The 288,358-nt window shown below is 40.9% G+C and overlaps 3 protein-coding genes and 1 long non-coding RNA gene across 4 annotated transcripts; 1 reads left to right on the top strand and 3 right to left on the bottom strand.

The window, feature by feature from the left end:
- Positions 1-56,033: 56,033 nt before the first annotated feature.
- LOC137503016 (uncharacterized) lies at positions 56,034-185,669 on the bottom strand. The gene is made up of 3 exons (XR_011018989.1): positions 185,480-185,669; positions 166,623-166,767; positions 56,034-56,503 (listed from the first exon to the last, which is right to left on the bottom strand). It is a non-coding gene; the product is annotated as an uncharacterized lncRNA (long non-coding RNA).
- LOC136885659 (GATA-binding factor A-like) lies at positions 109,059-144,533 on the top strand. The gene is made up of 5 exons (XM_067158353.2): positions 109,059-109,248; positions 115,316-115,531; positions 119,873-120,045; positions 136,862-137,087; positions 144,187-144,533. The coding sequence occupies exons 1-5, from the start codon at positions 109,059-109,061 to the stop codon at positions 144,531-144,533; spliced, it is 1,152 nt and encodes a 383-aa protein (XP_067014454.2).
- A 6,570-nt stretch (positions 185,670-192,239) lies between the features above and the next one.
- Positions 192,240-220,066, bottom strand: LOC136885265 (uncharacterized). Its single transcript, XM_067157751.2, has 2 exons — positions 219,968-220,066; positions 192,240-193,955 (listed from the first exon to the last, which is right to left on the bottom strand). The coding sequence occupies exon 2, from the start codon at positions 193,942-193,944 to the stop codon at positions 193,018-193,020; it is 927 nt and encodes a 308-aa protein (XP_067013852.2). The 5' UTR covers positions 193,945-193,955; positions 219,968-220,066; the 3' UTR covers positions 192,240-193,017.
- Positions 220,067-264,579: 44,513 nt separating this feature from the next.
- On the bottom strand, positions 264,580-279,706 carry LOC136885433 (uncharacterized). Its single transcript, XM_067157982.2, has 4 exons — positions 278,947-279,706; positions 272,754-274,028; positions 270,426-270,703; positions 264,580-265,402 (listed from the first exon to the last, which is right to left on the bottom strand). The coding sequence occupies exons 1-4, from the start codon at positions 279,421-279,423 to the stop codon at positions 264,733-264,735; spliced, it is 2,700 nt and encodes an 899-aa protein (XP_067014083.2). The 5' UTR covers positions 279,424-279,706; the 3' UTR covers positions 264,580-264,732.
- Positions 279,707-288,358: the final 8,652 nt, after the last annotated feature.

Raw genomic sequence — 288,358 nt, 5'->3', positions numbered from 1 at the left:
TAACTTAAACAAAGATCGTCTCTCGCAAACTAATACAGGAATGCGAGTTTCTGGATAAATGTCTTCAAATTTCCCTATGGGAAAATTAAATAATCATAAATATGGTTTATACTCGTACGTCTCTCAGTCATGGCCATCCATGAACGGTTGGTAATTTCAGATGACCGCCACCAATAAGATACGCATCAAGTCGGCCGTGATAAGATATTAGCTTTGTTCGTGCAGCAAATCTGAGATAGTTTCGGATTTGTACAAGAGCGCATGCGCGGATTAGGAGTAGCTGGAAACGGTTTCCGATTACTTTCCTGCGCGAACGGTCATATTGCCGTCAGATGTCAGCACCATTCCCAATTAATTTCTACTGGATTTGATTGATTGATTGATTGATTGATTCATAATGTTCTACTGAACGTAGACTAATATTTTATCGTAAATATATCACTCATTTCGGCGTTTCCTTAATCCATGCTGTAGTCGTCTTCTTTCTCCAGAAATAATCCAATGTCTATTATAATTGTATTTATTTAATGTATTAATTTATTTATTTACATCGATACTACGAACTGTGGACTACCTTACACCTTTATGTTTACATTGTTACCAAAGGCGTTTCCAACCTCACGCTCCTTCTCAGTCGTACTCGTGAGTGTGAAAATGGGAGTGTTGGCGGCAGTAACTGCAGACAGGATAACAGGGCCTGTAATTTTTGAAACCACAATCACTGGGCAGAGACATAGGAATGATATTGTCGTGCCTTTTTTTTAACAATTGCCGGACAATGAATGCCAGTCTGGATATTTCCAGCAAGGCTCAGCAACCGCGCATACGGCACGCGGGTCATTAAGTTCAATTGAGGAAATGTTTGGCAACAGGGTAATCAGTAAACCACTGTGGCCCGCAAGATCCCCAGATCTTACGGTTTGCGAAAATTATTTATGTGGTAAATTAAAAAAAAAAAAGTTTTATGCAACAAACCTTCACACTTTAGATGAACTCAAACACAATATCATGATAGAAATCGAGGCTATCTCGGTAAATGCACTGAAATTAAATGGCGTATGGCTTTTAGTGCCGGGAGTGTCCGAGGACAAGGTCGGCTCGCCAGGTGCAGGTCTTTTGATTTGACGCACGTAGGCGACCTTTGCGTTGTGATGAGGATGAAATGATGATGGAGGCGACACATACACCCAGCCCCTGTGCCAGCGAAATTAACCAATTCTGGTTAAAATTTCCGATCCTGCCGGGAATCGAACCCGGGACCCCTGTGACCAAAGGCCAGCACGCTAACCATTTAGCCATGGAGCCGAACGGTAGATGCACTTACGCGTACGAATGAAAATTTCCTCAGATGAAGCCAGAAATGTGTAGATGCAGGTGGAGGACATGTTCAACATCATCTGTGATAAGGCGAGAAATTATTTTACTTTGATTATGCGTTATTATGCGTGCTTGTTATTTACATGCCACTCACACGGTCGCTCTCCCGGCCCCAAGCTCAGCGAGTTGCCATGTGCTCGTCTGACGTTCAGCTCGCCCGCGCCTCTGTGGAGTAGTGGTTAGTGTGATTAGCTGCCACCCCCGGAGGCCCGGGTTCGATTCCCGGCTCTGCCACGAAATTTGAAAAGTTGTACGAGGGCTGGAACGGGGTCCACTCAGCCTCGGGAGGTCAACTGAGTAGAGGAAGTAGTTTTCCGTGGTTTCCCACTTCTCCTCCACCGGGATGGTACCTAACTTAAGGCCACGGCCGCTTCCTTCCCTCTTCCTTGTCTATCCCCTCCAATCTTCTCATCCCCCCGCAGCATAGCAGGTGAGGCCGCCTGGGCGAGGTACTGGTCAGTCTGAAGCTCCAGGACACTGCCCTTGAGGCGGTAGAGGTGGGATCCCTCGCTGAGTCCGAGGGAAAAACCGACCCTGGAGGGTAAGCAGATAAGGAAGAAGACCCTGTATTTATAGATAGATATGGACGCACCAACACATTGTTGGCAAATACGTACTTCAAATCAAAAGCAAAACAATGAGCTACCTAAAATCTTCATTCTAAAGTTCTAAACTTCAACATTTTGAGGGGCGGGGTATTAATCCCCCCAATCCCCCCATCTATGTACGCCCCTGCTCAGGATATCTTAATCATAAGTTAGAAGTGACAGACATGAAAGTAGTGAGAATGATCACTGTTACAAAAAAAGGTGGGAACAATGGCAGGGGAGTACTCGGAATGAGGAGATAAAGGATAAGTTAGAACTTAACTCGATGGACGAAGCTGTAAGCATAAACTGGACGAGGAATGGAGGATGTAGGTTACCTAGAAAATTTATGGAGTCGGCCGTAGAGGATAAGAGAAGACGACAATGAAGTTAAAGATAAGAGCTAGTCACATATAGAGGATTGCGGAGGCTTGCAGACTGAGCGCTGAACGGCTATGACTGCCCCAAGCAGTAGCTGTGGTGAGGCCCCTGGGGTGAGCTAATAGCTGTATCTGTACCGCTCCACCCAGACTTGTAGCGCGGCGACATCAAGAAGAGGCTGTGGTCTGTTCAGTGTCCGCAAGACTGTGGGAACCGCCTGGCTCACAGGGATGAAACTGCCACGCCGTGCCGCCAACACAGGCTGGCTAAATGTTAAAAAAAAAGAAAAGCCATCTCAAAACAGACACTCGCGTACATGTTCTGTAACATGGGTTTCTTCAAGGGGCTGTGAAATTTCTAACTGCCTTCTTTATAGCACTTTATGGAGTTTATTCCGCTTACGGAATGCTGAATTAGTTTATCTTCCTGTTTTCTTCTTGTACAATCGTATCATATCGATGGTCTAGAACAGGGGTGTCCAATTAGTAAGGGATCGAGGGCCACATTGGAAGCTTAAGGCATCATCGCGGACCACACTTTAATAATAGGCTAATTTTCCTAAAAGTCCATAAATAGAACAGAGGTACCAGTGTGAAATAATATGCATAGTTCAATCGAAATGAAGGTTTAACAATTTTAGTTGCTTAAAACGCCATTGTACAATTGCATAAAAGAGTAAAATTAAAAATAAACACTATTATACCCAGGACAATTGAATTTGGAACAATGTCAGTTCATTTGAATTAATATTTGACAAATTCATTCATTCATATCCTAAAGGCAAGGCCTTGTCGCTGCAACCACATTTGTCACTCCTCTGCTGAGCGTTTCAGATCAACATATTTTTTTTCGAATTCAGCCTGTCCATCACGGAATCGAGATACTTCTTCCTCGGCCTTCCTCTTCCTTCTTACCCAGAACTTTTCCTTCCAGCAGAGTCGTGAGGAATGTGTTATGTCGAAATGTGTGGCCAAGGAATTTGGTTTTCCTCTTTTCTACAGTATCGATCAATTCCCTTGTTTCGTCTATTCCATTATGGATCCTATTGTTTGACTTTTTCTCTGTCCAACTTATTTTCAGCATCCTCCTCCATATCCACATTGCTATTGCTTCCAGGCGTTTTATATATTTTGCTAAGACCCAATCATACAACAAAACACTCCACGCAAACATTTTTTGGCAAATTCTTTCCTAATTTTAATGTTAATGTTCCTGCTTGTCAGAAGATGTTTTTTGTTACTGATGGCTTGCTTAGCTAGAGCAATCCTCCTCCTGATTTCTGTGGTGCACCTGTTGTCCTGAGTGATACTGCTTCCCAGGTAGGAAAATTGATGTTAACTGTTGTAAATTTTCATTACCTATCTTAATGTTTCTTCTTCTTCTATCGATTTTGGCCAGCTGTGGACCACGTAAATAACTCCTCATGATTTAAACTTTCTTTGGCGCCAGTACTCCTTCATCCTCCTGCTTGCTGCTTCTTTTCTTTCAGCCGTCCATTGTTGTTTCTTCTTGGTCGCTGTTTCTGGCTCTAGGAAACCCTTAAATGTGTGTAACTTGTTTCTGAAGGTGGTTCTATTGTGGATGTCTTGATGTTTGATGTTCATTTCTTGCAAATCCTTCTTCGTGTTAACAAACCATTTTTCATAAGAGCTGCCTTTCCTATTGGGCTTATTGAAGTGGTTAAAGATTTTCTTGGCAAGTCTGTTATCAGGCATTCTTGAAATATGTCCAAAAAATTTAACTCTTCGCTTTCGAATGACATCTGAAATCCTACTGCATGTTTTATATATTTCTTTGTTACTGCGCAATCGATATGTGTCCGTACATTTCTTTGGACCGAGGATTTTTAATGTTTATTGGTATCTCCTCAGCTGATTTCTTGACAACTAATACTTTAGTTTTCGAGGTGTTCAGATTCAATTCTGATTCTTGTAGTGTTGATAACAACATGGCAAGAAGGAAAAAATAACGAAAGACAAAAAATAGTTACCACCACCATACATGGATCTGTTCACATCCTGAAATCTCACCTGTTCGCACCTGCATAATTTAAAAAAATCCGTATCACCGCTATATTTCTATATGATAAAACATTCTCTATCCTGATATGCTTTACTTTGTCCATTGTGGCAAACCGTTGATTCGTTCAATAAATAAATATAATATAGGCAAAACAAACAGGGCTATTCAGTGGGAGTAGTAAGAAGGGAACAATGATATACTGTTTTAACAGCCTAAAATCCCAGCAATGTACTTCTCTGAAAATTTCTTCAAGTGTGCAGCCCTGTGTACCAGCCAGTTCTACCAATGAGAGAAGAACGAAGAAGTGAAATCGCTTCTTACACCAATGGTAATTTAAGTATTTCTTGGTATTCATTGCATGCTACGTTGCATTAAATGTCCACGTTGGGGTTGGAATGAAGTTGAAGAGTTGGCATGTGTGAGGGCACATTTTCCGCCGAAGTTTGCATTTTATCTTTTAAAATCATTAATAATATATTAATAACATATTATATATATATATATTGAATACCAAAGCAACAACTGATACACTGCAAAAGGTTGACAGAAGGATACTCAGAACAATCATTAATAAAAAACATCAGGTGGATGGACAATGGAGATTATTGCCTAATGCAGTGGTTTATAGGGAAAGTGAATCTGTAATAGATACGATGAGAAAAAGAAGAATTGCCTTTTTCTGTCATCTTTCTAGATTAAATGATAATAGGATAATAAAACAACTATTTAATTACTTTTGGAAAAGTAAAATAAAAAATAATTGGTTTAAAGAAGTTCAGAATGATTTAGAAGAGCTGAATATTACAATGAAGCAAAATGAAAATAGAGAAGAAAAAAGGATTCTCAAGAACAAACAAATAAGATTGTCATTAACAACTGTACAACACAAACAATATGTCATATCTGATGAAGAAAGGACAGCCAGGTCAGCCAGAATGAAGAGGTTTTGGGAAAGGAAGAAGATGATGCAAGCTAAATCTTCAGTTAATTCTTTGCTAACGTAAATGTATTTGGGTTTGATTTAAGTGCTCCAATGTGGGCGTAAACTATGTAAATAAATAAATAAATAAATAAATATTCAGGCCAAGTGAATCTTTAAAAACAGGAAATAATATTGAAGAATGAATTAGTTCTGACTTGGGTTTATAAAGGGTACAAAAATTAACGAGCTATGAAATAGTTTTTGTAAATTTTCTTCACAAAATATGGCTTTGCGGGCCACTATATGGAAACCCCTGGTCTAGAACCACATTGTTCTAAGTACATTTTTATTACGAAACTGAGCGAATGTTCCATACCCTGAGCTATGCTGTGAATGACAGAGAGGGAGGAGATCCATTTAAAACACCCGATATCAACATAATTTCTATTGCCTTATTTTTTGTTTTGATTGGAAAGCGTCAAGCATAACATAAACATTATACTGTAGAACATAAATACGAAGAACTTGGTCATAGTGCGGTTCAAGAGGTCGATTCAATGCATGCACTTATAGAACTACAAATTAGAAATATGGAACTCCATTGACTGTGTTTAGGGTTATTCTGAATAGATCAAATAAGAAATTGGAAGTTAGCTAAATTGTGCCAAAAGATGCTTTTGATTTTGATTTTAAATCAAATCTAAACAAAGTGTCATACTGAAAATTAAAGCATGTATATGTCTGTGTCTGTTAGGTCATCAGCCCAGAGGCTGGTTGGATCCTCAAATAGCACCACCCAAGGCTATGCAGTTATAGGGAAACCGCAAAAACCAATGGCAGAGCCCAAATGAGGCGTACTAGGTAAGATGAGGAGTGAGGTAGTTTGCCATTGCTTTCCTCACTGGACGAGAAGGTGCTACTGCAGCACGACTGACCCTACGAGCAACACCTTTCATAACATTCAGACACTGTTCGAGCTCCAAATGTCATTATTCAGCAGCACTCATACCCCCAGCAGCTTCCATATTGTCGCAACCATGGATGAGACTGGGACTTCGGTGGAAGCTACACTTTGCTCTGGCCTGTGCCAAGAGACGGATACAAAAATACGGAATCCATCAAGAAATGACAACAGGCGGAGTATATCTATAATAACATATCTATATATTTTAAAAAATTATGAAAACTAAAGTCAGTCAGTCCGGCCATTCAATCCCGTCGATTTCCTTCATTTCTTAAACTAAAAGGTATTCATGCAAAGATTTGTCATCAGGTACCATAAATCACTTAACTTCCGCCTTCCTCAAATTATTTGATTTTTCAATTTTTTTGTCTCTTTGAAGCAATCGTATCTTTGGTTCTAATTGAGATACGCAGTTCGTTTTGGCCTAAGAACACTCAGTGGATCAACCTCTTTCATTTCAGCTCTTAGCTATTCAAATTGGTTGATTTTGAGGAAAGTTATGAGTGCACATTTAATTTGACGTCTCATTTCTTCAACATTTTTTCTCATTGAGGCAATCATACCTTTCGTTCTAATTGAGGTACGCAGTTCGTTTTGGTCTAAAAAAACTCAGTGGATCAATCACTTTCTTTTGAGGTAATAACTACTTAAATTGGTAGATTCTGAGAAAAGTTATGAGTACATTTGTCTCCATGACGAAGATATTTGAAGGACTTTTTAACAGTTCGGCGCGTAGTGTTGTTCCAAGAAACGTTTAATTCAATTTCTTTGTGGTATGTATTTTCAAGTGTTTTGTTGACATAATATTACATTCTATTACCACAGCGGATCATGTGCTTTATTTCATTAACTCGAAACTTTGCAAATACATCCGTGAGGATAGTAACGAACAACACCATACTTTGTACATTGCGGGCGGAGCCAGCGGGAAACTGCTAGTACAATATGAAAAAGGCGGCACTGTTCAGTGAAATACAAGGGCTCATTTTCTGATAGTAATTTGTTAACATATTAATGCACACTAAGACGAGGTCTAATTTGTACTGTACGTTTACTACAAACAGAAGAAGTAATTGGCAGTGCGGGTCATAAAATCGATGCAATAAAGATAAAGGACATTAAGTCACTTTACAAGTATTTCTCATTAGAAGACAAAGAGGTATGGAATCAGGCGCGCAATTATTGCAGGCGGCCATGATTAACATGAACACAGGCACGTGAAATTAGGAACAACTATTAATGCAGACATTCCTAAATACACTGGAACGTCGATATCTCGAATCACGTCGGGAGCTAAATTTTATTTCCAGTTATCGAAATGAAACGGCGTATGGCTTTTAGTGGCGGGAGTGTCGGAGGACATGATTTGACACCCGTAGGCGGCCTGCGCGTCGTGATGAGGATAAAATGATGATGAGAACGATACATGCAACCAGCCCCCGTACCAGCGAAATTAACCAATAATGGTTAAAATTCCCGACCCTGCCGGGAATCGAAGCCGGGACCCCCGTGGCCAAAGGCCAGCACGCTAACCATTTAGCCATGGAGCCGGACTCCAGTTATCGAAATTTCGAGATATAGACAATGCCGTTTCTGAGCATGTTTAGCACATAATTGAATCATATGTATCTACGGGTCCGCCTCTGTGGTGTAGTGGTTAGCATAATTAGCTGCCACCCCCGGAGGTTCGGGTTCGATTCCCGGCTCTGCCACGAAATTTGAAAAGTGGTACGAGGGCTGGAACGGGGTCCACTCAGCCTCGGGAGGTCAACTGAGTAGAGGTGGGTTCGATTCCCACCTCAGCCATCCTCGAAGTGGTTTTCCGTGGTTTCCCACTTCACTTCCAGGCGAATGCCGGGATGGTACCTAACTTAAGGCCACGGCCGCTTCCTTCCCTCTTCCTTGTCTATCCCTTCCAATCTTCCCATCCCCCTACAAGGCCCCTGTTCACCATAGCAGGTGAGGCCGCCTGGGCGAGGTATTGGTCATACTCCCCAGTTGTATCCCCCGACCAAGAGTCTGAAGCTCCAGGACACTGCCCTTGAGGCGGTAGAGGTGGAATCCCTCGCTGAGTCCGAGGGAAAAGCCGAACCTGGAGGGTAAACACATGATGATGATGTATCCACGGGCTATTACTGAATACATTATTTTTAACAGTACAGTATTTAAAAATATACAAAGAAACTCGTATTTTACGGCATAATTTTAATTATAACCCTTATTATAGTAACTCATTACAAGACAGGATACATCAGTGAAACAAGAAACACACCTCGGTTAACACCTTTGGAAAAAATCCGTTAGTATCTTCTGTTTGTTTCTGTTATTCGTACCTCCCTTCACGTTGAAACTTCTCGTCAATACCAAGCAGCCGAGATTCGTAAATGGAGTTTGTCATCCGCGACTTCGGGGGTTGCTTTCGTACGTGACCGGTAATTAATGAACATCCTAGAAACAGCGAGGCTTCGCCGATTTTCCTATCATTAGAAGTTTTAGTTTTTCGATTCCCGTCACATTAGCTCCCAGCATAGCTGTAAACCTTTCTTTACTTGTTAACTCTTCCTCACAAACTACAAATTTCGTACTGCACAGTTAATGTTGCACAAACTTCGAATTACAGAGTATTTTTTGCTTCAAGGGAGGATATGCTTGCTTCGAGAAATTCACGTTAACTGAATACACGTGAAGAATATGACAAACGGCCGGAAAATTTAATTTACTTCGAGATACTGAAAATTCGAGTGATGGAGGTTCGACTGTAATAATAATACTCACAAACACACAGAACAATAGGAGAGCTTGTTTCTCAAATATATTTTTGAACGAGTATTATGTACGGAGTTTTCAATAACATTCACAAGTGAACAGAAACATGGAACTTTTCATAAATAAATATGTTGATATATGTTGAAGCAATGTTTTATGTACGAAGCCATAAAAAATAATTACAAGTTAAAAAAATTAGAACTTGCTTAATATACACATTTTCTTAATAAATGTCATGTTACTGTATATTATGCTCTACCACCAGATGTGCGCCCGAAATGTAGTTCTCTGAAGGAATGCCCGCTTTCTAAATCTCATTTCTTGATATAAAACCATCTACCACCTTCTCTAGATGTAACGCCTTAGCAGCCTCCGAAGACTACCAGACTCCACGTTTTATAACATCTAGGAGGAGAATTTGGAGGGGGGGGGGTAAAATGACACTCCGACCCCCGCAGCCCCCCTCCCCCCAAGTCGGCGCCACCCTGCGGAACTGCTCCCTGAAGTGAAACTTGCATCAGTGATGTCAGAATCTGAGAATAATACAGAATTACAATTGTTTGTTAAAATGACTATAACTAATATGAATGTTCTATGTCGTTCTTCTCTGAAATAAATCCATTTCTGTAAGCCATCTCGTTCTATGTCCACCACCCTATGGCCTATTAATTTCCAATGTTTGGAAATATTTGTTCACTAATATATCTTATAATTATGTAGGAACCTCATGAAGTCACAAGGTCATAAAAAATAAATTTATATATTACTAAAAACAACTTTGTCTAATCCATAGGGCTATTCTTGTTCTCTCCGGAATTTCCTGCCGGTGAATCATCAGGCATTGATAGGTCTCTAAGTTTCGCCAACTTTGAGTAATCATAAAATCAAATCATTAAATTATCACTGCAATAATTGCAGGCGAAGGCTTACCCTAACCCGCAATACATTCTGTACGCTACTCAGCAGGTTGCTAAGCGACTTGCACTTTCATTAATATTCTGATTTATATGTGATTTTCATCCTTTGTAATGTGATTATACGCAGCCATGTTTGATTACTGCCTGTCAAGCCAGAGAGTATTCATTTCCTCTCATCATCTGCTAGGCTTTCCCAGCTTCTAAATATACTCAATAGATGGCAGAACGTTCTTAATAACTTAAATGCTGGTAATAGAAAACCTCGACGTACGCACAGACGAGAAGGTATCAAGTCGACTGGCCATTAATAAAGCGCAGGGACAAACGTTTGAAAAAGTAAGTGTCTAATTATCTGAACCACTATTCAGTCACGGCCAATTAGCCTATATGTTGCACAATCTCGGGCAAGATCGTTTGAAAGATGTTGAGGTCTAGATACGCCCGAATGGAGTGAATGCTGTATGAAAAGAACTATTATAAACTACAACACCGGTATTGAATGTTCATAAAACTACTGAAAAGGTCAGGGAAAACAGTATGACTAGGACAGGCATATCAAGGCGAGTTGTATGTATGTTGAGAATTCAGCCCGAAGGCTGGTTTGAATCTCTACAGCTCCACCGACAGCTGTCATAGATAGCCTAGGTGTCACTGCAGAGACAAGGGAAATGAGGAGTGAGGTGGTTTCCCGTTGCTTTCCTCATCGAGCCAGAAGTTGCTATTACATATCAGTCTGTCAAGCCCACTGAAGTGCTTGCAACAACCGACCCTATGAGCGATATTTTCACACCATTCATAACAGAGACTGGCTGCATAAGGAACGGCATTACTAGCATCACTCATACCTCAGTCACTTTCATATCGTAAAAGCCAACTGACCGTTTACGTAGCGTATTCAATTTTGAGAGTCCTAAGCGTACGTTTTCCTCTGACAGGCTTCACATTTTCTTTCGCTGTATGACCTACTTAAAAGATAGCGTGACAGTAGAATAGAACACGCCGATCTCCTAGCTCCAGTTCGACTGAAACTGGGGAAAATTATTACAATCCATTTGTTTGATACATGTATTACATTATCTTTGTTACAACTATTTATATATTACTACACTAAATATGATATTTAAACCTACTTGTAATTATATCCTCCTTTCTTTCTGTCATCGATGCAATACAATGTTACATATTCTCGGACAAACATGTATCTTGCGTATGTTGGGTATTCAGCCCGAAGACTGGTTGAATCCTCGGTTCACCATTAGCTGTCATAGATGGCCTAGGTGTCACTGAAGAGGCGTACTAGGGAAATGAGGAGTGAGGTAGTTTCCCGTTGCTTTCCTCGCATGTATCTTACCCTTCATTATTTTCGTTAGTGCTCGATTTATTAGGCACATTTGGTGCTTTTTAAAGATACAAACAAATTTACCGGGCGAGCTGGCCGCGTAGTTAAGGGCGCGCAGCTGTGAGCTTGCATCCGGGAGATAGTGGGTCCCAGCCCCATTGTCGACAGCCCTAAAGATGGTTTTCCGTGGTTTCTCATTTTCACAGAAGGAAAATGCACATCAGGAAAACCCTTAATTAAGGCCGCGGCCGCTTCCTTTCCACACCTAGTCCTTTCCTATCCCACTGTCGCCAAAAGACCTATCTGTGTCGGTGCGACGTAAAACAAATTGTAAAAAAAAAAAAAATACAAACAAATTTTGCTGTTTTGGTGTAATCTATTATTTGTTTAATAATTTAACAACTGTGTGGAACTATTTCCCTTTTTATAATTTTGTCCTCTATTCACTACCTAGATATTTTAATCTGATTGCATCCGTCTTCCTACACTCTCTCAATAGATGCGCCTCTCCCATTATTTCTCCACAAAATAAACAACCGTTTTTGTTATGTTTCTCTCTTTGACCCTTATTCTTATATAAATCCATTAGACACAGTATCATAGATCTTACTTCTCTGTTTGGAAGCCTTTCTTTCTTTATTGTAATTTTTGAATAATCTCACAGAATTTCGATAATGTTCTTTTAGTCTTACAATCCCCCATTACCATCTGCTTCTCAATATCTTTCACTCTAATCGTTATTTCCTTACAATTTTTCTTACCTTTGTTCTGAATCTCTTTACCCCAGTATTCTCCCATTCCTATTCTGTCAAGCATCCTTTTAACTTTCATTAGCCAGTAATCATCATTTATATGTTTCATCTGATGTTGGTATGCTAAATTCAATATTTCCCTCCCGTCTCCTCTCCTCTTCTTCTTTTTTTTTTTTTTTTTTTTTTGCTAGGGGCTTTACGTCGCACCGACACAGATAGGTCTTATGGCGACGATGGGATAGGGAAGGCCTAGGAGTTGGAAGGAAGCGGCCGTGGCCTTAATTAAGGTACAGCCCCAGCATTTGCCTGGTGTGAAAATGGGAAACCACGGAAAACCATTTTCAGGGCTGCCGATAGTGGGATTCGAACCTACTATCTCCCGGATGCAAGCTCACAGCCGCGCGCCTCTACACGCACGGCCAACTCGCCCGGTCTCCTCTTCTTAATCTCGGCCAGTATTGTATTCCCTTTCTATCCGCTTGTATACTTACATCTTTACATAATGTTCTAACTCCGGATAGTGGGATAGTAAGTTGCCTGTGTGTTAACCAGAGGTACCCGCTACAAGTTTGACAAATTAGAGGTCCATCAGTCACGCGAAATAACACAGACAGGCAAGCATACAAACTTTGAGATTTATTATTGTTGCAAAGTTTTCTTAAATAACCTATGCTACCCGGAATGTTTTTATATTTCAAATGGTGAAACAAATTTCAAAATCGCCTTGGTATTTTCTGAGATTACCCGTTACATACAAACAAACTCATAGTCTCTCTGTATATATTAGTATAGATAAATATATATAAGGACAACACTGGAGCTCAGAAACTTGCCAGAAATCATGTTTCCACTCTCGGACCAAGCACAGTGATGTGCAGCGTCATCTTTTACGAATGGTTCTTTCATCTGGGGACATTCGTCTCGAATACTTGTCATCTGTGCAGACGTATTAACCAAGAGGCTACCGAATGGGAATGTTTAGAATGTCTGGGTGTCAGAAGATTGAAGTGTTAAAGCTGGTTCAAGCCTTCAAGAAAGGGGTGTTGAGACACAACCTGTTGGACAGGTGCGCTGCTTCGGAAAGTAATTAAATGTGTGGTGATGAAATACATCGAAAAAGATAGACGCGTGGGAATAGTGTGTCGCGGACACAGGGGCGCCGGGTTTTGAAAATTAGTCGGGGTGCTCTAACTCACAGTAAAAGAGTGAGGGAAGGCCCTGGGTAATGTCGAAATTTAATCCTCGTGAAAATAAATACTACTTGTTGGAAAGCGTTAACTATTGCTCCATTAGGAGTTTTTTCAATAATAATGAGTGAGTACAAACAAAAGTCCATATAGATCCACATAAAAGGTGAAGGTACGTTTTAATGGAAGCTAAAGAAATACAAATTGTCTCTAAAATATTAAGGAGACCATACATAATAGTCTAGTTTTATCTTAGAATGATACCAAAATTTGTTTTAAAAAAGTAAGCTCCCTCAAATTTGGCGCTTATTGTTGGTATGGTATAAAAATAAAAGAGACATTGAAAATCTTAATCCTTAACCGAAGAAAATTAAAATCTTTGCTGAATTTGTAATTCCCACTCATAACGAAAGTGTTCCTACGAACAGTCGATCGTTTGATGAAAATGTTCGCCGTAGTTGTGAGAATCAATTTATTTTTTGTTTCTTGATCACGGCTATGCATGAATGCGTTGTCGTTCAATTTTCCTTGCGTCATGGCACTGCGCAGGTAAGTTTTAAATCTTCTCAGGGCGGAAAAGAACGTCTTGATATACATACAAAAAACCGGGTATAGTTAAAGCGATCTTTAGCAACTTAACTTCTTCTGGAATCAAATAACCTTGATGAAGTTTTGGATGAATAAGGTCTAATTAATAAAGTTAAATATCTATACATATAATTTGTGATTGAGAATAAGGTAAACAAACATTTCTTGGCGGCTCCTCAGAGTTCGTCATTGGTAATGCACGGGACAGAAATACCTTCGTATTGTTAGGGTTATTTATTTTTCGTATGACTTTTAGTGCCGGCAGTGTCCGAAGACATGTTCGGCTGGCCTGGTTCAGGTCTTACTATTTGAGTCCCATAGGCGACCTGCACCTCTGGATGTGGTACTATGATGATGATGATGATAAGGTAGGGAGACGGTGAAACCCGGTGCCGGCACATAGGCTACTCCTGTCGAATAGCACCAAGGGGTCTGCTGAAAGCTTTACGTCCCCATCCGACGGATGAATCACCATCAACAGCTTCATATGTCCTCACTCCGTATGAGCACTACGGAGAGGTTGGATTTTTAATCCAGATTTTGGCACAAATCTAGTAATTAGAAACGGCATACCACAACCACCTCTCCTACCCTGCCGGCCAACATTATGATGGTAAATGTTATCGACCAACGGGACTCGAACCGGCTAACCACAATGTCAGACCATATAGACTTCAACGCCTTAACGATCATGGCCACCAGGCGAGCTATTGCTAGAGTTACGAACTACGACAAAAAAAAAAATCCCCCTTTTTCCTCTCTCGTTCTTTCTTTTTCTTCTGTTATGACATTTAAAAAAACCTTGCTTATGTTTGCATGACGTATTTACCCACCCCCAGAGTAAGATGTATTTAAGGTTCACTTCCCCTTACAGTGTAGCACAGGAAAATGGACACAACGAAAATGTTCTGACGGACTGCATATCAATATTTGGCTGGGAGGCGTGACCAGTCTTTAAGGGAAATAATAAATAGGAAGAACATTGTTACACACGCGGTTTCGGCACCGCGGGAACGATATATATAAATTCTTGTTAAGAATTCAAGTCAATACGAAACCGAAAATGAAATTTATCACATGTCTGATTTTTATGTTTATTTCATCTCGGAATAACAGTGGAACTTCGATATCTCGAATCGCCTCGGGAGCTAAATTTTATTTCGAGTTATCGAAACTTCGAGATAAAGAGAATACCTTTCTTGAGCCTGTATAGCAGATGATGGAAGGCACCAGACCAAAAGGCAGAACAACAAGTAGATGGGTAGACCAAGCAAGGAAGATCACCGGTCTACCTCTTCACAATATCTTAAGAAGAGCTGAAGACCGCTCAGGATGGAAAAATCTCGTTAAGGATGCAGTTAGTAATGAAGTGAAGAAATGAGGTCACGACGCTCAGCAATGAGTAAGTCGATTTGATGTACGTGCTTATACTGAATGCATTATTTTTAACAGTATTTAAAAATATACAAACAAATTCTATTTTATAGCATCACTTTAATTATAACCCTTATTATAGTAACCTTTTTAGAAGACAGGATACAGTACATACAGTAGCGAAACAAGAAACATGCCTCCGCTAACACTTTTTGAAAAAAATCCGTTAGTCTCTTCTGTTTGTTACTGTTAACCTTTCCTCCCTTCACGTTGAAACTTCTCGTCAGTACCACGCAGCCGAGACTCGTAAATGGAGTTTGTCATCCGCGACTTGGGGGGTTGCCTTCGTACGTGACTGGTAATTAATTCACACCCGAGAAACAGCGAGGCTTCGCCAATTTTCCGATCATTAGAAGTTTAATTTTTTCGCTTCCCGTCATATTAGCTCCCAGCATCACTGTAAACCTTTGTTTACTTGTTAAACAGTTCCTCACAAACCACAAATTGCCCAGTTAATGTTGTAAAATAAATAATAATAATAATAATAATAATAATAATAATAATAATAATAATAATAATAATAATAATAATAATAATAATCGTATGGCCTCAGCTACCGTGTGCAGACATTTCAAGTTGACGCCATCTGGCTGTCTGCTCGTCAATTTCGACGTTCCGTTTTACTCTAGGCCCCCACTAGATGGCAGACCGAGTAAACCGAAACTCTCTTGGGCGTCTATGGCTGAGATTTAATGAATTTTGTCGGGTAAACACCAAATGTGTCACCAGAGATCTTTTACATGCCGACATCGTACGACATGGAGTGTCGAATGGACTTTTTTCCGCCCTTCAAAAATCCGACCACCTCTGCCGGGTTTGAATCCGCTATCTTGGGATCCGGAGGCCGACACTCTACCGCTGATCCACAGAGGCAGCTAATGTTGAACAAAACTCGAGTTACGGAGTATTTTTTTGCTTCAAGGGAGGAAATACTTGCTTCGAGAAATAGAAATTCGTGTAAGCAAATATCGAGTAATAGAGAAATAAATACACGCGAAGAATAGGACAAACGGTAACTTAAATTTCTTCGAGATACTGAAGTCCGCCTCTGTGGTGTAGTGGTTAGCGTGATTAGCTGCCACCCCCGGAGGCCCGGGTTCGATTCCCGGCTCTGCCACGAAATTTGAAAAGTGGTATGAGGGCTGGAACGGGGTCCACTCAGCCTCGGGAGGTCAACTGAGTAGAGGTGGGTTCGATTGCCACCTCAGCCATCCTGGAAGTGGTTTTCCGTGGTTTCCCACTTCTCCTCCAGGCGAATGCCGGGATGGTACCTAACATAAGGCCACGGCCGTTTCCTTCCCTCTTCCTTGCCTATCCCTTCCAATCTTCCCATCCCTCCACAAGGCCCCTGTTCAGCATAGCAGGTGAGGCCGCCTGGGCGAGGTACTAGTCATTCTCCCCAGTTGTATCCCCGACCAAGAGTCTGAAGCTCCAGGACACTGCCCTTGAGGCGGTAGAGGTGGGATCCCTCGCTGTGTCCGAAGGAAAAGCCGACCCTGGAGGGTAAACAGATGATGATGATGATGATGAGATACTGAAAACTCGAGTAAACTGCTATATTAATATTATAATGTTTAAAGTTAAATAAGTGAATCTCCACGGGCCACCAATGATTCTCCAGCGATGAGAACTTTGCCAATCAAGGTTGGCAAGTTGTCCACGAAGGAGGCATGGAGGGGAAGAGAGTAGACCAGGAGTGTGGGCCGTGGAACAATTTAAGGTAACCCGACAGCATGGACTTTCTATCACAGATAACGCAGGCTATTACAAGTTCCTTCGTTGCGATCGGAACAAATCACACCCGTACCAGTATATATTCGGTGTGTAGTGTCTGGTCTGCTTGTCCTTCGCGCTTTACGTTGGAGGTGTATTTAATTGCCACAACAACACGCAGTTTAAACATTGCAAATTATTTAGGCCTACACCAACTCTTAATGGCACATTTATCTTGAGTAATACTACTACTACTACTAATAATAATAATGTTCAAATCCCGGTCTCTCCATGTGAGATTTGTGCTGGACAAAGCGGAAGCAGGACAGGTTTTTCTCCGGGTACTCCGGTTTTCCCTGCCACACTTCATTCCATCAACACTCTCCATTATCATTACATTTCATATGTAAGTCATTAATCATTGCCCCAGAGGAGTGCGACAGGCTTCGGCAGCCGGCAAAATTCCTATCCTCGCCGCTAGATGGGGCTTCATTCATTCCATTCCACACCCATTCAAATGACTGAAAAGAGGCTATAGAATTTCAATAATAATAATAATAATAATAGTAATAATAATAATAATCTTTATTTCTTTATCCGTTCACCCTCCAGGGTTGGTTTTCCCTCGGACTTGGCCTCTACCGCCTCAAGGTCAGTGTCCTGGAGCGTGAGACTTTGGGTGGGGGATACAACTGGGGGGAGGACCTCTATCTCTCCCAGGCGGCCTCACTTGCTACGCTGAATAGAGGTCTTGTGGGGGATGGGAAGATAGACAAGGAAGAAGGAAGGAAGAGGCAGTGACCTTTGCGTGGAGAAGTGGGAAACCACGGAAAACCACTTCGAGGATAGCTGAGGAGGGAATCTGACCTCCCGAGGCTAAATGGGCCCGTTCCAGTCCTCGTACCAATTCTCACATTTCGTGGCAGAGCCTGGAATCGAACCCGGGTCGCCGGGGGGGGGGGTAGATAACCACTACACCACAGAGGCGTAGGACCTATATAATAATAATAATCATAAAAAAAGGTAAGAATATTTCGATTAATGCAATATTAAATAATTACCAGACAGTGATGCGTCCTGAAGCCTTACAGGCAGCAGAAACTCTTAACCTAGTAAGAACAGGAGTACTTAAGAGATTAGAAATGGCGGAACGCAAGATTCTCTGGCAGATATTGGGACCGCGAAGAACAGAGGAAACTAGCGAACCAAGATCATACGGACATCGTACGGAAAAAAGGGAGTGTGTTCTTCGGACATATCCTGAGAATGGACATGGGGTGGTTGACACTGTAAATAATATAGTTTCTTGTGAACAAGAGAACCAAAGTATGCTGGGTCCAAGAGGTGCAAAGGGATCGCGAAGAAATGGGAATACTGGAGGAACCAGAGATATACAACAGAGCGATTTTTAAATAAAAAATTCAGGCTTGCACAGGTTTTCAGGACAGAACTAGGTCCGGCACAAAATCATCTTGAACAGAAGAGCGAAGAGCATTGCAAAGTATGAGAATGAAAGAATATTGGACAAGGAGAAAGACAAGAAGAAACGAAGCTGATACGAATTTACGTGGTCCTGCATGGCAAAAACAGAAAGAAGAAGATGAAAATATACTTAATGTTTTCCCTTTAACATTATATTCACCCCTGCCTTGTTTCCAGCCTCTCTTTATATATCTAATACGTCCAACAAAAACATGTCTTTCCGTCCACCAAAATGGCGTCGTTCTTTCATCCTAATGACGTACACTGGTTGCCTGGTTACGGAGTCGTTTTCTTGTCGATACTAAATTGCTTACGCTAATTCCGGATAGACCCCAACCCCAAAACATACCCATGTTAATAATTGAATATGGATCAAGAGGATGACTATAGATCTCTTCAGTCTAACAGACATGTTGTTTAGTATCGCAGGCTATGTAAGAGACTTTTGAAATTCTATGGACATAGCTACAGAATGGTCAACATCAGACTAACATAGGATGATTTAATACAAATAACTCACAGCGTTCCAAAATAAACTGGCTAGAATGAACAAAGGAAGACCTGCAAGAAATGACCACAACAGAAGAATGATATTAGGAGACGAATAAGTTTGAGTGGTGTTCTTTTTTTTTTTTTTGCTAGTTGCTTTACGTCGCACCGACACAGATAGGTCTTATGGCGACGATGGGACAGGGAAGGGCTAAGAGTGGGAAGGAAGCGGCCGTGGCCTTAATTAAGGTACAGCCCCAGCATTTGCCTGGTGTGAAAATGGGAAACCACGGAAAACCATTTTCAGGGCTGCCGACAGTGGAGTTCGAACCTACTATCTCCCGAATACTAGATACTGGCCGCACTTAAGCGACTGCAGCTATCGAGCTCGGTGAGTGGTGTTTTTAAAAGTAGGAAATATCACAATATGAAAAATGCAACAAAAACTTTTCAGTCTGTCAATCACACTGCAATTTCAATATAAATTATAACACTATAAGCATACCCGTAAAAATACACACTATTATGCAAGGAATGACATGTTTCGTTTTACAAGAACATCCTCAGTCCTGAAATAGTGTTTGGTGACAACGGACTTAGCATCGGCAGTCGAGATAAGTACAGAAGTTTTTCTTGTAAATTTATTTTTGTCAATACTGGTTCATATTATCACTAAACTCTCTATCATTGACAAGTTTACGCAGCGCAAACAATACTGTACATAAACACGCATGTTTTAAGTGATTTGATAGAATCTGAGGATGTTCTTGTAGAACGAAACATGTCATTCTTTGTATAATAGTGTGTATTTTTACAGGTTTCTTTATAGTGTTATAATTTATGTAATTTCAGTGTGTTTGACAGACTCAAAAGTTTTTGTTACATTTAACCAAGTCACCACTGAAAAGTATGGCTTTATTCCTAACAAATCACAATATGAAAGCAAAGTTGGAATTCAAGAGGGCAAACTGGGGCAAATATTCGTTTATAGTAAGAGGAGTTATGGATTGGAATAATTTACCAGGGGAGATGTTCAATAAATTTCAATAAATTTCTAAATTATTTGCAATTATTTAAGAAAAGACAAGGTAAACAACAGATTGGGAATCTGCCACCTGGGCAGACTGAACAAGCTAACAGTTATACACTTTTTATGACATCATTATTATACCCGTTATGTAATGTAGTATTTTGGGCATATTTCATCCAACAGCAGCTTGTCTTCTTAACTAAGGCATCCCTGAAATTAGGATCATCTTTAGTTATGTTTCGTGCTCATTAATGTACAAAATCATTAGAAGTTGTTATTGTTCTTTTTCTTCTCGTACATATCCTCATTGGATGTCGGCTGTCATCAGAGCGATATGGTTCTTGTTCTCAGCAACTTGGAAAATACTGGGGGTAGTGAGCCCATACCATCCTCGTAGATTCCGTAGCTGAGATGTTCTCCTTCTTCCCCTACATCTCCTTCCTTCAATGTTACCTTGTAAGATAAGCTGAAGGAGTCTATATTTATCATTTCGAATGATGCCTCCGTAGCGTAACGGTTAGTGTTATTAGCTGCCGTCCTCGGGGGCCTGGGTTCGATTCCCGGTACTGCCAGAAATAAAAAAAACTGGCAGAAGGGCTGGTATGTGGTTGAAATGGTACATGCAGCTCACCTGAAAAGAGCTGCAACACCTCGGGATGAGGACACGAGTTTACTTATTTCGAATGATATGGCCAACGTACTAAAGTTTCTCCTTGTTGACGTTGTGCTCTTTGTTCTGGCAGGCGTCGGTAGCACCACATTTCAAAAGATCGAAGTTTATGCTGGGATAAGTACCTCAGACGGTTGAGGCGCTGGCTTTCTGACCCCAACTTCACAGGTTCGATCCTGGCTCAGTCAGGTGGTATTTAAAGGTGCTCAAATACGTCAGCCTCGTGTCCGTAGATTTACTAGCACGTAAAAGAACTCCTACGGGGAAAAAAGTTCCTGCACCTCGGCGTCTCCGAAAATCGAAAGAGTAGTTAGTCGAACGTAAAGCCAGTAACATTATTAAGATCGACTTTTTTTTTTTTTTGTGGTGTTCTCTGTTAGGTAGACCTCGTTATACGCGATAGTTACGTTCCGCGGAATTGCCGTGCATACCGAATTCGCGTAAATCGAGTCATTTCATGTGTAAAATATAGGGTTAGGTTTCCGTTTACTCACATATTAAGTTTAAAATAACACAGATTCTTGGTATTTTTACTAAAAAATTACCATTATCATGTTTATAATATGCATTTTAATGCAAACTTCAACAATTAAAACTGTAACACTGAAACACACCATAATAAACTTAACTCTGCATACAAGCTCTTGGCTTTAGCTTTAGCATCTTCAGAGAGGGGCATGTGTTGTTGATTGTGATGTTCAAACCAATACATTGTTTCCATCGCTTCCGAGCGAGATTTGGTCACTCCATTCACACTTAAATTAGTAGAAGATTGAGCACTTTTTCGAATTGATTCCGCATTGCCCCGAATAGTTCTCACAGTGGATTTACAAAGTCCCAAAGCACGCTGAATTTCAACAATACACTCACCTTTCTCACAGCGATCGCAAACTTCTAATTTTGTTTCTAACGAATATGACTTTGGTGCACGCTTCTTTCCTTCGAGAGGCACGATTTCTTGCCGTTCACCCGGCGTTTTAAATACGAAACCTTTGGAGCGCAATTTCACAGCTCTACTGTCAGGAACTGACGATTCACGTCTCGACAAACACGACAGAAGATGCGCGTCGAGATTCGCTTGCCCTGTTTAACCTTGGCGTGGGACTTAGTGTTACGCATGTATGTAACCGCCTTAAGGCATTACAGCTTCCAAGTCCTCTTAACAGATGGCAGCACTAGACTTAAAACCAAAATCGCGTAAATGCGAAATCGCGGATAACGAATCCGCGTATAACGGAGTTTATCTGTACTTAACACCAAAGTAAACAGAGACGGAGTTGTTAATAACATAAATTACATGCATATAATAAAATTTAATATTACTATATTAAAAGCACAATTTTGTAAATCACCACAAACAGTTATGCTCGAGATATATAATTATCCATCCGCGTCGCAAGGTGACCAGCCAGATAAGTTGGTTGGAAATATACGACAATAATAACTAATGAAGATGTTTCCAGGCGATATCAAGAGACAAGAAGATTTTTAAAAGAATTTAGAAAGCAGAAGAGCCCGTCTTAATGGACATGTAATATACTTCACCATAATGACTAATCAAGACCCGTTATCTATGCGCAGGATAACAGGCGACCTTAAACTCCTATTCAGGGAGTCGGAAACGATGTGAACCGGTTAGGGGGTTGGTCATACTGCTAAATGTTTGAAAAAAAAAACAGAATGTCTTGGAGCGTTGTCACTTTATCAGCTGCTGAAATTAGCCAATCAGATCACTTCGCGGGCGAATTCAAATGGATTTTGCGAGTGAATCAGTTATGAATCCTGGTGTGGCTATAAGCGAAACATTAAACTGGCCGCTCCATGTGATCAATGTGTGTGTGCAAACATATATATCACACCCTGCATCACCTGAAGCGGTTTAAAATAGATTTCCTTGGTCCCAAGAAATAAAGCTCATTCAGTGACTTTTGTTTCCAATTCTCGAATACTGCGATGCAGTTTTTATTGGTATTAGTAATGAGCAAGCAACGAGACTGCAACCTGCCCAAAACGTATCTATCAGGTATGTATTCGACATACGTCCATGTGCTCATCTTGGTTACGACTGAATGTCAGAGGTAGACCCCATGCGACTACTTTGGTGTATCAAGTGCTTTTTTAAAACACCCCTCCTTATATGTCCACCAGATTTCGCTACCTTAGTTCACTACACCTCTTCAATACCCGGTCAGGCTGTACGCTAGAAATTCCTGTACATCGAACCGCACGATCACCACCACGAAGAGGTGGAATGAACTCCCCAGTGACATCATGGAAGCTAAATGGAAGACGAAGCTTAAAATCCTCTGCCAGAGTCATCTTATAAGCACTTCCAGTCTTTCTTGAGTGTGAATGGGATGCATGAGTAAGAATGATTATGGCTGTTTATAGTAACGAGTTGCAGAATGCAGTTATAGTTTATACTTTAGGTTGTAAAGATTTAATACGTTTACGTTATATCATTTCAGTTTTTTATACTGTTAGTATTACATATATTAAAATGTAAATTGGTGAAATTCTTAAATTCTAGAATTGTAAAATTGCAGTCCGCCTCTGTGGTGTAGTGGTTAGTGTGATTTGCTGCCACCCCCGGAGGTCCGAGTTCGATTCCTGGCTCTGCCATGAAATTTAAAAAGTGGTACGAGGGCTGGAATGGGGTCCACTCAGCCTCGGGAGGTCAACTGAGTAGGGGTGGGTTCGATTCCCATCTTAGCCATCCTGGAAGTGGTTTTCCGTGGTTTTCCACTTCTCCTCCAGGAAAATGCCAGGATGGTACCTAACTTAAGGCCACAGCTGCTTCCTTCCCTCTTCCTTGTCTATCCCTTCCAACCTTCCCATTCCCCGGTAAGGCCCCAGTTCAGCATAGCAGGTGACGCCGCCTGGGCCAGGTACTGGTCATCCTCCCCAGTTGTATCCCCGACCCAGAGTCTGAAGCTCCAGGACATTGCCCTTGAGGCGGTAGAGGTGGGATCCCTCGCTGAGTCCGAGGGAAAAGCCAACCCTGGAGGGTAAACAGATTGAGAAAGAAAGAAAGAAAGAAAGAAAGAAAGAAAGTAAAATTGCAAATTAGGTACTCATTTATATACACGAAGTGGTTAAGTGTAAGAAAGGGCCAGGAGCCCTAACGTCGGCACAATAAAGTCACTTTAATAATAATAATAATAATAATAATAATAATATCTAAGTTCTTCTTTCTTCATTTTACTTTCAATAATTGCATTTCCTCGTTATTCTTATTTGCCACTATTTTTATTGTTAACTGTTGTTTCCCCACATTTATCATGTTAGTTTTTATTTTATTTCCCCCTAGTTTTGTTACTGGTTGACATTTTTTCCTCGTTTCTCTTTCATTTATATTTCCTAAGTTTGCATTGTGCTACTCCATTGTAAATATCTATTTCGCTCCGGAACTGTGTAATCAGGCATCTCGCTATTTTGGTTTCCCAAATAAATAAATAAGCATTCGTACATCAAATATAATTTTCCCATAAGAAATAATCAAAAGGCAATGGTTCGTTCCACAACACAAAAATATGTTTTGATATGAAATGATTCACGCAAGAAACAACTTTGCTACATATTCTATAAACACGTAGCTGTTGCCTTGATACTCTCATGATTCGTTTTTGCTGCATCAAGACCCTGCCTCCGGGACTATCGTGCACAGACTAAGTGCTGAACCATACTCAGTACACTGAGGATGGACTTCAGAAGAGCCCTGTAACTGGTGCTGTTTTCGTCGACCTGACTGCTGCTTACGATACGGTCAACCGCAGACTTCTCATACACAAGCTGTTTGAAATGACAGAAGACTTCAAACTTACAAGATCATTCGACACTTGTTACTGAACAGTAGTTTCAAAGTGACACTTCAAGATTTAAAAAAAAAAACCGTCGCTGGCGGAACCAGAAAAATGGTCTCTCACAGGGTAGTGTCCTTCTCTTCAATATTTACACTAATGATCAACTTATTTGACTGAATACCAGGCATTTCCTATTTGCTGACGATCTTGGCATTGAAACTTAGTCCAGATAATTTTGGGAAATAGAATTCAGGCTGCAGAACTGCCTCAATGGACAACTACCTTAAGCCGAATCCTAGGAAAACTTGGATTTAACTCTTCCGTCTACGTAATCGTGCAGCTAATCAGAAATTTAACATCAGTTGGGAAGGAAGCCAGGGCTCTTCCGCCTGAGCTAATCAGTCCGACAAGAAGAAGAAGAAGAAGAAGAAGAAGAAGAATACAATATAATAACCGTAAAATAAAATAAGTAAATCGCTTTTCTTTCATTTCATTTATTGACCTAACAACGCAATTTTGTCACTTAATGCAGTTGTATGTATGTATGTTTAGTCCTCAGCCCGAAGGCTGGTTGGATCCTCAACAGCTCCGCCGTCAGCTGTCATAGATGGCCTGGGCATCACTGAAGAGGCGTACTAGGGAAATGAGGAGTGAGGTAGTTTCCCGTTGCTTTCCTCACCGAGCCAGAAGTTGCTATTACATATCAGTCTGCCAAGCCCACTGAAATGCATGCACCAACCGACCCTATGAGCAATATTTTCACACCATTCATAGCAGGGACTGGCTGCAGAAGGAATGGCATTACTAGCATCGCTCATACCTCAGTCACTTTCATTTTGTCAAAGCCAAGGATAAAGCTGAGACAGATCAATGAAAGTAACAAAATTGCTCTAGCCCATACCAGAAGACATAGTGCACTGTAAACACTACATCTTGCCAGCAAAGGCAGTTAATGCAGTTAACACAGCCTATTTGAAAATACAATTGCACTAAACTGATAAACCTGTTTTTCACTTCATGGGATGTCAGACTGCGTCGAGCGACGCTGTCACGAAAATCTAGCAGTACACCCCCCTCCCTATCCCACCAGTATTTTAGTTGTATAACATTGGCCCTTGTTCATTGTTAACAGTAATTTCCTTAGACTGTATCACCTCCTTTTATATGCTATAAGAGGAGGTCCCAACTTCTTCACTTTAAAAGGCATAACACGAATAATGTATTTCTATGTAAATCAATGTTGACTGAGGTAGTAGCTGTCCCCAAGCGGATCGGTACTGCCTGCGGTTCAGATGTTATCGCACCGAGTCGCGTGACCAGAGCCTTCTGCAGCGGGCGGTCAAGTCCACCGTAGCGTACGAGATATAAGGGGGCCGTGAAGTCCGTACACGGCCGCATTAGGAAAGAAGAAAAACATACTAGTACACATCTTTACCGCTAGAAGTGTCCGATGATATATTCCGTGACAATAAGGAAGTACAGTAATATGTTTGTTCCGGCTCTTACAGGGCACGCACAATGTTGATTACGGATTACAGGCCACACAGGAATACAGCACAATGAATAAGCCGGTCTTTTTACACGACTAAGTATAACGAACGCTTCACAGATTTTCTTCGTACCATCGAACAGGATACTTACGATCGATGGTCAATGGAAAGGACCACAAAGAACGACACTACGCCACTCTGCAACCTACAGTACCCAAGAAACCCTGGTTCACTAATATCAAAGATTTCTAAGACGTTGGCAATGTATCCATCATCTACGTTGGTAAATAATTCCAATCCCTAATTCCTCCTTTTATACATGAATATTCGCAGGGGCGGTGCGTCATTAAAACTAAAGGGGCTTAACCCCACCATATTTTCGGACATAAAGAGTATATAAATGTTATATTATTTATATTTTAGATCATTAATTTAAAGAGACAAAATTAATGTCTGAGTATCACCATTCTGAAGTAATTAATTATATGAGAAAATGAAACTATGATTGTATTACGTGTTTTCTACATTTATCCTGACACTGGTGCTAATTCGCTCTCAAGTCCTCGTAGTGAGTATTGGTAACTGATTTGAAGGTCAGTGAACCTCTGAGGGAGTGAAAGTATCAATGCATTTTAAAATATCAAGCTGAGGCTGGCTTTGACATGCCCGCAATAAAAAAGAACAATACAAACGCACATGTGGTGGCGGGTGTTATGGCGATATTATTGCAAACTCTCCTATAATCTTCTAACCTCATGTAACCTGTTCTGGTGATCATTCACAGAGTGAAGCTTCCGACAAGTTTGGAATTTTAGTTTACAGTTCGCTTTTAGCAGTTGCGGAGTGGAGAGCATAAATTCTGGATAGTTTTTGTTCAACAGTGATTAGTATGTTTGTAGCGTTTAAAATAGTGAATAGTTTGCTCGCAGAAGAATCAATGAGCGCAGTTCCTTTATAAATGAGGTAGCCCCTCACCTTTAAAATATTTTATTATTAGCTTGCCTAACTGTAGTGATACTGCCAATAAAAATGTAATGAAAATCCACAGCCTGTTATGACAAAGTTTAATATGGGTGTATATACAAGACCAGAAGAAACAAAAACTGCATTAATAATAATAATAATAATAATAATAATAATAATAATAATAATAATAATAATAATAATAATAATTCTTTTCCTGCCGCTTTTCCCACACCTGTGGGGTCGCGGGTGCGAACTGCGTCGCACATGTGGATTTGGCCCTGTTTTACGGCTGGATGCCCTTCCTGGCGCCAACCCTCTATGGAGGGATGTAAGCACTATTGCGTGTTTCTGTGGTGGTTGGTAGTGTAGTATGTTGTCTGTATATGATGAGGAGAGTGTTGGGACGGACATATACACCCAGTCCCCGAGCCAGAAGAATTAATCAGAAGCGATTAAAATCCCCGACCCGGCCGGGAATCGAACCCGGGACCCTCGGAACCGAAGGCCAGTACGCTGACCATTCAGCCAGCGAGTCGGACAATAATAATAATAATAATAATAATAATAATAATAATAATACCCACATTAGCCCCACCTGCTATTTGAGCCACGAGCCGTTACTGAATATTTGCCCCACTCTGTTCTCTTGAATTCCAACTTTATGTTCATATTGCGATCTTTCCTACTTTTAAAGACACCACTCAAACTTATTCGTCTACTAATGTCATTCCATGCCATCTCTCCACTGACAGCTCGGAACATACCACTTAGCCGAGCAGCTTGTCTCCTTACTCCCAAGTCTTCCCTGCCCAAACTTTGCAACATTTTCGTAACACTACTCTCTTGTCGGAAATCACTCAGAACAAATTGTGCTGCTTTCCTTAGGTTTTTTTTCTGTTCCGTGATGAGGATCCCATACACTGGAACAATACTCTTATTGGAGTCTTACCAGTGGCTGTCCAGCTCCATGGCTAAACAGCGTGCTGGCCTATGGTCACAGGGGTCCTGGGTTCGATTCCCGGTAGGGTTGGGGAATTTAACCATCACTGGTTAATTTCGCTGGCACGGGGACTGGGTGTATATGTCGTCATCATCATTTCATCCTCATCACGACGCGCAGGTCGCCTACGGGAGTCAAATCAAAAGACCTTCACCTGGCGAGCCGAACTTGTCCTCGGACACTCCCGGCACAAAATGCCATACGCCATTTCATTTATATATATATTTTACCAGAGACTTATATGCCCTCTGCTTTACATCCTTACCACAACTCTAAATGCCCTTATGAGCATGTGCAGAGATCTGCACCCTTTATCTGAAACTTCGTTGATGTGATTACGACAATGTTCCCTATACTAAGCCTATATCCTAGGTACTTGGAATGATTCTCGGGAGGATTTTCACCCCATCAACACAGTAATTAAAACTGAGAGGACATTTCCTCCTGGTGAAAGTTAGACTCTGAAGTTAAAGTCTAATTGTTAATCCTATCACACACAACAAGGGAGATATAAACATGATTTAGAACAGAATAAAATTCCTGTTGAAGTATGCATCTTCTTCGTAATTCTAATGGACTGTCAGAAAATCGATGTTGTTTACCATGTTAAAGTAGCATTTCGAGGAGGGCGCTTGCAGGTCGAGCTTGGTACAGTTGGTTGGTTGTTTGTAAGTCCAACGATCGATGTACAGTATTTTCTCAGCCTGTAAGAAGAATTTTTAGGAGAAATAGAATGTGAACCCCAGGGACCTTTAAAAGAGAAAACACTTTCTAATCTGTACGAGTTCTGGAAAAAGTAGTGTTTCCTGGCTACGATATTGGAGGCGCTAATTGATATACACTATAGTTCGAGGGAGGAGATGACATTTTTTGGACATGTTGTTTAACTTGTTATTGGACTGTTGTTCACTACTGCTACAATCTAATTAACTCTGATTTAGAAGCAGGTTGAGCCGCGGGAACCTCTTCTTCCTTCTCACCTCTCCTATTTTGTTAATTAGTGGTTACTGTTCCTCGCTTTACTCTTCCATTTCTTCGTGTCAATTGCATTCTCTACGTGCAGTCCCTTCTCCCTCGTGTTCTCTGCCACACGGTCCTTCCATTTCTTCGTCGGCCTACCCCTGTGGGTGGGGGCGGTAGTGCAATAATACCTGCGGTATCCCCTGCCTGTCGTAAGAGACGACCTTTTTTCCTTTTTTACAATCTGCTTTACCTAGCACCGACGATAGGACAGGAAAGGGCTAGGAGTGGGAAGCAATCGGCCTTAATTAAGATCTGGTGTGGAAATGGGACACCACGGAAAACCATCTTCAGGGCTGCCGATAGTGGGGTTCGACCCACTATCTCCCGAATACTGGATACTGGCCGCACTTAAGCGACTTAAGCTATCGAGTTCGGTAAAAGGCGACTAAAAGGGGCCCCAGGGACTCTTAACTTGGGAGCGTGAGTTAACGTCCACATAGCCCTTAGCTGAGTCCTGACATTGCTTCCACTTACTTGTGCCAGGTTCCTCACTTTAATCTATCCTATTTTACCTCCCTTGGTCAACTCTTGTTCTTTTCCAACCCCGACGGTATTAGAGCTTATAGTAGGGAGTCTTTCATTTGCACGCCCCGTGCAACGGATCCCTTCCATTTTTTCTTTCTGATTAGTGTTATATAGAGGATGGTTGCCAAGTTGAACTTCTTCTTAAAACAATAATCACCACCACCACATTTTCTCCGGCCTCCCAGTTGCTCGTCTACTAGCTGCTTATAGGTACACTATTCCTCTCGTCTCATAATGTGTCTAAACAACAATAGCAGGCTTTTACCTTGTATCTTCCTTTATCTCTTCTATCATCTCATTCCGTACCGTATCTATGCGTGTCTTTCCCCATCATCCACCTCAACATCCTCATTTCCATCGCATTTAGCTTTTGCTCGCAGACCATGTTTCACTACCGCCTCATAACAGATTTGAATACCATCATTCTTCGTCTTATACCATATCCTCATTGGATATTGGCTGTATCAGGGCGACCTGGTTCTTCTTCTCAGCAACTAGCAAAAAATGTGGGGGTACTGAGCTCATACCATTCTCGTACATTCCGTAGCCAAGATATTCTCCTTCTTCCCCTACTTCTCCTTGCTTCAATTTCACCTTGTAAGATAATCTGAAGGAGTCTATATTGATTTTTGTTCAGGTGTTGTAGTACTTCTGTCAACCCATGATATTCTGAGCAGTCGTTGGTAACACCACATCTCAAAGGTTCGAAGTACCGGGCGAGTTGGCCGTGCGGTTAGGAGCGCGCAGCTGTGAGCTTGCATCCGGGAGATAGTGGGTTCGAATCCCACTGTCGGCAGTCCTGAAGATGGATTTCCGTGTTTTCCCATTTTCACACCAGGCTGTACCTTAATTAAAGCCACAGCCGCTTCCTTCCCATTCCTAGGCCTTTCCTATCCCATTGTCGCCATAAGACCTATCTTAATCGATGCGATATAATGCAAAATAGCAAAAGGTTCGAAGTTTTCTTGATGGTGTTCTCTGTTAGGGTCCAAGTCTCAACACCATAAATTAAGACAAGGAGACTGACAATTAATAATAATAACAACGACATGCAGGGGTACATAAATTACGGAAATTGATTGCATTAGGCTAACGGTAAAGTTGCAAAAGTACTTGGAATGCGAAAGGTTTTTAAGGAGTGGAAGTAATACCTTCCAAATGAAGTTGGACTAAGAATAACAAAATAAATAAATCCTACTCCATGGCTGAATGGTCAGCGTTGAGGCCTTTCGTTCAGAGGGCCCCGGGTTCGTTTCTCGGCCCAGTCGGGGATTGTAATCGCGTGCGATTAATTCTTCTGGCTCGGGGACGGTTGTTTGCGTTTGTCCCAACACTTCTATTGAGACAACACACCACACTACCAACCACCAAAGAAACATACAGTAGCAATTACATCCCTCCACATAGGTTGGCGTCAGGAAGGGCATCCGGCTGTAAAACAGGACCAAATTTACACGTGCGACATCGCAACCGCAACACTACAGTGTGGGAAATAAGGTAGAATAATAATAATAATAATAATAATAATAATAATAATAATAATAATAATAATAATAATAATAATAATAATAAATGTGCACTTATATATGGCCTGCCAAAAACGCCTCTTGTTGGATTTTTCTAGCTTTGAGCATCATTACGAGTGTTGTATGCTGCCTGCTAGGAGTGCGTTGGCTCCACACGAGTCACTACCAGTCCGGACTGGTCCTGTGTGCCAGGCGACATTCCTCCCACACATCAACTTCATTTAGAAGGTATTGCTTCCTCTCCTTAAAAACCTTTCGCATTCCAAGTACTTTTGCAACTTTACCGTTAGCCTAATGCAATCACTTTCCGTAATTTACTACAGAAAACAATCATGACACATTCAACTTATATTACGGGTCAAATTTTAAAAAATACGATTGACCTGCGTCGAAGGTACGCGCATTACACTAAGTCTTTCTGACAGGAGTGAAGTAAATCGAATTAGATATAACAATAGAAATAAAAAGTTAAAAGGATATTTGTAAATTTCTCCGCTACAGGGAAAAACATAGAATCATGTTTTTGGACTGGGAAGAGGAGAGACCGAGTACAGATTATTCGGTTGTTCTCCTCGTTTTAGCCTCTAACGACATGCAGGGGTACATAAAAACTTCATCCAAAGGGGAGAAAAAGAGTTCCACTAAATCGAAAGAAATATGTAGCATCAAAATCTACGTCCAACAATATGGCAGCTGATCTGGCACAAAACATTCTCATTTCATGTCACAAGATCTACGTCCAACAATACGGCAGTTGATCCATTACACAGCATTCTCATGTCATGTCACAAGATCTACGTCCAACAATACGGCAGCAGATCCGGCACACAACATTCTCATTTCATGTCACAAGATCTACGTCCAACAATACGGCAGTTGATCCATTACACAGCATTCTCATGTCATGTCACAAGATCTACGTCCAACAATACGGCAGCAGATCCGGCACACAACATTCTCATTTCATGTCACAAGATCTACGTCCAACAATACGGCAGTTGATCCATTACACAGCATTCTCATTTCATGTCACAAGATCTACGTCCAACAATACGGCAGTTGATCCATTACACAGCATTCTCATGTCATGTCACAAGATCTACGTCCAACAATACGGCAGTTGATCCATTACACAGCATTCTCATGTCATGTCACAAGATCTACGTCCAACAATACGGCAGCAGATCCGGCACACAATATTCTCATTTCATGTCACAAGATCTACGTCCAACAATACGGCAGCAGATCCGGCACACAATATTCTCATTTCATGTCACAAGATCTACGTCCAACAATACGGCAGCAGATCCGGCACACAATATTCTCATTTCATGTCACAAGATCTACGTCCAACAATACGGCAGTTGATCCATTACACAGCATTCTCATGTCATGCACAAGATCTACGTCCAACAATACGGCAGCAGATCCGGCACACAATATTCTCATTTCATGTCACAAGATCTACGTCCAACAATACGGCAGCAGATCCGGCACACAATATTCTCATTTCATGTCACAAGATCTACGTCCAACAATACGGCAGCAGATCCGGCACACAATATTCTCATTTCATGTCACAAGATCTACGTCCAACAATACGGCAGCAGATCCGGCACACAATATTCTCATTTCATGTCACAAGATCTACGTCCAACAATACGGCAGCAGATCCGGCACACAATATTCTCATTTCATGTCACAAGATCTACGTCCAACAATACGGCAGTTGATCCATTACACAGCATTCTCATGTCATGCACAAGATCTACGTCCAACAATACGGCAGTTGATCCAGCACACAACATTTCCATGTCATGTCACAAGATCAACGTCCAACAATATGGCAGTTGGTCCAGCACACAACATTTTCATGTCATGTCACAAGATCTACGTCCAACAATACGGCAGTTGATCCATTACACAGCATTCTCATGTCATGCACAAGATCTACGTCCAACAATACGGCAGTTGATCCAGTACACATTTTCATGTCATGTCACAAGATCTACGTCCAACAATATCGCAGCTGATCCAGCACACAACATTCTCATGTCACGTCACAAGATCTACGTCCAACAATATGGCAGCTCACCAAGCACACAACATTTCCATGTCATGTCACAAGATCTACGTCCAACAATACGGCAGTTGATCCATCACACAGCATTCTCATGTCATGTCACAAGATCTACGTCCAACAATACGGCAGCTGATCCACCACACAACATTGTCCAACAATACGGCAGCTCACCCAGCACACAACATTTCCATGTCATGTCACAAGATCTACGTCCAACTATATGGCAGCTAGTCCAGTACACAATATTTCCATGTCATGTCACAAGATCTACGTCCAACAAAATGGCAGCTCACCCAACACACAACATTTCCATGTCATGTCACAAGATCTACGTTCAACAATATGGCAGCTGATCCAGCACACAACATTTCCATGTCATGTCACAAGGTCTACGTCCAACAATCACGGCAGCTGATCCAGCACACAACATTCTCATGTCATGTCACAAGATACGTCCAACAATATTGCAGTTCACCCAGCACACAACATTCTCATGTCATGTCACAAGATACGTCCAACAATACGGCAGCTGATCCGGTACACAACATTCCCATTTCATGTCACAAGATCTACGTCCAACAATACGGCAGCTGATCCAGCACACAACATTCCCATGTCATGTCACAAGATCTACGTCCAACAATATGGCAGCTGATCCAGCACACAAAATTCCCATGGAAAATCACAAGATCTATGTCCAACAATATGGCACCAGATCCAGCACACAACATTCCCATGCTATGACACAAGATTTACGTCCAACAAAACGGTCGCTGTTATAGCATTAAATTTTGTGGCCATAAATATTGACAAAATACATATTACGAGAAACCAACGAGCTAGAAAGAGGACTATAGAGTGGCTATTGGACCGCCATATTTGAATCTACTTGAAAGGCACGTCCGCCATATTGTAAGCGATCAAATCGAGTGGGCGTGTGTTGAAGCAAGTACAGAAGCTGCGGGAATAAATACAGTTTCACAGTTTTCTTTATTAGAGAAGCAGTCAAAGATGCATAATGCCTGTTTAAAAGGACATTAAAAATGCAAGGTACAGACTACATACTTACATATTGATTTTTTTTTGCTATTGGCCTTACGTCGCATCGGCACAGATAAGTCTTATGGCGACGATGGGACAAGAAAGGGCTAGGAATGGGAAGGAATCGGCCGTGGCCTTAATTAAAGTACAGCCCCAGCATTTGCCTGGTGTGAAAAGAGGAAACCACAGAAAACCATCTTCAGGGCTGCCGACAGTAGGGTTCGAACCCACTATCTCCCGAATACTGGATACTGGCAGCACTTAAGCGACTGCAGCTATCGAGCTCGGTCTTACATATTGTATAAAGAAAGAAAATTAGTGCATTTACAGTACGGTGGCCCTAATAACAATATATATCACAACAGTACATTGCCATTTAACAAATTTAGACCTACATGCAGGGAATGAAAATATAGAACAAAAAACCTTGAACAAAGTAATAGAACAACATCGAGAAATAATTCATATAACTTTAATGAAAATGAAAACCTACAACCTGTTTTCCAGTCATTGACCGGGTCAGGGTTGTAATGAATGAAGCAGATATAGGCTATTAGTACGATGGGGTCGCCACTCCCAAAGTGATTTATTAATGACTGATGGATGCTATGAAATGAGAATGGAGAGTGTTGCTGGAATGAAAGATGACAGGGAAAACCGGAGTACCCGGAGAAAAATCTGTCCCGCCTCCGCTTTGTCCAGCACAAATCTCACATGGTGTGACCAGGATTTGAACCACGGTATCCGGCGGTGAGAGACCGACGCGCTGACTGCTGAGCCACGGAGGCTCCGATAACATTAATAATAATAATAATAATAATAATAATAATAATAATAATAATAATAATAATAATAATAATAATAAATCCTGGTATTTTGCCAGTTACCTGGATTTGGCATTTGTATGGATTTAGCCTAATTCTACGACCGGATGCCCTTCCTGACGACGACGCCAACAGGTGGGGTGATGTATTTATTATTACGTGTTTCTGTGGTGGTTTGTAGTATGTTCTGTTGTGTGTAGATGACGAAGATTATCCAGTCCCCGATCCAGAGGAATTAACTGTCAACTACCCGGTAAAAATCCTCAACTCGGTCGAATCCGGGGCCCCCTGAACCAAAGTCCAGCACGCTGATCACTCAGCCAAGGAGCCGGACACAAGGCAACTTGGCAGGTTCGATCCTAGCTCAATACGATGGTATCTGAAGGTGCTCAAATCCCTCAGCCTCGTGTCAGTTGATTTATTGGCACGCAAAAGAAATCCTGCGGGACTACATTCAGGCACCTCGGCTTATCCGAAAAAATAGTTAGTAGGACATAAAACTAATAATAATTTACGAAAAATAAGTATTTGTTCACATTATTTTTTTTCAAAATGCTGGGGAAATGTGCACTGTAGGATACAATGTAATAATAAATAGTGTTATTGGTTTTTCATCCTACCAAGTACTTAGTACGGTTTTCGGAGAAGCTGAAGTGGCGGACATATGTCCCGCCGGAGTTCCCTTACGTGCCAGTAAATCTACTGATAGAAGGGTGACGTATCTGAGCACCTTCAAATACCAAATATGCCAAATTAAGCTCAGAAATCCAGCGCTCTACCGTCTGAGCCACTCAGCCAGGCAGGATACAGTTTATCGTGTCTGGCTGTCTGGTCAGTTCCTACAAGAAAATAAAAGTAGGCCTACCCTACACGAGCTGGATTATGCTACATAGGCAACGTAATTCTGCTAATCGCCCATAACTGTGTACTTTAGTAAGAAAATCTTATTTGAAATATGATTATATTCTTCGTGTTTTTTCTACAATTTGTGCATTTGCTTGCTACACACGTAGAGAGCATAATTTATTCGATCTAATCTATTAAAAGTAACGCATCTTAAGCGGAAGAACGGCGCTTAAACTATGGAGTCGCTATTTCGCCTTGGCACCACCCAGAGCGCTGTAGCAGCCATGTTAGCCACTCTATAGTCCTCTTTCTAGCTCGTTGCGAGAAACATTCTGCTGCTTTCGGTGACGTTACCGCGTGTAAGGGGCTTTGCTGTGACCTAGGAGAAACGCCAGTCAAAGACAGTGGAAACTCGTATCTACTGTATTTAGAAGGCAGTGTACTGGCAGGTGGTAATAACATGAGGAAAAAACTTAGTATAGCAAGTACGTGCTTTGGTTTAAAGATGAGAATGTTAAGAACCTATTATTTCGTAAAGTAAATGGAAAATTATCTCAGTCACAAACAAAGAAAAAATATTTGATATATATGTAATGTTGAAAATTCCAAACAGCAATATTTAGTCCCACTACTTAATATCTCTATAGTACTTAAAAAACATAAAATGACGCATATGTTTTTCCTTCCAAACTTTGCTACCATTCTAGTCCGATGCGAAACAAAAATAAATACTTTTCCCTATGCGAAATCGAATGATCATAAATATGTCTCCCGGTGTGGCCATCCATTTATACCTTACATCACAGCCTGAACCGTTGCTAGGTAACATTGTCTGCCCATCCATCCATACCTTACATCACAGCCTGCACGGTTACTAGGTAACATTGTCTGGCCATCCATCCATACTTTAAATCACAGCCTGCACGGTTGCTAGGTAACATTGTCTGGCCATCCATCCATACTTTAAATCACAGCCTGCACGGTTGCTATGGTTACAATTTCTTCCCACCTATTGTCGTGTTACGTTGAACAAATTTTCGGATGCCCCCCAGTCATAAGGCTTAGGCCTACTTCTGAAAAAAGATATCATTGATTTCCGTAAGAATGACGCGTTTTGTGAAGTAATTGTAATTTTACTGATTACTAGTAAAATATTTCTCAACTAACTGTAATTCAGCCTAATTACATCACTGATGGCCTGCTATATTATATCACTGCCCTCACATAGCAACTAAATTACGAAGATAGTGATTAATTCCTGTTCATCCCTGAAGATTGTTTTCCCGCAGTTTCCTCATTTTCATACCAGGCAAATGATGGGGCTGTATCTATTAAGGCCACGGTCGCTACCTTCCCAATCCAAGCTCTCTTCCATCCCTCTGTCATAACTCAAACCCCGCATGCATCTGGACAACACATACAAATAAATGATCATTACTCCAGGTCTGCTCACGCAACATTAGTACAATGGGTCACCACTTGCATCGCCAATATCTTCGCGCGGTACACAAGACTACCAACCTGTCTACTTAGGAACTACTAAGGCGACGTGCAATGGCGTTTTTTTTCTTAACGACCTCTCGAAGGGAGTGTGTTGTAATGACAGGCTACCAATGACCTAGTACTACCTGGACCTACTAAAAGATACTTTATCTTGCCGTGCGATAGCAGCGCATTCTATGTGGGCTAGTGGTGAAAATATGAACTACATTTTTTCTACGTAGTGGGATATATAACGGCGTGTGCCCTCCATAAAGGCCTGGTGTAGGTCTTTCAAGTTGACGCCATATAGGAGGGGGCCCTACCTACCATGAATTTCAATGATGAAAACGCCAATACCTCTCTTTCGCCTACGCGGGTTGGTAACGCTATGTATTTCTGATCGTTCATGAAAATGACGTCATATCCGATTATATTTTTGCCAATACCAATGTTAATAGCTAGCTCAGCAATGGAGAATAGCGTCTGCTACTCTTCATTAGGTTGTACAAGTAAATGTACTTGTAGGTGTGGGTTGATGGGTCCCTGGACATGGCATTTCTTTTCTAAAAGGAATTCCACGTAACTTTTGCATCTTTTCTACTTCCTCATCTCCTTATAAATCTAGCTTGTGTGAACAGGTCTGGAATTTTACCAAGTAGTAATTAAATATTATTTATATGATGAACTGATTAGCAGATGGATTGTTTTGATTCCCTAATAGGGGTGGCTGTCAGTTGGGTTATCAGTATCACTCATCGGCCACTTGTAAATAGAATTGTACTGAATTGATTATCATTTCACCTGAAGTCGAACTCACGCTGCGCGAGGTTGTCACGAAAAGCCAGCTGGGCAGTTCCTCAAAACCCGCATTTCTTCTCTTTAGAATCGATCCTGTTTTGTTACGGCGCATAAATACGGATTAACCAAGGCCAGAATATATTTTTCCCAAGGGGTGGGGGGCGGTGTAAGTCCTACTCTGTCCTGACTTCTTTATTAATGAAGCACTCGATATGGGCAAATTAATTCATTTATTTTCTCCCTTTCGACAAAAAGTCTACACGAAAAGAAAATCAAGGTACACGGTTAAAAAGAGAGAAAAAAGAGGAGTTGTGAGTGGCAAGATGGGACCAGTTCCTACTCCCAGATGAAGAGGCCGATACCAGCGCCAGCACGGCGCAGCAGAACACCGAAAGCCTTTCTGGGGCTGGCGCACAGAAAAAAGGAACAAGACGTGCAGAGAGCGAGAGTGAGGTAGGCAGTGAACCTAGATATCGCAACATTATCATGAAGCGGAAGCTATTTCTTTGCTATTACATCACAAGAAGGCTGCGTGCAGGCCCAGTTTCACAGGCCAATTGATAAGCAAATCTTACAGGAGTTGGTTCGAGTTTAGTTTAGATATTCGTCAAATTTCAGACTTTGCATTTTATGGTCGTTCGGGCTCTTGATTTACTTTACTACAGCCTTCGACGTTTCTTGTATCGTTCCATTAGGCGAGCCGCAGACTAGAGCGATACGATATTTGAACGATAAGATGAAGGGCGTGCGATATCTACCTTAAGCAGGGACAGAACTTTAGCGCCTTCAGGGCCTCCAACGCAGAGGGCTCCTCTCTTTAAGGGACCCTGCAGTCTCCTCTCTAATAATAATAATAATAATAATAATAATAATAATAATAATAATAATAATAGTGGAGAAAATAACTGATGTGATGCGAAAAAGGAGGATTACTTTTTATGGACACATGGCCCGAATGAATTCAACACGGTTAACCAACCGCATTTTCACTTTCCTCCAAGAGAAAAAGGCAAAGGGGGCATGGCTCAGTGAGGTACAGAAAGATCTGCAGGAGATTGGGATCTCATTTGAAGATATCCAGGAGCGTGTCCCACTTAAGAAAAAACTCCAAGAACATCAGAGTTTTCTACCAAAGCCGAAGATGAAAACTGGAAAGGCATGGACGGAAGAACGAAAGGAGCAACACCGTATACGAATGAAGGACTGGACCAACATTAAAGCTCAAGGAAAACAGTTGAAATGACGTGGTCCTTAGTTGGCCGAAACGAAACAATAATAATAATAATAATAATAATAATAATAATAATAATAATAATAATAATGTATGTTGTATATTGGATATTCGGGCTGAAGGCTGGTTTGATCCTCTACAGCTCCGCCAACGGCTGTCATAGATAGTCTAAGTGTCATTGAAGAGGCATACTAGGAAAATGAGGAGTGAGGTAGTGACCGTTGCTTTCCTCGCCGGACCAGAAGTTGCTATTACATTTCAGTTTTCCAAGCCCACTGAAATGCATGCACCAACTGACCGTATGAGCAACGTTTTCACACCACTCATAACAGGGACTGGCTGCACAAGGAATGGCATTACTAGCATCACACATACCTCAGTCACTTTCACATTGTCAAAGCCAAGGATGAGACTGAGGCAGGCCGACGAAAGTAACAAATTTATTCTAGCCCACACCAGGAAGACACAGTGCACTGTAAACACTACATCTCGCCACCAAAGGCATATAATATTAATAATAATGTACGATTCATTGGCTGAATAGTCAGCATTGAGGCCTTCGGTTCAGAGTGTCCGGGGTTCGATTTCCGGTCGGACCAGGGATTTTAATAGCGTCTGATTAATTCTTCTGGCCCGGGGACTGGGTGTTTGTCCCAGTGCTTTACTCGTCGTATTCGGACAACGGCAGACTACACTATCAACCACCACAGAAACACGCAATAGTGATTAAACCCCTCCAATTAGGGTTGGCGTCAGGAAGGGCGTACGGCCGTAGAACAGGGTCAAATACCCGCGACCCTAAAGATGTGGAAAAAAGCGGATGATAATAATAATAATAATAATAATAATAATAATAATAATAATAATAATAATAATAATAATAATGGAAATTTCTTATGAAAAGAAAAAAAAGGCCTACGTGGAAGGGACTAGATCAGGTTTCAACAGTCAACCGTTAATCACCAAGCTAACAAAGAGTATGAAAAACTACTCGGAAGAGATACAATAAAAGAATTATATCAAAGGCAAAATTACGACATTATCACACAGTAGTTAAAACAGAAGCACTTTATGCATCTGAAACTATTATAAATGGTGGCCAATCTCTAATAAAGATGGTCGACAGATAAGAAAGGAAAGTCCTCAGAAAAATCTTAGGGCCAAAATGCGAAAATGGAATTTGGATGAAAAAGAAATCACATGAAATCTATCAAGTTACAGAAAAAATCGCAGATTCAATCAGAAAACGACGATTACAATTTATGATCACTTATATAGAATGGATAATAACAGCTTCACAAAGAAAATCAAACTTAGCCTTATCAATCAGTGTTCTCCCTGGAACCTTTAAAATGGGCGGACCGCCCTGCTAGCATAACCTAGATATGTGCTGGTTCCATAATATTAATATAGTCTATATATTTGAGTCGTTGCGTGTTTGAAATTAAAATTAAAAACACTGTAAAACTGTTTATTTAAATGACAAATCTTCACTATTGTCAAAATAATTGCATCAATTACTTCGGAGTTTAAATGTTTAGCTTGACCACACATTGTCGGGCGCGAGCGGTGCCTGGATTGGCGTGGAATCGCATGACATCAGAAACACGTATGGTAAGCCCCCGTGCTACGTGATTATGAACAACCTGTAGAACACTAGAAGTTCAAAATACTCTGTTATGTCTTGTTTGTGATAACACTAAAATAGTTCAGTTTTGCAGTTAATGTATACCTGTCCGATATTATTAATGCCAAATGCCCTGCGGGGAATAAAGCGAAATTTTATCATATCCCGTTTTTCACGCCCTAATACTATCTTGAATTATTTCTTCATTTAGGCCTTCACTGATCAAATTCAGAATCTTAAATGACAAACACAAATGTTCTGTTAAGCCCACGCGATGGACTGAACAACGTAACAAGCAACACAGCGAGAGGATGAAGAGATATTGGGAAGAATAGAAAAACAAACAAAAAAGTGCTAATAAGTTCAAACGCACTCCTTAGTTGGACACAACGAATCAATAGTAATTCTTCTTCTTGTTTCGCTTCGGCCAACTAAGGACCGCGTCATTTCAACTGTTTCCTTTGAGCTTTAATGTTGGTCGTTCGTAGACGGTGTTGCTTCTTTCGCTCTTTCGTCCATGCCTTTCCAGTTTTCAGCCTCGGATTTGGTTGGAAACTCTGATGTTCTTGGATTTTTTTCTTACATGGGTCACGCACGCTCCTCGATATCTTCAAATGAGATCCCGATAATACTACTACTAATAATAATAATAATTTGTTTGTTTGTTTGTTTGATAATTTGCACGTTGAGGAATTACTATGTGGTTGCATCTAGCAGCAGCTATTACAACTGTGCTGAGTGTAAAAAATGCTGGCCCTTGCGTCGAGAGTTCGGTATCGGCTACAGGGTACAGTTCCGTAGTTACTGAAAAATAAAACCAATTTTGAGTAGCCTACGAACATCGAAGTGGTTCATGGTTGAGTTCAGCAGCTTAGCCATAAAATTATGGAGGTAGTCAAATAAAATCTATTAAACATTACTTTTAATTATCTTACAGCTTATATAATATGTTTATATAATTCGACAATATATTCTTTCTTTCTTTCTTTCTTTCTTTCTTTCTTTCTTTCTTTCTTTCTTTCTTTCTTTCCTAATCTGTTTACCCTCCAGCGTTGGCTTTTCCCTCGGATCCCACCTCTACCGACTCAAGGGCAGTGTCCTGGAGCGTGAGACTTTGAGTCGGTGGGATAAAACTCGGGAGGAAGACGAGAACCTCGCCCAGCCGCCCTCACCTGCTATGGTGAACAGGAGCCTTGATGGGGATGGGAAGATTGGAAAGGATGGACAAGGAAGAGGGAAGGAAGCGGTCGTGGCGTTAAGTTAGGTACCATCCCAGCATTTGCCTGGAGGAGAAGTCGGAAACTACAGACAACAACTTCGAGGATGGCTGAGGTAGGAATCGAAATCCCTCTACTCAGTTGACTTCCCGAGGTTGAGTGGACCCCGTTCCAGCGCTAGTACCACTTTTCAAATATCGTGGTAGAGTCGGGAATCGAATGGTGGCACCCAATCACGCTAATCACGCTAACTACGACATCACAGAGACGGACATAATTTGACATTATATAGCATAATATAATGTTACTGCCCACCCAGAAGATAAGCACTGTATTTCTACTATCATTCGTAACGAGTTCAAATGAAGCTGTTTTGGCCTACTTGTTTTTTTGTGTTTTTTTGTGTGTGTGTGTTTTTGTCGAGGAAGAAGGAAGAGAAGGCGGTACCGGGTCCAACCTTACAATTTCCATAATATGCAGCTCACAGTTCTGCAGTGGTTTCAAAAGAGCTCGTCATGGACCATAGATGGGAAATAAGAGAGCCGCGCTCCTTGAGCTAATGCCATGAGCGCTGTAAGAGCCGAGAGTAGCTCACATCTAATACATTGTGCTGCAAAGACTACACGGGGTGAAGCCCAACTCCACAGACAAACTTTCGGAGCTTGCTGAGGGATACCTTGTGAGTACATTGGTATAAGGTACCCGTGGTCTCCGGTCACTCGTTACAGAGTAATCCAAAGCCTGTAATATGCAGTAACCAAAACGTGCAACACGAAAACACAGAGTAATCCAAAGCCTGTAATACGCAGTAACCTAAACGTGCAACACGAAAACACAGAGTAATCCAAAGCCTGTAATACGCAGTAACCAAAACGTGCAACACGAAAACACAGAGTAATCCAAAGCCTGTAATACGCAGTAACCTAAACGTGCAACACGAAAACACAGAGTAATCCAAAGCCTGTAATACGCAATAACTAAAACGTATAACACGAAACACAGAGTAATCCAAAGCCTGTAATACGCAGTAACCAAAACGTGCAACACGAAAACACAGAGTAATCCAAAGCCTGTAATACGCAGTAACCTAAACGTGCAACACGAAAACACAGAGTAATCCAAAGCCTGTAATACGCAGTAACCAAAACGTGCAACACGAAAACACAGAGTAATCCAAAGCCTGTAATACGCAGTAACCAAAACGTATAACACGAAACACAGAGTAATCCAAAGCCTGTAATACGCAGTAACCAAAACGTGCAACACGAAAACACAGAGTAATCCAAAGCCTGTAATACGCAGTAACCAAAACGTACAACAAAAAACACAGAGTAATGCAAAGCCTGTAATACGCAGTAACTAAAACGTGCAACACGAAAACACAGAGTAATGTAAAGCCTGTAATACGCAGTAACCAAAACGTATAACACGAAAACACAGAGTAATGTAAAGCCTGTAATACGCAGTAACTAAAACGTGCAACACGAAAACACAGAGTAATCCAAAGCCTGTAATATGCAGTAAGAAAAACGTATAACACGAAAACACAGAGTAATCCAAAGCCTGTAATATGCAGTAACCAAAACGTGCAACACGAAAACACAGAGTAATGTAAAGCCTGTAATACGCAGTAACCAAAACGTATAACACGAAACACAGAGTAATGTAAAGCCTGTAATACGCAGTAACCAAAACGTATAACACGAAAACACAGAGTAATCCAAAGCCTGTAATATGCAGTAACTAAAACGTGCAACACGAAAAGACAGAGTAATCCAAAGCCTGTAATATGCAGTAACCAAAACGTATAACACGAAAACACAGAGTGATCCAAAGCCTGTAATACGCAGTAACCAAAACGTATAACACGAAAACACAGAGTAATCCAAAGCCTGTAATATGCAGTAACCAAAACGTATAACACGAAAACACAGAGTAATCCAAAGCCTGTAATATGCAGTAACCAAAACGTGCAACACGAAAACACAGAGTAATCCAAAGCCTGTAATATGCAGTAACCAAAACGTATAACACGAAACACAGAGTAATGTAAAGCCTGTAATATGCAGTAACTAAAACGTGCAACACGAAAAGACAGAGTAATGTAAAGCCTGTAATACGTAGTAACTAAAACGTGCAACACGAAAACACAGAGTGATCCAAAGCCTGTAATACGCAGTAACCAAAACGTATAACACGAAACACAGAGTAATCCAAAGCCTGTAATACGCAGTAACTAAAACGTGCAACACGAAAACACAGAGTAATCCAAAGCCTGTAATACGCAATAACTAAAACGTATAACACGAAACACAGAGTAATGTAAAGCCTGTAATATGCAGTAACTAAAACGTATAACACGAAACACAGAGTAATGTAAAGCCTGTAATATGCAGTAACTAAAACGTATAACACGAAACACAGAGTAATGTAAAGCCTGTAATACGCAGTAACTAAAACGTGCAACACGAAAACACAGAGTAATCCAAAGCCTGTAATATACAGTAACCAAAACGTATAACACGAAACACAGAGTAATCCAAAGCCTGTAATACGCAGTAACTAAAACGTGCAACACGAAAACACAGAGTAATCCAAAGCCTGTAATACGCAATAACTAAAACGTATAACACGAAACACAGAGTAATGTAAAGCCTGTAATATGCAGTAACTAAAACGTATAACACGAAACACAGAGTAATGTAAAGCCTGTAATATGCAGTAACTAAAACGTATAACACGAAACACAGAGTAATGTAAAGCCTGTAATATGCAGTAACTAAAACGTATAACACGAAACACAGAGTAATGTAAAGCCTGTAATACGCAGTAACTAAAACGTGCAACAGGAAAACACAGAGTAATCCAAAGCCTGTAATACGCAATAACTAAAACGTGTAACACGAAACACAGAGTAATGTAAAGCCTGTAATATGCAGTAACCAAAACGTGCAACACGAAAACACAGAGTAATCCAAAGCCTGTAATATGCAGTAACCAAAACGTATAACACGAAACACAGAGTAATCCAAAGCCTGTAATATGCAGTAACCAAAACGTGCAACACGAAAACACAGAGTAATCCAAAGCCTGTAATACGCAGTAACCAAAACGTATAACACGAAACACAGAGTAATGTAAAGCCTGTAATATGCAGTAACCAAAACGTGCAACACGAAAACACAGAGTAATCCAGAGCCTGTAATACGCAATAACTAAAACGTATAACACGAAACACAGAGTAATCCAAAGCCTGTAATATGCAGTAACCAAAACGTGCAACACGAAAACACAGAGTAATCCAAAGCCTGTAATACGCAATAACTAAAACGTATAACACGAAACACAAGAGTAATGCAAAGCCTGTAATATGCAATAACAAAACGAACATGTTTTGCTAGTGGCTTTACGTCGCACTGACACAGATAGGTCTTATGGTAACGATGGGATTGGAAACGCCTAGGAGCTGGAAGGAAGAGGCCGTGGCCTTAATTAAGGTACAGTCCCAGCATTTGCCTGTTGTGAAAATGGGAAACCACGGAAACCATCTTAAGGGCTGCCGACAGTGTTATTTGAAACTGTAAGCGCTGTAAACCTCTGTTCCTTGTGCTTGTTTATTAGAAATATATCTTCACCAGTCCTCCTGAAATCCTGTATCTCCTCTCAGGGTCTGGAAGCTGAATTACTGTATTCATGTATTTTCATATATTTCCTTTCTCAGTGCATTTAATTCTGTTACATTTATTTTCATGTGGAACTTGGATACTGATGTGATAAGCCCACCTGATGGCCATGATGTTTAAGGCCTTGAAGTCTAAACGATCTGACAGAAGTGGTTAGCCGGTTCGAGTCTTGTTGGTGGAAGGAGTTCTCACCATCTGAATGTTGGCCGGCAGGGTAGGGGAGGTGGTGGTATGCAATTTTTAATCACTAGATTGCGTGCCAAAAGCCTGGATTAAATTCCAAACCTCTCCGCAGTGCTCATGTGAAGTGAGGGCATATGACGCTGTGGATGGTGATTCGTCCGTCGGATGGGGACGTTAAGCGTTGAGCAGACCCTTTCGTGCTATTCGACAGAAGTAGGCGATGTGCGGACATCGTGTTTCACCCTCTCGCTTCCTACTATCATATAGCGCGTCATTCATTTCATCTCATTAACTCCTCTGAAGAGGTTGAAGGAGGAGGAAGGGCATCGGTCGTACGGGACAAGGGTTTGACAAACAAACAAACAAACAAACAAACAAACAAACAAACAAACAAACCTGGACACTGGTGTGCTACCCATTATCTTGGGTTTGTTATTTGCCATAAAATCAGTTTTGTGTTAATGTGTCAATCACAGTCAAGTTTCTCTGTGGTATGAGGTTCTGGTTGAGGTTATGCTCTCATTAGCATCGTATGCCATGCGAACGAGGGGTATCAGATCATTATTTACAACACAGTACTTGAAAATAAAAATATATGCCTTATAATGTGAATGGAAGTAGGAACTGCACTATAATCTGCATAGTGGTGAGAGGGGTGGGGGTGGGGGAGCTGTGGTGAGCGTAACCAGATGTGCGTCACTACGCCGGAAGTTACTTTTCTGCGCTATCTGTTAGTGATAATAGCAAATACAGTACAGACAATACGCGACACTGAGCGAGATATCGAGGGACAGCTATTGGAGCTCTCTCTAGCGAGTAGACCTGAAAACTGCTGATTCTGTCATAAGAGCACGTGTATTTTTGTGTGAAGTTCTTGGTGTTATTTATGCGTTTTCAGTGAGTTGACATAATTAAATAGTAGCGTGTGTCATTCCTTGATATCTCCTCTCAACATGAGGGGAAAGGTATGTGCTGTGTTTGGCTGCAGTAACTATGAAGTAGAGAAGAATGCGCGCTTGTTCTTCAGGTTCCCTCATACATTACATTACATTATCATTATAGACTGTTATGCCTTTCAGCGTTCAGTCTGCAAGCCTCTGAGAATTTACTAAACGTCGCCACAATCCTCGATTTGCAACTAGTGTTGTGGCCTCATTTAGTTCTATACCTCTTCTCTTTAAATCGTGATAAGAAAATGTAAGTAATATTGTGTTTGCATATATATTCTCCCAGTGACAGAGATCTTTATAGTACTTCATAACCTTCTGACCTGCTCGATCCATATTTTAACTGGCTTAAAAATTATACGCATATTTTATTGTATAGTGCAGCAGTTAACCTTCAATACCGATGTGTTGTTGTAGGTGTGATCTGTGGGTTTTGAAACGTCACAGATGTGATTTGGATAAGGTGTACAAGAAAGAAGGGACGTTACGATTATATAAGAATTATAAGATCTGTTCAGATCATTTCCAGGCCAGCGACTTTAAAAATCCTCGACTATACAGCCAAGGGTATGTTACATTTTTACTCTAATTGTACGTAAATATTCCTCAAAGCATCACTATCGACAACATTTTCATACTTTTCTTTCTTTTATCCCTCTTCTCGGATTAAAGCCGGGATTTTATAGATTTTCTTTCTGTTAGTAGGCTTCATGTTAAGAGGAAAATTGTCCAGCTATTAAATGTTAATTCATTGCATCATAGTGTAAGGAATGTGCCGATATTTTTATTGACAAGTGTCTTGATGTGATGATACAATGTTAAATAAGAAAAAAAAGACAAATCCAATCGTAAGAGTTCAGGCAGGAATGCTAAAGCTAAAAAAGTAATGCATAAATGAAAGATCAAGCCATTTCACAGTAGTCCATTTCACATCGTGTTTATATGTCTAATTTCAGTCTTTGAATAATAACCTTTTAAACAATTCTTCATTCATTTATCCAGAATTGCTTTAGCAACTAGGGAGTTAATATCTCAATAATACTTTCTTTCTAGACGTAATTTATTTATCCATTTCCGTATATACATTTCCTTTGAGATTTGAATTTAGCGCGATTTTTCAGGTCAAGTCACTAGGAGCGCCACCGTCGAATTGTCTCCCATTTTAGCTAGGCTAAATCCGTAAGTGTCGGGTATTGTCTCTACTGTATTTGATAATAGTAAGGCATTGCATTCAATGCGAATTGTTGCGCTGTCTCTAATTGCGGACTAGAACTACAAGTGCCATCTGGCTTGGCACCGAAATTTATTATCGAGTTTGTCTCTCTATATCCTCTTTGCTCTGCTCCATTACCTGCCTGAGCTGCTCACTGAGCCGAATTGTGCGGGCCGACTTGATGCGTCGCTCTAACTAGCTCCTTGCCGGCCGTGGCAATCGGGTTCACGCACTGTAATCGGAGTAGTCACACAGCCCGACACGTGGCGCTGGCGGCCTATTTATTTGCAGTAGAAATGCATACGTACTTCTTTATGGGAAAGATATTGACTTTGATTGCCGATTTGTCGTAATTTAGAGTTATGGAGAATGTTACATAGGTTAATACTGTTAAAATGATTAATCCTAAAGGTTACTTCCGTTGATATTTGCAAAATAATGTCGTGAAATGAAACTGCGGAGAGATGAAGTAGTCCAACTTACGTTCCTTAACTCTGAAGAATAGTAGCAATCGCTTTTATTATCATGGCATTTAGATACATAGCAGAACTCACCACAATACTTTTGTCTTCTGATGTTAATCTTGAGATTAAGAGTCATTGTTCAATTAGAGTTTTAAAATCCTTGAAGTGCTTCTCTCAGGAAGGGGGCTGGACAAAACATAAAAGTCTTACATTTTCTATATTCGTTGTATGAATAACATAAATATTTTGATTCAAACATATTTAAATTTTAGTTTCAACATATATAGTTTCAGATTACATTTCATTCATACCTTGCACTAGAACTTTAAATACCGGGCGAATTGCCGGTGCGGTTAGGGGCGCGCAGCTGTGAGCTTGCATCCGGGAGATAGTGGGTTCCAACCCCACTGTCGGCAGCCGTGGTTTCCCATTTTCACATTAGGTTGTACCTCAATTAAGGCTATGGCCGATTCCTTCCCACTCATAGCCATTTCCTATCTCACCGTCGCCATAGAACAAGAAGAATTTTAAGTAAAATTCCAGTTAGAGAAAAGTATTTTGAGTAAATACATTGTAAACTGTTCATTGCTCAGGTAACAACACTTCATACGTTGGAGTTACCGTCATAGCAGTAGTGATTGTTACTTGTCAGAGTTTAAATGTTAAAGTTCAGATTATCTCGGATAAAAGTGTGTTCTATTGCTGTCATATGGCGAATACGACTCCGCCTAAAGGATTATTCATTGAAAGAAAATTTACGGGTAAAAGATATCCGATTAGCGTGACTAGCTGCCACCCCCGGAGGCCCGGGTTCGATTCCTAGACCTGCCACGAAATTTCAAAAGCGGTATGAGGGCTGGAACGAGGTCCACTCAGCCTTGGGAGGTCAGCTGAGTAGAGGGAGGATCGATTCCCACCTCAGCCATCCTCAAAGTGGTTTCCCATAGTTTCCCACTTCTCCAGGCAAATGCGGGGATCGTACCTAACTTAAGGCCATAGCCGCTTCCTTCCCTCTTCCCTGTTTATCCCTTCCAACCTTCACATCCCCAACACAAGGCCCCTGATCAGCATAGCAGTTGCGGCCGCCTGGGCGAGGTACTGGTCATCCTTCCCAGTTGTATCCCCGACCCGAAGTCTCACGTTCCAGGACACTACCCTCGATGTGGTAGAGATGTGATCCCTCGCTGAGTCCGAAGGAAAAACCAACCCTGGAGGGGTAAACAGATTAAGAAAGAAGAAAGAAAGAAGGAAGATAAATACCTGAAATAGAAACGAAAAACTAAGATGAAAGTTCTAACTGCTTTGAGCCACTCCGTAGTTTTGTCCTGGTCTACAGAGAATTCGTGAAATGATAGTGTCCCTTTGTTCTCTTTTTTCCTGTTCGAAATACAAAAAGGCACACAGCAATACATATTCGAATATTCTCAAACACAGTTAAAGAAAAGCTAATCACTACACCATTAAAAGAAACGAATTAGCGCATAATTTAAAATTCTTGTTTAGGACGAAGTTACAGTGAGAAATCACTTTATGCCACTCATTACATTTGTTCTTGTCTACAGAAAATTTATCCTTGAAGTGCAAAAAGGAGCACAATAATGTCACAAATTTGTGAACACAATTTAAAAATTATAATCACCACACTACACAATAAAAAATAAACTCACTAACGCATAACTATCAGCTCTCAATATCAAGCCAACAAGCACCTCATTGGGAACACATTGCCAATAATTATGACAGCAAAACTATATAAATAAAACTGGAAATGCTGCAATTTGCGTTATACAGCTTCCTGTCAGTGAGTAGGAGGCCAGCGCTCCAGCGGCATTGCGGGGAAACTTTCCAATTAGAGCTTAAGCTGGGCTACACAAGCGATTGTCATGGCCGGTATAAGGAGCGCAGCGAGGGATCCAGTGGGTCGTGGGCATCTGGCTTGGAATCGAAATTTATTACTGAGTTTTATCTCTATCTCTGTACATCCTCTTTGCTCTGGTCCTTTACCTGCCTACGGATATGAGCTACGAATTTTAGGTAAATGAAATATTTAAAAAATATGAGAATATATTATTTAGTTATTCGTAAAAATTACAATTCGTTTCTTTTCTTTTCTTAATCATCGTTATCCGGTCAATTAGATTAGCAGTTTGCCTTTTTCTACCACTACGAGCGCTAATGTGAGTCAATGTGTGTACATTTCCAAAAAATCAAAAATCGCCTGAGGGTACTGAACCAAGGAACATATTACAGGAAGAACTGGCTGCGATTTGAATAAAAAAGATAACTAGTAAAGAAACAAGCGATTTTTGGCTGGGAGTCATTTTCGAAATTAGTTGTTTTTTAGTTTGATAGAGCTATTCAAGACTCATAATTTGAAACCTACCCGGTCACTTAAGCCCTTCAACCTTGAGCACAGTTGAGGAAATTGCTTAATTTTACGTCTTTCGTAGAATCGTGACTCCTACTTCGTCTGCTAAGAAATATTTTCAACATTGTCCGGCTCCATGGGTAAATGGTTAGCGCGCTGGCCTTTGGTCACAAGGGTCCCGGGTTCAATAGTCGGGAATTTTAACCACAATTGGTTAATTCCGCTGGCACGGGGGCTGGATGTGTGTGTCGTCTTCATCATAATTTCATCCTCATTACGACGCGCAGCTCGCCTACGGGAGTCAAATCGAAAGACCTGCACCTGGCAAGCCGAACTTGTCCTTGGACACTCCCGGCACTAAAAGCTATACACCATTTCACTTTTTTTTTCAACGTTAAAAAATCATGTGTGTTATTAGGTTTACAGAAATTCTTAACTTCTTATTAAAAACATATTTCATATGAAAAGTTTTATCAACACATGCCTGCATCACGGCGTTCCACTTCAACGGAATTCCGTAATCTCGGAAGCGTTGAAAGAGTGTGCTCAAAATATCTCCATGAGATGAGCTCGTAGAACGACAGCAATTCTTCTTCTTCTTATTCTTCTTCTTCTTCTTCTTCTTCTTCTTCTTCTTCTGACAATTACCATATCTTCATAGTTACTGTTATTAAAATTAAGTAACAGAGGAGTAGACCGAGCTCGATAGCTGCAGTCGCTTAAGTGTGGCCAGTATCCAGTATTCGGGAGATTGTGGGTTCGAGCCCCACTGTCGGCAGCCCTGAAGATGGTTTCCCATTTTTACACCAGGCAAATGCCGGGGCTGTACCTTAATTAAGGCCACGGCCGCTTCCTTCCACTTCCTAGGCCTTTCCTATCCCACCGTCGCCATAAGACGTATCTATGTCGGTGCGACGTAAAGCAAATAGCAAAACACAGAGGAGTAGTACTCGCCCGCGGTTTTAGAAATATATTTCGCACAGAGTTGTAACATGGTTACGAAAACTTTCCTCCACTGTTATTGGCTTTACGTCCCACAAACTACTTTTTCTGGTTTTCGGAGACGCCGAGGGGCGGGAATTTAGTCCCGTAGGCGTTCTTTTACGTGCTAGTACATCTACCGACATGGGGCTGACGTATTTGAGAACCTTCAAATACCACCGGACTGAGCCAGGATCGAACCTGCCAAGTTGGGGTCAGAAGGCCAGCGCCTTAACCGTCTGAACCATTCAGTCCAGCAAAAAGTTTCTCAATATGAGAAATGTTTGGTTTGTTTGTCCAACCCTTGTCCAACCCTTGTCCCGTTTCCCTACGGGGTCGGGTATGAGGTGAGATGAATTTGTCGTGGCGGTTTTTTATGACCGGATGCCCTTCCTGACGTCAACCTCATCAGAGGAGTTAATGGGAGATGAAATGAATGACGTGATATATGATAGTAGGGAGAGGGTGAAACCCGGTGCCGGCACATAGCCTACTCCTGTCGAATAGCACCAAGGGGTCTGCTCAAGGCTTAACGTCCCCATCCGACGGACGAATCACCATCAACAGCGTCATATGCCCTCACTCCATATGAGCACTGCGGAGAGGTTTGGAATTTAATCCAGGCTTTTGGCACGCAATCTAGTGATTAGAAATTGTATACCACCACCTCCCCTACCCTGCCGGCCAACATTCTGATGGTGAAAATTTTTTCGACCAACGGGACTCGAACCGGCTAACCTCGGTGTTAGAACGTTTTAGACTTCAGCGCCTTAACGATCATGGCCACCAGGCGGGCTATTATGAGAAATGTTTGGTATTTAACATTAAATTGTAAATAAGATTACGGTTATCTAGATTATTATTATTATCTATTATATTAAAAGAGTTTGCTAAGAACAGCTTTGGCAAATCCATCCATCCGTTCTACTAGACCGATATGCTTCATTTTTGTTTTATTATCTCCGGAATTAGCGGCCGGTGAATCATAAGACATATTTCTGAAGTTCAGCCAACTTTGAGTAATCATAAAATCAAATCATTAAATGATTACTCCAATAATTGCAGGCGAAGGCTTACCCTAACCCGCAATGCATTTTGTACTTAGCAGGTTGCTAAGCGACTAACACTCTCATTAATATTCTGATTCTAAGTAATGTCATTGCATGCAACCATGTTTGATTACTACCTGTCAAGCCACAGAATATACACTTCCTCTGATCACTGAAGAATACTGTTCAATGCTGGATACTCTTTGAACCTCTAACCTTCTCCAGCTTCCAAATATATTCACCAGATGGCGGAGCGTTCCTAATAACTTACATGCTGGTAACGAGAAAAAAGTCTACGTACAAACAGACGCCATCATGACATACGCCTTAGACATTATCTGGAAACAGCTGTCGAAGGATAACCTAGCTGCATTAGAAAGAGTGAAGTCCATGCATCTTACAAACGTTATCTGTCTGGCAAAAAACGCTCCTTCGAGACTAACCTATGAGCTCACTAGACAACCGTTCTATGTATAAGAACTGCGATTAAAAATACCACTGCCTTCTACGACACAATACCAAGTTTTACATCAAGAACTGCAGTATAAAACAGCGAATATATGGATAGATTTTTACCAAACAGACGGTATGAAGACGTCTGAATGGATGTATTCTGACTACGAACTGAGGCATACGATAACACGCTTCTAATTAAATGTTCATAAAACCATTGAAAGGGACAGACAAAACAATATGACTATGACAGGCAGATCAAGACGAGGTATCTGACATATTTATAATGAATACTGCGGAGTAGCACGGCTCCTCCAGTTATTATTATTGTATTTAGAAAGCAAACTCTCCATTTGTTTTATTGCTCTATGGTCTGACACCGTACTTAGCCGGTTCGAGTCCCTTCCATCGAAAAATACTGTCACCACCAGAATGATGGCCGGCAGAGTAGGGGAGGAGGTGGTATACAATTCCTAATCACTAGATTGCGTTTCAAACGCCAGGATTCACTTCCAAACCTATCCGCAGTGCTCACATGGCGCTGTTTATGGTGATTCGTCTTTCTATTGGGGACAATAAGCTTTGAGCAGACCCCTTGATGCTGTTCGACATGAGTAAGGCTCCGGGTTTCACCCTCTCTCCCTTGCCGTCACGAAGGGCAGCCGATCGTAGAAGCTCGTTACGAAGATCCATCTCACTTAATGCCCGATCCCGTAGAGCAACGATACAAGGGTTGGCCACACATATTATTTAAATACATTTCTTTACAACTTGCTTTACGTTGCACCGACACAGATAGGTCTTATGACGAGGAAAAACCATCTTCAGGACTGCCGACAGTGGGGTTCGAACCCACTATCTCCCAAATGCAAGGTCACAGCTGCAAGACCAACTTGCTCCGTCATATATAGTATAGCTATTAGATGTTTTATGTTACTAATGTATTCATTGATTAAGTGTAAGGCAGTCTTCACGTGTTCCTAACTTTGCCAGTTAAAATAAATCACAAATCTGTATCTAACAACAATCTTGCTGTAACTTTTAATACGGCATTTCCACAAAAAGGATGTTTTATCTACACATTTAATGAAATCACTCACATTTCTGTATCTTCTTTCAAGTTTTTATCGTAGGACACCGAACCAGAATAATCGCATGAATCTAATAATACCCATATCTCATAACAAATGTCGCAGTCACTTGAATGTGCAGCTACTGCAGACAAACAATGCTTTACATGCACTCCATGAGATTTTTATGTTATAAGATTCTAGCGAAGTACTCGTTCTTCGTAAGAATTTATGAGCAAGGATTATAGTGGTTAATGCTGAACATTAACCAGCAGAAAACTAAATATATAGCTGCTGGGAAAGTATGTAAGGATGCCTTACTTTACGGCTGAATTTTGAATAGAATATAATGACATCACAATACAGCACTTTATATATCACTACATTTCATATTTAAACTACTAACAATTATATTCATTATTCTAGGACATGCAGACCTCTTATCCATCTTATCCTTCATTATTCTAATTTGTAGTTGTTTTGATTTTTTAAATTTCCTTTCTCCACGAAGGCCAAGCACATAAAACGACTGTTTGTTAGACGCCGGGCATAAAAGTGAACGTGCGCATGCTCGAACCAGCTACAGTTATGAAAATTGCATGGCTTAGCTTAGCGTAGCAGTCTGTGTGTGTCATTCCATGTAACTTCACTGGAGCGATTTTTTTATTACGTAGCATAGCGTGGTTTGGCTTAGCTTTCTGTGTGTTGTGGCCTTTAGCGTTGGTTTGATACACATGGCGGAAGATTGTTGAAGGGGCCAAGGTTTACGATGCATTGTAGAGCCATAGAAGAAGACGAAGGAGCAGAAGAAGAACGTTAACGACACAAAATGAAATGTGAATTGTACATTAACTAAATATGAATCAAGTAGCGGCGATTGGGAATTAAAAGTACGGGGGAAAAATACACAGTCAACAAACAGTACCCGGGTTTGTCGGATATAGCGGAGGGACCGGGGGGGGGGGGTACATAAATCAAAACTGAAAAAGAAAAGCTAAGAATGTTCAGTTGTTTGGTGCTCTCTGAGCGAATTTCGACGGAGAGGTGAAGGTCGACGGTTTACCAATTTAAGTGCAGTAATAATAGTCTTTTGAGATTATGACTCATCGATATACAATAAAACTTTCACCAAAGGAACAATATTACACATGTATTACAATTAAAAGGAAGTACGGAGTGATTAAACAATTAAAATAATTTAGTATTTGACTACACACTAAGAAACTAACAGACACTAAAGAGACTGCCAGACTGACGAATTTACGCGGCAAGCGGGTGAATCATACCTCAGTGTCCATGTCCTTGGCCAAAAATAAAATATACCCCTGTTACCCTTCTTGACAGCAAACGCAAAGTCTCCACTACTTGCTGTGGCGCTAATAATATCGGTTAGCCGGGACGACCGGTATTTTCTGCGTATTTCCATTAATAATTAAGGAATTTAAAGAAAAGACTTAGCTCATAAGACAACAGGGCTTGTACAAATTGCTTTTTTTCAACGATTCCTTTAATTTCTGGTTTCAGCATGCTAAAATGGAATAAACATTGAATATATTCTCCAGAAAGTTGGGGAAAGAGGCGAGGGCCCACTCGCCCCCTCCCCACTTAAATAAACGAACAACTTCACACGAATTATGACGAATGTTGCCGAACATAGCTCTACTTGGTCCTTGTTCATTAGAGAAGGCGAGCACAGTCAGAAACACTCAATTTTCTTGAAAACCCTTAGAGTTACGAAAAAATGCATATAATTTAGTTTCAAGGCCATCTGTACTTCATTTTCAGATAGAGCCAACCATTTACCCGTTGTTTTAGTTAATGTAGGAAAACATGGCCAAATTTGTGACATACCCTGTAATTCCCCCACTAATTCGAAACGATGAAACGGTGAAATATATCAAAATGAAGAGTATCCCTTGTGTGACTCGGGATTTAAAGCTGTGTTCTTACCCAATTTCAACTGAATCAGTCCAGGAGTTTTCGAGCCTACCTGAAACAAACAAACAAACAGACATCATTTCCTTTGTATTAATAGTGTTACCGTGTTTTAGTGGACCAGAGACGTGCGGGTGTGAATGGATGGACAGAGAAAACAAAGCATATATTAAAGCACCATACTGGACCTTTCTAATAGATAGTTCATAAATTTGTTTTCCTTGCGCAAATACCAAGAAGCAAGGACTTTTCCAGCACCAGACAGAATGACATAAAATGTTGACAAAATTAGGAAAATCACAAAACATTTCTAGTGTTCAATTACAAATTTTAATAAAAGCCTTCAAAAGGACCTTTGTCGGGACCCATTCAACCACGCTCTGCTACCACTTGTTACCGCGTTTTATTGGACCAGAGAGGCGTAAGATGGTGCTGCTGTGAATGGATGGACAGAGAAAAGATCAAAGCAAACATTAAAGCACTAAATTTTGAAATCTTATTTCTTTCCTTTTTTTCTGAGTTTAAAATTTTATAGATCATCTGAATATGCATAACAATAATATTAAGATGACTTCGTCAGCTCCCACAATACCAATGACTTAAAGTCGAAAAATCAGGTACAATAGAGAAGATTATCGATACAATAGTTTACAAGAAATGAGCATTGTAGCTCTAAAGAGCGTATTTGTTCCACTCACTGACATCCTAGGAGACTGAGCTCCAACATTTTACGAAAGTCCGGCCTCTCAGAGGCACACACTACTTGCCAAATTTACACTAGATAATTTTCAAAAACATTTCCGCTCGAGAGTCTCTTACCCATTCGTCTATAAATAACGAATATTTAAACCGAGGCGATGAGTGCTCATTCTAAATGGCCTAAATGTACAAAAAAAAGTTTAAGCCGACGGCCATGAAGAAAAAGCTAGGAGGTGAAAATCTAGGACTCATTTTGAAAAACACTTAAAATCCTAATTGGGATTATGACACGAAGTTGCAGACGCTAAGCCTATACTACAGAGGGGTGACTAGTGTGAAGAATTTAGAGGTTTAGAAGATCTTAGTCATCCCCATACCAAGTTGAATGGGAATTAACAGTGGGTGAACAATCTTTATTCCTTAAATTACATACTTCCCAGCACGGATTTGATCAAAGTCCTCAGACTTGCCGAAAATTTACATTAAAACAGAGACGTTACAATTTTACATTAATAAAAGAAATTTGAAACCTTCCCCTCAAGTTATCTGCCTGGAGTTAACACGTATTAAGAGATGTCTGCCATTACCTTGAGTTGTTGGGCCTTCCGACGACGACAAGGCTTCCCCTGCCTCCTAAATACGCCGTACGCACACACATTAGACCGTAGCGATGTATATGACAATACGGCCCTAAATAGCCCAGCTTTTATAGTATCTTAGAGGGGAAAGTTCCAGAACTCTCTTGAGCTAGGCAGAATGCCTGTACAGAACCCCAGTTTTAATTGGCTAGTGAAAAATACACAAAATTCCTGATTCGTTAATAAGGAAGCCGTACAAGTGCTGATAACCTTAGCACTTAAAAACAATCTACAAATATTTCAGGTTTACAAGCAATGAAAACTGAAAATTCCCTTAAAAATTAATTGTCCGTAATCCCGCCAAAGGGGGCGCCAGGCCGATAGTAGAGACATCTAAAGGTTAAAGGTCTAAGTATCTGGTGATACATAGTTTAGGATTCGCAACACAGATGGCCTTCTAGAAGGCGCGTAGTTCAACGGGTCGGAGAAGGCGTACCCCCTGTTCAAATACTATAGATGTATCACATGTTGTATCTATGTTACCACCATAAGAAACATATCGCTGTGGTGTCCGGTCCGCCTTAGTGGATCCTTCGGTAAAAATCCGCGTATCTCAAAAAGGGTCTACACCAGACTTCCCTCAATAATTTCAAAATTATAAAAGCACTCACAAATAACCGTAAACGTTTCCAGAGAAAAGAAGAAGGAAATGAATGTTTGAAGAACCCCATAAACCTCAGACGAGGGTACAGTGAAACCTATTTACAACGGAACCTATACATAGCGGAAACCTGGTGTTAACGGAAATACACTGACCGACAGAGCAAATGCAACACCAAGGAGGAGTGGTTCGAAAGGGATGAAAGTTGGGGAAAAAACAGAGGCGGCACGGAAGAATAATTGATGTTTATTTCAAACCGATATGCAGGTTACACAATGCGCACGGCATCGACTCAGTAGGATGTAGGACCACCGCGAGCGGCGATGCACGCAGAAACACATCGAGGTACAGAGTCAATAAGAGTGCGGATGGTGTCCTGAGGGATGGTTCTCCATTCTCTGTCAACCATTTGCCACAGTTGGTCGTCCGTACGAGGCTGGGGCAGAGTTTGCAAACGGCGTCCAATGAGATCCCACACGTGTTCGATTGGTGAGAGATCCGGAGAGTACGCTGGCCACGGAAGCATCTGTACACCTCGTAGAGCCTGTTAGGAGATGCGAGCAGTGTGTGGGCGGGCATTATCCTGCTGAAACAGAGCATTGGGCAGCCCCTGAAGGTACGGGAGTGCCACGGGCCGCAGCACATGCTGCACGTAGCGGTGGGCATTTAACGTGCCTTGAATACGCACTAGAGATGACGTGGAATCATACGCAATAGCGCCCCAAACCATGATGCCGCGTTGTCTAGCGGTAGGGCGCTCCACAGTTACTGCCGGACTTGACCTTTCTCCACGCCGACGCCACACTCGTCTACGGTGACTATCACTGACAGAACAGAAGCGTGACTCATCGGAGAACACGACGTTCCGCCATTCCCTCAGCCAAGTCGCTCTAGCCCGGCACCATGCCAGGCGTGCACGTCTATGCTGTGGAGTCAATGGTAGTCTTCTAAGCGGACGCCGGGAGTGCAGGCCTCCTTCAACCAATCGACGGGAAATTGTTCTGGTCGATATTGGAACAGCCAGGGTGTCTTGCACATGCTGAAGAATGGCGGTTGACGTGGCGTGCGGGGCTGCCACCGCTTGGCGGCGGATGCGCCGATCCTCGCGTGCTGACGTCACTCGGGCTGCGCCTGGACCCTTCGCACGTGCCACATGTCCCTGCGCCAACCATCTTCGCCACAGGCACTGCACCGTGGACACATCCCTATGGGTATCGGCTGCGATTTGAGGAAGCGACCAACCTGCCCTTCTCAGCCCGATCACCATACCCCTCGTAAAGTCGTCTGTCTGCTGGAAAAGCCTCCGTTGACGGCGGCCTGGTATTCTTAGCTATACACGTGTCCAGTGGCACACGACAACACGTTCTACAATGACTGTCGGCTGAGAAATCACGGTACGAAGTGGGCCATTCGCCAACGCCGTGTCCCATTTATCGTTCGCTACGTGCGCAGCACAGCGGCGCATTTCACATCATGAGCATACCTCAGTGACGTCAGTCTACCCTGCAATTGGCATAAAGTTCTGACCACTCCTTCTTGGTGTTGCATTTGCTCTGTCAGTCAGTGTATTTCATGACCCCATGAGATAAACACTGAAATATAGACAAAAGAACCTCTATTTAGCGGAACTTGCGCAACACGGAAACGAAAACAGTTTCTCAGTACACGGCGAAAAAATACACAACTTTATAGGCCTTTGTATAATTTTTCATTCATGAACAGAGCTGAATTGTTTACAAGTTTTGAATTTATAATAAGTTAATGTTATTGGTTATACCTCACACTAACTGAGTACTTTTGGAGTTTTCGGAGACGCCGCAATCTTCTCCCGTAAGAGTTTTGTTTTTTTACGTGCCAGTAAATCTACCGACACGAGGCTGACGTACTTGAGCGCCTTCAAATACCACCGGAATGAGCCAGGATCGAACCTGCAAATTTGAAGACAGAAGGGCAGTGCTTTACCGTCTGAGACACTCAACCACATTATTTTTTAAAAAATTCTTTGGATCTCTATGGAAATAAACAATGTTGACAATTTTACAAGTTATGACCAAAACTCAATACTGTTGTGATAGTACATATATCACACCTTCGCACTGTACGTACAAGTGAGAGATATTATTGTCAGTATTCGATTTATTATTATTCCATTTGTATACTTACTTTTAATATTATAAGCTGGGAGGTCTCCATATGTGGTATGAGTAATTTGTTTTGTACGACGGTTGGGAAAATCATTGCTATCATAACTCAGGAAATTCGTATGACTCATGTGGGCATCCCAGTCTGATGAGATGGACTTGTTGATGTAGTCGGAAACCCCCCAGAGTTTGTTGATCTTGTGATTGCTTTGTGACTCTGGAAGAGATTCAGGGCGTGGTTTTGACATGAGGATGTATTCATGATTGGTTGGTCAGGATCAATCTCGACGTATCTTTTTGAGAGGAAGGGGGAAGTGGAGCTCTATATACGCACGTGATCAAACGGCGGGAAGGACACACACTGTACGGGAAGGAAGTAGTGCTGACACACACGATGCGGGAGTGAAACTGGATATACGGTACTGGAGTGACACTGCTGCAATATACTGGACTGGACTTCAAACAATCATGGAACATGGCTGACCTACAAACCGTGGATTGCTTAGGCACTGGGTAGAGTATCACTTTGTGGCGGCCTGGTATTATATGTTGGTGAAAGCTATCTCAGACTTTCCATAATTTATGTTCAGGAACGACAAGTGTGTGTTGCTCAAATGTATATATCTTTAAAAGAAGTGTTAGCGTCAGTAAACACAGTATTACGATGTACAGTATCTGTGTGACATAATAAGTGCCGATTATGAGAATCGGCAAGTCGTGTTGATACAGAGACAGTGAAGGGTGCCTATCTATATATATGTACATTTTTCAACGGACTAACTGCAAATGGTGAATTAGTTCTCGCTTTCGTTTTACTGCTGTTTTCATTGTCGTTGTAAATACGGAGTCTTCCAGTAATATGTTGTGTGTGTATTATATGTATATTTTGGTGTGTTGATGAGGTGTTCATGCACGGATGTTATTGAGAATATAGTTAGATATTTTAGAATCAGTGGGGTTATTGATGAAGCTGGGTGCAGTTCCTACCTATTTAGTCGTTTTCAGATGGTTATGTAAGGCCTGAAGCAGATGTACCAGTACGCAGCATTATGTACACGCCCGGGGAGATAAAGAATGATCATGCTCTACCTAAATTCGAGGGATCCATTCTGGTGTATTCTGGCGCCCATACTACGGACATTTCGAATTTAATTTATTTCAAGTCTTTTATTAAATTTCTGAGTAATTTTATTTATGATCATTTATTAATATTAACAGGAAAGTCACAGTGTATATTAAAAAAACTGTAATTGTTGCGAGAAATGTAACTTCCTTGAGAATATGAAAAGGAGTTAAAAGAAAATGTATCGTAGTGTCTCTCTTGTGTAACGATTAATAAAATAGACGATGTTACAGCATTCAGTAGCCTTTTCTTTATCGTAAGAGGTGCACGATGCAGTAAAATGACTAGAAAACACCTCAGACTACCGTGCAGAACCCTAGGAGACAATACGTGGGGACAATGATATCACGTTTGTATGTTCTGAACGGAAACCTGTGCACAACGGAAAAAATATATATAGTACCATGAGATTCCGTTGTCTACAACTTTCACTGTATTATATATAACACAAGAGTTTTGTCTGTACAATGCTCAGAATTAAAAAAATAATGGTATTTGTGTATCGTTCGTGTCCAGTGAAATACAATTTTTTAATTTTCCGTCATCGCTGTATGTATGTATGTATGTACGCGCATCACAAGAAAATGGCTGAAGAGAATTTGATGAAAATCGGTAATGTAAAGTCGGTGAAGGAGCACTGCAATCTAGGGTATAAATAATTCTATTCACGCTGAACGAAATGGTAGTTTAGGGGAAGGTCTAAAATTTCATTCTCAAATGAAATTAAATTTTCAATGTTAGTGGACCTATCGATAAATACCACACAACTAAAGTTATATAGAATTAAATTTCCGATGATAACAATAATGGCGGTGGCCTCCGAACAGGCCTGGTAGAGGCCTCTTGATCTGACGACCGTAGGCAACCTGCGCGTCGTGCTGAGGATGAAATGATGATGATGAAGACGGCACATACACCCAGTCCCCATGCCAGGGGATTTAACCAATTTATTATGGTTAAAATTCCCGACCCTATGGGCCAAAGGCCAGTACGCTAACCATTTAGCCATAGAGCCGGACAACAATAGCATTACGTTGTCCACTGTTGTGATGAGATATGTCTCTTCTGCTGCCAGTCATCTCCCATAGATGGGATTGCCACTGCGTCCCGAGTAAAACAGCCTGCCTGAATATTGGCGGAAAGTAGTCAATCATGCGTACTACAACTAGATGGTACATATTTCAACTTTCAGGCTGGAATTTGTTAAACATTTGGCGAGATAACACGATCGACGACATACCATTTTCTCGAGAAGTGCGAATGACTAATGCTAGTAGGTGTAGAAAGCATTCCATTTTAAAAAAGAAGGAAGTTACTGTACTACCAACATGTGCTGCGCGGTTCAATTATCAGCTCCTCGGTAAACAGACTGTCGGTGTTTTGCGAACTGGGAGCTGTTTGAGGTGAATAATGTATCTGTCTCAACCTGCATAATTACTTTCAATTAACTTCTCGTTCATTTTACTAACGAAACCTGTTCCCATCCGCTCCAGATTTAAGTCAATGCAAACCAGGTTATTATTGAGTTTTATATAATATTCACACAGTCATTACGTAAACACAAGTCCTCAAAATTATTTTCTACGATTGCTCACTTCTGAGGCCCCGTTTCTTCAACGTGAGCTAAACCTCAATCCTGTGCTTCACAGTTTCAACATTGAGTTTGACTGTTTATTCTGTTTCATTAAGGAGGGTTAGTTTTTACTCTAGGTTTAAAGTCGGGATTAAGTTAACCCCTCGTCGGGCTGAGTGGCTCAGACGGTTGAAGCGCTGGCCTTCTGACCCCAACTTGGCAGGTTTGACCCTGGCTCGGTCCGGTGGTACTTGAAGGTGCTCAAATACGTCACTCGGTAGATTTACTGTCACGTAACAGAACTCCTGAGAGACTAAATTACAGCACCTCGGCATCTCCGAAGACTGAAAAAGAAGTTAGTGGGACGTAAAGTCAATAACATGATGATTATTATTATTATTATTATTATTATTATTATTATTATTATTATTATTATTAAGTTAACCCCTCCTTTCACCTGGGTTCATCTATTAACTCGAGGCTTCTTCTTCTTCCGCCACTTTCCTCACACCTGTGGTGTCGCGGGTGCGAACTGTCCCCCCCCACACACACACGCACACGCACACACACACACACACACACACGTGTACGTATATTTGACCCTGTTTTACGGCCCGATGCCCTTCTTGACGCCAACCCTATGTGGAGGGATGTTATTACGTGTTTCTGTCGTGGCTAGTTGTGTGGTAAGTTGTCTGAATATGAAGAGTTAAGTGGTGGGACAAACACAGATACTTAGTCCCCGAGCCAGAAGAAATAATCTCCGACCCGGCTGGGAATCGAACAGGGGACCCTCTGAACCGAAGGCCTCAACGCTGACCATTTAGCCAAGGAGTCAAATAAGGCTAAAATCAAAATAGCCGCTCTAAAGCATGTGTTGGACCAACACCAACCACAATACTCAGAGCACAGTAGTGACAAAACATAGATTCGGTACCAAGGAGTAATCTAATAACGGTCGTGATCCTTTAGTACGAAAATGTTTTCGAAATCTTAATATTTGATACCTAAAGGAGCAATGGTAATTTTACATGCTCTTTATCTAGAAGACTAAGATGCATAGAGCGGATTTTAAAAACATTACCTTAAACATCAAGTTACCAACCTCCAACAAACTTCACTTTATTTAGATCATGAAAACAGACTAAAGAGCAAAAACAGACACAAAAACAAACAAACAAACAAACAAACAAACAAACAAACAAACAAACAAACAAAGTCAGTTAACACTGTGACAGCATGCCCAACCCATCATGTATCCTTCACCAAAATATTGAAGTTGACCAAAACTAGCTCTGCACACACTCAACAAACAACTTTAAAGGAAGCGTTGTCTCCAGAAAATAAAAGTTAGTTAGTGAAACAAAATAATTAATTTGTCGGTGAACTGACGTGTGGTTCATAGAGCAACATGAAGAGACTAGAAGAAGATCGTCAGATAGGGCTACAGAGACAAGGCAGTGCCTTTAGTAGATGATGATGGTGATGTTGATACAAAAGATAACCTCACGAGCAATTCCACTTCTCGGTTTGCTGTATAGATTATCTGACATCACCCTTACGTACCTCGCACTCTACCGATTATTGAATTCACGTCTCCCATTTCGTCTAACTCTTCGCCCACTAACCTCAATCACACTGACCGCGTGCAGTAATTCATCTGTGTCATTGTTAGAGCCAGAGAATCTGAACAGCAATCAGATACTGGATAAGTTAAACTTTTGCCCATATCTACTCGCAGAAAAGAGAGTCCTATATAAAGCTGTTAACGGTTTATTTCTTTCTCCTGAACCTGCATCCTTCTTTTCCCTACATGTCCCAACTCGCAAAACCAGGATAGATTCATCCACCCCTTGATACTCCGCATTCCCGCCTCTCTCTTGTTAAAAGAACTTTCAAATGAACAAACACCACACTTACACACATCACTTTAAATATTAACGTTACTTTCAAAGGCTTAAGCAAAAGATTATTTCCAAGAAGTTCCCCAAAGTAAAGACTCTGTCACTCTGGTCAATATTACTCTCTTCATAAGATGACTTACCAGAGCTTCAAATTTACTCCATCTGTCACACTTCAGGTCATCATGTCTTTCACATTTTAAGTGTCGTTTCTTGATACGTAGTCGGGGATGAGGACAGATGAGATGAAATTATATGGTATGTTTTACGGCAGGATGCCCTTCCCAAAGGTAACATCATAGTATTCCAGCTATCGCCTCAGTATGTAGGGAAAGAGAGAGTTTTCGAGCAGTACACATCGTGGAAGGAGAGAGTTTTGAAAAATTACGCAGAGAAAGACCAAGTTTAGCTATGAAATACCTACCGTAACAGATTTGTTAGAAGCGTTTGTTGAGGGAATCAAACCGCCATTACTTCTTGTTTTAAAGTGGAAGGAAGCAGTTTTGGAAGTGGTGTCTTCATGTATCGCTGTTAGACATCTGCCGGTGTAATAGTAAAAAAATATAATACTAATACTAATGTTATTTATACAGAAAGAAAAAGAAATATAAGTGAAAAGTGAACTTTCAAGGGTTGAGGAAAATCCAAGTACATGGCAGGAACACCTTGGAACTCCAACTCGGAAACAAATATCACAGACTATACAGAGTCAGGACAGAAAAATAGTAGCACAAGTAGCAGATTGTTGTGATTAAGAAAAAGAAAATAAGCAATTGGGTGAGTCGATTGAACGAGATGCCGCATATACGAGAAAATCTGTTTCCGCGATTAAGAGGATTAAAGCATTTTCTTGCATCTGACTGGCGAAACTCCGGGCACCCCTGGCAAAAATAGATAGGGCAGTCTAAATGACTGATATTATTATACCATAACAAAGGAAAAGTCACAACGAGGCATGACACAGAGTACGCGAAACGTTTAGTGGTACTTCGGCTCCCTAGTGCTGAATCGGTAGATTCGTATTGGCAACCTTTGACACACAAACTATGAATCGCCGTGAGACATCTGGCGTACACTTTACGTACTAGTACTCTTATTGTTTACACAGCAAAGCCAAACTATAGAATTCATGCTAGGAAGAAGATTCGCATCGAGAAATGTTATACTGTATAATGTTCTATAATGTGTGTGACATAGTTATTGGCTTAAGATAATAAAGGCTTAGAAAATTAATATCGATCGATCATACTATCGATTCAACTCAGATTTCATTTCCATTCAGCTGGCGGTATTACCGGAACCGGGGTAGCTCCCTTCTTACTCCTCAACCCCGTAAAACCAAGTATCACTAAAAGTTTCGCAGACTATACTTACATAAAAATGCACGGTGTATCGTAAGTAATAGCGCGAAATGAAACAGCTGTAAGTACAAGATACTAGAAGCAAAAACGTTTAAAACTTTACGGGAGAAACGTTGGCTGGAAAATAAGAAATCTAAAATAATAGCCTCTCAAGAAGAAGGCAGCTTGTAGACGGCTGAAGGAGAAAATCACAGCGACGAGGAATATAACCAACATCATGCAATAAAACGTCCTAGGTGGATAAAAAGAACGCGCTACATTCTTGGAGACTACAATGGCACTTATTTTGAAACACATTTTTAGGTTACCTAAAGTTTGGACACTGTCAGTGTTATACATGATCGAATATAACTTGGAATTCCCAACACATAGGTAGGCCTAAGCTTATATCTTGTATGGTTCACGACTGGATAACTTTTTAATGAATAACTACGGATTTTTTTTTTGTAGTGAAATGTGTGGCTATAATTCGTTTTCTGATGTTAATGCTTTCTGCCACAAAATTTAATAACAATTGCTTCTCTTGAAACGTCGTATCAGGCTTCTTCCTTCGTTTCTGGTCAATAGTGGACATAATTTATCATAAATTACCTGCAAACACCGAACCTAATTAAAAACTTGTTTTTTATCTACCAGGGCGGCAGCGCGAAGTCATTTGTTTTCCCTCGATCAATCAATCAATCAATCAATCAATCAATCAATCATGCTGATCTGCATTTAGGGTTGTGCCCAGGCCGCCTTTTCTTAAATGATTTCAAAGAAATTGGAAATTTAATGCACATATCCCTTGGTAAGTTATTCCAATCCCTGACTCCCCTTCCTATAAACGAATATTTGCCCCAATTTGTTGGATGGAGTAATTGTCCCAAAATATGACAAGTGCAAATATTTAGGTGTGAGATTTGAAAGTAATTTTTACTGGAAGGGTCATGTTGATGACATTGTTGGGAAAGCATATAGATCATTACATGTCATAATGAGGCTATTTAAAGGATGCAACAAAGAAATAAAAGAGAAATGTTACTTAAGTATGGTTCGTCCATTATTGAAATATGCAAAGAGTGTTTGGGATCCTCACCAGGAATATCTAATAAAAGAAAGAGATGGTGTGCAGAGGAAAGCAGCAAGATTTGTAACAGGAGATTTCAGGAGAAAAAGTAGTGTATCAGAAATGTTAGAGAAACTTGGGTGGGAAACTTTAAGTACGAGAAGGGAGAAAACTAGACTTATAGGATTATATAGAGCCTATACAGGAGAGTAAGCATGGGGGGAAATTCATGAGAGGCTTCAGTTGGAAAATAATTACATCGGCAGGACTGACCACAAGTATAAAATAAGGGATTTTAGCAGAAGCGATTGGGGTAAATTTTCATTCATTGGGAAGGGTGTGAAGGAGTGGAACATTTTACCAGGGGTACTGTTTGATCCTTTTCCAAAATCTGTACAGATATTCAAGAAGACAATAAACAGCAACAGAGAAAAGAAATGTTAGAGGGCATTTGACCTGTGCAGGTTATTGTAAATAAAGAATTTTTGTGAATAAATTAATTCCATCCCCTGCTCTATGGAGATTGGACTGGCAACCCTAATTGCAAATTTCTAGAGCCGATTTCCTCGACCTCTCACAGAACTGATCTGAAATGGCGCTGTCGTCCAGGCGGCCATGTTGTGCTGAAGGATGAACGATAAGCATTGTTTTAAGGCACGGATGTTACACATTTTATGGTCCAGAAGACTGCGTGTGTGAGTGTGGGTAAAACGTTTCTTTTTACGATCGAAATTAATCTGGGTGGAAAGAAATGAAATGGCGATTCCACAGCTTGAAATGTGTGTCGTCGTAAAGTTGTCCAATTAAATCTACGAAGCGATGTGCTCGAGAACGAAGCTAGACACTGCATCCGCTATGAATGAAAAGATTTATGCTACACGAATAATTGACACTTACAGGGACTTTTAACGAAATAGTGTTATATTTATCTTCATCTTCAATGTTGTTATTATTATTCATCCCTCCATATAGGATTGGTATCCGATGAAGCATCCTGCCATTAAACTCGGCTGACTCCGTACAAAAATTTTATTCCGGGCAATTGGGAAAATAGGGACTACGATAAGTTTCATTATGCATTTTCGTTTGATCGACTAGGTTTCGTTGTGTCGACCACGCCGTCCACACCACTTTGCATCAGTTATACAGTACATTTCTCACACGATGCTTGTTCTGTTTGTGCGCGTCTTCTCATAGGCCCATTTCTTCCAGATTTTTGACGTTATTTTGGTTTTGCGTCAAAATTCTTAAAACTGCGTTTTGTCCATTGAGAGTGGTCGATTCGTCGAAGGCGGCCGTAGAAGCGAGTCATGCTTTTGCGCACTGTGGCCGTGATCTTCTCTATCTTAGAGTAGATTTCTTCTCTGGTTTTTGTTTACAAATATCTTTACGTCAACTCAACACAGATACGACTTACGACGACGATGGGAGAGGAAAGGGCTAGGAGTCGGAAGGAAGCGGCCGTAACTTTAATTAAGGTACAGCCCCAGCATTTGACTGGTGTGAAAATGGAAAACCACGGATAACCATATTCAGGGCTGTCAACAGTGGGGTTCGAACCCTATCTTTCCCGAATGCAACCTCAAAGTCACGCGGCCCTAACCGCACGACCAAGTCGTTAGGTGGATTTTCTTATCTAGAGAATCTTTCTCTCTGTTTGCTCTAACATTTCTGGGAGAGAATAAGGCATTCTGACGCAAAGAGAGATATCGGCTTAACGGCAGCACTGTAATGATGAATTTTGGTTCTTTTTCCGGTTCATTTTGGCCTACTGGGGACCACGGGGCTCTTCTTAACTCTTAGCTAGGGTCTTCTGCTTTTTCTTGGCCCAGTACACTTTCATTTTCTGCCTGTGTGCCTGCTTCCTTCCATGCGTTCACTTACGTCTGGTTATTTTTATTTATTTATTCGTGTCAGTAGCACAATATAGATTACAGATGTATGTTACAAAATTAAATAAGATACATGAAATTACAATATTTACGTAAAATTATAGGCTACAGTTATTTACAAAATATCGGCCCAGAATGTGGCCACGTTAACAGCGCTGACACTCGCCTGTGCGACATAGAGTTCTGTCCATTTAACAGGGCATAGAGGACAATTAATGCCGGTCGCGTGGTGTAGGGGTAACGTGCCTGCCTCTTACCCGGTGGCCCCGGGTTCGATTCCCGGCCAGGTCAGGGATTTTTATCTCAATCTGAAGGCTGGTTCGAGGTCCACGAAGCCTACGTGACTACAGTTGAAGAGATGGCGGCCCCGGTTTAGAAAGCCGAGAATAACGGACGAGAGGATCCGTCATGCTGAGCACACGACACCTCGTAATCTGCAGGCCTTGGGGCTGAGCAGCGGTCGCTTGGTAGGGGCTGTTGCGCCATGGAGTTTGGTTTTAGAGGACAATTAGTAAGGTGCCTTGTCGTTTGTACCATGCCCCATTTCTTCACATTGTCCTTTGATCTTCCAACGCCTGATCTTAGTCTGTTCAGTGCCTTCCATGTAGTCCAGGTTTCTTCATGACCAGGGGGAAGCTTCTCCTCCAATTTTAAGCGTTCTGGATGAAAAGTGCTGGAGTTCAGTCAAGTTGGTGGTAGTTTGTGTCCATGTAGGGGGTGGGCTGAGCTGGTTAAAAAGCCCTTAACCTCTCCACATTTGCAGCTACTTCGCGTCTGATCTTAGGAGGGGCTATTCCTGCAAGGGAGTACAGTTTGTCTGTTGGTGTAATATGCCTGCGTGTTTCATTCAGGGCGACATCGACCTTTTTGGCATGTGTATAGCCTATTTATACCAAACGGGACCAGCCTACTCTCCTGTTGAGGCTGTTGTCCTTACCGTATGAGGATGGGCGCCTGTCACTGTACGGAGCAGGGAGTTCCGAGAGGACAACTTACGTCTGGTGGTCCCTGTACTCTTTTTGCTTGTGAGGGACAGCGGAAAGACTCCCTGAGGAATGGCCTGTCGGTACTGAGATCGGTTCTCTGTCGTCTCTAATGGGATCTTAGTTCCTCTACGTCTGATTTTACTGAGGTGATCCACTTGGTCTTGGAAGCCTTTCCTCTACTTGTCACTATGGGGGTTCTGTTGGTGAATTTTTGTATTTATAGAAGAGCACATTTTGTTGCATATTATGTCATGGATGGTTTGGAAAAATACCTCCATTTTTTATTTGCTCTGGCCGCTAAAGCCTCGAGATGTAGTCCGTTTGATTGGATTCACTCACCAAAGTGTTTAAACTTATCCTCACAGTTTCTTGTTCCATAATATTTGGTGTTTAGTTGGGTCGTGTTTTCTTTGAGATGTTAGACATTACTTCCGCCTTTTTCAAATGATATCCGCTACTTCTTTTTTGCTAGTGGCTTTACGTCGCTCTGACACAGATAGGTCTTATTGCGACGATAGCATAGGAAAGGCCTAGGAGTTGGAAGGAAGCGGCCGTGGCCTTAATTAAAGTACAGCCCCATCATTTGCCTGGTGTGAAAATGGGAAAACATGGATAACCAACTTCAGGGCTGCCGACAGTGGAATTCGAACCCACTATCTCCCGGATGCAAGCTCACAGCCGCGCGCCGCTAACCGCACAACCAACTCGCCCGGTCTGTTACGTATTATTATTATTATTACTATTATTATTCGTAGTGGTAGTAGTAGTCAGTCAGTTTAACACTGACTGTATAACAATACAAACAATAACATTTAACAGACGAGGGACTTAATATTAACAAAGCTGTGGACGTCCACTCAGTCCAAGATGTTGAAATATGACTGTCTCAGGTCAGGGCTACGGGGCAGCTGATGACCACACAGGGGAGCAGAAATCAATGGCAGGAAGAACGTAAGTACAGTAATTCACAGTAAATCTGAACTAAAGTCCAAGAAACCTCATGGCACGGGATTTAACTTGGTCTATATGAGAGGAGTTGTCTTTTTTAATTTTTTTTTTACAATTGGCTTTACGTCGCACCGAATCAGATAGGTCTTTTGGCGATGATGGGGCAGGAAAGGGAAAGGAGTGGGAAGGAAACGGTCATGGTCTTAATTAAGGTACAGCATTTGCCTGGTGTGAAAATGGGAAACCACGGAAAAAACATCTTCAGGTCTGCCGACAGTGGGGTTCGAACCCACCATCTCCCAGATGCAAGCTTACAGGAGTGCGACCCTAACCGCACAGCCAACTAGCCGGGTAGGAGAAATTTAGTTTGCTATCATGAATTATTACTAATAATGTTATTTGTTTTACGTCCCACTAACTACTCTTTTACGGTTTTCGGAGACGCCGAGGTGCCGGAATTTAGTCCCGCAGGAGTTCTTTTACGTGCCAGTAAATCTACCGACACGAGGCTGACGTATTTGAGCACCTTCAAATACCACCTGACTGAGCCAGGATCGAACCTGCCAAGTTGGGGTCAGAAGGCCAGCGCCTTAACCGTCTGAGCCACTCAGCCCGGCTGAATTATTACTAAACAGGGCTGTATACGCGGGTACACGTCGTATGCCCTCTGGTTAACTCCACTCATTCGAGTATACCTTCTGCTTTCGTTTCTCTCCTTTCTAATTTCGCCTTTCTGTCGATGAGTTTTAACTCTCCAGTTACGCTCGTAACCGCGGCCACCGAAGGTTCTGCTTGATGAACATCACTGCATGGTATAAATCTCATTCCGTATTGACGGCTATCACTTTACAAATGGAAAAGTCTTCGTGTTATCCTCCTTTTCAATACAAAAGTGTCCACCTGTGTTAGATGGCACAATGTCTATGCATGTTTCGGTTTACCTAAAAGCCATCTTCAGTAGAAAGCTTAAAATGTTAAATAAAACACTGAGAAAACTGCGTGGAATTAAAAGAACAATGATCAAGATTAACACATTAAAACATGTGTTGATGTTGAGGTGAAAAGCCCTCTGGTTAAAGTAGAAACTTTTCTAGTCCTTTTTTAAAATGGAAAAATCTGTCTTCCAATGTGCCGATATTCCGTTAATGGAGCCGGTGGATTCAGACATTGTCCCTTCTAACACAGGTGACTTGTGAGATGTGGCTATGAAGTTGTTTACCTCTATTATTATTATTATTATTATTATTATTATTATTATTATTATTATTATTATTATTATTATTATCATTTCCGTAGTTATGTACGGACTTTATTTGTTATAAATCGTGGTCGTATTATTGGTGTCTTGTGTAACAAATGTTGTGAGGTTATGTTACGACACGTCTGCTGTATGTTCATTAATAAGAGTTTATGTAATGTAAGAACATATAATTAATAGTATTTATTTATTTATTTATTTATTTATTTATTTATTTATTTATTTATTTATTTATTTATTTATTTATTTATTTATTTATTTATTTATTTATTTATTTATTCATTCACGAAGCACAAGAGACAGCTACACTGAGGAAATTTCACTTGCACTGTCAACAGACTATTTAACAAACGTAAACTTTCATAATAAAATATAACAAACATAACAAAATATAACAAGATCAGGTACACAGCCTACTAATAACAACTGTCCAAATCGAAAAGGTGGTGGTGGTGGTGATTATTGTTTTAAGAGGAAGTACAACTGGGCAACCATCCTCTATATAACACTAATCAGAGAGAAAAAATGGAAGGGGTCCGACACTTCGAAAAATGAAGATATCGGCCAAAGAAAGACAAGGGCCACGAAGGGCGTGAAAATGAAAGACTCCCTAGCCCTCGCAAACCTAATAGCGTCGGGGTCGGAAAAAACAAGAGTTGACCAAGGGAGGTCGGATAGGATAGATGAAAGTGAGGAGCCTGGCACAAGTAAGTGGAAGCAATGCCAGGACTCAGCTGAGGACCCCGTGGTCGCCAACCCACGCTCCAAAGTTCAGAGCTCCTGAGGCCCCTATTAGTTGCCTCTTACGACAGGCAGGGGATACCGTGGGTGTTATTCTACCGCCCCCACCCACAGGGGGACCAAATCGAAAACCATGAGAATGTCCATGTTCATAGCCAAGTCGTCGTGGGTCAAGGTGGCGGTTAAGAGACTATTTACACACCTCTCGAATACACTTTTATTTGATTTGTCACTAGATTTGTATAGAAAATCCCATTCATTTTAAATAGGTTATTGGAGACTCCAGAAATTACGAGAAAACATGTTGTGCTATACTTTTCTAGAAGCCTGGATGGGCAATGTATATAAAGAGGCAGTGTTGGGATTTGGAGTTGAGTTGTTAGCGAGAGTTGCTAGTGGAAGTCGTTAGTCAAGTATTGAACTGATGTTGTGATTTTGTTGTGTTGATAATCGGTTGACATGCTAATGTAGCAGTCAAAGGTTTGTCAAGATGACGATTCATTAATATTATGAAGTTACACTTCACAGCTCGAGAACAGTTGGAGCGACAGATCAACACGTGCTAAGCGCGGACCTGAACTGCGAAGTGCGGGCATTCACGTGCTGTCGCTGCGCTGTGTAACGGGAACTCATGAGTCAAGGGGTGGCAGATAGGCTGGGCGCACCTGCCGGCCAACCGATGAGAGAAACTCACTGTACTAAAGCAATAGGTATATGCAACAGAAGAGATAAACGAGGATTGAATTATAACTCAATTACAACTTACAGCTGAGCTGTGTCTCTCAAAATTCTGAAAAATTTGTTGACATAAATATGTCTTACGGCTGGCGTCATTCGAAAATTTGTGTAAAGTGGCGCAGCAAAATGTGCGACGGAAGTGTAACCATAGAAACCGTGCAGGCAATGATGTAAGGTATTATTACCTAGCAACCGTACAGGCTCTTACGGCTGGCGATCATCTGAAATTAGCAGTCGTTGATAGATGACCATGACCAGGAGACATATTTATGATCATTTGATTTTCGCAAAGGGGAAAGTGGTTTCTTTTTGCCTTTCTATGGTCTAGAAAATATGTGTTAGCAAGACTTGACATTTGATGCTATAACAACGTTCCCTTTAATGTTTTCGAATTCAATATTAAGCAATACCTGAACGCAATAGAAGAGATAAACGAGGATTGAATTATAACTCAATTATAACTCAAACTCTCAACTCTCCTTTTGATAGAAATATGGCTTATGGATGGGGATCATCCGAAAATTTGTGTAACATGATGGGCCAGAATGTATCACAGAAGTGTAACCATAGCAACCGTGCAGCCTATGTGTTATGGCTGGTTGCCATCTGAAAATAGCAGCCGTTGATAGATGGCCATGACCGGGAGACGTATTCGTGATCACTTGCTTTTCGCAAAGGGAAAACTGTTCTTTTATTTATCCCTGACACTGCACCTGGGGACGAGGTCACCCTTGTGCAGACACTCACAGAAAGAGTTACGAAGAAATGGAGTTATCATGAGAGGCCGGCATGGAATCAACCTACATAGTGTTGAGAATGTCGGTTCTTGATGACCAGGGCTGACAGACGTTAGCTGTCTGTGTCCCGTGTTGTCGCCGGCTGGTCTCACAGGTACGTGCCCGCTGAAGAACAAGAGAAACCTTCTAATTGTGAACCACAAGATAAGTCCATCTCCTCCGGCTAGCCCTGGCTAATGGACTACACCGGTCTGGCGCCTACTCTTAACCCTTGGCAGGGAAGAAACCACGAATGGAAATATACTAAATCTAGAATGTAGGTAAGGTACCTTCTGATTTAACCTATATATACGCAAGGGAACAGGAGGTCATAAGGTGACTCCGGGTTCTTGGTTATTAGCCCGTTCTACCGTTATGTAGCAAGAGTAACATATATTTTAGGGGTTCTGATGAACCGTACCCCTAAAGTTTATGCAAGACTCATAACTAGGGCTTGGAAGTTGAGGAAAAATATTTTTTTCCTCGAGTGCCAATGTTCAATGATGATGTTTGTTGTCTAAAAGGGCCTAACAGCTAAGTCATCGGTCCTGTTCACACTGGGTCATCGTAGACCATAAAATGGTGGGTTTTATTTTGCCTATTTTGCCTTTTTAGGCGTTTTTGGCTTATTGGTCCTTTTATAGCTCATTCGAATCATCATTATTTCATCCATCACCTCTTAAACATCTATTCTCCAGTAAATACATGAACCATATCCGAAAAAAAAGAGGAAATGACTGAGACTAGTGCTTTAAAAACCAGGGCTAGCCTATCAAATTAATTATGTGCATGATAAGTGAAAGATTGATGGAGAAAAATTTTTATGCGAGAGTTTTTTGAAGAGGAAGATGTGGCTTTGTTGAAGTATGGACCCTTATCATCCGTTGGTGTACAGAGAAATTTCCCGGTGTTTTGCAACGTGCTGTGTGAAAACCGAGGATCCTTTACACCTAAGATTCTGAAGATGACCATTGTGATATACTGCAAAGCTAAATTATGTAATGTTTCCGAATTCCAATTTCTGTAATCCTAGTGTGATTAAGCCAAATATGATTCCAGTTATACTAATTTCTTTCTCCAGGATGTCCATTGCGTGTTCGCTGAATTCATTCTGGTGGAAAAAATATTTCATTTTAAATTCTGCCTTGAAGAAGAAAACGATATAAAGAAGATATATGAGAGAGGACAAGGAAAAATACTTTGATCATAATGAGAAATTATGAGATAGGTTATTAAAAGCAAACAAAGGTATTCATGTTAACAATCGAATTGCAGAGAGACTAATTGATGGGTAGGATGAGTTCTTGGTTCAAGGTAATCTCACGGGTTAGACAAGGTCAAATCTTTCACCTCTGATGTTTATAGTTTAAATTATATGAATTATTTACTGAAAGATATATGCAGATATCGAAGAATCCAGTAGGGCAGAAATGCATTCAGGCGTCTGGCGTGTGCCGACGTCTTAGTCTTAAAGGCAGAATGTGTTGAAAGTCTGCGATGTAATATGATAGCTTGTGCCATTTTAACATTCAGAAATAGTTTTCTCTAGCATAGGAGCTAAAACGTCTTAAAATAAGATTCATTTTACGAGTTCCAAACTCAGTATCAAAATTTCTTGAGTGGCAAAACATATTTGTGCATCATCTGAATATACAGTATATATATGTTGGCTACAGTTGCTGAAATGATAAAAAATGTCATCGGTATATAGAATAAACGTAACAGGTCCCAGTACGTATCCCTGTGGGACACCTGCTTATTTTGTCTTCCAGTCCTTAGCAATACCATTTAAATGAATATGTTGTCGTCGATTGTTGATGTATGAAGCAAAGCGATACAGCAAGTATGATATGACAATTAGAATTTACAATAAGTAACGTCAATACGGAAGAAACACAAGAGGTATGGAATCTCATGATAGGAATACATAACTGGAGCAGGTGGATAATTTCAATTATTCACTGTGTGTACTCTCACAGGATAAAAGTGAAAGTGAAATGAGGTCTAGTGAAGCTAATGGAGTTAGCTCGCAGTTGCGATCAGCAGATGTATGTAAGAAAGAAGCCAGGACTCGAACGAAACTAAGTTCACATTTGTCAGTTTTCACATCAACTTTGCCGTACGGGAGTGAAAGCTGGATGGACTTAGGCTGTGAAGTCGAGTGAGCTTCCAGAATGTGGTGTGAAGTATTGGTGGATGGCAATGATTGAGAGACGTATTACCGACGATGAGCGTTAGAGTACAGATGGTCTATGTGAGCTTACAAGCTGTGATGCGAAGTATGTGATGGATGACCATGACTGAGAGACAAACAGAAGGCTCTTTGTTAAATAGGCCTCATCTCATCACGCCTTAGATAAAAGATTATTCCATTTGTGGTAGTTGCATGAACCTTGAGTCAGTTTTCCTCTTTCGACGCACTGAATCCCACACTTGTCGACTCCAAATTCCATACAGTTGTCTCCCGAAAACGATTCAAAATGCAAATAATATAATCGATATAAATTTGAGTTTCATTTATCGAAAGACATACCTATGATCACTTGATTTTCGCACAAGAAAATTAGACACTTTTTTGTTTGTTTGTTATAACAACTTCACCCTTACTTCAGTGGACAGAACAAGTCCATTACAAGTTTTAGCGTAACACCCAACTAAATAATAAGAATGGGTGAATAACTAAAGTTAAAGTTAATTCGGTAATAGAGCGTTCTTTGTATTTGCCGTTGCCGTGGGCCTCATGACGGATCCCTCCATTAAGGAACCTCTAGATATTTCATCACACTAGAGCCCGAACGAGCTGAGAGCACGTGAAGGGAAAGGGCACGCGACATTCCTGGAACAGGGAGCACTGAAAGTCCCGTCTCTACTAGTACCATAACGAGAGCAAGTTATCAGTCCAAATCAGTGTTGCCAACACTGTAAGAGTGAAAACCGCTAATTGACTGTGCAAATTCCGCTAGCAGTCCTCTACATTCTTCATCTTTTAATTTAACAATAAATAAAATGTCCAATTATGCATATTTGTTCCCCGAGTCGGAACGAAGCTTAATAGGGCATGGAAACTGGGAATTGTTGCAATAGCACAATTTAGTTAAAATAGAGATATAGATAATCTAGTGCTTAACTGCTTACCGCCTACTGTCAAGCCATACCCTCTTAAACAACGCAATTTAAATACGGTACTACAGTCACCAGGAATTAGAATACTGTTATTCCGTAACATGTCCGCGGATTTTAAAAACCCCAACATCGGTTGATTCGTCAGTGGTCACGCTGTAAGGGCTGTCACTTACATATTTTTTCAAATAATTTATGAAATGAGGGCCAAGTGTGTTTTAATTATTGCAGTATACTTCGTTCTATATCTGGCAACAACCGAGTCTGTAAATATCGTCTTGCAAACTTGGGCAAGGTGATTAGTGGTTAATAAAGTACAATGTTCCGGAATAAATACACTTGATGTTTAAACACGCGCACACCGTAAGTACAATACGTCATTAAGGCAAAGGGAATATAAATTGGTAAAGTAAATCGTTCAAACATTAAAAGAACACAGAATACAAGCTCAACACATTGATGGAAGTCACTAAAATATTAAATACTTTAAAACATTCCCCCTGTGGTATTGCAGTAGAATGACTCAGTTCCACACAGACACCAGTGATGAACTGAACAAATTCACACACTCACAAAGGAAAACAGATCTCGTTCAGTAAAAAAAAACAGTACTTCCCGATTACATGAAGGTTATTTACAAGCTCGACTCGACGGAATTGAGAGGGAACTTTAGTGGTACTTTCACCGGGGACTAGGTACATTCTAATTTTTCCCACTAATTTGATTCAGTAATATTTATGCCATAAATGTGTGGCATTATGTTCACGTTTTACAAAGCCACTAGAAAATCCTCTGACACATCAAAATTCCGCCAAAAATTTCGCAAGCCGCTAAATGCATTCTTTCACTGCTAGAAGGATTTAGAATCCGCCAGATTTGGCAGGAAATCCGCTAAGTTGGCAAAACTGGTCTATATAGCGAGGGTGATCTTGGGAACCACTTATTTGATTTCATGAATTCTTTCACCATTCTTATTATTATTATTATTATTATTATTATTATTATTCTTGTGTCATATCCGGTCTCCCAGACATTGGCGATCAACCTGGAGAAAGCACCCCTTTCTTTAGCTAACTTGAAGGCTTGTTCGTTGTTGTTGATGCAAGTCCAGTCCTTGATGTTTTGGTGGTCTACCAGCTCCTCGCTTGTAATATGAGGTGTAGAAGCCCGTACTTTCTACCTCGTTGAACGTGGGTCCTGGCTTTGATGATGTTTACCAACACGCACTCAGATTTAGTTCTCTTCAACACTTCATTATTGGATGTGACATCTGTCCAGGCTATTCTGAGCATTTTTCTATACAACGACATTTCAAAGGTCTCTAATCTCTTCATGGAGGAAGCTTTGACAGTCGAGGTCTCTACTCCATAAACCAGTGTTGAACAGATGTAATATTTCAACAGCTTTTGCCTTCACCAGTAGGAGACTTTTATAATAATACTAGTCGGAAAAATTGTGCGACTGGGTCAAGCTGCCTCAATGATTAATTACAGACGATAGTGAAGCTATAACAGAGCGGAAATCTACTATACTTATTTTACATGACTTCCAGCGAAATTACAAAGATTAAATTTGAGGACTTTGCGTCATATCTCACCAATCGACGACAACGTATTATTTTAAACAGTATGGCCATGGAATAAAATACAAAATAAACAAGTGTCCCACAGGGATACGTGCTAGCACCCATTCTGTTTACTCTATACACCAGTGCATATCTTCTGTAGCTACTATATATGCAAGTGATCTACAAATCGATTGCCTCTCTAAAACTGTTGATATTGAGTTTAGACTTTTAAGCCGTATTATAGCTCCTATCGTACCGAGAACTGTTTGTTAATCTTAAAAGGACACAAGCTATTAATATAGGGCAACAAAAACAACTAAATGCCTTAAATAAGAGGTCCTTGCCTTCACTTTTGGTTTGTTGTCTGGCTATACCATTTCAGATGTCAGAAAAAACTCATGAGTTCATCATAAAAAGACATATTAGATTGGAGTGAGACATAACAAGCATCTGTACGAAAATTTTCTCGTGATTTCTCCCTCTCATAACTCGACAATCACGTCTTCCATCCAGCATGAAAAATAAACTTAACCAGACCATTACATTTCTCATGCTTAATTACTGTGATGTTGCAGTGGTTGATGGCACCATGAAACAACCACTGAAACTACAGACGGCAGAGAACTCGTGGATTGGTTTTATAAAGTCGAACCTCGATAAGTGGGAGTGCAAGGGGCGGGATTATTTTTCTCACTTAGGCCTATCCAGCTTTTATTTTGTATGTCAGACTACTATTTCTTTTGTAGAGGTTAAAGAATATGTTTTACTGCATATCTATAGTACATCAGTACAGTCAGTGTAAAAATCAATATAAAGATAGCATAAAATAACAAAAGAATCAATTACTGATCCCCAGTTTCGTGGCAAACTCAACAGCTTTGGCTGTCAACAATGATCGATCTGTGGAAACATCCTTGTCCAAAGTCCGCTTCACCCGTTGAACGAAGAACTTTTTAACAGCCGGAGTTTCAGAACCAATGTTTCGTTTTGACTTTCCATGTCCTTCAGAAGAGTGAGAGTTCACCTTTTCCTTGTCTTCAACAATTCTGTAAAACGTTTACCCCGGCACACCGACCTACTCCAACATTTCCGCACGCGTTTTACCTCTTTCATAATCACTAATGAGTCTGTGCTTTTGGCAACACGATCTACTAACACAACTATATAAGGTTGCAATAACGCTAACAGCCACTGTTCCATGATGGAACAGGGTAACATAAATTGTAGGGGTTCTGATAGCCCATACTCCTATTGTTTATGCAAATCTCATAACGTAGCTGTTAAACAGACTAGTGTGCTTGTTATTCGCTTCAGTAACTTTGCATTACGACCAATTACTGCCTAAAAATGCTGGCTCTAGTAATAATAAACAACCCTTGATCCTTAAATATCGAGATTTATTAAATATCACATAGGCTTCACTTATGATGCAATAGGAGGGGCCCAGGGCGCCAAGCAGGGCGCCCAAAGTTTCTTGAGTTCACCAACCTGCGTACTGTTACGTCTTGTTTAGGTAAACGCGCGTTCAGCGAGCCTCGCTAAAGAAGTTAGGGGAGCACATTCCGATGGGTGTCTTAATGAGAAAAGTGTCAAGCAGGCCAGTTACTCACAGGGGGTTGAGTGAGGACATAATTTGAGCCAACACGTGCGCCCCGACAGTTCTGACTAATGAAGCTTAGCCTAACGAGGCGGGGGTGGTAAGTGGCAACACAGCTGTATGCTGGCATCCTGCCCAGTTGAAGGGAGCATTCTCGGGTGATAAAAACAACAACAACAACACAATAATAATAATAATAATAATAATAATAATAATAATAATAATAATAATAATAATAATAATAATAATAATAATAATAATAATAACAATAACAGTAATTGTTACGGGGATACCCGTGGAGCAGAAAGAGGTTAAAGAAGGTGCCGGGGTGAATGGGTCTAACTACAATGTCAAGAATAGAATTTAAAACTTAAACTGAAGGTTATATTTTCAGAACTTAAAACTTAATTTTTTTTTTCATAACTATATTACAGGTACAAGTAGCAATCATTAAACAAGATTGGGAAAAGGTCCAAGATTCAAAATCTTAACACTTTGGGCTTTAAACTCCTAGTTTAACAATTTTACAAAAGGAAGAGGTATGATTTAATGAGGGGCAGAAATCCCCTAATTCAAGAGCACTTGCTCCCAAAATACAATATCTAGCCTTCCAGAGGCACTCGTTACAATCACAGAATTTGAAAAAGAGCTAACAGGCTCTCAGTTTCTTACTGCCTACTCAAGGCAACATTACATCACTTTCTGGTCTCTCAAGCCACCGTTTACAAAATTGAACTTACTCTTACAGGGGTATTAAATACCCAACCTACTGGGCCTTCGTGGAATAAGAATAACAGGTTAAATTAGTGGCCCGAACACAAAAATGAATGGAGGCGTCTACTTGCACTCCTAGATATGAACTAAAAAAAAAGAAGGGGGCTCTAGGCCGATGAAACAGGGGCTATTGCCAAACTACTGAGGTGACTCATATAGAAATTATATTACCACATTACAGAATGAAAAACAGTTATAAAAACGTAGTCACCTCAAACCAAGATGAAGGGGAGCTCGAGAGGGTACATCACTCTCTATCCCCGATTTACAGTTAAAGATTTATGAAGTTTTTACATTAGCCGGCAGAAAGTTACATTTTTAGAAAGGTAGGTTACATAGTTAACGATTCGGACCTTTCCCTCGGGTTAAACTGCGGAGTTAGCAAGAAAAAAAGATGTTATGTGACCAGTACCTTGTAGATGTATTGCTGACCGATGAAAGAGGCCGCCCGCCTCCTGCTTTGACACACACACTCAGAAGATGATCAATTGGCCAAGAAACGTGAAAATCCGCAGTTTATAAACCTCAAGGAAGGTTCGAGACCACTCAAGATTAAACTAGCCACACCCTCTCAAGTTTATTGGTTAATTTCAAAGTTACACTCAGAATTGAAGAAGAAACCCGTGATAAGTGGAAAATTAATTACAGAAATTAGGGATTGGCTAGATTCAAAACTGGCGGAAATAAAAAGGAAATATTGCTAACCCAAAAATAAATGAACATCATTCAGTTACAACAACCTATAAATACAAAACTTATTTAGATTATAACTTCTTACACTTTGCACCAGGGTGCGTGATCATAGTTTATTGTAGTGTCATCTATGGGAGAATGTCCAAACTTCTTGATGAATGGCAAACAAAATAAGTAGAAATTCACTCAGGTTTAGGAACTGCACAATAACAAAATTACTCAATATTTTAGCGGTGACCTCTTCTGATTAAAGGTGTAGTTTTCCGTTTCCCTGTTTTACCAATAGAGTTCATTTAGGCGCTAGTTTTGAATGCGCGGCGTTGAGGTGTACCTCCCGGTACAATAATAATAATAATAATAATAATAATAATAATAATAATAATAATAATCTTTCTTTCCTTCTTTCTTTCTTTCTTTCTTTCTTTCTTTCTTTCTTTCTTAATCTGTTTACCCTCCAATGTTGGTTTTTCCCTCGGACTCAGCGAGGTATCCCACCCTTACCACTTTTGGGTCGAGGTGATGAAACTAGGGACGAGGACCAGTACTTCACCCAGGCGACCTCACCTATTATGCTGAACAGGGGCCTTGTGGGGAAGGGGCGGCTGAGATTGGAAGGGATAGACAAGGAAGAGGGAAGGAAGCGGCCGTGGCCTTAAAGTTAGTTACCATCCCTGCATTTTCCTGGAGAAGAAGTGGGAAATCATGGAAAACTACTTCGAGGATGGTTGAGGTGGGAATCGAACCCCCCTCTATTCAGTCGACTTTCCGAGGCTGAGCGGACCCCGTTCCAGCCCTCGCACCACTTATCAAATTTCGTGGCAGAGCCGGGAATCGAACCCGGGCCTCCGGCTGTGCCTGCTGTGAATAACAAGGATGATTCAGAAAGGGGAGGTCATGTTCAGAGCAAATTTTGACTCTAAAAACAATACAGCATATATTCGAAACAAATCTAATAAACATTATGTCATCACATATGTCGATTTCAAAAAAGCTTATTATAGTATAGATCGCGCCTCACTACTTTTATTGTTTTAACAGAAATTGGACTTGACCAAAATACAAAAAATATTATAAAGGATACACTGACTGAAACGACGCATTGTCGTGTAACAAAATCACTTTGTCATGTCTTCTGGCCCATTCTGCCATGTGTAGGTAACTGCGTGTTATTGTGGTGGAGGATAGTGTTATGTGTGAGTAGCAGGGATGTTGGGGACAGCACAAACACCCAGCCCCCGGGCCAATGGAATTATCCAATGAAGGTTAAAATCCCCGACCCAGCCGGGAATTGAACCCGGGACACTCTGAACCGAAGGCCACTACCCTCACCATTCAGCCAACGAAACGGACGTCTTTCGATCAATGCGTGTTTTAAATTAATAATTTGTTGGCGACAGCGTTGTGCATTAACGGTTTCGCCGGGCTTCAAGAGTTCATCGCTCTGGTCCCACCAGACACAAAGCATCACGTTTAAATTGTCGATACCAATAATATAATTTCACGAAACCCAACGCTTGTTTCCAGTTCTCCGTCCCACCATATCTCACATGTTCTAATCGACGGAGCGTGTTTCCACCAGCAAACGATGACTTTCCACAGCCTTTTCCATTTTGATTAAATAAGAAACGCAATGCGTGCAGCAAATGTTTTTTTTTTCAGGCACAAACGTCGACATGAGTGAACGATACATCACAGACGCTAGAGTTTGGCGGACTCAGTTTGTGTGTGTTGGTAGGTTAATGTCAGACGAATAAACTGGCGTATACGTGTCAAATGCATAAGCTGCGTACTGTTCGCTGGCGCCATCTCTTAGTGAAACCGGAAAAGACTTTTCTCCGTTATATCTCTGTTCAATATATTTCGTTCTTTTTTTAAATATGAAATTTGAAGACCAGTTTTTATGGCTATGTCATGCAGAGTTTCCATAATTATATATGCTTGTAATTTGTTTTCTGAAATTACTGCTATATTATTCCTATTATATGATGTAAAGTATTACATTTCTTTTTAAATAATTTTTTAAGCAGGAAGCCATACGTTTCAGTGTCAACTCAGTCATACGGGTAAAAAAAAATAGCCCATACTATTAAACAAAGAATGACAGGTTTTGTATCAAATCACTCTCAATCATGCGCAGATATGGACAACTTGTCATTGATTGTGAATTGGTGATGTTATCAACATGTGAGAACAAATCACACTCGTCGACAAAAATGAACCTTTTCTCTTTCACAAGAATAAAAATAAGAGATTCTTTCTTTTTTAGAATTGGCTTTACGTCGCACCGACACAGATCGGTCTTATGGCGACGATGGGATAGGAAATGCCTAGGAGTGGGAAGGAAGCTGCCGTGGCCTTAATTAAGGTACATCCCCTGCATTTGCCTGGTGGGAAAATGGGAAACCACGGAAAACCATCTTCAGAGCTGCCGACAGTGGGGGTCGAACCCACTATCTCCCTGATGCAAGCTCACAGCTCCGCGCCCCTAACCGCATAGCCAACTCGCCCGGTGTAAGAGATTCTATAAACATTTTTCATGCTGAATTCAAATATCATTTCAGTTTTTACCCATCGGGCAGGAGTTTTGTGTCAAATTCATTTGGATTTTTTTATAATTTTTACAGGGAACTCTTCATTGTGTAAAACTGGCCTCATTGCAGATGGCAAATTCGGATTTGTGACTGCATATTTTGATTTAAATGTGATTCCTTTAATATTTGTTAAACAAAAATAACAATCACTTCGAGGATCCTTCGGTTCCCTGTAAATCATGGGAACTGCAAATGCAATACCTTGTGTACTATTTTTTCCACACAGTCAACAGTCTAACACACGAAACACAGCATATATTTGGGGCCCAGCTCTTATCAAAATCACCCACTTGACAGTCAAAGTAAAGTTCATAACACTCTTTCACAAGTCGCGTGAAATGTCGCCTCTGAGACTCACCACAAATATAGCAGGAAATATCTGCATGATTTACACACAACGTACACAATACAGTGTAAACAGAAAGGAAGGAAATACAGTATTTCGCTACTGATATTCGTGCTAACACGCTCACAGTCTACACAAAACTGACACATCACAATGCCAGATTAACAGGTCTGCGCATGTCTGTGCGTGTCTAAACAGGAATGAACCTGGCGTGTCTTATCTTTTGATGCTTCAGCATGATATTACATAGCCTATAATTTCCTTAAATGCAGCTTGAATGAAATCGATACATATGAGATTAGGGTTTTGTGACAGGTAAAAGAAAATACTAAAAGAAAATTTTAAAATGTTGCTATCATAAAAAGACTGTGCCTGATGGAAAATTTCTGATTACATATCTGAATTCAGTATGAGAAAAGGCACTAGAGTTTTGTGAAGAAAACCTTGTCGACCAGTGTTATCTATGTAGTGGTCCTCTACGGCCACAATCATTGACAAGTTTACGGAACGTAAACAAATTTGTCCATTATATGCGCATCTTTAAAAGTGATTTCATAGAATCTAATAGTGTTCTTTCAAGATACAGTATAATGGGTAACCAAGGGAAGGATGATAGGACAACCCGATGTCTGAACAACAATAAAGATGTTCCTGGCCTGGTTTTCGCAGACGACATCCTTCTTCTGTCTCTGACATCAGTCGGTATGTAAAGCAGTCTCAATAAAACTATTGCAGAATATGGAATTTAAAATTTAATACTGAGAAAACAAAATTCATGGAAGGTGTAGAACTAGATGTTGTCAATAAAATAGAATACTTGGGAATTACGACATCGAATGGGATGTGGAACGAGCAAATAATAAGTGCTAACACGAAAGGGTTGGCCGCTTTATCAAGCTCAAGGTGTTTAGAGAGGAAGAATGCTGATGCTGAATACAAGAAACATAAATTTGTTAAATTCGCTCGTGACGTCAAAATATGGGGTATTAAAGTAGAGGAGAGAAAAGAACTAGATGCCTGTAAAATAATGTGTCTTCCAGAACGTACAGCCAATACCGGTGTTATAAGGCAGCGAGGATATCAGATATACCTAGGAATGTAATAAAATGCTGGTTAAGATCAAGAATGGGAGATGGGAGAGAGATACTGAATTTAGCGCACGAACACCAGATGAAAAACTTAAATTATGATTACTACCTAAAGAAAGTGAAAAATATGCTCGGCGGAATAGGAATGCGAGAATACTGGGATAAAGAGATTCAAAACAAAGATAAGAAATTCGGCAAAAAAGTAACGATTACAGTGAAACATATTGAGAAGCGGATGATAATGGCGGAGTGTAAGACTAAAAGAACACTATCGGTATTATGTGAAATTATTTTCAAAATGCCAATAAAGATATAAAGGCTTCCAAACAGTTAATTAAGGTACAGCCCAAGCATTTGCCTGGTGTGAAAACGGGAAACCATTTTCAGGGCTGCCGACAGTGGGGTTAGAACCCAGTATCTCCCGGATGCATGCTCACAGCTGCGCGCGCTAACTGCACGGCCAACTCACCCGGCTTTAAGTGCCGCGAGTGTACGAGGACAAGTTCGGCGCGCAAGGTGCAGGTCTTTTAATTTGACGCCCGTAGGCGACCTGTGATGAGGATGAACTTATGATGAAGACGACACATACACCGAGCCCTTATCTCAGCGGAATTAACCAATGATTGTTCAAAATTACCGACCCTGCCGGCAATCGAACCCGCGACCCCTGTGACGAAAGGCCAACACGCTAACTATTTAGCCATGGAGCATGTGCCCGCGTTTATTAATTCAACCGATAGATGTTTCTAAACTATTTATTTAAAAGCAAATTAAAACATTATATTTATTAACTCGCATCGTTTTGACGTAAATTGCATGAAATACATTATTTTATTTTTATTATATTGTTACTTTCAATGCTTAAGATACCGGGTTGATGGATGGTACACATAATATTAAAACCATGTAAAAGACCGCGTTATATAATACAAAATATATTGTTTCCTTATAGAGCTTCGGAATAAACTATATTAATGTCCTTCCATTTGGAGGTAAGATGTATACTGTGTTGTGTTTGCCTTTCGAACTCTTGAACAATCCACGCACAGTTGACAATTGCGAAAGCACCGTTTTCGAAGATGAAGTCCTACAATTTTAAGCGATTGTCCTATCTCAAAATTTCAGATCTCTGTGTGTCGTAGATTTGACTGGGCTTCGCACACATACACACAGACACTTCTGGGTATTACGGGCTGGTGGCTCCACGTGTCGCGGACCGAAAATGGCTTCCTACTCAATGGACTTACAGTCCGAGGAATACTACTTCGCCCGCGGCATGCTCAGTCACGATGGTGGCTTCAGTAATATTCGTCATCAGTTAAAGAGCCGTGTTCATTGCAGAGGGAAGGATTCACATTCCTGAGAAGGATAATGGGTGCCACAATCGTTCACCCCAAGGTGTTCGAGGGTACTCCAGGTGACTCCAAATTGTTCAAAATGTGTCTCGTGTAGTTGACAGCCTCATCTGTATGACATGTCGTGTCGATAGAGTTTTCAATTTATAGAAAACCGGATAATTCTTGTCTTGACTGATATATGTATTATTCCTTGTTTATTGCTATCGTCTATCTTGTGTCCTATATGTTTCCTCTAAGTGTAAAGGTGTCCAACCCCTGTCCCCTTTCTCTACGGGTTTGGTTATGAAGTGAGATGAACCTTCGTAGCGAGTTTCTACGACCGGATGACTTTAATGACGTCAACTTAATCAGATGAGTTAATGAGATGAAATGAATGGAATGAAGAGGATGAAACCCGGTGCCGGCACATAGCCCACTCCTATCGAATAGCTCAAGACTTAACGTCCCCTTCCGACGGACGAATTACCATCAACAGCGCCATATGCCCTCACACCATATAAGACCAAAAACGGCTTCCTACGCCCTGGACGTAAAATGGCTCCTTAAATTGTGTTCTCTACCTATCTTATGTACGCTGCCTAGCAACAGTGACTCTATGGATTTAATCTTGGTGACAGAACGTTGGATTCTCATATCCTAATACACGTTTTCCGATGGTTTTTCGTTCATAACTCACAAACGAAAGCGAAAATGAAAATTCCTGCTTCGAGGTGCATTCGGACTCCCTTCCATCTACCTATGTTCAAAATTTCAGACCTCTGCGTGCTGTAGATTTTGCTGGGCATCGCGGACAGACAGACACCAAAAACGCCTTCCTACGCCCTGGACGTAAAATGGCTTCTTGAATTGTGTTCTCTACCTATCTTATGTACGTTGCCTAGCGACAGTGACTCTATGCATTTAATCTTGGTGACAGCACGTTGGATTGTCATATCGCAATACACGTTTTCCGATGGTTTTTCGTTTATAACTCACCAACGAAAGCGAAAATGAAAATTACGGCTTCGAGGTGCATTCGGACCCCCTTCCATCTACCTATGTTCAAAATTTCAGATCTCTGTGTGCTGTAGATTTTGCTGGGTATCCCACGCACACGCACACGCACACACACACAGTACACAGACAGACAAACACTTCCTTTTATTATTATAGATAGAGGTCAGAGGGAGAGAAACATAAAATTACATACAATTCTTTACCTATTAAATAAACAGTTGATTTCACCGGGAAGATTAGCATTTTTTCTATTGAAAAAAATATTTGGCAGAATGAAATTAAAATATAATCATAAACCTTAAAAGAGAACACCACCTTTAAGATGTGGTGCTACCGACGACAGCTCAGAATATCATGGGTTGACAGAAGTACTCCAACGCCTGAACAAGGAGCTAGAGGTGATGCACATCAGAAAGAAGAATCTGAAGTACTTTAGCCACATCATTCGAAATGAAAAATATAGACGCATTCAACTTATCTTACAAGGTAACATTGAAGGAAGGAGAAGTAAGGGAAGAAGGAGAATGTCTTGGCTTGAGAAGAATTAGGGTAAGATACATGTTTGTCCTAGAATATGTACGAGGGTGAATCAAAAAGTAAGTTACATTTCCAAATTATTGCCATTTTTGAAACCACCTACACATAGGCAACACGGCTACGACAACATACAGTGTAAGTTCACTTTTGCACATAGATCCTTTTTCAGCTCACCGAATACAGTCATGATAATAGCATGGCGCTAAGTCTGGACTGTATGGAGGATGTTGCTGTACCTCCCACTTGAATCGCTGCAGCAGTTCGCACGTTTGGCGGGCCCTGCGAGGTGTTCCGTTATCGTCCAACAAAATGACACCGGATCTCGGCAGACGAAGATTCCGAAACGATGAGGAGGTAAAAGCAGCTGTCTCCAGGTGGTTACATAGCGCTGGAGGTGATTTCTACGCATCCGCAATCGAAAAGTTGGTTGACCGCTCCGAGAAATGCTTGTAGTCTCTTGGGGACTATGTGGAAAAGTGAACTTACACTGAAGAAAATGGAAATTGCAACACCCAGAAGGAGTGGTGCTACATTGCTGCAATTGAACATGCAGGACGAGTGTTCAGTTGTGATTCGATTATTACACTTTCAGGTCCCTCTGACCGCAAGTTTGGACAACAATCAATACAGGATGTGCCCACCACGAGCTGCAATACATTGATGCATTCGTCGAGGCATGGAGTCAATAAGGCCCTGGATCGCTTCCTGAGGAATAGTGGCCCATGCTTGCTGCACTGCATGAGTCAGTTGTTCCAGAGTTCTGGGTGGCTGAGGACGGTTGGCCAGTTGTCGACCCATCATGTCCCACACATGCTCAAACTTGGACCATAAAAGCTAAAGACAGGAACCGAATCAACGCCTTTGAAATGTGGTGTTGGAAAAGGATGTTGCGAATACCGTGGACAGCCAGGCGAACGAATGATTCTGTCATCCGGGAAATTGGAATACAAGAAAGTTTATGCCAAGTCGTGTACCAGAGAATCCTGCAATTCTTTGGTCACATGAGAAGAGAGGATGACACAAGGACACGAGGACGAGTCGCAAAAAGATGGGTTGATCAAGTAAGAGAGATCATGGACTTACCATGGAGAGTTACTGTCCGGAAAACGCAAGTACGTACAGAATTGTACCAGCTTGTAAAAGAAAGAACAAAGTCCTTGGGTCACGATACTCAGTCATGAGTGGAACGACTGGAGAGAGAGAATCTGAGGAATGAATATAAATTAATATTGTAGTATTAGTATTCTACAATCGCATTAGTTGAGATAACACATACTTGAACTAACAGCAGTCAGTCAGTTGGTACTATCTTACTGGTGATTCCTTCCAGAGGCTTTGGAATTACCTCAAGTATAATATTTAGTGCAGTAATAGTCAAATAATTGCAAGAAGGTTAATTTAATACATGTATCGAATAAATTAATTGCAACAAATTAAGGCTCTCTCCCCAGTTCGAGGAACTAGAGGAGTATTATGTTCTATTCTTCTTTAATAGTGTTTTTCTACATCTGTGTTACATGTGTTATAATTATAGTGTTCGACAGACTGAAAATCTGTAGTTACATTACCTTTTAAAATAAGTTATTAAAAGACTTCAATCGTTTGAGAATTACATCAAATATTTCTTATCACGAAGATAGTGTCAAGTATAATGAAGCTTTCAACCTTACTAGAATTCCATGTTTACTTAAACATTTGATATGGACAGAAGGTTAAATAATAACTACACCTTCCTGGCCTGTGAATACTTTAAAGGTAATGGAACCTATCTACCGTTCTTTCTTTTGAAGTTAAACGTAATGTAATGAGAGAAACATGAATATTTTCGTTATCTAAATTTGCAGTTGATTTCTCTTCAAAAGGGAAGACACGTTGAAACATGCATTACTCTGTCTTTATCTCCGATGTCACCAGGTGTGCGGTCAATAATTATAGCAAACTGCATGAATCTCTGCTATGTGTAACTTACTCCTGATATGTCGTTCGCACTCGATCAATATACAAAACCTACAGCGGAATAAAATAATTCTTGCTTGTACAGTTCAAGGTTTTTTTTTTTTTTTTTTTTTTTTTTTTTTACAGTTGCTTTACATCGCAACGACACACATAGGTCTTATGGCGACGATGGGACAGGAAAGGGCTAGGAATGGCAAGGAAGTAGCCGTGGCCTTAATTAAGATACAGCCCCAGCATTTGCCTGGTGTGAAAATGGGAAACCACGGAAAACCATCTTCAGTGCTGCCGACAGTTGAAGTTCTTGCCTCATTCTTTGTCGTCACCTGCAGGCGGCATTGACGGGTTAGCATTCTATAATAGCGCATCAGTTGAGACAGCACATACACACAGCAATCAGTAGGCCAGTTAGTGCCATCTTACTGTTGATTGCTTTTAGAGGATTTGGAATGCTTGGTTTATACATACAAACGTTATTTATTGGTGAAGCGATAGATTTGTAATGATTAACGGAGGTTCCCGCAAGGGATTATTAATGGACCTTTATTTTTCCTATTATATGATGTATATAAATTATATGAGTTAAGAACTAAAATCACATATAAGGATGTTTTCGGATGATGTTATAATTCAGCCATTCCCAAAACCGTGGGGGGTCTGCGACGATAATCCAAGGAGTCCGCAATAATAGTGTAAGTTGTAAGAACTTAATGGCTGAAATTTTCAGCTTCTTCAATTTTGCAGATACCAGCATGAAATGTTGTGAGCAGATTCATGAGATAAATATTACCTATTATATCAAGTTTCAAATCACTGGGATGATTCAATCTTCTTCGCCCCGAGATAAATATTACCTATTATATCAAGTTTCAAATCACTGGGTTGATTCAATCTTCTTCAATTATATTTTTTAATATTTAGTTATGAGTAGGGCCCGGATCCAAAGAAAAGCAGTTCGATTTGTTCTGGGTGATTTCCGACAAAAGAGTAGCGTTATAGAAATGTTGCAAAGTTTGGGTTGGGAAGAATTGAGAGAAAGAAGACGAGCTGCTCGACTAAGTGGTATGTTCCGAGCTGTCAGCGGAGAGATGGCGTGGAATGACATTAGTAGACGAATAAGTTTGAGTGGCGTTTATAAAAGTAGGAAAGATCACAATATGAAGATAAAGTTGGAATTCAAGAGGACAAACTGGGGCAAATATTCATTTATGGGAAGGGGAGTTAGGGATTGGAATAACTTACCAAGGGAGACGTTCAATAAATTTCGAATTTCTTTGAAATCATTTAGGAAAAGGCTAGGAAAGCAACAGATAGGAAATCTGCCACCTGGGCGACTGCCCTAAATGCAGATCAGTATTGATTGATTGATTCATGACATGTCATATTTTTTCTTCATATTCTTTCCATGGAAAATAGAACTTAAGCATGACTTTATCTACGATGACTAAAATTATGCAGTTTTCACGGGTAATATAAAGTCAGTCCGCCTCTGTGGTGTAGTGGTTAGCGTGATTAGCTGCCACCCCCGAAGGTCCGGGTTCGATTCCCGGCTCTGCCACGAAATTTGAAAAGTGGTATGAGGGCTGGAACGGGGTCCACTCAGCCTCGGGAGGTCAACTGAGTAGAGGTGGGTTCGGTTCCCACCTCAGCCATCCTGGAAGTGGTTTTCCGTGGTTTCCCACTTCTCCTCCAGGCGAATGCCGGGATGGTACCTAACCTAAGGCCACGGCCGCTTCCTTCCCTCTTCCTTGCCTATCCCTTCCAATCTTCCCATCCCTCCCAAAGGCCCCTGCTCAGCATAGCAGGTGAGGCCGTCTGGGCGAGGTACTGGTCATTCTCCACAGTTGTATCCCCGACCAAGAGTCTGAAGCTCCAGGACACTGCCCTTGAGGCGGTAGAGGTGGGATCCCTCGCTGTGTCCGAGGGAAAAGCCGACCCTGGAGGGTAACAGATGATGATGATGAATATGAAGTCATATTCTGGCTTTCTTAACGTTTTTGTGACTTTCCGGTAATTTTTCTTATTGCGGTCGTATTTCACCGTGAATTTCCGTATTTTTGTCATGTTTTTCATCTTTTCTTATTCCATTTTCGCATACGTGCTTGCAGTCGTCTCAAGGACGGATTTTTCTCATCTCCTAATTATTGTCTGTATTTCTTAGAAATATATATGTGTGTAAACTGTATAGACAGAGAAAGATGAGTAGAAATCAACAGATAGTTGAGCCTCGGTTGAGCTCTAATGATTTGACCTAGTATTTCAAGTATGCCCTATAACATCCTGCAATGCTGTGCGGTCTTTTCCCCGTTACAAGGCAATGTTGCGTGAAAATAGATTAACTTTCCTATTTGACAACTTTAAAATGTGTGTAATTTGTTATTGTAATCCTTTCTGATCGCCCACCATTTGTTTCATTCTGTGCAGAGTCGAGAGTTTCTTCCGGACTGAGTAGTTAAATAAATACAAAATACCGTATAAAATTAATATTATTACTTATTTATTATTATTATTGAATATGCTAGATTTTTAAAAATATGTTTTCAATATAATGTTAATTTAAACAGCGGCAAGATTTTGAAGATTTCGAAAAATTTTACCAAAAAAGTTTGAAGTCATATTTATTGTTATATTTTAATACTTTCTATGTCATAAATGCTTACATATTTCTGACATTTTTATGTCATAAACATCCGGGCCCTACTTATGAGTTATTGAAAAATGTTCCCAGAGACACAATTTTGGCTTCTATGACTTCAAAATTTCATATTGGTGCTTACACATATATAAACACAACTTACTTAAAAAATTGTTTCTCCTCAAGTATATATAAGCTTAGAATTTTTTGAATTTTGGCTTGCTAATTTCTATACGAAAATAATATACTCTCGTAATCAAGAGCATGAAACGTTGCTTCCAACTAACAAGTAAAATTCTATTACCACAACTCCAGAAAGTTTCATATCAATCAGACAAGAACTGCAGCACATGGAGCTTTTCGCATCAAGCAAAGCAGTGAAAAAAAATGAAAGGTGAGAAAAAGGCATCTGAAGTTTTTAATGCACCCCGTCGTTTTTTTAAGATTACGAGGTAAACAGTGGAACACCGTAAAGCACTGACACCATACCAATGTCATTTGCCAAACCCTGAAGCGAAATTCAAACGGAAACAGCAAAATACAGCCAAAATGTGCAATAAAGGCCCATAAGTCTGAGGTGGACGTGGCAGAAACACCCACACGGTAGCCCATTAAAATTGGTGTAACTTGAAATATTCTGCCATTTTCTGATAATTGGTGTAATTTTTTAACAATTATTCCGAAAATCGACATTTTTTATAAGGAAATCATGAAATTTCGATCATCGGTCCCCTTAAAGAGCGAGATTTTATTGTACACACACAATTCATAGACCATTATACAAAATTTAGTTAACTCTGTTTTCACTGTTGCATAACTTACATGCAGTCACGGTCGACTGGATCCCTCGCTGCGCTAGCTAGCGACAGCGACGCATCAAGTGGGCCCTATTTGTAATTCTTAACTTGGCCGATTGAGGGTACAAGCTAACAGCGGAGAAAAAAAAAGAGGAAATACTATAAGGCAGTGTAAGTGATGTGATTGTAAGACACTTGGAATTGCTATTATCGACACTCAGAACATATTTTCCAGAAAATCTCGTAGATCAGAAATCTATTCTTTGAAACAGAACATGAACTGTCCTCCAATGAGGAATATCAACTAGTCGAAGTATCTTGACAGAGAGGAAGTGAAAAATAAATATGATATGGGTGGAGATTCAGATGGAATGGGGTGTTTAGCTCCAGGAAGATGTTTCACAACTCCACGTCTCTGATCGACATTTGGGTCAGTGACATCCTCTATACCCTTCAATTTCTAGAAAGGAAATACTGCGAGGTAGTAAACATACCTGTGTGAGTGTACCTTTTTTGCCCTGACATAAATGAAAACGAGGTGCAGAAATAGAGCTAATGTAGAGGGTGATCTTCAGTTCGAGTGACTACGCTTGGTCTTTGGAAAATAGCACCATCCGTCCCATTGATCCAACAATCGTAACGAGTGAATTTTTTCAAGTATGTTTCCAGAATCCAGACTGTTGTAATTATTATTATAATTATTGAATATGCAGTACAGCATAGAGCCCTATTTCACAATAGTACATTGGGGCTATAGTTTATAATCTTAAAATATTTCAAAACGAAAGATTAAGAGTTCAGTTTGTTAAAGATGTGCAGAATGAATGTTAAGAATTGTTTATAAAAACAAGGCTTCTTAAACATATCACGCAATGGTTTAGAAAATACAGGGTCACAACTGTTCAGGTGGTACTCAAGTATAAGTATTATCATTCCACACATGGGGCAGGAGAAAAGTAGATGATCCACTTTCCGAGGAGAACCACAAAAGCATAAATATCCATCTGTAATTTTTCTTTTAAATCGCTCAAGATATGATTTAAACCGTCCATGTCCCGATAGAAATAGCGTTAGGACAATGTTAGGCAGTAATACTTTACTCTGAAGTAGATCTTTAACTTCGGAGAAGAATAGTTCTCATGTAACAGATCCTTTCAAGCTAGAAGTCCAGCTACTGTATAATATATTTCTTGATTTGTCGCTTAATATAGCAACTGGAGGTTCATCATATGTAATTCGGATGTTCGATGTGGCGGCTAATTTTGATCAAGTATCTGTTCTTTCATTTGCATCAAATCCTGTATGACTACGAATACAAGACATACAGATGTGAGGACACTCTTGAGCTTCTGTTCTTGTACTAGCGGCTATCGGATTCATATTGTGTACTTGTTCTAATTATTAGCCAACTGCCAGATTGTTTTATAATTTCTGTGCGCGCCTAAAGTATCTATGTAAATGAAGTTAAATTAAACTTTCAAAGAAAGTAGGGCCTAAATATTAATCCTAAATTATACGACTAAAGTCAAACATGATATCGTAATGGAATTATGTTTTTGTTTGTTTACTGAATGTGTGACTAGGAGACCTTGGACACACATGCAGTATGCTCAGGGGGCCTCAAAGACAAAAAGTTTGGGAAATCCTGTTATAATGTATAGAGTAGTAGAATTAAGAAGACCTCAACAATGTTATGACATGGACAGCGGAAAATGGTATGATTATAAACGGGATGAAAGGTCAGGTTGTATGTTTCACCAACAGTAAAAGTCCTGTCAGTTTTTTTAATTACTGTGTTGCTGGAGTGCAAATTGCTTACGGGGATCACTGTGAGTACCTATAACGAGTGAGTATAACGAAAAACGTTCATTGGGGTAATCATATTAACAAGGTTGTAAATAATGGTTACAGATCTCCTCATATGTTTTTTCTTCTTCTTTCGGTAAATCTGTCCTTAGACAGGTGTCAAGTGGATGTCCTCCATTTCTCTCTGTCCAGAGCATCTTCCTTAATTTGCTTGTAACTTCTTCCTCTCTTCAGCATTCCGAACTTACTTTTTCCTTCAACTTTTCCCTCCATGATTCTCTGCCGTAGACAATTTCTACGTAACATGCGATCAATCCAAGATGTTTTCCTGTTCTGTATCATCATCATGAAGTTCCTCTACAAACCTGATCAGCACCTCCTCATTTCTCAATCTATCGGTCCATTTCACTTTCTCCATAACCACATTTCAAAACTGTCTAAATATTTTTGTTCTTTCTGTCTACATTTCAGAATCACACTCCACACAAATCATTTGGAAAACCTCTTCCTAAGTTTGATTGGTAAGCTTCTAGCTATAAATGCTTACAATATAGTGATTATTTTAATCCACCTATTCAATACAAATTGGTTATGTGTTGCTAGTTCATAATACTACAACACGAATTTACAGGGACATGTTTCGCTTTATTTACAAGCATCTTCAGCCTACATAATTGTCTCAAGGTTAAGACCTGTCATATTTGGATTATTTTTACAAATTTTTTTGCTTGAGTATAAATTCATGTTTAGTAATAATATGTAAAAAACATAGGAATTATGTACACATTAAAAGTATGGCAATATGAATTATAATGTTGAATTGAAGTAACCCTTAATTCTAAAATACATTGACGTGCAAAACATAGCGACTACAATTTAAATGTTTTTTGGTTAAAATTGTTTTCACAATGCTGTGGTTGATTGAATTAACTGTAATATGGCTTTAAATTTGAGTCATAAATATAAACTGAAGGTTAAAATATAGGAGCCATTTTTTCTAAAATCCATTGATTTCTGGAACATAGTAACGTTTCAAGGCAAATTAGCACAAAAGGTTTACAAAAATGCAGATATATATTCGCAAAGAAAAAAAAGCTTCAGTACAAAACACGTGAATGAAAACTAGGAATGAATCTGTGTACCAATATCTAATCAATGTCTCGTCTTTCATTATCAGAATTATTATATTTGTAATTTTGACACAGACACAATTTTAGAACACAGAAAACAGCAAAAATTCACCATCAGATTGTTTAAGTACACTGTTTGAGCTCTTCTGAGAAGTAAGGCTTCTGATGCATTTCTCCGTAGTTGTTTGATCTTGCCGTCATCTTCTAGTCTTTGTACTGTTGCAGATCATCGAGTTAGAAACATCATTAAATTACTCAACGATTTTGGTTTATGGTTTTAATCCAGGAAGCTTCAGAAAGATTTCATTTTACAGTATTCGCACAGTCGTCCGCAGTTTTACAAGAACCCTTGAAATCAGTTTACACCATATTTACAACAACATGCGGACATTTCGGTCAGCTAAATATGACTAAAGGTTCTGGGTGTTTCGGCATAAATATTTGTTTACATTCCGGTAATAATCAACTGAAATATTTGCGAAGTTATCTGATCACAGCGAAAGCAGCTAACTAGTGAGGTAAAGTGGAACTTTTTTCATCGCCGATTTGATGCGTCGCTCTAGCTAGCAGGAGCGCAGCGAGAGATCCAGTCGGCCGTGCTTTTTTAAAAGATCGCACGTTCTGCTGGTGATACAACTCGCTCCATCTTTAGGGTGTTAAAAAACTCCCTCCAACTTTCTGGCTACAAGGCCTTTACACATGTATTGCGATGTTACCCAGAACTTTTTAAATTCAAAAACCTGAAATTTTCTAATTTGACACAGAGATCCTTTTTAATTTATAGTTTTCATTTACGACCACTTGATTTTCCCTAAGGGTAGTTTAATTTTTTTAAAATCAATTTTGTGCCAATTACGTGTTCAGATATTTTGAGACTGCATCGAAAACAAATATTTGTAAAAAGTGTATGTGGAGGGGCATGGGGTACGCAGACCTTACCATGTTGAAGCCTAACCTGATACCTCCTTCAACCCGTTGCGTGTAACAAATGGGCCGCATTCATCATTCCCAGCTCTCCAAAGTTCCCGTAAACACGATATATTCCACCAGGAACTAGCAGCTGATATCTTGCACATCTGGCTACCTATCGATATTTATGGTCGATAACTGCGACCTGTCGTGACAGATGTCCAGAGAGGACCACCATCTGCTCAAGCATGGTTCAATGACTTCTGCAACCACCTACAGCGATATGCTTTTAAGGGCGATGTACGGTGTGTCGGAGTAGAAAAATGTTTCCGTTTTTTTTGGGGGGGTGAGGGGGGAGGATTAAAATTATCCTACCTTTAATGATTATGGGTCATTTTTTCGATTTCAGTTTCTCGAATGGTAATTACAGTAGAGCAGGCAGTCTCAACTCAATGATCTGTGACGTTATAACTAGGAATGAGATTTTGCCTATTTTATTTCCTTATACGATTTTCTGAAGCGGGTTAACAGTGCCGATCCATTGCATTGTGATAATTGTTGTTCATATTTGAGCACATTAACCTTACACCAGTCCTCCATAAACTATTTATGTCGCGCCTCCTTCTGGGCATAAAATTACTAGCACACCCTTTCACGCTCCTTTCCTTCGTTCTCTCTCACTACTCATTAGATTGGACGAAATTTCTACTTACGAGATATTTTTTTGACAATAATAATATATAAAACATCTTTCAGACTCATTGGCGGAACGGTCAGCGTTGAGGCCTTCGGTTCAGAGGGTCCCGGATTCGATTACCGGCCGTGTCGGGGACTTTAAACGCCTTTGATTAATTCTTCTGGCCCGGGGACTGGATTTTTGTGTTTGTCCTAACACTTTCCTCTTCATGTTTAGACAAGACAAGACAAGACACTACACTACCAACCACCACAGAAATACGCAATAGTGATTACATCCCTCTATATAGGGGTGGCGTCAGGAAGGGCATCTGGTCGTAAAACAGTGTGTGTGTGTGTGTGTGGGAGGGATACAAATCGCACCCACGACCCGACAGGTGTTGGAAAAGGGGTATACAAATAAGAAGAATATACACTGACTGACAGAGCAAATGCAACACCAAGAAGGAGTGGTCAGAACTTTATGCCAATTGTAGGGTAGACTGACGTCACTGAGGTATGCTCATGATGTGAAATGCGCCGCTGTGCTGCGCACGTAGCGAACGATAAATGGGACACGGCGTTGGCGAATGGCCCACTTCGTACCGTGATTTCTCAGCCGACAGTCATTGTAGAACGTGTTGTCGTGTGCCACAGGACACGTGTATAGCTAAGAATGCCAGGCCGCCGTCAACGGAGGCATTTCCAGCAGACAGACGACTTTACGAGGGGTATGGTGATCGGGCTGAGAAGGGCAGGTTGGTCGCTTCGTCAAATCGCAGCCGATACCCATAGGGATGTGTCCACGGTGCAGCGCCTGTGGCGAAGATGGTTGGCGCAGGGACATGTGACACGTGCGAGGGGTCCAGGCGCAGCCCGAGTGACGTCAGCACGCGAGGATAGGCGCATCCGCCGCCAAGCGGTGGCAGCCCCGCACGCCACGTCAACCGCCATTCTTCAGCATGTGCAAGACACCCTGGCTGTTCCAATATCGACCAGAACAATTTCCCGTCGATTGGTTGAAGGAGGCCTGCACTCCCGGTGTCCGCTCAGAAGACTACCATTGACTCCACAGCATAGACGTGCACGCCTGGCATGGTGCCGGGCTAGAGCGACTTGGATGAGGGAATGGCGGAACGTCGTGTTCTCCGATGAGTATGCTTCTGTTCTGTCAGTGATAGTCACCGCAGACGAGTGTGGCGTCGGCGTGGAGAAAGGTCAAATCCGGCGGTAACTGTGGAGCGCCCTACCGCTAGACAACGCGGCATCATGGTTTGGGGCGCTGTTGCGTATGATTCCACGCCACCTCTAGTGCGTATTCAAGGCACGTTAAATGCCCACCGCTACGTGCAGCATGTGCTGCGGCCGGTGGCACTCCCGTACCTTCAGGGGCTGCCCAATGCTCTGTTTCAGCAGGATAATGCCCGCCCACACACTGCTCGCATCTCCCAACAGACTCTACGAGGTGTACAGATGCTTCCGTGGCCAGCGTACTCTCCGGATCTCTCACCAATCGAACACGTGTGGGATCTCATTGGACGCCGTTTGCAAACTCTGCCCCAGCCTCGTACGGACGACCAACTGTGGCAAATGGTTGACAGAGAATGGAGAACCATCCCTCAGGACACCATCCGCACTCTTATTGACTCTGTACCTCGACGTGTTTCTGCGTGCATCGCCGCTCGCGGTGGTCCTACATCCTACTGAGTCGATGCCGTGCGCATTGTGTAACCTGCATATCGGTTTGAAATAAACATCAATTATTCGTCCGTGCCGTCTCTGTTTTTCCCCAACTTTCATCCCTTTCGAACCACTCCTCCTTGGTGTTGCATTAGCTCTGTCAGTCAGTGTATGAAACATCTCTGAAAAGAAAGTAAATTTCCGCGTCGAACGTGAATAACATGGAAATGGCTTATCAACTGGCCAAAGACGTTTGCAACAAAAAGTCCATATCCTTGAACGCAAAACTGAGACATTATTGCACTGTCATAAGACCAGAGGCTTTGTATGCAGCGGAATGCCTTGCTATGAATAAGAAAGGTTTGATAGGAAAATTGGAAAGTAAAGAAAGATCTTAAGGAAAATTCTTGGCCCCACTAAAGACAAAGATGAATATAGACGTCCGCATAACCACGAGCTGTATACTCTGATGTCATGCGGAGAAGGAGAATTGCATTTTATGGCCACTTGTTGAGAATGAAACCCACACGATTATCGAACCTGTTCTAAAGATAAGAAGACTCAGCCAACTTGGTTCAAGGAGGTGGAAAGGCACCTACAGGAGATGGGGATCACTTATGAAGATACACAAGAACAAAACTCACTCAGGAGGAATCTAAAAGACCACCAGAGTTTTCAAGAAAGGCCAAAGTTGAAGACGAGAAGGACGTGGAAAGAGGAGTGAGTGCCAACTGGCACCACGGGTAGCATCTTCGGATCTGAAAGAGCGCTGTGGTGAAAGGCAACTCGTGTTAGCAGGGTCAGCACCAGTGAAATTGTAAGTAAGGTAGTGTGTTTGTAGTAGTTTTGAACAAGAGTGGAGAGCTTCTTGTCTGGGTAGCTGTATTGAGAATCTGAGGATAGCAATAACTGTTCAAAAATGAGATGAAGTTCGCCCTCCCCCCACAAACACATTTCAAAACTACCAACCTTCAATACATTTAACACTCTTCTCTTTTCTGTTGTTCTTATTGAGGATAAACACGTCAATTTAGCAGTGGTTTAGAACTTCCTCCTCGAAATTTAAATTGACTTGTTGATCCTCAATAAGAACCACCATCGACTTTCCTGAGAAAGGTTTTCGTGGTTTTCCATTCTCACTTTCAGGCGAATGCCGGGACACTTCCTATACATAGACTACATCCGATCCCTCCTCACCCTTCACCGCAACAAATCTACAGGCCAGAGAGAGGGCATTAACCCTCTAAGTGGGCCAGGGTACCCCGACAGGGCATCAATCACTCAATCATCAATGACCAGGTGGCAGATTCTCTATAAATTGTTTGAAAGAAGTTGGAAATTTTTATCGAACATGCCTCCTGATAAATTTTTCCAATACCTAATTCCTCTTCCTATAAATTCATATTTTCCTCAATCTCTCCTCTTGAATTTCAACTTATCGTCATATTGTGATCTTTCCTATTTTTAAAGGTTCCACTCAAGCTAATTCGCCTACTAATGTCATTCCATGCCATCTCTCCACTGACAGCTCGAAACATACCACTTAGTCAAGCAGCTCGTCTCCTTTCTCTCAAGTCTTCCCAGCCCAAAGTTCACAACATTTTTGTAACATTACTCGTTTGTAAGCCAACAGCCGTAGCCGTGTTGAAACACCGGATCCCGTGAGATCTCCGAAGTTAAGCAACATTGGGCGTGGTCAGGGGTTGGATGGGCTGTTGGTGGGGGGTAAGGGAATGGAGGAGCGGAAAGGAACTGGCCACCCTACCGCACGTAAACTCCGGCTCAGGAACACCTCTGCGGAGGTTCGGACCTGCCTTCGGGCAGAATAACCCTTACCTTACCTACTCGTTTGTAGGAAATCACACACAACAAATTGAGCTGCTTTTCTTTGGACTTTTTCCAGTTCTTGAATCAAGTAATCCTGGTGAGGGTCCCATACACTGGAACCATACTCTAGTTGGTGTTTTACTAGAGACTTATACGCCTTCTCCTTTACAACCTCTTTATTTACACCCTCATTAATGTTGCCTTGTATTACACCAATGAAGGTCATTCCGTATATCAAAATCTAGGTACTTGTAGTGATCCCCATAAGGAATTTTCACCCCATGACTTCCCAAGGTAGACTTTTTCTCCTGGTAAAACCCACATCACCACTTCTTACTATCTATGCCTCAGAAGTTCGTCGAGGTCCTTTTTATTTCCGCAGAAAGCTCTATATGTGATTCCAGTTCTTTACTTACACGTATAAATAAAAGTCCAATAATACTGCCTTGTGGAACTCCCATCTTAATTATTACATGATCAGATAATGCTTCACTTACTTTAATTCTCTGAGTTTTATTTTTAAGAAATGTCGCTACTCATTCAGTCACTATTTTGTCTAGTCTAAAATGTTCTCATTTTCATCAGAAGTCAGCGATGATCTGCTCTATAAAAAACCTTGGAGAGATCAATGACGATACTAATGGAAACTTAAAAAGTGACGGAAAATAAATAAATAAATAAATAAATAAATAAATAAATAAATAAATAAATAAATAAATAAATAAATATAGTCCTCTGAGAATGCCTAAGCGGATCGTGATCAACTGTCTAGCGTTTGCTGATTACATCGCCATTCTGTCATACGATGTAGAAACTGCCAGGATGCAAATCGACCTTCTAAACAAAATTGCTGAACAACCTGGCTTGCAGATATCTTTTTAGAAAAACGAAGTAATGACTAACATCAAAGATGCCCCAGCAAAACTCCAGACAAAATACGGGAAGATCAACTGAATAGAAAAAATTAAGTATCTGGGTGAGATCATAATGAAAAATGGACTGGACAAAGAAGCACTTAAGCAACGAGTACACAAACTTGAAACAGCCTATCAAACATCGCGGTCAGTTTACAAAAAAAAAATTCCTGTCACAAAATACTAAACTACATCATTATGAAACTGTTCTGCAGCCAGTAGTTATGTATGTAGCCGAAACCCTATCGCTAAATGCTAATAAAGGACTCCTCGAAGAACTGAAGAAAAAAAGCGCAAAATTATCAGAGGTATCATGGGAGCCAATGACAAGAATGGCACCCATTATAAAAAATACAACAAAGAAGTGTACAGTAAAATAGAGAAAATTACAGAAACAATCCGTAAGAGACGGGCACGATAGTACGGCATCTCAAACGAATGGACGGAAACAGGCTGACTAAACAGATCGTTCACTTTTTTACTACAGACCAAAAACCACAATGCCCTGGTTTATGAACACCAAAGAAGACCTCCAAATGCTTCAATAGAGATCCCTTCCGCAAAAAAGATACTGACGAATGGGCTAAACCGAGACAAGCAACGGAAAAGAAGGCAATATACTACCAGGACATAGGAACGCAAGCTGGCCCACTCACAGAGAATCAGGGAATTCTGGGCTCAAAAGAAAGCGAAGCAAATTGCCAAATGTAACAAGACTTAGCGTGGTCCTAGATGGCACCAGCGAATAATATATATAAACAAAAGAAAGTTCTTTCCCCTTTACGAAAATATGTCTCCCGGCCATGGCCATCTGTCAACGGCTGCTAATTTCAGATGACCGCCAGGTATAAGACACAGTCAGCACGGTTTGCTAGGTAACAATATCTACTTTTTTACATAACTGCCTGCACGGTTGCTGGATAACAATGTCTACTTTACATCACTGCCTGCACGGTTGCTGGATAACAATGCCTACTTTGCATCACGGCCTGCACGGTTGCTGGATAACAATGTCTACTTTACATCACTGCCTGCACGGTTGCTGGGTAACAATATCTACTTTTTACATCACGGCCTGCACGGTTGCTGGATAACAATGTCTACTTTACATCACTGCCTGCACGGTTGCTGGATAACAATGTCTACTTTACATCACTGCCTGCACGGTTGCTGGATAACAATGTCTACTTTACATCACTGCCTGCACGGTTGCTGGATAACAATATCTACTTTACATCACTGCCTGCACGGTTGCTGGATAACAATGTCTACTTTACATCACTGCCTGCACGGTTGCTGGGTAACACTATCTACTTTTTTTACATCACTGCCTGCACGGTTGCTGGGTAACAATATCTACTTTTTACATCACTGCCTGCACGGTTGCTGGATAACAATGTCTACTTTACATCACTGCCTGCACGGTTGCTGGGTAACACTATCTACTTTTTTACATCACTGCCTGCACGGTTGCTAGGTAACAATATCTATTTTACATCACTGCCTGCACGGTTGCTAGGTAACAATATATATTTTACATCACAGCCAGCACGGTTGCTAGGTAACAATGTCTACTTTTTACATCACTGCCTGCACGGTTGCTAGGTAACAATATATATTTTACATCACTGCCTGCACCGTTGCTATGGTTACACCTCCGTGACACATTTTGTCGCGTCACGTTACACAAATTACCGAGCTCGATAGCTGCAGTCACTTAAGTGCGGCCAGTATCCAGTATTCGGGAGATAGTAGGTTCGAACCCCACTGTCGGCAGCCCCGAAAATGGTTTTCCGTGGTTTCCCATTTTCACACCAGGCAAATGCTGGGGCTGTACCTTAATTAAGGCCACGGCCGCTTCCTTCCCACTCCTGGCCCTTCCCTGTCCCATCGTCGCCATAAGACCTATCTGTGTCGGTGCGACGTAAAGCAACTAGCAAAAAAAAAAGTTACACACATTTTCGGATGACCTCGAACCATAAGACATATTTCTGTCAAAATGCAACAAAGATATAAATGAACTTCAAAAGGTGACGAGACAGTCTATTTGTGAACGAATTGGCGAGGAGGTATGCAATGCCTGCAGTGCTGCTAATGTACCTGTGAGTAACCTCTAGCAACAGAAGGGACGAGTCGAGAACCTCTATGACCTTCTGAAGAAGGCTAAGAATGCAATAGAAGGTGCTTGTTTTGTTGAACACCGCATGTGGTGATATGGTGTACCCAATTAGTCGTCAGATGATAGCGGGTCGTGTGCGCTGTTGACACGTGTGTGAAACTGAGAGAGACAAGGGTGTGCAGACATTCCTGAGGGAACATTAGCAGCCGGGATACACCACATCCTGTTACATAAATTATACCTTGTACCGTCTACCTCATAACCTTTCTTCATCGCAGTGCGCGCTTAGACAAGCTACAGTATATAGAGCAGATCGGGGGAAGATGCCCAACTTCTTGTTTTCAATATACTATAAAAATTTACGTGAAACTTGAGGGTTTGACTTTTGTTTGATATTTATAGGTAAATGTATTTAATTTCCAATAATTTTACTTTATGAAGTTGTCTACTTATCACGTAAAACTATAGGCTACACTAAAAAGCAAATACTGCCACATATTGTCTTTTTTTTTTTCACATATCAAAATTACGAGACATAACCATCAATAAAGTAACCTCAATGTAAATATCAATAATGGAGGTTCCCTGTTCCAAATAAAAGACCAATCAAGATTATCGGTTTTCTAGCTCATCGAAGAATTAAGGAAACAAGCACACTCCCTCGCCCTCATTCAATTTTATGTTATATATTTCTGCCTTTATTTTGATACACGCATTGCTATAACCATATTCCTCGGTGTTTGAAATTTGTCACTACTTGTCAGGCTGAAGTGAAACCACGCTGTAATAATACACACAAGCAAATATATTGCATGCGCATATGCAATAATCAATAAGAATACACAGACCAAGTCTGCAAACCGCGGACAAGGTTAAGTTAGGTTAGGGTGATAACGAAACTGGATTGATCTTTATAGAGAAGGTAAAGTTGGTTTCCTTTTCGGAGGAGTTTTTGCAGACTTTTATTGCTTCTTATACATCCTAATTAAATTCTATGCATACGAATTGGACGGAAAGGGGACCGTATTAATAAAATGCTGCGTTCGTCAGTTAGTACCAACTACGTTATTAAATGCATCATTCGAACATGCCACAATTCTACTCACCTGCTATTACCGAAACAGATTTAACAATCCCACAGAAAAATAAAATATGCTTTAATTATACCGCAAATGTAACAGAAATGATTTTAACATTACGTAATTCTCTGAAATCACGAAATAAAACATAACTGTATAGTGTCAACGTGCAAGGCATCGTTTCGGCAAGTAGGGACCCTAAACTGTATGGTTGGCGACACTGAATCGAACCCAACACTGAGGAAACAACTATAAATCACTACGTTTAGTATTAACAGGGGAGAAAGAGTAAGGTTGTATATACACTTACATGGCAGGGACTAAATGATTTTTTTTTGTAAACACAGCTACTAGTAAACAACATTCATTTTGAATGGCATACTAATGGTAGTCCACCTCTGTGGTGAAGGGTTCGCGTGATTAGCTGCTACCTCCGGAGGCCACGACAGCTTCCTTCCCTCTTCCTTGTCTATCCCTTCCAATCCCACAATAAGCCCCCTGTTCAACATAGCAGGTGAGGCCGCCTGAGCAAGGTACTGGTCATCCTCCCAAGTTGTATCCCCGACCCAAAGTCCCACACTCCAGAACACTTGAGGCGGTGGAGGTGGCATCCCTCGCTGAGTCCGAGGGAAAAACCAACCCTGGAGGGTAAACGGATTAAGAAAGAAAGAAAGAAAGAAAGAAAGAGAGCATACTAATGGTAGGCCCCAATATAGAAGATGTCCGTTCAATAGTAATGAGTTTCCGCACTCACAAGATCGCTTTCGTAACTGATATTGAGAAGATGTACGGGGAAGTGAATGTTCATCCCAAATACCAACATATCGTTTATTTATTTTATGCCTTTGTATATGGCGAAGTTAGGGCTCCCGGCCCTCTCGTACACTCAAGCGCAACATACAGTACACAGTCATTTCAAAGTTAATAAGACTGTGATACTACCTAAATTAATGGAATAAAATAGTAGTATAATAATTACTAAAGGACCGTTGCTGCTCCGTTATTCGTGTCTTGATTTAAAATTGCTCCTTGCGCTGCCCTGGCACTATTTTGAACGTTTAATTTTAGAATTTGTATGTGTTAAGTGTTGTTTTTTTCTTTATCGTGACGTTAACTGACAATTTACAAACTTGTTAAAAAAAATTGTTTTACATCGCACCGAGTCTTATGGCGACGATGGGATAGGAAAGGGCTAGGAATGGGAAGGAAGCAACCGTGGCCTTAAATAAGGTACAGCCGCAACATTTTTCTGGTGTGAAAATAGTAAGAAAAAACGGAAAAGCATCTTCAGGACTGCCGACAGTGGGGTTCCAACGCACTATCTCTCGGATGTAAGCTCAGCTGTGCGGCCCAAACAGCACAGCGAACTCGCCCGGTCTCCAATAAAAGAGTAGCGTTACAAAAATGTTGCAAAGTTTGGGATGGGAAGACTTGGGAGAAAGGAGACGAGCTGCTCGACTAAGTGGTGTGTTCCGAGCTGTCAGTGGAGTGATGGCGTGGAACGACAGCAGTAGACGAGTAAGTTTGAGTTGCGTCTTTAAAAGTAGGAAAGATCACAATATGAAGATAAAGTTGGTATTCAAGAGGACAAACTGGGGCTAATATTTTATAGGAAGGGGAGTTAGGGATTGGAATAACTTACAAGGCAGATGTTCAATACATTTCCAATTTCTTTGCAATCATTTAAGGAAAGGCTACGAAAACAACAGATAAGGAATCCGCCACTTGGGCGACTGCCCTAAATGCAGATCAGTAGTGATTGATTGATTGATTGATTGATTGATTGATTGATTGATTGATTGATTGATTGATTGATTGATTGATTGATTGATTGATTGAAGTCAGCGAATATTTACTTTAAGAGTACTGAACTTCAAAACGGAAGTAGAGTTTACTATTCTTTGGTTCACGCCACGTAAGGTTCGACTGTATGTTGTCACGTAAAGAAATCACGGTTGTGTGATGTTCCAGACGATGCTGTGAGGCAGAGGCGCCATGTTCCAGACGAACAGTGCGGGCAGCGCCGCTGGGGGCGGTAGTGGAGCTGCTTACGGGGACGGCGGCTTCCTACAGCATCCTGTGTACGTGCCTTCCACCAGGGCAGTCATTGGACACCACCCGCACTCACACCCTCACAGCCACGCCCAGTACAACACGACGCCCGCCGGCGCCAGCGTCACCCCAGGTAAGTCTCATCGATATGGAGGTTACGTTTTGAGACACTGACATGGGAAAGGTAGTAAGTCATAACCCTTTCAGACACCACGGTTCAATTTTTAAAACAACAAAAATTGATATACTTTCAAGCAATGGTAAATTTCGGAAAAAAAAAATAATACAAATAATACAAATGAATTTACACAGATTTACTACCTACATATTTGTATGATGTGGGACAAAACGGTCTCAACTTGTTGCCTACATTTTAGCTGTAACTACACAACATTTTAACAGTTAAGCGACTCATATTGCTGAAATCTTTTAGTGTTGACGGTGACACACTACTTCACTTCATGAGATTTTTAAAATAGGTTCGCTTTCTTTTAAAGATTCAGAACTCACTATCTCCCGGATGCAAGCTCACAGCTGAGCGGCCCTAACCGCACGACCAACTCGGCCGGTGGTAAATAAAATAAAAAATAAAGTATGAGAATAGGCCTATACAATCCTTTTCTTAATCATTGTTATCCTGTCAATTAAATTAGCAGTTTACCTTCTTCTACGACTGTGAGCGCTATCGTGAGTCAATGCAGAGTTTAATTCACGCCCTTATAACTACATTCCGTGTGAACATTTTTCAAAAATCATCATCATCATCATCATCATCTGTTTACCCTCCAGGGTCGGCTTTTCCCTCGGATTCACCGAGGGATCCCACCTCTACCGCCTCAAGGTCAGTGTCCCGGAGCTTCAGACTCTTGGTCGGGGATACAACTGGGGAGAATGACCAGTACCTCGCCCAGGCGGCCTCACCTGCTATGATGAACAGGGGCCTTGTGGAGGGATGGGAAGATTGGAAGGGATAGGCAAGGAAGAGGGAAGGAAGCGGCCGTGGCCTTATGTTAGGTACCATCCCGGCATTCGCCTGGAGGAGAAGTGGGAAACCACGGAAAACCACTTCCAGGATGGCTGAGGTGGGAATCGAACCCACCTCTACTCAGTTGACCTCCCGAGGCTGAGTGGACCCCGTTCCAGCCCTCGTACCACTTTTCAAATTTCGTGGCAGAGCCGGGAATCGAACCCGGGCCTCCGGGGGTGGCAGCTAATCACGCTAACCACTACACCACAGAGGCGGACATTTTTCAAAAATAAAAAATAAAAAACGCCAGTGGGTATTGAGCCAAGGAACACATTATAGAAAAAAATGCAAATAAGTTAATTTTTTGCTAGGATTTGAAAGAGAAAGGAAACGAGTCAAGGAACAAGCGAACCGTGCGTTTGGTCTGACAAGGGGACATGCCCTACTCGCCACCACCAATTTCGCTCAAATTTATAGAACATGCGGGGCTTGGCTAGAAATGAAAGTACCGAAAGTGGGAACTCCTGATGGCCAAGCGTATCGGAACTAAACATAAAAATGTTTGACGCGGCTCTCGCACCGTACAAGCCACTTACGTTAGCGCGCGCGACGAGCGGTTGTTGGCGTGGCGGTAAGAGCTCGGACTGGTAATTCGATGGTCGTGGGTTCAACTCCCCGTGTGGAGACTGGTTTTTCCGGTCAACTTTAATATTATTCATTTTCCAATTAAGCAAAGAGGTGAATAATTCATTTTATTTATTTATTTATACACAAAAGGTATAGAAAAGGTTAAAAAATTGGGATTTAATTGTCAAAGGTTTGTCTACCTGCACCAAGAATCTATTGTTTGTGTACAGCCGCCAGGAGCAACCTTCACTTGTCAGGTGAAAACGAATCTTACAGCGAAACGACTATTCACGTTTATGGCACATTCCCCAAGGAGGGGAGATAGCCAATAAAGGATTTAAAAAAAAAAATCTGTTTGAACATGTCGGGAAGTTCGCAACTCTCAATTTTGTACAATTGTGCGCTCATAAAAAAATGACGTCCTATATGCCTTTTGTATACAAATAAAATAAATTAAAATAAATGAATAATATAAAAAATTGCAAAAAATATTCTCCACATGGGCAGTCAACCCCACGACCATCGAATTACTAGTCCAAGCTCTCACCGCCACGCCAACTACTGCTTGGCGTGCGCGTTAACGTAAGTGGCTTGTACGGTGCGAGAGCCGCGTCAACATCTATTGTTTTTATTGTTATTTCCGATACGCTTGGCCATCTGGAGTTCCCACTTTAGGTAGGCCTACTTTAATTTCTAGCCAAGCCCTGCATGTTCTATAAATTTGAGCGAAATCGGTGGTGGCGAGTAGGGAATACCCTCTTGTGAGTTTATATGAGAAACCCTGTAAGTTTAACAGGGAAGATAGCTTCAAATCATCAAACACATGGAAACGTGTACTCCAGAAATACACAAGTAACACAGCGCGACGCACTCCAAAAATTGTCGGCAGAGGGCGGTGAGTCAGTAACTTCTCTCCCGACCAACAAATCACAGCGCGACGATCTCTGAGTCCAGTTAGTGGGGGGCCGTGGATGACGTGGTTGTGACATGTTAGACTTACGAATCTTACAGCGAAACGACTATTCACGTTTATGGCACATTCCCCAAGGAGGGGAGATAGCCAATAAAGGATTTAAAAAAAAAATCTGTTTGAACATGTCGGGAAGTTCGCAACTCTCAATTTTCTACAATTGTGCGCTCATAAAAAATGACGTCCTATATGCCTTTTGTATACAAAAGGGGTCGACTCCCCATGTGGAGAATATTTTTTGCAACTTTTTATATTATGTACTGTTTAAAGCTTTTATTTTTGTCATTACTGGTTCATGTTATCACTAGACTATCACTGACTAGTTTACGCTACGTAAACGATACTGTACATATGTAAGCATGCTTTAAGTGATTTGATAGAATCTGAGGATGTTCTTGTAGAACGAAACGTGTCATTCTTTGTACAACAGTGTGTATATTTTCACAGCTATGTTTACAGTGTTATAATTTATATTGTAATTGCAGTGTGTTTGACAGACTGAAAAGTGTTTGTTACATTCTTAAAAATCTACTTGCATAATGCGGAAAATATTAGGAACTGATGTAGTCCTACGTACTGGTATGTCATTGTTTGGACAAACTGAGGCACGTGTTTGAAGAGAGGATCGTGGAACGAATGAAATGCTTCAAACTACTTGTGCCAAACGAGAAACGTTCCCGCAATGCATTTTCCAATCGGCTACAGCCCTTCCAACAGAAAGGCCGAGAAAGAGGAGACGCGCAAGAAGATGAAAATCAAAACAAGATCCGAACCCACGAACAGGCCCACCGTGTTTTTGTGACGTAAAGCAATTTACCATTACATCTAACTCTTCCACTATTCTTGAACTAGTGTGTTCAGCTCAGGACTGCATTCAGAAACACACGATTAGAAAGAAGAAGAAGGAACCAGTTTCTTTGTTTGATCTATGGAAGGAAGCTTTGTGGTGTGAAGTACTGTAGGCTATAGAGTTCTATGATGGCAATAAGTTTAACGAGCATATATTCAGTGTTCTGGAATAGTATAACATAGTGTTGTGATAGTACCAAAATGATATATTGTCTATCATTCTGTATGTAATAATAAAGCGCAGTAATAATAATAATTGCCTGCTGCCATTTCTTGATGGATACAGTACTTTTGTATCCATCCCTTGGCACAGGCCAGAGTAAAGTGTAGCTTTCACCGAAGTCCCAGTCTCATCCATGGCTGTGACAATATGGAAGCTGCTGGGGTATGGGTGGTGCTGAGTAATGGCATTCAGAGCACGACTAGTGCATCTGAGTGTTATGAAAGGTGTTGCTCATAGGATCAGTCGTGCTGCAATAGCACTTTCTGACCCAGTGAGGAAAGCAATGGCAAACTACCTCACTCCTCGTCTTGCCTAGTACGCCTCATTTTGGTGCTGCCACTGGTTTTTGCGGTTTCCTTATAACCGCATAACCTTTGGTGGTGCTATTTGAGGATCCAACTAGCCTCTGTTCTCTGGCTAACAGACAGACAATAATAATAATAATTAACAAATGTCCGCCTCCGTAGCGTAACGGTTAGTGTTATTAGCTGCCGTCCTTGGGGGCCCGGGTTCGCTTCCCGGTACTGGCAGAAACTTAAGAATGGCAGGAGGGCTGGTATGTGGTTGAAATGGTACATGCAGCTCACCTCCAAGGGGGGTGTGCCTGAAAAGAGCTGCACTACCTCGGGATGAGGACACGAGTTTACTTTACTAACAAATCAGCGTACATCAATCTGGATATTCGAGCGTTATGCGTAGGCGGATACAGGTAAACTCTAAATAATATTTAAAATTACTGTTTACTCTTTTAAGGCAAAAAACCCGATATTTTGTGTAATGCGAAAACTTGTCCAATTCGAAAAAATTTGTTCGTCCCTTGCGATTCCACTTTGAACACGTTTTATTGTACAATGTTTATTTTAAGAATTTCCTTTTAGAATCCTCATTGCATTTTCAATGAACAGCGTCCTCTCGAGCGATCTTTAACAGACCGATGGCTCAATCGTCAAAGTTTCTTACCCGAGATGTTACAACTCTTGAGTGAAATGGTTTACCTGAATATCCATTAAAACAGAGCCTAGAACACACAAACTGCTATCTCCCGTGAGTCGTGTACATTAGCGGGAGACTAGTTTACTGTACCGCGGTGAAATGAATAATCAGCCGTACATACCAACATTATATTTAATGAATGTTCTCCATTATGAACTCCGAAAGCTGCATGCTACTATTTATTCTCATCAGAGAACAGTCTAATGGCATTCCGGATGTCTCATGAAACATGTACCGTATCTCATTAATGTCATCAGGGAGCCAAGCTTACTCCATGATCTCCTGGTACAAACCAGTGAACTTCTATATCAAGTTGCTGCTTTTATATGACGTGTTCATTAAAAAATGTGAAAATCAAGAGATCATAAATGAAAAAAATAAACCGGGCGAGTTGGCCGTGCGGTTAGGGGCCCGCCTCCGTGAGCTTGCATCCCGGTGATAGTGGGTTCGAATCCCACTGTCGGTAGCCCTAAGGATGGTTTTCCGTGATTTCCCATTTTCACGCCAGGCAAATGCTGGGGCTGTACCTTAATTAAGGTCACGGCCGCTTCCTTCCAACTCGTAGGCCTATCCTATCGTCGCCATAAGACCTTCTGTGTCGGTGCGACAGAAAGAAACTTGCAAACCAAAGACAGAATGAACGAGATACTAGAAGAAATTGAAAATAGGTTAGAGTTTCCCACAGATTGCAACTTATTAGCGTCTCCAGTGCAGGAGTAGCTTATAGTTCTTAGATATTACGCTTCATACTCTTTTCATGCAATTGTAGGTGACTACGCTCATGAGTACAAGACAAGTGTGTTTAAAGTTATGCAAAGTTTCCATTGCTACATTACTTTCCCCGCGATAAAAGAATGTATATTGCCACATTTTCCCGGTGTTTTTGGAGCCTTAGACCGGAATCATATAAGAAATATTGAATCTTGTGATACAACCGTCCGTTCATTTATTTTCCAAGCACGCCCGCATACTTTCAAATTAAATCCGTAACAACGTTTGTCTTGTGTTCATTATAATAACACTTCTGTTGCCTCTTGCTGCACTTGTTTAGGTCTTCGAAGTCTCCGCTAACCATAACCTTTAGTAATGTCAACCATGTGTGACAAAATACAGCTCCAATATACCGCTCTGGGCGCTGTATGTCAAAAAACAAAAGACGATCACTACCAAACGCGTTCAGAAATTTCTCGGAAACGTGTTAATTTGTCTTTAACAATATTGTTTTGTAACAAATGTTGGAAATGCGTTCGTGAAACAGGGGACTTTTAACTGAAGTGTTAAATTAATAACAATTATCAGTTAATATTCCTTAAGTAAAATGCAGTATAGAGTTGAAGAAACAGGGCATGTGTCTAATGGCAAACACGCTGAGGGTTACTTTCCTGTGTGAAGGATTATTTAGGTATATGTTTAAAAAATGCAAATTTCCGCTCCCTATGATACTAGTGTAATGGATGGTTAACTTAATTTTTTCGAAAAAACCTATATATTTCTAAATAGGAGATTTAAAATCCTAAACATGTCAGTTTCTCTGGCCTACTGGTTAAGTGATATATTTGGTTTCATCTTAGTAGGTAACTCGCACCACTTTGTGAGCAGCGGAGGGTCGACGCCGGGGTCCTGGCACCACCAGAGCGCAGGTCCTGACAGTTACCAACACCACCATGGTGCGCACGCTCACCACCAGGCGTCTGCACTGTCGAGCCCTTTCTATCCGCAGAACGCCGTCATGATGTCCTCGTGGAGGGCTTACGACAGTACTGCCTTCCAGCGGGCGTCGCCGTACGGTAAGTTGACCACCTCACTGGCTAAATCTCATTTGTTTGTTTATACCCAACGATTCACCTCAAATAATTCATAAACCGTTAAAGGTATAGAAAATCTGTTTTCACTTTTAGTTATGTTACCAATGGGCCAGCGGAGTACGGTGGGTATAGGCAGATGTATTCATAAAGACGCTTACAAAATGCTGCCACTTGCGTACACTAATTTATTTACAACTTATTTTCACATTAAACACAATACCCTAATCAACTGCCATCACAAACAAAACACGACCCCGGAGAATAAGAAGAATGCAACTGCCATCTTGAAACAGCTGACTGCAAATTTACGATGTCGGCACAAGCACAACACGAGTTCACAGAAACAACTCCTGTTAAACAATAACTCAACTCCACCATCAAGACTACCTCTTATGATATGTGTTGCCTGACCAACACAACACCTTTTCTCGTAAATTCTAGGAAGGTTCTACATGGTTCTCGTCGTACCTAGCGTTATTCTGGAAATTACAGTGTTTTGCACAAACTGTAGTGGATTACACATCATATATAGAGGTAATAATAAATTATATACTATTATTTACGTGTTCTTGTACATTTACTTAACTCCTATTTATATATATACTAAAATAATGGCAATAGATCCCCTTTAAATAAGCAGTGTTCTGATATGTGGGAAAAAAATAGAACTGTAAAACAATTTCAATACCACGGAGAAACTATAACATACAATGTAAATGAAAAAATTCTTGGACAGAGAGAACGAATAAATTATCCAGAATCCAAAAAATAATCAGGAATACATACAACAAGAAATGTTTGTCGATAAATACAAAATTGAAACATATAAGACTGTAGTCCAACCTGAATTAACTTATGGAAGTGAAACATTTTTTAAACTAAAGCAAAAGAATAACATAGAAAAAAAATTAAGAATATAAAGAATAAGAAGAAGAAGAACATGCATTAATAAGAACTACCAGATAGAAGGAGAATGGCGTATCATCCCAAATGCAGCAGTATATCAGGAAATAGAACCCATAACGGCCGTAAGAGCACAATAATAATAGTAATATATATACAGTACATGTTTCATGACATAACCTCACAAATATGATCGTCCGACTACGTAAATAATAATACTAATAAGTAGATGTAAACAATTCATAGCCATACCTCACAAGTAGTAATAATAATAATAATAATAATAATAATAATAACAATAATAATAATAATTCGAGCTCGATATTGGCATTATTTACCCATGAGTTAAAGAATATTGCTTTGAATTTATATCAGTCTATTACACCTGCGTCAAGGCATTGGATAATGTCTAGAATTCTTACGATGATGATAAGATCGGATTTAGAACAGGATATAGTTGGGACGGGCAACCTATTCTCAGGTGGCAGCAAAGAGAAGGGTATACGTTTGATCTCCTGCCCCTCGCTTGCCCAGCAGGGGGTGATTTATGACGGTAATGGGCTTTAAAACGGAAGTTCGCATTCCCCAACAGAAATCCACACAGCTCTGTTGTCAGTGCACCCCATAGATAGAAAAGATTGCAACCAAGACAGATGTGTGACTCACCTTGCAGACAGCGACGAGAACGACGAATAGAGGCAAGGAAACTGCTATATTTTCTTTTTAAAATAGCCAAGTGCGTTAGCTATTTTATGTTCCAACTACACATTCCGACGTTTATTATTATTATTATTATTATTATTATTATTATTATTATTATTATTATTATTATTATGACTTCGTTATGCCCAACTAAGGAGCCCGATTGGACTTATTTAGCTGATGTAGTTGCCTTTTCCTTCTCCCCAAATCTCTTCATCTTCTCGCTGTGGCTTCTCTTGTTTTGTTGTTGGTAGTGCTTGGATGATGTTTAAAGCGGTGATAGCCAATACGATGTCTGTAAATAAAGTAATGCCCATATTGATGGAACGCAGTATTTAATGAACCAACAAGTACAACTGCATTACATTCCTTCAATGAAGTCATCCTCAAAGTCCGTTATATTTTGTCAAAAGTCGGGAAGCCGTTAGGGACCGTTGGCAACGCATTTTCTGTTGATGGCGGCGACGGAGCGCCCTGCTGCCAGGAGTCCAGATGCTACGTCAGCAAATCGGCGGCCTCGGAGAGGTTCCTTCAACTTCGGAAACAGGTCGAAGTCTGGTGAGTACGGAGGGTGTTCCAAGATCTCCCAATGCTACCGTTACAATAAGAGCCTGACAAGTAACACGATAGGGCGATCGTCTCGCCATAAACGTGGACGCAGATGTCGCTTCAGAAATTGGCAATAGCAGTCACTGTTGACCGTTTGTCCGTCAGGCGCAGCATGCGTAAGAATAACACCCTCGTAGTCGCATGCCACAATCAGCATAAACTTCACTCGACTGGGTTCCTGTCGCAATTTCTGTGGACGTGGCGATCAGGGTGACGCCATTCTTCACTCAGTCTCGTACGCTCGTGTTCACGTCTCGTCAATGGCGACAAATACGCTGTAAAATGCGTCTCCTTCGTTGCGGTATCTGGCATTTCTGTACGTCGGTGAGTTGATGTGGAACACAATGAGGCGAAATTCTCCTCTTGCTAAGACACTTCGTCAGTACGTGCCTCACCGTTTGATGACTGAGACCAACCTCTGCGTATAATTCCCGGACAGTCCATTGATGGTCTACGTAAAGGAGACCACTCACGATGTCCATCTCACCTTGAAGAATGGACGGCCGAACTGTGCGGTGCAAATCCGCAGTCTCATTTCGACCCGCACAAACGCCTTGACCCATCGTCCAACCGTGCTATACGGTCACGGATTCTCGCCACCTGCTTCACGTAATCCTCGATAACATTCTGATGCATTTTTACCACGTGCAACCTCGATTTCAATCCACGAACGATGATCACCTTTTGAAAACATGCAATAGAGCGATGAAATCGACACTCTTCACTTCAACTTCACACAACAACAATAACTCACCCAACTGGATGCCCATCAAATGCACACTACACATCGACAACAGCGTCCTACCTGACTGCTTCCATATTCTATTTGCGCGCATGCGCGATCTCCTGCGAGTGTCTGGACTTCGTTACCACTACTGTATTTACAGTCCCCGTATTAACCTGAGGGGATAGTACATAACAACTCTGAGATAAAAGCATTCACATCTAGGATCAACAAGATAGAATTGGCATATCAGCTAAGTAGAGATAACTCCAACAATAGATCACTGTCCATCAATGCCAAGCTAAGGCATTAATATTCAGTCATTTGTCCAGAGGCGCCGTGTGCAGCAGAATGCCTTGCAGTGAATAGGAAGTGTCAGGTAATTTGGAAGCCAAAGAAAGAAAATCCTAGTACCATTCAGAAGAGATTGCTTGTGGATAGGATATACGAGAGGAAATCAATAAGTATCTGCAATTTTGCTCTAATTGTCTTTAGGTTGGCTCCATGGCGTCGTGTGCTCAACAGCTGCTAGATTGCACTGTTGTCTACGTCTGTGGTAGGTTTCAGCGTTATCAGATCAGTACAGCTTGCGCTGTTGCGACGTAAAGATGGCCGCGCCACTCTCTGTTCGCACCAAGGAAGAACAGCAGAACCATGGCTAATGTGCATATGGTTTGCCACGTCATCAACAGTCACTAGTCTGCATATCACGCACTTGTTCAATATTGGCATCAGTTACGGCTGCAGATGTACGCCTGGATCTTTCTTCATACTTCACGTTCGTGCGACCCCTTTTGAACTGTTCAATCCACTGGTAAACACTTCGCTGCGGCAAAACGTTGTTCCCGAATTGTGCTGAAAGTCTTCTATGAATTTCCGCTCCTGGTTCACCCTCAGACCACAAAAAACGGATTACGGAACGCTGTTCGTTCTTGGTGCAAACAGAGAGGGGCGCGGCCATCTGTACGTCGCACCAGCGCAAGCTCTACTGATCTAATAATGCTGAAACCTACCACAGACGTAGACAACGGTGCAATCTAGCGGCTGGTGAGCACAGAACGCCAAAGAGCCAACCTAAAGACAATTAGAGAAAAATTGCATAAACTTATTGACTTGCCCTCGTATTTCTGAAAGACGTTTAATACTTAGAGTGGATTTGATATCAAGAAGTATCTTGTAGTCATCGCTCTTGGAAAGACGTCACGTGCAAAGTACTGCAGTTAACAGAAGTACTAGATGAGCAGACACGTGTCATACAGACTATGATTTATTAGCATGTGAAGTTAATGAAAAGTGAATTTATCGCGAACATTGCGTATAACTGCCAGTACTGTCCCGCGATAGCTAGTTCCTTTACACTATATACTTGTCTGTTGGTGTTCCAGAGAGTGCCATAGAGTTCCAGTTCGGGGAAGGTCGTGAGTGTGTCAACTGTGGCGCCATCTCTACCCCACTGTGGAGAAGGGATGGCACAGGTCACTACCTGTGTAACGCTTGCGGCCTATACCACAAGATGAATGGCATGAACAGGCCGCTGATCAAACCGTCGAAACGTCTGGTGAGTAAAACTTGAATGCTCCTGCGGATGACATCCATTTTAATTCTCTTCCCTTCTATTCTAGTTATTCTATCTGTTAAATATTAACTACAACTTGTAAATATAATTTTTGTCCCACACTGGCATTAAGTCAACTAAGGCTGGGATTAAAGGAAGAATCCCACATTCCAATACTTTTTTAACCTAGTTTATGTGATAACAAACATACTCCAGCTTAAAGTCTAGTTGATTGACTAAGAGAATAGTACATGTTTCTTTCGTCAGGTTCGGAATATCTTCAGCTAAAATCATATACGGTAGGGGGCCCATAACTCGTCTCCTTAACAGATTTGGACTTGTTGAAATTCAGGAATATTATGGACAAGGCTAGCAATTGGTATATATTACTGAATATATTCTCCAATTAGGGCAGGTTACAATGAAACTGTTACAACTTAAGGTAGTCAATATTTGACATAAACATAAACACTACAAAAACATATTCGTAATTTCGTACCCCAGCAAATTTATGAAAAGTACAATTAATTTTAATATATTTTTCCTTTCTAACCTTACCAAACACTTTCCCTATAATGAATTTATTGAAGGCCATTTATGAAAAATGCTTTCTTGGTATTCTTTTTACAATAGTTTTCCAGCGTTGCTCGTGGCATGTTAAACGCTTTACTCGCACGTTTGTAACGCATTATCTCGTCTCTCACTGTCTTAATAGACCTTTTCATAGCCTGCTTATCCCATTGCTTCCGTTTTCCCACCTGAAAATAGTAATAAACTTCATAAATAACAAATAAAATTAAGGGAGACGAAATTACGAATATTCCCTGATTTATCATAATGGCCGCTACAGTAACTGACGCCAACCACCTCACTGTAGCGATTATACGCCAGGAACTACAGGACACGCCCGAAATGCAGTCCAGTATTTCATACACATATCGGCGTTCACTCTAGGAATACCAGGCTCTTAATCTGAATGCTGTACTAACTCATCTCAGCTTGAAAAATGAATCCTCCTTGTACACGGAAAATAAACGTGGTGCACACAACAAGACAACGGGATGAGGCTAAACATTAGGTACCAAATGTACAAACTGGAAATCCCTAGGGGGACGAAATTAGGTGCGGGAACGGACTTTGGGTCCCCTACAGTAGTATAATGGGAGAGTTCGGGCGCCTCCTCCTCCTCCCGCCGCCTCCTCCGCCCCCGCCTCCGCCGCCCGTGGGAAATTTGAATTTTGGCGGGAAATTTGAATTTTGGCGCGAGATTTGAATTTGTAAACAAAGCCACGTGCTTTTTGACAGCTGTCATCGACAACAACGCATCGCTAACCTCACTGCTGCCATCTTGACGGGCCTAAACCTCACTAGTGCCAACTTAACCTAACTAGCGTGAAGTAAACAAAGCCACGTGTTTTTTGACAGCCACGTGCTTTTTGACAGACAACAACGCATCGCTAACCTCAGTACTGCCATCTTGACGGGCCTAAACCTCAGTAGTGCCAACTTAACCTAACTAGTGCGAGATAAAAAAATCCACGTGCTTTTTGACAGCCACGTGCTTTTTGACAGATTTGTAAACAAAGCCACGTGCTTTTTGACAGCTGTCATCGACAACAACGCATCGCTAACCTCAGTACTGCCATCTTGACGGGCCTAAACCTCAGTAGTACCAACTTAACCTAACTAGCGTGTGGTAAACAAAGCCACGTGCTTTTGACAGCCACGTGCTTTTTTGACAGCTGTCATCCGCCATCTTTAAACTACAGAGCACCGTGCTGCCCTCTTTCATCACCTATCATCGGCAGTGCTGCCATCTTGACAGACCTAAAACTTAGTGCTACCAACTTAACCTTACTAGCGCGAGATAAACAAATCCACGTGCTTTTTGACAGCTGTCATCCACCATCTTTAATCTATAGAGCACAGTGGTGCCCTCTTTAGCTACTTACCTTTGAAATGTGGTGGCGGATAATTTGAAAAATGCTTTTCGACAAGCAGCCATCTTTAATCTAGAGAGAACAGTGCTACCCTCTATGTGGTGGCGGCAAATTGAAAAATTCCACGTGCTCTTGTTTGGAAACAAACTCACGTGCTTTTTCGACAGCTACCATCTGCCATCTTTAATCTATAGAGCACAGTGCTGCCCTCTTTAGCTACTTACCTTTGAAATGTGGTGGCGACAAATTCCACGTGCTCTTGTTTAGTAAACAAACTCACGTGCTTTTTTGTCAGCTGTCATCCGCCATCTTTAATCTATAGAGCACAGTGCTGCCCTCTTTATCGTAGTAGATGTAAATTCGTCACAGCTGTCATCCGCAGTGCTGCCATCTTAACGGGCTTAAACCTTAGTGCTACCAACTTAACCTTACTAGCGCGAGATAAACAAATCCACGTGCTTTTTGACAGCTGTCATCCACCATCTTTAATCTATAGAGCACAGTGCTGCCCTCTTTCATCACCTATCATCGGCAGTGCTGCCATCTTGACAGACCTAAACCTTAGTGCTACCAACTTAACCTTACTAGCGCGAGATAAACAAATCCACGTGCTTTTTGACAGCTGTCATCCACCATCTTTAATCTATAGAGCACAGTGGTGCCCTCTTTAGCTACTTACCTTTGAAATGTGGTGGCGGATAATTTGAAAAATGCTTTTTGATAGCAGTCATCTTTGAGCACCGTGCTACCCTCTTTTGTGGTGGCAGGCAATTCCACGTGACAGCAGCCATCTTTAATCATGAGAGCACCGTGCTGCCCTCTATGTGGTGGCGGCAAATTCTACATGCTCTTGTTTGGAAACAAACTCACGTGCTTTTTTCTGACAGCTGTCATCCGCCATCTTGCATCACAAACCTCAGTGCTGCGCTCTTTAGCTAGATACCTTTGAAATGTGGTGGCGGCAATTTGAAAAAATCTATGTGCTCTTGTTTAGTAAACAAAGCCACGTGCTTTTTATGACAGCTATCATCCACCATCTTTAATCAATAGAGCACGGTGCTGCTATCATGCAGGCAATTTCATCACCTGTCATCCGCCATCTTTTAATGAACAGAGCACCGTGCTGCTCTCTGTAGTAGCGGGCAATTTGAAAAGTTCTGTTAGCTGTCATCCGCCATCTTTGAGCACCGTGCTGCCATCTATGTGGTGGCGGCAAATTCTACGTGCTACGCGCAGCTGTCATCCACCATCTTACATCGCAAACCTCAATGCTACACTCTATGTGGTGGCGGATAATTTAAAAAGAAAAATTCTACATCAGTCCTCTCTCGACGCTAATTGCACAAGATGGTGACTATACATGACTCCTTAAAGGTGCTTATGCAAGATGATCGCTATACATAGACGCCCTTGGGATGCTTGCGCAAGATGGCGGTTATACAAGGCTCCTTATGAGGGATGCTTGCGCGAGATGGTGGTTGCTCTTATGAGGCGGCTTAAGGATCCATGACTAGAGACGCCCTAAGGATGCTTGCGCAAGATGGCGGATGCAAGATGGCGGCTATACATAGCTCCTTATGAGACAGCCAGTACTCGATACAACATGTGATCAGAACATTGATTGATGTGTTCAGAACACTGTACTCGATACAACATGTGATTAAAACATTGTGTGGTGTGTTCAGAACACTACATAAGTAGAATCGAACGCTGTATTAGGGGATACCTTTGTTTAGATTGAAACATAACAAGACTAGAATTGAACACTGCACATTGATTGATTGATGTGTTCAGAACACAAAATAAGTAGAATCGAACACTGTACTCGATGTCGTTAACTTCAACATGTGATTAAAACATTGTCTGGTGTGTTCAGAACACTACATAAGTAGAATCGAACGCTGTACAACATGTTAGGGGATACCTTTGTTTAGATTGAAACATAACAAGACTAGAATTGAACACTGCACTCGATGTCGTTACATGCGATCAGAACAATGATTGATGTGTTCAGATCACGAAACAAGTAGAACCGAACACTGTACAACATGTTAGGGGATACCTTTGTTCTAAGAAGATCAGCTTGAAACATAACAAGACTAGAATTGAACACTGCACTCGATACAACATGTAATCAGAACATTGATTGATGCGTTCAGATCACGAAACAAGTAGAACCGAACACTGTACAACATGTTAAGGGATACCTTTGTTTAGATTGAAACTAACAAGACTAACACTTCAAATGATTTGCTTAGTACGAAAATAAAAAAATATATACCGCGTAGCTAACTCGTTCATCACACTGCTAAGACGCTTAGTAATTGTGAATACACTCATACGAAAATCAAGAAAGCACACTGCGTAGCCAACTCGCTCGGCTCACTCGCTTAGTATTTGCAACACACACGGATAAGAATGTTCCGAGATACTTACATGTTTTTTAAGGGAGGGTGAAAGATCATAAATTATATGTACACATGTTGTCTCCTCCAAGTTGTAAGATGAAATAGACGCAGTACTGCGAGTTTCCGCTCTAGCTGGCGAACGGAAGTAGCATGATATCTCAGCAAAAAATAAAAATACGCGTGAGCTTGCAAGTCAGACACAATGATGGATACCGCGATTCAAATCCTGGTAACTTATGCCGTCGGCAAGGGTATCCGGCGAGCATCTAGCTGTAAATCCTCGATTCTCGACAGATTCTTAATCCCAGTTCTTTGACGTCAGGAAGGGCAACCGGTTGAAAACAATTATCGAACACGCATCGCGAAGGCAAGAGTGTGCAGCGATATGCTTGTTTAGACTTGCAGATTACGAAAAGAAACATAACAAGACTTGAGTCTTAAAACAAATTCTTGCGATTTAAAATCTTAGTCAGGAAGGGCATCCAGCAGTAAAACAATAGTTCGTGATTTAAAATCTAGCAGTAAAACCCCCGATTCTCGACAGATTCTTAATCCGAGTTCTTTGACGTCAGGAAGGGCAACTAGTTGAAAACAATTATCGAACACGCATCGCGAAGGCAAGAGTGTGCAGCGATATGCTTGTTTAGACTTGCAGATTACGAAAAGAAACATAACAAGACTTGAGTCTTAAAACAAATTCTTGCGATTTAAAATCTTAGTCAGGAAGGGCATCCAGCAGTAAAACAATAGTTCGTGATTTAAAATCTAGCAGTAAAACCCCCGATTCTCGACAGATTCTTAATCCGAGTTCTTTGACGTCAGGAAGGGCAACCGGTTGAAAACAATTATCGAACACGCATCGCGAAGGTAAGAGTGTGCAGCGATATGCTTGTTTAGACTTGCAGATTACGAAAAGAAACATAACAAGACTTGAGTCTTAAAACAAATTCTTGCGATTTAAAATCTTAGTCAGGAAGGGCATCCAGCAGTAAAACAATAGTTCGTGATTTAAAATCTAGCAGTAAAACCCCCGATTCTCGACAGATTCTTAATCCGAGTTCTTTGACGTCAGGAAGGGCAACTAGTTGAAAACAATTATCGAACACGCATCGCGAAGGCAAGAGTGTGCAGCGATATGCTTGTTTAGACTTGCAGATTACGAAAAGAAACATAACAAGACTTGAGTCTTAAAACAAATTCTTGCGATTTAAAATCTTAGTCAGGAAGGGCATCCAGCAGTAAAACAATAGTTCGTGATTTAAAATCTAGCAGTAAAACCCCCGATTCTCGACAGATTCTTAATCCGAGTTCTTTGACGTCAGGAAGGGCAACCGGTTGAAAACAATTATCGAACACGCATCGCGAAGGCAAGAGTGTGCAGCGATATGCTTGTTTAGACTTGCAGATTACGAAAAGAAACATAACAAGACTTGAGTCTTAAGACAAATTCTTGCGATTTAAAATCTTAGTCAGGAAGGGCATCCAGCAGTAAAACAATAGTTCGTGATTTAAAATCTAGCAGTAAAACCCCCGATTCTCGACAGATCCTTAATCCGAGTTCTTTGACGTCAGGAAGGGCAACCGGTTGAAAACAATTATCGAACACGCATCGCGAAGGCAAGAGTGTGCAGCGATATGCTTGTTTAGACTTGCAGATTACGAAAAGAAACATAACAAGACTTGAGTCTTAAAACAAATTCTTGCGATTTAAAATCTTAGTCAGGAAGGGCATCCGGTACAAGACTTGAGTCTTAAAACAAATTCTTGCGATTTAAAATCTTAGTCAGGAAGGGCATCCCGCAGTAAAACAATAGTTCGTGATTTAAAATCTAGCAGTAAAACCCCCGATTCTCGACAGATTCTTAATCCGAGTTCTTTGACGTCAGGAAGGGCAACTAGTTGAAAACAATTATCGAACACGCATCGCGAAGGCAAGAGTGTGCAGCGATATGCTTGTTTAGACTTGCAGATTACGAAAAGAAACATAACAAGACTTGAGTCTTAAAACAAATTCTTGCGATTTAAAATCTTAGTCAGGAAGGGCATCCGGCAGTAAAACAATAGTTCGTGATTTAAAATCTAGCAGTAAAACCCCCGATTCTCGACAGATTCTTAATCCGAGTTCTTTGACGTCAGGAAGGGCAACCGGTTGAAAACAATTATCGAACACGCATCGCGAAGGCAAGAGTGTGCAAAGGACAACTCAACAAATTCTTGCGATTTAAACACATTTTTATTCCCACGAGAATCGAACCCGAGACTACCGGGTGAGAGGCATGCATACTGTAGGCTATAGGTTTGTTCTACTGTCCATGAAGTCGTATCAGCGCAGAGCGAGCAGCGGAATGCGTGTGTTAGCTGAAATTGTACACGTATCTTCCGGCTCGGCCTTGAACGAGGACACTGATAAGCGGCTTGTAACTCGCGAACGTCTTCTTAGCTGAGTACCATTCAAGCTCTTAAAACACAGTACTAATTAAGGTTGTAAAATATTCTGAAATAGTCCTCCTCTGTAGTGTAGTAGTTAGCTGCTACCCTCGGAGGTCCGAGTTCGATTCCCGGCTCTGCCACGGAATGTGTAGCATTTAGCCTATGTAAGTTCCTAACGTAAAATATCATGATTGTACGGAGAGGTTAAAACACACACAGTGCCTACTCCTATCGAAAGAACCTGCACGGTACCGGCATGTAGGCTTCTCCTGGTGAAGGAGCATGCACATGGTTTAACGCCTCCTATCAACAGCCCTTACTTAATGCTGGCTTTTTTGCACACCCCGCCTCACACCATAGTTTTACGACCGGCTGCCCTTCCTGACTAGGATTATAAATCGCAAGAATTTGTTGAGTTGCCCTTTCTGACGCAAAACTGGCAGTATCTAACCTCTTACACGGAATGTGTAGCATTTAGCCTATGTAAGTTCCTAACGTAAAATATCATGATTGTACGGAGAGGTTAAAACACACACAGTGCCTACTCCTATCGAAAGAACCTGCACGGTACCGGCATGTAGGCTTCTCCTGGTGAAGGAGCATGCACATGGTTTAACGCCTCCTATCAACAGCCCTTACTTAATGCTGGCTTTTTTGCACACCCCGCCTCACACTATAGTTTTACGACCGGCTGCCCTTCCTGACTAGGATTTTAAATCGCAAGAATTTGTTGAGTTGCCCTTCCTGACGCAAAACTGGCAGTATCTAACCTCTTACACGGAATGTGTAGCATTTAGCCTATGTAAGTTCCTAACGTAAAATATCATGATTGTACGGAGAGGTTAAAACACACACAGTGCCTACTCCTATCGAAAGAACCTGCACGGTACCGGCATGTAGGCTTCTCCTGGTGAAGGAGCATGCACATGGTTTAACGCCTCCTATCAACAGCCCTTACTTAATGCTGGCTTTTTTGCACACCCCGCCTCACACCATAGTTTTACGACCGGCTGCCCTTCCTGACTAGGATTTTAAATCGCAAGAATTTGTTTTGCCTTCGCGATGCGTGTTCGATAATTGTTTTCAACCGGTTGCCCTTCCTGACGTCAAAGAACTCGGATTAAGAATCTGTCGAGAATCGGGGGTTTTACTGCTAGATTTTAAATCACGAACTATTGTTTTACTGCCGGATGCCCTTCCTGACTAAGATTTTAAATCGCAAGAATTTGTTTTAAGACTCAAGTCTTGTTATGTTTCTTTTCGTAATCTGCAAGTCTAAACAAGCATATCGCTGCACACTCTTGCCTTCGCGATGCGTGTTCGATAATTGTTTTCAACTAGTTGCCCTTCCTGACGTCAAAGAACTCGGATTAAGAATCTGTCGAGAATCGGGGGTTTTACTGCTAGATTTTAAATCACGAACTATTGTTTTACTGCCGGATGCCCTTCCTGACTAAGATTTTAAATCGCAAGAATTTGTTTTAAGACTCAAGTCTTGTTATGTTTCTTTTCGTAATCTGCAAGTCTAAACAAGCATATCGCTGCACACTCTTGCCTTCGCGATGCGTGTTCGATAATTGTTTTCAACTAGTTGCCCTTCCTGACGTCAAAGAACTCGGATTAAGAATCTGTCGAGAATCGGGGGTTTTACTGCTAGATTTTAAATCACGAACTATTGTTTTACTGCTGGATGCCCTTCCTGACTAAGATTTTAAATCGCAAGAATTTGTTTTAAGACTCAAGTCTTGTTATGTTTCTTTTCGTAATCTGCAAGTCTAAACAAGCATATCGCTGCACACTCTTGCCTTCGCGATGCGTGTTCGATAATTGTTTTCAACTAGTTGCCCTTCCTGACGTCAAAGAACTGGGATTAAGAATCAGTCGAGAATCGAGGATTTACAGCTAGATGCTCGCCGGATACCCTTCCCGACGGCATAAGTTACCAGGATTTGAATCGCGGTATCCATCATTGTGTCTGACTTGCAAGCTCACGCGTATTTTTATTTTTTGCTGAGATATCATGCTACTTCCGTTCGCCAGCTAGAGCGGAAACTCGCAGTACTGCGTCTATTTCATCTTACAACTTGGAGGAGACAACATGTGTACATATAATTTATGATCTTTCACCCTCCCTTAAAAAACATGTAAGTATCTCGGAACATTCTTATCCGTGTGTGTTGCAAATACTAAGCGAGTGAGCCGAGCGAGTTGGCTACGCAGTGTGCTTTCTTGATTTTCGTATGAGTGTATTCACAATTACTAAGCGTCTTAGCAGTGTGATGAACGAATTAGCTACGCGGTATATATTTTTTTATTTTCGTACTAAGCAAATCATTTGAAGTGTTAGTCTTGTTAGTTTCAATCTAAACAAAGGTATCCCTTAACATGTTGTACAGTGTTCGGTTCTACTTGTTTCGTGATCTGAACGCATCAATCAATGTTCTGATTACATGTTGTATCGAGTGCAGTGTTCAATTCTAGTCTTGTTATGTTTCAAGCTGATCTTCTTAGAACAAAGGTATCCCCTAACATGTTGTACAGTGTTCGGTTCTACTTGTTTCGTGATCTGAACACATCAATCATTGTTCTGATCGCATGTAACGACATCGAGTGCAGTGTTCAATTCTAGTCTTGTTATGTTTCAATCTAAACAAAGGTATCCCCTAACATGTTGTACAGCGTTCGATTCTACTTATGTAGTGTTCTGAACACACCAGACAATGTTTTAATCACATGTTGAAGTTAACAACATCGAGTACAGTGTTCGATTCTACTTATTTTGTGTTCTGAACACATCAATCAATCAATGTGCAGTGTTCAATTCTAGTCTTGTTATGTTTCAATCTAAACAAAGGTATCCCCTAATACAGCGTTCGATTCTACTTATGTAGTGTTCTGAACACACCACACAATGTTTTAATCACATGTTGTATCGAGTACAGTGTTCTGAACACATCAATCAATGTTCTGATCACATGTTGTATCGAGTACTGGCTGTCTCATAAGGAGCTATGTATAGCCGCCATCTTGCATCCGCCATCTTGCGCAAGCATCCTTAGGGCGTCTCTAGTCATGGATCCTTAAGCCGCCTCATAAGAGCAACCACCATCTCGCGCAAGCATCCCTCATAAGGAGCCTTGTATAACCGCCATCTTGCGCAAGCATCCCAAGGGCGTCTATGTATAGCGATCATCTTGCATAAGCACCTTTAAGGAGTCATGTATAGTCACCATCTTGTGCAATTAGCGTCGAGAGAGGACTGATGTAGAATTTTTCTTTTTAAATTATCCGCCACCACATAGAGTGTAGCACTGAGGTTTGCGATGTAAGATGGTGGATGACAGCTGCGCGTAGCACGTAGAATTTGCCGCCACCACATAGATGGCAGCACGGTGCTCAAAGATGGCGGATGACAGCTAACAGAACTTTTCAAATTGCCCGCTACTACAGAGAGCAGCACGGTGCTCTGTTCATTAAAAGATGGCGGATGACAGGTGATGAAATTGCCTGCATGATAGCAGCACCGTGCTCTATTGATTAAAGATGGTGGATGATAGCTGTCATAAAAAGCACGTGGCTTTGTTTACTAAACAAGAGCACATAGATTTTTTCAAATTGCCGCCACCACATTTCAAAGGTATCTAGCTAAAGAGCGCAGCACTGAGGTTTGTGATGCAAGATGGCGGATGACAGCTGTCAGAAAAAAGCACGTGAGTTTGTTTCCAAACAAGAGCATGTAGAATTTGCCGCCACCACATAGAGGGCAGCACGGTGCTCTCATGATTAAAGATGGCTGCTGTCACGTGGAATTGCCTGCCACCACAAAAGAGGGTAGCACGGTGCTCAAAGATGACTGCTATCAAAAAGCATTTTTCAAATTATCCGCCACCACATTTCAAAGGTAAGTAGCTAAAGAGGGCACCACTGTGCTCTATAGATTAAAGATGGTGGATGACAGCTGTCAAAAAGCACGTGGATTTGTTTATCTCGCGCTAGTAAGGTTAAGTTGGTAGCACTAAGGTTTAAGCCCGTTAAGATGGCAGCACTGCGGATGACAGCTGTGACGAATTTACATCTACTACGATAAAGAGGGCAGCACTGTGCTCTATAGATTAAAGATGGCGGATGACAGCTGACAAAAAAGCACGTGAGTTTGTTTACTAAACAAGAGCACGTGGAATTTGTCGCCACCACATTTCAAAGGTAAGTAGCTAAAGAGGGCAGCACTGTGCTCTATAGATTAAAGATGGCAGATGGTAGCTGTCGAAAAAGCACGTGAGTTTGTTTCCAAACAAGAGCACGTGGAATTTTTCAATTTGCCGCCACCACACAGAGGGTAGCACTGTTCTCTCTAGATTAAAGATGGCTGCTTGTCGAAAAACATTTTTCAAATTATCCGCCACCACATTTCAAAGGTAAGTAGCTAAAGAGGGCAGCACTGTGCTCAAAGATGGCGGATGACAGCTGTCAAAAAGCACGTGGATTTGTTTATCTCGAGCTAGTGAGGTTAAGTTGGTAGCACTAAGGTTTAGGTCTGTCAAGATGGCAGCACTGCCGATGATAGGTGATGAAAGAGGGCAGCACGGTGCTCTGTAGTTTAAAGATGGCGGATGACAGCTGTCAAAAAAGCACGTGGCTGTCAAAAGCACGTGGCTTTGTTTACCACACGCTAGTTAGGTTAAGTTGGTACTACTGAGGTTTAGGCCCGTCAAGATGGCAGTACTGAGGTTAGCGATGCGTTGTTGTCGATGACAGCTGTCAAAAAGCACGTGGCTTTGTTTACAAATCTGTCAAAAAGCACGTGGCTGTCAAAAAGCACGTGGATTTTTTTATCTCGCACTAGTTAGGTTAAGTTGGCACTACTGAGGTTTAGGCCCGTCAAGATGGCAGTACTGAGGTTAGCGATGCGTTGTTGTCTGTCAAAAAGCACGTGGCTGTCAAAAAACACGTGGCTTTGTTTACTTCACGCTAGTTAGGTTAAGTTGGAACTAGTGAGGTTTAGGCCCGTCAAGATGGCAGCAGTGAGATTAGCGATGCGTTGTTGTCGATGACAGCTGTCAAAAAGCACGTGGCTTTGTTTACAAATTCAAATCTCGCGCCAAAATTCAAATTTCCCGCCAAAATTCAAATTTCCCGCGGGCGGCGGAGGAGGCGGCGGGAGGAGGAGGAGGCGCCCGAACTCTCCCATTATACTACTCCCTACCTTAGTAAGTTACGAAAATTAGCACATATAGATAAAAAAAACAGTATGATGATGAGGTTAAAAATGTTCCTTCATATTAAGTTAAAAAACACTCAATAAGTCGATATTCGAATTCGTAATAGAGTACGTGTTCATGAGTGATCATGAGAGATGATCTTTTCTTCAAAATACTGGAAATGTTGCTATTGTTTTTCATATCAAATCTAAATAACTTCTCATGGTTGAATGGTTTTCGATACCGTACTGCCGTGCATTTTATTTCTAATTTCTAATTTATTTATTTCTTTCTTTCTCTCTTTCTTATTACATACTCAATTTTTCTGTGATTTTACATGCAATTCCTAAAGGGGTCCGACTTTGGCAACATTCTTTTCACTGGTCATTATTGACAAATTTGAAGAAATGTCTCAAACAGAAAATATATTCAGTCGTAAGTTAAATTAAATCTTAAAAATCATTAGAAAAGATGTCAAAGAACAAATTTAGTTCATATGAAAATTAGAATTATCTTGAAACAAGAATACCTATGCAAATAAAATGCGGGGTGTCCACGATTAAACTGACGGTATTCAGCGCAACACATCACGGAGTGTAATGATCGTAGTAGTCTGACATTTCGTAGTTATGGCAAATGCTAAGTAATGCGCTCGCGAATCACAGCACAAAATGATTAGTTCTAAGTCTTACCACCAAGCGAAAATAAGGCGCTGCAAGCAGGAGGAACGTGCAATTGTCCGTAACTCTGACGTCAGAATGTTCTTCCGGCGGAAATGGGTTTTGTGAGTTCCTTGACTGTTGCAGCAACAACCCATGCAATGCAATGCAATGCAATGCAATCAATCAATCAATCAATCAATCAATCAATCAATCAATCAATCACTACTGATCTGCATGCAGGGTGGCAGATTCCCTATCTGTTGTTTTCCTAGCCTTTCCTTAGATGATTGCAAAGAAATTGGAAATTTATTGAACATCTCCCTTGGTTAGTTATTCCAATCCCTAACTCCCCTTCCTATAAACGAATTCTTGCCTCAATTTGTCATCTTGAATTCCAGCTTTATCTTCATATTGTGATCTTTCTCACATTTTGCTTACGTGACTGTTTGGTGTGGTTTTACAAGCTCCTTCATTCTTGGTCCGTTTTTCTTTAAGGGGATGACCTCTCGTGGGCCTGTTAGGTGTACAGTGACATCTGCACCTTATATGAACCTCATTCCAGCCTTGCAGGAACGCAACTGTGACGAACCGTTATTTTCATGCAAGAGACGAGGAAAAAACATATGTCACTCGCCAGGTGAAAGATTTGCTGCGAGAAACTTTCAGTAACGACCGCGTCATCTCTGGACGTTTTCCATGTGCATAGCCTTCAATATCCACGTGACTTCTGGTCGTGGAGATATTTGAAGGATCGTGCCTATCAAGAGCATATCCGTTCTTTACCTGACCTAACATGTCGCTCTGATAAGCTGCGGACAACTGTCAACCATGCCGTGTTACGGATGCAGCGTGTTGCTGAGTTGGGAGGCCATATTGAACAGTGTTTGTAACCAAACTAAACCGCATGGTGCAACAGCCCCGAAGGCCTGCACATTATGAGGTGTCGTGTGGTCAACACAACGAATCCCCTCGGCAATTACTCTTCGCTTTCTACACCTCATTCCATTTTCAGAAAACAGCATTGCTCTTATGGACCTACAAAGAGTGAACCAACCCCCTCTTAGACACCCGTGATTACTCGTGATTAAGGAATATATTATTGCAGTATAAAAGAAAGAAAATGGATGGAACATGTTTTTGCCCGTGAGTTATTGAAATAACTAGTTAACATTCTCTATTTAATAAATACATTCACAGGGAGGAAGCACAATGGCGGGAACAGCCATCGGTTTGTTGCCTTCCTTCTGAGTTGCTCTGGTACATGCAATCCGTTACGCTGTGAATCGCCGAGAGAGAGAGAGAGATGGTGATGGTGGTGATTATTGTTTTAAGAGGAAGTACAACTAGGCAACCATCCTCTATATAACACTAATCAGAGGGAAAAAGAGAAGGGATCCGACACTTCGAAAAATGAAGATATCGGTCAAAGAAAGACAAGGGCCACGAAGGGCGTGAAAACGAAAGACTCCCTAGCCCTCGCAAACCTAATAGCGTCGGGGTCGGAAAAGAACAAGAGTTGACCAAGGGAGGTCGGATAGGATAGATGAAAGTGAGGAGCCTGGCACAAGTAAGTGGAAGCAATGCCAGGACTAAGCTAAGGGCCCCGTGGTCGCCAATCCACGCTCCAAAGTTCAGAGCCCCTGAGGCCCCTTTTAGTCGCCTCTTACGACAGGCAGGGGATACCGTGGGTGTTATTCTACCGCCCCCACCCACAGGGGGAAGAGAGAGAGTGCGTGCGTGCGTGTGTGTGTGTGTGTGTGTGTGTGTGTGTGTGTGTGTGTTTTCTGATATTCTTGTACTGTACAGCAGTTGTTACTGAAGATTTTGATGCTGTGGTGTACAGCGATACATCACGACATGACTTGTACTTATACGGAAATTCGCTTTGATGTTTTTCTGTGCTTGGTTTTGTTATTTAGCTTTTGTTTCATAAGCGACTTTTGTTTTTGCCACATTTTTACCACGTTTTCACAAGCGCATTTAATTGTTGCCATTCTTTTCGTGGGGCGATATGAAAGCACAGTAGTATCCGACGTTGTCTGGGCAAATTTATTAAATGCAATTAACTTCATCTCCCACCCTGAGCCTTGAACTTCAATACTGAGGTTTTGTATGTACAGTAGTTACCCATGTTGCTGTAAAAACATAAATAAGCCGCTCCCGCCCCTATACAACCCGTGTTCCTTAGATTTTTTAAACAAATTGCGGCTTAGTTTCTTAATTCATTTACTTTGAACTTAAGTACTGAGTTTCACTAAAGAAAATGGGTTGGGATATAGTACCATATCTGAAATACTTATTTGATTATTGTTTGCATGAAGGAACTTTACCAAATGAATGGAGAGTTGCTATAGTTGCCCCTGTATATAAAGGAAAGGGTGATAGACATAAAGCTGAAAATTACAGGCCAGTAAGTTTGACATGCGTTGTTTGTAATCTATGGGAAAACATTCTTACTGATTACATAAGACATGTTTGCAGCTCGGTTTTAGCAAAGGTTATTCCACTGAAGCCCAACTTGTAGGATTCCAGCAACATATAGCAGATATACTGGATTGTGGAGGTCAATTGGACTGTATCGCGATTGACCTGTCTAAAGCATTTGATAGGATAGATCATGGGAGACTACTGGCAAAAATGAGTGCAATTGGACTTGACAAAAGAGTGACTGAATGGGTGGCTCTGTTTCTAGAAAATAGAACTCAGAGAATTAGAGTAGGTGAAGCTCTATCTGACCCTGTAATAATTAAGAGGGGAATTCCTCAAGGCAGTATTATTGGACCTTTATGTTTTCTTATATATTATATCAATGATATGCGTAAAGAAGTGGAATCAGAGATAAGGTTTTCGCAGATGATGTTATTCTGTACAGAGTAATAAATAAGTTACAAGATTGTGAGCAACTGCAAAATGACCTCGATAATGTTGTGAGATGGACAGGAGGCAATGGTATGATGATAAACGGGGATAAAAGTCAGGTTGTGAGTTTCACAAATAGGAAAAGTCCTCTCAGATTTAATTACTGCGTTGATGGGGTGAAAGTTCCCTTTGGGGATCATTGTAAATACCTAGGTATTAATATAAGGAAAGATCTTCATTGAGGTGATTACATAAATATGATTGTAAATAAAGAGTACAGATCTCTGCACATGGTTATGAGGGTATTTAGGGGTTGTGGTAAGGATGTAAAGGAGAGTGCATATAAGTCTCTGATGAGACCCCAACTAGAGTATGGTTCCAGTGTATGGGACCCTTGCCAGCATTACTTGATTCAGGAACTGGAAAAAAATCTAAAGAAAAGCAGCTCGGTTTGTTCTGGGCGACTTCCGACAAAAGAGTAGCGTTACAAAAATGTTGCAAAATTTGGGCTGGAAGACTTGGGAGAAAGGAGATGAGCTGCTCGACTAAGTGGTATGTTCCGAACTGTCAGTGGAGAGATGGCGTGGGAGGACATCAGTAGACGAATAAGTTTGAGTGGTGTCTTTAAAAGTAGGGATGATGATGATGATGATGCTTGTTGTTTTAAGGGGCCTAATATCGACGGTCATCGGCCCCTTTAAAAGTAGGAAAGATTACAATATTAATATAAAGTTGGAATTCAAGAGGACAAATTGGGGCAAATATTCGTTTACAGGAAGGGGAGTTAGGGACTGGAATAACTTACCAAGGGAGATGCTCAATAAATTTCCAATTTCTTTGAAATCATTAAAAAAAGGCTAGGAAAACAACAAATAGGGAATCTGCCATCTGGGCGACTGCCCTAAATGCAGATCAGTAGTGATTGATTGATATATGCCACGGTTTTCCCGTGATGCTATTGAGCCGAGCGATATCGCAACTCTGTTGTCATAAGAGCAATACTGTTTTCTTAACATGGAATGACCTACAGACCGTGGTTTGTAACCATAAATCCTAATGAAGATGCCAGAAACACCGTTATAACGCGTTTGATTTTTCCTGCCTTTTTTGCGACCCTACCACAGTCTGTAGCGCCACAATTTCCCCTGGTGGCAAGACTTGGAACTAATCATTTTTGCAGCCTAACTCGCGAGCGCATTGCTTAGTTAGCATAACTACGAAATGTCAGACTCGTGCCACCATTACAGACCGTGCTGTGCCGCGTTCCGACTTTGCTCACTTTCCTCTACATGTTCATTGTTCTGTTCTGTGTGTATCGTCAGACGGCGACCCGACGTCTGGGACTGTGCTGCACGAACTGCGGGACCCGAACCACCACGCTCTGGAGACGGAACAACGAAGGCGAGCCCGTGTGCAACGCGTGCGGCCTCTACTTCAAGCTTCACGGGGTGAACAGACCGCTCGCTATGCGCAAGGATGGTATCCAGACCCGCAAAAGGAAACCCAAGAAGACCTCTTCTGGCGGAGGAGCTCACGAAGATGGTCACGGTGAGTACCTCTTGACAATAACTAGTCGACCCGTGTTGCTCCGCAGATAACTCGTCTCGATATCCCTATTTTAAAGGTACTAAACAGACTCACCTCATGAGCCCTAAAAATGACATAAATAAATCATGACAAAACTTTAAAAAATACTTTCAGAAGAGGTTGTGAACTCTCTAAAAGATACATTCACACTTCAAAATCAACCTCTAGAAGTAACTTAGTACCAAAATTAAAATATCTCGGAGTTACTCTTCAAAGAACATAGCATCTAATATTATAATTTAGACTTTCACGGCCTGTGTAACTATTCATGATGTATATTTTGGGTTCATGCCGTGTAATGAACTATATAAACACTCTCAATGCGATTCAAAAAGGAACCTTGCCTTTCTTCATTAGGAGTCAATAGAGAAATGAAACATGACGCATCAAATGTTGTTAGGAGAAAGCAACAAGGAACCTCAGTGAATCATGCCTACCTATTATCAGAACGATTAGGGAATGATGCTTTACTGCTGCCATTCGTTGTCTCTAGCATACGGCTAAAATGGGCACCGTTTTAAGTTCCTTGTTGCTTTTTCTTAGCAACATTTGATGCGTCATGTTTCATTTCTCTATTGACTCCTGATGAAGAAAGGCGAGGTTCCTTTTGAAACGCGTTGAGAGTGTTTATATAGTTCATTACACGGCAAAAACCCAAAATATACATCATGAATAACATAGCATATTTTAATAATCATATCAAAGAAAGAACAGCATCAGCAATAAAAGCAATTTACAACATTCAACAACCACAAAACGTTTCAACAAAAAACAGTAAAGATACTATTTAAAACAGCTACAGCACCATTAGCAACTTATAGGATCCATATAATCTGCCGTAAACTTAAAATTAACGACCTGATAACGCTAAAGAAAGTTAAAACTTGTTATATGAAACGAATCCTGGGTATCGGGAAGACAGCACCATCAAGACTGACCTATGTCTTACTTTTTAAAAAAATCTTCTTAGAAGACATCAAACACTAAGGCCTACGAGAACACATTCGAAATTCTCATAGAAAAACTCAGGTATATCTGGAAGGACTTTTATTCAACAGACGCCATAACGACGGATGATTGCAAACAAGCAAATTACGAGCTTCGACACGTAATAATAAGGTAGGCAACAGATGGTTTTCAGCACAAGTTCTGCCAAAATAAGAGATTTCATAACCCGCATGAAAACTGTGTGTGTGAATTGTGCAATGAAGATATCATGCAAATATCTGCAGTAAAAGACAAATATCAATAACAAAACTAAGACTGAAGTAATGCCTGTTGTAATCATATTGTTTTGCCTGCCCTTTCACTAGTTTTATTAACACTTAAACACCGGTACATAATAATTGATTCATTCGTAATATAACTTAGTTTATAACACTTCTTTCCATATAATATTCACCGTGCTTCGATCATTCGAGCGTATCTGGATCTTAACATTTTCAAACGATCTTGACCGAGATAGGCCTAATGCAACATACAGTACGTTTGACCGTGACAATACTGGTGCGGGTAAGTAGACACGCACTTTATCAAGAGTTTGTCCCTGCGCTTTATTACTGGTCAGTCCGGCTCCATGGCTAAATGGTTAGCGTGGTGGCCTTTGGTCACAGGGGTCCTGGGTTCGATTCCCGGCAGGGTCGGGAATTTTAACCATCATTGGTTAATTTCTCTGGCACGGGGGCTGGGTGTATGTGTCGTCTTCATCATCATTTTATCCTCATCACGACGCGCAGGTCGCCTAAGGACGTCAAATCTAAAGACCTGCACCTGGCGAGCCGAACATGTCCTCGGATACTCCCGGCACTAAAAGCCATACGCCATTTCATTACTGGTCATACAGAAGGCTAGTCGACTTGATACCTGTGCGTACGTCGACTGTTTTCTCTTGGCAACATGTAAGTTATTAGGAACGTCCTGCCATCTGTTGAGTATTTAAAAGCTGGGGAAGGTCAGAGATTCAAAGAGTATGTAGCACAGCATAGTATTATTCCATGATCGGAGGAAGTGTATACTCTCTGGCTTGACAGGTGGTAATCAAACATGGCTGCATGAAGTGACATTACTAAGGATGAAAATCATACACCGTATATTATCAGAATTTAAATGAAATTGTTAGTCGCTTAGCAACCCGCTAGGTACAGAATGTATTGCGGGCTAGGGTAAGCCTTCCTCTGCAGTTACTGGAGTGATCATTTAGTGATTTGATTTTAGAATGACTCCAGTATGACTGAACTTAGATACCTGTGAATGTGTTCAGGGTAGTGGGTTCGAACCCCACTGTCGTCAGCCCTGAGGATGGTTTTCCGTGGTTTCACATTTTCCAGGCAAATGCTAGGGCTGTACCGCAATTTAGGCCACGGCTGCTTCCTTCCCACTCCTAGCCCTTTCTTGCCCATCATCGCCAGAAGACTTATCTGTGTCGGTGCAACGTAAAGCAACTTATAAAAAGTTTGGATCATCTACCGACTACGTTTAGCTAATGTTTTTCTGTTTCCTGTGTCTTCCGCTCCCAAATTTTCACGATTTGACTTTTGACTCCCAATGTCGTTTGTCAGGTTCTGTTCCTGTTTCTAGGGTTTCTGGAACTCTGTTGACCATCTTTCTGGATGCGTTTCTGTCCAGTGTTTAAATGGGCCTTTATTTACTTCATTCATCCAGGTTGTGGCACTCTTGCATTTTAACACAAGTTAGATATGTTTGGGGGTTGTAGTTCTTCTATATGGAATTCACTTATCCCGCGGGAAAATTAGATAAGCATTTTGTTTAATTTTTGCAGTAACCTACGAAAGTCAAAGCTCTCTATTCTTTGACACTAACAAGATAAGTAATTTCGTCATTATATTGAAGAAATAGTCAAGTGGTACTTCCAGATTATTCAAGAATACAAAAACAGACCCCAGTAAGAACCAGATAAGTTACCTTATTAACTGTTTTATTACTACTCGCTTTACCTCTTACCGACACGGACAGGCGACGATGGGACATGAAAGGGCTAGGAGTGATAAGGAAGCGGCCATGGCTTTGATTAAGGTAGATCCCTGCCTGGTGTGAAAATGGGAAACCACCGAAAATCATCTTCAGGGCTGCCGACAGTGGGGCTCGATCCCACTATCTCCCGGATGCAAGCTCACAGCTGCGCGCCCCTAACCGTATGGTATCTTTTTAATATTCTGAATAGTTTTAATAAAAGTGTCTTATAGAGAATGCCATTTCCGATTATTTATGTCTCATACCGACTATGATAACAGAATTCATGAATTTAGACTTGTGTTCCTTAGACCATAACAACGCCGAGCATTGATAACATGAAGTATTGTTCAGTCATGTTAAGTAGCGATGGTTTTTTTGTCGCTGCCAGGAAGAAACCTCCTGTGTTTAAAGCATAACATTTTACAGGAGATACAAAAACTCTCACTTTTAAGAGATGTAGTTAATGACCAAGGTTATGAACAATTCTCGTTTATCATCACCTCTTCGCTTCTATTTGGTGTTTAAATATCTGCAGAGCGTTGATATTCGCTACAAAAATAAGATAATTTTGTTAGATGTAGCACATAGGAGATTTCGTTTTTTGTAAAATGGTACATACGAGATTTGTTTCATTAGATTACATCGTTTATTAGTCTAAAAAGTTTACCAAATGAATAGTTTAGATTACAATAAGAGCAGGAATAACGGTACAGTACATAAATGCATGATCTCATAGAAACACACACACAAAAGCGCGCTTGCAGATTCGTACATGTGAACTCTCACTCAGCACGTTAACTTGTACAATGCAATGAATTAATGTAATAATCTGTAAGATTTTTCCTCGAATAACAGCTATAACTTTGAAATGTTACATTAGTTGTTTTGGTGAAATTGTAGAGGACAGTATACGCTTTCCACGAGTACAAAACACTCATTGTTGCACATAGGAAGTTTTCTCCCGGCAGCGACGTTTTGTTGTGATTGTCTTTAGGTGTAAAACCGCGCGGTCACTGGTCCATATTGACAAGGAAAATTGTGAAGATGATTACAAAAATGAGAAAAAAATCGTAAAGGAACGATCCCTTAAAGAATAAGACAAGAGGGAGTATTGACAGATGGAAGGACTGTCTTTACATTGGGTAGATGCCCTATCATCACAGAGTCGGAACAAAACTAAATGTGAAGGCCTACAATATAGAACGCTCATAAAAGTGACCAACAACATTAGATTGACCATTGCTTGTTGCGATGTGCTTTGTCTTCTGCTGCCTCATCATTCCGCTTTCTTGGGCAAGTTAAAAAAAAAGTACGAAACTATGTTTTAACGTGTTGATTTTTTAATAACTTAAATGTAATTAAATTATTCGTACTTACTACGGAAAAGGCGCAGAGGGGCGTATGATTCTACTTGTTAGCGTGGTCTGAATTCCATGCGTACAAAAGCGAATGTTCACAATAAACACTAAATACACAGCCTTATATATTTATCAATAAGAAAGTAGACCTAGTTAGCAAAAGAAGCTGCAAAATTTGCGATGGAAGTATCATATGATAAAGCTCCGATATGTTACCCGAAAAGGAAGCTTAGTGGAATAACATATGGAGCACAAACACAAAAGGATCCGTAACGAGAGAACTGTTCTTTCCTGAGATCCAGCATCGATTCCAGTGCAAAGTGCTTGTGCCTAATTTTGTGCTTACACAATTCCTCTCTGGCCATGGCAAATTTAAATAATATTTCGAGCGATTTAACATCAATGTCTCAGATGATTACTTATGCTTTTGTGGATCTTCTCAAACAGAGCAGCATTTACTTTTAATTGTCCTGCTTTAGAAGACCAACATATACCCCAGTATGTCACCTGAACTTTTGTGACACTGAATTGAACAAACTTCTATTTCATATATTTAGAAGATAATGTTGTTATAATAATTTTTTAACTTTCATCCACCGCATCTTTAATAAGCTTCAGTCTGTTACAAATTGTATGTAATTGTTAAACTATAGCCCTAATATGCTTTTTTTTTTCAAAATAGGGTTCCCTTCTATTTTCATTGGAAATCCAATAATCATAATATCTATGTATCAATATGCACCGAACTTAATCTTATGTTTAAATAGAAACTATATACTCATCACAAGATGAATACACAAATCAACACCTTATATTATTCGTTTTAAGGCCCGTTTCGTCTAAAACAGCTCTAACTTAACGTTTTCCCTCCCAAGTTCAATATACGTCAATGTTAAACAATAGACACGAAGCCTGGAACAAGAACTATACTGGACATTATCTTTTACTTTGTATTGCTCCGCTGTACAAGTGTATGTTTTTACAATAGGCCTATTAATGTTCCTATCTCTGTAACCATGAATCACAGACAAATAAAATTCGGCACACTCTTTTAGTGTGCAATTTTTAATGTTCCATAATCATGAATGTAGTAGCTCTTTTAAAAATGAGGGCAATAAAGTTTTCGACAAAATTTATGAAAATTTTAGTAACAATATTTGAGCTTTCCTTGACAAAAAGCTATTTTACTAAGTATCATTATAGCAGTCCACTTTGTACCTACATCCTATGGATAGTAACTGTAACAATATTATTCATGTCACATGAGTAAATTCCGAATTTACCTTCCGATGGCTTCGAGTCAATTTGCAGCTTTAAAAAGTATCACAGGGAATAAACTGTATTAAAGAATTAACTATGAAGTATAACAAGTACCTAATAAGCTAATCATGTGAGACTACTGGTAAAAATGAGTGCAACTGGACTATACAAAAGAGTGACTGAATGGGTGGTTATATTTCTAGAAAATAGATCTCAGAGAATTAGAGTAGGCGAAGCTTTACCTGACCCTGTAATAATTAAGAGGGGAATTCCTCAAGGCAGTATTATTGGACCTTTATGTTTTCTTATATATATGAATGATATGAATAAAGAAGTGGAATCAGAGATAAGGTTGTTTGCAGATGATGTTATTCTGTATAGAGTAATACATAAGTTACACGATTGTAAGCAACTGCAAAATGACCTCGATAAAGTTGTGAGATGGACACCAGGCAATGGTATGGCGATAAACAGGGTTAAAAGTCAGGTTGTGAGTTTCACAAATAGGAAAAAATCCTCTCTGTTTTAATTACTGTGTTGATGGGGTGAAAGTTCCTTATGGGGATCACTGCAAGTACCTAGGTGTTAATATAAGGAAAGATCTTCATTCGGGTAACCATATCAATGGGATTGTAAATAAAGGGTACAGATCTCTGCACATGGTTATGTGGGTATTTAGGGGTTGTAATAATGATGTACAGTAGAGGGCATATAAGTCTCTGGTAAGACACCAAATAGAGAATGCTTCCAGTGTATGGGACCTCACTAGGATAACTAGATTCAAGAACTGGAAAAAGTCCCAAGAAAAGCAGCTCGATTTGTTCTGGGTGACGTCCGACAAAAGAGTAGCATTACAAAAATGTTGCAAAGGTTGAGCTGGGAAGACTTGGGAGAAAGGAGACCAGCTGCTCGACTAAGTGGTATATTCCGAACTGTCAGTAGAGAGATGGCGTGGAATGACATTAGTAGACGAATAAGTTTGAGTGGTGTCTTTAAAAGTAGGAAAGATCACAATATGAAGATAAATTTGGAATTTAAGAGGACAAGTTGAGGCATATTGAGAGGAGTTAGGATTGGAATAACTTACCAAGGTAGATGGTCAATAAGTTTCCAATTTCTTTGTAATCGTTTAAGACACCAGGTAGGGAATCTGCCACCTGGGCGACTGCCCTACAAGCAGATCAGTGTTTATTGAGAATAACAGTCTACAATGTTCATTCTTTGCACATGCTAATTTTTGTCCAAATTATGATGGCAAAAATCGTGATTTTTCCGCTACCTTACTGTTGTCTTAATGGACTCTGTTATGGAGGGTAAGAGAATTAGAGGAAGACCTTAGACTCCGTTTCTAACGATTTCAAGATAAGAGTTATAGAAATAAGCGAGACCACAGAACTAGTTGCAAATAGACGTTAGTAAATTCACATAGGCTTGCAGACTGAACGCTATGTGATGTTCTTGTGTTCCAGATGGGAAGCCCACTCCGGTGTCCGCGAGCAGTGGGGACACTCACAACAAGCCGGCCACGTCCACCGCGTCCACTAGTTCCGAGCGTCCCTACTTGGGGCACACGTCGCTGCTGTCGCCCACGAGCGTCAAGACAGAGCCTTCAGACAAAACCAGCTACCAACAACAACAGCAGCAGCAACAGCAGCATCACCAGAACTACGCGACGTCGACTCCGAGTCATCAGCAAGTGTTCGGGTTTCCCCCGCCCGGTCCTGCGCCAGCCGACGTGGGGAGCTACATGATGGGGCATCACCACCACCACCATCACCACCACATGGCAGCCACCAAGCTGATGGCGTCCACATAGTGCGGCATTGTGCAACATAAAAACTCTGTACCCACTGCTGCCACTCCAAGAGACTGAGAGAAAGCGAAAACGCCATCCACCACAAGCAAATTCCGGGAGTTTAACGATTCTGTGTTCTAGGTACTTAATCAGGCCATAATTCTACATATGGCAGAGATTTCGTCTAGGTTCCTCTGATACAAACATTGGGCACCTTCGCTTTCAAACCACTGCATGCCAGTAAATTAACCTGAAGAGTGTTACGGCGCGCTTGGACGTGCAGTGGGCTTTGGAACGGTGTCAGTGTTGAACAGGATAAGTCACAGTCTTCTTACTGATTATTTATAATATTACAAGTTTATGTTTTGGCCGTGTTGTCGACCTTGATGGGCTTGTTAAATAGTAGAAAAGACTCACCTTTACAATAAAAATTAACATTTTTTTAAAAAGTTTTATGTTTCATTCTTTTAATGTTGAAAACATTACTTAGCAGACAAAGTAGAGGTCCCCAAACTACGAAAAACGAAAACTTAAGCAGTTTCCTCAACTGTGCCGAAAGTTGAAGGGATAAAGAGTCCGGAAAGGTTTCAAATTGTGAGTCTAGGATAGTTCTATCAAACTTAAAAAACAAATTTCGAAAATCATATCCGCCCTAAATGCAGTTTCGAAAAAAAGCCTAAAATCTCTTGTTTCTTTACTCGTTTCCTTTTTATTCAAATCCTAGCTAAATTATCTTATTTACAAAATGATTTATGTAATGTGTTCCTTGGTTCAATACCATTAGGCGTTTTTTTAATGTCCACACAGAATGTAGTTATAAAGGCTTGTGAAACAATGCATAGACTGACATTAGCGCTCGCAGTGGTGCTTAAGTGAAACAATGCATTGACTGACATTAGCGCTCGCAGTGGTAGAAAAAGACAAACTGCTAATTTAATCGACTGGATAACGATGATTAAGAAAAGGACTGTCATTTTTAGGAATAAATAAAGAATACATTCTCATTAAAATGAAATCCACAGCCTGTTTCCAGTCATTCGACCGGGTCAGGAATGGAATGGATGAATCCCCATCTAGCGGCGAGGATAGGAACTGTGCCGGCTGCCGAAGCCTGTCGCACTCCTTTGGGGCAATAATTAATGAATGACAGATGAAATGAAATGGTACTGGAGTGTGTTGCTGGAATGAAAGATGGCAGGGAAAACCGGAGTACCCGAAGAAAAACCTGTCCCGTCTCCGAAAGAATATATTCTCATACTTTATTATTATATTTTATTTGCCTTAAATTTGTAGCTTATATCCCTAATTTTCAATACTGAGTTGCTTGCCTGAAAGGCTAGAACTGTGCATGTTTTAGAACATCATCAGCCTGAACTCAATCATTGATAATACCAAAAACAAGACACCACTGTAGAAGAAAATGTACAAAGTTAAAATATTCCAAAATTACACTTATGATGATAAATTGTATGATTTAAAATATATCGCATCGTATTAAAATAGCATCTTAAAAACTGAAGATGTCTATTCGTAGAAGCAAATGAGGTAATATGTGGTGTGAGGAAAGTTATCCTGTTCAGAACTGCACACGCAGTTTTAAAAACTTGTTCAGGCATTTGGTGAAATAGAGTTCATATTACATGTGTGTAGTGTTATGCAATAATATTGAATTAAATCTGACAGCTGTCGTTGAATAGGACTAGAAATGGGACTTTCTTCACACCACACCTTACATAATTTGCTCCTACGAATAAACACCTTCAATTTTTAAGATGCTATTTCGATAATTTTATAATATTTTAACTTTGTACATTTTTGCCTTCAGTGGTACCTTGTTTTAATATTATCAGTGATTGAGTTCAAGCTGATGATATTCTAAAAAAGAACGAATCATATAAGAACTGGCATTGTAAAGGTGAGACTTGTTCACAATTTAACAAGCCCGATTATTTATAAGTCATTCACAAGTCGTAAGTCAGAGCCTCCTTATTCACGTACGCTAAGTCACGTGGTCGCGATGTTCATACCTACGCAGTGAAGATAAACGCGTTCATTCTAGTGGAAGTTCGGTTTTGTCTAATATTAATTCTTGGATATTTTTATTTATTTATCAATTTGCTTACGTCCCACCGACATAGTTAGGTCTTATGGCGACGATGGGAGAGGAAATGCCTAGGAGTGGGAAGGAAGCGACCGTGTCCTTAATTAGTGTACAGCCCCGGCAGTTGCCTGGTGTGAAAATGAGGTGGTGGTGGTGATTATTGTTTTAAGAGGAAGTACAACTAGGCAACCATCCTCTATATAACACTAATCAGAGGGAAAAATGGAAGGGATCCGACACTTCGAAATATGAAGATATCGGCCAAAGGAAGACAAGGGCCACGAAGGGCGTGAAAATGAAAGACTCCCTAGCCCTCGTAAACCTAATAGCGTCGGGGTCGGAAAAGAACAAGGATAGATGAAAGTGAGGAGCCTGGCACAAGTAAGTGAAAGCAATGCCAGGACTCAGCTAAGGGCCCCGTGGTCGCCAACCCACGCTCCAAAGTTCAGAGCTCCTCTTACGACAGGTAGGGGATACCGTGGGTGTTATTTTTTTAAATGAGGAAATCACGGAAAAACATGTTCAGGGCTGCTGACAGTTGGGTTCGAACCCACTATCTCCAGAATGCAAGCTGTTGGAGGGAAATAGGCCACGGCCGCTTCCCTCCCTCTCCTAGTCCTTTCCTATAACATCGTTGCCATAAGACCTATCTGTGTCGGCAAAAGGCAGATATATGTATTAAGAGACCATTTAACGTGGACAGAAAACCAGCTGAGGTAACCAGTGCTCGTCATCTGTCTATACCAAGTCTTCGTCATCTTCCCCACGTTATTGCCGTGTGCCAGAACACTGCCTTCTACTGTATATACAGTAGGTACAAATGACGTCGTGTTTCAAACGAGTTACCACTAACGTTAGCAAAGCCCCTTACTCACGGTAATGTCACAAAAGGCTGCAGAATTTATCTCATAATACCATCGACATAAAAGATATAGACTGCTATCTGCCGACCATCTTTAAATCTACTTGAACTGCTGGCAGCCATGACACTTACAGGTAAATCAAACGACAGGTGTCATGGCAGAGTGGCTGTTCGTGTTCAGACGTACGCATTAAATTCGATATTCTTTATATTTCATGCAATAAAATTGGCCTTAATTATGATACAAATCTTTTTAAAATACATGTATTAAAAGTACCGTAGAAGTTATGTGATGACAGTGTTTAACCAATGTGAATAATTCGTTTGTGGTTATGTGACAATAAGACTGTATTGGTTGAAAAATGGCTCCAGATTCCTGTTAAACAATAATATATATTTCATATTTGCTTTACGTCGCACCGATACAGATAGGTCTTATAACAACGATGGGACAGGAAAGGTCTAGGAGTGGGAGGAAAGCGGCCGTGGCCTTAATTAAGGTACAACCCCAGCTTTTGCCTGGTGTGAAAATGGGAAACTACGGAAAACATCTTCAGGGCTGCCGACAGTGGGGTTCGAACCCACTACCTCCTGGATGCAAGTACACAGCTGAGCGCCCCTAACCGCACGGCCATCTCGCCCAGTAAACAATAATATTTAATGAAATAATGTTAAATGGTCAAAGTGAGTTGGGTACCTAAATAACAATTAAACTAGAAGTGCATTCATAAGGTGTATTATAATGATGCAATATTAAATCGTTCTCTCTCTGTTGTAATCCCAGGAAGGGGGGAGTGGTGGTGATTATTATTTTAAGAGGAAATACAACTAGCCAACCATCCTCTAATCAGTGAGAGAGAAAAATGGAAGTGATCCGACACTTCGAAAAATGGACGTATCGGCCAAAGATAGATAAGGGCCACGAAGGGCGTGAAATTGAAAGACTCCCTAGGCCTCGAATGCTCTAATGCCGCCGGGTTCGGAAAATAACAAATAACAAGTAAGTGGAAGCAACACCAGAACTCAAATAATGGTCCCGTGGTCACGAGCCCACGCTCCCAAGTTAAGAGCCTTTGGGGCCCCATTTAGTCGCCTCTTACGACAGGCGCGGGATGCCGTGTGTGTTAATCTACCGCCACAACCCACAGGGGAGTTCAAAGGAAACCTTAAAAAAATAATGTGTCATAATTAGAATGGCTTATTGGATATGAAATTGGGTTTAGGCTTATACTAAAACAACTCGCAAATAATTTCTCATACACAGGGCCTAATTGTGAAATGTAATGGCGATTGGTAAAGTTAAATGCTGCGCACGACATGGGCAGTTTGATAATGGAAAACGCGTATTAATACTGTTCATCTTCTCTCCAACCAAACGGCCGCCAGATTTGCTGCGCTTATTTCATTAAAGGTGCTATGATTATTAATTGTACCAGTGTTTTCAAACAACGTCTGAACTTTTAAATAACTTTATTTTTACAACAAAAAATAACCACATCCATTCATGAACTGATAATACGGCTAAGCTAAAGTGACATGTGGCTTGCCCAGTATCGAGGTGTCAACTTCTCTTGCCTGCAACTGTCATGGCGGCCGTAGTTCACTGAGCTTCAGCCAGGGGCGCTGTAACGAATATGGTTAGCAGTCTAAATCGTTCATGTCGTTGCACAATACGTTTCTTGCGAATATTTAAGGCCATAATGTTGTGTACTGGACCGGCTGCCATATTGTCGGACGTATATCATGATATATAGGAACTCTTGATCTCCCCGGAGTCATGCCGTTAAGGGGTAACAACCAAAGAATCGCTCTCTCGTCTTCTAAGTCCAAAACCATATCTTTTTTTTTTTTGCTAGGGGCTTTACGTCGCACCGACACAGATAGGTCTTATGGTGACGATGGGATAGGAAAGGCCTAGGAGTTGGAAGGAAGCGGCCGTGGCCTTAATTAAGGTACAGCCCCAGCATTTGCCTGGTGTGAAAATGGGAAACCACGGAAAACTATCTTCAGGGCTGCCGATAGTGGGATTCGAACCTACTATCTCCCGGATGCTAGCTCACAGCCGCGCGCCTCTACGCGCACGGCCAACTCGCCCGGTAAAACCATATCCATGATTCTATGCATTCATATACAGTTCGCATACAGTATTTGGTTTTCTCAAACGCCTTCGGAATAATTTTTGGTTATAACCACAGTTAGCTTCTCTTCATTACTATAATGGATGAGGTTATAAAAGCAGTGAAAATGAAGGATCAGACAACAAATGCACCTGTATTTGCTGATGATGTTATGCTATGGCGTGAGACAGAAGCAGAAGTTCAAGATAAACTAGATCTTTGGCAAGAAGAATTTGAAAGAATGGGAGTGATCATCAGCCGGGCGAAAACCGTCGGTTTAGTGATGAGTCAAAATCCTGAAACAGTCCACCTGCAAGTGCAACATGAAGAAGTAGACGCTATCAATAACTTCAAATACTTAGGGAGCTTCGTTTCTTCTGACAACACCATAAACTAAGAAATAGGCAATAGAATACAAGCTGCATCAAAATTCTACCACTCCGTTCGTCAATTACTTTGGGATGACTCATTTCCCCAAGCTTGCAAGTTCACGCTATACAAAACGTATCTGGTACCAGTGGCTACTCCTGACTTCTGGTTTATGGGATGTAACCGAAAAAAAAATTGCAAACACCAACGCTAACAGACCGCCATTCCAAACACATTTTTCAAGAAAAGACAACAAACAAGGCCAACAGAAAAGTTTGTTTAAGATCTCAGATCCACTAATCCAATAGTCTGCTTTATAAAGAATTCTGTTGAAAACACGAAAAACCGGGCGAGCTGGCCGTGCGCGTAGAGGGAGATAGTAGGTTCGAATCCCAGTATCGGCAGCCCTGAAGATGGTTTTCCATTTTCACACCAGGCAAATGCTGGGGTTGTACCTTAATTAAGGCCACGGCCGCTTCGTTCAAACTCCAAGGCCTTTCCTATCCCATCGTCGCCATAAGACCTATCTGTGTCGGTGCAACGTAAAGGCCCTAGCAAAAAAAAAAAAAAAAAAAAACACGAAAACACGACTTATGTTGTGTACTTTCATTCAGAGTTGGACGCGGTTGTCCTTCATTTATAATTATGCTTTTTCCAAAAGTATACTAAATGGTTCTCTTAATAATCGTTCGATTACACAATGGTTAGAATTCACTTCGGATTCCGCGGTAGAAACACGTGACCCTGGCGTTCCTACACCCATGCCTGATGAACTACTCTCTGATCTATGTGATGTCATTTCAAAATCGCATCATTCCCGCATTTTTATTGTTTGATATTTACACTACAAGCACACGAAACTGAATCATTTATATTACCACAACACACATTTGTCATATATCATCATTTATAGCACAAGAAAAGAACCACTCACAAGCAAGAACTCCAGTATTTCACGAAATAGCAAATAAATCCCGGCCACACACGGTAACTTACACGACTCCACCTTGCACCGCCCTCTTAACGGATGTGGCTGTTCGTTCCGCATTCCAACCCTACGAAAGAGATCAAAAACCAACAAGGGTCTAGTTTGGCAATCATTATCAGTCACTACCCAGCCAAGCTCGTTTCATCCCTCTCTGAGTACCGATAACTGTGCGTTTGAATTTTATATAAGTAACTTCCATTAAAATATGAACAATGCATATTTACTTTTCGTTGAAAATGCAATCGCAATTATGGGAAATTCGCCACTGTCTTGTACCAATTCTAACATAGGTACTGGAAGAAGCAACGTTGACTAGATCTGCACAAAGTCGTCTACAGGCCACTGAAATGAAGTTCCTTGGGACATGTCTCCAAAAGACAAGGAGAGACAAAATAAGAAATGAAAGTATTCGGCAACAACTTGGATTGGACAGGAACCTGTTGGAAACCTTAGAATTAAACAGATTACGATGGTATGGATATATGAGAAGAGTGGCTCCAATTAGGACCCCAAGAGCATACTATGAAAGGAATGTTGTTGGTAGGAGGCCCTGAGGGAGGCCTTGTGATGGTTGGAAAAAGCAAATTTTCAAAGACCTTGCCAAACGTGACGTAAATTGGCAGCAAAAGGCAGAACATCAGCTGTGGATGGACAGAACGAACTGGAAGAGGCTCGTAAAGACCCGCACCCGGCTTGCTGAAGCGGAAAATCGATTATGATGATGATGATGATGAACCACGTTTAGTGTTTCATAAAAAGTGTTACTTCGATTTTTCGCCAGAGAACCCCGGCCCGGACTCCAATTTAAAAGACGTTCCACCTCAGAAGAAAGAGCCCCTACCAATTAATAACCGTGTATCTGTTTGATACATTTGGTGTCAAGACGAGCTCAGTTCGTAAAATGATGACTTCTGAGCAGAAAGCGTTCTGTGGTTTAGAATATTATAAGTGCTTTATCTGCTGTTACCGTGCAACGACTGTTCCGACCCAAAGACAGTACAAAATAGAATCTACAGCCTACCAAAATATTCTGCAATAGTATCGGCAGTTCAAGGACACACACACACAGTAGAGCTGTACTAACAGGGGTGCATGTTTGGGAATGATAAAAGCATGTAAAAATATGAAACGATACCTGAAGTAGCAAAGAGGAGAGATCCTTTCCTTATGCTTGTCAAGAAGTATTCTTGCTTACACAGTAAAATTAAAACGAAGACTATGTAAATATGGGAAATGCGACCATTTTCTGTGTTCCTATTGACCAGCTGTGATGAAGAGCAGACAGAGCTCGCATCAATCAATCAATCAATCAATCAATCAATCAATCAATCAATCAATCAATCAATCAATCAATCAATCAATCAATCAATCAATCACTACGAATCTGCATTTAGTGCAGTCGCCCAGGTGGCAGATTTCCTATCTGTTGTTTTATAGCCTCTTCTTAAATGATTGCAAAGAAATTGGAAATTTATTGAACATCTCCCTTGATAAATTATTCCAATCCCTGACTCCCCTTCCTATAAAGGAATATTTGCGCCTATTTGTCCTCTTGAATTCCAACTTCATATTCATATTGTTATCTTTCCTACTTTTAAAGATACCACTCAAACTTATTTGTCTAGTGATGTCATTCCACGCCATTTCTCCACTCACAGCTCGGAACATACGACTTAGTCGAGGAGCTCGTCTCCTTTCTCCCAATTCTTCCCAGCCCAAACTTTGCAACATTTTTGTGACGCTACTCTTTTGTCCGAAATCACCCAGAACAAACCGAGCTGCTTTTCTTTGGATTTTTTGCAGTTCTTGAATCAAGTAATCCTGGTGAATGTCATGTCTAGCTACAGGGCTGCCACTTTCCTTGAAATTAATGAAATCGAGAAGTTTGAAATAGCCACAGCGAATGTATCTGCAATTCTAATTTTGTCCACTCTCAAACGTAGAATGCACTGCTACCGTTGGGAATGCTAGAGGTTCTATCCCGGATGCTCCCAGACCCATTTTGCTTGCCGCCAAACCTTTGGTCTTGTCGCTAGCTGGACCTAACCAAACAAGACCAATGGTCTTGGAATGCCAAAGTTGACATCCTTGTGTAGCGTACTGTGATTTCGTGCGAGCTACGCCATGTTGGATTCGTAACCTCTCTTCTGCACCTCTGTTAATAAAGTTTTACCGGACACGGTTTACTCGTGCAAACGTCAAAGCACTAGACGACTTAACGTTTGCAATGAAACTGGACTGGGCGTTGTGCTGAGGATGACTTGACGCTGTTCAAATGGCCCCTAGGTCTCCTGACCTAAGTGTTTGTGTTTTTCTCCCGGAGGTAGAATATGTTAGCAACACCGATTACGTACCCCATTGCGAACAACACTCGATGAGCCCCAGGCTTACATTACCTCTGGGATATGCTACACTGGAGAACGGAACTGATGTTCGCCTTGTAACGAAAAGAGGACACATTATACATTAGCAATCTTCGGACTAGAACTTGGTGAGTTTCCTTATCATCACCGGTAATCAATCATTGTTTTATGTGCAATACTTTGTGAGATACAGATTTTTGAAACCCGATGTCTCATTTGTAACAACCGTGTAGATCGAATGATCCAGTGTGAATACTGCTGCTGCTGTTTGGAACAATGTTAAATAAAAGAAACAATGAAGTGGTTACTGAAACCACGGCCGACTTGATGCGTCGCTCTAGCTAGCTACGAGCGCAGCGAGGGATCCAGTCGGTCGTGCTGAAACAATACAATACAATATTGTATTGTTTCAACAATCAATCGATACTGATCTGCATTTAGGGCGTATTGTAAATATTTTGTGTGTATATGTTTGAATGTGTGTAAATGTATTAGATATTCTTTTTAAATATTCAACTCCTAAAAGCAAACTAACTTAAAATGTACGAATTTTAGTATTGTTTCGAGAGAACAAATCCACGTGTTTAGCACACTATTACAAATTTCCTTAGCTTTACAAAAACATGATTTAAAATAATCCAAGTCCATACATCCAAAAGGAAGTGGCTGCCTTTGGCTTTTATATCAAAAATTAAGTTTCCAGAAGGAAGTCATAATTAATTTAATTTCAAAGGCAGGCATTTATGCAGGTGGAGGTACATATTTCCCTTAAGGGGCCCACAGACGTGCAATATTATTGCGCAATATCGGGGTTTGTGCAATATAATTGATAGTGTGTATTTAATATTGAAGGGTTGTGCAATATATTGTACGAAATCAAAAGAGTTTGAAATATATTGCGCAAATCACAAAATACTGTGCCGTGTGTTTGCAATATTGTGCAATATCGCGACCTCCCGCCAGTTGGTATCAACAAGTGGGGGAGAAAGTATCGTGATGACAGACAAACAGGTAGTGAAAAAGTTTATTTTGGAGCTTATCGAAGCCTTCCAGCTCTACGGGACGTTAAGAGCAAAGATTACAGCAATCGCGTTAAAAAAAAAAAGGCGAACAGAACAAGGTGCTTTTTAAGAAATATCGCGAAAAATACCCGAACGCCGACAAGCAAAAAGTTATTTTTTAAAAAAAGTCAGTTCTCTGCGTACAAACTTCCGGAAGGAAGTGAAGCGACATCGTGATACAGAAAAGAGTGTTCACCAAACAAAATACCGACATGGACTCACTATATATTTCCATGCATATTGTACGTCTATGCCCATTTTTGAACAATATATTGCATAACCAGCAATATTATATCCACACGATTCTATTTACTGCACAAACCCGATTGTTGTGCAATAATATTGTATGTCTGTGGGCAGCTAACAATATATTGTACAATCCTTTTTGCGCAATAATATTGCATGTCTATGGGCCCATTTAGTGCACCGTCACTGTATTGTCCTACAAAGGAGGCTTGCAGTGTGTTCTAAAAGGCGCGCTAGCTGCCAACATCTGGGAAAGGTCCTCTGCCACACTGGCGCGAAACGCTGGTTAATTTGACGATTGAAAGGCCTAAACAGCTTGAATGCATTTAACATTTGCAATCAATGAAATCAAATTACGTTTTCTTTCTGGGAACCTAGTTTTTGAAAGAACGACGCGTTTCATTCTAAAAGGATATCCTCAGATTCTATCGCATCACTTTTAACCATGCGTATACTGTATATGTCCAATATTGATTACGTTATGTAAACTTAACAATGATTGTGAATTGGTTGTGAACAAGTGAGACAAAATTATGAATGCAGAAGTTCTCCTCTGCAGCTTAATAACTTTTATACAGTTACGCGCTACAACGTTAGAATGCAGAGCTACACAACCTATCAGCCACGCAGCATGGCGATGTTAGCAGGTCAAGATGGCGGTACTATTGCGTCACTCAGTGACGTCATAGGTTACCAAGGTCAGACTGTTAAGTTTATTAGTCTTTCCTCTTTAAAATGAGATAACGAACTCTGTAGTCACACGTATTGTTTAGAAATGACTTTGATTCTAAAATGTTCATGGTTTTGAAACACTCCCCGTCCATAGTACTATTCAGAAATTATAGAAGTATTCAACATGAAAAATTATTCAGATTTATCGTCAGGACTGGAGAAGTTAAACCTTAAACAATATGAAATCTCTGAATATTGAATTTTCACGACCGCATTGTAATCGAAACCGACTTTCAACCTATTAGGTCGTGTTACGTACATTTAGTACGTGTTGAAGAGATTTCGCGAAATCGGGAGGTTGTGGGTTCGGATCCCACTGGTGTCTGGTTGGCCATTTTTTTTTTCTGTACTTAACATCTCTTCAACATGTACTAAATGTACGTAACACGACCTAATAGGTTGAAAGTCGGTTTCGAATATGAAATCTCTATTCGCCATCCACGACAGCATCAAACCGACAGCGATAACAAAAAATGGTGTCAAATTTCCCTACAGAAAAATGAAATGATCATAAACTTGTCTCTCGGTCGTGGCCATCCATCAAGAGCTGCTAATTTCAGATGACCACCAGTCATACATCACAGCCTGCACGGTTGCTAGGTTACACTTCTGTCACACTTTTTGTTACATGACACTACTGTATTTTGTTACACATATTTTCGAATGACCCCCGCCCCCACATATTAAATGTCAAAAATAAAATCTTTTCCTGCACTGCCAAATAAAACCTGAATATAGGCACCTCTCTCTAAATATATACGCTATATCGCACACTACTGTCTGATCACGAATTAGAAACACACATTCCTCTGCTGCTATTCAGTTTTTATGCAACATGTACTAAAAATCACTATTACAAGTGTAGTTTATTCGTCAAATCGTCTTCAAGGCACTGCTTTCTGACTGGCGGACTGAATGTAACGCTTTAAATAGTGTAGTGCAGATTATATTTCTCTATTATATTCTTGTTGTACGTACTTTATAATATTTAAGTGTGATAAATATTGTGTATATGAGCTGTATGTCACTGCATCTCAGATATAAAAGAGAATAAAAAGTCGTTTTCACTCGTATTGTTTCTTGTTCGCTTTTCCTATCCTCATTTCACCGCTCCAGTTGTAGTGTCCAGGAAACTGAAATGTTTATCCACGCAGATCACACAATACTGGGATCTAGGGAATGGCTCTCAACTTGGGAGCGTGGGTTGGAGACCACGGGACCCTTAGCTGACTCCTGGCGTTGTTTCAACTTACTTGTACCAGGCTCCTCACTTTCATATATCCGATCCGACCTCCCTTGGTCAACTCTTGTTATTTTCAGACTCCACGAGGCTTAGGCAGTGTTTCATTTTCACGCCCTTCGTGGCCTTTTTATTTCTTTGACCGATACCTTCAGTCTTGAATCGGGTTGTCAATCAGGCGAAATCGCCGTGAGCATCAAGGCACTCATCCTACTGACGCACCAGGTTGAAGATCCCTGAGTGGTAAAACGCCGGGTCCTGCTGTGGAAGAAGTCCGTAACCGCCTGTTGCACATCCTCGTGCGACAGTAAGCGTCGACCCTTCAAGGCCTTGGGGAGAGATCAGGACTATAGGGCGGATGCTCGAATGTCTCCCACTTGAGTTGGCGTAATGGATGAGGCTGGCCCCCAGATCGACCGGCGTCTTGTGTCGAAACGCGACCCGCACGGAACTTGGGGCACCATTCCACAGCGGTAGTTTTCGACAGACATGCTGCCCCATACACAGTCTTCATATCCACCGGTGTTTGTCCTTTGCCAGCCAAGAACAGAATAAACAGCACGTTGGTCCTGTTTGGACGCATTTGGTAATAACATCGCCAGAGTTCACGAGGCCGCATTTAACGCACGCATCTCGGCACGACACGACTACCACACTAATCCCTTTGGCTAAACGTCCGTGGTTATATACATCCGCATCGGAGTCGCGCTACGTTGCATGCCGGCTGCAGCAACGCCCTCAAACGGAAACTTTTTGATCACGCCTTATTTAAACACCAGTAAAACCAATGTTCTGAAGTTGAGAAGAGGTGGAAGAGTGTCAGGAATGGATGTCATCACCTGTGGCAGCGTACTCCTACAAGTATCTGGGAATTACTCTCCTCATTAGACAAAAAACCTTCACAAAGCATATAAAGAAAAGGTGCATTGCAGCAACCAAGGCCATACTTGACACAAAAGTCTGGAAACATGAAGATTGCTCCAATAGCCAGCTCTGCCCTAAGAGAAATATAGGGTAATGGAGGGACTCTGGTATATATTATATTTCGTGTGGCTATTACTAGCCGATTGCAGCCCTTGTAAGGCAGACCCTCCGATGAGGGTGGGCCGGCATCTGCCATATTTAGGTAACTGCGTGTTATTGTGGTGGAGGATAGTGTTATGTGTGGTGTGTGAGTTGCAGGGATGTTGGGGACAGCACAAACACCCAGCCCCCGGGCCAATGGAATTAACCAATTAAGGTTAAAATCCCCGACCCGGCCGGGAATCGAATCCGGAACCCTCTGAACCGAAGGCCAGTACGCTGACCATTCAGCCAACGAGTCGGACGGGATTCTGGTGATTATTGTTTTAAGAGGAAGAGTACAACAAAAAGTAATTGGGCTGAATGAATGACAGTTACATGAATGTTCTTTTACTTAATTCATCATTATCCTCCTTTTCTCTTATCCAGCTCCTGCTGGTGTCTGCCTCTGAGGTGTAGTGGTTAGTGTGATTAGCTGCCACCCCCGGAGACCCGGGTTCGATTCCCGGCTCTGTCAGGAAATTTGAAAAGTGGTACGAGGGCTGGAACGGGGTCCACTCAGCCTCGGGAGGGCAACTCAGTAGAAGTGGGTTAGATTCCTACCTCAGCCATCCTCGAATTGGTTTTCCGCTTCCTTCCCTCTTCCTTGGCTGTTCCCTCCAATCTCCCCCCCCCCCCCCTATAAGGCCCGTGTTCAGCAAAGCAGGTGAGGCCAACTGGGCGATACTGGTCCTCCTCACCAGTTGTATCCGTCGACCCAAAGTCTCACGGTTCAGGACACTGCCCTTGAGGCGGTAGAGGTGGTATTGCTCGCTGAGTCCAAGACAGAAACCAGTCCTGGAGGGTAAACGGATTAAGAAAGATAGCTCCTTCGGGTCGGGGCATTTATGGCACCTCTCCACCTTCCTCTCTCCTTCCACCATTCCTCTTCCATACTTTGTGCCAGTCCGGTTTCTTCGTCTTGCACTCCTCTTTATCGAATCGATCCACCTTGTTCCAGGTCTCCCTCTCACTGTCTTTCCTTCTTCATCTCCATCAGCTGATTTTGCCAGCACCACATATAGATTATTTTTTTCCTCTATTTCCCACTGTCGGCAGCCCTGAAAATAGTTTTCCGTGGTTTCCCATTTTCACACCAGGCAAATGCTGGGGCTGTACCTTAATCAAGGCCACGGCCGCTTCCTTCCCACTCCTAGCCCTTCCTTGTCCCATCGTCGCCATAAGACCTATCTGTGTCGGTGCGACGTAAAGCAACTAGCAAAAAAAAAAAAAAAAAAAAAAAAAAAAAAATCCTCTATTTTGGTCCATCACTTTCTGATTAACTTATTTACCATTTGTTAGTCATCAATCAGTCACTACTGATCTGCATTTAGGGCAGTCGCCCAGGTGGCAGATTCCCTATTTGTTGTTTTCCTAGCCTTTTCTTAAATGACTGTAAAGAATTTGGAAATTTATCAAACATATCCCTTGGTAAGTTATTCCAATCCCTAACTCCCCTTCCTATAAACGAATATTTGCCCCAATTTGTACTCTTGAATTCCAACTTCATTTTCTTCTTGTGATCTTTCATATTTTTAAAGACACCACTCAAAATTATTCGTCTACTAATGTCATTCCACGCCATCTCTCCGCTGACAGCTCGGAACATACCACTTAGTCGAACAGCTCGTCTCCTTACTCCCAAGTCTTCCCAGCCCAAACTTCTCAACATTTTTGTAACGCTACTCTTTTGTCGAAAATCACCCAGAACAAATAGAGCTGCTTTATCTCTGGATTTTTTCCAGTTCTTGAATCAAGTAATCCTGGTGAGGGTCCCATACACTGGAACCATACTCTAGTTGGGGTCTTACCAGAGACTTATATTCCCTCTCCTTTACATCCTTACTACAACCCTTAAACACCCTCATAACCATGTGCAGAGATCTGTACCCTTTATTTACAATCATATTTATGTGATTACCCCGTGAAGATCTTTCCTTATATTAACACCTAGGTACTTACAATGATTCCCATAAGGAATTTTCGCCGGGCTGAGTGGCTCAGACGGTTAAGGCGCTGGCCTTCTGACCCCAACTTGTCAGGTTCGATCCTGGCTCAGTCCGGTGGTATTTGAAGGTGCTCAAATACGTCAGCCTCGTGTCGGTAGATTTACTGGCACGTAAAAGAACTCCTGCGGGACTAAATTCCGTCACCTCGGCGTCTCCGAAAACCGTAAAAGAGTAGTTAGTGGGACGTAAAACAAATAACATTATTTAAGGAATTTTCACCCCATAATTAAAACTCAGAGGACTTTTCCTATTTGTGAAACTCACAACCTGGCTTTTCCGCTTTTATCATCAAACCATTGCCTGCTGTCCATCTCAGAACATTATCGAGGTCTTTTTGCAGTTGCTCACAATCTCACAGCACCCAACAAGATCATTTCTGCTATCCAGCTTCATCACGAATTTGGACAAATGGGCATCAATGTAAACTGAGGAGCAGATCCTGTCTTGATGTTGGATAAGTGTAGGATAAGAAGAAAGATGGATAAAAATAGGAAATGGGAAGAGACAAAAAAAATATATAAACATGAATGCAAGTGGTAAGAGACTAGGAAAACAGGACAAACACACAAGGAGGTTTTCAGAAGAACTGGGATTGATGGAGAGGAAGCCAATCTACGTGAAGATGTGGAGATTGTCCTTCTCCTTTCGTGTTTTCTTTCTATTTCTCCTTCTTCCCACATTGACTTGTCGTAGAGTATATCCTATCGAGTGTTCCTTTCAACATTCTATCTTTCTATATACCGTGAAGGAGATTCCACAACTAATGGAGCAAACAAGGTGGAATTGAAGCGAGGAGTAAGGGAACATCCACCTTGTGCGACTACTGTGCCACACAACCAAGGCCGTACCGTCATTTACCATTAACAACAACATCAACAGTGACATTTTCAAATTACACAGCTGTTACAAAACAGCGAGTTCCCCCATCTCTTCGGCAAATTGCCTTGACGTCGAAACTTTCACAAGATCGTCAATTTAACACATGTTTTATTTGTATTTTTTATCGACGATTCAATTACGAATTACGCTAAACTCTCGATTTACCATAATCGGATCAACCGCGTTGAGGCTTAACCGCGATATCAAAAACACTAAAAATGCACGAGTGTTAGGAGTTACAGTAACACAGAATTACAAAGGGTCGGAATAATATTGCCAGGATGATGCTTTCATCACCGAAAAACTTGTTTTGAGAAACTTGAGAAGCAAAATAAAGAAAAAGTGTTTCTCGGCACAAAAGTAGAAAACCATGACTGATTATTTTGAGAAACAGTTAGGTAGTCTGAATATTTTTCTTTGGCTTATTAGTTTCAACGAAAAGTGCTGTTTATTTTTCCATTTATTCACTGTTCTAACTGCAATGCATTGGGTAAGTTAATAAAAACAATACAGCAGAATCATTTATTATCATTTTAACTGTACTTCCTATTCTATTTTTAATATTTTGCGGGTTAACCGCGATTTTACTTATCCGGGAAGCCTTAACCCTACATTATCCCGGTTAATCGAGAGTTGAGTGTAATGAACACATGTTAACACGTGTTTTTATATCCACAGCAACAACATAAGAACTTTGTAACATTTCTCAACTTCAAGTTTTTATATACGGTAGGTATTATTTTAAAACTCTGCTCAACATTGTACAATGTGTGTTATTACCCTTTTGATTTATTCATTTGCTTTGAACTGATGATGTTTCCAAGGGAATCGAAACCGGTCTTCATTTAATAACTGTTACATATTATATAAAGTGTTGAATGGTGGAACATCTGTTGATTGATTCCTATCATATAAATCAAATCACACAGCAGACAACCATTTATTTTATACACAAAAGCAGAACAAAAACTAAACCAAAGAAATTAAACTAAGAGTAAACAGAACAGTCTCTTCTGTTCCAGAGCATCATTACCACATCTACAACAAGCAATTTTAGGTAGGTGTTAAAATTGCAGCCTTCCTGTATGCATTATAAGTCTGGTGTTTTAGGGACTTTAATTTTTCATCCTGCCCTTGTTGCAATCACTTCTGGGGTGTCACTAGGCACATCACAGTCCACTTTGAAAGGTCCCATCTGCTGGAAGAGTTTAGGATCATCACAGCTTGAGGAAACCTCCAGGGGATATAAGTGTTACACAGGTCTCTACTTCTCTCCTAAAGCGGTCTTCTCTCTGGCTACTCGGCTATACCCATCCTGCCCTGGCCAGTTGGTCCTCTTCATATCCGCTTCGACTAGCACCACCTTTCCTACTTTCAGCTGCTCTTGTCGTCTCTGCCCCCTGTGAATCAACAGAGCCAGGTATTCATTGTGAAACCTCTGACGCAGGCATACTACTCGTAATGAATGCAGATACCATAATCTCTTGTTTAGACTCCTGCTCTCAATGTTGTTTAAGTATGGCACTTCACTTCCAGGGATGCCTTGCACAAAGTCAGCAGGTGTCACAGACTTCAAGTTTTCAAACTCATCTTCAGTGTGTGTGTGTGAGAGAGGTTCAGAGATCATGATTGCTTCACAGTCACACAGCAGAGTTTCAAGTTCGTTGTAGGTGAGTCTCACTCTTCCCAGATTTTCTCGGGCTCTTTCAGGGTTCTTACTACCTCTCCCACCATCCTCTCCAACAGGCAGCAGTGGGAGGATTTAAGTTCCATAAGATTTTGTGTACTGACAGTTCTCAAAGCATTATTTGTGCCACCAAAGTTAGTGCCATTATCCGTGTACATAGTGTTGATTCTTCCCCTCCATGCTATAAATCTTCTGAGAGCCAGGAGGAATGAATCTGTGCTGAGGGATTTTGTAAGTTCCAAATGTACAGCTCTATACATGGCACATGTAAACAGGACCTTTTCACCAGCAGTTAGATACATTGGGCCCGCTAAGTCAATTCCTGTAACCTGGAAAACAGCGGAACACTTTATGCAGTTTTGGGATAAGGAAGCAAAGGGAGGTTCTATAATCTTTCCTTGAAACCTTCTGCATGTGACACACTCATAGGTTACTTTCCCAGCTAATCTCCTGATGCCTGTTATCCAGTATTTTTCTCACAGTATGTTTGACAACAATGTCTTTTAAATGACAATGTTTCTGATGAACCATTCTCTGTACAATTAGATTCTTACCTGACAGTGCTACTGGACATTTGAAGTCATCACATTGTCCTAAATTGCATGAGCCCTTCTACATCGGTAAAAGTTTGCATTTCTTTAATCACTTACTTCTCACATGGGTCAGAACTTTCATGCTTTCATTTGATGTCATCAATACGTATGCCAATATCCCTGTTAAAACCACTATAAAGTTGATACGGAATAATTGAACCAAATTCAGTAAATTAAGCGTTGGTGAAATAGATGAGTTCATAGGCCTATTAAAATTCTCTTTAAGTAATAATTATTTCATTTTTGAGAATAAAATCTACCAACAGACAGGTTTACCTTTGGGAACACCGTTCTCAAGTGTTTTGGCAAACATATATATGGACCACTCAGAACACACAAACATCATAGATAAGATCAAAGCTATAAAATACTATAAAATACTAGACACGTTACGTTGATGATGTGCTATCCATCATAGATAGCAGCGTTAACAAAGGAAAGGAAATTTTAGAACTACTCAAGAGTTTGGATCAGAATATTAAATTCACTATGGAAATGGAGAACAATAACTCGCTTAATTATTAAGACAAAATACTATCACGTCATAAGAACAATCATCTGGCATTTAACATTTACTGGAAACCAACTTACACTGCTAACACCATTAAACAAAATTCAATACATTCTGAAGCTCACAAAAAAGCTGCCTACAATAGCATGTTAGAAATAGCTTTAAAAATCCTGCTCTCAAAGAAAAATTTGAAAAAAGAAATCAAGACCATCTGCAAAATAGCTTTGAACAACGGATTCAGCACAAAATTTATAAATAAGCTAATCAATAAACATACCAACAAGCCCACAGCTACTTTAAAATCAAAAACTAAAGAAAAATATGCCACATTCACATTTAGCAATAATAATATACACATAAACACCAACGTCCTAAAAAAACAGAACCTAAAAATTGCTTTCAAAACCAGCAACACTAATGAAAGAATACTATTTAACTCTCACACAGTAAATACTAGCAATAAATACACAAATTTTGCGATATATAAACTGGAATGTCAGGGATGCAGTTCAAGTTACATCGGACAAACTGGTAGGAACTTTCTCATAAGATATACAGAACATCGCAACGCTTTAAAATATAATCGTTTCTCTGCCATGAGTGACCATCACAAAGACTATAATCACAATTATACTACAATAGAACAAGATCTAAATATTCTACACCGTGAACAAAAAGGTCCACTACTCAAGATTTTAGAGAATTTTTTTACATCAGCATGGATTAATATAAGAACCCAGCTCTCAACTTAAATGAGACGAAAGAAAAAAAGAACATAATATGGGAAACTTTTATTCTGATTATTTGTAGTAAAAAACAGGAACATAAGAAGTCACAATTATTACACTCGGTTGCAGCCACCGCCCCCATTCTCTCGCAAGCCCTACCCCATTTCCCCACTCCACTTCCTTGTAGCAACACGGAGCAAGTCAGTCAAGAGCTGGACTCCATAGTCAGAGAACACGAGTGATACAAGCGGGCCACGTAACGTAAGTTAATTTTCGTTCTTCAGAACTTAATCTAAATGTTGTTCCTCTTAGTCACCACCTTAATTCGATTTGTATTATCCATTTTACAGACTAAACTCAAATGGTTCAACTTCAATAATGCTTATGTATATCAGCCCAGGTCGGAACACAACAACTAAGCCAACAGTATACAGATACTAGTTGAACCACACCAAAGGTCAACAAAAAACATTGAAACAGAAAGACTTCCAGCTCAAGACTGTTTTAACGATCAACATTTCACAGTTTTTGAACTTTCATCATGCTTTTTAAAAAACTTTTAAACTAAAATTTCATTTTGTGTGTTTTCCTATGTTTTTAATGCATCATACATGTCTTACTGAGGACGACCCAATGCCGGGTCGAAACATGTCTATTTATGTGTGAACTTTCATCTTAATTGGACATAAAAATATATAGTATTGACTAGAAGGATTAAAATAGATTTGCTACAATTTTGTAAGAAATGTCTAAAATTATACAGTGTTCTGTGAAAACTTATGTATTTTCCTCTTTAAGTACCAAAGGTACAATATGAAGATCTGAATAAATGAAGTTACAACTCATTAAAATTTTCCACCTCCCTTCTTATAACAGTTTATTACATTCCTGTGTTAATCCTAAACAAATTATTGTTCTTCAATGTCCACCCTCTCTTATCAGCATATTAGTACAATTCCCAAACATGCATTATTCCTAAACTTGCTATCTCACAAATAGTGTTCTTCCAAAACCGGCTATATCCATCCTGTTTTTCCAAAGCTGGCTATCTGCATAATTAATCACTAAATATCTTTAAAATTACAAAATCCTTATAATTCTAAATTAGCAGAAGAATTTTTTATACAAAAAATCTCCTTTGTATCTGAAATTATTTCAAAACCATACTTTACTCCTGTTTCTTGAAAAATTGATAAAACATTGGATAGCCAGTTTTGAAATGAACCGCCTCATTTCTCTGTATTTCTTGCAACCCTTGTGACAGTTGTTTATAAACCTTAGCAATCACCCTAACTATTTTTGAGTATTCTCAAAAATATGTCAGTGACGACGTGAAGGTGGTTTCTCCACAAAATACGCTAGCTCCACCGTCTTCCTTCTTTCAGCATTTACTTCTTGATCTCGAGCTTGTTCATCTGAACTGGGCCATTCGCTTTGCTCTCGCCTCAACCATGCTGGCCCCTCCCACCATTGGCCTTCTTCCTGCAATTTTGTATTACAGCCTCTTGGAGGAACATCTGCAGGGTTCAAAGATACTGGGTCATGATGCCAATCAGTGGGATGGCTGTGCTGTGATGTGTCAACGGTTAATCGACTAATAAACTAATTGATTAACCGTGGACACCGAACATAAATACATTGAAAACCAAAGGTACGTGGAAGAAACTACTCATGATTTACCCAAAGTCCATGAGATCTTTGCGTAATTGCCAACTTGCTGATCAAACTACATAATGATAACCCAGAATTAATTTTAATAAGGATTTAATGAAGGTTCAACGGAAATACAAGTAGTTAATCAGGAAAACCAAAACAATTCCGACTTGATAAAAGTAACTAATGCAACAAGAAAATAAAATCGAACAATGAAAACATATGACTACAAAGCATATGAGTTTCATTTTTCTCAATTCTTAATTTACAGAACCCTATGCTTACATCAGAATGATCTTTCATAGTTAAGTAATTATTTGGATATCATGGTATTCCACAATAAGTGGAATGATACAGATCTATGTGTGGTTACATGCAAAATGTTAGCCCTAAGTACTGTGAGGCATTAATTAAGGTTACTGGCCACCGGTAATTAAATCAAGCAAGGTAAGATAATAGGTTTTAGGAAAACGGCCAAGTAATATGCTAGGAATCAGTATTCCGTTCTCAGATAGTACATAATATCTGACATACCAGATAGTAAGAGTTAATAACATACTATAAGCCTTCAATTAGAATAAATTCGTCAATGAATATTACAAAGTGATACAGAACTAAGTAGTGTAGAATATATGGTAATAACCTTCATAACAGAAAGACTGTAATAAGATTAGTGACAACAGGAAATTAAATAGAAACACGGTAATATAATGGGTTTTAGAAAAATGGTCAGTAATGATTAAGAATCACTCCTTATTACTAGCGAGGATGACGATAATACATGTGTTAGAAGGGTAGTGAGCAAGCCATGCTCCGAACAGAATAATTTAAACATTACATGCACAAGGACAATTTACCAGCAGTAAAAATACCACAAGAGTAAAGAAAACTGTAAATAATGATACTTACAACATTACCTTCCCCCAATAGGGATGGGTAACCAGGAAAAACCCCGGTAATATAGAGAGCTACATCCCAAGCGTGTGTATAACACGAAATCCTGGTTAAAACTCCGAGATGGCGACCTCAACAAGCACCAAGGCCAACCGGTCTCCTGTTAGTAAGAGAGAGAGAAGGAAAATAATCAGGTTCAATTTTCAAAACAGGGCTAAACAGAGAAAGATCTGTATAACTCTGTTGACATATTTAGCTGGACATGACTTAATTCAAATTTTAAAATACCCTTTCTTTGATACGATTGCCAACACATGTGTTCCACTCGCCTGCCTTCCTGTTAATCCATGACAGTTGTAACATTCCCCCAAAATACTCTCAAGATTTTACGAGTACCTTACTTCGCCGCCTGCATTACTGCTAACCTGGCTTCACTTGTTACTACGCCACTAACTTTACACTGCCTCACTGTACAACTGCTACCGTCATTGACTCTCGTCATACTGACCGCTCGTCACTTCTCCAACCTGGGGCTCTCTATGTCACTCTTACGTTAACCGTCCAGAATCATGTGTTTGTGACCTTACTCTACTCGCCCTATAAAAGGTCAGCCCTCTGCTTCTAAAAATCAGTTCAGTTCTGGCAGCGGTGTGGTTCCGGAGGACTGCTTCCTGCTTCCTGTGCATTTATGCATCGACTTAACATCTTCGCTACCTGGACTCTTCTTCAACACAGCAGTGGAGGGCAAAGACTTGAAATTTATATTTTGGTGTGAGCATCAAGTTCTCACAGGCCATCAGCCTGTTGAAGGTATGGCTTGTTATTTACTTTCATTTTAGCAGCTCCGTTAACCAGTCATCTACAAATGTTTATAATGCTATCTCGAATTGTATGAACTTATGAACTTCCCCAAGAAGCGGAATGATGACAGGTGGTTCATGAGCTTTTGCATTATTTTAGTTACCAAACTGTGTGTGGACATGTGAACTATTTTCCTTAACCTTATGCTATTTTCAACTCTGTGGGACGGTTGCTTCATTTCATGTACCTGCCCTGAGTTCCCCTTTTCCTTTTCCCATTATCGGGTTCTTTTTTTTAATGTGGTTCTCCACTTCTTGTTATTGTTATTCAAACTTTGTATTTGAGATTTGGTGTCAAGAAAATGCCTTTTACTGTTTTTATCTTTCTGACCATTCAAGTAACATGTGGCTGGTGAACTGCATCTTGGTCAATGATCCATTTTATTCCCTGTTACTCTATTAACTTGGTCCTCTTAATCATGTACTTAATTGTTAGCATAAATACATGTTATGTGTTGAGTTGTTTGAAATATTTTCTATTATCTTTCATCAATAATGTACTTACCTCGATACCCAAATGTTTCCACAATCCAAGTTAATTCCAATTATTTACATTATCATTGCTCTTGGTTGATTAGTTTTTTTTTTATTGATGTTTATGAGTAGTGCCTTTATTATTATCATTATGACCAACTTGCTTGAGCTAAAGTCAACTTTCCACAGGCTATTAAACATTTCATACCTAACCTAATGCATAACACAGTGTGACTGTAGAGCAGTGACAGCTGGTGCAGAAAATCAGTTGTGTGATAAAATAAAAATACTTAGAAATATATGCAGTTTTCAAGGGGCTCTCCACTGAGTTTTCCATACTGAAGAAGCATGCAAACAACCCCAACACATGTACACATTCCTCATACACAACTAATTAAACACACAATAACACCTTCAATGACACAAACTCAGGAACACTTAAGAACTTCCCGATGTTACCAAAATCATTGAAATGAAATGGCGTATGGCTTTTAGTGCCAGGAGTGTCCGAGGACATATTTGGCTCACCAAGTGCAGGTCTTTCGATTTGACACCTGTAGGTGACCTGCGCGTCGTGATGAGGATGAAATGATCATGAAGACGACACATACACCTGGCCTCCGTGCCAGCAAAATTAACCAATGATGATTAAAATTCCCGACCTTGCCGGGAATCGAACCTGGGACCCCTGTGGCCAAAGGCCTGCACGCTAACCATTCAGCCATGGAGCCGGACACCAAAATCATTTAAATAAAACCAGTAACGTCGTGATGAAAATCACATGTTATGTTGTTATAGTGACATTTATAAACTAGACATTTTGTAATTATAGGAAATCACAATATCATGCCCTTATTTTGACAATGTAAAAAGTACCATTTTTTTGTTCACTAATTTACAAATCTGGCTATGGAATAGGCAGGACCTGGAGGGAACAGCTGATGGCTTCCTCTACAGTATTTTGTTTCCCTTTTGCTTTGAGTGATCCCCTCTTAAATACTACCACTGAGTCAAAAGGGTTTCACCTGCCACGTTCTCATTTCGGTCAAAATGCAAGTGTGACCAGTGCTGCATCTCTGTGGTCAAATGAAGACTCGATGTGAAGTGATGTCTTGGCTGTTGTTTCCACAGTACATTGGAGGAGTTGGGCACGCATGCGCAAACAGCAGAGTTCCTGCTTTCTGGCAAAAAGCTTAGAAATTCTCACTAAGCTGTGATCTGCACAGCACCTGGCGTGGAGTGCACAACTAGTTACGTGGTTATGAGGGGAGTTGAATTATTTCCTATTCTTTGGCTGGCGTCTTTTTCAATGCCTTGTATTTGATTGTAAATAATATTTTTAAACTAATTTATTTTTCAACTAGACAATGTGCTGCAGCACTTCAGCACGTAAGGTACAGCCACCCCTGCTGTATAGTCACTCCAGTAATAAGTCTCACAGCCTGAGAGACCCAGTACCTCCTTAACATGACATCCACGACGAGTATCTATAATAACTCCCAAAAGTTCTAGCCTCGGAATGGTCAACTGTTTTAGGGGAGCTGCCTGTGCTTTCTGCATTCTACAAGGTGAACTGAAATCCTCCCACCAAAAACTGCTCGGAGGAAGCCACAAGCCGCAAATGACACCCTACTCGAATCACTGAATACATGAAGAGTGTTTTTTCAGTCCTTGTAAGTCCCTCCGTGAGCCTCCTGGGAATGCGGCAATTACTCAGATGATGCAGATGTTTTAACCAAGCTAAGAATTGCTGAGTTATTTCTTCAGACAATTCAACATTCCATCCACATTTCTGTTTCCAAGTTTGTTGAATGATCAATTTTGGAATGAGCATTGTTGGACAAGATTATTCCAATATTCTTTGCATTATTGCAAGGAGAACTCTCTTCGCTATAGGTTCCCCTGGCAAAGTAAGTCCACTGACATCACTAAATAACGTGTTATTTTCAGTGTCCCAAGATACACAGAGAACAGGAACAACATTTTGCTCTCCCTGAAGGATTGAGCTAATTTAGGTGCCATTACCCAGTCTCTAAGCTCATGAACTGAACGGCATCCTCCATGAACTTACTAACAGGTTACTCAGATTCGAGCCTGGTTATACAGTTATCCTCATAAAATGTCTGCTTCAGAATATTTTCTTGTGATGATGATGATGATGATGATGATGCTTGTTGTTTAATGGGGCCTAACATCTAAGGTCATTGGCCCGTTCAGAATATCAGCTGTCATTCTCAGTTCTTTTGGAGCACGATTAAGATGATAAGTGATGGTAGTTGCTAACAGATAGGGACTTGATGAAACACCAAATACTACGCGATAGTGTTTCCAACATATCATTTCCTGGGTATCAACATTGCTCCACCATAGGAACTTTAAGAAATCCCTGTCACTGGGCAATACATTAATCTGCAAAAATGTTTTCTTGATATCAGCACTTATACCAACATCAAGTTTCATGAACTGAATGAATAACTTTGGAATTAGCTCAATTAATTTTCACCCCCTTTTCTAGGCAATCATTCAACGAGTTCTCCTTACGATCCTTAGCTGAAGCATCAAAAACCGGTTGTATTTTTGCAGTCTGGCTACTAGGCTTAATTACAACCTGATGCGGTAAGAAATATCCCTTATCATCACATTCAGGAACTGTCTTGCTAATGCCTGACTGTAACCACTCCTGAAGTACTGCATGATTAATCTCCAGCTGCCCACTATAGAGGAGTTGTTTTGTTACACCTTTAAGCCTTCTCTCTGCCAAAGCATTATTATCCAGCAGCTTCCTTCCAAGGTCTGTTTTCTTCATTGATTCACACAGTTTCATTGAAAAACAAAATGGCATCGGTAACTGAATCCTCTTTTAACTTCACAGCTTCCACTTCACTAATACCTATAACATCTAACTTCCTTAAATCTGACAAATCCAAGTTGCAAATATAGGTTATGTTGACAGCAGGATTCTTCCCAGGCCCTTCTAAGGTCCAACCCAACTTTGTCCCAATTGTTACCAACATTCCATCCAACTGCATGTAGGATCCAGTCATAAACAATCCTGAAATATCAGCACCTATCAGTAGCCTTATATCTGGTGGATTCTTCCCCATGTCAGAAAGAATAATGTTTTCCTCCCTAAACTTGGGATATGGGCCTCGACTTTCCACCCTAGGTACTTAACTACAACTTTTTGCCTGATCCAAAACACTTATAGATCCTTGAAATTTACCATCCATACTTTGGACAATTATATTATACATTCTGTGCTGTTGTTGACTGGTTTCAACTCCTCCAAAAAGATTATGGCTTAACATCTCCTTCCTAGATGGCTTCTTATCAAACTGTTCCACAACATGTTTGAAGATATAGGACCTTTGTGCGCCACTGTCGAAAAGGGCACATACCGTACTTCCTTAACTTCTACCATTAAGCATAATTTTAACCATCACTGTCCGTAAAAAGGTGACACCAGATTTCTGAGCCAAGAGTGCTTGAGACTTTCCACTCATTACTTTAAAAGGTTCAACTCTTTGGGTTTTGGACTGCATTAGTATTTCTGGGCACATGCTAGTTAAATGCTGTTTAAGACAGATGATGCATTTAACATAACTCCTACATCTCTTGGCACTATGACCAGACTTTCATTTAAACATACGAAACAACAGCTTTTGCTCTTAAGTAAAGTCTTTCTTTTCTTCCTTTTTTTTTTTTTGCTTTACTTCGCACCGACACAGATAGGTCTTATGGCGACGATGGGATAGGGAAGGCCTAGGAATGGGAAGGAACCGGCCGTGGCCTTAATTAAGGTACAGCCCCAGCATTTGCCTGGTGTGAAAATGGGAAACCACGGAAAACCATCTTCAGGGCTGCTGACAGTGGGGTTCAAACCCACTATCTCCCGATTACTGGAAACTGGCCACACTTAAGCGACTGCACCTTTCGAGCTCGGTAAGCCTTTTTCTGATCACATATACAGCTCTAGCTTTAAAACAGTCTGCCACAGCACGTGAAGTCTTGTCGCACCACAAACATTTAACAGCTGCTGCTTAGGATCACCAGAAAAGATACATGCTGCAGTAGGTACTTTTTCCCCCTTTAACACTCTCAGACCTAACAGTATTACAGTCCTGACGAGAAATACCACTGCGAGCTAACTGCAGGCACTCTTTGCTCTCAACTTCAAGCTTCAAGAACTGTAGGTAGTTAGATAAGCCATCAATAGGATCACCTATTTCAGCTCTAGTGACAGTTTGTGCTCTTTCCCATGCTCTGAAAAATGTCCTCGAGTAAGGCTGATTCCACCAACGGATACAGCATGGCAGCATATTTATCTCTTGTTACTCCTAATGTTTCTAAAGCTCTCAGTTGGGTCTCTAATCTGTCATATAAATGGCCTAAATTCATAGTTTCCTTTTCTGCAGTTTGAATCATTACTAAAACAAGCAATTCGCATAAATGTGTTTCTGTCAACGGTTCATAGCGAGCGAACCTTGCCTTTAGTTCTTCGATGGCCTTACTATAGTTAGGTCCTGAAGGAAGAAACCTTTCTACAAGTTCTCTAGCACTTGATCCTGATACTGTAGCTTGGATTAAATACTGGAACTTATCCTAATCAGCTTTGAAAGTATCATCATTTATCTCATGAAACTGTCCCCAGAATCCTAACCAATTTCAAATATTGCCATCAAATGCTTTTAACTCCAGTGTAGTTAGTCATAAGTTTCTTACTGGGGAGCATAAGAAAACACTAGCTACACCACTTTTGGGTACAACATTTAATGACTCTCACACCTGTTCTTTGCTGCTATCTGTTCCTCTTTGTACTCTTCAGTTACTTCATATCCTTCCTCATAAACCTGCTCATCGAAATCTTCAGCTGCAAATAATAAATCTCAAATCTTATGTTCTATTAGGAGAAGACACCAGGCTTTATCATCGAATACTTTAAATGCTGTAATAACATCGTCCTTCTCAAGTGGATCTGCTTCCAACTTCTCTTTAAATTCATTGAGTAACCGTGTGAATTGACGACATAAAATGTTCGCTCTCTCTTTAATTTCTCAATAGCGTAATTTTAATCTTGTTGCCGTTGTCAGATGAAGGAGCAAACAACCTCAGACTTTTCATCAAATCACACAGTAAACAAACATTTATTTTACACACAAAAACAGAACAGCCCATCTTAGCGAAAAAACCAAAGAAATTAAACGAGTAAACAGAATAGTATTTTCCGGTCCATACCAAGTTTACTGCAACACACAACTTGATTTGCAGTTTCTTAGTCCTTTGCATTACAAATTTCAGCAATTTTCAGCATTTGCCTGGGGAGAAAAGGAGGAAACCACAGAAAACAGTCTTCAGGGCTACTGATGGGTTGGCATTCAAACCCACCGTCTCCTCAATGCAACCTCACAGCTTCATGACCTGTACCACGCAGCCAATTCTCTTCTTCCTAGGATACCATCTCCCTGTGAAGATTGGCAGTCCAATTGATTATTATAACTTGTGAAACAGAGGCTCAGATTTCAATGGAAATTCTTCCATGCCAGTGGTGCAGGTCTTTAAGCCAGAAATTTCCATCTCCCCACAGATTGTTTTCTTCCACTTTTTCCCTTGATGATGAGTTGGAGAAATTCATATTGTTCACATCTCGTGATGTACCTGAGCTTTCACTTCTTGACGATTGTTAGCAGCTCTTTTTTCTCATTTAACAAGTTGAGGACTTGCTCATTGCTCCTTTTTATCTAGGATATTCAAAGCATTCTTCTGTACAAGTAGATTTTGAAAGCTTGATACGGGTCATTGAGAAAGTCTGGCTCGATAATTCAAAACAAATTAAGAGAGCAATAATAACATCATCATCATCATCATTTCTCGTTATCCAGCTCCTGCCGAGTCGGGGTATTTATGGCACTTCTCCATCTTCCTCATTCCTTCCACCATTACTCTTCCACGATCTTGTCCCAGTCTAAATTTTGTCTTCTTATGCCACTCTTCACTGATTCAATCCACCTTGTTTTGGGTCTTCCTCTTGCTCTCTTGCCTTTGCACTTTGCCTCCAGTATCTGTCTTGGAATTCTATTCTCCTCCAACATCTGTACATGTCCAACTCTCTCATTTAGCTTTCCTATCCCAACTTCTTTCCTAACATGTTCATTTCTCACTCTGTCTTTCCTATCATACTTCTTAGGAGTTTCATTTCACTGGCTTGAATTCTACTCTCTTGCCTGCTAGTCAAAGTCCAAGTCTCAGCTGCATAAGTCAGTATGGGTACATTTTGTACATTATTTCTTTACTTTTCCTTGATACTTCTTTCCTGGGAGCTTTAAAATACTGGGTCACCCTCTCTCCAGGGGTCAGAAATATGAAGGGCCCAAGCCCAGGGTATGGGAGAAGACCCCGATGGCATCAGTGGCGGAGAAGGTGGACTTCGGTACGGCGCCGGTGGCAGAAGAAGGAAACTTGTAGCGTCTGTACTCCAGAGGAGTGGCTCCAGAAGGTGGCCTAAAATAACACCTTGCAGTAGGTATAAAATGCCTTTGGGAGTGATGACCCCATCGTGATAATAGCTTATATATGGTATGGTACTAGGAAATCAATAATAATAATAAAACCGTTATTATAGCAAGCATACACAGTGGAAAATAATAAGGCCAGAGGGTTCTGGGAATGTAGAGAGATTGGCAATGATAAATGTGGTTAAAGGAAGCGATAGTTTCAATAATGACAGTTACTTATACGTCAATAAATATACTGTGTACATTTCCAACCAGCGGGGAATAACAACAATTGCAGGAATAATTTCCAATGTGAGTTTAAGATAAGCTACACAAAAATGTTAGCCCAAGATGCTTAGGTGATTACATTACCCAAAAAAAATGGGGGGTGATAAAAACAACTTTAGTAAAAGCAACTGAGCTAGGCCCATACATGTACATACATCTGTCCTGGAGATTTTTACAAACACTAATGTGGCAAAGGAATATATTTGGACAATAAACAAGTGCTATATCAATTCAGGCAAGAAAATGAGCCTATTTAAAATGATCAACAATCAAATTCACTAAAAATTGCAAGACATAATGAAGTAGAAGCTAAGGTTGTTAAATTCTTATACAAAGTATCTTAAGAAACTATAAACTATGAATGATACAAAGAAATTTAACAAGATATGGGATAGGCTGGGGAATGGAGGAAGTGAAGGAAACCAAAAGACACGACCACAAAATTTTGTTGTTAGATGCATGAAGAAATGAGTCCAAAACAGACGAGGATTTACATAATACATTAAACGTTAGAACAGTTCGAATGCACTGAATGACAATGTGAGCCCTAGAGTAGTTCAGAAGCGTGTAGCCCATTGACACAGAATGAAAAATAGTGGCCTGTAAGTCGATGACTCCTCCAACTCTGTCAGCAACGAGAAATAGAATAATACGAGAAGATATGGCACATTATTTCCTCTCTATATCTCACATCCAGCAGGAAACAGGCTGCGTTAGGCCAGTGGCGCGTATTTATATGAATGTGAATTCGTTCTGGAAATTACGAGAAATGGAGTTGACGTCAGGGGAGTGGGAGTAAGATGGCGGTCAGTATGTGAAGGACAAGAGTAGAAGGAGGTAGTTTTAGAATTAAGTACCGGGGATATGCAAAGTAAGTTTGGAATATTTGAATCACAGTACAAGCTTCAATCCACATTTCCAGCAAAGGACTGAGTATCCAGCCTTCAAAACAATACAATGCAGAAAGGTAGGGAAAATATAGCATCGCACCATGCGAACTTGGAGCTGAAGGTTGAGATCTCTACTGGTGAATAGGGCCCTCGTACTGTTGAACAAATGTTTGGCTTGCCCAGTCTTGGATAAAATTTCTTCCTTGGGAATGCAATGCTCAGTCGCTATAGCCCATGGTATTTGAAGGATGACACTTGCCGAACAGTTGTGTTGTTAATGTGCAGGGAGGCCTGCTTAGGTGTTTTCGAAAATACACTCATGTTCATAAAAACTAGAACACCTTGAAAGACTAGAGATACGAAGATATGATTATTATTTGAACCATGTTGGCCTTCACGTTCAAGGTTCACATCGATATCTCAGCACACCACCACCGACTGGTAAAATGTACCTGAGGCTCTCATTGTCGCTATGAATTGAAGGTAATGGATCAGTGAGACTTGAGCAGACATGCAGGATGCCTCGCAGACATATGCGAGAACTGTACCGTCAAATGAGTGAGTTTGAAAGAGGGCGAATTATTGGCATGAGAGAACGTGATGCATCCATCCGGGAAATTGCTGCTCGTCTGGGACAAAGTATGTCGGCAGTGCAACGGGTGTGTACACAGTGGTTCCCAGAAGGCCACAGAACACGACGATATGGATCTGGTCACACCTCCCAAACCACCCACCGAGAAGATAGACACCCTATCCAAATTGCATTGCAGGACAGATCTGCATCCTCCTCAGCTCTGGCGCAACAGTGGAGCAGTGGAACAGTGTAACACATCGTACACTACCAGGAGTAACAGTCCGTCACCTTTCATTAAGGTCTGGGTTACCGGCACGTCATCCACTTCTCCGCCTACCTTTCACTAATGTGCATATTAGATAACTCCACTGTCTCGCTGGTATAGCACCACCTGAAATCCGACGTGAGATTGCTGCTAGGCATGAGAAAAGCAAGGCTATGACTATGGAAGCCCATCCTTTGTATGCCTGTCAACCAGCACATCCTAGGTTGAAATCAAGAAAGAGCTTCTTGACAACCACTGAAGCTCTTAAAGGAACTCCACAACAAGCAAGAATCTCAATGTGGCGGGAAAAATGTCAACATTTGAGAGAATGGATGGTTCCAAAGGAAGAACTTCCTCCTGGACATTCTGAAAAGTGGACAACATGGAAGGCTCTCAATCGATTACGCTCCAGTACCACGAGATGCAAGACCAACCTACAGAAATGGGGCCTTCCTGTGGAGACAGTTTACTGCAAGTGTGGTACTAAGCAGACTAACGAACATCTTCTACTGTGTCCATCTTCTCCAGCCACTTGTACCATTAAAGATCTAATGAGAGCAACTCCAAATGCGCTTGTCGTGGCCAATTTTTGGTCAACCAATGTTTAAAATTTTTTGGTTTAATTTTTGTCTCTCTTACTTTGTACTTCTGACACGATAAATAAATAAATACTAATGTGCATAAACATGCTAGACTGCTATGGTGTACGTCACTGGGGAAAGGAATGGCAGAATAATTTTCAGACGAATCCAGATTCTGTTCGTTTGAAAATGATGGCCACATTTTTGTTCGCCACTGACAGGGGGAGAGGCATCACATTGACTGCATTCGCACAAGACATACAGTGCCAATTCAAGGCCTTATGGTGTGGGGTGCTATTGGGTACAACCACAAATCACAGTTGGTGAGTGTCCAGGGCAATGGGACCAGTTTGACCTACGTGAATGACATCCTGCGACCCGTAGTCATACCTTTTCTGCACGACACCCCAGATGTCATATTTCAGCAGGACAATGCGCTACCACATGTTGCTGCATGAACACACGCCTTCTTGTTGCCACAGGATATCAGACTGTTGCCCTGGCCCATACGATCACTGGACTTTTTGCCAGTCGAAAATGTGTGGGATATGGTGAAACGACAGGTGCGGCGCTGTGACCCAATGTCAACCACCAAAGATGAATTGTGGAACCAGGTGAATGCAGCACGGATGGCTATACCCCAGGATGCCATTCACGCCTTGTACACGTCGATGCCATCATGCATGTAACAAGCTATCAGTGCCCATAAAGGACCCAGTGCCTACTTGGCAACAGGACACATGCTGAACCTAGGTGACTGAAATTCTAACTGGTTCTGCAGAACATACTAATGAACATGTCGTGTGAATATGAACTTATCTCTGGTCTTTCAAGGTGTTCTGTTTTTTATGAACATGAGTGTACAATCAGCATGGTCTTGACATTATTCATGAACAGACCAAATGCTGCACTGATCCTTGGAGTGTTATCAAATATTTGAAAATCAACAAGGTTACTATCTAACACAACCGCATCATTAACAAAGCAGATGTTATTAATGACATTGCCATTTATCCTGATCCCTGGGTAAACATCCTTGACAGTTTCTCTGAACATAGCTTCAGTGTAGATATATTCTACAAGATGTATAATTTCTCCAAATCAAGATCAAGTCAAGATTTTTTACAAGTGCTTTTTAATTAGTGTACTTTTATAAGAATGGTTACAAGTATGAAGTCATAGGTTTTGGTTTAATTGACTTTAATGTTTTAATCATTGTATATTTGACAGGATAGCTTAAGCATCAGCAGTACTTCTTAAATAGCTGTGTTTTAATTTAGTTTCAATTTGAATCTCAGTCATTTGGTAGCAGCTGATGATGACCAAATATTTGGATGAAACATATTCCGTGAATAAAAGAATAATGAGACTATAATCAACGGATTATTTTGTGTGTCGAACAGATGGACCCACAAATTGTACTTGCTCATACACATACCACTTATAATATCAATAGTCCGTTATTGGATATTCTACATTTTTCATCTAACTCATTCCTGATTGCCAGTGTTTCGCCCCCGTGTGCTAGGTTGGGCTCATCAGTTGGTACCTAGCACACCTACCAAAACTCATGGCTAGTGCATACCATGGAGGCCACTGCGTAGGCCACTTGGAGCCACCAGCAGTGCCAATGCACTATGAGAGACTTTGTCTCAATACCAAAAATTGATGCCTGCTTGGCTGTCAGGTGATATAGATGTTGAATCCCATATGGAATCTGAAATATTTGTCCCAAATGAGTAAATTTATAATACCAATATAAATAGTCCGTTATTGGACATTATAAATTTTCCAGCTAACTCATTCCTGGTTGCCAGCATTTTGCCTCTGTGTGCTAGGTTGGGCTTATCAGTTGGTACCTAGCGCACCCACCAAGACACATGGCTAGTGCATACCGTGGAGCATCTGAAAGATCAAGACCACGCGACCCCCAATCAAAACCACTTCCCACCCAGCAGAACTGTATGCCTTTTGCAACAACAACAATATAGCATGCCAATAAACTACTCTACACCTCTACCGCCTCCAATGCAAATACCCTAACACCCCTCATCCTTAAACTTAATATCGCCACAACCACATCTCAAATAACTCGCACCTGCTCCTACCTTACCGAAATGCTGGAAGCTAGGGCTAAAACTACAATGTTATAAGCTAGCATAGTCAAAACTATGAAGAAAAAGAAGATATGACAACAAGCTGGAACAAGCAAACCACCAACCCGTAGGCTTGGGGCAAAGGACCCAGGCAAGGTCGGCGGCTCCACAATTGATTTTATGATGACATCCACATTTTAATGTGCTAGTTTGAAAATCTTAATCTGCTTACACAGTAGTTTTCTATTGGACCTACCTCCAGCTATTTATTAACAAACAAACCAAGGTGCCTCTTTTGATTTATGACTGCACTTTTCACCAGAACTAACTCTAGAATTGGTGTATGTTGCAGTACGGTGGTTTTGCAGCCACGTCTTCATGTATTTCTCAGGATTAGATCGCTTAACTGGTGAGACATGTGAATGTATGAACATAAGGCTGGAGACGTAAACAATGAACATTAATGACCTTAAGTAAGCGATGGCTGATAATGTTGTTCATCAAGCTGAATCTTCGGCGTTCACAGTAACGAGCGTAGCTGGAGAGTTAAAACTCACTGATAGAATGATGAATAAAAAAAGAAACCAAAGTAGAAGGTATACGCAAGAAATCTGAAGGCATACTCTAATGCAGGGGTTCTCAAACTTTCTCGGTCGCGCCCCCCTTCTGAAACATGAAGTATCTAGTGCCCCCTACCTCCCCCTCTGTATCCTTCTTTCCTTTCTTAGCACTTCTCCTAGGCTACTTAGCACAAAAACAGACTACGAGTTATACAGTATTTGCTCTGTCTATTATTCAAAAGAATGCTGGTAGAGCCTAATTTCAAATAATCATCTTGATATTTACACTCTTTGCTATTAGGTGTAGAATTACTGTTGATGGTGGGAACAGAAGTAGAAGCGGAAGAACAATGTAGTTTGGTTAAATTCGAATCTTGTTTTTTATTTCGACTGCATATTTTTGAAGGAGGGCAAGCACTCGATTAATCACTTCCATGGGGTTTGTTTTTACCACTGCTAATAAGCGACTTATCCATGGGTATGGCGATACTTGTACTGTATCAAGTTATTGTAAATCAGGCTAACCACGTCCACTAAACACGCACTAGAATTCACCTGTTCACTCACTGTCTTTGAAATGACTGAAAAGTCCTGGCTGAAAATGAGTCGACAATGACAGAAATAGGAGAATCTATTCTTATAAGGGAGTGGTGGTTACAATGTCAGGTGGCTAATTGTCATTAGTGTGTGTTAAGTGTTTGCTGTATGGGAAATGTTACTCGCACCTTTTCTCAGAATACGTGCTGGCAGGATCTACCAGTCAGTTCTTGTGAAATAAGACAGCAAAAGTACGAGTTTATTAGTCGTGAATGGTGGTGGAATAGCTTCCTGCCTAGGTTCATGGATGTGAGAATCTGAGGATAGCAATATTTGTTACAGAGTATGAAATATAAATATTTCAATTAGAGCCGGCGCCCCCCTTTATCACTCTCTGAGGCGCGCTCTTTGAGGACCTCTGCTGTAATGAGTGGAGTCAAGCAGACAGCATACGGTGTATACCCGCATGTACTCTCAACTACAGCCCTGGTAGTTAGCTCCACCTCCACAGTACCGCACTCTACAGAAAAGCCCCACATCTGCAGGTTGGTTTTGGATGTTGTGGTTCCTAAGAACGTAGTCTGTTGAGAGGCTTCCAGGTTGTCCACCTCTCTGAATGATAGGAGGAAGCTCTTCTTTTGGAACAATCCATTCACCCAAATCCTGACGTTTTCCCTGTCACTTCAAAATCCTTCCTTGCTGCGATGTTCCTGAAAGAGCTGCAGTGGTTACCAAGAAACTCTTTCATGATTTTAGCTGAGGATGTGCTGGCTAACAGTCATATAAAGGGTGGGCTTCCATAGTTATAGCCTTTCTTTTCTCATACCAAGCAGCTCTCTTGTGTCTGATTTCAGGAGGGACTATGTCATCGAGAGAGTCGAGTGGTGTAGGTTTTAAAGCAGCCCGTAATAATATGGCAGGTTGAAAAACATGAATTTCATTTTCTAACCTGTGTTGTCAACGTTAAACAAGTGTTATAGGTCTTTTTGAGGAGAAATCCACCTTTACAATTCTGGAAATTATTTCTTGCGTTTTTAGAATAATGTCAGTGGGACATGTCTCCTCTCTCTCTGACAGACATCTTCAACCATTCAAGGAACAAAAATAAATAGCAAAGATACATATGCATTCCTAAAAAGCACTACAGTATTTCTTGAATAACATATCCTAGTCTTCTTGAGTTGTAGTCTATAGATTCTAGTCAAATTGCCACTGTGAAAGACATACACTTCAAAAATATACATGCAATTAAAAATATATCAATAAGCATTTCTCTACGTGAAAACTTAGTTATTAATCAAGACATGGTTTTGGGATCTTCAGAAAAGATCATATGAAGTAGCCTACTAAAAATATGGCAACAGGTTATAAAATTGGTTGTACTATCTTTTAAAACCATGGGTCTTCTAAGGCTGCAACACAAGCTGGCCAGGCCACAGAAAGACAGGTGAGGGAACTTCTTCATTCGACATATGACGTTATCAATTAGACCAAGCTTGGCAACTGAACTCTTAATATTTTGAGAGAAGTTTCCCTCTGAATTAAGCCCAATTCAAATTAGTACCAGGAATCAAGAACTACAGCTTTGTTAACCAAGTGTTGGAACTATCATTTAACATTTTAACTTAGTAATTACAAAGCCTTAGAAGAACCATGGTGCAACCAATTTTATAACCTGTTGCCATATTTTTAGTACTTTATTTATGATCTGTTCTTAAGATCCAAAAACCATGTCTTCATAATTAGTTAGGTTTTCACTTAGATGATAAAGGCTTATTGATATATTTTTAATTTCATGTACGGTATATTTTTGAAGTCTATAACAGTGGCAATTTGACTAGAGTCTATAGACTATAACTCACGAAGACTAGGACATGTTTATGTATCTTTGCTATTTACTTTTGTTTCTTGAATGGCTGAAGTTGTCTCTTAAAGAGAGACAAGACATGTTCCACTGATTTTATTCTAATAAAGAATAAGTAATTTTCAATACTTCAAAGGTGGATTTCTCTTTAAAAATGATCTATAACACTTGTTAAATACAGCAGGTACTGTTAGATGCTACATCTATGCTTCTGGCATGTGTGGAGTAGTACCATGCCAGATTTGAATATTCAGAAGTGGTGTAGCACAATGCAAGTGCGCCCATTCTCAAAGTACATGGATGAACCCACCATATGTTACCCATCAGTTTCTGCACTATATTGTTTCTAGTAGCCACTTTCTGTGTCGTGTTTAGACAGTGTTTCTCATATCTAAGCTCATGATTCAGAGTTACTCCCAGACATTTTGAAGTTGGACAATGTTCAAGAGGAATTCCTTTCCAGTTGATTTGCAGGGTTTTAGCTTCCTGTTTGTTCAAGTGAAAGAAACAGGTCTGAGTTTTGGCAAATTTCAGCCCAGGTGACTATCATTAACAATGATGATGATGATTTTGTTGTTGTTTAAAGCACCTTATATCTAGGTCATCATACCCAAAATAAAGAGAAAAACAAAATGATCTCCCCTCTTTTATCACTATTGCTGTGTCCACACCAGAGTATGAACAAGCTTTTGGCTCAAGATGTAGATTTTCACGACCACTAAATGACATTATAATACACAATTTTTGGAATGTTAGGTCGTGAAATAGTTATTATATGCTGACGCTGAAGGTAGCAATGAGGGTTAAGAAACATCACAGACACTTACGTCTTTGCAAGCCAGAGAAGTCTGCTGTGGCAGAACATGACATTCATAGTAACCATCAAATCATTTTTGATGCAATTTCTGTCATTTGTAAAGAGAAATATTTTATACCTATAATCATTTGTGAGGTGATAGAAATTACTAAACATCCCAATAATTTTAACAAAGGGGTGGCTATAATATATACTGAGTAAATCGTGATTACTCTCCATAGTTAACTCTTCAACATATTTCTCCTTGACTCTGGAGACGCCAGAATGAACTACATTTCTAAAAGGGTCTCTCTAACTTGAGTCTAGTTACTATGGAGTGGGAGTAGTCACTAAAATCTTGGTTACTGCTCTGAAGATGATCCTGGTTTTAAACAGGTGGACCTATTATCAAAGGCTAGAGAAGGGTTCACCTATTCAATACCATTAGCGTGTATATTGTCTTATAAAACTGGGATTAGATTCGACCCCATATATGTTGGGTCATCTTCAGCCACGCTCCAAATGGAAGAAATATGCACACATATAACCAATAATAAATTAAACACTTTGGTGTGCCACAATTTACAATCTTAATTTAAAACATTGATGAAGCCCAAACAACATATCCAAACTTGAAACTAAATAACATATCAAAACTGCTGTGGTTGATGCCGAACTATGTCATCGCAACGAAATGTTCCCAAGTTGATCTGGAAGTTGGCATCCCTATCTGTATAGACGAGCAACTTGTTTTATAATTTATGTCCGTTCAGTAGTAATATGGGCAATGACTTGTATGTAGCTTGAAGGGGAACATTCGTAACTTGAATAGGTATTCCTTTTCATCAGATGTAGTGATCTATTGTTTAATTTGGTTTGAAGTGAATGTTCTTATGTTCTTCGTAAGTTGTGTGCACCTGGTACGGACACCAACACCAGATAACACCAGATTATTATTGGTTATATGTGTTCATATGTCTTCCAATTGGAGCGTGGCTGAAGATGACCCAATATATATGGGGTCGAAACTAGTCCCAGTTTTATAAGACAATGTACAAGCTAGTGGTATTGAACAGGTGGACCCTTCCCTACCCTTTGATAGTGATCAATTGTCAATATGGACCATAATGAAATTCATAACTTATGATTTGAAAGCCAACCAGATGGATGTACCCATCTTTGTTAATAGTGATAAATCATCAATAGGACCATAATGAAATTAATTTCATATCATTCAAAATGTGTGCCCAAAATTGTATATTATAAGTCTTTCTTTAGCTATTTGCTGTCAGATGCAATATTTTCATCATCTGTCTCGTGACATAAATCACAGCAAAATTGAAACTTTTCTGATACGGTACCTAAGAAACTAGGAGCTGACAAGTGCAAAGATTATCTCACCATTGATTTGTATCTCATGCATGTAGAATCTTAACAAGGATTAATTATTATTTTAGAGAAGGATTGAAAGACGAATTCACAACAAACTGGAGAAGAACGTTTGGTCTTCGAAATAATGTAGAAATTAGTGGGGCAATCTGGCAAATCTTTAAGAAGTTCTCTTTATTATAATCACCTAACACCTATGGCTAGCACCAACAGGCACAGCCATTGGCTGAAATTCATACAATGTTACAGAACTCATAGAATTCAACACAGTGAGATGTCGTCAGCAATTGTGACAAAATAAAAAGTCCTGAACCAATATGGCTGACAGCAACAATCAAGCATATAAATTATAATACACAGTCCGACTCATGACTAAATGGTTAGCGTGCTGGCCTTTGGTCCAGAGGGTCCCAGGTTCGATTCCCGACCGGTCGGGGATTTTAACCTTCATTGGTTAATTCCAGTGGCTCTGGGTCTGAGTGTGTGTGCCATCTTCAGCATTAGAATTCATGATAGGTAGGGCCCCATCGCCACAGACGCGCAGGTCAACTCGAAAGACCTGTACCAGGCCTCTTCAGAGGCCACATACTATTATTAGGATTATAAACACAAAATGCAACCAATTTCTTAGTTAACGGCCTAACCCCCTTTGCTTCCCTTCCCATGCAAATGCGGCCTGTCCTGACCAATTGGTTTTGTCACTCTTGTCACTCGGTGTACCTAACCAATCCAGACCATGAGAGTAGCCTATGTCTTATCCACAGGATACTAGAGGTGTGTAAGCCGCTTCACGGTCTAAGCTGGGGGCTTGCCGTGCAGATGTTGACTGTCCAGTGAACCAATGATCTAACCAATCCAAGCCAATGGCTTTGTCACTCGCCTGACCTAACCAATCCAAACACACCAATCGTTTTGTCACTCGCTGCACCTAACCTAAGCAGACCAGTGGTCTGTACACACAGCAATAACTCCAATTGTGTCCACTGTCAAACATAGAAAGCGCTGCTGTGGCATGTCGCCCTTCTAACCTAACTTCTTACGTGGGGAGGGTACCAAAGCTTTATCATCAGCGCAACAGCACATGCGCTGACAATAAACCAATGCTGTAAAAGTATTACCTGCACACGCCAAAACAAAGCCTAACCCACATACAAAAAAAAAAAAAAAATACAAAAAAAAAAAAACAATGGTGCAAAATTTTACCTACCTTTCATAATAAGGAATAGGGTAGAGATCAGCAGCTGCTCAGAAGTACCTGTACACTAGCTTCTTCGGCCAATAAATTAATCTTCACCTCGTAACCTCCGCACATATTAACAGCCAAATCTTATCCATGAATTATTAGCATAGTGCCCAATAGCAACGAATAGCTCAATTAAATCGCGCGCCCAAACAACCCCTCCCTCTTCAGCAGTACCTACTGTAGAAAGTTAGAAATCAAGGAACTTAGTATTAGCAAATACAGTAGTCTCTATACTGTATTTGGTATTAGCGACAAATGAACATCACACAGCGGTACCTGGTAGTGAAGGTTTCGTAAAGACTTTACGGCTTGGTTGTAGACGATCGAATAAGAAAGAACAACAAACTCTGTTAATGGCGTTTGTAGATTTAGAAAAGGCTTTTGATAACTGTGTAGACTGGACTAAGCTTTTTGACATTCTTAAGATGATTGGAAATAAATACCGGGAATAAGTATTTTATAATCAGTACCGGTGCCTTGAGAAAAATAAACCTTAGAGGGATACGAAAGAAAAGCAACAATCCACCAAAAGTTACCGTAGTGCAGGCAATGAAGAAAACCAAGGAGTTTTGAAGGAGACATTGTTCAAGGAGAGACAATTAAAACTCGCAGATTTGCTGATGATACAGTAGCCTAGTCTGATCAGAATCAGCGGAAGATTTGAAAGATAAAGCGGATCGTTGCCGATTCACTTAAGGCACTCTTAAAAGCTATTAGGCGACGAGAGAGATATGTCTCTTGATTTACATAATTCATATTTGGGGACAGCAGCGGCGATTGGGAATTAGAAGTGAGGGGGAAAAGAAAAATACAGACAACAAAAATTACCCGGGTTTGAGGGATATAGTGATCGGGGCGGGGGGTTATATTCATAAAAACTGAAAAAATGCTAGAAAATGGTAAATTTTTTTGGTATGCTCTCTGAGCGAATGTCGACAGAGAGTTTATTTTTGATATTTTGATTCATTACTATACGTAGGGTACTATAAAACTTTCACCAAATGGAACACGTGTATTACAATTAAATAGAAGTACGGTATAATTATACAATCAAACTATCAGACACTAAAGAGACTGCCAGACTGAAGAATGCGCGCGGCAAGCGGGTGAATCATACTTCAGTGTCTATGAATTTTTTTTTTTAGTTGCTCTAGACGTTTTTACTGATATTTTTCTTATTTTCCTAATTCTTTCCTTTCCTAGTATTTTCTGTTTTTAAGGACGGCACGTACACCCAGTCCCCGGGCCAGTGGAAATAACCAAGTAAGGATAAAATCCCCGATCCGGCCGGGAATCGAACCCGGGGCCTGTTGAACCAAAGGCCAGCACGCTAACCTTTAACCATGGAGCTGGACAAATTTGCAAACAAACCCCTGCTATCATCCCTCACAACTTGCTGCGGAGCTATACAAATCGGTTAGCCGCGACGAATAGCATTTTCTGCGTATTTCTCCTAATAATTTTATTAATAATAATAAAATAAAATAAAATAAAATAAAATAAAATAAAGGAACATATTAACTGATAAGACAAGATGGCTTGTACAAATTGCATTTTTAATAATTCCTAGTTCCAGGAGGATAAAATGGAATACAAATGTAATGTTTTCTCTACATGTGGAGGGAGGCGACTGCTCCCCTCTCCCCGATTCGCCGCTACTGTTTGGGGATGTTGCAGCAAGGAACTCTTTGAGAAAGTTACCATTTTACAAACCAAAAAAAAAACTCACTAAAAATACTTTATAATTTACCGCCCTTAACGCCTGCGCATTATTTGTATAAGAAATGCAGACTTTTGCCACTCCATATGTTACGTGATAGAGCCTCAACTATGATGGTATATAAAAGTAAGCATAATTTTGGTTCATACAAACACTATCTGTACCGAGCTCGATAGCTGCAGTCGCTTAAGTGCGGCCAGTATCCAGTATTCGGGAGATAGTGGGTTCGAAACCCACTGTCGGTAGCCCTGAAAATGGTTTTCCGTGGTTTCCCATTTTCACACCAGGCAAATGTTGGGGCTGTACCTTAATTAAGGCCACGGCCGCTTTCTTCCCAGTCCTAACCCTTTCCTGTCCCATCGTCGCCATAAGACGTATAGGCGTCGGTGCGACGTAAAGCCAATAGAAAAAAAAAAAAAACACTATCTGTTGCATACATTTTGCCATTCACTCATATAACACTCGAGGAGCAGAGTCCATACCTAAACACAGGTAGGCCTATATAACAGGCAGCAACATTTTCAAAATATAAATAAAAAATAAATAATCAATGGATGAAAGAAAATGAGCAGTAAATCTTACATACAAAGTAATGTGCAGTGGTCTTAGGCCTATGATATATTTGTAAGGGTTTCCTCTTCTCTCAGATTGTAACGTATTTAGAAATAAGGTATTACCGGTATTGTATTATAAATATTTTGTAAACTCTGCCAATATTTTATCCTTGTATTGCACCGTTAAGAGCCTCGATTCAGGTGCCCTTTGTTTTAGTAAATTAGAAAAGTACTATCATTAAAAGTGAATGAAATCACTGCAATCATGATCTTGCACGAGGCCGTCAGATAGGGCTTTGGAAAGGAAAATCAGCTGATGTTGGGCGGGAGGTATAGTTGGGATGTTACCAGAGACTCTCCTTGAAATCCTTACAACTCCTAAATACCCTCATAACCATGTGCAGAGATCCGTAGCCTTTATTTACAACCCCATTTATGTGATTACCCCAATTAAGATATTTCCTTACATTAACACCTAGACTTCTTGGGACTCAAAACAATATGCAGGCCGCATGTCGATCAAATTTTCTGCTTGTAGAGTCCGGCTCCATGGCTAAATGTTTAGCGTGCTGGCCTTCTGTCACAGGGGTCCCGGGTTCGATTCCCGGCCGGGTCGGGAATTTTAACCATCATTGTTTAATTTCGCTGACACGGGGGCTGGATGTATGTGTCGTCTTCATCATCATTTCATGCTCATCACGACGCGCAGGTCACCTACGAGTGTCAAATGAAAAGACCTGCACCTGGCGAGCCGAACCTCTCCTCGGACCCTCCCGGCACTAAAAGCCATACGTCATTTCATTTCTGCTTTTAGAACTTTCAGCTGCATCTGCCGCACTCTCCGCCTTTGGAATTTCCTGTACAGTCATTTGATGGTGGACTTGTTTGGTGCATCCTTACCATACTTCTCTGTGCAGGCATTCTGAGTTTCAGCGCACCTGATACATCTAATGCACTTAGTGATGGGAAGAGAAGAAGAAAAAAGGCATTTGGGTTCGATTACATTACTTGAGAAATATTGTATTCAATTTCAAAAAGTAATCAGTAACATTACAATTACTTTACAGAATATTAGTCTGAACGAAATCACTACTTTCTTTTCACTTAGGGCTAGAATAATACAAAATCTTGCAAGGGAAAGGAATATATTAAAGTGGAACCTCCATATCTCTGGAATTAAATTTCATTTTGAGTTATCAAAATTTCGAGATATAAATAATACCGTTTTTGAGCACATAATTGAATCATATGTATCTATGGGCTTATGCTGAGTACATAACTTTTAACAGTATTCAAAAATATACAAACAAACTCTATTTTACGGCATCACTTTAATTAACCCTTATTATAGTAACATTTTAGAAGACAGGACACAATAGTGAAACAAGAAACATACCTCCACTAAAATCTTTGAAAAAAATCCGTTAGTCTCTTCTGTTTGTTACTGTTAACGTTTCCTCCCTTCACGTTGAAACTTCTCGTCAATACCACGCAGCCGAGATTCGTAAATGGAGCTTGTCATCCGCGACTTCGGGCGGTTGCCTTCGTAAGTGACCGGTAATTAATTCACACCCGAGAAACAGCGAGGCTTCGCCGATTTTCCGATCATGAGAAGTTTTAGTTTTTCGGTTCCCGTCATATAAGTTCCCATCATCTATTCTTTACTTGTTAACTGTTCCTCTCAAACCACAAATGCCGTGTTGCACAGTTAAAGTTGCACAAAATTCGAGTTACAAAGTATTATTTTTGCTTCAAGGGAGGAAATGTAACAGAATTTCGAGTAATAGAAAAACAAATACACGTGAAGAATAGGAAAAACGGTTGGGAAATTTACGTTACTTCGAGATACTGAAAATTCGAGTAGTGGAGGTTCGAGATATCGAGGTTCGACTGTGCTTGATGACAGTGATGGGAAGAGAACAAGAAAAAGGAAATTGGGCTCGATTACAATAACTTGAGAAATATTGTATTCAATTACGATTGTAAATTAGCCAACTTTTTCAAAAATGATCCGTTACATTATAATTACAATTACTTTACAGATGTTAGTGTCAAGGAAATCACTGCTTTTTTTTCACTTAGGGCTAGAATAATACAAAATCTTGCAAGACAAAGGAATACATTACTTCATTTTGTGTGTGTGTATTTTTTTTAGCACAGAGGCATTAACCCTGACAGTAACACGTCTATAAATATCGCTTTAGTTACACCACACGTTTCGAAGACGTGTCACTCAAAGCCTATTATTTAAAGTTACATTAAAGTTACCAGATGGAATGAACAAGGAATAGAGATGGTGGAGGGGATAACTCTCCCCTCCTTAAGAGGAATAGATGGCATTCATTCGCACAACACGTCAGAAAAACGTATGGTGTTACTGTCAGGGTTAAGTGGCTATCATCACTACAGTAAATGAGGCTATACATGATACCTTGGAATTTTTGAATTTTTTTACCATCATTTTTATTATATTTTATGAATGTTGGCGTTTGAAATGATTTTCCATTTAGTTTAAAAATAAATTGTGTCTCTTAAAATTTTCATCACTACTCCTCGACGTCTTTAAAGGGAGGTGCATCCTTGCATTTACTGAAAAGACGCCCTAAAGGGGTAGTTGAAGGAATACCTGTGTTTAATTTTAAGAACATCATGCAATGTCTTAGAAAGTACTAAAGTGGTAAAAGAAAATTACCTCATCCAGAACTGGTAAAGCTACTGGTTTTGTTCTGAAAAAGATATCTTCACCACTTCCCTTTCTGCTTTCTTGCGATGTGCAGTTACCAGCATGTGAAGATGATAGTTTTATTTCAACAATTAAATTGCAAGTAAACAATACATTTTGTAAAACGTAACGATTACAAGTAAAAAATGAGTAAGAACGTAATCGTTACAAGTAACTCGATTACGTGTACCCAGTTATTTCCCAACTCTGGTGACAATTAATACTTTCTACTGTAATGAGTAAACCATTTAAACAACGTTCTCACCTGCAAAAAATAAAGAAACATTCTTCCATAAGGTTGCATCACATGTTGAACATCTTAATGTCCGCATCCGTTACCGACAATGGTCACTACAGAGAAGTAATGTCTCCATGTATACTCTTTATTTTCTGCCAGGGAATTAAAAATATATATGCACTATCTAGAAGAGTCTGAGTATCCCTGTTGCACTGTATTACAAAAGCTATTGTAAGTTCAAAATGCCTCTATAATTCAGCTGTAGTCTCCCCTTAAGCGGAAATGGAATCGGATTTTGGGTGAAAAACTCAAATTTTGTTTTGTTTGTCTTAATTTGTTCTCTACAAGTTGTTTTCCGTCGCAACGAAACAGATAGGTGTTATGGCGGCGATAGGACGAGGGTTAGGATTGGAAAGGAAGCGGCCGTGGCTTTAATTAAGGTACAACCCCAGCATTTGCCTGGTGTGAAAATGGGGAAACCACGGAAAACCATCTTTAGCGCTGCTGACAGTGGGGTTCGAACCCACTATCTCCCGAATACTGGATAATGGCCGCACTTGATCGACTGCAGCTGTCGAGTAAATTGTTATCTAAACCTTTCTCCTTAAGATGACACCTTGATAATGACTGTAACTATTTTTCCATTTATCTGAGACGGGGGCGTGACGTCATGGTTGACTCCATAGCTGTCAAATTGTATTCGTGATTTCAAAGCTCCTACTTTTCAATGGGATGTTAATATGTGGTCGATTTCAATAGTTGGTACCGTGCATGTGGTGTTCTTCTGTTTTTATATACAGCAGTCTGCAAAATTATTATACTCAGTAGTGGGTACTGCATTCTTAAAGACGTATGCGTGTTGTTCAACGAATAATGGAGAAAGATCATGACGAGGTAGTTTTGAGCAATTAAATTTTATCTAAAAGATCATACAGTCATACTTGATACTGCACCGTGACATAAGGCAAAATCTGTTCCACCTATCCCATCGAATGGCCAACAAGTTCTCTTGAACTGAACCCGATAGAAAACATTTGGATTGCGCAGAAGAAATATATTAAGCCAGGGTGAGTTATTACCAACTACAATATGCTCATAGAAAGAGAAAATGAGGCTTGGAGAAGCACAAGAACTGACAAGGAAATATATTTTAAGTGATTATAGCTAAGCCAAACTTTACAAAGTACTGATAATGTAGTTAGTTCAGTGTGAAAAAAGTTGGTGATTATCACGTTGTTCTTGTCGAGAAAATTTACTGTAAACCGTATCAGTCATACAATAGAGGAAGTGTAATCTTTCACCAGTCCTTATATGCTATATATTCCAAAATATTATCAGAAAAATATCTTATTCTCCTTGTGAGAATAATAATTTGGCAGAGAACTGTATATATATTCATTGGATTGTGTTATCCCTGGCGTGTTTGTAAACATCGCAGCTGTTTCGAATTTGTGTTTTGGTGGTATCAGTAGTTTAGTGATCTCTCTCTCTCTCTCTCTCTCTCTCTCTCTCTCTCTCTCTCTCTCTGTGGAAATGCCTAGACTTGGTGGTAAAGTTTTTAAAAGGCGTGTGAATTGCCAGAAAGGAAGGAAACCAATTTTCAAGACAGTGGCAACATACAACCGAAGGAATATTACCAAGTGTCAGGTTTTTGTAATGTTCGGGTTGCGTGCTGGTTCTCAGACACTTGATGCTATGCTGGCTTCGAATAAGCTCAGACTCAGAAATGCAGAAAGTGCAATTAAGATTTTAGCGAGATAAGCAAGACAAGTTAGAATAAGTGCCGAAAGAAGTCTGGGGGATACCTTTGGAGATGACGAAGGAAGTGGAGATTATACAACAAGGATGTTTTAACTTTGAGCATATTTTTGTAAGTTTAACATTTTCATATTCAAGGAAGATTTTATCAGATTCTACTGACTCTATATTTCAGAACGTGTTCATTACAGTATTCTATATGCAGTGAAACCATTTTGTTTCAAAACCTACCATAATAAGAGTTTAGACGGAAAAAACATTTTTTTTAGTGTTAAAAAACCTTACCCACAAAAAATTAATATCTCACTCAGGAAAAGCACTCATAAAAATCTATTCTTTCTGTACAGACAACATATACGTTTTCATGCAATGTCAAAAATTTAGATTTGTGGCTGCAGTGGTTTATGAGAAAATGTTCCCTATATTATGTATAATTTAATATTGTGAAGATAGGCGATTCCATTTCTCCTTAAACTTCAAAGCAAGCATATGCCAATGAATTACACAATCCTATTGCTCCTCTAGGGGAGACGAAACCTCGGTTTTGATTCTATTCTGGAGATCGTATATATTTTTTCTAATTACCATACTGCTTTTTGTAACCCTCACTTGCCCATTTACCTCTTCAGACAGCAGTGATCTTATCCCACTCTCCCCGGCTTCGTTGTACGTAGACAATAACAAATAGTAGGAGATCCCAGCACCTACCAGCTTTTCAGCTGTCTCTTTCGACAAACTGGGCATTTCAGTTTTAAGAATTTTCGCGTCTTCTTTTGCATTCTCTGCCTCTTGAATGTAAGTAAGAGACTTGAAATAGTTGTTCAGAACATAGGAATCAATATTCCCTTGACTAATCTCATGATCTACCAGTTCTTTTAAATTTTTAGCGGCGACTAAAGCATCTAACTCGCTCGGTTTAGTTTCCTCCAGTCCTATAATACTGAGGAGTTCATCAAGTTCGTATCCCCTTCCTTCCTCCTTTATCTGCGGATACTCCTTTCGAAATAATTGTAACGTGTCTATAACTCCTTTACAGATAACACTGAACTTTTCGAGAAGTCCAAGTTCCTTTAAATGTCTCTTAATGATAGGCAGATGATAAGCATCCCTATGCATTACCAGCGTGACATTTCCTCCGCACTTTTCTTCGAGGAACCGTAAAAACCGCTCCCACGCTTCAGACATTGGCAGAGTCTCCAATATTCTTCCTTCCTGGTACAAAACACCCTCATTTGAATAAAAATAGGTTTTATATGTTGCTTGCAACTCGAATTCAATCGTCGGGCATGTATAGCAAGTAAATTCCTCGTCTTCACAGCAAGATCCAATTTGACAGGCTTGGGCATCTTTCTTGAATCCCGTTGTTTTCAAATCCACATAAACCAACTTTGATGGCATGGCCTGGACATTCCCCTCAGACTGGTACCTGCTCGCCATCTTCAAGATACCTATAGGAAGAAAGAATGGACCAAATTTAATGTGCATCGTGGTAATGACGCAAGTATTGGAAAGGAACAAGAAAGACTGATTAGTACTTAGGCGTAGAATCTGACATATTGGATCTATATCCTTATTCTGCGAAAAAATTGGGAACATAACTTTTCATTTGACACCCTTAGTGGCATTTTGAAATATCGATTCGATTACAAAACTGTTCATCTACACCACTCGTTCTGTTTCAAAACTCATCATTTACATATTACATTACTGGATTGAATGAACCTACAACCTGTTTTCCAGTCAGTGACCGGGTAGGAATGGAATGAATGAAGCCCCATCTAGCGGCGAGAATAGGAATTGTGCCGGCTGCCGAAGCCTGTCGCATTCCTCTGGGGCAATGATAAATGATGGACGGATGAAATGAAATGATATTAGAGAGTGTTGCTGGAATGAAAGATGACAGGGAACACCGCAGTACCCGCAGAGAAACCTGTCTCGCCTCCGCTTTGTCCAACACAAATCTCACATGGAGTGACCGGGACTTGAACCACGGAACCCAGGGATCACTGTAAGTACCTAGGTGTTAATATAAGGAAAGATCTTCACTGGGGTAATCACATAAATGGGGTTGTAAATAAAGGGTACATATCTCTGGACAAGGTTATGAAGGTGTTTATGGGTTGTAGTAAGGATGTACAGGAGAGGGCATATAAGTCTCTGGTAAGACTCCAGCTAGAGTATGGTTCCGGCGTATGGGACCCTCACCATGATTACTTGATTCTAGAACTGGAAAAAAATCTAAAGAAAAGCAGCTCGACTTGTTCTGGGTGATTTCCGACAAAAGAGTAGCGTTACAAAAATATTGCGAAGTTTGGGCTGGGAAGAACTGGGAGAAAGGAGACGAGCTGCTCGACTAAGTGGTATGTTCCGAGCTGTCAGTGGAGAGATGGCGTGGAATGACATCAGTAGACGAATACTTTTGAGTGGTGTCTTTAAAAGTAGGAAGGATCACAATATGAAGATAAAGTTGGAATTCAAGAGGACAAATTGGGGCAAATATTCGTTTATAGGAAGGGGAGTTAGGGATTGGAATAACTTACCAAGAGAGATGTTCAATAAATATCCAATTTCTTTGAAATTATTTTAGAAAAGTATAGGAAAACAACAGACAGGGATTCTGCCACCTGGGCGACTGCCCTAAATGCAGATCAGTATTGATTGATTGATTGATTGATTGATTGATTGATTGATTGATTGATTGATTGATTGATTGATTGATTGATTGATTGAACCCAGTGATGAGAGGCCGACGTGCTGCCGCCTGAGCCACACATTACTGGAGTGTGCTTTCAAAAGTGGTCATCTGCAATGTTGTACCATTGAAAGGTCGATATACGGAATCAAAACTTATTATTATCGGAATACGTGTATAGTAAATCGCTTTAGATAAAACACAATTTAAAATGTCCAGTTTATTTTTCCTGACCCAGGACATTCTTACATGACACCAGACCGAGTGATTGGCATCTACGAGAAGACAATATTATTGCTGACCCGATGGAACATATCAGCATACAGTATGTTGTAATATAAGACTGGAAAGCCGCTGTAAGAGACGTAATGAAGACCCGAATATTTGTTTGGCACTTAAATTAACAGAAGCAAAGCGTTCCTGCTTAAGAAAATCCAAGGACAAAGACCAAGTCCCCATTAGAGGAGAACAGACATGCAATATGGGCTTCAGTATTAAAGCAAAGAGTGCCAATATACCATCCACGAGCATTACTGACATCAGTTCTTATGAGTTTCGACTTGACATTTGAGCGCTGTATTTTGGCGGAGGCTACGTGAATTAATCAACAGCCAATCATAGGCAGCCGATCGCTCCGATAGAGCGCGTTAGACTCCAGTTCCGGTTACCCGTGTTGTCGACCTGTTGTTACCTGTAACCACGTGCTATCAGCTGTGTGTTCTGTTGTGCTCAGCTCTTTTCGCGGCCTTTGTCAGTTCACTCGGTCATTCTTGACAAAGCATCAACAATGGCGGCTAGAAACAATGAGTTGGTTGAGCGGTTGAAGGAGCACAATATTTCGGTTCGCGATGACATGAGGAAGAGGATCTCGTGCATCTCGTGAAACAAAACAAGCTCTAGTATCCAGTTTACGTGGCGGGAGGCAAGTTGTTCGTCTTCCACCATACCATTGCCATTTTAACGCCATATAATTGATTTGGGCGAATAACCGACTCTTCACAGCTTCGGAAGTTCAAATACTTCTGTGGGAAGCCGTGGGCCGTGTAAGTGCAGGTTGCGAGACACAATCCGAGATAAGTGAAGACGTTATTATCTCGTTAAGGTCAAGCGAGAATGAAACCTCAACAAACGATAACAATGCCGATAGTGACTCAGAAATCAGTGGTGCATTCCCTTTGTAAGACTTTTCCTTCCTTATGTGAAACTGAATCTATTAGCAACGCGAGGTGTTCTAGATGGTGAGTAGAAATTTCATCTTCTTGTGTTTTATCCTAATATGTTATGTGTTATTGTTAGTCTTATGTGAGTTACGCTTGTTGCTACAAAGAATAATTGATTATGGACTTATATTCGAGTATATACATTTCCGTTCCTGTTATTTGTACTCGTAACAATTTGGCACCAATGTTCGACTTCTGGTTAACTGTCAAGTCGAAACTCATAGAAACGGAACTATAATCCAGGATCTTTAGAATGTCAATCAAACGTGAACAAAATGAAGGATGTGGAAAAGCTGCTGGTGAAATTATGGCAACAACTGGAGGGACCTGAAGAATCTCTCATTCTACAAGGACGCTTTTGGGGGAACAGTCCAAGACCACCCTTTAGCAGACAGTGACAATGACGAGTGGGACGAGGAGAAAGATCTCCCAATGATTGATGTTAGTTTCAATGTTTGACTAGTTCAATGGTATCCTAAGTGTGATTTCATATTCTTCAAGGAAATTGTGTTATTTATTTCCAATAACACTTATAAATGTTAACAATTACCAATATTGTGCTCTATTATACAAAACCAGTGTATATTCAGAATGCATAGGTCATGATGTTCATACTGCTGTTTCAGGACTGATCAACTAACACCTACCATTACAAAACTAATCGCCTACATATTTTTTCTGCTAATTTAACCTATTTATACAGATTTAATTATACTTATGACTAGCAGAAGTACCCGTTCTTCATACGAGTTATCACAAACTGGCTTTAGTTACCCATACTATGGATGTGAGTGACTTCATTAGATATTTATATCACTGGTGTAATTACTTAAGTACGTAGAAATTATTTGTCATGTTTGAAATTATTTAAGTATACTGGCGCTAGATGGTACCACAAATATACACTGACTGACAGTGACAATGCAACACCAAGGAGGAGTGGTTCGAAAGGGATGAAAGTTGGGGAAAAAACAGAGACGGCACGGACGAATAATTGATGTTTATTTCAAACCGATATGCAGGTTACACAATGCGCACGGCATCGACTCAGTAGGATGTAGGACCACCGCGAGCGGCGATGCACGCAGAAACACGTCGAGGTACAGAGTCAATAAGAGTGCGGATGGTGTCCTCAGGGATGGTTCTCCATTCTCTGTCAACCATTTGCCACAGTTGGTCGTCCGTACGAGGCTGGGGCAGAGTTTGCAAACGGCGTCCAATGAGATCCCACACGTGTTCGATTGGTGAGAGATCCGGAGAGTACGCTGGCCACGGAAGCATCTGTACACCTCGTAGAGCCTGTTGGGAGATGCGAGCAGTGTGTGGGCGGGCATTATCCTGCTGAAACAGAGCATTGGGCAGCCCCTGAAGGTACGGGAGTGCCATCGGCCGCAGCACATGCTGCACGTAGCGGTGAGCATTTAACGTGCCTTGAATACGCACTAGAGGTGACGTGGAATCATACGCAATAGCGCCCCAAACCATGATGCCGCGTTGTCTAGCGGTAGGGCGCTCCACAGTTACTGCCGGATTTGACCTTTCTCCACGCCGACGCCACACTCCACACTCGTCTGCGGTGACTATCACTGACAGAACAGAAGCGTGACTCATCGGAGAACACGACGTTCCGCCATTCCCTCATCCAAGTCGCTCTGGCCCGACACCATGCCAGGCGTGCACGTCTATGCTGTGCAGCCAATGGTAGTCTTCTGAGCGGACGCCGGGAGTGCAGGCCTCCTTCAACCAATCGACGGGAAATTGTTCTGGTCGATATTGGAACAGCCAGGGTGTCTTGCACATGCTGAAGAATGGCGGTTGACGTGGCGTGCGGGGCTGCCACCGCTTGGCGGCGGATGCGCCGATCCTCGCGTGCTGACGTCACTCGAGCTGCGCCTGGACCCCTCGCACGTGCCACATGTCCCTGCGCCAACCATCTTCGCCACAGGCGCTGCACCGTGGACACGATTTGACGAAGCGACCAACCTGCCCTTCTCAGCCCGATCACCATACCCCTCGTAAAGTCGTCTGTCTGCTGGAAATGCCTCCGTTGACGGCGGCCTGGCATTCTTAGCTATACACGTGTCCTGTGGCACACGACAACACGTTCTACAATGACTGTCGGCTGAGAAATCACGGTACGAAGTGGGCCATTCGCCAACGCCGTGTCCCATTTATCGTTCGTACGTGCGCAGCACAGCGGCGCATTTCACATCATGAGCATACCTCAGTGACGTCAGTCTACCCTGCAATTGGCATAAAGTTCTGACCACTCCTTCTTGGTGTTGCATTTGCTCTGTCAGTCAGTGTATATATTATTGAATGTACTTGTTTGATCTGACATTTCGTAACTATTACAAATGTGTACCAATTTTGAGTGGCAAATCTCGCTGCTGGTCGTTTCTTTATCGGATTCCTAAATCAGGGGTAGTGTGGTGCCAATATCTCCATAACGGTTAGTATTAGGGCCTTAAAACATGGTTTTGGACCCATAGGGCTTACCGAGAATGAGCTTTATCTCGTCCAGAAAAATTCGATATTTCGCCTAATATTTTGTTATTCCCCCCGTCGCTCCCCCTCTGTTTTCAAAATTTAAAAGTAGCCTAAGTTACTCCTTATACCATCAGCTATCTGCCAGTGAAAGTCCCGTCAAAATCGGTCCAGCCGTTTCGGAGATTAGCCGGAACAAACAAACATACAGTCAAAAACTGTAAAAATTGGTTTTTAGTTGTAAGTAGCGTATAAACAGTACTTTAATATAAAAGTAAAATGCTGTTATTTTGATATTACAGACAGACACTTCAGTTTTATTGCTTTGTATAGATGACAGTGACTTAGGACAACAAGGAATCAAACCACACTAAATGTTCAACCACTGCATCTTACGTGCGCCTTGGAACAGTTCTTCGCCTATCCTGTAAAATCAGTAAAATGTTAGAAGATTAGTTTTGAAACTGGGCTACACAGTCAAACTAAGTCATAAGATAGAAATATGAAAGAATAATATAAATACAACGTCAGGTCTTTATAAGAAGGATTAGGAGAAATAGGAAACAAAGAGAAACATGAGAACACAAGAGGAAAAGGATAATTTCTTTATCTTCATACACTGCCACCTGCAAATACATCAGATCTCTCCTCATCACACTCGCTCGCTTGAGTTTCCTCCAGTCCTACGTAACCGAGGAGTACATCAAATTTGTATCCCCTACCTTCCTCCTTTATCTGAGTTCTTCTACACATAGCGGATTCTTGCCTAATTGTACTTCCTTGCATCCGGGAGATAGGGGGTTCGAATCCCACTGTCGGCAGCCCTGAAGATGGTTTTCCGTGGTTTCCCATTTTCACACCAGGCAAATGCTTGGGCTGTACCTTAATTAAGGCCACGGCCGCTTCCTTCCAACTCCTAGGCCATTCCTATCCCATCGTCGCCATAAGACCTATCTGTGTCGGTGCGACGTAAAGCCCCTAGCAAAAAAAAACAATAACCACCACCATTATGAAGCACGTTACATGTTTAGCCCATACACTACATGGTGTGGCGGAAACAATATCTTCTGGGTATGAGAATTTGAATACAATGACTGTTTCCACCAAGAAAATAAAAAAAAGCATTAATGTAAGTAATGTTGAGTAAATTCGAGAATCAATTAAATCGTATACTGAGAAGCAATAATTTATAATAATAATAATAATGTTATTTGCTTTACGTCCCACTAACTACTTTTGAAGGTCTTCGGAGACGCCGAGGTGCCGGAATTTAGTCCCGCAGGACTTCTTTTACGTGCCAGTAAATCTACTGACACTGTCGTATTTGAGCACCTTCAAATACCATCGGACTGAGCCAGGATCGAACCTGCCAAGTTGGGGTTAGAAGGCCAGCGCCTTAACCGTCTGAGCCACTCAGTCCGGCAGCAATAATTTAATATCATTATTACTGATCTGCATTTAGGGCAGTTGCCCAGGTGGCAGATTCCCTATCTGTTGCTTTCCTAGCATTTTCTTAAACGATTGCAAAGAATTTCGAAATGTATTGAACATTTCCCTTGGCAAGTTATTCCAATACCTAACTCCTCTTCCTATAAACGAATATTTGCCCCAATTTGTTCTTTTGAATTCCAATTTTTTATTCATATTGTGATCGTTCCTACTTTTAAAGACACCACTCAAATTTTTTCGTCAACTGATGTCAGTCCACGCCATCTCTCCACTGAAGCTCGGAACATATCACTTAGTCCAGCAGCTCGTCTCCTTTCTCCCAAGTCTTCCCAGCCCAAAGTTTGCAACATTTTTGTAACGCTACTCTTTTGTCAGAAATCACCCAGAACAAATCGAGCTAGTTTTCTTTGGATATTTTTCCAGTTCTTGAAACACTGGAAGCATACTCTATATAGTTGGGGTCTTACCAGAGACTTTCAGTATATGCCCTCTCCTTTACATCCTTACTAGAACCCCTAAATACCCCCTTAATCATGCGCAGAGATATTCTAAATCATAGGCCTATACTGGCAGTATTTTCATATTAAAGGTACGCTATTCCTGAAAGCTCCTGCTCGTATTGCTGCGCACAGAGAGAGCTTGCAGATTTGCTTTGTCACTCCAGCCTAACCTAACGAGATGGAGTACCAGGCTAAATGCTGCAATCTTTCACTCCGATACTTTCGAAGCAGTTAAGTCGGTAAGAGGTCATTAATCTGGTCCATAGGTTAAATAGTAAACTTGTTGAATTTATCATCAATGAGAGAAATGTCACAGATTAAGCGTAATATCACTGAATTTGTTGCCATTGATGCTTGTAGACATGATACTGTATAGGCTTTTGGGCTTATGGCGTGTCAAGAAAATAAGGTGAAAATTCTTTACGTTTCGCAGAGAACTGTGTTCATCAGAAGCAATCTCGACTGTCCACGAGAAAGGCTTCTTAAACAACTTACGTCACAAAGGCGAAGCATGTATGAATATTTATTTGTGTGTATTTCGAGATACTCTCCCTACAATTGAGCACTTGTCTTGATGTTGATGATCAAATTATTGGTTCTAACTTGCTTACTGCTTATGCATCACAGGACGCAATGACTGCTGCTAATAAATTATGTTGGTGTTCGAAAAGGAAGGCTAAATTATGGAGGGGACACGTACTCGCTGTTGTAATAAATATAAAATCAGAAGAGAGTTCATTGAAATAAAATTGGTTTGGTAATGCAACGCTATACTTTAAGAATTATCCTATTTCCTACCCTTTCCTGTCTGACCAGGCCCTTTTAAAGACCCCTAAAATACTTTGATAGCAATAAAGCGACCGTAATGGCTGCACACAATTGTTTAAGACGTCTTTCTCGTGGACAGTCGAGATTTCTTCTGATGAGCACAGTTCTCTGCGAAACATAAAGAATTTTCACCTTATTTTCTTGACACGGCATAAGCCCAAAAGCCTATACAGTGTCATGTCTGTCACTGAATTTATTGACGGATGGCAAACGTTGCCCGCAGTATCCGCAGCGCCCATGCTAGAAATAACAAGTGCAGGCGGCTTGAACTTCGTGATGTTGCTGACTCAGCGCTGAGCACGCTTTCCGATGACAGGTTCCTGTTGCCTGCCCGTAAAGATCGAAACATACAGCTACATACTTGACTTGCTTAATTCCTGTTGTTCCTCGTGGAACACAGGGCATCAACAAAGCTTGTCCATCTGATCCTGTTGACGGCCAGCCTCTTTACCTCAATCCACGTCTTGCCTTCTTCCATCGCTTCCACGTGAACAGTTCTTCGCCACGTTTGCTTGGGTCTCCCTCTTTGCCTTTTACCTTGCGAGTTCCAGTCCAGTGCCTCTCTCTCAGTTCCTTCGTTTCCCTTCCTCAGTGTATGCCCGATCCATTTCCATTTCCACCGCTTCACCTGTATGGCCATCTCAATCTCTGTCGTCCTGCTCCAGAGTTGATGGTTGGAGATTACTTCCGGCCAGTTGATGTTAAGAATCCTTCGCAAACAGCGGTCAGCAAAGGTCTGCAACTTGGATGTCAGTCACTTTCCAAGTCTCAGACCCACATAACAGAACAGACTTGACATTACTTCAGAAGATGCAGAGTTTGGTCCTGACAGATATTCTGTTGTTCTTCCACACCGGATAGAGCCGAACAAAGGCACCATTTGCTTTTTGAATGCGGTGCGAGACATCTTGTGCAGCCCTCCCATATTTGACAACTACACTGCCCAAGTAAGTGAAGCTATCCACATTCTCCATAGATTCATCACTGAAGACAAAGGGGTCTAATTTGTTGGTGTTAATCCTTAGGGCCTTGGTCTTCTTTGAGTTGATCATTAGTCGCACCTTTTTTTTTTTTCCTTCCTCTGTGAAATCTTCCAGCTTTGCTTGCATTTCCTCATGTGCCTCAGAGAGGAGACATGAATCGTCAGCAAATTATACAGGTACCTAGGCTGTGTAGTAAGCGTTGATACAGTAATTTGTTAGTGTATGTTTGTACTTGTGTACTTTTGAATCAACGCGATTACTTGAGGAGATGATACTTTTATCGCAACCTACTTTCCTTTGTTTAAGTTCATAACTTATAAAAACATGGCGTTTCCATAGGGAAGCGATATAAACGCGGAATAGTATTCGGCATGATTCTGCTTCATAATTGTTCGTAGAAAAGTTGAGCACGTTAAGCCCCTTTTAGTCCGCTCAAACACATCAGTATTTACCAATTCACAGATTCATCATTATGTAACAAGAATTATTTGTAACATTCACTACAGTCAGATTCATTCTACTAGCTATGAACAAATTTCCCTTTGGCATTTTTATATAACTATGTATAACTCACTTATATACCTACTGTATAAATTATAAAATGTTTACAACTTTATCCATTTTCAAGAGTAATGTAACTAAACACTTAAAGTAGTATGGTAATTATGTTTGTGAAGCTTCGTCCTATCTCATCTATTACATCATGTTACATTATATATTTACTCTATATTCTTTTGTAATTACATTGTGAATATAGCAGCCATTGTAACTGATCTGTATTGCACCAAGAACAGCCTTGGTTCAGGTTACTATATTGAAATTAAATTTAAAAAATAAAGAAACCATCAGATGTCAACATATCCCAGTGAATTTTGCGCCATTATTAACTAGAGAAAATGGCGGTCAAACTTATATATTCTGCGTCAAACGGGGTGGTAGACGTAAAGTTGCAAATGTAACAAAAATGAAGATGGATACTTCACTTCCAAAGAACCCTGGATATGAAGAAATGGAAAAGATTGCTGCAATGATATAACTGAACGCTCACAATGCTGTTGCGTGCCCATTTTATAATCGGTTCTAATGCTGCTTCGCACACATTCATTATTACTGTCCGACTCGTTGGCTGAACGGTCAGCGTACTGACCTTTGGTTCAGAGGGTCCCGGGTTCGATTCCCGCCCGGGTCGGGGATTTTAACCTTCATTGGTTAATTCAAATGGCTCGGGGGCTGGGTGTTTGTGCAGTCCCCAACATCCCTGCAAGTCACACACCACACATAACACTATCCTCCACCACAATTACACGCAGTTACCTACACATGGCAGATGCCGCCCACCCTCATCGGAGGGTCTGCCTTACAAGGGCTGCACTCGGCTAGAAATAGCCACACGAAATTAAATTATTATTATTACGAACATCACTCTAAATAATACACACACACACACAAAAGAGGGGAACATGTTTTATAACATCTTGGTATGTGAACGTTAATTTGGTAGATGGGGTTCCAATGAAATGGAAATGGCGTATGGCTTTTAGTGCCGGGAGTGTCCGAAGACATGTTCGGCTCGCCAGGTGCAGGTCTTTTGAGTTGACACCCGTAGGCAACCTGCGCGTCGTGATGATGAGGATAACACATACATCCACGCCCCGTGCCAGCGAAATTAACCAATGATGGTTAAAATTCCCGACCCTGTCGGGAATCGAACCCGGGACCCCAGTGACCAAAGGCCAGCACGCTAACCATTTAGCCATGGAGCCGGACGGGGTTCCAATGGTCGTACAGCATATTTTGAGACCTTAAGCTACTCAGGGTATGTCAAATCGTAGTTATCCTCCATCTGTAGGCGTGGCCATGCATCAAACTGTCAGGTGACCCCTCAAAACAATGTGAATAGCGATGCGTCCGTGTGTCGTTGTCAGGTACACAGACTATTGCGGTCATTTGAGCACGTTGTACGTCAACCAGCACATCCCATAAGACATCTTAACGAGGTTCACTTTGATCCAGGAAGGATGGACTTTTCGTCGTGTTGCTGTGGATCTCAATGTCTCTCCGTCAGTTATTCACCGCTTGTGGAATCGCTACATTGAGACAGGCCAGTTCACAAGGAGGGTTGGACAAGGTCGTGGACGCATTACAACACCACAGGATGACCGATATCTGACCTTCTGTGCGTTGCGGCGTCGTTCAGCAAATACCAGAGAACTGCAACAAGACCTCAGAAAGGTCACTGGAGTCACGCTGTCTGACCAGACAGTAAGGAACAGGTTAAGAGAAGTGTCCTTACGATCCACACGCCCTGTTCGAGTGCCCCTTTTAACACAGCAACATCGCGCAGCTCGCCTTCTGTTTGCCCGTACCCACGTCAACTGGCAACTTCGCCAATGGAGACCTGTGTTGTTCACAGACGAGTCCAGATTTCCCCTGACACAGCGTGATGGACGCCGTGGTGAGCAGTACATGCCAAATGTTGTCCAGGAATGCGACCGATTCGGACAAGGTTCTGTGATGCTGTGGGGTGGCCGTACGGATCATGTCGTCGTCCGTGGTAATCTTACTGCTGCGGAGTACGTCGAGCAGATACTGCTACAGCATGTGTTGGTTGCTGCATACGGTGTTGGCTCTGAATTCGTACTCATGCACGACAATGTCAGGGCTCATGTAGCGCGCATCACCAGAGCTGTTCTCTTGCAAGAACTGGACATTCAAGAGATGGAATGGCCAGCAGTGAGTCCCGACCTTAATCCCATCGAGAATGTGTGGGATAGACTTGACAGAAGTGTTCGTGGGCGTCCTGTTCCACCTCAGACTCTCCAAGACCTCGAACAGGCTCTCATTGAAGAATGGGACCTGATACCGCAACGTGACTTCCGTCGACTTATACGGAGCATGCCACGTAGGTGCCAAGCTGTGATAAATGCTCGTGGAGGACATACACCATACTGAAGCTCTCCAAGTGTGATAAAAGTTCACCCTGGAAGACTGTTCTCGCTTTGTTTTCGCCCCTATTTGGACATTTCCGTTTGTGTTCTGAAAATGAACGCGAATGCATCGATGTTCTTTTGTATACTTCAATGGTATAGAATAAAGGTTTAGTTGGTAATATACCTGGGTGTGAGGCAGTAGCGGCGCGTGAATAAAACGTCTGGGGGTTCACTGCTGTGGAAAAAAAGGTGTTCAGATTGTTATTGTTACTTGATGCTTACATATATGTAAAATAGTGACATTGCTTGATTAGAAGCATGACTTTGCTTTGCAGAGACACGGCTACAGCTCGAAGAAGTTACCAAAACAATGAAGAATGAAAGGCAGAGGATGTGAGGTGCAATTACTTTAAGCTGATCCAATTTCCCCTCATTTTGAAGACGTTGCTTACGTAGGAATAACTTCTTCAAGAAAGTGTTAGGCAGACTACTGTTATTTATTTGTTGATGTATTTTGCTGTTTACTTTTCATAAAACACGTATTACTAATGAAAAGTTTAATTTGATTACATAAACTTAGGCTACTTACGCCTATTGATGCTATACAAACCGTAGTTAGCAAAATATTCTGGCTCATTGCGGTTAATTACATCAGAATGGCAAAATCGCCAAATTAAAATCCCTTCAAAACCTACCAATACGGCAAATTTTAACCACGCGCTCTGACAATGCTTCGGCTAAATTCGGAACTGCTCGATGTAACTCATGTCTATCGCTGGTCCAGTTGCCAGCGATTCCTGGGCTATGTTTTCCCTGCTCCTCACAGCCCCTCGCCCTGCTCACCCTCCTTACGTCTCACGGCCCCGCGCGTTCAGTCCTGAAACTGAACCTCTTCGCTGGTTCCGGAGAGCAACCGAGTGTTGATGAGAAAAATACCGCTACGCGCGCTGATATACAGAGCAAATTTAAGGAATAGGCTCTGATAAATCATTTTACCTAGACTTATCTATTTCTAGGGGGTTCACTGAACCACTGAACATATAGAACGCGCCGCCACTGGTGTGAGGCATTGTTTTGTGGGGCATGGCATACTTCAAAGACATGTTCTCCTAATTTTTTTGAACTGTGTATTATTGTGAAAAACATGCATCTACTTACAAATATTCGTACCTATTATCATATCGCTATGATGAAGGCCCATATAAATATTGCAGATGCAGAAGGCACATGTAAATATCACTGCATCACCTGAATGTTTCGTCTTAAAATAAAGATTTGAGTTTTTCTCTAAATAAAGGATGTAGAATTTATTGAGCACACCAAGTTATTCATGACTACCTTAGAATTAAATAAACCGAGCTCGATTACCACAGTCGCTTAAGTGCGGCCGGTATCCAGTATTCGAGAGATAGTAGGTTCGAACCCCACTGTCGGCAGCCCTGAAGATGGTTTTCCGTGGATTCCCATTTTCACACCAGGCAAATGCTGGGGCTGAATCCTAATGAAGGCCACGGCCGTTTCCTTCACACTCCTAGCCCTTCCCTGTCCCATCGTCGCTATAAGACCTATCTGTGTCGGTGCGACGTAAAGCAAATAGCAAGAATTAAATAATACACTAGCTTAATTAATAATTTCACTCCAAAATTCTCAAAGAAAGTACTCACGTGCACATTTTAACAAACTCCTACAATATCAATATAGTTGGTCCGTTATTGGACATTATACATTTTCCAGCTAACTCATTCCTGTTTGCCAGCGTTTCGCCCCAGTGTGCTAAGTTGGATTTATCACTAGGTAAATAGCACACCCACCAAGACGCATACAGAGTGAGAGAAAGCAAATTCTCGCGCAGTATCTTCGCCAATGCATGAGCTAGAAGAAAGCAAATAAAGTCTTGTCTTTGCACCGTCCGGTAGAACATACTGGACACACGAAGGTATTCATGGCTATTTTAGAATTAAATGAAATGGCGTATGGCTTTTAGTACCGGGAGTGTCCGAGGACATGTTCGGCTCGCCAGGTGCAGGTCTTTTCATTTGACTCCCGTAGGCGACCTGCGCGTCGTGATGAGGTTGAAATGATGATGAAGACAACACATACACCCAGCCCTCGTGCCAGAGTTATTAACCAATGGTGGTTAAATTTCTCGACCCTGACGGAAATCGGACCCAGAACCCCTGTAACGAAAGGTCAGCACACTAACCATTTAGCCATGGAGCCGGACTAGAATTAAATAATACACTATAGCTCATACCAGGTTAAGAAAACAGTATTGCTCTTATGGACCTACAAGGAGTGAACACACCCCCTCTTAGACACCCATAATTCCTCGTGATTAAGGAATATTATACTCTACTTTGTACTGTATTATGAGAGACAGATAAACGAGGATGAGGCATTTTTGCCCGTGAGTTATTAAAATAATTGCGTAACATTTTCTTTTTCATAAATACATTCGCAGGGAGGAAGCACAATGGCGGGAACAGCCATCGCTTCGTTGCCTTCCTTCATTTTCCTTCTTCTGTGTTGCTCTGGTACAGACGTGCACATTAATGGTGTCCCGACGTAAACAATCAACACTGCCCCACTCCAGTACTGAAAAGAAGGGGAGAGAGTGAAGGGGTAGTGTTGAAGGCACAATGACTCACCTTCTCGCTTAACGCATTGCTGCATGGACTGCATGCAGACAGCCCGCTACAAGACTTCGTTGTGATCGAAATGGGCACAGTGGCGGATGTATTGAAGTACAGCATTAGGTTACCTACTCGTCCGGCCGCCCCGGGTTCGATTTCCGGCCGGGTCAGGGGGTTTTAATTGTAAATGATTATATCCCTGGCCTGGGGACTGCGTGTTTGTGTCGTCCTTAACGTTTCTCACATTCAACACTCAACACTTCCGCAATTCCAATTACATGCAGGTTCATATATTGTGCAAGTAGGGGCAAAAGAACTCTATAGGTTGACGCCCCGAACAAATAGCATTTTAACATAAAAAATTATAAAGTAACCTACTCTGATAATTACAGTATCAAGAGGTAAAGGAGTTTTTTAACCGAAAAGTATTTTGTACTAGGTAGGAATATTTTGTAGCTGCGTTATATCGGGTCTACCAATCCTTCTTCACCTCGTTCTTGCCATATTTTTATCCATCTCTAAACTGTCTTAAGACTGTATGGTATTGCTTGTGCTATTGCTTGGGGGACCATGTGAGCCTCCTACATGCCAATAATACGGCCTCGATTCACCTGTGATAGGATAGGAGCCATGTTACAGTATAACGCCGGAATACACACACTGTGTATTTAGCACTACGTGTTCACTCCCTTCCCCTCCTTTTCAGTACTGGAGTGGCCTTCAACACTATCCCTTTACTTTCTCCCCTCCTTTTCAGTACTGGAGTGGCCTTCAACACTATCCCTTTACTCTCTCCCCTCCTTTTCAGTACTGGAGTGGCCTTCAACACTATCCCTTAACTTTCTCCACTCTTTTTCAGTACTGGAGTGGGGCAGTGTTGATTGTTTATGTCGGGACACCATTAATGTGCGTGCGTGTACAAGCCTCACTCTGTGAACCGCCGGCAGCTCACTTCTGTAGTGAAGTCATCCGCAGTATTTATTTTTTGTGCGTGTGTTTCTAGGCTTTAAATCAATGCGTAATTGTCTTGTGTTGAATGAGAGTTATGCGATAAGCCAACCGTGTGATTTCTTTCTTTAACAGTAATACTGAGATCTTCTTTACAGTCATATACAGTAGTTATTTGTTGCGTCTGTTTTCTAGCCTTTATTGCCTGGAGAAATTTATTAAATGCAATTAAATGCATCTCTCACCCCTCGAGCCCATAAAAATTATTTGTCTATTTTCTCCCCCAGTTTTCCTTAAACTTCATTTCTGAGGCTTCTTACGTGCCGTAGTTTACCTCTGATTCTGTACAAACCAAAATCAGCCGCTGTAAACCCCCGTCCCCTTTAGTTCATAAAAATAATTTGTAGCTTAGTTCCTTCCGCTTTTTGTCTTGAACTTAAATACTGAATTTCACAAATTTATGTGCCGCCGTTTTCCCGTGATGGTGTTGAGCAGAGCCGTTCGAAATGGCAACCCTGTTGTCATAAGAGCAATACTGTTTCCTTAACATGGAATGAGCTATAGTTTAATTAATCATTTCACTTCAAGATTCTCAACGAATCAAAAGTGAGAGGGACTTGTGACGACACGATGCGTTCGGCATATAGCCGATATAGCCGATGACGGCTCCTGAGTGGAAGTAATACAGAGGCGTAGAGCGTAAGATGTCGGACCACGGAGCAGCAGTGTTGCCAACTTGGCGGATTTTCCGCTAAATTTGGCGGAATTAGAAGACTGTCGGCGGAGAAAAATATCATTTAGCGGACAGGGGATTTTTTGGCGGAATTCTAGATTTATTATAGCGGAATTTAGTGTTTTGTCCATTTTACGTTTATTTTTTAAATTTTTACTCCAGTCTGTCTCCGAGCTATTCCGTATTTCTTATCAGGAGCTAGCAGTCACATGAGGAAAACATGTTATTTGGATTTGATATTATGAGATCATGGTATTATAAATTTGTAATGCGTGGGGAAAGGGTACTTATCTCTTAGTTGACGAATGACGACAGATAATGAAACTGTGAGAGAGTAACATTTATATTTATGCTATGAAGGAAGACCGTTTAATGAACTGGCCTGTTCTGTGTGTGGCCCTTGAGGTAGGGGATTCACCTAGTTTGCACCCGGCACTAAAAAACACAAGTTTTAGCCCGCCGGCTCGCAGGCAGGGGGTTAATCCCAGTGAAACTCACAGATCAGGTGAGTGCAGACATTTACTATTATTATTATTATTGCTCCTTTTTATTGCTCATTATTTGAGATCGGAATTCTTGGCGGAATTTTAGCGGATTTTTAGTAGTATTTAGCGGAACTTGAAAATATAAGTTGGCAACCCTGCGGAGCAGCCGTGGTCACTCTGCATCCGATGACCAACCTTGAGACACCCCTGCAAGGCTCCTATGTAGAACAATGCAGTGACAGTGCACTAGGGGAAGCATGTGCCTCCACTTGTATAAATGCCCGCCTTTGTTTGCGCTTTACAGCATATCAAAAATGAAGTTCCCGGAAGGAAACCAGAATTTAATTTCATAGACTGCAGTTGTTCACCGTAGTGGTGTTTCAATGGCGATAAGGTGTAGCAATCCATCTGATGAGCCCACTCCTACACTGGGGAGAAACTTTGGTAACATCTAAAGAGCTTAAGTGTTTTTAACATGTGCAATCGTTTAAATTAAATTATTGTTTCCTACTGGAAACTTAATTTTTTATATAAAATATTGTAAGTTATGTTCATATTAAATATTAAAATGAGAAGTGGAACATTATCATTCATACAGCTAACTTTAGCTTCATTGAAATTGAATATTAAATGGAAATGATGTTTTTTTTTAAATTTTAAGTTCATATAAATCCATTTTTCAATCAAAATAACTAAATAAATAAATAAATAATGTAGCCAGATCAATGATAGCTAATGCTTTGAGAGGGCAAGGTTATAATGTCTATGACGGTCTCTCCAACAGAGGAAGTAACCGACGCATTGACATCCTGTTCTGAAAGTTTCATCATTAATCCAACAATTAGATTTGAGACCAACGAAAACCAGCCGGAAGAGGTCGATGCGGAAAAAAAGAAGAATTTATAAGAAACGGTGGATTTCTATAAGCAAAAGTATAAGCTCTCATCCATCTCTGTAATCGGCTTGATGTTAGGTGCTCGAGGAACCATACCTACATTTTTTGTCAGCTTCTACAATACGTTAAGGCTGAGTAGAGATTTCATCTATAACATCGCAATTACCACATTTATAGGAAGTCCATCATGATCTTGTTGGGAAAGCATACAGATCATTACATGTCATAATGAGGCTACTTAAAGGATGCAACAAAGAATTAAAAGAAAAAAAGTTACTTGAGTATGGTTCGTCCATTATTGGAATATGCAAACAGTGTTTGGGATCCTCACCAAGAATACCTAATAAAAGAACTAGATGGTGTGCAGAGGAAAGCAGCAAGATTTGTAACAGGGGATTTCAGGAGAAAGAGTAGTATATCAGAAATGTTAAAGGAACTTGGGTGGGAAACTTTAAGTAAGAGAAGGGAGAAAACTAGACTTACAGGATTATATAGAGCCTATACAGGAGAAGAAGCATGGGGAGATATCCGTGAGAGGCTTCAGTTGGAAAATAATTATATCGGCAGGATTGACCACAAATATAAAATTAGAAGGAATTTTAGCAGAAGCGATTGGGGTAAATTTTCATTCATTGGGAAGGGTGTGAAGGAGTGGAACAGTTTACCAGCGGTAGTGTTTGATCCTTTTCCAAAATCTGTACAGATATTCAAGAAGAGAATAAACAGCAACAGAGAAAATAAATGAAGTGTTAGAGGGCATTCGACCGGTGCAGGTTATTGTAAATAAAAAAAATGTGTGTGAATAAATTAATTCCATCCCCTGGTCTAAGGAGTTCGGACAGCCAAAGTAGGGGACTGCCTGTAGGGGTGAAGTACAGTGGGGACTTCGAGGGCCCTGGGACCGCTACGGTAGCTGTGAAGGCCCTTCAGGAACTCTGAAAAGTGGTGGCAAAAGGGGCTCTGGTTAAGACGCAGCAGGTCGTTATGCTACTTAGGATCCAGAACGGGTAAAAAAGAAAAAAAAAAGAAAAAAAATAAATAAATGCAATGTAAATATTAATGTTATACCAGTTTTATAGTATCATTTGAAGCAATTCCACATACTGTATATCAGTTGACTATATTTGTAAGTAGTACAGGAGATATTATAATTAGAATTTTGTAAACAATATAAATTTATTAAGGATGAGCTGTGTGTTAATAGAAAACATTGTTAGCGTAAATTGTATAATATTGTATTATAGGAACAATTTTCTTCTCTTGTTAATTTAATATTTAGTGCTTGACAATAATGTATTTTAGTGTACCATTTGCCACCGAGGTAGACACCTCATTTGCAAATAAAGAGATTTTGATTTGATTTGATTTGATCTTCAAGAGCCATGCTTGCGGACCTCAAATGTTTGACGTACCTGACACTTTTGCCTACACTTTGTAAATTACTCTATAGCCATTACTGTTGTTAAGGTACTCTTTGTCCTTGGGCAACCTGCAGCTGTCGCAGAAAGATTGTATATAAGTACGTTTACATATAAAATTCATTATTAGTTCGTATAAATTCCTTCCCTGGTCGTTACTCATCATCACCTGTACCCCAGCAACTTCTATACTGTCGCATAGTGTTCGCATAGCGTATGTCTTCTATACACTATTATGCTGACGAGGCCGCATTTCTGCATAATCCAACACCAGTCTTCCGTTAATATTCTTTCTGTAGCGGGTTAAAGGTCTCAGCTGTTTGATAAAGTAAAAGTATATCTTACCAGAGCTTATCTCAGCTGCACACGATATTCGCATGCATTTCATTATGGCCTCTGTTCAAATTTAGTAACACCACCAGGACAACTGACCCAGAGGCGTATTTAGGCCTAGGCGGACTTCGCAGCGAATTTCAAAGGGCATGTTTAAGTTGTTACTGTTCATATTTTATTCACAACTTTTGAAAAGAGAATACGAACTTAAAAACGCACATTGAAATGAATAGGGTCCGCCTCTGTGGTGTAGTGGTTAGCGTGATTAGCTGCCACCCCCGAAGGTCCGGGTTCGATTCCCGGCTCTGCCACGAAATTTGAAAAGTGGTACGAGGGCTGGAACGGGGTCCGCTCAGCTTCGGAAGGTCAACTGAGTAGAGGTGGGTTCAATTCCCACCTCAGCCATCCTAGAAGTGGATTTCCGTGGTTTCCCACTTCTCCTCCAGGCAATTGCCGGGATGGTACCTAACTTAAGGCCACGGCCGCTTCCTTCCCTCTTCCTTGCCTGTCCCATCCAATCTTCCCATCCCTCCACAAGGCCCCTGTTCAGCATAGCAGGTGGGGCCGCCTGGGCGAGGTAGTGGTCATTCTCCCCAGTTGTATCCCCGACCCAAAGTCTGAATCTCCAGGACACTGCCCTTGAGGCGGTAGAGGTAGGATCCCTCGCTGAGTCCGATGGAAAAAAAACCGACCCTGGAGGGTAAACAGATTACTAACGAAATGAATAGGAATAACGTTGGCAACAATGAACTCAAATTTAATGGATGGACAGAATTTGTTTTAGTAATAACGTCACGTCGTCACAATGCGATCACAGCCTGCAAGATCACATCGACCATCTGTACTCTAACGCCCCTCTTTGATAATATGTCTCTCAGTCATGGGCATCCATCAATACTTCACATCACAGCCTGCACGGTTGCTAGGTACCAATCGCGTCGCACGTTTTGTGTCGCTAATTTCATATCACCGTCAGTCATGTCATATTAGTGTCAAAAAATAAATAAATAGAATCTAAACGATTCGTGGTTTTTCTTTCCCTTGACAATCAGTCTAGAAATAATAGCAATTTAGAGTAATTTACAAAGGACAAGGTGAGATTAATTAATTATTGCTCTAACTTTGGGCTACGCAGATTGTTTCCAGTGCACCAAAGACTGCAATGCATACAAACCAAGCAACCGGTTTCCAGCAATAAAACGCTCCCGCGACTGCACAGGAAGTGGATCTCTCAAGGCCACTCTGTCACCTACATAGGGAATTGTTATTTATGATACGAATCAGCCGCCTCTGTGGTGTAGTGGTTAGCGTGATTAGCTGCCACCCCCGGAGGTCCGGGTTCGATTCCCGGCTCTGCCACGAAATTTGAAAAGTGGTACGAGGGCTGGAACGGGGTCCACTCAGCCTCGGGAGGTCAACTGAGTAGAGGTGGGTTCGATTCCCACCTCAGCCATCCTGGAAGTGGTTTTCCGTGGTTTCCCACTTCTCCTCCAGGCGAATGCCGGGATGGTACCTAACTTAAGGCCACGGCCGCTTCCTTCCCTCTTCCTTGCCTATCCCTTCCAATCTTCCCATCCCTCCACAAGGCCCCTGTTCAGCATCGCAGGTGAGGCCGCCTGGGCGAGGTACTGGTCATACTCCCCAGTTGTATCCCCCTACCAAGAGTCTGAAGCTCCAGGACACTGCCCTTGAGGCGGTAGAGGTGGGATCCCTCGCTAAGTCCGAGGGAAAAACCGAACCTGGAGGGTAAACAGATGATGATGATGATGATGATGATGATACGAATCAATCGCAACACTTACCTTTTGCTGATAGACGGTTCGAACCCCACTGTCGGCAGCCCTGAAGATGGTTTCCGTGTTTTCCCATTTCACAGCAGGCCAATGCTGAGGCTGGCAGTAGCTTAATTAAGGCCACGGCCACTTTCTTCCCACTCCTGGCCCTTTCCTGTCCTCGAACGGCCATGTCCTACCAAGTGACCGCTGCTCAGCCCGACGGCCTGCAGATTATGAGGTGTCGTGTGGTCAGCACGATGAATCCCCTCGGCCGTTATTCCAGACTTTCTAAACCGGGGCCGCCATCTCACCGTCAGATAGCTCAACTAACGTAGGTTGAGTAGACCACGAACCCACCCTCAGATGCAGGTAAAAATCCCTGACCTGGCCGGAATCGAACCCGGGACCTTCGGGTAAGAGGCAAGCATGCTACCCCTACACCGCGGAGCCGACGAGGGTTAAACAAGCAGCAAAAAATAAGATTAAAAATCAGTTTAAGCTCCAGGGTTGACTCAGTGAGGGATGCCACCTCAAGGTTAGTGTCCTGGAGCGTGAGACTTTGGGTCGGGGGATACAACTCGGGAGGGGGCCAGTACCTCGGAACCACGGAAAACCACTTCGAGAATGGCTGATGCGGGAATCTAACACCCCTCTTCTCAGTTGACCTCCCGAGACTGAGTGCACCCCGTTCCAGGCCCCTGTTCCAAATTTCGTGGTAGAGCCGGAATCGAACCCGGGCCTCCGGTAGTGGCAGTCAGTAGCGTAGCCAGAATTGGCCGATAAGGAGGAGGGGGTGCTGTAGTTACAAAATGATAGTACAACACAATGGAGGTGCATGAATGACTTGTCATTACAAGGACACTGAAATAAGTGAAATACAGATGTGTTGATTCTACAATCATGTCGCTGAATGTTTGTCAGTTTTTATTTTCTTTTCGTGAACATACCATGGAGGAGGGGGATTCTAGCCCCCAGTAACCCCATCCCCGGTTGCGCCCCTGGTGACAGCCAATCACACTGACCACTACACCACAGAGGCAAACTTCAATGGCGTTATTTTCAAATGTTTGACTTCATAGTAGTCTTGATTTAGTGGGTTTAATTTTCGAAAACCCCGTACGTGGTGCCTAATATTGTTTATTTCTGTTATGTGGGGGGGGGAGGGACTGAAATCTCATAAGCACCCTCCCCTGCCTCCCCCTGCCCCCCCCCCCCCCCTCCTGGGTACGGTTTTGAGCTAATCATTCTCCTCCGCAATCTATTTGCCACCACCGACGCTCGCTTAATTCACGATTTTTTAAATCTCTAAATACGTCATATTGTAATAATCCAAAAAGGTACTCTGGCTTTCCAATGTTTAAGTGATGAAGAATCGCCCACCAATATATATTATGTAAAACATTAAATAGATATCTCGGACATTCGAGTCTGTCGCAAGCCTTCAAGTCGCCATCAATCAATCAACCAACATTGATCTGCATTTAGGGCAGTCGCCCAGGTGACAGATTCCCTATCTGTTGTTTTCCTAGCCTTTTCTTAAATTATTGCAAAGCATTTGGGAATTTATTGAATGTCTCCCTTGGTAAATGAAATGGCGTATGGCTTTTAGTGCCGGGAGTATCCGAGGACAAGTTCGGCTCGCCAGATGCAGATCTTTTGATTTGACTCCCGTTGGTGACCTGCGCGTCGTGATGAGGATGAAATGATGATGAAGACGACACATACACCCAGCCCCTGTGCCAGCGAAATTAAACAATTAAGGTTAAAATTCCCGACCCTGCCGGGAATCGAACCCGGACCCCTGTGGCCAAAGTCCAGCACGCTAACCATTCAGCCATGGAGCCGGACATCTCCCTTGGTAAGTTGCTCTTATTCCGATCCCTATATCTCCTTCCTACAAATCAATTTTTGCCCCAATTTGTCCTCTTGAATTCCAGTTTTATCTTCATATTGTGATCTTTCCTATTTTTAAAAACACCATTCAAACTTTTTTGTCTGCTAATGTCATTCCAAGCCATCTCTCCAATGACGGTTCGGAACATACCACTTAGTCGAGCAGCTCGTCTCCTTTCTTCCAAGTCTTCCCGGCCCAAACTTTTGCAACATTTTCGTAAGCCTGCTCTTTTGTTGAAACCACCCAGAACAAATCGAGCTGCTTTTCTTTGGATTTTTTCCCGTTCTCGAATAAAGTAATTCTGGTGAGGGTCCCATACATACTCTAGTTGGGGGTCTTAGCCTTTGATCACAGGGGTCTCGAGTTCGATTCCCGTCAGGGTCGGGAATATTAACCATCATTGGTTAATTTCGCTTGCACGGAGGCTGGGTGTATGTGTCGTCCTCATCATCATCATCTCATCACGACGCGCAGGTCGCCTTCGGACGTCAAATCAAAAGACCTGCACCAGGCCTCTCCGGAGGCCATACACCACTATTATACCAGAGACTTACATGCCCTCTCCTTTACATCTTTACTACAACCTGTAAATACCCTCATAATCATATGCAGATATCTATATTCTTTATTTTTAATCCCATTTATGTAACTACCCCAATGAAGACCTTTCCTTATATTATCACTAGAGACCGGATTATATGTAATATAAAAATGAGAAATATGTACATAAATACATAGTTGAATACCTAGTAAATAAAAAGTATGTAACTTAATACCTAAGCTTATGTGATGTATTCTTGTACATAAAAAATCAAACAAAACCAAAAAAGTTAAAAGTGTAGACGTTATTCAACCTCGAATTTTCATTTGGAGGCGTAATTAACTATTTTTTTTTTTCAAATTTTGTATTATCATCGAATGCCTTCTACTATCTGTTAGGATGTTCTTATATATAGAAAATGACCTTTTGAACTTCACATGAAAGCCCTGGCGCGTATTTCGAACTGCCAGGCAAAGAAATATTTAATTGTAAGCTTAGATTTGCTCAAGCAAGGAAGGTCCTTATTATAAGAGAGAAGAAATTTGATCTCATGACATACAGATATGCTTAGTAGAAAAATGTTTCTGAACACTTTTGTAAGGAGTGTAGGCTTTTATGGAAATAAATCATGGGCAATAACGGAAGAAGAAAGAAAGAAAGAAAGAAAGAAAGAAAGAAAGAAGGAAGGAAGGAAGGAAGGAAGGAAGGAAGGAAGGAAGGAAGGAAAGAAAGAAAGAAAGAGAAAAGCCGCGTTTGAATGTGACATTAAACCAATGACAGAGGAAGGGATCACAAAAGAAGAGTCACTAAATATGAGAGGAGAAGAATGTAACAAAGTTTGTGCAAGGGAAGATTGGTAGTCACAGCTCGAGACTTGCACTGTCAACGTAGCTAAGTGATGCTATTCTTTGACAGAATATTTTACTTTAGATGTTAGAGAGGTACCGGCTTTTTAAACTATTTTCAAGTGTTTAATTAAAAATCTTAAGTCGATATAAAATTAGTGAAAAAAAGAATGTTTTTTCAATTGCGCAATAGCCTTCAAAATATTTAAAATATGTAATATTTATCAAAATATTTCTTATGCTTCGAAATATGTAAATATATGTAACTTAAACTCCTGGAATAATGGTCCTTTTAGTGTCATTCGCCGACATTTTAGCTTTCCTTATAGCTACATATATGGGAATAGAATATGTAATTACATACAATCCGGGCTCTAGGTACTTACAGTGATCCCAATAAGGAACGTTCAACCCATCGGCAGTTAGTTGTTGGGGAATTGTTAGCATAACCTCGATAGTGGCACGCCTGCGTTTCACATCGACGTAATGACGTATCCAAAATCTTGAAATTATATTATTTTATAACATGTAAGGAGGTTACTAGTTTTGTAGAGTTGTTCATACTTTTGTAAGTACCTCAATATGGTAAATATTTACGAAACTCTCACCAATATGGATAACATATTAATTATGACTGGCGGCAGTGGGTTCTGGCAATGGCTGAATATTTGCCCAATGTAACGTCACTTCCATAAATCTGCACAGCATGATGTTATTACCAACTTTGGCGGTATATAAAGTCCTAAAGCGATGATGCAATATAGCAAACACACCAATCATCATTTTAAATGGGGGGAAGAATGGAGAGAAAAAGCACATGAGTAGGTAAATGAGAAACATTTTCATTAATAACAGTGATGGTCAATGTTAAGGATAGATTACGCTACTGTCTCTCTTATGACAGTAACTTTTACGGGAGAAATAATAGCATTTTTAAATGGTCCAAGGCTAGCCATAATATTTGTTACAGGGGAAGGTGGTGATTATTGTTTTAAGAGGAAGTACAACTAGGGAACCTTCTTCTTCATTCGACCGAGTCAGGAATGGAATGAATGAAGCCCCCATCTAGCGCCGATGATAGGAATGCAGCCGGCTGCCGAAGCCTGTCGCACTCCTCTGGAGCAATGATTAATGATTGACAGGTGAAATGATATTGGAGAGTGTTGCTGGAATGAAACACGATAGGGGAAACTGGAGTACCCGGAGAAAAACCCGTCCCGCCTTCGCTTTCTCCAGCACAAATCTCACATGGAGTGATCAGGATTTGAACCACGGAACCCAGCGGTGAGAGGTCAGCGCGCTGGCGCCTTAACGACGACACTTTTGAATTTATGATTTTCATTGATTAGCATAGCAACGAAAATTCTATTTATTAACATAGCAACTAGTAATTTATTTATTGACATAGCAACGAATCAATTTAACAGTGCGCCCACCCAACGTCCGTCCTTCCCAGCTGGTAGCAGTCGGAAGAACTACGTATGTACCTAGCAACAAATGAACATCAAAGAGCGGTAGCCCCTACCTCTGCTGGTGAGAGTTTCGTAAAAGATTTACCAAAAATATTCCAGTGCTTTTAACCAACGATCTCAACTCTAAAAACGTTCAACTGTATTCATCGAAAATTAACCTAGAAAATTCATATTTAAGTGGTGAAGGTTCGCCCAGAGGAAGTCTGTTCACCGAAATATATTACGTAAAATGTTAAATGAATATACCTCTCAGCCATTCGAGTTTTGCACACTTTCCCTTGACGACCAAATTTAAATAAATTATGACGTGGTAACTTGAAAGGAATACATTCTGTAAGTTAGGATTTCATAAATTGTTATCAAAACACTAACGAATTGAAAAGAAGATGGTATACAAACCAAAGAGTCAGTTCCCGCCAAGACAAGTCCTCAAATGCACTGGAAGTAGCGATGTGAGCGACTGAAGCCTGGACTCGAGAATGACTTCGAACACACTGCATCATGTTCATGTCTCGCGGCGCGGCGCCCAGCTATTATAACGCTCACTACGGGGCCGAGCGGAAATCTAGTATAGCATGTAGTGCAACTACTTTCGCGAATCATTCAAGCCGCACAGAGAACGATCCCAAAGACCCATAGATGCGAGAACGGTTTCTTCACTAGTCACTACTCTGTGTACATAAAAAATATTATTATTATTATCATCATCATCATCATTATTATTATTATTATTATTAGTATTATTATTTGTGTCTTTATTAAGTGGCGAAGTTAGGGCTCTTGGCCCTCTGTTACACTTAACCACATACATTTTTTTATGTTTAGAGTATTAATCTAAAATATAATTCAAATCAACTGTTATTGAGATATGTAATTCAGATAAGGAATTACAAAATACAATTAATTAAAATTAGCCTAATATTGATGAATAATTATAGGATAAATAGAGAGTGGATAATAACCAAAAAATATATATCAACTTATAACCAAAAGAATATATCTACAACTAGCTTAAACCCCCCAAACCCCATGGCACTACAGCCCTTGAAGGGCCTTGGCCTACGAAGCGACCGCTGCTCAGCCTGAAGGCCTGAAGATTACGAGGTGTCGTGTGGTCAGCACGACGAATCCTCTCGGCTGTTATTCTTGGCTTTCTAGACCGGGGCGCTATCTCACCGCCAGATAGCTCCTCAATTCTAATCACGTAGGCTGAGTGGACCTCGAACCAGCCCTCAAGTCCAGGTAAAAATCTCTGATCTGGCCAGGAATCCTAACCCGGGGCCTCCGGGTAAGAGGCAGGCACGCTACCCCTACACCACGGGGCCAACAAGTTGCTTAAAGGAAAACGTATTCAAATATAGGGGTAAAATAAAGTAACTGCAGCAACGTTAAAGTGTACTGAATCTCTTATTGAAATTCATGTATTGCATTTTGTCAAGCAACGTAATTCCTAATAGGTACTGGTTTTACCAAATATTGAATCATGACTTGTTAAAAGGGCTTAAGTCCAGTTTTTAGCAATTTTGAGTTAAGTATCAAACAAGGTCTACAGACCTCAATAGACAAAGTTATAATAAAACAACTTTAGTCCTGGAATCCTGCAGCATAATATTGAAGATACTTTTCTGAGATATGAACTGTTAATAGAATTTAAGAAAACACACCATGAAACGTTCTGTCCCACATTCTGAGAAGAAAAGCTTCACACATACAGAGTACATGGAGTTCAAATATTCTGCAGATATGAAAGGTTGTGTAGTTACTTCAGCAGTCCTGTTCGTCATATTTTTTGACTTGCGCAGCCAGGAGTACAGGCAATAGTTCTTCCAAAGACTTTAGCATGCAGGTGCTACCGTACATTCCTTGTGATACAGAAGAAGACACATTTTACCAGGAGATTCTGCGGTGGAACAGTGAGGACTAATGAAATAATATGTCTTAATGCCTTGCAAATGACAACATTTTATACGAACCTAATAAGTACTTTTACCATTTGTCACATGCCTGTAAAAATTGTGTCTATGTCACTTCAGTGGTATTAATATTAAAAAACAGGCGTAATGAAACTATTTGCATGTGGTGTATGGGTTCAAACTTTGTCATATACTAACAACATTCAAGAATGAATTGTTAAAAGGACTTAACTCCATGTACTTTAAACACCTTAATCTGTATGTCAAACTGCATTAACATTTTAAAAATCTTATATCCTACATGTTATGCATTACAAGTTGAATCATGAGAATAGTGTAATTAACAAGAACAACATTAACCGGTTGATAAATGACGTTTTTTAAATGTCTCTTAAAATTATGTTCTATGGACTTACGCCCTTTTAACAAGTCATGATTCAATTATAAATGAGTAGCTGACGTATTTTGAAATTTTGTGAGCTCACGGATAGTAAATAGGCCTAAAACTGAGGGATGGGATGGAAATCATTGGCCCGTGCCATAATGTTACACCATCAAAGTATATTCCAGTATTTTTTACCGTCATCGAGGGAATCGCGCCCGCGGTCTCCATGTTGATTAGAGAATGACCGAGATACATGGACATGGCAAGGGCCACGTGTTGTGTGTGGTTGCTACCGATCGAACTGTCAGTTTCTGGTTTTGATTATAATACAACTCCCACAAAGACTCTAACTATAGTCACTTTCATTTCATTTCATTTTGTTCTATGTTTATACTGTAAATGATCTATTCTTTTTGCTCAATAAATGGGGCGTTTTCAGGGGGAAACTATGGCGGGTGGGATGCGGGCGCGCTCTGGGGGTTCACTTGGGCTCTGCGCCAGACTACACTATTCCTTCCTCTCCTTTCAGGTATGCACAACGCATACTCCTCCACATAACATTTCTCAATTAATTTTTCTATTTCTACGGCCTAAGAGCCGCTTGTTCGGCTGATGGTCCGCCTAGCACTAGGGACAGCCAACACCTCTGTCACCCTCAGTTCAGCCACCGAACACCAACTCAGTGAGTGTCAACACTGACTGACTGTCCGCGGCTAGCCTCCCTTTCTATAGCTCGCGTGATTTGATCCAGAAATTTCACGATGTCACTACAGGCAGAATATTCCCGTTGAATCCCGTTGAAGTACCGAAAGGAGCTACCACGGGCCTGGCACGTAACAGTAATTTCACCGACATCATTTTCCTCCTCCCCATGAGCTTGGTTGTTCGCGGCTCCACCAGGAAGATTTCCTTTAACGTTGAGAAGATTTTCAAAATAATCCTCCACCTGTCCAGTGATCCCCTGGGATCTATTATGAGTTCATCTGAATTACCAAAAACACTGTTAATTTCCTTTTTCCCTCCCTTCCTAAGATTCTTTCTTACTGTCCAGAAAGGTTTCCTTGCTCCTTGGCCTAGCCTTTCCAGGTTATTACCAAAATTTTCCAACGACTTCTTTTTGGATTCAACAATTATTTGTTTCGCTCTGTTTCTTTCATCTACGTACAATTCCCTGTCTGCATCGGCCTTTGTTTGGAGCCATTTCTGATAAGCCTTCTTTTTACGTTTACAAGCTGCTCTCACTTCATCATTCTACCAAGATATTCGCTTTTTCCCATCTTTACACCCATTCGTTCCTAGGCATTCCCTAGCTGTTTCTACTACAGCATCCCTGTATGCCACCCATTCACTTTCTATATCCTGAACCTGCTTACTGTCTACTGCTCGAAACTTCTCACTAATCATATCCATGTACTTCTGTCTAATTTCCTCGTCCTGGGGATTTTCTACCCTTATTCGTTTGCAGACAGATTTCACTTTCTCTACCCTAGGCCTAGAGATACCTAGTTCACTATAGATCAGATAGTGGCCTGTATCATTGAAAAATCCCCGAAAAACCCGTGCATTCCTAATAGACTTCCCGAATTCAAAGTCTGTTAAGATATAGTCTATTATGGATCTAGTACCCCTAGCCAACCATGTGTAGCGGTGAATAGCCTTATGCTTGAAGAATGTATTCGTAACTGCTAAACCCATACTAGCACAGAAGTCCAGCAAACGCTTCCCATTCCCATTCCCATTACCTTCCATATCTTCCCCACATTTACCAATCACCCTTTCGTATCCTTCAGTTCTATTTCCAACTCTCGCATTGAAATCGCCCATTAGCACTATTCTATCCTTGCTGTTGACCCTGACCACGATGTCACTCCAATGCTTCATAAAACTTGTCAACTTCATCCTTATCTGCACGCTCATATGGTGAATACACTGAGACAATTATCGTCCTAATTCCTCCACCTGCCAAATCTACCCACTATGTCCGGTACTTTTTGTTGTCTATAAATGTTGTGCCCCCCCCCCCCCCCCGCACACTTCTCATTCCCAATCGCCACTACTGTAGTACATAACTGAATATAGCACGGTACAGATGTTCAGTGATAATAAAATAATCAACTACTATATGTGTGATGCCTCCCACAAGGTCAACCCTTCGTCCACGTCGCGTCGTGCGAGGTGGGCAACGGCATGAATAGGGGATTGCTCGTAGGGGTGATGTAGAGTGGGGACTGTGTGTGCCCGATGACCGCTACGGTAGCTGTGAAGGCCCTACAGGAACCCTGAAAAGTGACGGCTAACGGGGCTCTAGTGAAGTCCTCAATGGCAGGAAAAAGAGGAAATGTTATTACAGAATGAATTAGTTCTGATTTGGGTCTATAAGGGGGTAAAAAAATTAATACATTTTTGAACGAGCTGTGAAATCATTTTTGTAACTTCACTTCACATTATTTCTTAAACCTCTGGTCTAGAATACCATGAATCACCTCGCAATCAGGAGGCCTTCGAGTCGAGCAGCCAGTGCCCATGAGGGATGTACCGCCATGGAGTTTGTTTCTATAAGCAGTGTTGCCAACTTAGCGGATTTTCCGCTAAATTTGGAGGAATTAGATGACTGTCGGCGGAGAAATATATCATTTAGCGGACAGCGGAATATTTGGCGGAATTCTAGATTTATTATAGCGGAATTTAGTGTTTAATCTATTTTACATTTTTTAAAAAAATTTACTCCAGTCTGCCTCCGAGCTATTCTGTATTTCTTGTCAGGAGCTAGCAGACACATGAGGAAAACATGTTATTTGGATTTGGTGTTATGAGATCATGGTATCATAAACTTCTAATACGTGGGAAAAGGGTACTTATCTCTTAGTTGACGAATGGCGACAGATAATGAAAGTGTGAGAGAGTAACATTTATATTCATTCTATAAAGGAAGACCGTTTAATAAACTGGCCTGTTCTGTGTGTGGCCCTTGAGGTAGAGGATTCACCTAGTTTGCATCCGGTACTAAAACGCCTACAAGTTTTAGCTCGCCGACTCGCAGGCAGGGGGTTAATCCCAGTGAAACTCACAGATCAGGTGAGTGCAGACATTTACTTTTATTATTATTATTATTATTATTATTATTATTATTATTATTATTATTATTATTATTATTATTTGATATCGGATTTCTTGGCGGAATTTTAGCGGATTTTAAGCAGTATTTAGCGGATCTTGAAAATATAAGTTGACAACACTGTCTATAAGCCCGTCTCAGCAAGATTACTCTAACCGGGCGAGTTGGCCGTGCGCGTAGAGGCGCGCGGCTGTGAGCGTGCATCCGGGAGATAGTAGGTTCGAATCCCACTATCGGCAGCCCTGAAGATGGTTTTCCGTGGTTTCCCATTTTCACACCAGGCAAATGCTGGGGCTGTACCTTAATTAAGGCCACGGCCGCTTCCTTCCAACTCCTAGCTCTTTCCTATCCCATCGTCGCCATAAGACCTATCTGTGTCGGTGCGACGTAAAAAAAAAAAAAAAAAAGATTACTCTACACCAAAGTTCGTATGAACGTAGCCTCATTTGATGACGTCACGTCGAAAGAGAAGTTCAATTTGTTCAAGGGGAGGGGGGTGGTAAACGCCACTGCAGCTCATAATATTGATAGCTCCCTTTCGTGAGCACACTGAAAGCTAAAACAAGTAATTATTTCCGACCGGAGCTAATGGAAGCGTGCGATACACGCCCGCTGTCCATTACACTTACCACGAGTGTAGCTGACACAATTAGTTCATACTCCATTCTTTCAGAAGAACCGCTCGACAGCTTTATGCGGTCAATTCCTCGTTATAGAATAACTATATCGGCATTATTAGGAAATATTGTGATCATTCTTACGTCAGCAAATAATTCTGTAAACAAACTGGAAAAGGTTGAGTCGTGCTCCTAGAAAACACCAAATCTCTCAAGCATGTGAAAGGTGTTCGCAAAGGAGTGGGTCTTCTATAGAATATTAATCGATTTTGATTGTGAGAAAACCCGCCAAAAACGTAAAATAACATGCAATAGCAGCAGGATAAGCATAGCATTGAAATGTCAATCCCTATAAGCGAGATAGATTGCTTCCATCTTCTTTCTTAGTATGATAAAAAGTTGAACGTACTTCAGTTCAGTGCTGGATTTCTTTATTTTTCTATATTCAGTGTTTGACTGGGAAACGCACCGTTTTCTGTTCTTGAGTTATATGAATCTGTGTTATAGAATAGTGTGGTAGATTACGCCATTTGTTGGCCATCGCTAGTGCATGCTCATCGTGTCACAGTATCGTGTATTCAGTGACTTTGCTGTCATCGCATACCGTTTATGGTGGCCATGTTACAAAACGCATCGTTTATTTATTCCAAGACCCCTAAGATTTAATTTGGTGGCCATTCCTACCGCATATTGATCACGCTAAAGATTACCATGGCACACACTTAATTACTTACAACTATGAATGCCCTTTATAAAACACCTTCATGTCTGATTTTATCTTTCAAACCCTTGTTTCAAGTGAACAAGATTCTAGGCCTTAATCCATGGGACATAATTGAAAATGCAGACGATATTTTCCGCTTTTCTAAAAAAGGTATGATATTTTCAGTGCATATGTTCTTGGTAACACTTGCTGGACTGCTATACACTCTCAGCTATGAGATAATTTATGGAATTCCTTACGTTCAAGGCAATGTAGGTAAAGTGATCGATGGCTTATTGAGATTTCAAGTTTTCCTTATAGTTCTAGTGAGTATTGTAGGGAACACAACATTTAACATCAGCAAGTTTAATGTTGCACTCCGAAGTCTTCGCGAAGTGGACAGGACACTCGCAGATCGATTCACTGACGATTTTTGGAAAGTCAAGCGCTGTATTATTGTTCAGTTGTTTACGCTGTGCTTGTATTTACTGTCTCTTTATTCCATCAGCTGGGTGTTGAACGAGAACAGCAAAGCCGGACGCTACCACTTTCTTTGCTATTATTTAGCACATTTTGTGATTTCAGTGAATCAAATACTGTTTGTAAACCTTGCTTTCTGTGTAAGGAGGAGATTTTATTATCTCAATCAATATTTGTCTCTGTTTGGACCAGAAGTTTCTTACAGTGAACTCGTTTTGAAAAATAAACTTATCGATTGTTCGCAACCTGGAACGACAAACGGTAGCAGAAGAGCTGCTTGGGATGTGAAGGGATTTGCCAAGGAAGTGCCGCAGAACTTAGCTGTGTTAAGAACTTTAAGAAGGGTTCATCACAAGCTGTGCGAAGTGACAGAATTAATCAATTCTATTTACGCTTTTGATATGTTGTTACGAGTTGTGTATATTTTTGTTTGTGTTTTGAGTGACTTCCGGCATTTGAGTATTTTCTTTAAACAGCACGATGTGTTGGAGAAAGTGGGCAACATTTGCGTGTATATTGGGTGGGACTCTGTCCATGTGTCGCAACTGATATTCCTCCTTGTGTCTTGTCACTTGTGTAGTTGTGAAGCGAATCGCACGTCAGCCGTTGTTTCTAAACTCATCCTTCAACAACCCGCCGCATCACCCATGGAGCATGAGCTCAGATCGTTCTTGATACAATTAATTCATTCCAAAGTGATTTTCACCGCTTTTGGATTGTACAAAGTGAACTTACAGACATTGTGTTCTTTCGTAGGTACCATCATCACTTACCTTGTCTTGGTTATTGTGTACTGATATTACGGGGAGACGTAGGTCAAAGTACATTATGAGCAAGACCCTCAAAGGGTGAGGTGGGGTCGTTCATGGCACCAGCCACATTGTACACCTCTACCACGTCCCTCCCGTTACTCCCTAACTGTTGCGTTTCCTTGCAGCTTACCCTTTATCTTCATACTGTGATATTTCCTACTTTTAAAGACACCACTCAAACTTATTCGTCTACCAATGTCAATCCACGCCATCTCTCCACTGACAGTTCGGAACATACCACTTAGTCGAGCAGCTCGTCTCCTTTCTCCCAAATCTTCCCAGCCGAAACTTTGCAACATTTTGGTAACGCTACTCTTTTGCCGGAAATCACCCAGAACAAATCGAGCTGCTTTTCTTTGGACGTTTTCCAGTTCTTGAATCAGGTAATCCTGGTGAAGGTCCCATACACTGGAACCATACTCTAGTTGGGGTCTTACCAGAGACTTATATGCCTTCTCCTTTACATCCTTACTACAACCCCTAAATTCCCTCATAACCATGTGCAGAGATCTGTACCCTTTATTTACAATCCCATTTATGTGATTACCCCAATGTAGATCTTTCCTTATATTAACACCTAGATACTTACAATGATTCCTATAAGGGACTTTCACCCCATCAACGCAGTAATTAAAACTGAGAGGACTTTTCCTATCTGTGAAACTCACAACCTGACTTTTAACCCCGTTTATCATCATACATGTAATAGCAACGTCTGACTCAGTGAGGAAAGCAACGGGAAACTAGCTCACTCCTCATATCCCTAGTATGCCTCTTCGGTGACACCTAGGCTATCTATGACAGCTGTTGGTGGATCTGCGGGTGATCAAACCAGCCTTTGGGCTGAATACCCAACATACATACATGTCATCATACCGTTGCTTACTGTCCATCTCACAATATTATCGAGGTCATTTTGCAGTTGTTCACAATCTTCTAACTTATTTATTACTCTATACAGAATAACATCATCTGCAATAAGTCATATCTCTGATTCCACTTATTTAATCATATCATTTATATAAACGTCCAATAATACTGCCTTGAGGAATTCCCCTCTTAATTATTACAAGGTCAGATACGGCTTCGCCTACTCTAATTCTCGGAGTTCTATTTTCTAGAAATATAGCAACCCATTCAGTCACTCTTTTTTTCTAGTCCAATGGCACTCATTTTTGCCAGTAGTCTTCCATGATCTACCCTATCAAATGCCTTAGACCTGTCAAGTGCGTTACAGTCCAATTGACCTCCTGAATCCAGGATATCTGCTATATCTTGCTGAAATCCTACAAGCTGAGCTTCAGTGGAATAACCTTTCCTAAACCCAAACTGCCTTTTGTCAAACCAGTTATTAATTTCGCAAACATGTCTAATATAATCAGAAATAATGTTTTCCCAAAGTTTACATGCAATGCATGTCAAACTTGTTGGCCTGTAATTATCAGCTTTATATCACCCTTTCCTTTATATACATGGGCTACTATAGCAACTCTCTATTCATTTAGTATAGGTCCTTCAAGCTTTTTGCTTTAATATGTTGTCGTAGCAAACGTTCAGCGATGCAATTATGCAAACATTTATGACGTCATTAATCTCTCTATAACACTAATGCAGTAATAAATTCTCACCCATGTTGTACAAAAAATATGAGCACGTGAAAATAGTTCCATTAGTGGAAGTAAAGTAGTGCACCACAGACTCATGTTAATTGTCTTTCCCTAATGGCTTGCGATCATATCTACTTAAACACATCCTTCTCCATTGAGGTAAATCAAAGTAATGGATATCGAACTCAAGACTCGCATGGTTATTTCTTTACTGTATTATCCATTGTTTCGTAAGGAACATTCTGACACGACAACGTCTCCTAAGGCAGGCTTCATACAAGGAGACACTACACACTTGTCATCTGGGATTCGGTTCATTTTTGGTGGGGTTATATAAAGCATGGTCAGAAGAGCTGCATGTCCAAACATTAAGACACAACTCCCCCATGTTCGAGAAAAATCGATTTTAAAAATGTTTCGCTTTGGTTTAAATAAACTAAAAGTTACACGTATGACTAAATGTTCCATGTATTCCCACGAAAAATCCGCTCAGTCATAGCTTTAAAAAAATGAGTACCTGGCTAATTATTGCGATATTTGTAATTGATTATAAACCATTCTTTTAAATACCGCTTCGTTAATAAGACTAGATCGTTAAATTATATACATTTTTATAACCCATCACAAGAAATTTAAGAGTTTGTGTCTGTATACTGAAGGAACATGGTGTGAATAGTTTGTGCCACAGACGAAGTTGCATAGATTTGACTTTCCTTGAGGACTCACATATTATATTGAACACAATAACTTTCTATGCGCCGCATAAACTAAGTCGTCCTAGTAATATCTTATTTCTATCAAAGGCTACGACTGAAATCCATAAGAACTCCCCAATTAACAGAGCAATGAGACTCTACAATAATATTAATCCCTATGTTGATGTTTTAAGTATGACGGAAGCTACATTGACTTAGTTGTGTAACACTATACTTCTTGATATTTAATAGATTATGAAGAAATTAAAAAAAGGAAAACTGGTATAAACTAGTATAAATCTTGTAAACCATATTATTACATTTATTAGATTGCACTAACCATCATAACTTCAATGGGATGGATGTACCTGCATGGCGTGACACTTTTTTTAAATTTGCTTTACTCCGCACCGACACAGAGAGATGTTATGGCGACGATGGGATAGGAAAGGCGTAGAAATTAGAAGGAAGTGGCCGTGGCCTTAATTAAGGCACAGCCCCGGAATTTGCTTGGTGTAAGAATGGGAAACCACAGAAAACCATCTTCAGGGATGCCGACAGTGAGGTTCGAACCCACTATCTTCCCACTATCTCCCGGATGCAAGTTGATAGCTGCGCGCCCCTAACCGCACGGTCAACTCGCCCGGTACACAGTGGTCTAGGTGAAACGTTCTAGCGAGACATGGCTCCATACATAGTCTACACATTTAACTTTCTTATTTATTTCCAATAATCTTCATTTTTTTCTTCCTGAAGGCTGCTCGCGCACCCCTCTAAGAGTCTCAGGTTTACCTCTAGGGGTGCGCGTACCACTGGTTGAGAACTGCTGGCTTAGAGTGTTTTAAGCGTTTGCGGGAGCGCGTCGGTCTTCTTATTTACCTATTTTTTGGAAATTAGGAGTCAAAAAAGCAATCGTAAGGTGACTGTCGCTCCCTACGTTTATTTCTCACATCCAGGAGAGAATGCCTCCATCTTTTACTTAGTAAATGAATACACCACCCTCTTCTGTCCTCACGTCTCCGTAGCCTGTCCATCTTATCTCAAGTTTACACCTTTTCATTTCTGCCATTCCTTACATAGTTTTCACATTCCAGAATCCGATTCGTGTCTTGTATTTCATTGCAAAAGTCGTCTCTATAAAATCCGGCCGACATAAATTTCGTCTGGTTTCTGTAATGAGTTTAATTCCGGTTTGCGAGTTAATAGCCCACAACACCCTAAGTCCAGTGGAGGGGCTGCCTCCTGTCTGCACTAGAACACAGGATTTTTCTGTAAGGTTTATCTCTCCTAGCCTTTAAAGATTCCTCTTTACCACAAGGCAATGGTGGTGGTGGTGGTGGTGGTGATTATTGTTTTAAGAGGAAGTACAACTAGGCAACCATCCTCTATATAACACTAATCAGAGAGAAAAAATGGAAGGGGTCCGACACTTCGAAAAATGAAGGTATCGGCCGAAGGAAGACAAGGTGGTGATTATGGCGGTGATTATTGTTTTAAGAGGAAGTACAACTAGGCAACCATCCTCTATATTACACTAATCAGACGGAAAAATGGAAGGGATCCGACACTTCGAAAAATGAAGATATCGGCCAAAGCAAGACAAGGGCCACGAAGGGCGTGAAAATGAAAGAGGTGGTGGTGGTGGTGATTATTGTTTTAAGAGGAAGTACAACTAGGCAACCATCCTCTATATAACACTAATCAGAGAGAAAAATGGAAGGGGTCCGACACTTCGAAAAATGAAGGTATCGGCCAAAGGAAGACAAGGGCCACGAAGGGCGTGAAAATGAAAGACTCCCTAGCCCTCGCAAACCTAATAGCGTCGGGGTCGGAAAAGAACAAGAGTTGACCAAGGGAGGTCGGATAGGACAGATGAAAGTGAGGAGCCTGGCACAAGTAAGTGGAAGCAATGCCAGGACTCAGCTAAGGTGGTGGTGGTGATTATTGTTTTAACAGGAAGTACAACTAGGCAACCATCCTCTATATAACACTAATCAGAGAGAAAAATGGAAGGGGTCCGACACTTCGAAAAATGAAGGTATCGGCCAAAGGAAGACAAGGGCCACGAAGGGCGTGAAAATGAAAGACTCCCTAGCCCTCGCAAACCTAATAGCGTCGGGGTCGGAAAAGAACAAGAGTTGACCAAGGGAGGTCGGATAGGACAGATGAAAGTGAGGAGCCTGGCACAAGTAAGTGGAAGCAATGCCAGGACTCAGCTGAGGGCCCCGTGGTCGCCAACCCACGCTCCAAAGTTCAGAGCCCCTGGGGCCCCTTTTAGTCGCCTCTTACGACAGGCAGGGGATACCGTGGGTGTTATTCTACCGCCCCCACCCACAGGGGGATACAAGGCAATGGTTTCTTCTTTATTTATCCCCAAGAAGAAGGACTGCCTCCTCCGCCGTTGCTGACGTTGAGGTCTTCACCAGAGCCCCGTTAGCCGTAACTTTTCAGGGTTCCTGTAGGGCCTTCACACCTACCTTAGCGCTCATGGGGCACGGTACATCACCCCTACAGGCATCACCTACTTCATACCGCTGCCCACCTCTCACGTCGTGGACGAGGGGTTGGTCCTGTGGGAGACATCACAGATTTTTATTATCATTGAACATCTGTACCGTGACATATTCAGTTATTTGCCATTGGGGATGAGAAGTGGGGGGAGGGCGCACACATATTTATAGACAACAAAAGTACCGGAAATAGTGGGGGTTGGACAACAACATTTTAAAAATAATGTAGATACAATATGGTGTGCTTTTAATGCTCTCTGAGCGAATTTCGACAGAGAAGTAAAATGTAACAGTTTACCAACTTAACTGAGGTAATAATAGTTTTTTTTTTAATTTTGAAAACCTTTCTTAGCAAACAAAGTAGGGGTCTCCATACTATGAAAAATGTAAAATTAAGCAATTTCCTCAATTGTGCCGAAAGTTGAAGGGTTAAAGGGCTCGGAAGGTGCCAAATTGTGAGCCTTGCATAGCTTTATCAAACTAAAAATACAAATTTCGAAAATCACTTCCGGCCTAAATACAACTCCTGAAAAACAGCATAAAATCGTTTGTTTGTTTGTTTGTTTGTTTGTGTGTTTGTTTCTTTGTTTCTTTCTTTCTTTCTTTACTCGTTATCTTTTTAATCAAATCCTACCGAGCTCGATAGCTGCAGTCGCTTAAGTGCGGCCAGTATCCAGTAATCGGGAGATAGTGGGTTCGAGCCCCACTGTCGGCAGCCCTGAAGGTGGTTTTCCGTGGTTTCCTATTTTCACACCAGGCAAATGCCGGGGCTGTACCTTAATTAAGTCCACGGCCGCTTCCTTCCCATTAATAGGCCTTTCCTAGCCCATCGTCGCCGTAAGACATATCTGTGTCGGTGCGACGTAAAGCAAATAGAAAAAAAATCAAATCCTAGCTAAATTAACTTATATACATCATTCTCTCTGTACTGTGTTCCTTGCTTCAATACCATCAGGCGTTTTTGATTTTTTTAAATGTCCATAGCTAATTTACTTATAAGGGCTTAAGTGAAACAATGCACAGTGGTATAAAAAGCCAATGAACAATCATTCAGCAATATGACGCCAGTCGAATTTATGTACTACATACTCTACTTGTCAGCTCACATAGAGCCATTATTTTTTCTGTTCTAAAACGGAAGTTGGAATCACATGAACGGAAGATCAAGAAACGCAAGAGGCTTTTGTTAGAAATTGCACCAGCACCGGATAAAGAACATGATACGTAGAACTGGTCAACACATAATCCTTATTTTCTGCCGGTGTTCGAGATGGAACGTTCTTCTAAAACAAAGTGGTGTTTCATCAACGTGCACGTACTGCATTCCATGATTAAGAAAAGGATTGTAAATTTTAGGAATAAATAAAGAACATATTCTCGTACTTTATTATATTTTATTTACCTGAAATCCGTAGCTCATATCCGTAGGATGTTTTCAACATTGAGTTGCTTGCCTGAAGGGCTACAAGTTTGGATTTTTAATATTTAAACAATTTAAAGGCAATAATTAGTTATTAGATAACAAGCTTTGTATAAATTGGAATTTTTAAAAATATAAACTTGTTATTCATTACGCACAAACATAAAGACTATGTACCAGGCGGCCCTCTAGCCCCGTACTATCTACTTGTAAGTGTCCCGCATGCACTCGTGATGAACGGGATGCCTAGTCCCTGGTTTACGAAGGAGCGCTACAACGTGCTGTATTTTGGATGTGAAAAAAATAGCAGTCGTTTTACTATACACGTTCTGTATTTATAAACACACCAAAGATGCAGGAAATAAAGTTTATTTACTCATTAATTTACAAATGTACAGATATTCCACTCTACCAAAGAGTTGCTTGCATGTGCCTTGAACGATCCATAAGATCTTATTTGCAACTCTGTTCGGCGAAATACGTGTATAGAAGGTAGGCGGGTATTTGGGAACTCCTGCGCATACCATCCGCGATCGTCGGCTGCATTCCGACCAGATTCGTCACAGATTAAATTTAATGTCTGCATATTCGTCGGTTGCTAGGTAACATTGTCTGGCCATCCATCCCTACCTTACATCACAGCCTGTACGTTTGCTAGGGTTACACTTTCGTAACGCAAATTTTCAGATAGCCCCCAGCCATAAGATATATTTATGTAAAAAAAAAAAAAAAAACACGTGCAGTGTTGCAGAATTTGGCTACACTAAATAATTGTATTCTCGGGAACCTTGCACTTTCGTAAGAGTCTTAGGTTGGATTTTAGCATGTTTGACAAAATCACTGCATGTCATGTCGAAATGAATGGTTACCAAAATGTCAGTTCTGACTAATTCAAGTTCCATTTTCTTACAATTATTTCAGAGCAGTGTATCATGATATTTCCTGGAAATAAATACATCAATCAAGAAGTCTACCACTAATATAAGGTGTACCTATTGTTTGTTGGACTGTACTGCTGTTGCTCTGTTTAGGAATCAGACTGGGAACAAGAGCACGTATGTTTGACGTCACAGAGCATTTAGTTGATGGACCCTGTGTTAATATAAAACTTCGTCTCAGATATGAAATATATCGTAATAACCGGAGATGTGGTATCCGGTTTAAACTTGTGACCGGACATTTGCACTAAAAACCGAAATATCTGGTTCAAAAACCGGGCAGCTGGCATTCCTAGGTTTAAATTGTTCTTAAAGCCTTAAACGTATTAAATTCGAGCAATATTTTTCATCCAGATGCCGTTACACGGAATATTGCATCACAATTATGAGGAAGGTAGTTGCCGAAGCGACGAACGCGCAACACATTTCCATATCGACAGTAAAGAGTCCACACGCCGTAAACTGGACCTTGAAGTCCAATAACTGAATTGAAAATGAGTTTAGTTCATCACTTGTTTGTTTGTCCAGGTAACTGTCACAGAGAAGAATCTTGGTTACGATGGACGAAGCCCTGTTTCCCTCTAAACTCGCTAGATAGCAGGCAGTTCCCACTGACAGCACTTGAAAAACGTGAATGACGTCCCAAAAGATGTACACTGAAAACTGAATCGCGTGATCTCTGATGTCCATCAAGAACATAGTGTGCAGATCACAGAGCAAGCCGATGAAGTTGTACATGAAGCGCATCAACACGCTGTGCCCATAAATAGAATTAACGATAGATGCAACGTCAAACAGATCGTAATGCACTTGTCTTAACACGTTCACTGGCAGAATAGTGCCCGGAACATCATTGTCACCAGACGTTAGATCTCTTGTGGTAAATAAACGACTTTCTGCCATTGATTCTGTTCCAGCATCTGCCAGAATTTCAGGTGCAGCTAAGTGCGAACGAAGCTGTAGATTTAAAACCGCGAAATGGTTTCGCACTATGACGATCAGATTGACAAAGTGGAGATGGAGAATACAGGACACGAAATGGGCCACATAGTGGATGATGCGGTCATATCTGCCTTGCAACTCGAACTGCATGCCATCCGCTATGTACGGGTACAGAGCTATCACAAACATTACACATATCTGTACAGAGAGACATACCTTTAGTCTACTATAAGTAATAAGGAGAATTTTGTCTATTTGCATTAGTTTTGAGAATAATTTTCGAAACCTGACGATGTTGAAGAACTGCATTACTACGGAAAGAATCCCAACAGAAAATAGTAAGAGGGTCAAAACTCCGCCTATGATCTTAGCTATTACACCTGCGTAGTTCGGGAAACCGTGAAGAATTTCGTAGCCGAGATTGTACACCAAGCCAAGAAGAAGAACAAAAAACATGACACTTGAACAAACAACACCATTCTTTGAGACACTAATCGCCTTTTGTTCACATTCTTCGTCCTTGAATTGGAAAGGGGCTAAGCCTAGCCATTTAGAAAACTGAAACAAAGGAGTCACTGATGAAGCCAGATCGAACTTCTGTCCAGCTGCCTGCTCCATGCTTGAAGTCTCCTTCTTCGCTCTTCTCGTCATCTTCGCCCTGTGTGAGAAAGGAACGGGGATCAGCCCATTGATGGCATACAAGCAATACTACACTAAAATACATATCAGGGGCGCCAGGTGGAGGTGCTCTAACTTACAGTCAAACAAGGGGATGAAAGGCCCCGCAAACATGTCGAAATTTAATCCTCAAAGATGAAGCTAAAGAAATACAAATTAGGGTATGTCTCTAAAACCTTAAGTCTAGTTTTATCATACAATGATACCAAAGTGAGTTTAAGAAAAAGTAAATCGCTTCAAATTTGGCGCTTATTGTTAGTATAATATTCTATTGACATTCGTATGAAGTATTGGCCTTCTTTGTAGTAGGGGAAAATACTTCCGTGGAAAATGTTCAGATGAATCTTCAACAAAGAAATCACAGATTGGAATGGTGCTCTCTGTAAATATTAGAAAAATCATTTTAAAAAATCCCGGTCATTAGGTTGATACGTATATGAAAGTTTCATTGAATCCCTCCTGAAAATCACGAAGGTACTGTTTAGCCTATTTTTAAAAAATCATGATTCCAAAAATATTCTTTATCGAGCTCGATAGCTGCAGTCGCTTAAGTGCGGCCAGTATCCAGTAATCGGGAGATGGTGGGTTCGAACCCCACTGTCGGCAGCCCTGAAGATGGTTTTCCGTGGTTTCCCATTTTCACACCAGGCAAATGCCGGGACTGTACCTTAATTAAGGCCATGGCCGCTTCCTTCCACTTCCTAGGCCTTTCCTATCCCATCGTCGCCATAAGACATATCTGTGTCGGTGTGACGTAAAGCAATTAGCAAAAAAAAAAAAAAAAAAAAAAAATCTTTAAACTCAGTGCTTCCTTAAAATGCTCACTTCTCACGCTCCTAGAATTTACAGTATTAATATAGTCTTAACACTGTTGTAACCTCAGACCCGCCTGGTGGCCATGATCGTTAAGGCGTTGACACAGCGGTTAGCAGGTTCAAGTCCCGTTGGTCGTAAAAAATTTTCACCATCAGAACGTTAGCCGGCAGGGTAGGGAAGGTGGTATACAATGTCTAAACACTAGATGTCCAGCTCCATGTCTAAATGGTTAGCGTGCAGGCGTTTGGTCCAGAGAGTCCCGAGTTCGATTCCCGACCAGGTCGGAGATTTTTAACTTAAATGATAATTTCCCTTGGCTCGGGGACCGTGATGTTCCCAACATCCCTGCAACTCACACACTACACATAACACTGTCCTCCACCACAATAACACGCAGTTTCCTACACATGGTAGATGCCGCCCACCCTCATCGGAGGGTCTGCCCTACAAGGGCTGCACTCGGCTAGAAATATCCACACGAAATTATTATTAATCATTAAATTGCGTGCCAGAAGCCGGCATTAAATTCCAAACCTCTCCGAAGCGCTCATATGGAGCCACGACAGATTCATTTCACCTCACACCCGACGCCGTACAGAAACGGAACAAGGGTTGGACAAACAAACAATACTGTTGTAACCTCACTACCCTCCAATATTACTTGATACAGTGGGGTATTACAAACCCAAACCGACTGGTTTACAACCTACTCAGGTGATTTGAATTTATGCGTAAATTTCCGATTTTATTTCCAAAGTTCTGTACATTCCTTCCTCTTGATTCATTTCACTTCAACAACTCAGCAAACTCAAGTCATACCGCAAACGTTTTGTATTCTCTATAAACATGGCACTTAGATCCATATTATACACAGCAAGCGGACTCCAATGATTCGAAGTAATCCATATGCTGGCCAGGCTCCAACTCCAGCAACGCACAGATGACTGTTCTGTGCTCACTGATAACTACATAAGCACCTTTGATGTTTTATAATAACCAATGACCTATATTATACTAGACTGGTGGAAGACCTGCCATCTTTGAATAAAGTTGAAAGCTGCTCCGCCATGTTTTCTGGTGGCAGCAAGGAACAAATACTCACTTGTAAAATGACATATTTCTTCTAGTATTCTAGTGTTAATTGCAGAACACGACTTGTTGACAACTATCAGCTGACGAGTGCCACCAGGAAACAAGACGGACGTGTTACAACTTCTCTCAGCTAAGAGCGCTGCATGAGCCCATCCATCCAGTCTATGTAGTATAATGTAGGTCATTGGTAATAACCTTCCACTTATCCCATAACCCAACATATTTTAAACTTACCTTGAATAAAAGTATTGGTTTAAATTATGTTTATTTGCGGTTTCTCACACGGTTTTAGAAGACATTTTGGTCACAAATTTTACAGCACGGAGTTGGAGTTTCTGTTACCCGGCCACAGCTGCACGAATAATAACATCCCGTGAGGTTAAACACGTGTGCAGTGGCTGTAAATGGAGTTAAGGTGTTGTAGCTTCAAACAGAAAGCTTTTTAACGGTGCTCATTACCCGGAGTAAGAAAGACGATAATTATCTTATGTTATGGAATAGAGAGAGAAAAATGCTATCATATATCACGGAACTGTTATGCACGCTATCGAGCATGGCCTCCTCACCTCAGGCCAGTGAATCGATTGTTTTTTATGTTCGTTATCAGACAGTCACTAAACCAGCTGATGTGTTTTAATACATGTTTCAATCTCTTGACATAAATGCGTTTAAGGCTGCTTTTTTCTCTCTTCTAAAGATCTGCATGTCCCAGGTCCTAAACCTCGTTCCTTTACATGCATGTATCAAAGCTAGGGACTTTTTTTAAGGAAACAGAAATTCACCTACGATAAGTCTGTAATTGCCTTAAAGATATTCTCTATCGGCGATAAATTTGTATCCTTGTATGTAATAAATACATAATCGGAATAAAAAAACCCATACTTTAACACACATCAGTTTACCTTTTTTATAATAGCCACGGTCCTCGGGTTTTTCGCATGCTGGGCAATTTTGGAATTTGAAATAGTTTCCTAATTAATTTAATGCAGCGATCATGAGGACCGGCGGGGATATGATCTAGCAGACCTGTCTTGCAGAGCTGTCTTATTAATGAAGCAGCATATTGTCGGTATCTGTAAGGATGTGTGTAGTTTTTGTAAATTCGTAAATCATGGGGAGTTTGTCATTATGGATATGACCCTGTTCTGAACCACATTTATCGCTCTCACATAGGTTTTAGGGACAATTCCCCGTACGTCAGGACAGGCCTAATGCAGGCTATAACCTCTTTTAGAGTCGAACACGCAAATGCCTGACCCTCAATAGAGGACACAGAGCTCACATACCAACTGTCGCTCTGGCAAATGCTGGTGTTGTACTATAATTAAAGCCACGGCCGCTTCCTTCCCATTCCTAGGCCTTTCCTATCCCATCGTCGCCATAAGGCCTATCTGTGTCGGTGCGACGTAAAGTAAATAGCAAAAAGAAAAAAGAAGGGCGTACAGACGGTCGATGTGATCTTGCAGGCTGTGATGTGAAGTACTGATGGATTGCCATGACTGAGAAACATAATTATCAAAGAAGGGCGTTAGAGTACAGATGGTCAATGTAATTTTGCAGGTTGTGATGTGATGTAAGCACTCAGTAGGTCCAAAGAAGACACTTGAAATCGACTAAGAACTATAGTTAGAAGGGAGATCAACACTACTATTCTTAGAAATAGTACTAGAATTGGAGGCAGGTATGATTTAATCATTTTACCCTTGACTGGGTCGGAAGAAACGGGTAACTCAGATTGGCGGACTAATCACATATTATTAGAACTAGGATTGCAGCTGCATGTGGGCTTAGTTCTTAGCGATGTGCTGGAAAGATCCACACTTAAAAAACAGTCCGTTGGCACGTACGTTCCCCCTTGCCGGGACCTGGAGTTAGATGAGCTCGCTAACACTAAAGAACACCTGTTTCGAAGTTGGTCAGCTGATCCACAAGTGTAACATTTATGGGAAACAACGTGAGAAAGAACTAGATATGAAACTTGAATGTGGAGGTTCGCGCGCAATACGAAATATATCTGCATACTTCACACCTTCAGCAGATACCGGCATAGCTTCTGACTCATTAAATGTTTGGGGTCGAGAAGGAAAACACAAGTAGCACTTATAGGCAGGTGAAATGTCCTCAATAATGGTAGAGAACATCTGACCTTCAGAATAATGAAGAGCGAAGATCCTGGCAAAGAATCGATTATCCTAGATGAAATCTAGGCGTTCTACTCTAAAACAGAACTTCTGCACTAATGAAGAGAGTGCTCTGGAGAGGATGAACTGCGCAAGTAATTGTGCGTGAACATTTTCAAGCGAACTCTTATCAGAAATGGATTTCACTTTCTCCGAGAGCACTCCTACAGTGTACGAATAGATGATCTTTAAAATCTGCGAGTAAGACAATGCAAACACAAGGGAACTCACCTAAATATCGTAAAATTGAAATCACATACCTAGAGGTTCCCCTTAACAGAATGGCGAGCGGATGCGGCAAGTTACCTAACCTTTGAGAAAATACTGGGGTGGGATTAGTCGACTGAGTGAACACAGAATTCGTATGAAAAGGTGGTAATTGCTGGGGCTCGGATGTGCCAGGTGAAAGTATACTATCAGATGACTTATTGTGGTCTTCCTCCAAATTACCAGCAACCCATGGTACACTGTCAATTTAGACCAGAACCAGTGAGCTCGATAGAAACGAGATCTTAGAACACAGGGAATCAGGAGATTTTCAATGATCGGCATTTAACTTGAGAGACAATAGATCCCAAATTCGATTACAAACATGAGAAAGACATGCCTGAATACGCTTAAGTTGGGTAAGAGAAGGCTCACCACCTTCTTGAAAACTGATTACTGTTGTGAACTCTGTAATATTGGATTCCATCAAGGACGACGTCTCCCTAATTCCTTTTCCCTCAAAATCAGGAATCGTACTGGGCTGATCCAAGACATCCTTAAGATGGGGGAACATCAGCACAGGCAAATACTGGGGCTGTACCTTAATTGAGGCCACGGCTGCTTCCTTCCCGTTCCTAGGCTTTTACTGTACCATCGTCGCCATAACATCTGTCTGTGTCGATGCGACGTAAAGCAAAATTGAAAAGAAAAATAATCTAATATATCCCGCATCGCCTGACTTCGTTTGACTGCACTTCATTACCTTGGTTTTGGAATAATTGATTTTCATTTTGAACTCCTTCCGCAAGACTCTGTCCATAACATTCAGATCTTCTGTATACTCAATATCGTCGGCAAATCTCAGAGTTTTGGTTTCGTCTCCTTGGATTGTGATTCCTTTTCCAAATTCCTCTTTGATTTCCTTTACCTCCTTGTTCTATATAAAGATTGAAAAGGTCGGGAGCAACCTACAGCCTTGCTTCACTCATTTCTGGATTGCTGCTTGTTTTTCATAGCCTTCGATTCCTATCACTGCACACTGATTTTTGTACAGATTGTAGATAATTTTTATTTCTCTGTATCTGATCCCGATCACCTTCAAAATCTCAAATAGCTTGGTCCAATCAACTACTACTAAAATGTTTTCATTCTTCCCCTGAAGGAGGAGGCGGGCCTCTTAAACGGTGACGCCGTCTCTCAGGCCGGGAAATTTGTTACGGTGAAGGAGATGTGCGGAGAAGGTGAGGGGGTTGGAGGCCGTGGCCTACACTATGAACTGTCCCGGCATTCGCTTTAGTGCGGGAGAATGGAAAACCACGGAAAACCATTCTCAGGACAGCCTACGGGTGGGGCCAGGCGTAAAGTCCAGCACTGTGCCCCAGGCCCGTCTCCCGAATGCAGAGGCGTAGAGCCACGGTAGAGCCGTGGCCACCTTTCCTCTGCTCGGTTGGCCGGTCAGAGTACAGAGCTGTTGGACCACGGACAAGCCGTGGCCTCTTAAGGAACGAAACCCACTCTGCATCTACCGACCTGTTCTAATCACCGTTATCGGTTGCCAAGTACGTGGACTTGTCCTTCTCAATTCGGTCCTCTAAGATCAGATGTAAAGTGATAATTGCTTCATATGTTCCTACATTTCTTCTGAAGCCAAAATGATCTTCTCCCAACTGAGTTCCAACTTGCCTTTCCATTCTTCTGTAAATAATACGTGTTACATCAAGTTACTAATCTGTGTGCTGGATTTAGCATAGAGTTGGGAGCTCTGATGAGTTACCCTGCTGTACCGGCAGAATGCACCACGGATCCCCTCTACTCCAAATGTAAGTTCTCACGGAGGGCCGAGGCACAGCGGTGTATCTCTATTTGATCAGTGCTTATCAAATTGACATCTATATTTCCTCCACTTGTGTTTTGTAGATTAAGTAATGTATGTTAGATCATATTTGTGGTGTTAGTTTAATATCTAATCCCGTTTTCAGATGGTAAATAAATGTTTATAGAAATTTGTACCACAAATGGCTGATGGATGATAATTCGTTGAAAATACTGATGATTTAAAACTATCAGCGAAATGCAATCTTGACTTCAAACATTCCAGTAGAAAAGCTTGGAACTTATTGAAGAAGCTTGGAGCTAGCCCACCTCTTCAGAGGAGGGAAACCCTGGTATCGTCTAACCAAGTTGCTGATCGAAATCGTCTCTTTATCAAGATCTCATAGAGATAAAATACATACAAGAATGGTAAAACAGGAACTTAGAAAAGTCAAAGCTAATTGCCAAACTCATACAGAATATTCACAACCATTTACGCAAGAAGAGGTTAGTACAGCACTTAAAAGCATAAAGGTGGGAAAGCCAGTGGGTTTGATGATATACATAATGAATTCCTACTGAATACTGGTCCATATGCCAAACTATGGTTAGCAAGGTTCTTTAGTGATATCCTGAAGACTGGTCACATTCTTAAAGAGCTAACAAAAATAATAGCAATTCCTTAACCAGGAAAGGAAACAAATAAGGCAGAAAACTATCGCCCTATAGCTCTCCTCAGTGCTTGCTATAAACTACTGGAAATAATGATTCTAAATCGAATCAGCAGCAAAATTATGGATCATATTCCACATGAACAAGCTGGTTTCTGAACAGGGAGGAGCTGTACAAATCAAGTCCTTAGTCTTACAACTTATATTGAGGCAGGATTTCAAGATGGTATGAAGACGTCTGTAGTATTTGTTGATTTGACAGCAGCCTATGACACAATATGGACAGAGGGCCTCCTTTTAAAATTCTTAAGAGTGATCCCCTGTAGAACTCTAGCCCAATTAATAAATAACATGCTATGTGATGGATATTTCCAAGTTATCCTGGGCAAGGAAATCGTAAGCAAAGAACTTTGAAAAACGCTCTCCTACAGGGCTCTGTACTCGCACCAATCCTTTTCAATCTATATATTGCAGACATCCCTCATACTGTATGCATGAAATTTGCTTATGCAGATGATCTAGCCATTGGCATCAGTAGAAAATGCATAGAGAAAACTCAAAGGATATTGACAGACGATCTTTCAGTCCTATGGCAGTATTACCACAAGTGCCGGGCTGGCGGCTCACAGCAGGCCTAAGTAAAACAGAATCTTCATGTTTTCATCTTCATAAACAGGCTAACCAACAACTGAAAATCTAGTTAAATATAATCCTACTCCAAAGTATTTGGGTGTCACACTTGACAGATCTCTAACTTATAGATAAGAAAAGTGTTTTTCCACCAATCAATACACTATTTATTTTAAATAGATTAAACTAGTACCGGTTTTGGCTCTTTAACGGCCATCATCAGCTAGTACATGATTTGTTTTCAGCCATTAGACAATTCACAAGTTGTTATTGTATTAGACATCTGGATGTCTAATGGGGGGTGGAAATGTATACAGTAGCATGTAATTCGTCTGTGTTTATTATTGTATTTCTGGAGAAACTTTGGTGTTAAGTTGTTTGAAAGGCATTCCTTCAAAAAGGCAATGCTTTTGGTTGCGTTCATTAGTTTAATTTTCAAGTTCTGATATTTAAATGCCTTACGTTTTGCCTGGTTGGCTTCCGTATTATTATTTATAAATTTCATTTTCCGTATTGACAGATTCAAAGTATAGATAAGAAAAGTGTTTTTCCACCAATCAATACACAAGAGCCGAAACCGGTACTAGTTTAATCTATTTAAAATAAATTGTGTATCGATTGGTGGAAAAACACTTTTCTTATCTATACTTTGAATCTGTCAATACGGAAAATGAAATTTATAAATAATAAGATCCCTAACTTATCGACAACACCTGAATAATACAACAGCCAAAGTTCTTTCCAAGAACAACATCCTTCAAAAGCTGTGTGGTACTATGTGGGGATCAACAGCTGCAACACTTCATTGCTCTGCACTGGTACTAGTCTATAGTACAGCAGAATATTGTGCTCCAGTTTGGCTAAACAGCAACCATACCAGCAAACTCAACATCCAGCTCAAAACTACAATGCGTACAATCACAGGTTGTCTAAAAACGACACCAACATTTTGGCTTCCAACTTTAAGTCACATTCATCCACCTGCACTGAAAAGACAGGATGATTTGTTATGTGAATATAAGAAAATATTGGATCACCCGGACCTTCCAATTCATGACTACATTCCAAGTGCAATATCTAGCAGGTTAAAATGCAGACATCCAGCAATAAAATCTGCTGTTGAACTTTTCAATACGGGCTTCAATATAAATGATCAATGGGAAGAAAAATGGATCCAACATGCACCTCCAGACATTATAACCGTTTTAAATACCCAAATTAAACCAGCTGGTTTTGATCTGCCTCGACGTACGTGGAAAACTGCCAACAGGCTTCGTACAAACCATGGAGTATGCAACGACTTCCTCTGCAAATGGAACAAAATTTCTGATCCATCTTGTGTTTTTGGAGCGACTCCCCAGACCATCCAACACATTGCGCAACAGTGTAGTATTACGTCACACGAAGGACTTCCTATTGCTGACTCCAGATGCTGTTAACTGGATAGGCAAATTGACTCTCACTATATAAGTGCACACATTGTCATTGTATACTCTGGTTCATGTCTAATAGTAGTAACGCCCTAGTTATTTTAGTATATCATTTATATATTGTTCTATATTCCAATGTGTTGCCATACGCTAAATAAATAAATAAATAAATAAATAAATAAATAAATAAATAAATATGACTTTACTTGCATTTTCCTCTTGCAAGGCATTCATCAGCTACTTGACCACAAGAGCTACTTTTGTCATAGGCAGATATTAGAGACCCCAATATTTTTGGAGCTGTTCTCTGGAAGAAGATTTCATCTCCTTCTTAAATTTGTCGATAACGAAGCATACAATGAAGCCACATGTGATCCGAAGAAACTCTACAAACTGAAACCTATTCTAAACCACTTGAATAGCAGATTCCAAAGTGTGTACACATCTAAAAGCGATGTGTCTGTAGATGAGTCTCTTATGTTATTGTATGTTTCCTGTTGCTTTCCTCACTGAGCCAGATTCTCTTTCCTTGCTGTTGGCACTGTAATAATTTGAGTAGCTTGAAAGTGGGATTTTGATTTTTAAACGTGATGAAAATACCTGACCAATTAAAAGTATCTCACCGTGAGTTCCCGTAGCTTTCCTCAGTAAGACAGCCGCTTTACCCTTCGTACTATAATAATAATAATAATAATAATAATAATAATAATAATAATAATAATAATGGCGTATGGCCTCCGGAGAGGCCTGGTGCAGGTCTTTTTCTAGTAGATGGCCTATTAGGCGACCTGCATGTCTGTGAAGATGAGGACCCTACCTAGGATGATTTCTAATGTTGAATATGCCACACACACCCAGCCCCCGAGCCATTGGAATTAACCAATTAAGGTTAAAATCCCCGATCCGGCCGGGAATCAAACCCGGGACCCTCTGAACCGAAGGCCAGTATGCTGAACATTCAGCCAACGAGTCAGACGACCCTTCGTACTATGATCATTTTTGACAGCTTAATACATATTCTGTACTTTTTGAACCTGATAAAAATACTACACTACACAAGAGTATCTCACTATATGTTACTTCCCAGTACCTTATGGAAAATATGCCAGTGTTAGTAGCTACTCAAAAGAAATGTACCATTTGAAAGGTTAACAAGTGTGAATTTTGCATCAGTCTTATAAATATTTTATTGGCCAGTTTTATTTTGGTCACTATATATCTACAGCCCTTGCATTATAGTAATTACTTCCCCAATATAATGGAAATAGTACGTTTTGATGTGGGATATCATGATTTCAGAAACTTCTGATATAATCTGACAAACGGTTGGTAGACTAGCCTGATCTACTCGGCACAAACCAACTGGGGAAAAAAAAAAGGCAACATGTTCCCTTTCAGATACGTCAATATAGTTCTTTACTATCCTACAGGCCTACAGTCTTGATCACTTATAAACTTGTAACATGTTTCCAATAAACTAAGCAAGATGATGATGAGGATACTTACCTGAAATCAAGAGGTGGCATAAAATCTCAAAACAATCTTCATTAACCCTTGTTCTTTTTACGATGAGGGCATCAAAAAGCTGCCCATACGCTGAGAAAAATGTATTTCCAAAGCAGGAAACTATGTGGAAAAATAAATTGTAATTGCCTTGTGTTTTCCAATAAATGAATTTAAATAAAAAATAAAATCCCGTTTATAATTGATCACCCTCGTACCAAACAATCTAAGTGAAATGAAACCCAGCTTACAAGGGGCACTTATGTACAAGTAATATGAATTCAGCCTTAAGTTTCCTTGTACTTAGTCTCATTTCATATGGTTTAAACCTGAAAGACTTTCCTGTCTATTCTTCTGGACAGTCAGTCAAAACAGCAATAACATGTTCTGAGGTAGTACATAAGTGGACCCTTTGAAATTCTGTATCTTTGGAGGTAGTTCAAACACATTTTGTACTTAGAATTGAAGGTATCTTTTTCATTCACAGTAATACAATGAAGCATACTCTGTAACAATACTGACATGAGATTCTATAAAATATATTAAACCATGCCAATTAAGACTTTCACGGCCACAGATAAAAAAATGACAGCAATAAGAGCAAGCTTTTGAGTTATTAGGCCACGTGTAAATAAAGATTGGTAACCTGCTAGATGAGATATGATTCTCCATATCAAAAAATATGAACTCCCCATGGAGGTACAATACCAATTACAATTCTCTACCAGGTTAGCAATCATCATCTGCTAACTAGGTGGGAATCCTGTGCAGACAACTTGCCACTGCTAGGTAGCGTCAGTGCAACTCAAGAACTCAAATGGCACACTCATGCCCTAATATATCCCTTTCAGATCATGTACGCACAATTGTGCGGGTTCGTATTTTATTTATGTCAGAGTGTATTTGACATTTTCTTGGCACTAGATCGGACTGCAGTGCTTGTGCGGGATAAGTAGCATGTTGCTTTTTAGTTAGCGCTTGACCGCCAGGATTGCAGGAAGAAGAGTTTAAAAATACAGTTGATCGGCAAGAAGGCAGGAAGCAGTAATGCCAAAAGTAAGTATTTATTGCATTCATATTAATCTAGAAGCTTTACTAAATATCAGAATATCATCAAATGAAGTATGTAAACTGGTTAGTGAACATAAATTGTAAAGATACACCATTGTACGTAATACCATGAGGTTTTGAATGATGATATGCACAACTGTGAGGGCTAGGTTTCCCTGTGGGCAATGCATATGGGAGTGCTGGGTGCTGCCACCAAAAGGACTGTAAAAGCAGAACTCGTACTCGATGTCTAAAATGTTATTTATAATTGTTCGAACAAAGATTTTTGATTGTTTTAAATTGTTCCACACTTAAAATAGAAAATTTGATTATGTACATATGTTTATTCATATGTACTGAACTGACTTTTTTTAAGGAGTGAATTAAGTCCTGACATGCACAACTGTGTGGGTGCTTTTTTTTTTTTCAGATGATAGTTTTTATTTTGTAAAGTAAACTATACATATACTTAAGAGCATTTCAGTCTGATGTACGAACAAAAATTCACACCTCCAGTTTTCTTTCAGGTCTGAAAGGGATAGATCAGATGTAGAATTTTCCATTTTGAAAGGGATAACTGAGAAGCTTGCTTCTATTGCTGTGATATTAAACTATATTTGGGATTGATGGCACTTAGCCCTGTTGTTAAGTGTGTTTGTAATCGATGAGTTCTCTGCAATAACCCACTAACCCCCAAAACATGAAACAAGAGATACTGATGGTTACGTTAGGCACAGCCATGCTATAACTCTCAAATTAATAACAAACATAAACTAAGAAACACATATTAATTGCTGTTATCTCACTCCATTTCTAAGACTCTAATAAATGAGGAGAGGGGAGTTCATGGGTTCTACAGAATTCCATTTATCATTCCAAACTTTTTCTTTTCATTTTAGATTTATTGGACAAGAAGATAAACTAAAACATATTTGAATGTAAAAAAAAATATTCTTACATTTAATTTAATATTTAAAAGAAATCAAAATGGTTCCAAGCTACTCCATCTACAAACATAAATGTAATTCAGTATCTAAAATAATTAATATCAATTTCAAATCTCAACATATTGCACAAGGTTATGTTTCACTTACTCTTCTACTCAGTGAGTTTCTTATTCTTCACTTCACAAATGATAACTAACATCAGTGATCTCCTGGTATCGAGCTATTTATTGCAGATGTGATTGGATATGTTTCATTTTTGTTGTTTCCCTTGTTAGCCAGAGAATGTACGACATTCTACTGACTGCATGCAATAACTCAAAATATAAACGAATGAACTAAGAGAATGCTCTTTACTCCCTGTCATGGAAACCCCAGAATGACCAGCGACTATAGGTTCTTTCCAACACTCAGCTCATGGTCCGTACATGGAAGCTGCTGACTTAGGTATCGCTTGTGGGACTGTTATATGAATGGGCTGTATGGGAATGCTTTCTCGTACTGTCATTATCTATGCTAACTCCTCACAAGATGTGGATAGGAGAATTGGTGCTGCCACTCAGCATTTGGACGTTTATCCCACGATGTCTTCATGAATAAGGATCTTACAATGCATACCAAGATCATGGTTTACCATGCTGTTGTCATATCAACACTACTTTACGGTTGTGAAACCTGGACCCTCTGCCGTCAGGATATCAAATGGGAGGGCCAGGTCATCAACCTTGCAGTTCTTGAGAAAGCCCACGCTTTAAGCAATGAGGCTTCCATCAAATGGATAAGGCATGTCAGTCTCATGAGTGAAACTGGGCTTCCTGGTCAACTCCTGTATGGTGAACTCTGCTCTGGCACAAGACTTCATGGAGCCCTTTGAGGCGTTTTAAGGGTCAGCTAAAGCATACTATGAAAAGAGCTGGAATCAACACTCAATCCTGGGATACGCTTGCTGAGAATTGTACACGCCACACTGTTTCTACATCAGTTACGGTGTTCGAAGATGAACGAAGACAACGATGTGAAGAAGATAAACGACAAGCACGGAAGCTCAATCAAGCTCAACCCTTCCCTTTCCCAGCTATTCCATGTGATTTGTGTGGACATACGTTTCATGCCGAGATTGGGTTACTAAGTGATATGAAACACTGTGAGTGTGAAAATATAAACTGCTAAAGAATACAAGTTGCAGCCGATGACAATTTATTGAATATGCTAATAGTTGGGACCCTATTATACAGGAGGATATTAACATTATAGTTTACATTCAGTTAATTACTACTCCTTGACACAAAAATTAGGAAATTAAATTACTGAATATGTGATAAATGAATTTTAGGAACCGTATGTAGCAGTAGGATTTTCTGAATGGATAGTATAACAGCTTTGAGAGTTCCACATTACAATTTACCAGGTGATATTCGAGATCGAATCTTATCCTTCCAAACGATGCACGGTCAAATAGTGAATGGTCCATTGTTTGAGAAGATTCACAAAAGCACAGATAGTATTAATTTTAAAGTGTTGAAAGTAGTACTTAAAACTTTTCATGGCCATTCTCCGAGTGGGAATGAATGAAGTGGAGTCAGCTACATATATTGGCAAACAGTCTGGCTCCAAGGCTAAATGATTAGCATGCTGGCCTTTGGTCACAGGGGTCCCAGGTTCGATTCCCAGCAGGGTCGGGAATTTTAACCATAATTGGTTAGTTTTGCTGACACGGGGGCTGGGTGTATGTGTCATCTTCAGCATCATTTCATCCTCATCACGACTCGCAGGTCCCCTATGGGCGTCAAATCAAAAGACCTGCATCTGGTGAGCCAAACTTGTCCTTGGATACTCTCAGCACTGAAAGCTATAAGCCATTTCAATGGGAAACAGTAGTTCTTTTGTGACAGACATGATTTGCTGTAGGTATGGTCTATACTGGATGAGAAGGCTGTTTTTGCGAGGATGTCTCCCTTTTTATTCCAGAAGAATCAGTGTGTCATCAGATCTTATGTATGTTCAACTCTTGTCCCATTTCTCTATCATGGGGTCAGGTATGAAGTAAGATGAATCTTCATTGCAAGATTTTACAATCAGATGCCCTTCCTAACATCAGCCTCATCAAAGGAGTTAATGAAATGAATGACTTGATATATGATAGTAAGAAGGGAGAGCATGTAATCCAGTGACGACACATAGCCAACTCCTGTCAAATAGCACCAAGAAGCTCAAGGCTTAACCCATCTGCATCATATGACGGGCTATGGTTGCAATGACGCACTGCCCCTCTTATCTTCATATATTAGATTCCCTTTGCAATATAATTTCTAACAATAAGCACTCTAGGGAACTAGCGGCATGTACCGTTGGTAAACAATGCTGTCTTTATTTCTGTGTGACCCTGCATAGTGTTGAACAAGTTTATTTTCATTGGTATTCATTATGCAGTAGAACCAGTTTTGCAGTAACGTCGACGAGAGATTGAAAGCGCTTGTAGACAGTGTTTTAGAAGGTGATTATGGCAGTAATGGTGTTTTGGAAAATGGATCAGGATAGTGATAGCAACAGTGAAAGTTTCTGAAGTGAGCAGAATATTGAAGAAAGTGAGAGTGAAAGTGCCGCGCCAGGTTCTTCCAACGCACGCGGCCGATGACACAAAAGAACTGTAGTGATTGGAAATTGGAGAAAAAAGGTGATAATCCTGATATATATCCATTTCGTGCATACAGCAGTGTTTCAGAAGTACTCCTGAAAAATGTACAGACCGCCCGCCGTCCGAAATTGAGATGTTTTTAGAATACACTGATCTGCTCTTCTTGAAATTATTTCAAGTGAAACATTTGTACCACAGCCAGCAGTCACTCGGGGAATGAAGAATGGGGAAGCCATAACCTTCAATGGCATGAACGCAAAATTTGAGTGAATTATCTGCATTAGTTTTTACTTTATGCACGTTTTTGTGTGACAGGTACGCTTGAACTACCGGCAGGCAAATTAAAACTGATTTCACATTCAACGATGTGGCCATTTATTGTGACTTGAATGAGTTAATGTCCCTATCCAACGGATGAATGAAATCGCCAGCAACAGTGTCATGTGTCCTCACTCCATCTGAACACTGTGGAGAGATTTGGAATTTAATCCAGGCTTTTGGCACGCAATCTAGTGATTATAAATTATATATCATTACCTCTCCTACCCTGTTGGGCAACATTCTGAGGTGAAAATTTTTGGATCAGTGGGACCTGAACTTATTAACCATGGTGTCAAACCATATAATTTGAACCGAGATGGAGAAATATCTCCTTGTATGAATTGGAGTAATACAATCAATAAATACTTCAATAATTTTTCATTTCTTTTTGTGAAAAATAGTGACTCCTCTTCATCTTCACTGCATGAAGATCATAACAAGTCACTGTTCTTTTTTCCATAAAAAAAAAAAAACACCTAATAACATGCATCTCCGGGAAGAAACCAGCAAACACCAGGAGGGAGTGATGCAGTCTTTATGCGCCTGTCACCGAAATGTACAACTCGGTAGACAATTGAAACTACGGACTACTTCTGTCCATCAGTGATCTATGCCAAGAGTTAGCTGGAAAGCCTGTCTGTAACACATGGACAAAAATGTGAACATACATTTGACTGTACTGGAAAGTTTTTTTTTTTAAATGCTGAAAACATTTGTTATCAGACAAATTAGGGGTCCCCATCCTACGAAAAATGTAAAATTAAGCAATTTCCTCAATTGTGCCAAAAGTTGAAGGGGTAAAGGCCCCGGAAAGGTTTCAAATTGTGAGTCTTGGATAGCTCTATCAAAAAAAAAACAAAAAAAACCCAACATATTTTGAAAATCACTTCTGGTCTAAATGCAGTTCTGGAAAAAGTCAAAAATCGCTTGTTTCTTTACTTGTTTTATTTTTTATTCAAATCCTAGCCAAATTAACTTATTTAGATAATTCGTTCTGTAATGTGTTCCTTGGTTCAATACTCTCAGCGGTTTTTTTTTTGAAAAATGTCGACACCAAATGTTGTTATAAGGGCTTAAGTGAAACTCTGCACTGACTCACATTAGAGCTCATAGTGGCAGAAAAAGGCAAACTGCTAATCTAATTTACCGGATAACGATGATTAAGAAAATAATTGTAATTTTTAAGAATGTATTCTCATACTTTATTATATTTTATTTACCTAAAATTCATAGCTCATATCCCTACGATGTTTTCAACATTGAGTGCTTGCCTGAAGAGCTAGAACTGGGATTTTTTAAAATGTCTTATGGCTCGTTGCCATCTGAAATTAGCAGCCATTGATGGGAGACATATTTATCATCATTTGATTTTTCCAAAGGGAACAGTGACTACTCTTCTCTTTTTTTTTCTCTTCCTTTCTTAAAATATGCATAAACAAAAGGACCCTGTATTAGTAGAACAAACAGTGTTGGAAAGGGCCTTATAATGTTGCATTGCATTTTGCAGCCTATGTTGATAGCAAATTTTGTTTGCATATATATGGGAGACAAGAGCAGGGTCAATGATGAAGAAAACTAGAAGAAAAAACCTAATCAGGGTTACAGGGTTCTTGCAGTGAACTTCTCAATTATTACCAGGCTTGCCATACAATACCAGTGTGACACTTCTTGATCCGTAGTAAATAATGCATACCAACATGATATATATATATAAAAAGCCACTTCTAAAAAAACACTTGTCTACTTCTGTAATCAACAAAACAAAAATATATAACATGATACTGTGATGTCTTAGTGGTGTATTGTTCATGTAACACATTTTGGAGGGCTGATTTTTGCTGTCATTTAGTATTCAGTCCACAGCTTCCATTAAGAGTATTAATCTGTTGAACAGTAACAGTCAGTTTAATAAATTTTTCTATTAAAACAATAGTTTTTAGTCTCAAAATTTCTTCCAAGAGATACCACAGTAAAGGCGGCAATAGACGGCGCGTGGTTCGTGTAAGCCACGTCACACATCTCGAATTTCAGATCTGAAAAACTAAAGCAAGTGACTACACAGTGTGGTTAATGGCAGACAGCTAGCCAGGGCGTGAAGATTCATCGTGGGTCGTGCACATATCACAACATGTAGTTGTGTCTGACAATCGACCAATATGGACTATAGAGACAAAGTTGCTGCCTGTACAGTTATATCACATGGAATTTTGTGCTGTAAACTAACAGTGAGGAAAGCAATTAGAAACTACTGTATTTCATTCCTTATTTCCCTAGTATGCCTCTTGACTGGTGCCTAGAATATCTTGACTGCTCAGGAAAAAGAATGTAAGTCATAAAGTGCCCAAAATAAGACAAGATCATATTTTGGCTGAAGGTGTGTCCTAGAATTTGGTATTAAGGGTGCATGAACAAGTGTGATCTATTCATTTTAGACACCTTGATTGTTTTAGAACAAGGGCTGTCTATAAAGTAGTGACAACGTAGCCCAGTCACTCGCAGGAGATCAGGCATGCACAAATAGGATATGGGAGCGATCAGGTGGTGCTGTTGTCAATGCGTAGTGTGCAACTGACGGGCATCCAGTTGGGACTGTTGTTGCTGTATGACGAAGTGCCAAGTGTCTATTTCACCGCTCCAAAGCATGTTTTCAAAAGGTGAAAAGTATTCGGGGATTAAAATCGAGGTTGCCCGTGGCGAGAATACATTAACATCTAGGATGGTTGCACGATGAGTCAAGGCGTTTCGTATGGGTCGGACTGAGACTGTGGATTTGCACCGCACAAGTCGGCTATCCATTCCTCAAGATCAGACTGACATCGTTTCCACAGACCATCGATGGACTGCCCGGAAATTATCACTAGAGGTCGGTCTCAGTCATCAAACGGTGCGCCACATACTGACGAAATGCATTAACATGAGGAAAATTGCGTGCCGTTAGGTTCCACATAAACTCAGACAGAAATGGCACCGGTATACACGGGCTGGCATCCACCTGGACAGATACTGCAACGAAGGAGATTCATTTCTGCAGTGTATTGTCGCCACTAATGAGACAGAGGCACGAGCTTACAACTCTGAATTAAAGCGTCAGTAGAATTAATGGAATCACCTACGTTCGTCACGTCCACAGAAATTTCAACAGGAACCCAGTCGGGTGAAGCTTACGCTGATAGTGGCATACGACTACGAGAGGGCGTTATTCTTATGCATGTTGTGTGCGGGGAACAAACCATCAACAGTGACTACTATTGCAGATTTCTGGAGCGACATCTGCATCCAGCTATGCGGCACAAACGTCCACGTTTATTGTGCCTTATTGTGTTGCATACGATGTCGAGCTCTTAATGCAACGGTGGCATTGGGAGATCTTGGAACACCTTCCGTACTAACGAGACGCGAGTCCTTGTGACTTGACCTGTTTCCCAAGTTGAAGGAACTCCTCCAAGGCCACATATTCCTGACATGGCTAGTATACTCCGCGCAGTAGGGCGCTCTGTCGCTTTCATCAACAGAGAACGCCTTGTCAATGGTCCCCAATAGCTTCGCGATATTTGGGAAAAGGTAACAGACTTTCTGGGTGACTACACCGAAAGAATATAATGCAGTTGTACTCGTTAGAATACAAAATTTATGAACTATCAATATTGCCAGTACTTTATTCACAGACCTCGTATAAGTCAGTTTTAACCTTTTTCAGATTTACTTCATTTCCAAATAATTACCTAAAATATTATAATCTTTAATTTTAAGTATCCACACATGTAAATTCTATTTTAAAATTAGTTTCCTAGAGTCTAAAAAGTTAACATGCTGCTGATATGAGACATTAAAGTGCTTGTACTGAAAAGTTGTATGTTTTGACTTATACTCTGTTTCCCAGGCAGTAAAGCTATGAAAGGTGACTCACCAACAGCAGACACTTAGAATCAGCATGGGTTTGCGCACGGCTCCCATCCAGCCCAAACCACACAAGTCACCCTGCGAGTCCCTTTGAGGTTCATGTAAATACTACATCGAGAGAGCAATCCAATGTGCCTGCTGCAGCAGACCAACTGCCAGGGCACATTTATACACGTTTATTTTGCTAACGATGTCAGTATTCACGTGCCTACCCACGCGTCGTCTATTGCCACCTCAATAGTTCCGGAGCAAAGTAAAAGGTCCGTTTCAGATTTTCAGAACACTGCACGGGTCCAAAGCACTTGCACACCTTCAGAAAACACACGACACTCGCACGTTGTTTTTTGAAAATGTTTTACCTCATTTGCAACTTTGTAGAAATTCCACTTTCACCTTATTCTGAAAGAGATACTTGAAAATGTGGATTAAGCTTACAGGAAGAGGACAGTATAAGTTGACACTGTCAGCGTAAAGCACTGTAGTTCAGACACACTAACACGTGTATGTTAGAACAAAATCCCACAGTGCTATCAATTATCCAGTACATCAGGAGATCGTTTCAGGCTCTTGTGTGATGATACAGACCTCAACCTGCTTTACCAACTCCATGTTACGCTAAGCAAAACATCATTCACATTTTGCCATGTCAAACAGGCGGTGAAGCGTCAGTGAAACCTATGTAATCCCGATCGGGTCGGCACGTTTACTTTTGGTCATTACAAGCACTTAAAATAAAACTGCTGACCCGATCAGGCACTGGTCATGGTTTAGCCTATCGCAGGAAATTTGGTGCGAGAACCACAAGCCACATTGTTTGCTTACTTTCACTATGTCAAAATCTATTGCGTCTTAGTGTTCATGAGAATGAGCAATTACTTAGATGCAAGCCAGAGCTGGCTGGCTTGAGAGCCAAAACTGAACGACATAGCCCGAGTGCGACCTGTGGGACAAAGACTTGCTTTGCTCTGTTGGCCGGCCAAAACTAAAATTTCTTAGGCTGCCGAACACGGGCTCTCACCCGGCTCCGCAGGAAATGGATCCCTTCACCATCCAATGCCAGATCTCCCTACTGAAATACATTACAATGCCAAATAATCCATCCAAGGTCTCAACTTCACCTGGTCATAACTACGTAAAATCTTATGTCGACCCAATCAGGCCGATCAGCAACACCACATATTAAGTCATTTTGTAAATATTCTAGGTTGTATAACCAACTGAATTGCATGATGGAGTTACGTCATCACATTACCAGAGAGTCTCTTGAGATACCGTGATTCATTATTCCTGCGCTAAAATGCTTCCAGTTAGTATGAGAGTTCCATTTCACATTACCTAACAACCAAATGTTGTCGGACCCCCATGGCAGCTAACGTGTTAAAACACATCTCTCCCTTTCCTACTCCCCACACCCAGTGATGTGGAAGGTGCAGCACAGCTTCGAACTTCACTGTTTACTACTAACACGGGGAGCGTGACTGTTCTGTTTCTGCATCACGTTACCGCCTACATGTTAATTTTTGCTCAATGCTGTCTCCCATGGTTATACAGGAAAATGCTCAGAATAGTCTGGGCAGATTTTGTAACCAGTAATGAAGTGTTACGGAGAGCTAGAGCTGAGTGTGTGTTGGCAGACAACTTATTTAGGCCATGTTCCACGAGGTAGAAAATACAGGCTTCTACACCTTTTGCAATCACGGGTGGGAAGTACATGAAGAAGTTAGCTGCTTAGCTGAAAATGGAAGTACGAGAAGAGTAGATATTCTAGTCATCGATAAACAGAGAGATCGTTCTGTAAAATATTGGACTCAACAGTACGCCTAGTATAAGGCGAACAACAGCCGCACGATGTGCACTCTGAGTAGCAAGCAATCTATGTTCCAGTATCCAATTACATCATGGAGAAATATCATGTAAACTGTCACTGGGTGCAAGAGGTACCATACCAGGGATGATGACCGAATTGTGGAAGAGGTTTGTCCTCAAGGAAAGCTACCCAGCCACGATTGCCGAGGCGGCTGTGCATGGGTCCATGCTTCTTTCAAGAGACCATTTATAATCCAAGATATAAAAATTGTACAATACTGTCCAGCTCCATGGATAAATGGTTAACGTGCTGGCCTTTGGTCACAGGGGTCCCAGGTTCGATTCCCGGCAGGGTCGGGAATTTTAAACATCATTGGTTAATTTCGCCGGCACGGGGGCTGGGTGTATCTGTTGTCTTCGTCATCATTTCAGCCTCATCACGACGCGCAGGTCGCCTACGGGAGTCAAATCAAAAGACCTGCACCTGGAGAGCCATACGCCATTTCATTTGTACAATACTGTGTCTTAAGGTAAACCTGTTGAGGGTTAGTTTCCTAAATAAAGACTCATCATCAGCCAATTCCATCATTACACGATGTGGCCTCGTTAAGTCGTGAAGTCGGGTAAGTTTCGTCCGTCTGTCATCTTCCCTTCGGGCAATATGTCCAGCCCATTACCATTTTAAGGTGGCTATTCTCTCAAGAATATTATTAATTTTTGTCACTGATCTGATGTCATCTGCTCTCTTCTTATCTTTCCTTGTAAAACCACCTTTCCATGCCTATCTGTCCTAAATTTCCCTTTCATTAAATTCATTCAATGTCCAGGTCTCACAGCCATAAGTAAGCACACGTAGAATGCACTAGTGATAAACTATTTTCTTCAGATTTACTGGCATATTTGATCTGAAGACAATTTAATTTCTTCCATACGCCTGTCATCCTAGCTTAATGTGTTGAAAAATTTCTGGTCTTATATCAGCTTCATATTCATCAGCTGGCCCAGATATATTCATTGACCTTCTCTAACGGCGTGTTGTTGATGTTCACATTTCCTGCTGTGACCCACTTGTTGGACACGACTTTTGTTTTGGAAAGGTTCATTTTCAAGCCGACTGACAAGGAAAGAGAGAAGGCAAGCAAGTAGCTGGTAGACCACCAATGTCATGGCTCAAAAACATTGAAGACTGGACTTGCATCAACAACACCGAACAACAATTCCAAGTTAACTGAAGGTAGGGATGCTTTCTCCAGGGTGATCAACAACGTCTGCGGGACCAGATACGGCACCTGAAGAAGAAGAAGAAGAAGAAGAAGACAAAGAGAAAAATTTGCTCTACCATGAGATCAACCTGGACTGTCTCAAAATATTTAAAATTATATCAATACTCCAAATCATCATGCAATGCAGCTGCCTCTGAGAATCAGTGGTAGAGAGTCAGCCTCCGGATCCCAAGATAGCAGAGGTGGTCAGGATTTTGATGGGCGGTAAAATGTCTACGTAGCACTTCATGTCGTTTGATGCCAGCACGTAAAAGATCTCTGGTCACACATTTGGTGTTCACCTGACAAAATTCATCCAAACTCAGCTATAGATGCTCTAAAGAAATACGGTTTACTCTGCCAATGAGTAGGCCTAGAGTAAAACGGAATGTCAAAACTGACAAGGAGACAGTCAGATGGCGTCAAATTTAAATGCCTGCATATGGTACCAGAGTTCATAGAATGATGATTATTATTAGTTTCATTTTTTTCTCTCTCTCTCCACTATTGGCAGCCCTGAAGATGGTTTTCTGTGGTTTCCCATTTTCACACCAGGCAAATGCTGGGGCTGTACCTTAATTAAGGCCATGGCCGTTACCTTCCAACTCCTAGGCCTTTCCTCTCCTATCATAGCCATACGATCTATCTGTGTCGTTGCAACGTAAAGCCTTCGTTTCGACTGTCTATGGACTACATTTGACAATCATTGCAGTATTTTTAGCCTTCTCTGCCTTCACTCGGTCAGTATCTTTTCATTCTTCCTCCTACTTCTTTCTTCTGTTATTCTGTATAAGATTTCCCTTTTCTCCCCAGTCTCCTGGACAAGTTGTCTAAATGATGTAATCGTCCGGAACCCCGATCTTCGTCAAGTCGAACCTCACTTCTCCAAACCTCTGTCTTCCCTTCGTTAGTCCAATACTGTCCATCCTCAACAAGAGTCCATAGAACTGTGCCCTTCTCTTCCTCAACCACTCAGTCTGTTCTTTGATTTGAGTCACATCATTCCATTTTTTACATTAGGACCTAGAATTTTCTTAGCATTTTGCATCCTCTTTTCTCAATATCTTCAAGCCCACTTTTCCAATCATATACAATGTTTCTACTGCATACCGGCATTCAGAGGTTTAACAACAGTGTCTAATGCAAGGCAAGATATTATCGAAAACAGGTCATGGACGCCATCGGATCTCCTGGCTGAAAATCCTCCGTCAACGCTACGAAGATCTATGAACGAAACTACAATAGGCCTGATGATCACCAACTAGTAGCAGTACATAAAAATATTTGCATCCCCCAAGAAAATAATCTGAGCTTTATTGGGTATGTTTCGTTGCTAGAGACTGGAACATCAAAACTGGTTTTAAGCATATGATGAGTGATTACCAGTGGCAGTACTGTACGGCTCCATAGCTAAATGGTTAGCGTGCTGGCCTTTGATCACAGGGGTCCTGGGTTCGATTCCCGACAGGGTCAGGAATTTTAACCATCATTGGTTAATTTCACCGGCACGGGGGCTGGGTGTATGTGTCGTCTTCATCATCATTTCATCCTCATCATGACGTGCAGGTCACCTATGGGAGTCAAATCAAAAGACCTGCACCGGGTGAGCTTAATATGTCCTCGGACTATCCCGGCACTAAAAGCCGTACGCCATTTCATTTCAGTGGCAGTAATTGCTATAAACAGAGTAATGCAACCTGTTACCAGAGCACGAGCGGTACTGTCGCAACACAAGTGAACTGCCTTGCCTCGTTGATCATGTACAGTGAATTCTTGTCTGAGATCAGCTGTTGTTTTGGATAAGATCAGGAGTCAAATCCTAACTCATGTTGACCACGTGTGAAGGAGAAAGAACTCGAAATATTTTATAAAAGTGTTCCACCCATAACCTGGCCTTGCGGTGTACGGGTGGCGAGACTTGACGTGTCTGTTTGAAGTGTTTAACTTGACTCATGCTGAATTGAAAGTTCATGAGAAACTATTATTATCCTGTATTGTGATAATACTACCCTGCTTAAAATGCTCCCCTCTCGGCAACATTGGTTGTGGTGGTTGCTGTAACTTTACGACTGATGAGATTTAGGTAACTCTAGAACATATGATCCACCTCTCCCTTTTTGTGATTATTAATGCTTGGATGGTGACAGTGATAACTGTTCGAATGACTGTTACGTACACTACATCTAGGCTCGGTTTATTCAATGAATGTTAAGTGTTAACACTGCTGTAAAGTAGACTTAACACACAATTTAACAAAATGACCGTCTCGTCAAGAATTATAATATTAGTTATATGTCAACATGAAAATAAAAATCATAACCTATGATAACCTACGATCGTCAAGAATTGTTAACAGTTAATGCGAGTGTTAAAATAACATGATACCAGCATCTAGTAGACATAAGTTTCAAGATATACTGTTGTATGAAAACTATCTATAAACTGAAGAATGCAAAGGATGACCCATACTATGAAAAACTGCCTTTTTATAGTTGTCAGAAGAAAGTTTTCTACAAAGATAGGCACTGTACCTAATTACCAAAGCCATTATGATCAAGATACTAGAAGATATTTAAAACAGGTTAGAGTTTCACATAGATTGAAACTTATTAGTATCTCCAACGCAGGAGTAGTAGCTTAGATATTATACTAGACTCTTTTCATGTAATGGTAGGTGACTATGCTTATGAGTGCAAGACAAGAGTCAGTATCTCATTGATGAAACGGTGCCAAGTTACTGGAGTCCTGAGCGATTAGAAAATTCCATTGCATCTAAAGTCTACCGCACAGTGACCAGACCAGTGGCCCTATATGGATCTGAATGCTGGCCTACAACATCGAAGCATAAACAGGCACTTCGTGCAATGGAAATGAAGATGCTGTGGTGGTCCAGTGGGTTGAATCGACTAGACCATATCTGGAATGATGCTGTTCGGAAGAAGTTCATGGTTGCCCCAAACACAGAGAAAATGTGTGAATTACACCTGCAATGGTATGGACGTGTACTGTACTCCATACCAGCGATACCTCAGTTGGTAAGACTACCTTTCAGCTGAATGTTGAGGCAGTGTTCTCCCCAGAAATCTTCATCAGCTGGGTGGCAGGAATGAGTAGCCAGGCGAGCAATACTACGTAAAAAATGAATGTGTAAAAAATTCAATTTACTCCCCTCAGGGCAGTAACAGTAATATCAGACAGGTAAACATTAACTGCAAAATTGGACTATTTTAGTTTTATTATCCCGAACAAGATATATTCTAGTGTTCTAGTGCTCTTTCATAATCATGTAACACCAGAGCTTACCGCTCGGTTTCTGTGGAGTGCCATACGGGTTTGTGACGTCCCGCGCAATCGACGCCGCTCACGCAAGATACTACGTCATAGTCAAGCTAAACATTTAAACCCTGATGCAAATAATGCAATTATGCTGACAATAATGAAGATTTCTCATTTAAATAAACAGTTTTACAGTATTTACACTTTAATATGGAGCACCCAATGACTCAAATATGTATTAATATTAGGTAACTAGCACATATCTAGGTTATGTTAGCTGGGTGGTCTGTAAACACGGCAAGGTCCTAGGGAGAACATGGGGAGGGTCACCAAACTCAGCTCTCAGGACGCTATGGATCGATTGCAGGTGCAGAAAACACTGCAAGAAGGCACACCCCACGTAAATAGGAAAATGCAAAGATGACGATGATGACTGTGTATACCGGTACCTTAAAGGTTACATACAACCGAGTGAGTTGGGCACGCGTTTAGAGTCGCATAGCTTTGAACCTGTATTTGGGAGATGGTGGGTTCGAATCGCACCATCCGCAGCCCTGAAGATGGTTTTCCATAGTTTCCCATTTTCACACGAGACTGTACCTTAATTAAGGCCATGGCAACTACCTTCCGAATCCTAGACCTTTCCCATACTCACGTCGCAGAAAAGCTCTGTTCTGTTCGTGCAAAATTAAAAGGTTCCATGATGACCATCTCAAAACTGAAAAGAAATGGCTTTCACTTTAACAAGGATTGTCAGGGCCACATATGAGGCCGCTCAGCCGTGGTTCACGAGCTAGGACATCACTACAGCAAGCCGATTCTTATTTAATTCCAAATAATATTGTTATGTGCCAGTTCTGTGGTAGCCCCTTTCGATATTTCTTGGAAGGGACCAGTGTGTCACCCGACCGGGGAGCATTTCCGTTCTCATCGGCTGACTTACCTGAGAATTTCTTGGAGATGCTACGAGAATATTCCATCTCTGGCTTTATCACGAATATTCTGGTGCACATCGCCCGAGCTAGCCGTGGACAGTTAGTCGGTGTCTGGCTCCGTGGTGGAGTCAGTTGGTGCTGGACTCAGTCAGTGTTGGAGAATAATGGAGTCTGTTATGCAGGGTAAGAGAAGTAGAGGGAGACCAATACGATAATGGTTAGCCTCAGTTTCGAATGATCTAAAAAGGTATGGAACTAAACGAGGCCACAGAATTAGTTGCAATAGAGAATTGTGGCGGTGTTTAGTAAATTAACAGAGGCTTGCAGACTGAACACCAAAAGGCATAACGGTCTAGAATTCTGAATGATGGTTAAGGATTCCAGCCAATTAAACTGTTATAACCTGATCCTTCACCTATCTTCACCTTGTTAGACTCGGCCAAACGTGACTTCTAGGAGATGGCCCTGCACAGGAGTTTTAACATTCCACAGGGTCTCTCATATAAAATAAGTCCATCAAAGCGTCATTTTTACTCTGCGATACGTTAGCTCCAGTGTGGGAGGCACACACGTAGTTCTTGACCTTGCAAGCATCAGTTGCCAGTCTGAATCTCGGCTGTTAATATGGTGAGACAGTTATCATTGCAACACCGTATTTTCATATGTAAAAGTTGTGGTTTCATCTTAATGGTCATGTGAACAGTCATAAATCTCGCTATTGGTGTGCAGAAAATCCTAATGTTGTTTATGAAGTCCCTCATTATGATAGGAACATTGGTGTGCTCTTAGTGAAAGACAAATAATTGAGCCTATTTTTTTTTTCGAGGCGACAGTAAATGCAGAGAGGTACCAAGATGACATTTTTACGATGTTCTTCCGTCAGTTAACGGAAGAAGAAAAATCGTGTGGATGTTTTCAACAAGATTCAACCCGTGCTCATACAGCAGAAGTGTTCACTATTTCCCCCTCGTTCTCCACATCTAACAGTGTGTGTTATTTACTTGTGGGGTAAACTGAAACAAAATATTACGAATGAAATCGGAAACATTAGAGTAGCAGAACTCACTTGTGTCAGCTGGAATCAGGTTGCCAGGTACAATTCCTGTTATAACCCAGAGAGGACGACACTTTCAGCATCTTTTATATGGTAAGACATCTGCCGTAGTGAAGAGTTCTGTCTTAGTTTATATGAGAGACCCTGTATTATCGACATGAACCACTGTTTCTATGTATGCAGGATACCATGCAATCGGCTGTACTTACATTTCCTTAGACAGAGTGAAAGAAGAAAAACCACACTCACGATGGCCATCAATACGTCTACGTGGTCCGGTTTGAACTACTCGACTTTGGTTTCCAAGTCCTCCTGACGACCATCTAAGTAAGCGGATGCCCAAGCAAAGGATGACGACCAGACAAGACTGAAGCATATTCCGTCCCATGTTATGACCAATACCTCTCAGTGCAGACATTTCCGACAAGAGACGGTATTACGGCAGTGGTGAACTACCTCTTGTTTTCGTCAACAAGGAGCAAAACTGTGAATATTTTTGCATTTGCCTAGGACATACAATTAGTTAAAACTGTAGCAAAGGAAGTCCAGATTGCATCATCACACACAGTGGCTTGAAACTTTTCAGTTTCCAAATGTTTCTCTGAAGTTTACCAGAAAGATCAGCACTAGGACACAACAGCCTGCCTTATTCTCACACCTTCCTTCCAATCTGGAAGAGAGCACCTTAAGGTATCATAAACGCATAAAACTTTTTACACTTTGTAAATAAAAATAAAAGCTCTATAAAATAAAATAGTATTTTGGGAGAGGAGTTATTCTCTCCTACGTGGTCTGTTATTCGCGAGGTAGTTAACCAACTGTACGTTAGTGATTATTATTCTCCCCTCCAAACATGTTGATACGCGCCGGTCCGATGCCCGCGTGAGGGTTGGGAATGTGATGTGGATGCCCGAGGGAAGGATGACCGGCGGCTGCAGCAGCGCCGACCAGACAAGACTGAAGCATATTCCGCCCCATGTTATGACCGATACCTCCCAGCGCAGACATTTCCGACAAGAGGCGGTGTTGCGAAAGTGGTCCCATCTTGGCGTCGATGTGTCCGCCGGGACCGATGCCGGCGCCTCCAGTTCCGTCCATGTTCTCCTCCATCTTGCCGGATGTCCCTCCGAAGAGCATGTGGTGCCAGCTCTGCTGGTGAGGATGGTGTTCCGCCGCAGCCGGAGGAGGACCCATGCCTAGGGCTTGATGCATCTGAACGGAAGCCAGAGCTGCGTTCGGCTTCAGGTCCACGTCGCGTCTTCCCATGGCCTCGGGCGCCGGAATGGCCACCATGGAGACGGGACTGGCTTGGTGCATCTGCACCATGGGAGCCCCGGGCACGTTGGCAGGCATGCCGTGCTGGTTCACGTCGTTGGTGATGAGGTGGCCGACCCACTTGCGGCTGTCGTCGCTGTCCGAGATCTTGTTGTGGCTCAGAGCCAGGTGGTCCTCCAGTTTAGGTTTGCGATCAAACCCCGCTCCACACAACTGACACCTAAAATACAACACAATGTTATTAATGGTAACTGAGAAATAAAAGGGCTGTTTCTTTATTAGTGGCAACACCAGGAAACAGAAGCAGTGTTTCTCGCGTATATACAAGTCAGGGTGCTACCTGACCTAATTCACAGTATATCCAACGCTCTGCACATGTGCTGCACTGCAAAAAACAGCGTTGTCTGTGAGACTGCTCAAACAGTTTGTATACAAGATATTCTTGAAACATGAACAGCACGCCTACGTCATAATGTTATGAAGGTGTGGGGGATTTGGTGTTTCCTTACTGAACCATGGCATCCTGGGCCAAAGCCTTCAACGATGGATGACAGTGTGTAGAAACCAGTGACTGATTTACAAGCTCAATGGGACTGAGAAATGATCCATCATCCCCCATACTGCCCTGTGATTTTGATTTCATACCGAAGATGAAGGAACCGCCCCGTGGTATCCGCTTCTGAACTGTTCCTAAAGTTCTGCAAGAGAGAGACCAGTCCATTCTCACCATACAGCAGATGCTACGGGAACACTATGGCTTCCATATAGCTGGCAACAGATTCTACACAATGCCGGAGACTACAACGAGAGATTGTGCACTTTTCACAGAGATATCTCTTTTGTAACAGTTGGAATCATGCGGTGGTCATGATAATCGTTTGCCAATAATAAAGAAATAGCCCTTGTATTATCGATACTGTAAGAAGCTAATGAATTACACTACTTTACAGTAGTTAAAAAAAAAGAAGGGAAATCTACATAATATACAGGACGCATCACCTAAAACTTGCACCCCAAATATTTCTGAACTGGAAGATGATATTGATGTGCTGTAAATTAGAATGTCAATGGGTTGTCTTCCCCCCCCCCCCCAGAATTCTAGTACACACAGTTTACGAGCTATCTTAGTTGAAAATTGGAAATACAGTACCAACAGTTGTCTGCTCCTCAAGGCCGTAATTTTAGCCATAGACTATCTTATCGTTAACATGGTGTTTTTTTTTGTTATTGGCTTTACATCACACCAACACAGATAGGTCTTATGGTGACGATTGGACAGGAAAGAGCTAGGACTGAGAAGGAAGCGCCCGTGACATTAATTAACGTACAGCCCAAGCATATGCCTGGTGTGAAAATGGGAAACCACAGAAAACCATCTTCAGGGCTGCCAACTATCTCCCGAATACTGGATACTGGCCACACTTAAGTGACTGCAGCTATCGAGCTCGGTATTTACATAAATAAGGACAGTTTGGTTATTTTAGAAATGTTTTAAGGATTTTAATGTAAGATTGCACCAACATTACTCATTTTTCTCGTACGTATTTTTAAACATGTTTTAACTGTGTAAATGTCCGACTCGTCGGCTGAATGGTCAGCGTACTGGCCTTCGGTTCCGAGGGTCCTGGGTTCGATTCCTGGCTGGGTCGGGGATTTTAATCTCAATTGGTTAATTCCAATGGCTCGGGGGCTGGGGGTGTGTGACGTATTCAGCATTAGAAATCATCCTAGGAAGGGCCCTCATCTTCACAGAATTGCAGGTCGCCTAATAGGCCGTCTACTAGAAAAAGACCTGCACCAGGCCTCTTCGGAGGCCATACGCCATTTTTTTATTTAATTGCGTAAATTGTATTTTGGGAACTTATAAAAATGATCCTGATCTTTATATTTTAGGCATGAGATTACGGCTGATGATGTCCACACAATGGGCGAAACATGCCCTGTTAAATTAGATGACAAGATGTAAATCTTAATTTTTAAGAACCCAACGTGTATTGAATAGGCGGATCTCAAAATTTTTTGTATCATTGTTGAATTAGAGATAGGTCTTACGACGACGATGGGATAGGAAAGGGGCTAGGAGTGGAAAGGAAGCAGCCGTGGTCTTAACTAAGGTACAGCCCTAGCATTTGCCCAGTGTGAAAATGGAAAACCATCTTCAGGGCTGCCGACAGTGGGGTTTCAAAGCCACTATCTCCTGAATGCAATACATATAATTTAAAAACAACTTATGTTATCACAATAATGAGCAGTAAGATTAAACAATTTAAAATTACTATATTCCATGGTTACATTTAAAGGGCATGATAATACACTACTCTACATGCAGGGTGCGAATAATGCCCAATACCGAACTGCGGCATTTTGCTTTGTGATGAAAACCAGGCCGAATTAGTGCAGTCTGAAATTGTGAGAGTTCACTGTACAGAGATTCGAAGGAGGGAACCAGTAAAAATAAAGAGACAGAAACTGTTGAAAACACTACAAAGCCTGCTTACAGGGAGTTACGCATGCTGGCATGGAGCCATATAAAATCAAAATGAAAGTTTTAATTATATAATATGGACAAGGTTATATCAATATAGTTGGCCTGTTATTGGACATTATAACAGACCTACTATATTGGTATTATAAATTTACTCAATTGGGACAAATATTTCAGGTTCCCTATGGGATCAACATCTATATCATGGATAAGGTTACCAAGAAGTGAGACTGGAAGGAAATTTGTTGTCCGTGATGCAGTTTTGTGCTTCAGTGAAAAAGTATCCACCAAGAAGGAACTCTTAAAGCTGTGAGATAGACGGGGCTGAAAAACTAGCCAAAGTCACATGTAAGGATACCAGAGAGAGAGAGAGAGAGAGAGAGAGAGAGAGGGAGACATTAATGTCAACATTTTGGAAGCAATGAAGACCTTCTGTGCTGCATGAAGAACACCGAAAGAAGAAATCACTGAAAACTGCTTTAGAAAAGCTGGAGTGGTTGATGATGAAGATAACACAGAAAGTGAAGTGTTGGATGACTCAGAAACAGAGGAAAAGTGGAAGTTGTGTGTGAAAAGCTCAATGTGCCAACAAGTGTGAATTTTCCCGACTACTTCAACGTGGACTGTGACGTGTTATTGCAATCAGCGATGAAATTGTGGCAGACACTGAGTGATACAAATCTATGTGATGATTAGGTGGAAGAGGAAGATGTGCCTCAAAAAGTGTTCACCAGTGTTTGACTCTTGTGCAGGCAATAAACATGGCACAAAGATTTCAAGATTTCCATCTCTCACTAAGTGATGTGCCAAAAACTTAAATTCATGTGCAGTGGTTGGTGACTGTTTTCAATTTTGTGTCTGGGAGTGCTAAGAATAAAAAATCACAGACTTCTTCAGAAAAATAAAGTCCAGAACAATGTAAAGTTTAATATGTTTAAAATTTAGAGAAAACCTCTTGCAATTACCGTATATCATTACTTTGTGTACAAATATTCTAATTTTACTATCATCCAATAAATAGTGAGGTCTTTAATCTGTAAATTCATGCTGAATAGGGTATTGTAGCAAAAGGACTGGGGAATAACATGGTGTATTTGAATCCTCAATAAAGCCAACCTGCTTTTAGAATAGAAAAAAAATGTTGCATTGTATATTGAATGCCCCTCGTAGAACCAGTAATGGATATAACAAGAGGCGAGTTCTTCATCATCATCATCATCATCATCATCATCATCATCATCATCATCATCATCATCATCATCATTTCCCCTTATCCAGCTCCTGCCGGGTCGGAGTATTTATGACACTTCTCCATCTTCCTCTTCGTCTTCTTATGTTGCTCTTCACTGATTCAATCCACCTTGTTCTAGGTCTTCCTCTGGCTTTCTTGCCCTCGCACTTTGCCTCCAGCATCTGTCTTGAAATTCTATTCTCCTCCATCCTTAGTATAACAAAATTTCACTATAAGAAATTAATTTTTGAGGTCCTCAAAGTTTTGTTATACAGTAAAATCCGTTCTCAGCAGAAACCCAAGGAACCGGAATTTTTTTCCTGCTGTATACAGGATTCCGGTTCATACAGGCGGTTTAAAAATAACATAAAAATATTATAACTGCATACCTCCGTTTAGATAATGCAGCAGTAGAGACATTAGTTCATCAGCTCTAAGACAAATGTTCTTGCTTTAGAACTTCCTCACAGTGCACAGGAGTACAGTATAATTACCCATTACATGTTGTATAGATATAATACCAACGGTAATACTGTACAGTGCTGTTATTTTTCTTCTTCCAGTAATCCAGAATTGAACCCTGAACACAACACTGCCTTATAGCACAGTTCTTAACTAAAATACGAGCAAGGCAAATGATGTTAAACAATTCCGCGTTACTGTTTGTGAGCAAAATAGACTGAACGTTCTTTAAGGCTGATAGGGCATGTTAGTAGGCCTTCACGTTACATAAACCATCTTCCTTCTCGTCTTCAATCCTGTTAATTTGGTGTTCTTTTTCTTAGAGGTGATTGGGTGACAGACTCTTAGATGTTTCCCAACGCTGCCTCTGTCTCATCTTCTAGACCAATGGCCATGTAATCTTCTCCACTAGCATTACCATAATTACACTGTTTGAGAGTTGCAATCAATATCTCAGCCATCCTAGATCCATTTGGAATACACATGCACTGAAAAGAGTTAGGAATGAAATTTACACATATTTTTCTGTTATGGCAGCAAAATTTCCTTCAGTTTCCACATCAGACATGTTCTGCTAAATACAGGTAAACTTATATGATTATTAAATCGCAATTCACCAGGGAAATTTTCCGATATGGACAGTTCATAAAGGTGATATATATGTTGATTCCCATAGGGAATCTGAAACATTTGTCCCGAATGAGTAAATTTATAATACCAATATAAATGGTCCGTTATTGGACATTATAAATTTTCCAGCTAACTCATTCTTGGTTGCCAGCGTTTCGCCCTCGTGTGCTAGGGTGGGCTCATCAGTTGGTACCTAGCACACCTACCAATACGCTGGCTAGTGCATACCGTGGAGGCCACTGCATAGGCTACATGCAGCCACCGGCAGTGCCAATGCACTAAGAGACTTCGTCTCTTTGGTATTATAGTTCATAAAGGTTCCGCTAAAGGCAGATTTTACTCTACTGTATTTAATATGTGTTATCTATCATCTGTTCAAAATCTGGGATAAGAACAGTGTAATTACGATAAATCTCTAGTACATCTGGAACTCACCTGTGCACCTTCTTGCTGCCATCCTTGGCAGCAGATCCAGCAGGGTCGTGAACCCTGGTGTGAGCCACCAGGTTGTACCTCTCGGCAAAGCGCTTGCCACACGTCTGGCACTGGTAGGGCCGCTCGCCCGTGTGCACTCGGGAATGTCTCTTCAAGTGCGAGCCGGACAAGAGCGCCAGCCCACAAACCTTACACTTGTAGCTCTTCTGACCTGTGTGAGCCAGGGTGTGCATGTTGAAACTGGTGTGATGAACAAACCGCTTACCACACAGCTCGCACTACAACATAAACAGAACATTAGTTCTAAATCACCTCCATCACTCTGCAGGCTGGACCACACAGATTTCAATAGAACTTGTATGAAGTATTAACTAATCTATATACATAAAATAAGAGTTTTGTCTGTACATCGCTCAGAATTTAAAAAGAATGATATGTATGTATGTATGTATGTATGTATGTATGTATGTACATCACGAGGAAATGGCTGAAGAGAATGTAATGATAATCGGTATGTGAAGTCGGAGAATGAGGCACTACAATGTAAGCTATAAATCATTTTATTCACACTGAGTGAAATGGTAATTTAGAGGAAGGTCTAAAATTTAATCCTCAAACATTTATATTATTAGTAATCCTATCAAAAAATAGTACATAATTAAAGTTATATGGAATAAAATTTATGATCATTTATGTATTATACAGGTTTTTATTTCACTTTTTACACTTTGTTTTACGTCTCACCAAAACAGATAGGCCTTATGACGACAATGAGATAGGAAAGGTTTAGGAGTAGGAAGGAAAACCAACTTCAGGGCTGCCGACAGTGGGGTTTGAACCCACTATTTCCCGGATGCAAGCTCACATCTGTGCGCCCCTAATCGCACGGCCAACTCGCCCAGTTTACTGTTATCCATGTTTATCGTGCGGGCTATGATAACAGAGATATTCATGAATTAAGACTTTTGTTACCAAGTCCATATGAACGTTGAACCATAAGAAAATAGGTGAAAAGAATTTAATGAAAATCCGTATGTTAAGTCAGAGAAAAGGCACTACAGTCTAGGAGGAGGAGGAGGAGGTCTTGAAATAGATGGGCTCCCGCTGTATTTCATTTCTTCCTACCCTATTACCACCTGCACACATCTTTATTTCTTCCCCTTCCCTATGGTTATCTACCTTTCTACTTGTCATACACTTTCCACACCTAGAAGGATGCCCTTGGCAAGATGGCCCCTCAATAAAATGCTGATAAAACTGAAAAATAGGAACAAGCTCATTGAAGATGCTTCTAGTTGTAAGGGGCCTAACATCTAGGTCATCAGCCCCTAATGGTACGAAATGAGACAAAATGAAATGACAATTTAAAAGTCCAAAACTCAGCTCTTGGCCAGAAACTCAAAACATGACGATGAAGAATGAATGGATGAATACGATTTTAAAATGATCACCAGATAATTAAAGATAATTCCAAAATTAATCCACCGACTAGAATTTTTTTTTAAAAAAAGAGAGGAAGAACAATGGTTATGAACTTAAAACAATCAGTGGATTTGACCTGCAATGCCCCACCTTCGCAGAAACTATCTTAAAACAATAGTACATACTGACCAAGGAGCTGCTTCCACAGCACAATCTGGAATCAATGATGCTTGTTGTCTACAGGGATCCAAAATCCAGGTCAACAGCCCCTCATAATGGTACTTATCGCTAGTAAAGTAAAATCATGATATTTCTCATGTAGCGGTACTAATCATGAGTAATGTAGACTTATGGTGTTTCACAGTATGGTACTACTCACAGGTAATGTAATACGGACAGGTAACGCAGACCTATGGTGTTTTTCACATTACGGCACCTCATAGGCAACACAAACCCATCGTGTTCCTCACATAGGTGTACTAATCACAAACCTATTGTGTACCTAACATAGTGGTAATACTTGCAAGTAAAGGCAACCCATGGTGTTTCTCGCGTGATGGTACTAAGTACAAGTAGTCTCATGATTCTAATTCAAACATCCCTTGGTCGCCCCTTTTAGTCGCCTCTTACGACAGGCAGAGGATACGGTGGTGTATTTTGTGTCTGTGTCCCCCACTCATAGGGAATGGAACGAGCTCACTGGGGATGAGAAGTAATGATGTAGAAATATTCCACCCTAAACTTACAATCTGTCACTTAGGGTATCTAGTAATATCGTACAAGAGATTTTTGAAGTTTCTTTAATACTGTAATACAAGCCTTTGAGAAGTAATGAAATTTCAAACTTAAGACAAGGAAGAGAGGAAAAGCATTTGCAAATGCTTCCTTTTTTTAATATTTACTAACCTGGAAAGGGGCTTCTCCGGTGTGTATGGGCAAATGCCTCTGCAGAGCACCTTTCTGGGTGAAGGCCTTGTTGCAATACGGACAACAGAAAGGGTTGATCCCGTTATGCATCCCTACATGGATGTCCAAGGCAGCCTTGTGTTTGTACGCCTGACCACAGATCTCGCAGATGAAGGGTCGTTCGTCGCTGTGCGTGTTCACGTGCGACTTGAACTCACTCATAGTCCTCCACATCTTACCGCACAGAGGGCACTCATGTTTGGGGGGCTTTGGTAGAGGGTCTTTCTTTTTCTTCCTTTTCGGCTTCTCCTTCGCTGCGGTGGACTCTGACCCTGAAGTTCCGCTTCCAGCTGCCCCTCCTCCTCCTCCTCCTCCTCCTCCTCCCTTGCTCCGTCCTGGTTTGTTGAGCACCAACTTCAGTTTCAAGCTCTCCATTGTCTTCATCTTATCTTCATCCTCTTTCTTTACCTCCATGTTTGAAGCAACTTCTATACCTTCCTCCTTTACTTCAATTTCAACTGCACTAGGAGCTTGCTCAGCATCCGGGGGATTTTCACTGGGTTCTGAGTCAAGCCGTAAAGGATCGTTGGCATCATCTTTCTTCTCACCATTATCTTCAGTAATTTTGAACAGCTCATCTTCGTCTTCCAGTTTCCATTCAAAATCATCATCGTCATTGTCGGTGGAACCATTACTTTCTGAATGATCATCAGCTAGCCCCGATTCTTTCATGTTTAGTTTGATTATCTCTTTGATGTTTTCTGGGGTGAGATTCACATCAACTCCCGTCAGACCATCGTAACACACTTCTATAATGTCCTCCACGGTTACGTCTTTGCCGTGTTGTTTCAGAGCATGAATACCGGCACCAGATTTTGATCCAAACCTCTTACCGCAGTCTCGACACTGATAGGGCTTGGCTCCTCCGTGAGATAGGAGATGCTGCTTCACTTCACACGGCCGTCGGAAAAGACGCCCACACAGAGAGCAGGGATGGACGTAGCGTCTACGTCTGCGAGCGTCCTTGGTGCGGATCACGTATTTGCCGTTGCTGGTCTGAGTGATGGTCGCAGTGGTAGTAGTTGGGGTCGAACTAGAAGATGCTGAAGTGTCGGCAGAGGAAACGGCTGCGGATGCTGGAGAAGAGGACCGTTTGCCGGAGGATGCCTTCTTAGCTGGTCTGCCTTTCCGTTTGTTCCGAGGAGGTTTTGAGGAAGATTTTGGTGCTGGTGCTGAAGTGTTCTTCTTGCTTCTTGTAACCTTTTCAGAGCTTTCCTGCAATGAAAAAAAAGCACCCTTTTTTTATATTGCCATATAAAATTACCTAATGTTTGTAGATGACATAGTGATATGGGGAGAAAGTGAAAAGGGTAGTACAAGAACAAGTGTGGAATCAAGCGACAGAAGAGTCTGGAATGAGAATAAGTGTAGAGAAGAGCAAAACAGTAGTGATGACTAAAGGGGAGGGAGGGAGGGAGGAAAGAAGGAAGGAAGGAGTAAATGGGAAACCAATAGAAGACGTGAAAAGTTTCAAATGCAATCAAACCTCTCTTCTATGGACACCTTCGGTTCCGTGGAAAAATGTCTGTTATGAGAGGTGTCCGCTGAAACAAGATTGTAAAAATTAATCGAACATTTTAACGGCAAAGAACACCTCCTTTAAATATAACCATACTTCTTTATTTTGATTATTCTAAATAATTTATAATGAAATAATTTACAACTAAATATTTTTCTGGCAGATATTACAAGTGATTTTACAGCCTTTACATTCATTACAGCTTCGGGAGGTAATCATTCGATTGGGTGTACAAGTTTAGCACATTTTTCTGCGGTATTCTCGAAAAGGGAATAAGGACCCAGCGTGACACACATTCTTTATTTGATTAACCGCAACTTTCAGGTTATTTGTGATTTCTTGCAATCTTTCTTGTAACATTGGCTCACTCATTCACAGTTTCTTTGCTCAAACACATTTGAACCACTCATATACCAGAATGTTCACTTCTGCAAAAACAGGCTCCCAATTTCGTTTCATTCCTCGATTCCTATTTTCATCCCACTCAGAATATCATTTTTATTCTTCACAATTCTGCTTTCCCGCAATTTAATTTTTCAGGGAGCTTTTCTCACTGAAAGCCCTTTTGGACTACATTTTTCTTGTCTCAAGATCTAAACACCCTCGTCCCTCCTAATGTTTACTGGGCGATTAAAATGCTGTGGTATTTCTGCCTCAACATTCAGCACATGTAAGTCTCTTCCTTGTCAAGTTTAGCTGAACTACCTGACCTCGACTTAATTAGTGACAATATGAGTTATGAATGGAGTGATGCCAAGATATGCTGGAAAATCCCTTGGACTCGTGACTAAACAGCCACTGGTAGCATTCTTGGGCAACTACAATTCTCAGAATGTACAAAAGATTTTTTTTTTTTTTTTTTTTTTTTTGCTAGGGGCTTTACGTCGCACCGACACAGATAGGTCTTATGGCGACGATGGGACAGGAAAGGCCTAGGAGTTGGAAGGAAGCGGCCGTGGCCTTAATTAAGGCACAGCCCCAGCATTTGCCTGGTGTGAAAATGGGAAACCACGGAAAACCATTTTCAGGGCTGCCGATAGTGGGATTCGAACCTACTATCTCCCGGATGCAAGCTCACAGCCGCGCGCCTCTACGCGCACGGCCAACTCGCCCGGTGTACAAAAGATTGAGCCTAACTAAAGGTTTGGAATGAGTCCTGTACAGAACAATTAATTTCACAGTATTACAGCATTTCTATGTACCTTTCTTTCTGTTTTCCTTGGACACGAAATAGTACAAACATTCAAAAGGAATTCCCATATGTTTTCAGAATAATTTTGAGATAAAGAATGGCATTGCCCTGTGCAAAGAAAGTGCCTATTTTTTTTTTGCTATTTGTTTCACGTCGCACCGACACAGATAGGTCTTATGGCGAGGATGGGTTAGGAAAGGCCTAGGAATGGGAAGGAAGCGGCCGTGGCCTGAATTAACTGGTGTGAAAATGGGAAACCACGGAAAACCATCTTCAGGGCTGCCGACAGTGGGGTTCGAACCCACCATCTCCTGGATGCAAGCTTACAGCCGTGTGCCCCCAACCGCACGGCCAACTCGACGGTGAAAAAAAAAAAAGAAAGTGTCCGCTTAAGATGAGTGGACAAGATTAATGGTGATGTCTGCTGTCTGTAATTTGAGGTGTCCGCTTAAATGAGGCTTATTTAACACACGTCTTGTGTAAAAATAAAATTGGTTCCATGGAAAAATGTCCGTATGGAGAGGTGTCCGCTGAATAAAGGTGTCCATTAGGGCAGGTTCAACAGTACTTCTAAAATTTAATCACAGAAGATGGGAAGATAAGTGAGAAGATTGGAGAAAATACATCAAGCAAATGGCTTTTACCAGCGTGTAAGGGATATACCGTGAAACTAAGAAATTCCAAACATATGCAAAGAAGTGCTGTATTTCACCTAATATGTACTGATATGTAGAAGGTACATGGACAGCAACAAGAAGGTTTCTGGCAGCCGAGTGTAACACGACCTAATACATTGAAAGTCTGTTTCGATTACAATGCGGTCGTGAAAATTCAATATTCAAGATAGTATCTCATTGATTATTCCAAAAGAGTGCATTTTCAGGTAAAACTTTTTATCCCATACTACTTCATGTTTGTAACATTCTAAGAAAGTAGAAATTAATGAAATCACACTTGGAAATAGTGTCAGAGGAGAAATGTTTTTTGCAATGTCCAGGAAACCACCACCCCGCCCCCAGAAATACAGTTACTTTTATAACGTAAAGAAGAGCAATACACGCCATTTTCCTTTCGTGAAGTAGCAAATCCCATTCCTATTGCCATGTGGTGCCATTACCGCCAATCATAACTATATTACCAACCCGGGCACAATAGAAGCACAATGGTCTTGTCCAGATCCTACCCTAACCAGTACAGACCAATGGTCTTGTCTAGGTCCTACCCTAACCAGTACAGACCAATGGTCTTGTCTAGGTCCTACCCTAACCAGTACAGACCAGTCGTCTTGTCTAGGTCCTACCCTAACCAATACAGACCAGTCGTCTTGTCTAGGTCCTACCCTAACCAGTACAGACCAGTCGTCTTGTCTAGGTCCTACCCTAACCAGTACAGACCAATGGAGTTTCCGCAGGAAGGTAGAGGCCTAATGGACCCCCTTTGCTTGTCCCCATAAGACTTGCTTCCCAGCTCCATCCTATGGCCTTAGTTCCTAAGTAAAAAGGTTGGCAACCTTATGCACCGCTTGACTACATAAGTCACGAGAAGGCAGTGATTTGTAAACAAAGGACAGTAGTTCCACGTGTATGTGTATGCGGTGAAAGTTTGGTAATGCGGGCAGAAATATTGATCATTTTCTCTTTGTGGTGACATGTATTAGTGCTGTTTATATCCTGACATGGAACCATTTCCTTATGAATTTAAATTTATTTTTAACTTTTCTTTACAAGTTGCTTTATGTTGTGCTGACACAGATAGGTTTTATGGCGACACTGGGACGAGAAAGGAATAGGAGTGGGAAGGTAGCAGCTGTGGCCTTAATTAAGGTACAGTGCCAGCATTTGCTTGGTGTGAAGATGGGAAACCATGGAAAACCATCTTCAGGGCTGCCAACAGTGCGGTTCAAACCCACTATCTACCGAACGCAAGATCGCAGCTGCGCGCCCCTAACCGCACGGCCAACTCGCTCAGTCATCAAATAAACAAGAAGCACATAAGTAGAATGGATTATAAACTTATGCACATAGAATGAGTATGAAACAATGTAACTGAATGGTAAAGTAACAAACAGCACAATACAAAAGTAGATTTTATCTGCGTTTATATCTGTCCCCAGAAATTGTGGGGGAAAAAATCTGGTGACCTTACTTTAGGGGTTCCGCAACTGTTTTTTCTTTAAAAAACTGAACACTTCGAACATCAGATTCCTTTCCCCTGGCCACCAAGGTTCCGCAATCGCGCCCTTCTTTTTCATTACTGTAATGAACACCAACACTAAGGAGCTCCACTGAAAGATACCTTGGTCTCTTCTCTATGCCAATGATGTAATGTTGGCTGTAAGATCGCATAAAGAATTACCGGACTTAACACAAACGTGGAAGAACCATTTTGATATCTGGGGACTGAGCTTAAACTTAGATAAAACAGCGTACATGGCCTGTGGATGTGATGATGCTATAAAGATCAGAACTCGTGGAAGAGAACTGAAGAAAATCAAATCCTTCCAAGTATTTGGGGTCCTGGATATCCTGCGATGGTTAACTGCTGCAGAAGATTCGGGGTGGGGGCAAATACAGCGTGGATGAAGTGAAGAAAAGTGGCGGGTATACTGTACGACAGAAGAATGCTGACATACTTGAAATTAAAAATATATGTTCTGTTGTCCATCCAGTCGCACCACATGGAGATGATTGCTGGAAATGAGAATGCTCAGTTGGTCAATTGGACTTGACAGCAGAGATGCCGAATTTAGGGGAGCCAGGCAATTTCTGCCCCGCCAACCCCCACCCAAATGATCTTAGGGGACAGAGTGCCATCCCCCCCCAAAAAATATTCTCCACCTTATGTTAAGTCCCCTTAAAACGTGGAGTTTGTAGGTAAGTCTTCGGAGGCTGCTAAGGGCATTACATCTGGAGTAGGTGGTAGATGGTTTCATATCAAGAAATGACATTAGAAAGCGGGTGTTCCTTCAGAGAACTACAGTTCCCAACGGAGACTGTTCAGGCAGTAGCCTACACCTGGTGGTAGAACTTTCCACATTACATATCATGAAATGAACAATATACCACTAATAGGACATTTATTAAGAAAATATATTTATGAAGCAAGTTCTATTTTATTTTTTCACGTATGATTACTCTTGATAGCTTCTTACATAAAACATTCCTTCATATTACCTGTTTATTTTTGAATATTGTTATTATATAGGAATGTTTCCGTTAAAAGTTCTACTGGTATTGAAACTTGAGGAAATACATAATTATTAACATTCATTAAAACTAAGGGATCATCTGTGACTGCACAATCTTTGATATATAAATAGGATTAGGCCTACTACACCTGCATTCCCGCATAAAGATCTCCACAGTTTCAACCAAAGAATTAAAGTGCACTTGGCCTTCAAGAGATAGGTGCTGAGGAATTACCTGTTTTTCTGGTGTGACTTCCTCTGGTTCGTTATCACCGTTGTCACCATTATCCTCATCATCATCTTCATTAAACTCGACTGAGCCTTTATCCTTTACCTTCACTACTTCTGGTTCTGGCGTTTCTGAAACTACTTTATCTTCAGTCTGACAAGCTATTCCGGGTACACTGTCAAGATTAAAACCATTTGTTTGGCAGTGTTTCAAGAAAGTGTTCAGTATGTTTTTCCTTAATGTATTACATTTTTCCTCAGCAAGGTCCAGATCTTCAAGTAATGAAAAACACATGTTACAAACATGAGAACTAGGAAGTGAGGATTTGTCAACATGTTTATTAATGACTTTCTGAACTGACGTTGCAAGCAAGGTACCACTATGAGGCACCACTGTACAAAAAATACTATAACTAGTATTTGTACTTAATTCGATGCCACATATTAGACAGTTTAATCGTTTACCACTATCTCCATCACTCATCTTATCATTGGAACATTAAATGAGTGAAATGCTGACATGAAACCTAATGCTATCTATTTTTCATTGACAGGTAGGGTTAGGTTACGCAGGGGTGACCTTGTCTACAATGGCCACCACCTACTAAACAAACGTTTAGAAATAATAATTAAAAAACACGATATTATTAATAAAAAGTACATATATAAAAACATAAAACGTCCATCATCCCATAATTCACGGCATTCTTCACATTCGAACAGAGCTTAAGTTACTATAAAATAACTTTTAATAAATATTGTCTTTTTTGTCAACCCCTTTCAACTACTTCACATTCTCAACATACAACAGAGTGTCGCCAACATAATTTAATTACAGGTGAGAATTAACGACTATGAAAACACTTCATGACAAATAAAAGACTGTCGAAAGTGTTTATGTTTATCGGTATTTATTACTTACTTTTATTACATTCAGCTAACACTGTCGAACTAAATTGCAGATATACCAAAGAAATACGGAGAAAACAACGAACAAAAGTGGTACCATTGGCTTAATTAGCGTTTCTCAATTTTTATCGCGCTAGTTACAACGCCTTAATTCGAAAGTAATATAATTTATGTAAAATTTATTGTTATTTAGAACATTGGACCAGTTAATATAATGATTTATCTACAAATAACGTTACCAACACATCAAATGACATCCTGTATGCCATTATATTAAAATACATCTTTCCGACATAACCTACATTTTCCCAGTTCTTCCCGTCTATACAACGCGCACGGAATTTTCATATACTTTTTGAAAAAAAAACAATAAAACATGTCATATCATTGACGTGCTGTTTGCAGTAACTCTGAAATACTTTTGAATATTTTATTATTATGCTTAGAAACATAAGAAATGAACTTAATATAGCCTACTGTACTCCTTGAAGAAAAGTGGTAGTTGTACCTACCGGTAGGTACCGAATACCCCCCTGTGGGTGGGGGCGGTAGAATAACACCCACGGTATCCCCTACCTGTCGTAAGAGGCGACTAAAAGGGGCCCCAGGGGCTCTGAACTTTGGAGCGTGGGTTGGCGACCACGAAGCCCTAAGCTGGGTCCTGGCATTGCTTCCACTTACTTGTGCCAGGCTCCTCACTTTTATCGTTCCTATCTGACCTCCCTTGGTCAACTCTTGTTCTTTTCCGACCCCGATGCTATTAGGTTTGCGAGGGCTAGGGAGTCTTTCATTTTCACGCCCTTCGTGGCCCTTGTCTTCCTTTGGCCGATACCTTCATTTTTCGAAGTGTCGGACCCCTTCCATTTTTTCACCCTGATTAGTGTTATATAGAGGATGGTTGCCCAGTTGTACTTCCTCTTAAAACAATAATCACCACCACCACCTAGGTACCGAATAAAAAACTTTATCCTTGACAGAAAAAGAATAAGCTAACTGCCATTACCTATCGTCATACAATGTTCATAATTTTCTTCGTAACAATTCTATTTTATCATATTATTTTTTTCTGATGCAGTGAGGTACTCGTACCTACTTTTAGATTGGTGTGATACCGTATTATACCGGTACTTTCGTTATTGGTAGATATGCATCTTCTGCAGTTGAACCTGAAATGTTGGTACTAAGTTCTCTACTATCGCAGTAGACCCTATTGATCTAGTTAACGACGTGTTTGTTAACCCTTTGTGGGTGGGGGCAGTAGAATACATTCATGGTAGCCCCTGCCTGTCATAAGAGGCGAACAAAAGGGGCCCCAGGGACTCTTTAACTTTGGAGTGTAGGTTTTTGACCACAGGGCCGTTAGCTCAGTCCTTGTATCGCTTCCACATACTTGTGCCAGGATCCCCACTTTCATCTATCCTATTGGACCTCCCTGTGGGTGGGGGTGGTAGAATAATACCCACTGTATCCCCTGCGGGACCGAGGAGCTCTGAATTTTAGAGCGTGGGTTGGCGACCACGGGGCCCTTAACTGAGTCCTGGCATTGCTTCCACTTGCTTGTGCCAGACTCCTCACTTTCATCCGTCCTATCAGACCTCCCTTGGTCAACTCTTGTTCTTTTCCGACCCCAATGCTATTAGAGCATCCGAGGCCTAGGGAGTCTTTCAGCTTCACTCCCTTAGTGGCCCTTGTCTTTCTTTGATCGATATCTTCATTTTTCAAAGCGTCGGATCCCTTCCAATTTTTTTGTGAGTAGTGTTATATAGAGCAGTGGTCCTCAAAGTAAGGGGGCGTGCCTCCCCTGGGGGGGGGCACAGAGAGTGATCAGGCGCTGGCTGTGATTGAAATATTTATATTTCACATTCTTTAACAAATGGTCACTGCCAGGACAAAACCTCCTATGTGAAATGTTTTAGCTTAGAACTTTGGCCGGTAAGGTTCTGTCACCTAAGGTGCAATATTGTGTGAATGTTGTCAAGGCATTCTCACTCTTCATAACGTATGTGCTGCGGGTCAGTATATCTCCAAACATATTATCACATAGAAGGTTTTGTCCCGGCAACGATAAAATATTGCTATCCTCAGATTCTCACACCCATGAACCTAGGTAGCAAGCTCTTCCACCACCATACAAGACTAATAAACTCATACTATAGCTGGCATATTTCACAAGAACTGACTAGTAGATCCTGCCAGCATGTATTCTGAGAAAAGGTGCGAGTAACATTTCTCCACATAGCACCCTTTCACGCCCCACCCACAGCATTATCACCTTACCAAACACTTAACTACCACTAATGACAATAAGCCGCTTGACAATGTGACCGCCACTTCCTTACAAGAATAGATTCTTCTGTTTCTGCCATTGTCGACTCGATTTCAGCCAGGCCCTTGCAGTCAGATCAAAGACTTTGAGTGAACAGGTGAATTCTAGTGCGTGTTTAGTGGAGGTGATTAGCCCGATTTACAATAAACTGATGCAGTATAAAAATATCCATAGACTTGGATAAGTGACATATTAGCAGTGGAAGCGATTTATTGAGTGCTTGCCGCCTTAGAATATATTCAGTCGTAATAAAGAACAAGATTCCAATTTAATCAAAGTACATTGTTCTTCCGCTTCAACAAAGCAAAGTGCGTAAATATCAAGACGATCATCTGACATTAGGCTTTACGAGCATTCTTTTGAATAATAGACAGAAGCATATACTACAGATCTCGTGATCCATTTTTGTACGAAGAGAAGTGCTAAGAAAGGAACGAAGAATGGGGAGAGGGGAGCGCTAGATATTTCATGATTCAGAAGGGGGGAGCAACCGAAAATGTTTGAGAACCCCTGTTATAGAGGATGGTTGCCTAGTTGTACTTCCTCTTAAAACAACAATCACCACCACTTTCTAATTAGTTTTGTTTATTTAGAAAGGTAATTACACAAAAATATTTCACTATCAATAATGATACACAATAAAAATTACCTATCTATATTTATTTAGTGATCAACTTTAAATTAGGTGTGTCACTATGTTAATTACAGTATCCAGAAGTCGTATACGCTGATGATCTGGCCTTGGCTACTCAGAGTGAATGCTTTGAAAGAGTAGAAAACAATCTCAATTCAGCATTGGATATTTTGTCTCACTACTATGAGACCAATAACCTCAAACCAAACCCATCAAAAACTCAGGTATGTGCATTCCATCTGAAGAACAAACAAGCCTTAAGGAAGCTGCAAGTTAAGTGGAAGGACAAAGTTCTGGAACATAATTAAACACCAAAAAACTTGGGTGCTACTTTGAATCGTTTTCTAACTTACAGGGAGCACTGTTCAAACATCAAGGCCAAGGTCTGCTCTCAGAACTCCCTGCTCCGTAAAGTGACAGGTTCAAAGTGGGGTGCCCATCCTCATATGATAACGACAACAGCCTTCGCACTTTGTTACTCAGCAAGGGAGTATGCTGGTCCTGTTTGGTATAAATATATTCATGCCAAAAAGGTCGATGTTGCCCTAAATGAATTGTGCAGAGGTATTACAGGATGTGTGAAACCAACACCAACAGACAAACTGTACTCCCTTGCAGGAATAGTCCTGAGATCAGACGCGAAGTAGCTGCAAATGTGAAGGGGTTAAGGGCTTCTACCAGCTCAGCGCACCCCCTACATGGACACAAACTACCACCAACTTGACTGAAGTCCAGGAACAGTTTTATGTACTCCTCATCCCTCACTAGTGCAGATGCAAAGAAGACCAGACTTCTACTCTGGAATCAGAAGATCCCTTTTCATCCACAATGCTTAAAATTGGAGGAAAAGCTTCCCCCTGGTCATGAAGAAATCTGGGGCCGATGACCTCGATGTTAGGCCCCTTTAAACAACAAGCATCAGCATCATGAAGAAACCTGGACTACATGGAAGGCACTGAACAGACTAAGAGCAGGCGTTGGAAGATCCAAGGACAATATGAAGAAATGAAGCCTCCTGAAGGGGGATCAGACCCTACGTGGAACAAACGACAAGGCACCTTATTAATTGCCCTCTCATCATCATCATCATCATTTCCCTTTATCCAGCTGTAGCCGGGTAGGGGCAAATATGGTTCCCCTCCACTTTCTTCGGTCTTTCCACCACTGCTCCTCCAACACTGTGTCCCAGTCCAGGTTTCTTTCTATAATGCTGCGTTGGATGGTATCCTTCCATCTCAATCCTGGTCGTCCACGGCCTCTCCTTCCTTGGATTTGCATTTCCATCACCTTTTTTGGCATTCTCAGGTAGCAGGTAGGGACCCTCTTCGGAGGCAGCCCTACCCAGGGAGTGGCGCCCCTGCCTATGTGAGTCCCAGAGCACACTGACCCGGTGTGTAATATCTGGTATGGGTCCCAGCTCAGGGTTACGAGTGAAGACCTCAACGGCATCTACGGCGGGGAAGGTGGACTTCGGTACGGCGGAGATGGCGGAAGGGGCATACCCGTAGCGTCTGTACTCCAGAGGAGCGGCTACGAAAGGCGTCTGTCTCCATGTTAGGGGCGGCCTAATTTTGAACCTGGCAGTAGGTATAAAATGCCTTTGGGTGTGGCGAGCCCATCGTAACAATAGCCCATATGGACAAAGCAGATATGGTGCCTAATTGCCCTCCATGCCCTGTTAAATGCACAGAACTTGATTTAGCGCAGGCTAGTTTCAGTGCTGTTAACGTGGTCAAATTTTGGGCTGATATTTTGTAAATAGCTGTATAATTTTATGTAAATATTATAATTTCATGTATTTTAATTTTGTAATATGCATCTATACAGTACTACTGACACGAATAAATAATAAACAAATTCAAAAGTCTTCCAATTTCAAACATATGACAACATATGTGGTTTAGAAAGAAGAATAGCAAATCCGTACACGATACAGTTGGGGTAACAGAAGAACGCAGACAGTAATTGATGGAAAGTGGTGAAAAGTGCAAGTGTACTGTAAGAAGCATTTAGCGGAGATCATCCTGTAGTGGTAGCAATAATGAGAGTGCGAAAAATTGAAAGAATAAAGGAAATGAGAGAAGAAAATAAAAGTATGGAAACTAGAAGATAAAAATGTACAAGAGATATTGAAACAACAAATGCCAGTAATGAAAGTTGGAAGTGTGGAAGGGTCCAAGTTCAAAGGAAGCTTTAAAGTGTTCAAAGTTGACGGGCTCAACACATCATACAATACTTGTAAAAAGATCAGCACAAATCCTCATGCAGTTTATGGAAGAAGATGACACTTCACTTTCAGAAATTATTTTACTGCAGAGAATTAAAGTGGACATCAGAAAGAAAAAAATTTCTGGGAGAAAATTTGGGAAGAAAGTCACCAACACTTTTTTATAAGAACACTAGCTTTCTAGTACCCATTCTTTGCTACGTAATTCTAGGTTTAGTAGAGTACACGTTATGAGTAACTCTTAACGTTACCCCAGAAACATGACGGGAAGGTCACCATACATTCTTTCTCATGTGAAGACTGGGTTAGGGAAGTTTCATTGTAATGGCAGACACTTACTCTCCACCTGCCGTTTTACAACCTCAGAAAGACTGTCATCGTGGTTTTCCCAACTGAAATGTACATAGGTCATTAGAATGAAATCGGTATGAGTGTCTTCATTAAAAGCAATTCTTATATAATAGGAATCAATTGAGGGATGTTCCACCATTCAACACTTCAGGTAATATATAACATTTATTAAATGAATACCGGTTTCGATTCCCTTGGAATCATCACTTCAAAGCAAGTAAATCAAAAGGTATTAACACAAATTCAACATGAAATTGCCTTTAAACACACTTAAAATGGTTGACATGGGTTATATGCCATAAAGACACGTTAACATTTAAAGAACGTCCTAGTATCCATGTCGCAAATAATTGGAGTGTGTTTGTACAATGTTGAGCAGAGTTTTAAAATAATATATAAAAAAATGAAAAATGCTATGAAGTTCTTATGTTGTTGCTGTGGATATAAAAAAACATATGTTAAAAAATGTTCATATATCCGTAGTCGAATCGTTGATGACAATTAAAAAAACATGTATCAAGATTGACAATCTTGACAATTTGCAGTTAAGGCAGTTTGCTGAGGAGTTGTCTTAATATGGATCCTACGACGTTTGTAAAATTTTAACGTGTTTTTATGACATATAACACATGTCAACCATTTTAAGTGTGCTTAAAGGCACATTTCATGTTGAATGTATGTTAATACACTTTTGATTTATTTATTTATTTGCTTTGAAGTGATAATTCCAAGGGAATCAAAACTGGTATTCTTTTAATAACTGTTATGTATTATCATAAGTGTCGAATGATGGAACATCCCTTGACTGATTCCTATTATATAAGTCAAACGTCAACACGGAAATGAAAGTTATAAATTATGATAAAAGAAATGCTATCATATGAAATACTCGATCAAATGAAAAACAGCACACTTTCTCACTTTTAACGAACAGTACTACGCTGCCGACCTAACAGTCCAAAGTTCCTGAACTGGAATGACCAAACCCCTGTGGGTGGCAGAATAACCCATGTTATCCCCTGCCTGTCGTGCCAGGTTCCTCACTTTTATCTATCGTATCCGACCTCTCCCTTGTTCAACTCTTGTTGTCTTCCAACCCCGACGGTATTAGAGCATTCGAGGCCTAGGGAGTCTTTCATTTTCACGCCCTTCATAGCCCTTGTCTTTCTTTGGCCGCTACCTTCATTTTTGAAATGTCGGATTCCTTCCATTTTTCTCTCCGATTAGTGTTGTATAGAAGCTGGTTGCCTAGTTGTACTTCCCCTTAAAACAATAATCACCACCACCAGGCCGCAGACAGCCATAAACACTCCTCCGTCATTATTCCTTTATGTGTGCACACTGCTCATTCCAATAAGCGCCTCAAACTAGGGATCCTGTAGCTGGAATAGTATGATGAACCAGTGTGTTACATACGAGTAGTATCAGAAAATTTATTAACCAGAAGAATGGCATGCTAAAGAGGAAAGTTATGCAACAACTCCCCGGCTACTTCCCGCCAATATTCAGGCAGGCTGTTATACTCCGTACGCAGCAGTAATCCCATCTGTCAGAGATGAACGGCAACAGAAGAGACGAAGTATATCACAGAAAACAATGGCGAATGTAATGTTATTGTTGATCAATTTTATGACCTTTCGACACTGTAGGCCTTCACATTTAGTTTCTTCCAACTCTGGGATATTATGGCATCTAATGTAAAAGGAGTCTTCCTTTCTTTCATGACTCCTTCTTGTCTTATTCTTCAAGCGATTGTTCCTTTATGGTCAGCTCTTGTTCTTTTCTGACCCCAACAGCGTTACGTATGAAAGCCTAGGGAGTCTTTCATTTTTGTGGCCTTTGTGGCCTTTGTCTTTCTTAGACCAATACCTTCATTTTCTGACGTGTCATACCCATTCTTTTTTTTTTTTTTTTTTTTTCTTCTCCTGATTTAGTATTATATAAAGGATGGTTGCCTAGTTGTACTGTATTTCGTCTTAAAACAATAATCACCACCACCACCACACTTACCATAGTCGGTACAGTAAAACTGAATAAGACATAAACTATTGGAAATTGTATTCTCAATACTTTCATTATGGAGAACTTTTTGATAGGATAATAACATAGGTATTTAAAAATTAAATTTCAGGGGCCTTCCCCCTAAACTACCATTTTATCCAGTGTGAATAAAATTATTTATAGCCTAGACTGTAGTTCCTTTTTCTCTGACTTTACATACTGATTTTCATTAAATTCTGTTAACCCATTTTCTCGTGGTTTGGTGTTGATACGGACTTAGCAACAAAAATTGAAATTCATGAATATCTCTGTTATTATAGCCAGTACGGTAAAAATGTATAAGACATAAATGATCAAAAATGTAATTCTATATAACTTTAGTTATGTAGTATTTATAGAGAGGACCACTAATAACATAAATATTTGAGAATTAAATTTTTGGCCTTCCCCTAAACTACCATTTCACTCGGAGAGAATAAAATTATTTATAGCCTAGATTGTAATGCATCATTCCCTGACTTTCCATACTGATTTTTATTAAATTCTCTTCAGCCATTTTCTCGTGATGCCTGTACATACATATATAGATGAAGAAAAATTAAATTGTTATTGTGGACACAACCAATACAAAAATGCCATTCTTTTTAAATTCTGAGCAATGTACAGACAAAACTCTTATTTTATATATATATAGATAAAAGTATGATAACAAGTCGAAGATTATAAATGTCTGTTCTCACCTGCATTATGATGGATAATTGAGGTTCTTCTGTTACCCAATATGCACTGTTATGTAAATTACTCACACTGTAACACTCTGGAGGTTCGACTAACATGAAACACAATAGCACAGCTGTACGGAATAATTCTCCTGTTCTGAATCACGTAAACAGACGAACTACATTCTGCTGAATCACCCTCTGACTCATAACAGACTGAGATAACCAGGCACCTGCTTAATTCAAAACTAT

Source organism: Anabrus simplex, chromosome 14 (assembly GCF_040414725.1).
Source record: "Anabrus simplex isolate iqAnaSimp1 chromosome 14, ASM4041472v1, whole genome shotgun sequence".
Lineage (NCBI taxonomy): Eukaryota > Metazoa > Arthropoda > Insecta > Orthoptera > Tettigoniidae > Anabrus > Anabrus simplex.
The sequence above is the reverse complement of the archived record's forward strand: the minus strand, read 5'-3'. Positions and strand labels throughout refer to the sequence as shown.

Bases quoted from the DNA above. Each gene is read 5' to 3' on its own strand.
- LOC136885433 (XM_067157982.2), bottom strand. From the start codon at position 279,423: ATGAGTGATGGAGATAGTGGTAAACGATTAAACTGTCTAATATGTGGC. The intron at 274,029-278,946 runs GTAATTCCTCAG...TTTTCATTGCAG, and splicing joins AAGTCACACCAGAAAAACAG to GAAAGCTCTGAAAAGGTTAC. The intron at 265,403-270,425 runs GTGAGTTCCAGA...GTTGTATTTTAG, and splicing joins GGCAGCAAGAAGGTGCACAG to GTGTCAGTTGTGTGGAGCGG.
- LOC136885265 (XM_067157751.2), bottom strand. From the start codon at position 193,944: ATGGCGAGCAGGTACCAGTCTGAGGGGAATGTCCAGGCCATGCCATCA.
- LOC136885659 (XM_067158353.2), top strand. From the start codon at position 109,059: ATGTTCCAGACGAACAGTGCGGGCAGCGCCGCTGGGGGCGGTAGTGGA. The intron at 115,532-119,872 runs GTAAGTTGACCA...TTGGTGTTCCAG, and splicing joins CCAGCGGGCGTCGCCGTACG to AGAGTGCCATAGAGTTCCAG. The intron at 137,088-144,186 runs GTGAGTACCTCT...CTTGTGTTCCAG, and splicing joins AGCTCACGAAGATGGTCACG to ATGGGAAGCCCACTCCGGTG.